The sequence below is a fragment of the Pleurodeles waltl genome, chromosome 4_1, assembly GCF_031143425.1.
Source record: "Pleurodeles waltl isolate 20211129_DDA chromosome 4_1, aPleWal1.hap1.20221129, whole genome shotgun sequence".
NCBI classification, from domain to species: Eukaryota; Metazoa; Chordata; class Amphibia; order Caudata; family Salamandridae; genus Pleurodeles; species Pleurodeles waltl.
In genome coordinates, this window is record NC_090442.1 from 575,178,505 (window position 1) to 575,466,862 (window position 288,358).

Genomic DNA, 288,358 nt, shown 5'->3' on the forward strand with positions numbered 1-288,358 from the left:
GTGAAGAGCAGCTCCAGTAAGGAGCATAATTGTAGAACCTGCTAAAAAATCATAGGCAGGAACTCATCAGGAAATATAAAAGAAAACTTTATTTTAACATGACACAGAGACTTTGACTTGCAGAGCCAAGTTCAAGAGTCCGTGAAAATACATCATCCAATCAGACCAACAGAAAGGTCATTTCTTCATCAAGTACCTGGTTTGATGTTAATCAGGAGATGCTTGTTACAGGTTCATGTATACTAGGCATCTAACCAATCACAGTAAAACAACATTTCATGATGGCAGCGTGATACAAGATTACCACAAGCTTGACCTTCACATTTTTCAGATGGTTGGGACTTTCCAAGGCATCACCAAACCAGTTTCTTCATAACCTCTCCTCGGACCTATGTGACCATCCAGATGTCTCTCTGTTACTGGGCGAATGAAGCAATGCATGTTATGCGAGGTGTCTCTTTTAAGCAAGCCTTGCATTACAAGCTATCTGTCAGGTTTAATTTAGTAAAGGTCAACTAACCTTTTGCATATGTTGTTCAGGCCTGTTTCCACATACTTTATGCATCACTCTAACCCTGAAAGGGTTTTGCTTATATCCTTAATAAGAACATAAGAAATTTATATTTCTGGTCAACTAATAGATTTATTCAAATATGTTACATGTTTAAAGTGAAGTACTTTCACTACTGTTTAGCAGACTGGAGTGAGAAGAGTAAATTAGTAAATTTAACACCTCCAAATGGAATACTTTCCCAACTATTGCATAAACTGGAGTGGGAATACTAAATTTTACCCCTCCGAATTCCAATGCTTTCCCTATTGTTGCACAGACTGGAGTGGGAATAGTACATTTTACCTTGACAAAGTATAATGCTTTCTCTAATGATGCACAGATTGTAATGGGAATGGAGTATCTATTATTCAGAGTTTGATACTTTTTTAATATTGTTCATTTAATATTATTATTTGATTATTTATTTAATGTTATATTATTTGTATATATAGGGGGTCATTACCAACCTGGCTGTCTCAGGACCGCCAGGTTCACGAATGGTGGTCGGATCGTCGCCAATGTGACGGTCTGATTGCCATAGTACAACCCTAGTAGTCAGTGCCATGAGGGGACCGCCAGCTCCTCCAGGATCCTGGATCCCGGTGGTCTGGCGGTGGATGAGATCCTTATCTGCCAGGGTAGCGCTGACCTTGGGATTATGATTCTGTTCTCCGCCAGCAGATTCATGGCAATAACACCGACATGAAACCACTGGTGGAAAACAGGTGCAGGGGGCCCCAGGGTGTCCCTTGCACAGCCCATGCACTTGATATGGGCAGTGTAGAAGCCCCCCTGTCCAGCACCTTCGCAATGAACATTGCAAGGGTGCTGGTGCATCCAGCAGCCTCCAGCATTGCAGCCTGTTTTGTTATGAACTGGAGACAATGCTGTAGGCTGCTTCCCGCTAGGCCAGCGGGTAGAAAATGAGATAACCTAGCAGGAAGTCCATGATACATTGTTGGGGAGGCCTCCCTTTCTATCGAGAAGCTGGCGGACCAGGTTTTCGGTCCGTCAACTTCATAATGAGAGCCTTAGTTATATATGTGTGTGTGTGTGTGTGTGTATATATGTATATATGTATAAATTTCAACCAACGGCTGCACAATGTCCCAGAGATCGTATGTAGCAAATAAGACGAAAAAATCCAAAATAATCTATATAGATTTCGTCGACTATTTTATTGAAAAAAATATTTAAAACAATATATGTGTAGGTGTCTGAAAATCAGAACAAAAAATAATTATAAATCTATATTTAATGTTTAGTAAATGTTTTTTTAGTTATTTTGGTAAGTTATTTGATTTTTAGTATTTTATTTTGTTATATTTTTTATAATATATAGAATATAGTAGTAAATTGGAAAAAATACAAAAAAATGAATATAATGTAAAATACATTTTCAAATAAAGGTAGCATTTCATTGTATATATAAATATACACACACATACATAGTTTATATTAGTATATAGTTAAATTTAATGTTAAATATCACTTGCTTTTATTTAGTATATATTTTATTAATGTTTTGTAATGAATTATTCAAGCTTTTCTTCTATAAACTATATATTTATGGAAAAACTGTATTTGTTCTACTTTTAAAGATATTATTGTGAAATGATATATTTTTCAATATTTTTGTACTTACCGTTCTAAGTATAGCAAAAAAAAGGACCTCATTATGAGTTTGGTGGACGGGAAGACTCTTCTGCCAAACGTCTGAAAGGGAGGTTGCTGCCTTACTGGCGACTTCTCTGCCATCCCTATTACGACTTTCCCGCAGGGCTGAAGGGTGGAAACTAAGGTTTTTGCCCATCAGCGCACTGGTAATCTGGTGGCCACATTGTTGCCGGCACGTAATCGAGCCAGCGGTAATGCTGCCACCTGCAGGGGGCACAAGCACCCTTGTGATGTGCACTGTCTGCCCAGCAGACAGAGTGCATTACAAGGGTGGTCGGCAAGGGAACACCTGTACTGTCCATGTCATGGCAGTCCAAGGGCCCACCTGTAGCCCCCTGCATCTGTTCTCTGCCAACCTTTTCATGGTGGTGAAACCGCCATGAAAAGGTTGGTAGAGAACCAGGCCATAATCAGTAGGGTGCTGATTATGACCTGCACCACTGACAGCCCGTCATGAAAATTATTTCTAGCGGAGACAGCAGTTGTTTGCCACTACGACTGCCAAACCCTTAATTTGGCGGTCAGACTCCTAAGCCGGCGGCAGACATGACCACCACTGCGAGTCTGGAGTTCTGTTGACCACCAGACTCGTAATGAGGACCAATATTGGTGTCATCAATATTTTTGGTATTCTTTGAGGGGTTGACTTCTTGGCAGGGGGAGGGGCATGTGTACTAGTGGGGGGTAGGGGAGGCTTTGGAGGTAGAAGCAATGGCCTTGGGGAGGAAACCTGAACATCTAGGGGTGTCAAGGGAGGAAGGAATAGGGAAAAGGTCAAACTCCAAGAGGAAAAACGTTTTGCACACACTGGGACGGTCATGACAAAAGGATTTGGGTATGGAGGGAGAGGGAGTGGTTGTCTGAGGTGTTTGTGTGGATGTCTTGGGTGTATGTTTGTGGGAGGTATGCCTGTGGGTGGTGGGTGTCTGTTGGATGGGTGAGTTTAGTCATTTATGTGTCTTGGGCTGACAGGTGGTGGAGGTGCTGGGGGATGCTGTGGAGGTGGGTGGCTGTTTTTGGGGTGGTGACTGCAGGTATGGTGGATGTGCTGCATATAGATGTGTCCGTGGTATCTGCAGGTGTGGTAACAGGGGTGAATGTCTGAGGGTCTGCTGGGGTGGTGTCTGCAGGTAGGATGAGTGTGACTCCTGGATCAGTGGATGTTGGTGTGGTGTCTGCAGGTGTGATGCTGAGGGTGGTGGGGTGTCAGAGCAGGTAGTGACTGTTGCTGTGTGTGCATGTGTATGTTGCTTGTATGTATGCCGGTGGTGTGTCTTGTGGTGCTTATGTTTGTCTGTGCTACCCCAGGATGTTGAGGTGGATGCATGCCTGTCTGTTTGTGTGCTTTTGCTGGGTTGGGGAAGGGGAGATTGGGATTGGGAAGAGGAAGGTGGGGGGAACGGTAGACAAAGGGTGACTGGCTGCTGTCATTGTGGAGGCCAGAGCCTGAAATTATCTCAGTAGGTCAGCCAATGCACCATTAATGTCCTCCAGAAATGCATTACTCTGTTGTATCTGAGTTGCCAGCACCTGGATGGCATTCACAATGGTCCACTGACCAACAGAGATCAACCTCAGGAGGTCAGTAGCCTCCTCACTGAGGGAAGCATGGCTAACAGGGGCTGTGGCAGAGGTGTCTGCGGTGAAGGAGATGCCCACCTTCTTGGGTGAGCAGGTGCGGCCAACTTAGTGGGAAGCTACAGGGAGGGTAGTGATAGAAATGGGGGTGGTGGACAGAGATTGTGCTGAGATGATCCTAGATGGGTCTGCTACCTCCTTGGAGCATCCACTGGTGGAGGATTCCGAAGATGAAGAACTGGAACCAGTCTCACCCGTGGCATTCCCCTTGCATTCCTCGCCACTAGGTCCCTCGGTGTTGGTGTCCTCGTGACTGGAGGTCCAGTGGCCAGAAGCTTCCCCACTCAGCTGTGCCCTGTCTCCTTTCCTTGCCGATGCTGATGCTGGAATGTAAAAACGTAAGGTAGGGTCATCACATTCTTTACTTACCACTTACATCACATTGTACACATCAATAACATCACATCCAGTTGACATCCCCAGGTAGTAGCACTTTAGTGCCAACATTATGTCACAACAAGACACAATGTACATCCTTCAATCATGACATAGTCATGCACCAGCTATGCTATCTATCTCACACCTATAATTTGTGTTTGTATTTGTATTTGGCATTTTTAAAACGCGTTCCAGCCGAAGCATCAAAGCGCTCAAAGGAACTGAATGAGTGACTGACCGCAAACAGAAGAGGTAGAAGACAGGCTTAAAGTGGGAAGAGCCCAGTTTTGACTAACTTCCTAAAGGCCAAGAAATTTTGTTCCTCCCTTATAAACAAAGGGTGTAAATTCCAGCATTTGGCTGCAGCTACCGTAAAGGCTTTGTCTCCCCATCTAACCCTATAGGTGCGAGGGACCTTAATCGGAAAGGCTCCCATAGATCTAAGTTGCCGGTTGGGTCTGTGCCAATGAAATATTGAAGATAAATAGTCAGAATCTCTACCATGCACAGTCTTATAGGTCAGACATAAAGTTTGAAATCTGATGCGCTTTGCCACTGGCAGCCAATGTAGTTGTTTCAGGCTGCCACTGGCAGAGGCTGAGTGAGAGCGGTTTAGTATTTAATGAGCAGCTGTGTTCTGAATAAGCTGAAGCTTCTTAAGTGAAACATTATCCAAATTGAACATCAAGGCATTATAATAATCCAATTTAGATATTACCAATGCCAAAATAACTATGACTCTCCACTCCCTTGATAGATAAGGAAATATCTTTTTAAACATTCTCAGAGTCCAGAAACAGGTTTTAACAACATGATTAATGTGTGACTTAAAAGAGAGACAGTTGCCAAAAATAACACCCAGATTTCTAGTGGCAACTATAGGCACAGGAGGACCTCCATACTCTAACGGCCACCAGCGTGAGTTCCATAAGTCTTTGTCAGAACTGAAGCACAAAATTTCGGTTTTGTCACCATTTCGTTTAAGCCAGTTTAGGCCCATCCACCTAATAACATGAAATCAGCAGAGCTACCACACTATCCATTCCATGACACGGTCACTTGCCAACTTGATACACGGTCCCTATCCACAGCAACATAGACAATCCACAAGCAAGCTATGGGAAATAGATGTAACATAGATCTCTGTGCATCACATACACACACTAAACACATACCAACAAAATGGTATGATGTTATGGACCAGGCAAGGAAACATATTGTATAGGGAACACAAGACAGCATGTTGCACACAAGCCACCACCCCTCATGTCACTGGGTACACAACCTTTGCAATGGAAATGTGCAAACATGCAACTAATCTAATTGGCATAACCAAATGTTAGAAGATGAGTCAGAACACATGTCACCTACATACCTTGTGGACCAAGTCATCTAAGTCATTGTCCTTGTGAAAACAAAGTATAGTGCTCATATATGGGTCTAATAAGCTCAGAACATTTACTCACATACAACCACAGGTAGTACATCTACTATTTCAGGACAATGGGCACCTGTCATTTGCATGAAGGTGAAATACAGTGCAACATATCATGCAACTGTTCAATCAATAGCCCAATGACTGAGTGACAACATCACTAAACATACATCAGACATGACTAGCCTTACATCTGTTTGAGGGGAAATTCAGAGAGACAACCAACATATGTGGCTACCATGACAGGTAAATCCACCATGACGCTAGCCAAATGCCTGAATGCACATACTATACCACTAACATGCATATGTCCTCTATCATACCTGCACCCCAATGGTGTCAGTGCAAACAATGGGTTTCCATACAACTTCTTGCCAATTTGAGCTGTGACTGTTTGCGTCTTTCTTGAGACCTGTGTGCAGTTGGGTGTCGTGGTGGAGACGAAACAGTCTGTGGAGCCTGAACCGGAACCAGAAGCAGCGTTGTGGAGTCGCATGACCCGCGGAAGAGTTGCGAGCCACCTGAGCCGCCCGAGCCGCCAAGCTCTCCAGCCTCTTAGCCCCCCTCGGCCTCCTCCAGCTCCAGGTGGGACCTGACGAGAGGTGAGGCAGGGCGGGAGGACCAGCGACGCGGGCCAACGCTCAATCTTTCCAGACCCTCAGCCCCGGCACCATCGAGACATGCGACATAGGCTGACGTGGGCTCCCGCTCACGCTCTCCGGCTCCCCAGCCCCTCCTAGCCCCTGCAGTGCAGGTTTGTGCAGGTTGGCGGGATTGGGCTCTCGTGGCACCCGGGCAACCGCCCACTGACCTCCTGGACTTTTGTGTGCTGCTGTGGTCCAAGGCGATCCCGGAGTGATGCTTGGAGTGACGCAGGACACAGCGCAGTGTGCGCTAAGGAGCCAGATCCTGGACAGAAAGAAGTGGCAAGCACCAGAGTGGAGCAGCACTTGAGAGAGTGAGCAAGGCAAGTGGCCAGCTGACGTGCCCTCCCCTCAGTCTGCCCCCCAGTGAGGTAGAATGGTGGTGGTTGTGGGGGTCGTGACAGGGAGGTGACGGAGAAAGAGAGGCACCATCAAGCGGCATGTGGAGCTCGTGGAGCCTGTGAGGCAGTGTGCGAGCAGCAACCCAGAACTCAGCAACCCAGAAAGTCTAGAGAACCCAGGAGAACCTAGCGAACCTGATCGAAAGGCCCCGGAAGGCCCCAGAAAGCACCAAGAAGGTACTAAAGTTACTAAAAGGTACTAAAGTTGTACGAGAGTGAATCAGGCAGTGCAGAGCAGCAGAGCAAAGTAGAGTGAGGCGTAGCTGATGCTGAAGTGGAACGCAGATGTGACATGGACGTAGTTCCAAGGAACAGAAAGTGGCAAAGAGGTACAGAGGTGTGGTGTGTGTGCAAAAAAAAGGGATCTCAACACAAAAAGCGGTCCTGCAAAAAAGGGGTGGTTCCACGCAGACTTTGTCTAACTACTAGCATCACCATATAATACCACCATAGACCAGCAAAGACCATAGTCGATTAACAAGCTTGCTCTCCAGTTTCTACTCTCCGGTTTCTACTCCTGTTTTGATTCTCAAAGGATATAAGAAACTGAAGTGTCACGACACTTAGAATCAAAATCTGTTGTACAGTTAAAGTAATTGGAGAGTACTCTGGGACAAGACCATTAGTATTATAACAGACCTAGAGAACACCTTTATCTATGGTCTACCCATACAGTTGAAGGTCCCCCAGAGTAGACTAATCTCCCGCTAAGTAGACAGACTAATTAACTGGTGAAAAGGTCAGGTAAAGTACAAAATAACGTCACCAACCAAACCACGAATGAAACCTAGAGGTAAAGGAAAAGAGACCAGATTTTGGATGAAGTAATAGTAAAATGGATAGCAAGTAGTGATTTGAATCACCATAGCCCACGTAGGGGGCAGAGCTCAACTAACAAAACAGGCAGGAGCACGGATGAGCACAATATCAACATGAAATAATTAGTTGGGGGGAATTAGACAATTGGAAAATTGGGACTCCCCCGGCGGGGAGAAGCAGCCACGTTGCCCCACTCAATCATCGTAGGATAACTGACTACTTTTCTGTTGCAAACATCTATAGTGAAAGAAGGAGTGTGCCGCTCCAACAAAACTCAGGGGGCAGCACATCTCTCATTCAAGGCCTGTAAATTCAAGGAAGCCCCCGAAAGAAAGCCAGGGAGAATTTACCTCCCGCCCCTTTCACCAACAGTAGTTATTATGATCAGACAGCCTCTGACAGGAGACGCATTTTTCACAGCCCCAGTAGTACTAATTCCCGCAATAGGAGCTCCCCATACCCCCAAACAATCAAAAATCTTTAGGAACACTTCGGATTACACCAAGCATCACCGGACGTCTAGTCCAGCTAACCTATCCATATTGGATTCAGAGATGGTAGCAACCACGGAAACCCTAGAACAAGACTCTCAGCAAGGTGGTCCTATGTGCCTGAGCCACAAGCTCTACTCTTTTCCAATGTATGGATGTGAAAGTGAGGAGCAGGAGCACTGAGATACAAAACCGAGTGTTCCAAACATGATGGTGGAGGAAGAGAAAGTGAAAGCCTCACAGAATGTACTGTTTAAAGTAAATATAACTGAAGGAGTCCCAAGAGGGGCCCAAAAGGCCAACTCACAATCACAATCCTCGGCGGTAATCAGTGCGAATGAAATGTGGGTCGCAATCCTGAACTCAATGCAAGCTACAGTTATGGCACTGCAGTTTCATTCAAATAAAATGGACACTCAGGTAAATTTACTAAATATATTAGCAGTATTTGTCTCTGGAATAGATGGCAAGCTGGAAGAATTAAATACCTTGATAACAAGGGCTCAAGCTAAACAAACCAATGATTTTACCATCTAGTCCTGCAAAGAGGTGGTAGACAAACTATCCCAACTGCTGCTAATCTCATAAGGAATATTAAAAGAAGTTCTTACCGCCTGAAATTATGAACGCACACATGTTAAGTCTCTTGCCACTATGTTAACATCTGCTCCCTCGGTGCAGAAACTAGAGGAAAGATTTTACTCACCCCAAGTGGTTTCATCTCCAACCTCAGCAGATTAAAGGGACCTGGCGGAAAGCAATAATACAGCAAGCCTTAGTATGGAAGGCATGGAAACTCCACCCCACTCACAAGTGGCCAATAATTCCATGAACGGTGAGAAACCCATAACTCGGTTTTTATCAAAGAGAGAATGGAAACGTGCAAGGAAAAGAAGGAAGTCGGCATGGTCTCACCATCTATCCACTGTAAGGGCCACAGAAAGTATCCCTGTAGAACAAGCAAGGAGGGTACGTCGTTAAGTGGAAGGCAAAACATGGACACTATTGCCTATGTAAACACAAGTATCAACTCAAATGCAGATGCAAAGAACCCGATCCAGCAGTTGCTATTCTGTCAACCATCCAGGGCATTGGTTGTCCAGAGCAGCTGGCAACCACATGGATGAATGAGCAAACCCCTCAAAGGGCCAGCAGAGTGAAAAGCCAAAGAATAAAATGCCAGGAGACTCTAGCCAACTATCACAGCCCAACGTAAGCAGCAAGAGAAATTAACAAAGCATAAGACAGAGTGAACCTAGCCAAATGGGACAAAACTGTCACGTGGAGCAAAACTGGTCCACTCATACAGGCATGAATTGCAATGAACTGAATCATCAGATGCTTTGGATTCTGGAATTTATCTCAAGATCCCCTACATATGTTCTCAATCACTCCATTATCTTAAAACTTATAAAAGCCCTTCCAGACCTTCAACATGTGTCTACGGATGACATTTCTTCTATAAAGTTCATTCAAGCAAGAGGCAACCATCTCACAGACCCCACGGTCAGCCTCAGACCTTCGTCAAACAGATTATGGAGAGGAAGGATCTTCCGAAAGCCTGGGGAATTGAGGTGGTCCTCTATAAAAGCGAACGATACCAATCCCCGCTACTAGATTTACAACATGTGGAAAAGCCTACGGGCGTGTGGTCAGTTCTGCAAGGAGCACAGGCTGCCATCCATCCTAGTAGAGTAACTGAAGAAATGACTAGCGAAATGAGAGCACCCCAGTCCCCTTTGAGAGCTCAAATATGGAAGGAAGAGGGAAGGAAGAGACTAGTTTTAAGTCGGAGACCTCAACGTGACTGGAAATGGTTACTACTGGCATTGACCACAGGAGCGACTGGCAAAAGCTCAAAAGCTGAGGAACAATCCCCAAAAGGGGTATTAAACATCTGCTCATGGAACATAGGTGGCCCACTGGCAAAGTTGGAGTACCCAGCAGTAATCCAATTCTTTAACTCATTAGACATTGTACTCCTACAGGAATCCTGGGCTTGTTAATCATTACCGTTAATAGGATTTACAGACTGCTTCAGTCCAGCTATGAAAACTAATATATCTGGCAGGACAAAGGGAGGCCTAGCAATTTATGTCAGCACAAGCATTCTTGCGAAAATCACAGAGCATAAGAAGGAAGATCTACCATTTCAGCTAGTAAGGCTTGATGACTAGGGGAAGAATATACAGGAACCATTGATCTTAATCAATATATACATCAATCCAAAAAAGAAAACAGTTGAAGCTAACAATTTACTAAACCAATTGGTAAAGACAAAAAGCACAGTACACTCGACATACCTGCTAACTTCGGGTGATTGTAATCTTTATCTATTCCATAACCCTAGTGAAGATATTATTCAAACAGTAGCAATGGTGCCCAGCCAACCTCTCCCAACAAAAAGTAGAAAAGATAAGTTAGGGTAGAAGTTCATACACATCTGTGAATCTGTAGGCCTCTTTGTGCTAAATGGTTGGAAGCCGGCCGACATCCCATCTGCATGGACAAGATCCTCCGGCAAATCCCTTTCTCACCTTGACTACACACTGGTAAATCCTGCTCTGTATACATTAGTGAGTGACTTTAGAATCATGGACAGTGTGGAAAGTGGCCACAAGCCGCAGATAATCAGGATTCGAACTTCACCACATAAGCCAGAGGAAGTAGTTTTCCTGAACGGGGTGATTGGTACTGAAAACCACTGAAGCGACTGAAATGATAATCTAAAACCATCGAAAGTCAAGCAGAAGAGGCTCTACTAAGGCTAGAATTCATGGCTCTGGACCTGGCAAAGTTGACAACTGTCTGGGAAAACTTTGCTAATGATCTTATAAATCAAGACCCCTCAGGAAATACAAGAAAGGGACCGCATTTGCATTGTCATAAGCACTTACAAATATTGCAGCAAGTTCGTAGGCAACTGTGCAAATTCCCAGAAAATGGATCACCGCTGTCTACCCTGCGAGAGCAAAGGAAACTGCTCAAATGGGAACTATGGTCCTTTAAAAAACATCAGCAGGAGTTGCTCTGGCCAAGTTACACTATGCGTCTAAATCATCTAACTCCAAAAGATTCTGGAAACTTATTGACTCTATTGACAAAGGTCCTAAGGCATCTAACAACACCAATATAACAGAGAAAGCTTGGGTGTGCTACTTAAAGTCACATATAAGGGAGCTGCCCACTAGAGAAGGGGTGCCCATTCAGGGGCACCCTAATAATTGGGAATTCAACGTCCCGAATACCTTGAAGATCACGACAGCAGAATTAACAAAAATCATCGGGAAATCGCGAACTGACTGTGCTCCTGGCCCAAACAGTTTACACAAGTGTTGTTTAAACAAGCAACAGAAAGATGGGCTGACTTCCTGGCTGCAATGTTTAATCATGTGGTTGCAACAGGAATTGTTCCGGCAAACTGTAGAGGTTCAATAAACCACCCCATATATAAGGGAGGGAATGCTGTTTCGTCATTAATTACAGATTAAATGCCCTCTTAGACATTGATCTCAAGTACTTTTTGACCTGCCTGTTACAACATTTAGAGACATGGATTGCAGATAACAACATACTGATGGGTCCTCCAACTTTGCCCACCTCACAGGGAAAAGCCAGGAGGGGTTCCATAGCGGTATGAGTACAGAGCCTTGAGACCCTAACGAGTGAGTAGTGCGCTATAAAAGTGCAAAGTTTAGGTGTTACTGAGCAATAATAAGTCATCTGCATATACCATGTTAGATAGTTGTTGGCTACTGAAGTGGCATGCAAAAACTGCTAAATAACTTAGAGGAGTATGCAAGAACAATTGAACTAGAAATTATCCACAACAAATCTAAAATGATTGCTCTCATTCGTAGACCCACTAGTCAACGTAAATGATATCTGAATGGGAAGACCCTAGGGGAAGTAAGCTGGTACAGATACTTAGGAGTCATGATAGATGCTAGACGCAATTATGCACCTCAAAAAGAAGCAATAAAAAATTAGGCGCATGCAATTGTTCATGCTTTTGGCATGGTTGCAAATTCAATCTGTGGCCATGCTCTGAATCCATTGACAGCCATAATGAGAGCAAAACTACTTCCAACCCTCACCTATGGGGCAGTAATAATGAGGGAGATAGAGGAAGCTCTCCTGGATAAACTTCTGGTAAAGGCATACAAGCGTGTCTTCTGGTTACCAAGACATGCTTCCCCAGCCAGGTCAGACTGGAATTTATGTTGGTTAACCAGATGCTGGCTCGACCTGCGGCATACATTAAATGTTGTTACAAACTGAGCTGCGCCACAAAAAGGATGCTGGCTAATCTAGTTTGGCAGGAAATTTTCTAGAAAGAGGTAATAGCAATTACAAAAAGCATCTGGAAAAAAGCATAACTCTTTTAAACTTATGCAATGCATGGGATCAGTCGCTTCCTATCCTGGCTTTCAACAAAGCAGTGAATAAATTAAGTAAATTATACAGCTGATTAGAAGACAGGTAAGTTGTGGCCAAAAGGTCACATGGTTGGTTGATTCTCATTTCATATAAAACTCTCAAAGAATCGCCACTTATGGCTGCCCCGTTATTAAATGTACTAGGGATCAGATCATGCAGAAAAGCTTTAACTGAAGCATTTAATCCTTGAAACACCATACTGAACATTAGGCTTGCTCATTTTCTGGAAATTTTTACCTCCAAAATGTCATGTGCCAAGACAAATTAGTGTTAGGAATGGCACCAGTGGAAACAAAATCCACCAACCATTGACAAACAGGTTGAAAAAAAGAAGGGCTCTTAGGTAACATTGTGCGCTTCTAGCCAACACTGTAAGTTAAGCTATGTACCAGTAAGTGGAGTTAAGAGGGGGCAAATTTGTAGTATGTATTAAATTATATTATATCACAATTGTATTGCACTATTAACGTTTTACTGCACCAACATTGTTCTGTTAATTTTATGTTGAAGAGTACTTTTATGGTTTTAATTAACTAAAAACATAAACATTCATTCATTTCCATACAACAAGGACTCATAAAATATCCAAAATAGCTATAGAAAGAATGTTTATAACTCTTTTCATTGTAAACTCATGGTGTAACCTTTCAATGTAGATTTTAATTTGGCAAACAACAGTTGAGATTGTAACTGTCAAGATTATGTCTAGGCCTATTTATCATGTCTATAGCACTATGGCTAAGGAAAAAGCTGTGTAGGCACTTCCCACCTACAGAACATGAATATGGTATTACCATTCATAGCCCTGACACCAATTTATGTGATCCAATAGGAGTCTAGCAATACCTCTATGCTTACCAACGTGTACGATGTCCACTCAGATGACACATTACACAGGCCTATACACAACCCGCACTTACCAAGGGGATTGACCTTGTAACAGGTTTGAAGAAGTCATGCAAGTATGGCATGTGAAATATCAGATGGACACTACAGCCTCACATGATGCTATCACTTCTTTAGAAACATTTTAAAAAGTTGGAATGACTTTTGATTGTCAGAGTCTATGTTGCACATAGACCTGGATCCAGGGACATTGTAATGGACAGAGAACAAAGACCAGAACAACTTACCATCATGATATTGGAAGTATTGACCTGTAGGTGGAACTGTAGGTGGAAAGGAACAACCACCAGTGCATGAAAAACTGCATAATGGAACACACATTTGACACTGTCACATGTGCATCATCATATGCTTCTGTAAAGAGGGGACAACATAGGAGAGTACTATGTCCTATTACAAATTAGAATGTGCATACCTGTGTGCCAATGTTGGGGACTGTCCATCAATGTGTACCTTGGCGATTCTTTACCCTCTGTACTTACCACATTGTCACAGGTTAGAAACCTTCACATCATACACTAACCTGTTAAAAGGATGAAAATGTGTCAAGTTTGTACTTACCCCCTTGTGGCTGCTGTGCTACCCTCTAACGCCCATCCAACTCCGGGTACGCCGCTGCCAGTATGCAGGAGATTAGGGAGGTCAAAGTCCGATGGGCACCCCGTCCTTGTTAGGAGGACATCCCCAGCTGGGTCTCTGTGGTCTTCTGGGCCCAGCGTCTCAGGTCCTCCCACCGTTTGCTACAATGGGTGCTCCAACTGTTAGTGCAAGTAGCCATACACAGACTGCCTTCAACATCCCCTTCAATGAGGGATGACCCTCTGCAGTCAGGCCATGTGTGATGATGAGAAAGGCGAACAACATGCATAACCAGCACCAGGGTCAGCCTGAAACGTGACTAGTCCACAAGCATATCTCTAAACATGGTATATCTTTCCAATAATTTTTCAAACCACATTCACAGTCTGCAGTTGGGTCAGGATACATACATCACACCCTCTACTATGTCTCAGGACTCAAAATTATCTGTACACATATGCACATGCCCAGCTTCCCACACATTTCACCACAATCCTTCATTACACCACATTCCCTGGACATCATCATACACTTAACCCTTAAAACATTGCACTTGCATTGCAATTACATGTTCCTCTGGTGCACCATAGAGCTGCTCACACAGAGGTAGGACCTCCTCCACAAGCTTTTCAAGCTCCTCAAGGGAGAAGGCAGGGGCCCTATCACCTGTAGGATGTAGCATGATTGCTCCAGGAGGCAGTACACAGCAACTCAGGTTGTGGAGATCTTGTTGGCAAAAGTGTCAGGAGTCAAGTGAAAGATGAAGTATGAGATGCCGGTCATGTCTGCCACGTAAAAAAGTGTCACCACCTATGGACATTGCCATTGGCAAAAGACCACTAAAGGCAGCAATGTGTTCCAATGGCAATGTCCACTGCGGATGTATCCGCCTACCACCATGACAACTTCCACCGGTGGACTTAGGTCACTTCCTATTGTCCTGTATAGTGGGTCTGGCAGCTGACATTTTAAGGCTCATATATGAACAAAAAATATATTTTAGAGTTGTGTCACAAGCTGTGAAACATATCTATGACATTGTGTTCACTGCTGGCTTTGAGCAGTCATGTAGCAATGTGCATGAATTATGTACTTGATGTAAAATTGATGTGTTTTAGGAATTGCAACTGTAGTAGCATAGTCAGCAGAGCAATTACAATCTGACATGTGTATATGTGCCCCATATATGTGCTATATGGCACTAATGTTATTGTCACGTTGACTATCAGTGGAATGCTTACCCATTTCTAACATATGATAGAGGAAAGGGGATGTCAATGCAGTAATAAGCTATTATTCAATGTATAGTGTTTCAGCAGTTTCATGTGGCATTTTACAGCATGATATGTGACATATTTATGAACATATTTATGATGCATAGAATAAGTGATACACATACATTCTGCTTTGCTGCCACATAGTTACCTTGGCATGAGAAGAGTGAGAGAACCTCCAGTGTACCGTCCACTAGCAGACCTGTAGACCATGGAGGAGCAGCATGTGATTCAGATCTACCTCCTGGATAGGCATACAATCTTGGATTTCTATCATTAGTTGGAGCTAGATCTGATGCCTGCCATTTGTAATCCCCATAGTATACCAGCCGTTGTGCAAGTTGTTAGTGCTGCACTTCTTGGCCGCAAGCTCCTTTCAAAATACAGTGGCACACACTGCAGGGAAGTTAAAGTCTAAATTCACTCTGTTCTTGAGAGCTGTATTGTCCGCACTGTTGAAACACCCGGACAGCTACATCAGATTTCTACAACGTGAATATTTGGCCCATGGAAAGGCAGATGTTTATGCGTTGGGACACATTCTACATGTGGTTGGAGCCATAGATGACACCCATGCAGCCTTGGCACCACCAAAAGCCAATGAACAGGTGTATAGGAACAGGAAAACTTACACTCCATCAACTTCCATGTGGTCTGTTTGGCTGACCTCTGCATTTCACAAGCTTGTGCAAGGTACCCGGGGTCAGTCGATGATTCCTTCATCATGCAGAACAGCAAGATCGCACTGCCAATGACACAACAATGCACCGAGCGGACCTGGCTTGTTGTTAAGTCACATATGTCATGTGTGTCTGTAACTTTTATCTGCTAACTAATATGTGGGTGTCTGTTACTTAGGATTGCCTTTCTAAACGCTTCTTTACAAGGGACTCCAGTCACCCAAACTATCCCTGGTTGTTGACACCAGTGAGGTACCCAAATACGCCAGGGGAAGTCTGCTTCAGAGAGGATCATAGAAGGACAAGGTGTGTTGTGGAATGGACTTTTGGGCTCCTGAACACAACATTCTGTAGCATTGATAAGTCTAGTGGAGACCTCCTCTACTCACCCACCAAAATATGTCAAATCATTGTTGCCTACTGCATGCTCCACAACCTTGCCCTCAGACATCAAATTCCATTAAGGCCAGATGAGGGGGAGCCAGCAGTTCCAGTGGGTGAGAATGCAGATGTGCTAAGTGAGGATGAGAATTAAGGAGATGAAGCAGGAGACATCAGGGTAAATCTCATCAATCAGTACTTCTCCTGATTTTAGGTATGTGATGTTACGTAATTGTAGTTACTCAGTGGGGTATTGGTGTGGTTGGGGATGTTTGATGAGGGTCATAGTATAACCATCAGACAGGTCTTAATTAACTTCAAAACACATAACCCTGATGTACATGCAGAAAGTCACATGGAGTAGTGTGCAGGTTTTTGAGCACTATAGTCTTATTTTCTCACAATGCACAATCTGAGTCATCATTTTATATGGGAATTGGCTGTATGATGTTTCAGTATCAATGCGGCCTATATCTTATGTTTGACATTTATAATATTCAGATCACTTCACAAGCTCTATCATTCAATGAATCGATTATTTGTAATGCGCGCTTCTCACCCACAAGGGTCTCAAGGCGCTGAGGTGGGTAGGGGAGCTGCTACTGCTCGAACAGCCAGGTCTTGAGGTGTCGCCTGAAGGTCAGCAGGTCCTGGGTCTGCCACAGGTGGATGGGGAGGGTGTTCCAGGTCTTGGTGGCGAGGTGGGAGAATGATCTGCTGCCGGCTGTTGTCCTGTGGATGCATGGAACGGTGGCTAGGGCGAGGTTGGCGGAGCAAAGCTGTCGGTTCGGGGTGTAGAAGGTGAGTCGTTCGTTGAGGTATACTGGTCCGGCTTTGTGAGCGTGGGTGAGGAGCTTGAAGGTGATCCTCTTGTTGACGGGGAGCAAGTGCAGGTCTCTGAGGTGGGCTGTGAAGCCGCTGCAGCGGGGGATGTCGAGGATGAGGTGTGGGGAGGCGTTCTGTATGCGTTGCTGTAGTCCAATCTGCTGCTGACAAGGGCCTGGGTGACTGTCCTTCTGGTTTCAGTGAGGATCCACCTGTAGATCTTGCAGAGGGTGTTGAAGCAGAAGGATGAGACGGCGTTGACTTGCTGGGTCATGGAGAGCGATGAGTCCAGGATGATCCCCAGGTTGCATGCGTGGTCGGTAGGCGTTGGTGCGGCTTCCAGTGTGGCCGGCCACCAGGAGTCATCCCAGGCATAGGGGGTGGAGCTGAGGATGAGGACCTCCATCTTGTCCAAGTTCAGTTTCAGGCGACTGTTCTCCATCCAGTCGGCGCCGGCCGTCATTCCTTCGTGGAGGTTGGTTTTGGTGGTGGCGGGGTCCTTGGTGAGTGAGAGGATCAGCTGGGTGTCGTCGGTGTATGAGATGATGTTGAGGTTGTGAGATCGGACGATGTTGGCGAGCAGTGCCATGTAGACGTTGAAGAGGGTTAGGCTGAGGGAAGATCCTTAGGGTACGCCACTAATGGTCTTGGTGGCTTCAGATCCGAAAGGAGGGAGGCCGACTCTCTAGGTTCTGCCGGTGAGGAAGGAGGTGATCCAGTCCGGGGCTTTGTCATGGATCCCTGCATCTTGGAGGCCTGTGAGTAGGGTGCGGTGGCAGACGGTGTCGAAGGCGGCCGAGAGGTCCAGGAGGATGAGGGCCGCAGTTTTGCCTTTGTCCAGCAGGGTCCTGGTAGCGGCGATGAGGGCGGTCTCGGTGGTGTGGTTGCTGCGGAAACTGGATTGGGACGGGTCCAGAGCATTGTTTTCCTCAAAGAAGTGGGTCAGTTGCCTGTTGACGATCTTCTCAATGACCTTCACCGGGAGCAGGGAGATGGGCCGGTAGTTTTTTAGGTCCTTTGGGTCTGCCTTGGGTTTCTTGAGTAAGGCGTTGATCTCGGCGTGCTTCCAGCTTTCCGGGAAGGTGGCGGTCTCGAAGGAGCTGTTGATGATCATCCGGAGTTGGGGGTGATGATGGAGCTCGCTTTGTTGAAGACGTGATGAGGGCAGGGGTCGGATGGTGAACCAGAGTTAATGGTGTTCATGACTTTGATGGTATCATCGTCGTTGATGTGGGTCCAGGAGAGCAGGAGGTTGGTATGGCTGGGGGGGGGAGTCTGAGGTGTTGGTGACAGTTGGGGGGGTCTTGGTGTTGATGCTGTCGTGGGTGTCTACGATCTTGCGGTAAAAAAAGGTGGCTAGGGAGTCGCAGAGGTCTTGCGAAGGTGGGATGTCGTTGGAGCTGGAGCTGGGATTGGAGAGTTCCTTCATGATGTTGAAGAGCTCTTTGCTGTTGTGTGCATTGTAGTTGATGCGTTCCTTGAAGGAAGATCTCTTGGCAGTCCGGATGAGCTGGTGGTGCCTGCAGATGGCATTCTTGAGAGCTGTGTGGGTGACCGGTGTCTGTTTGTGGCACCACTTCTTCTCGAGTTTTCTGCACGTCTGTTTGGAAGCCTGGAGGTAGGCGGTGAACCAGGCCTTTCTGTCAGTGCGGTTGTTGGAGGGTTTCTTGATCAGGGCGAGAGGGTTGGTGCAGTCGTTAATCCATTGCCTGAGGCTGCGGGCAACTGTGTCGGTATCAGCGGTGTCAGCTGGTGGGGTTCGGGCGAGGGCAGAGATCAGCAGGTCTTCGGTGACCTTGTTCCAGCCGCGACGGGAGATCCGTTGCGGGTGATGGTGTGTGGTGGTTTTCTCACAGGTGAAGTGAATGCAGCAGTGGTCGGTCCGTGGAGTTCGGTGGTGTGGCTGAAGGTGAAGTAGCTGCTGGCAGAGAAGATGCGGTCGAGGGTGTGTCTGGTGGAGTGGGTGGGTGTCGTGACGAGCTGTTTGAGTCCGAGGTTGGCGAGGTTGTTCAGTAGGGTGGTGGAGTTGCTGTCATTGGTGTTCTTGAGTTGGAAGTTCAGGTCTCTGAGGAGGATGTAGTCTGTAGAAGCAAGGGCGTGTATGCTGACGATGTCGGCGATGGAGTCACTGAACTGCGGCTGGGGTCCGGGGGGTCTGAAGACGAGGGTTCCTCTGGTCTTGGGAATGATGTGGATCTGGAAGTGCAGGAGTTCGGCGGTGGTGAGGGTGTCTTCGGTGTTGGTCGAGATTGTGATGTGGTTCCTGTGGACAATGGTGATCCCTTTTCCCGTTCTGTTGGTGCGGTCTCTGCGGGTGATCTTGTAGCCGTCCGGGATGGCTACGGCAATGTCAGGTGCAGGGGAAGGGTTCATCCAGGTCTTTATCAGGAAGGCGACGTCCGAGGAGGATGAGTCGAGTAGGCCCCAGAGTTCAATGGCATGCTTGTGGACGGAGCCGGTGTTGAAAGGATGCATCTGAGGTGGTTGTGTTCGGCTCTGGCGGGTGGTGCGGCAGCTTTGGGGATGGTGAAGCTGCAGCTCCGGCAGGAGAAGGGTCCGTGGATGAGCTTTGGGGTGGCCTGGAAGCAGGTGGTTGATCGGCCAGCGTAAAGGGTGTAGAGGGTGGCTTGACTGTCACGGGCCAGGGGTTCTGGCGCTGGCCGCGAATGGGCACAGATGGGCTTGCTTCTGGCGTGCCTCTGGCACGCCAGCGGTACACCCGCTGTGCGCGCCCGCACAGCGGCCGCCATTAAGAAGGGGAGGTGGGAGGGAGGAGCAGCTGGGAGGTGGGAGCGAAGCACGAGTAAGCGAGCGAGGGGGGCAGGGCCCCAGGGGACGCAGCGGCGGGAAAAAACAAAGAGGAAGCTGGCAAAAAGCAGGGGAACGCAAAAGGAGACACACAGAGAGAAGCAGAAACTGTGAAAGGCAAAAGAAGAAAACAGTGAAGAAGGCCGAAAAAGACAACAGCAGACACAAAGGCAGACACAAAAATACTTACAGGCTCACCACTGGCCACCAGGGATGAGGCGCAGATGGGAGCCTGCAGGTGGAGGAGGGCCTCGAACTCGCAGCAGCAGCGAGAGTGGGGAAGCAGACAGAGGCACAGTCAGGTGGAGCTGCGCAGCGTGGGGAGCGATCCGACCTCAAAAACAGCTCATGCTCTTTTGGCAATATCTGACAGCATCACAGGCAGGTGGAATTTGCTCACTGACAAGTGAAGTGGACATGGATTGTAGAAGGTACTTTCAGGCATGAGATTTGTGGTGTATGAGTTCCATGCCCAGACCTTCAGGACAATGGAATGGTAGTGTACTATTCCACTCACTCTGTATGCCTGTATGGCATTGGAGGTTTGTTCAATGGTGCCATGTGCATGTTCATTTGTCTCTCCCACATGTCATCCTGTGCTATTTGTAACCTCAAACATCAGAATGGTTTGTATTCGTAATAAGTAACTTGTATGTAGCAGTCAGTGTTTCCTCACTGTAGGCCACTGTGGATGTGTTTCAAGACTCACATGGGAAAGTGGCATGCCTCTTTCTACCTGGCTATGGTAGGTGGAAGGTTCCATGAATGGGGGCATTTGTACTGGCCTCTGTCTGCATCATGGGGTATGGTCAATTGGGAGCTAATCTATGGGTATGTGATAAGGCTTTAGCTGATGATACATTGAAACAACATGTTTGCCTATTTGAATACAGACGGACTGACAACTCTGTAACTTCAATAGTCTGTGTGGTGGTCGTATATGACACCTGCTGATGCACTGAAGTGAGCAGCAGTACTTCACTGTGTGGTCATTGGCATACACCCAACCTGTATGTGGGAAAGTTCGATGAAAGTGATAAGAGTAATGTCTATCATTGGTATTACATGCAAAATCTACCCAGATTAAACAATACATGTGAGATGGAACATTACAAGTGTCTCACATATGAGAGAAACAGGAGGTGTTATACATGACATTAGAATATGGTTGATAAATAACTCTCACACATGATCTGTGGTTAAGTAGTATTTATTGGGGGTGCACATCAAAATTAGTGAATTGGATCAAATATAACAGAAAGGAAACAGTGAAGGAGTCTGTCGTGGTTGAGAAAATCATCAGGTTATATGCTACAACATTTGGAGACACAAGTCCAGTGTCCTTCTACCATATGAAAATGGAGACATGTTTCAGAAATGTCAACAGGGTATATCTGTGCCAAACAAGGGGTACCAATTAGTAGAGGTTCATTTCCTGGCAGTGGTTTTGGTCTTGGCATTGGCTCCCCCTGGATGTTTGGGGGGATGTCCACATTTGTGGGGGGGGGGTTCTTTAGCTACTGAAGCAGGGGTGTCTGAGGCATGTCCTTCCAATGGCAGGGCCTACATTTCACTAGCAGCCACAGATGAAGAAGGGGATCATGTCTCATTGCTAGTGGAAGGGGTCAGATGGTGAGTACAAAACTGTCTCAGTGTAATATTCATGTCTCTCAGTACCCCTGCAATGGAAGCCAAGTGGACATTTTGGGGGTCATTCCAACCCTGGCGGTCGGTGTTAAAGCGGCGGCCAACCCGTCAACAGGCAGGCGGTAAAAAAAATGGAATTCTGACCCTGGGGGAAACCACCAACAGAGACCACCACTTTAACACTCCGACCGCCACGGCGGGACAAACAAACAGCGCAGCGGTCACCGGCAACAGACAGGCGGGAGACAATGTACCGCCCACCCTCTCACAACCCACCAATCTGCCCCCTTTTCCGGCGCGGTAGCCCCGCCGATAAAAACACGGTGGAAACAGACATTACGAACGGAAAACGCTCACCTCTACACACTCCACGAGGAATCTGGACAGCATGGAACCCGAACTACACATCCTACCAGCTATTGTCTTCCTGCTCCTCTACCAGGAGCACGAACGCCGGCGCAGAAGACAATGGTGAGTACTGCACCTACGACACAGGGGAGGGGGGAGGCAAAATATTACGGGGACACACACACGCGACACACCCACCCTCACCCTCACCCACAACTACATACACATCAATGCTGAGCAACAACTCAGAGTGACACCCCCAAACCCCCCGGAAGAATGCAAAGACAAAATAAAATGACCATGAAATTTGAAGTATATTGTATGGCTAAGTAAAAAAATATATCAAACATCTATAACTATATATACATATGTAAATTGTCCTGTCCAAATTGGGTATCAGCCATTGTTCGTGGGCCAATGGGCCTAAACACATGGGCAAAGCCCACACAGGATACCCGACTCCAATGGAGAGAACACTGCAGGGGCATCAGATAGCAAAACTACAGGCACCTCAGGGGGAAGGGAAGGGGGGGCACCTCAGCCAGATGAGTCCACGACACCAGATCTACGAGGGGCCTCCATGGCCACTGTTCAATCCTGGGGAGTGCAAAGCCACAGTCTCACAAGTCTCTACAGTGGGTGGATTGCCCACTGTGCCATGCTGGGGAGTGCAAAGCCACAGTCTCACAAGTCTCTACAGTGGGTGGATTACCCACTGTGCCATCCTGGGGAGTGCAAAGCCACAGTCTCACAAGTGGATTACAGACTCCACTGGTTCTGGAGGAGGCATGGTGCCCAGAGTGCTTTGTGCAGCCCTGCCCGACACAGATGCGGGCCTGCCCCTTCTGCCAATGGGCCAGCGGTGCGTGAGACGGCGGTGCCCAGCGGAGCGGTGCTTGAGTTGAAAGGCCCAGCGGAGCGGTGTAGAGACGGCAGTGCCCAGCGGAGCGGTGCTTGAGATGAAGGGCCCAGCAGAGCGGTGCAGAGACGGCGGTGCCAAGCGGAGCGGTGCTTGAGATGAAGGGCCCAGCGGAGCGGTGCAGAGACGGCGGTGCCCAGCAGAGCGGTGCTTGAGTTGAAGGGCCAGCGGAGCGGTGCAGAGATGGCGGTGCCCAGCGGAGCAGTGCTTGAGATGAAGGGCCCAGCGGAGCGGTGCAGAGACTGCGGTGCCCAGCGGAGCGGTGCTTGAGTTGAAGGGCCCAGCGGAGTGGTGCTTGAGTTAAAGGGCCCAGCGGAGCGGTGCTTCAGATGAAGGGCCCAGCGGAGCGGTGCTTGAGATGAAGGGCCCTGTTCAGCGGTTCTTGACTTGAAGGGCCCTGTTCAGCGGTGTTTGAGACGGCGGTGCCCTGTTCAGCGGTGCTTGACTTGAAGGGCCCTGTTCAGCAGTTCTTGAGACGGCGGTGCCCTGTTCAGCGGTTCTTGACTTGAAGGGCCCTGTTCAGCAGTGCTTGACTTGAAGGGCCCTGTTCAGCGGTGCTTGAGACGCCGGTGCCCTGTTCAGCGGTGCTTGACTTGAAGGGCCCTGTTCAGCGGTTCTTGAGATGGCGGTGCCCTGTTCAGCGGTTCTTGACTTGAAGGGCCCTGTTCAGCGGTGCTTGACTTGAAGGGCCCTGTTCAGCGGTTCTTGAGACGGCGGTGCCCTGTTCAGCGGTTCTTGACTTGAAGGGCCCTGTTCAGCGGTGCTTGACTTGAAGGGCCCTGTTCAGCGGTTCTTGAGACGGCGGTTCCCTGTTCAGCGGTTCTTGACTTGAAGGGCCCTGTTCAGCGGTTCTTGAGATGGCGGTGCCCTGTTCAGCGGTGCTTGACTTGAAGGGCCCTGTTCAGCGGTGCTTGAGACGGCGGTGCCCTGTTCAGGGGTTCTTGACTTGAAGGGCCCTGTTCAGCGGTGCTTGACTTGAAGGGCCCTGTTCAGTGGTGCTTGACTTGAAGGGCCCTGTTCAGCGGTTCTTGAGACGGCGGTGCCCTGTTCAGCGGTTCTTGACTTGAAGGGCCCTGTTCAGCGGTTCTTGAGACGGCGGTGCCCTGTTCAGCGGTTCTTGACTTGAAGGGCCCTGTTCAGCGGTGCTTGACTTAAAGGGCCCAGTTCAGCGGTTCTTGAGACGGCGGTGCCCTGTTCAGCGGTTCTTGACTTGAAGGGCCCTGTTCAATGGTGCTTGACTTGAAGGGCCCTGTTCAGCGGTCCTTGAGACGGCGGTACCCTGTTCAGCGGTTCTTGTCTTGAAGGGCCCTGTTCAGCGGTTCTTGAGACGGCGGTGCCCTGTTCAGCGGTTCTTGACTTGAAGGGCCCTGTTCAGCGGTTCTTGAGACGGCGGTGCCCTGTTCAGCGGTGCTTGGCTTGAAGGGCCCTGTTCAGCGGTGCTTGAGACGGCGGTGCCCTGTTCAGCGGTTCTTGACTTGAAGGGCCCTGTTCAGGGGTGCTTGACTTGAAGGGCCCTGTTCAGCGGTGCTTGACTTGAAGGGCCCTGTTCAGCGGTGCTTGGCTTGAAGGGCCCTGTTCAGCAGTGCTTGAGACGGTGGTGCCCTGTTCAGCGGTTCTTGACTTGAAGGGCCCTGTTCAGCGGTGCTTGACTTGAAGGGCCCTGTTCAGCGGTGCTTGACATGAAGGGCCCTGTTCAGCGGTGCTTGACTTGAAGGGCCCTGTTCAGCGGTGCTTGGCTTGAAGGGCCCTGTTCAGCGGTGCTTGACATGTGTGTCCAGGTCACCAGATCTGGCCATTACATGGATTTCACTCGCCACCTGACATGTGGCTGCCGGGCCCTTCGTGCACATCTGTCTTCTCGCTTGCGGGGCCCTCCTGTGCTGCCGTCCCGGGCCCGTGGGTGTCCTCCTGCACACCTGGAATGGGGCTGGTGGGGCCCTCCTGGGCAGCTTGCCTGCTGCCGGACTTGTCGGGTGTGCTGCCCTTGCCACCCTTCCATGCTCGTCTGTGGCCCTTTCCTCCCTTTGACGGTGTGCCAGGTGGCACCCCACTCCCTGACGGTGCCAGGGTAGTGCTTTTGGAGCCTGCTGTTTTTGGCCTGTCGTGCCGGGCACTGGCTTTTTTGGCTTTTTTTTCAGGGGGTGGGCTGGCCGTCTCTTTACTCCTAGCCGAAGTAGCTGGCCTTGAAGGTGGTGGACTCCAAAATCCTTGGACTATTGTCTTTGTAGGTCCAGGTTTTGTGGTGGCTGAGGTGCTGATTGGAGTCTTATGAGATGGAGGGGGTGGGTCAGTTGTTGGAAAGAGGTCAAGGTTGGAAAGGAAAATCAATTTAGAAAGACAGGGACGGTAGTTGTAGTGGGTATGGGAGTGGAGGAAGAGGATGTGGTTGTAGGAGAGTGAAGTCTGGTGTCTTTGGGTGCAGGTTCTTGTGCTGGAGGCTGTCTTGAGGTGGATGGCTGTTGGGTGGGTGGCTGCCTGCGATTGTGTGGTTTGGAAGAGGGGGTGACAGACACACTGGGAGAGGACACAGGGGACGTGTAAATGGTAGTGGGGGTGGTGACTGCACATTTGCGGAGTGTTCTGGTGGGTGTGCTGGTGATGGACGTAGTGGCTGAAGATGTTGTGCATGCAAGTGTGAGTGGAGACGTCACAGGGACAGAGGTGGGAGACGAGGAGGAGGGGGACACAGAGGAGGCAGTGGATGTTGGCATGTCTGCATGTGGATGTTGCTTGGGTGAATGCTTGTGTGATGTGTGGTGCTTATGTCTGGATGAGCTTCCCTTGGGTGTTGAGGTGTGTGCAGGCTGGTCTGTAGGTGTGTCTGGGATAGGCAGAGGTACAGGGGAGTGAGACTGGGTTGAGGAAGTTGGAGGAGGGAGGCAGGAGACAGGGACAATGGCTGCCGTCAGTGCAGAGGCCAGAGCGTTGAACGATCGCTGATGGGCAGCCTGACCCGAATGAATGCCCTCCAGGTATGCATTACTCCGGTGCACCTCCCTTTCTACACCCTGGATGGCATTCAAAAGGGTAGACTGTCCAACAATGAGCGTCCTCAGGAGGTCAATGACCTCCTCACTGAGGGCAGCAGGGGTAACTGGGGCAGGGCCTGAGGTGCCTGGGGCGAAGGAGATGCCCACCTTCCTGGGTGAGCGGGCACTGGGCGAACGCTGAGGGGCTGCTGGGAGGGCAGAGCTGGTGCGCTGGGTGGCGGCTGTACCTGTTGTTGCGGTGGGCACGGATGTTGCTGCCACCACAAGGGAGCTCCCTTCCGAGGACGTGTCTGTGTCGCTGGTGTCACCACGTGTCCCCGCTGTGGAGCTCCCCTCGCCCTCCGTCTCACTGGTGAAATCCGAGTCAGTTGCATGGCCCTCCATGGCCATGTGAGATGCAGCTCCCTCGTGCTCCGATGCCACTTCTCCTCCGCCTGATGATGCTAATGCACACATGAACAGGAAGACCACCAAAAAAGGGGGGGGGGTGGAGAAACAAAGACATGTTGAGTGCATGCATTGGCGACACCGTTGGCGGAGAGGACAGACACAGAAGCCCCCTGCACTACGCCGCGCACTTGGGGTACACTACTCAATCTGTGGGACATGGCCTACAAGCCTATGGACGACAACTTCAATGTTAACCAATGCGGCTTTGCGCCGCGGTCTTCGACCGCCTCCCGCCACGGTGTGCCACGCCAGCGCATTGACCTCACATCCCACTGTCGCACTTCACAGGTCAGGCAGCCGCCATTTCAAGGGCCCCCATATCTTAATTTCTACTGCGTCACACATGCCTAGGCCTTGCATCAACACTCATACAAGCCATTCAATGCATTGAGAATCGTGTACTGTGCAAGCTGTGGGAACGTACCTGTGGGTTGATTGACTCTGTGCTCCATTCTGTCCTTCCTAGGCACCGTCCGCTGGGACTTGCGAGGAGATGGAGGAATCTTCCCGTGTACAGACCGCTGGTGGACCTGTCGACAATGGAAGAAAGACATGTCATACTGACATACAGGCTTGACAGAGCCACTATACAGGAACTGTGTGCCCAGCTGGAGCCAGACCTGATGTCACCCATACGCCATCCCACAGGGATCCCCCCTCTAGTGCAGGTTCTGTCTGTACTCCATTTTTTGGCAAGTGGGTCATTTCAAACAACAGTGGCCATTTCATCAGGGATGTCTCAGCCTATGTTTTCCAAGGTGTTGTCCAGAGTGTTGTCTGCCCTGCTGAAATACATGCGGAGCTGCATTGTTTTCCCTGAGGTGGGCAATTTGGCTACAGTGAAGGGTGATTTCTATACGCTTGGACATATTCCCAACATCATTGGTGCAATTGATGGGACACATGTTGCTTTGGTCCCCCCCAGCACGAGTGAACAGGTGTACAGGAACAGAAAAAGTCATCATTCCATGAATGTCCAGGTGGTCTGTTTGTCTGACCAGTACATCTCCCATGTAAATGCCAAGTTCCCTGGGTCAGTGCATGACGCGTACATCATGCGAAATAGCAGCATCCCTTACGTGATGGAACTACTTCAGAGACACCGTGTGTGGCTAATTGGTGACTCTGGTTACCCCAACCTGTCATGGGTACTGACCCCAGTGAGGAAGTCCCAGGACAAGGGCAGAGGAACGGTACAATGAGGCCCATGGGCGTACTAGGAGGGTGATCGAGCGGACCTTTGGCCTCCTGAAGGCCAGGTTTAGGTGCCTCCATATGACAGGTGGATCCCTAATGTACTCACCAAAGAAGGTGTGCATATCATCGTGGCCTGCTGTATGCTTCACAACCTGGCTTTGCAACGCCAGGTGCCTTTCCTACAGGAGGATGGTCCAGATGGTGGTGTTGTGGCAGCTGTGGAGCCTGCGGAGAGTGAAGAGGAGGAAGACGAAGAGGACAACACAGACAACAGGGACACAGTAATACAGCAGTATTTTCAATGACATACAGGTAAGAATCAACACCGGCATTTTACATTTACTTAAAGTCTCCTGCCTCTCTACTGTCTGAGTTTACCCCCAGTGTATGTTAACTGAGTTGTGACTTTCCCTTCCAATTTCAGAGATGTGGGCCCTACTCCGTGACCTCTGCTTTGTTTTCCCATGGACTACAGCTGTGTGACAGTGGTATGTTGTCATCACAATGTAACTGGACATTTTGGCACGGTTCTGTGTAATACATTTGTTCAAAAATACAGGCAGACTCCAGATTATTTTTGTGCAATAAGTGTGTTTATTAAAGTGCTCAATTCTGGATAATGGTTGCAATTCGGTGATGGGTGATGGTGGAGGAATGTCCATGGCAGAGTCCAGATTTTCAGTCTCACAGGTGCATTGTCCATATGCCTGTGGAAGGTGGAGCAGGGGCAGTTTAAGGTTGGACAGGGTGACAATGTGGGACAGTGGGATGACAATCAGGGGGTATCCTTTCCTGGCGGGGGTCTTGGCATCCTACTCTGTCTTCTTCCTAGATCTCAGGCCCCGCTTGCGGGGTGGTTCTCCTTCTGCAGGGGGTGGGGTTCTGGTGGCCTGTTGTTCTTGTGTCGGGGCCTCCTGTCCACTTGCGCCGGCGGAGGTGATAGCCTGTTCTTGGTCCATGCTAGTGACCGGGGCCCTTTGTGGTGCCACAAGGTCCCGCAATGTGCTGACAATCTGATTGAGAGCCACAACGATGGTGCCCATTGCGGAACTGATGTTTCTGAGTTCTTCCCTGAACCCCATAAACTGTTTCTCCTGCAGTACCTGGATCTCCTGGAACCTGGCCAGGACCGTCGCCATCGTCTCCTGGGAGTGGTGGTATGCTCCTATGATGGAGGATAGGGCCTCGTGGAGAGTGGGTTCCCTGGGCCTGTCCCCCCCCTGTCGCACAGTAGCCCTCCCAGTTCCCCTGTTTCCCTGGGCCTCTGTCCCCTGGACCGTGTGCCCACTACCACTGCCCCCAGGTCCCTGTTGTTGTTGGGGTGGTGGGTCAACCTGGGTGCCCTGTAGTGGTGGACACACCGCTGCTTGACGTGTCCTGGAGACAGAGGCATGGGCCCGCTGGGTGGGTGCTGTGCTGGTGTTCCCAGAGGGGGGTAGGTCTGCTGTGGCCTGTGGCTGTCTGAGGGGAACCGACTGTCCCGAGGCCCCCGATGGGCCGGGCTGGTCATCTGGGTCCAGGGAGACAGAGCTGCTGTCATCACTGTGGGCCTCTTCTGGGGGTGGAATGGACATTTCTGGACCCTCCTGGGCGGTGTTGTGGCATTCGGGTCCTGCAGGGGTATAAGAGTATGGTTATTGCTTCTGTGTGTGCCATAGCGTGCAATGGGTGGGTGCCCGTGTACCCCAGTGCTGGCATTCCCTTGTGGGGGCTGTTGTGACGGTGGTTTGGGGGGGATGGGTATGTGCAGTGGGCATGCTTAGGTGATGGGTGTCCATGGTTTGTGGTCGCATGCAGGTCTTGGTGTTGGGGTGGGTGGGTTGTGATGGTGAGACATTAGCAAGGAGGATGTGTGATGGGGGTGGGGAGGAGCGTGGGGGTATGATTTGGCATGCCGGTGGGTGGGGGGGGATGAAGTAGTTGAGTTTAGACTTACCAGAGTCCATTCCTCCGCCTACTCCTACGAGGCCCTCAGGATGCAGGATCGCCAAGACCTGTTCCTCCCATGTTGTAAATTCTGGGGGTTGAGGTGGGGGTCCGCCGCCAGTCTTCTGCACCGCGATGTTGTGTCTGGATACCATGGAACGCACCTTCCCCCGTAGGTCTTTCCACCGCTTCCTGATGTCGTCCCGATTTCGTGGATGCTGACCCACAGCGTTGACCCTGTCCACTATTCTTTGCTATAGCTCCATCTTCCTGGCAATGGTGGTGTGCTGCACCTGTGTCCCAAAGAGCTGGGGCTCTACCCGAACTATTTCCTCCACCATGACCCTGACTTCAGCGTCTGAAAACCTGGGGTTTCTTTGGGGTGCCATGGGGTGGTGTGGATGAGGTGTGGGGTGGTGTTTGTGGTGATAAGTGTGGTGTGTATGGTGGTGTGTGGTGTTTTGTGCGTGGATGTTGTGTGAGTGATGGTGTAATGTGCCTGTGAATGCTCTGTACTAGCTGGTGGTGTCTCTCTCTGGCCTTAGTCAATAAATGGTGGTCGTAGGGGTTTGTGGGTGATGTGGGTGTGTTTTTTATATTGTGTTGGGTGTGTGGGAGTGGTGTTTGTATGTGTATCAGGTGTGTGTATTTCAAAATGTCCAATGTGGCAGTGTTTTGTATCTGTGTGTGTATTTTGACCGCGGCGGTGTGTACCGCCAATGGAATACCGCGGTTGAAAGACCGCCGCGTGGATTCGTGGGTCAAAATGGAAGGGGTGTATTTCTGTTGGCGTGACGGTGGAGGTTTGGTCATCGCCAGTTTTTCGCTGGCCGTTGGTGTGGCGGACTTTTGTGGATGGCGGGTTTTTGGCGGTTTGCCTGTTGCGGGTCAGAATGACCGTGGCGGTTTCCCGCACCCGCGGCGGTGTTATGGCGGTCTTCTGACCGGCTGTAAGCGCCTTTTACCGCCGAGGTCAGAATGACCCCCTTTGTGTCCCTTTGAAACATTGGTAAGTTCCCAAAACTTGGTAGGTGGTGTCCTGGCTAGTTGTATTGCTAGGAGCCTCCAACTTCTGGTCTCCACACCATCCCTCCCACGCACCCTGCCCTTGGGACAGTTTGCCCACTCTCACTGCTTGGAGATCCTTCATTGTCTTGGTTAACTACATGAGACTAAGGTACCTGTACTGGGGATCACAAGGTAGTAGACATTGACCTTGGAACACAGGTTTGGGGGCAAAAGGCTGCCTGAGATGTTGAAGAAACAGGGCTGGGAGTAGTCGATGTGGCAGGGTGAGGCTCACATTTGTTGACCAAATAGGTGTCCCAGATGGGCCAGCTTTGTCCTACCTGTCCACACACTGGGGTGCATTCCTTACTGAAGGCTTCATCCAGAGGGGTGGTGGCAGTCTAAGATATCCTTTTCATGGTGACAATGGATAGGTTACCTAAAGGAGAAGTGTAACACACAGTTCTGTAAGTAATGCAACTAGTGATATCAAAGTTTGACCAGAAAACATGCTATGTGACATGCACACAAGGCCTTCACTTGATCTCCTGATTTGACAATGACATCTGCTTCCACATATGGGTTAGGCCTATATGGGACACAGTGATTTCCAATTGCATACACCTTGCTATATGATGTTGGAGTATCTTGGTGGGTAGATGACTGTTCATTGACTCATATCTTGTCGGAATGATAACTTTCTATGTTAAGTGATCTTCAAGTAAGGTGTATGGCATCATTGAGTCAATTAACTGTTGTACAATTTACAATGGTAACAGAGCTGTCCAAAAATATAGGTGTAACCCTTATTCCTGACACTCTGTATAGGTGTACTCCAAGTACATCCAGCTTCCTATATTGGTGTCCTCCTAGGGAAGTACATGACATTGTTTGGATAATGATTAGAAGGCCAGTTTTGTAGGGAACACAGCTGTAGCTGTGTGTTGCTTTTATAAATACTGGCAGATGGCCATAGCATTGCTGTCATTGCCATGAACTGTACAATAGTGGAGGGGACAGGTGGGTTGAATTGATTGTTAGTTTCACATGCAAGGTTATCTCACTTGTAGTACAGAGTTCTGGTTTCCTCAATGGTAGTACAGTGCATGCTGGCAGTTGTAGTGTTGTCAGTCCCTGTACTACCCATGCAATACACTGACAGTGTGCTCCCAGGTGTGTTTAGTTGACATGTGGTATCACAGAGAGGGGTATTTGGACATTTGGACATAGGAGTTGTGAGTGGGTTTGTTGTTAAGGAGGCCAAAGTTGATCAGTGAGTATGCAGGACATTGCAGTTTGGTGACAGTTGTTGAATTGCGACTTACCAGACTCCACTCGTCCAGGTATTCCTATCAAGCCCTCCAGATGCAGGATGTCTAAGACACTCTCCTCCCATGATGTGAACTGTGTGGGAGGAAGTAGGGACCCACCGCCTGTCTTGAGGACCACCAGCTGGTGCCTGTCTGCCATGAAACGTACCTTCCCCCTGAGGCCGTTCCATCTCTTCATGCTGATTAATCTTTGCCACAGCTCCATTTTCCTGGCTATAGATGTTTGCTGGACTTGTGCTCCAACTAGTTGTGGCTCTACTCTGATGATTTTGTCCACCATTACCCTCAATTAGTCATCTGTGAAACGGGGATGTTTGTGTGGGACATGGTAGTGGTGGACTAGACAGTGAGGATGAATTAAATAATTAGGTAAATCAGTGGTAATGAGGTGTGGGTGCTGTGATGTGAGTTGTTGACTGGTGGTGCTGAATGTTTGTGGTATAAATTTATATGTTGTGTGTGTTGTGCAGGTGTGGGATGAGTTTTATGTGAAATGTACAGGGGTGCCTATTCTATGGTTGATTACTATTTTTGTGCGGCCTCTATCTCACAGTGTCTGGAGTTCTGGTTGCAAAGGTTTGTGAGGTGTGAAGAGGTGTGTTTTATAGTGCAGTGTGTAAGTGTGTCATGTGTGTGGATATGTGTCAGGTGTGGGGTTTTCAAACTATCCAATGTGGTGCGGTGCATTACTGATGTGACTGCCAACCGCTGCAGGTAACAACGCCATTGGTGTTCCACCATAGAAGGACCGCTATCGTAATTTGTGGCTCGTAATAGGATCATAGGTTTTTTGCGGGATGGCGCTGCTGGTGGTGGGACAGCCTCTACCCCACCCTCCAGTGTCCTGGTGGTTTCGGATTTTTGGGTATCTTTTGGCAGGCTTGACTTTGTAACTTGTAATATGGCAGGCTGTATGACTGCGGACATGGCGTTTTTTGGCAGCCGCCACTGCGGCAGTCTGACCGTCAAACCGCCAAACTTGTAATGAGGCCCTAAGTCTCCAACCATGTTCATGTTTGAAAGCAGTCAGGTTTAAGTCTGGGAATGCCCACAAATGTAGGTGTTTGTAGGTGTTCCCAAACTTTTCAAGGCAAAACACACATTGAAACTCCACTTTTCAACCTGTTCATTGGGATTTACTACTGCAGATAGTAAATGCATTTATGTTTGCCAAGAATCTCTTTATAATTGTAAAGCAGGTGTAAACGAGGCAAAAACTCCCATGCAACACATCAGTATAATGGAAGGAGTGTAACTGAGGACATTACATTTCAGCCAGCAGTCATTGATATGTAACCATTAGCAACCACAACAAATTTCTACCTCTTGCTCACTCTACAATCTATCAGCCCCAGTGGTTCACCAATAAAAGACGATAAATATATTAGCAGGCGAAGACGCTATGTTACATTTCTGTTCCATGGGGCTTGCCTACCTTTTGCTCTCACAACCAGTCCCACATAGCCCCTTCTTCTATTGCATATGCACTAATTGCCATAAATGGGGCAAGTGCCATTAAGGCAAATCTAAAACTGGAGTGAAAATCAACACTCTTCATAATCCAATACACACAAAATCATATATTTTTAAATAATCAAAAATGCATAATTTGATATTATTTTTGAATACATATTGAAGGTACTTTATTAACTACAACACATTTTGAGTTAAAAAAAAAAGAAAGAAAAAAAATGCGAACTTCAGCACACAGTAAAGATGCAAACTTCCGCACACCAGTCAAGATCTGCCAATTGTCGTCCCTGCCTCTTTTGTATGGATAGCATTATATAGCTTGTCAAAAAATAATTTGCTAGGTTTTTCATAACAACCTAGAGAAGGCATAAGTATGTCTTCCACAGGTACCACTGGATCATATTTAACAGGGGGTGCAACCAAACTTGCAACACGAAGAAACAATGGTCTTCGAAAAGTTTGACATTCAAAATGCACATCTTGCATAAATATTACAAATTGCCTTCAACCTACACTGTAAAGTTTAGGCATGAATGCAAGTAAACAATCGTAAAATCGAGGCAAATTTATTATCCACAACCATTCTACCTTGGCATATTATTAATTAAGAGTTTTTTAACGCAGTATTTGCTTCTATTCAAAGGACGTTATCAGGCTTCTCACACTTGGGCAATAGCTCCAAGCATTAACGTACTCCACAGGTTTGGGGCCGCAAAACTGCTGGAGCAGCATATAAAACGAAAGCTTTGTATACCAAGGTGTGATCTATTTCTGGAATGCGCACCAAAGAAAAATGTGTAGCGTCAAACAATTGAAAAACAAAATTAAATCCGGGCTTGTGCGTTCATGCAACGCAGTAGCTGCAAAAGGTTAGGCAGTGACTGGCAGGCTCCTCAGACTCTACACATTCAAATCAGACGCTTCCAGCAGACGCTGGCAAAAAAATAACTAAATGAACTTGGAAGTAGAGAATGCTCTCCCACAGACTTGCCGGATACTAAAATTATGTGCTATTCTTACATGGAAATCTAAATTCTGGTAAGCACACCTTGAAAATAGCTTTTTTCACGTCGTTTCAAGTCATTTAGAAAAAGTTTTATTTGTGTGCAGCTGTTTACGAGTGTCTTTTTTTTACAAAATATAAAAGCTGAAGTAAAGGAAATTGTTTTCTGCCTGTATTGCGGTGATTAATGAGAATATATAGTTTTTTGTATATTTCACTCATTGCTCAAAAGTAAAATTCTACCATATCCGAGAAATAGCCCTCCTCTTATGGTGCTTTAAAAGTCATTGTAAGAGGCTTACAATGGCAAGGATGGATCAAGGAAAGTGTGTGCGAATGGATAGACAGGGAAGCAGCCCTGGCCCATCCTTTGGGGCTGAGGGGCCACACCCGCCACCTTTTGCCCCTCAGGAAGAATGTCTGTCAGGCTGAGCAATGGAAACTCTTCATTTTCAGGTCAGGCAGCAAGGAGCTAGACATGCGCTATATGCAGCAGGCTCCAGTCTACCTAAGCTGAAGTTTTGCTGGGCTGAAGAAGTCACAGTCCTGTGGATGTGACCTCTTCAGCCTAGCAAAGTTGCCTTGAGACCCTCCCCTTCATGACGAAGGGGAACATCACTGATTGCTTCGGACCTGGGCGCTTCATTTTTAAGCACCTGACCTGTCAATCAGTGACACCTCATCACAGAGTGGGGTGGGCAGTCTCACTGACCTCAACCCACTCTGTGACAAGTTGAGACTGCTGCCTTCCCTCATTTGCTTATCTTAGGTTAGCCAGTGAGTGAAGGCAGCAGTCCCAACCCTCCTGGGACCTCTGAGGCAGAGCTGAAGATAAGTGTGTGTGTGTTTTTTTTGTAAATGAATGTTTGGTGTGTGCCTCCAGATATGTTTGAATATTTGATAATGAGTGTTGTGAATGGATGTGTGTGTGAGTGAATGACGAATTTGAGTGTACATGTGTGCCTGTGTCTCCCGCTCGCCCCGCCCCTCTTAAAATTGCCAGTCACCACTGCAGGGGAGTGGATCTGAAGAAGGGTGTTTGAGTTGCAAAGCAAATAATAACCTGCTTGAAGACAGCAGCGATAGACTGAGTTATGTCAGTAGTGGTGGAGTGCCCACTGACCAATCCCTGCAGAGCCATTGCTTTTTCTTGATTACATGCTTGCCAAAGATGACTAGCTTTGTTTTCTCCAGATTCACAGACAGCTCATTTGTCTTACAATACTGATGGAAAGTATTTAGCACCTTTTGGAGACCAGTACTTGAAAAATCCAATAGGACAATGTAATCTGCATATAATAAATAACGTTATCATTTTCTGGCCCAATTTGGGAGGATGGGAACTGGATGTATTATTCAACTGTGTGCACAGATCTGCCAGGTATAAGTTAAGTAGCTTCAGGGCTAGCACAAAGCCTTGCTTAACACCTCCGTCTATCTGGATTTTAGCAGTGACCCTCCTATTGCCGCCTACTTTAACCCTGGCCCAGTTATCAGAGAATAAGAGTTGTATTCCTTTTACACCTTAGGCATAATTTTGAAGTTCTATAACTTTCTTCACAGCCTGTTCTGGTCTACAGAATCAAAAGCTTTGGATAAGTCCACAAAGCAGGTATACAGGCCGGATTCTTTTTTGTGTATTTTTTAGCTAGCATAGATAGAGCTATCAGATTGTCTGATGTGCTCGACAAGTTGAGGAAGCCATTTGATTTAAGGGTATTATTTTTTAATGAATTGCCCAGTCTTTCAGTTCCTCTAACACAAGCCCCATAAACATGTTTGCACCCACATCAATAAGGGCAATCATACAGTAGCTGCCTGGGTTCCCATAGGGGCTCTTCATATACATTGGATGGAAAGTTGACCCTTCTTTTCTGTGACACAGACATTGATCATTTCGCAAAGCTGGCTCCTTCAGAAGGCAGGATCGTGTTTAAATACACCAGCAGGGAGGCCATTTGGACCAGGGGCCCCACTACCTCTGCAGATTCGAAGTTGCCCCTGAGTATTTTGTTCTTCAAAGGTTATTGGAGCAATGGTTGAAGGTAATTCTGCCACCTTATGACTGTGGTATAAGTTAGAGATGTGGTCAATCCACTTCTCCTCTGGCACATTAGTAACATTTTCAGCTGAATTCTCAAGTTTTCCATGCCAATGCGTGAGCTGCTAATCCAGTCCAGGTTTTTCATTTGCACTTTTAGTCCTGATTTTATAGTAGGAAACTATGACTTCAAGCCTCTGAATGTGAAGCAAAAACTGGGACTAGGTGAGTTATTCATGAATGGACCTAGGAAACCTAAGAACGTTGTTTCAAATTGTGTACCAGCTGCTTTTAAGCAGTGACAAATGAATGCAGGGGAGAATTTCTGGAGGCGGCTTGGGGAGGACAGTTGATACTAAACACAAGAGCATAAGTGTAGACTCATTGTGTCTCTGTTCAAGAAACAAAAGCAAAATTAAATAGAAAAAGGTGTCATCATGCACACAGTCAGACACTCAAAAACTCAAATAGCTATCCTGTGGGATTATCCAAAGTCAATCATAGAGAGCAAATAGCTAAAGGAGGAAGACCCAATCCCCCACTCTCCATTTTCTGACTGTGAGCTAATCCAAAATATGAATGACACACCAATAAACCAATTGCTAAATGGAGCTGACTGAAAACCCTTTTCTGAATGCATTAATACTAATAATATGAGATATTATTTTTGAGTAAATGTCAGTCAGGCACTAGATCTAAAAATAATTATTTCCCTTAACCCTACACTTTTCCTGACTTATTTGTAGCTCAGGCATGGCATATTGTTGTCACCAGACAGCATGCCCACACAACCAGCTTCAGCAATTGGGTTGTTTTTATGAGCCCCCTTCAGGCACTGGCTTGGTTGACTATCTATGAAGTTTGTATCAACTCACTACATGTTGCAGTTTTTTATATTGCCCCACTGTAGTCCTTCTCAGTGATTAAAGCTAATGAGCAGCAAGAGACCAAGTTATAGGAACCACACTGCCAACTTCAAAACTGTCCCTGACATTGGGGGAGTTGGCTGTTTCCTAACCATTTTCTGGCAACCTGCCCACCCAAGGCCATCCAGCTTTGTAGGTCAGAGCCCATGACTACACATTTCATCCTAAAAAATACAGGGCGGATTGTAGCGCATTCTTTCTACAAATCAGGTTCATATCACAGCTGAAGTGGTCCTGCCTACCCTCCAAGAAGACAACAATCAGTTCCAAGATGCATGACGTTATTGTTAATCCTTAATATGGAGATGATTACAAATAGCAGATCATGGATATTATTATTATTATATTGTATTATTGTTTTGTACTATTATTATTATTATTATTACTATATGTTTGTGTGAATATATTTTTTTAGAAGAAGAGCATGACCACCATGCACTTTGTCACTCACTGGTTTATCTGTTCACCCAACCCTTGACTTTAGTCACTCACTTTGTTCGTTCAAGCATATAAACATGCCCAAGCTCATCTATCAATCACCAGGTACTTTTAGTGACAAAAAAGACAGACTGATTGAGCATTGCCAAAGCCTGTTTTAGCTTCTTCTAATCATGTATGAGAAGATATTTATTTGGAGCTGAAAATTGTAATTGTATTTATATTGCCCTTACCACACCTAATGAGGTGTCAAAGTGCTTTTCTGTGAGTAGCACAATACTGAGGAGCACAAAAAGGATTAGTAGTGGATTAGTATAAGTAAATATGAGTTAATTTGAGCGGTGGACATATAAGACCGTAAGCTGGATTGAACAGGAAAATGGAGGGATAGAAGAGGGATGAGTCTAGAAAGTGTAATTTGGGAGATCATAGTAATACGATGAGATTTGAGATCAGTAAAAGGATAGAGAAGGGAAGAGTGTATAGAAATTGATTACTAGTAAAATGAGGTTTGGAATGAGTCAAAGGAGGAATACATTAGGGAACAATTTAGAAAGGGTTGTTTGGGCGATTATAATAGTAAAATTAGTGTTGCGGTGATTGAAGGAGGGATAGAGGAGGGACAAGTCGGGAAACGATTGATTTGGAGATCATAGTAGTAGAATGAGATTTGGGATTAGTCACAGATTGGAGGTAGAGGATAAATTAAGAGAGGTATAGCATGAGACATGGGGCCAGATGTTCCACCCTCTGTATTTGAGAATCACAATTTGCATTTGTTTGCGACTCACAAATTGCGGGTCACAAACATTGATGTACAGCCGTGTCTGAGACACTGTTTGCGCTTCCCTAATTGGTACCAAGAGACCACCCTCATTAATATGCATAAGGCAAGGTTGCAATTTGCAACCCATTGTGAATGGCCGGCACTCATAGGGATGGTGGCCTGCTGAGGTCATAAGACCACCATGTCTGTGACTGCTATTTTAATAAAGCAGTTATTTTATTTTTAAATAAAGCCCATTTTTCTAAATTGAAAATGGAATGTATTTAAAAAAATAAATGAGTAGTTTTCTTTTATTTTCTTTACAGTGGACAGTGGTCTGTGGGACACTGTCTGCTCTTACAAAATGTTGGCGTGCCCATTCACAAAGGGGAAATAATTCCTTGGGGACCTCTTCCCATTTGCAAAAAGGTTACTGCCTCCTTCAAGAAGTTGGTAAAGTATGAATATTTTGCAATTGCTTTCCCGGTGTAAGGAAGATAATATATCAAGATTTAAAGTAATATTTTATAAACTCTGACTTTCAAGTGCTGCTGTGCCTTCAGACCTTCAGCTAATTTACTTATATTAGTATGTATTTTTATAACTATTTTTTATTTTATATTTTCCTTAATAATTCAAAAGTGAAGTATTAATAGAGAAAATAGTTATGGTAATATTTATATTTTCTCATAAATAAATAAAAAAGAGACCCATAAGCATCCATATGAAAACTATACATGTTAACCATACTAATATATATAAATATCTATCTATATATATATATATATATATATATATATATATATATATATATATATATATATATATATATATATATATATATATATATATGTATATAAATATATATATATATATGTATATATATATATATATATATATATATATACATATCAAAACGTTGTCAAAACCTCACGGGACCGATGTCCCATGACAAAGAGCAACAAGCCGTGATTCCAAGTTGACAAGAACGTGTTTAATTCAATAAAAATGCAATCCTGACACGTTTCGGAGCAGTAGCCCCATGCTCACAGGTCCTATCCAGTGCAAAACACTACATGCATTTAAATCAAAAGACAACTAAACAACATCAAAAAAGGACTCACAGGTACTTGTTGCAAATATGTTGCCCATTTTGAAGTGGAATCCATACACTACAGCCTAATCACATTCCATTGTTTATCAAAAAAAATTTAAACAAATTTAACTTCACTACTTACATTCATAAACCCAAACTATTATAGATATTACATACTACATATTCCTAATTCATATGTATACGTCTGTTTCCAGTTGTATTAATATTTACATTTACACAGATACCAAAAAGTGCTTTGCCTCCATCCTGTCTGCCATTTTTAAACGATGTCGTTATATAAACTCATATGGACTCGTGTGTCTATATAGTAAGTTTTAAAGGAGCAAAAAACAATACATAACATAATATTCGCTTTCAATAAATTTGTTGTGCACCGAATCCCAACGAGAATATATGATAAATAAATATACTCATCTAGTCTGTGGGACGTGCTCCGATAATACTGATCGCTCCTTACACTTCCAGCACACACCACTATTTTCTGTTCCTAAATTTTGGACATCCATGATCGATAATAATAGCTCTTTTGCATTGCCACTTTTCTGTGTACCTGTAAGAGAACCTAAAGAATGTATCTAAAAGTGCACCAACTCTAGTGATACTCAAATTACCTCTTAATATCTTTCCTTATCATTCTAAGTAGAACTAAGATGGACAAAAAGTTCCTCATCTTGGTTTAATCCATCTGGGACACAAGTAGAATATTTAATAATTAATTTAGATTCTGGATGTCTCAATTGGATTTCTCTATTGCTCCCTCTTATATTAGCTGGAATATTATCCAATACACAGAATCTCAGTAAATCCCTGTATTTTTGATAAACTAAAGCAAAATGTCTTGCCATCGGGTATGTTCTATCTTCATTAGTTATAGCTTTCATATGTTCCAGAACTCTTTTTCTCACTTTGTGAATAGTGCTACCAATGTAACACTTATTACATGGGCAGCTAAGAGCATAGACCCAGAAATCGGCGTTATAGTTCAAAAACTTTCTAATAATAAAGGGACTTACATCTCTTGACAACATCACTTCCCTGCAGTTCGTACTACCCCTACAGGCTTTACATTTACCACATATGAAAAAGCCTGTAATAATAGGTTTTCTTACTCCCTCCGATGATTAAATCAGGCTTTTACATAAACGGTCTTTTAGGGATGTACATCTTCGAAAAGTTACCTGAGGTTGTTGACCAATTGTATCTACTAGGTATTCATCATTTTTAAGAATATCCCAATACGTATGCTTGAATATTAAACATAGTAATAAACCTAGTTATCTGAGGCTCATCCTCATTAGGACATTCTTGGGATATCAATAATTTCTCTTGGTCCAATGAGAGTACTTTCTTACATGTGTTGTCAATTAAATCACTAAGAATCTCATTTTCATTATTTACATCTCAACCCTAAAATCACTGTCTTCACTGCAATTCCTTCTAGCTCTTAAGAGTTCACCATAAGGTATACTGTAAATCAGATTCTTGGGGTGGCAGCTATTCGTTTGCAAGAGACTATTCCCTGCTGTTTTCTTATGAAATAAGACACTAGTTAGTCTAGAACTTTTGATTCACACTTTTAAATCCCAAAATTCAATTTCTGAGTGATGTATGTGTGAGGTCAACTTTAAATTTATTTGGTTCTCATTTAATTGCTTCACAAAATGTACCACCTGCTCTTCATCACCCTTCCAAATGCAAAACATGTCGTCAAAGTACCGTACCCATAATATTACGTGTTCATCAAACACCTGCATATTGTACACAAATTGCTCCTCCCACCACCCAAGGAAAAGACCCGCATAACTCAGAGCAAAGCAAGTACCCATTGCAGTCCCTTGCAATTGTCGATACACTTGATTATTAAAAATGAAGAAATTATTAGTTAGGCACGTTTGCAGCATGTATTTCTGTATGCTGTAAATAAGACAATGATCTTGCTCTCAAAAAATGTTTACAAGCAGAAACACCTAATTCATGAGGAATACAAGTGTAGAGACTTTCAACATCTAATGTTAATAATGAAAATTGCTCATCCCACGGAACTTCATGAATTCTTTTCAAAAAGTCCCGTCTGTCTTTAATATAGGATGGTAATGCTTCTACAATGGGTCTAAGTAAAAGGTCAATATATTTAGATGTGTTTTCCAACATGCTCCCCCAGAGGAGACAATTGGTCTGCCTGGTGGGTTACTAGGGTCTTTATGTAGTTTTGGTAACAAGTATAATACTGGTAATTTCGAGTAAGAGCATTTTAAGAATAAGAATTCCTCCTTCACAATAATTTTTTCTTTCACCCAATCAGTTAGTTTTGCTACATACTTATTGCTGGATTCAAAATATTGTTGTTTATTAGTTTTCTCATATTGTCTATTATCTCTAAGTTGTCTCTGACCTTCCTCTAAGTATTTGCATATAGGCCAGATTACAACATTGCACCTTTGTCAGAGGGTTTAATGACTATATTTGCATTATTACTTAACTCCCGGATGGCCTGTAATTGTTCAGAATCTAAGTTGTGGTAGCCAGATTTACTCCTCTTTTTCGTATTTAGTTTCTTGAATTCATTGATGACGCATTTTTCAAAGACATCAATTGAAGCAGCATTCACTTGTGGATTAAATGTAGATCTAGATTTGACTCTATTGCCAATAGCACAATCTTGATTAGTTAGAATACCTTCCCTTTCCAGACTAGTTATGGGGTCACTTTCCCAATTACTGTCGCCCACTAACTGTCCCATTGTTTTTAGTGTCTCAATATCTGCAATTTGCAAAGTAGACGGAATCGCCTTCTCTACTCCTAATTGATATTCCCCTGAGGCCTTGGTTGCAAACTAATATTTGAGCTTAGATTCCTAGTCAAATGGAACAAATCAATTCTGCTTAACATATAATTAAAGGATGCAGTTTGGCAAAATGAAAGGCCGAAGGACAAAACTTTTTCTTGGATTTTAGACAACGCAACATCCGATAAATTTACCACCGTTCCTTTTATGGGTTCATAGCAGTTCGACCCCTGGTACGTATTCCCCATGTACTTTCTATGTCTCTTTGTCTTAGACCGCTTGATTTTGATTCTCCTCTCCCTCCTTTTCCGCGAGCTCTGAAACCTCCTGTGCCCCTGCCTCATTGGGCCTTTACTCTCCCCTGGGCCAATAGGTTGAACTCCTTTAAAATTTGGGATTTTACTCCCTCAGTTTCAGAGTGATTAGAGACATCACTTTCACTGGTCTCACTCTCAACAATTTCTCCTGGGGTCTCCTGCGAACCCTCTGGTACCATAGATGATGCTGCTGCCTGTCGTACTAATGGTTGAAGTCCTTTATTGCCCAAATTCTCTCATAGTTGGTCATATTTACGGGTGAAGGTCAAAATGTGTCCTTTTTCATAATCCACTTCATCAAGATGGAATTTACATTGTTTTTTGGCCATAATTTCACCCTCCAGTTTATCCAACCTCGCTTGAATTTTGTCCATCTCACTTTTAAATTCCTCCCTACTGCATTTCTCTTGCAGTGATGAGGTATATTTCTCCATCTGTATTGCTGCTTTTTCCACTTCCTTGATTGCATATTTTATAAGTATTTTTAACATTCTGATTGAGCAGTGATGGTTGTTCTCAGCCCGTTCCTCAAGCAATTTAGGATCCGGATTAAATACTGTTGGTAATATAAATATTCTCAATCCGCGTGGAATTCGGTTCACTTCCACATATTTCTGGAGAGTGGTGGCCTCCCACCACTTAGCCTGTTCTCGCTTAGAGGCTTTCCACAGACTGTCCCACAATATTTTCTTGCTCACTTCAGCACTTGGTTCACGCAATTCCTCAAGGGAATTAGATCCTCCACTCGTAAATAATCTGGCAGCTGGAGTGGAAGCAAGTTTGTGGTTTACAATTTAAGACTGTGCTCGCGTCTTAATAATGCCGCGTTCGTACACATTCAAGCCTTCAATTACGTGCTGTTATTTATTGCCGATTTTTTGCAGGCGTTAAATAATCTTCTCCCACAAACTATTAATCCCTGCGGCTTTCAGCTGCATTCAAAAAAAGGAAGAAAGAGACACCGTGCAGACCAAATCATCCGATTTGCATTTCTAGTTGAAAGCTGCACACGCGTCTTCAATACCGCATTACTAACATTCAATCACCCGTTACGTACTTTTAATGTTGCTGGTTCCCAATAGCGGTGAATGTGTTTTACACATAAGCGCTCAAGCGTCTTAAAACATCTTGCGTCTTCAATGCAGCTTTACAAACATTCAGTCACTCGTGACAGGCTATTGATGTTGCCGGTTCCCAATAGTTAAATGTGTTTTGCACATAAACGCTCAAAAGAGTCACTGTTTCCGTGGACCTCCTCTCGATAAATTAATGACTCTGCAGGCGGGCCAGAGTTACAAATCTATGTAAAAACAAAACTAATGCTTCGCCTTCACTTCACTTCACCGGGCTGGAGTGAAGGCGAAGCATTAGTTTTGTTTATACATATATAAATATAAATATATATATATATATATATATATATATACACACACACACACATATATATATATATATACATATATATATATATATTTAACCATAAGCAATATATACATATGCTAAGTAGACCTAAAGAAGATCTATATAATTTTAAAAGACATAATTATAATACATATTTTTACAAAGAAATACACATATGTAGATACATCCATATAATCAAATTATAAGTGTTTATTATATACACAGGGATATACTGTACAATAGTGTTTGAGTATGGTGGTTATGTAGGAAAGAGCCAACTCTTGAGTAGTCTTCTGAAGGTAAGATAGTTATGCATGGATCTTATGGTTGGGGGTTAATTAATTCTATATTTTGACTGCTTAAACAGAGACAAATGTACTACCTATGTTTGTTTTTGGTATGGTAGGATTTTGAGATGCAGGGCCAATCTGGAGCGGAGGTTTCTTTGTTGAATGTGTTTGGTGATTTTATTCCTGATGAAAAGCATACCTGTTCCATGTATTGCTTTGTGTGTGATGGAAAGCAGCTTGAAGGTGGATTTTCTGGCAACTGGTATCCAATATAGGCCCTCAAGGCAAGGAAGATGTGGGCTTGTGGCTTTACATGTAGGAGTAGTCTGGTAGCAGAGTTCTGAATTTGTTGTAGTCTCTTCAATACTGATAAAGGTGATCTGTGATAGAGGCCATTGGCGCAATCCAGTTTAGATGTACAAGAGAGATAATAGCCTGGACCATGTATTGAAATCCCAAGTGGGAAAAGATGTGTTGCAGAGTTTTCATAGTAATGAAGCTTGAGCTAGCTGCTTTGTCCACTTGGGCATTCATTGATAACTTGGATTCCATGGTAATTCCAAGATTTCTTACTTCCTTAGATACTTTAGGAGGTGGTCCCAGATCGTCAGGGCAAGCACAGAGTATACGTTTTTCAATCACAACATGTGAGTGTTTCAGTTTTGGAAATATTCAATTTGAGATGCCTCCATGTCATCCAATGATCAAATGCTCTGAGGCAACTGAAGATTTTTGAGTTTCTAGTGTCTTTGGGGCTTCCCAGTTTAAGGAGTATTTTTGTGTCATCTGCATAGTTATACTATGTGAGGTGAAATTAGTTGACCATTTTCAGTAATGACGTCATATAGATGTTGAAAAGCATGGGTGAGATGATAGAGCCTTGTGGGACCCTTGCTTTTTTGAAGCATGATTTGGATGAGAAAGGGGGACATATAGATTACACATGTTCTGTTTTGAAAGTAGGATGTGCTCCAGCCAAGAGCAGTCACTTCTGTGCCAAATTTGTAGAGTATTTGTATTAGATAGGCCCAGGTGGTAAAATTCACTACACTCATGGAGTTTGCAGAATTCAGGCACTCCACACTATGCGCAGTAATGTAGAGTTCCTAAATTGTTCCATCCAGCACATGGTGAAATTGTTTCTCCGTTAGTGCACACAAGAATTGTTTTTGACACTCGCTCCCAAGTACAACTATAGTCTCAGTCCACTTGAAAGCATGCGCAAGATTGCACTTGAGGCTTCCAGCAATGATGGTGCAATTACAGTGCTGCTTACAATTGCGAAGGACTGCAGGTGCACCTCAAGCAGATTCTGTTCTTGAAAAGCAGCTACATCTACTCAAAAAGATGTTTTGGATTGGATTTTCTACTTTTAGTGAACTGTTCAAGTTGTTTTTTAGTGCAGAAGGCTTTTTTTAACTTTTTATTTTAACAGAAAGAAAGTTCCGCAGAGACTCCAATTTCCTGTTCCTGTCCATTAGACTCCTCCCAGTGCTTTGTCCATCTCCTGGTCACTTTTCACTTGGCTTTCAAGGTGGAAGAATCACTCTTTTTGTCTCTTGGATTTAAGGACTTTGTTTTTATGACATCACACAGGTTCAAAAACTATTTTGTAAGGGTGTTGTTTGTTTGATAGGGCATGCAAAAGCATTTCTTTGTACTTTTATTTGATTTTGAAATTTCACTGTGATGGGTGGCCTGGAGTTTCAATAGAGGCTAGTTTTTTGCATTTCATTCTTCACCTCTTGTAAAGGAAAAATGTTGCACAGTTCAGTACTTTTTCTCCATTTTTGTTATATTTGCAATATTCTTTCATTCTAATATGTTGGCCTAGTCTTCCAATAGGCCATCCAACCAGTAGGCCCAGTGTTAGTAATCAGTGCATGAAATAACTGTTTCTGTGGTATATGTTTTTTAAAACATCATTTAGGGCAGAAATGGCATTGCATTGCATTAAAAATATTGATTATTGCTTGTGATTTATATTTTTTCTGCAAAACGTTTATATGTGGAGTTTTATTTGATGCCATAGGAGAGTGTGTGTTGTTGTAAAAATTTTATAGCACAGTTATGTTTTGTGTTGGCATTGCCAAATTAATGGTAGTGTTTTCTTCAGTGGTACTATGCTTCCTTTATCTGACAAGGGTGTGTGTGTGTGTTTTCTATAGGCCACACTTTAGGCCTCATTAGGATTTCTGCAGACAGTTTTCACCATCTTCCAATGGGAAGGTTGTCGCTACACAGGCTACCTCCCTGCCAGACCCATTAAAAGTTTCCAGCTAGGTTGGCAGGTGGAAACCTCGGTTTCTGCCCACCAGTCTAGCGGGAAACAGGCAACAGCATTGTGCACCAGCACCCTTGCAATGTTCACTGTCTACGGAGCAGACAGTGAACATTGCAATGGTACTGGGAAGGGTGGACCCCTGCACCTGTTCTTCACCAGCTGTGTTACCAACATAAAAAGGTTGGTGGAGAATGAGGATGTAATCCCCAGTGGATTAGGATCTCTGTCACAGCCGGACCACCGAGATCCCTAGCGGTCCAACCACCAGGGTTTTAATGTGGCGGTCGGACCACCGCATTGGTGGCAGTCAAGACCACCACCACAAGTGTAGCGGCCATAAGACGGCCACACTCTTAATGAGGGCCTTTGTCTTTGTTCTCCATGCCATGAGGCCGGGAGCCATTTTTGTGTAGTCTGTGTCCATAGGCCTGAATGTATTCTTTGATCCCCATGCCTCCTTGCTCACTACTGTTATTTGACCATGTGGCTGACTTCCATTTTCTGCAGCCAGCCACTGTGTTTTTGCAATAGGCTTGTATGTGTTCTTTGTTCACCATTCCTCCTTGTTTGCTGTTGTTGTTTGACCATGTGGCCATTTTGTGCAGCCAGTCAGTGTGCTTTTGCCATAGGCTTGCAAGTGCTCTTTGTTCTCCGTGTCTTCTTGTTCGCTGTTGGTGTTTGATCATATAGCCAACAGCCATTTTCTGCTGACGGCCAGTGTGCTTTTGCTGTAGACTTGCTTGTGTTCTTTGTTCTCCATGCCTCCTTGCTCTCTGTTGTTGTTACACCATGTGGCTGGCCGCCCTTTTGTGCCACTAGTCAGTGTGCTTTTGCCATTGACTTGCATGTGTTTTTTTTTCTCCATGACTCCTTCCTTGCTGTTGTTGGTTTAACCATGTGCCTGGTGGCTACTTTCTGCAGCCAGCCAGTGGGCTATTGCCATAGGTGTGCCTGTGTTCTTTGTTCTCCATGCCACCTTGCTTACTGTTGCTGTTTGACCACGCAGCTGGCAGACACTTTCTGTAGCCAGCTAGTGTGCTTTTAAACTTGCATGTGATATCAGTTTGATAATATGCATGAGGATCATTGTAGTAAATGAATATTAAGAGTATGATTATGACGAACAGTGCTTTATTTTACATGCATTTCTTTAGCTTTTTTCATCTGCACCTCCTTGCCTCCCAATAGGTTTCTCATACTCGCATAGGACAAACTTCATCAATTATTTTATTTTGTATTTTAATTTCTTTTATTTTAACAGGTCATTTCTATTTTTTTCTTTTAATTTTTCCATTTAGTTTATTTTTAATGTTTTCTTTTTTTTGTTTTAAATTCGTTTTTTTAATTCATTCTTTAATTGTTTTTTTGCATTTGTCCTTGATCTATCCACACTCTGACTGCCATAAGCATGCAGCCACACAACAGCATTGATTTTTTTAAGTCTTATTCCATTTCTCTCTGAACCACCTGCATGTGATAGAGTAGGTGCACTGCAAACATACAAGCATCATTCATTTTTTAATGATTATTTCATTTCTTCCTGGACCACTTTGCCCACCATAGAAGCCCATTAGCCTTCATTTTTAAACATTACTCCATTAAACCAATACTCCTCCCTGACTAGACACAGACAGCAAAGGGCTATATATATATGTTTTGTTATCCTGGTTGAAAAAAACATTCTATATTATGGTGGTTTGACTTCAAAATGATTGTATAAATTGTTGTTAATTATTACCAAAGTGACCAACCACACTGAATTATATTGTCTTTGTCAATACTACTTCAAACTGCCACAATGCCCCGTTTCACTGAATGTTTTTCTTGCTTGTTTGCTTTTTTGGTGTACAAGAGAAGAGACATAACCCACAGTATTGCCAAACAGAAGGCTTGTCAAAAACATGTGACCACACACTACGTCGTCAGTCGTCCCATCTCCTCCACTTGGGCAGTTCAGTGCCACTACCAACTGACAGCTTCAAGAAGGCACCAAAGAAAGGCGCTGCCAAGAAAGTGGCCAGTGAGAAGAAGTAGCTTTCTGCTACTGGCATGCCGACCACAAACTTTTTCAGGCGATTTGTGCCTGGGAGAAGCACTCCCACATCAATGGCACTAGACCAACATAGGCCCAAGCCTGTCAGCAAGACAGCCACTGCAATCATGGTGACACCGATGAGCAGTGACGTTGATTTGGATTGTTCCCTTTCACAGAGTAGTATCCAATTGTTGCGGGAAACAGAGCAAAGTGGACTCCAGCTCCAGCCAGCAATAGTAGATCTTCCTGAGGTTGGAGCAGAACAGGAGTTTAAGCTTTCTGCCAAGCAAGAACCTCCTCCCAGATTTCCAGCAAGAAAAAGGAAGGGTACTCCACCATATTCTCCAAGAACCCCTTCTAATGATGATGATATGGACATGGAGTGGACCCCGCAGAGTCAGGCAGATGTCAGGAGAGGCAAGAGGAAAAAAAAAGTTCCTGAAAGCCTCAGAATTGTGGGGAGGGATGAGGATGACGATGATGATGTGCCAGTTATTGTTACGAAGTTGGCACAGAGTAGTCCAATATTACCCCACCTATTCAACCTTCTCCGAGGGATGTGGCACAGGTACCACCACCAGCTGCCATATTTGTAAAGACCCAGCTAAGACCTGCCCCAATCCCTACCTCAAAGAAGTATATACTGCAGAAAAGTCATCAACAACACACCCACCTACCTCCAAATGTACTTCAGGCATTGGCACTGGCACACTAAGAAAGTACTCCTCCCCAGTTACAGACTTTTTTTATGCTTAGCAAGCAGGAGGAGAACATTGCAATATGCTCCATTTGCCAAACAATTGTACGTCAAGGTAAGCATGATTGACACTATGGCACTGGAGGCAAAAATACCCACATGGAAAAAGATTATATAATCGGATAGGAGGAGCACATTAAAACAAATTGCTGAATGTGGTGGTGGTGAAGGTGAGGTGAGTCTGCAATCATCAGCTTCAATCACGGTGGGAGGTCATGAGAAAGGAGACAGTGACATCTTTTATGCAAAGCAGCCCGGTCCCCAGCAGTGTGCCAGCATCACCAACTTCAGTGACCTCAAAATGGCACAAGACTCAGAGCCAGATGGAGACACCATGGCATTCAGTGACTGTCCCAAGACTCAAATGGAGTCTACTATCTCCTACTTCTCAAAAGTCGCCTGTGTCAGTGGCCTCAGAAAAGAAGAAAATCCATTAACTATTATGGAAGTGTTTAGGCCGCCGCAATCCAATGGCCCATTTACACAATGGGACGCTGGCTACAATGTTAGCCCTTAACCTCCTCCCTTTATCTTTTGTGAAAGTAGTGGGATTTTGAGAATTTGTAGCAGTCATCTGCACAAAATGGAAGATTCCGAATCTGAACTATGTTGCCAAAGTTGCTGTTCCAGCACTCCATCGCTCCATTTGGCAATTGATTAGACAAGCCTTGTAGTAAAGTGCTGTTTACACTACCCACCTGATGACAGACACGTGTACCAGTTGTCAAGCAACTGATTACATGTGTATCACCACACGCTGGATCTCTTTTGCTGGGGTTAGGCAACAGTTATCTACAGGTCTCAGTGCTGAAGATACTTTTAAGGGAGTTTGACCGCATGCCACAGTAGCCATGTTTGCCATGGAAAAATCTGATATCGCTACAAGCATCTTGGACTAATTTAACAGCAAGGTATTTGCATGGTTGCAACCCAGAGGTCTCAGAACTGGACTTGTTGCTACAGACAATAGCAGTAATATAATCAAGGCAATGTCAGATAGTGGCTATTTCAGAGTTGTCCAGTGTTTGGCACATTGCATCAACCTGGTTGTGCAGAATTTTCTCAAAAAGAAGACATAGGGCCTGATTACAAGTTTAGCGGTCAGCTTTGCCAACCATCAGGCCTGTGGTGTAGAGACTGTCGTTGAGGTGGAGATCTCCCCACCGGGCCTATTATGATTTTCTCACCAAGGCTCCCGCCCGTCAGCCCACTGGGCAAGGTGTGACATCATTGTCGCTGGCTCATAATAGAGCCTATGGCAATGCTGCCACAAGCAGGGTACTGGGTGGGGGTGGGCTGCACTGCCCATGCCATTGGCATGGGCAGTGCATGTGCCCTTCTGTGGCCCCCTGCATTTGTTTCCTGACAGCCTACGAATACAAAAATCTGTATTACGTAAATACTCCTTGTTGATATGCCCAAATATATGCTGCTTACCAGACATGCCAAACACGTGTTGGCTGTAAAATTGGATGTGAGGTGGAAATCATCATTGATGACACAATCACATGATACATTTGGAGAACGTTACTGCATCTCAACTGAAGAAATATGGACTTTGATTTTTGATCATGTAATAAGTTTGGAGCAACACACTTGACAGTTTTCTTTAATCTTTATGGAATTGGACTTGGACATTGATACTCAATTTTAGGGTATTGAAATATGCGTTGAAGGTCTTCTTATCTCTTCCCGAAATGTATGGAATATTGTTATTGTTTAAAGAACACTGACTCCAGAGTATTCTATTTTAAAATTTTGTCGAACTATGTTATTGTAACAAGTGCCTCTTGTGGTTAATGATACTAACTATTGCACTAATGAGTGAGGATATGTTATTGAGTGATAGTCAGTGATGATTGTTGATTTATGTGGTGGCAGCCAGCGATGGAGGGTGTTCAAATAATTAGAAAACTTGATTTCAATGATTTACAATGTTTGTGGCTGATGAGTGATTATTTTTCTTGAAGGTGATTGGCCCTTTCAAACCTAATTACATTTACCTGCAGGGTCCGTAGGTCTAACTCGCTCACGTCAGGACTGGAAAGGAGTTACTCAGACTCAGGAGGACGATGGATGGACTCAGGGAAGGACTACCTCAAGAGCCAGATGAAGGAAGTTATTAGCCTCAATAGGAAATCATGATGATGATCGACTTTGAAGCCTAGTACTCAGGTCTGTGAAATGGAGAGAGGTGTGCTGATTTGGGAAATGCTGCTGAGTGTGTGTGGCACTGCTGACAAACATTAAACTCTTCTTGTTTTTGCCCTGCTTCATAGTCTGCTTAGTACACTCCTCAAGAAGTTTACCTTCCATCTGTTTTTTTCCTTGACTCTACAATACACTTTCTGTTTTACAATCCCCAGGCCTTCTCCTCTCCTATATGAAAAAAAGGTGAAAGCTGAGCTCAACACTCCTGCTTACCTACCGGACTGTTTCAGCCAGGCACCCATGTTGTAGGACTCCCGTAGTTAGAATGAGACTGCTGAATTAGGGGCAGCAGCCTGACCATTTGTGAGTGACTGAGTCAATCCCACACGGTCTTGGCAGCTGGCCGTCCAAACCTGTCTGTCTAACCCTTTTGGGGTTGCTAGCAGCACTTCACTCAAACCTGAAAAAGGTAATTTGTGGCAGCCTGAAACATGATGCTCTATGGCTTCTGAGGTGAAGTTGAGGTCGACAAGTCCCACCCCTTTCTCTCATTAGCAAAGGGTCATATACACACATATAGGCCAAAGAAACAGAGGCCGGGTGGTTTTCAATACATTTATTGAAAAGACTGCAATCTACGATAAAATATATGAGCTGCAATTATTAGAGCAATGAGACATCACAGTATTAGAATGGTGGTGAGCGGAGAGAAGGAAATAAACAGTCCCAGCATACTGGAATAGCATACATAAATTAATTCTACCTAATCCCTAACTCCTAAGTGAGAGAATAATGGTGATAGCCCAATCTGTCCGTGCTTTGGGCCTCACTATGAGTTTTCTGGTCAGAGGACCACCGTATTATGAGTCTGGCAGTCGAACAAGTAGAAGACTGCCAGCGGTCTGCCTCCACCGCCAGGCAGCATAGACCTTCGAGCTCTTCTGGAAGCAGTTAATAGACTGAGAGAGACTATGTTTCTGCCAGACCAATTCCAAGGTTGCACACTGCCAGTGTGACATTGGCGGTCCAACTACCATGGGAAACAAATAGTATAAGGGAGACACCTACCTGCACATAGCCATACACAACTGGATCTGCCAAGGATCCCCTCAAAAACGTCATGCTGTTGCTTATGTGTGCCAAAGTCAACAAAATCAATGCCAACGTAGATGACAGCAACCACAAGTACACACACCTACTTGTAACATTATCCCTTTAAAAACAGAAGGCCGTGCCGGCAAACACATCATGGGGGGACGACACAGGCAGTAGCTACACCTATCATTCAGCACACACACTCACATACTGCAACACCGACACCCACACATTCACAACATGCACACTTCAGCCAAAACACATTGCATGGCAACACCGTATATTTACACACTACGACACAGCACAGGCTCAGGGACACTGAAGGCCATACAACATTCACAAACACAGTAACAACACAACTACTGCACATATACAAAGACATTCCACACATTCACACCCAACACTGGCCAGGGACTGTCCATACATACAACACACATATACATCCATGTGCTGTCGCATACACACAATACCACCATCAAACAACTTTGCAATGAGCACTCACATCTCTCTCACACACAAACACATACACACACACACACACATAGCACAATGGAATTGGCCCTAATTGGATCTCAGGGACAAGCAATGCCAGAAGCATTTGTCATGCACAACCATACAATGGGGAAGGGCAAGTGAACAAAGCACATACAACTCACACTCCATGGACATACCTGACACCAACCAGCTGCAAAGGACCTACACCTAAATGGACACATGCACATTGAAATGCAAAGCAAACTATCACAACTCAACACACTCCATGTCTGCAATGGCAAAATTCAATAACACACACACCACATGTAGACAATAGCCATATCATGGGGACAAGTCACCACATGCATGCCCATATTGCACAACACAGAAAAAAACACTTACCACAACAAACACAACACAATGCCATGACACCGACTTTGCATCTACACACACACACATACCTTTCATACAACAGACACCTTTTCCAACAGCACTGCACAAAAACGCACATACTGCAAAAACACCACATGGAGAAGCAAGCAGGCCAAACACACACAAATACAGGCACACAACCAATGTCAGTCAGGAACAACAGAAAGCCAGGGAAGGAAATGTAGGACAAAGGTGTACCCAACAAACCAACAACTGTTTGGGTTTATTGTAACGTTCAAATTTTTACTGAAGTCCAAGGCCTAATGGCCAGTCCAAGCATGTTGCCTAAAAGCCACAGTGTTGTGCCCCTACTTGACTCCTGACTGCCATGTAACCTCTACAGGTAGGGGCATCAAGGGGGCAGACGGGGACCTCAGGGATTGAGAGGATGGGGGGTGGTCGAGGGGGGGACTTTGGGGAGGCTTGACTTGGGAGGGAGGATCCTTCTTGGGAGGGGTGAGCTTCTTCTTGGTGGGGGGAAGGGCATGGGTGCTTGCAGTGGGAGGAGGCGAAGCCTCAGAGGTGGAAGGGATGGCCTTGGAGAGGATAGTGGTCCTTTTGGGTGTGGTACAGGAGGTGGGACGAACAGCGGTAAGGCCAAGGTCACACAGCAAAAGTTTCTTTGACACAGGAGGACAGTCATCAGAAGGGGGTTGAGATTTGGAGGTTGAGGGAGTGGTTATCTGAAGTGTAGAGGTGGATGTCTTGCTTGTGGGAGGTATGTTTGTGTGTGGTTGGTGCGCCACTGATGGCGTATATGTGTCTTGGGCTGAGGGGGGTGGATGTGCGGCAGGTGCCGTGGTCAGTGGGTTTTTGTTGGGGGGTGGCTGCAGCTATGGGAAATGTGCTATATGTAGGTGTGTCTGTGGTGTCTGCAGGTGTGGTGACTAGGGTAGATCTCTGAGGGTCTGCTGGGGTAGTGTATGTGGGTAGGTTGGGTTTGGTGGCTGTAACAGTGACTGTTGTGGTGGTGTCTGCAGGTATGCCAGGTGTTGTGTATGTGATGGTGGGGAGAAGATGTTAGGGCAAGTCACAACTGTTGCTGTGTCTCCAGGTGCATCTTATTTGTGTGCATGCCGGTGTGTCTTGTGGTGCTTGTGTTTGTGTGTGCTACACTTGTATGTTGAGGTGGATGCATACAACTCTATCTGTGTGCTTTGGGTAAGTTGGGGAGGGGGAATTTGGACAGGGAAGAGGAAGATGAAGGGGGTCAGAAGACAAGGGGTAACTGGCTGTTGTCAGTGTGGAGGCCAGAGCCTGAAAAGATCTCTGTAGGACAGCCATTGCACTGTGAATGCCCTCCAGATCCGTGTTTCTGTGCTGGACTTCAGTTGCTAACAGAGATCGACACCAGGAGGTCGATAGCCTCCCCACTGAGGTCAGCTGCAGTAACAAGGGCTGGGGCAGAAGTGCCTGCAGCAAAAGAGATGCCTACCATCTTGGATGAGTGGGCATGGCCAACTGGTTGGGGAGCAACAGTGAGGGTGGTAATAGAACGGGGTGGTAGATAAGTATGGTACAGGGGTCCCGATGGGTCTGCCACCACTAGGGAGTAGCCACTGGAGGAGGAATCCACAGATGATGCTGCTGATCCGGTCTTTCTGGAGGCTATCCGCTCTCCCTCTGGGCCTCTGGGTCCCTCCGTATCAGTGGTGTCTTGAACCGAGGTCCCAAGGACAGATGCTTCCCCACGAGGCTTGACCCATCTCCATCGCCTGCCGGTGCTAATGCTCCCAAAAGAAAGTGAAGTAGGGGCATAACATAGACATGAAAACACTTCAATCACAACTCTGAGAGTCAAAACATACCATAATTTCAAGTGGGCCGCCGCATGACGTGCCAGCAAAGTGGCACCATCATCTGCCAATATCAAACCATGCATCCCATCTGGAATTCCAAAAGTAACACATGAGCCAATCTTTGTCTCAGACAACTACAATATCATGGATGAAGTCTGGATACCACACTAAGCATACCACAACTAGGTGACCACTCCACCCCAAACCTGCGCCACATGCAGCACACTGCAGTAAACCAGTAGCCAACAATTACACCCCGTTGTAAGGTACCCTAATCATTACACAGACACAAACCTATGCACACATCTGAATTGCACTGATGTAATGTACCAACAAAACAGATGTTGCTATGGAAATGTAGACAACACTGGTAGAAACGTGCCATACCTGGATCACATGATATGCAAACATGTATGTTAGTATCAACATATCCCACACAAGTCCACCACACCAAAGGTCAGTGATAAACTGGCGAAAACAAAACCTCCACCGTCACGCCAACAGAAATACGCCCACACTATCACGACACACAAATCCACGCGGCGGTCTTTCAACCGCGGTATTCCATTGGCGGTACACACCACCGCGCTCAAAATACACACAAACATATAAAACACAGCCACATTGGACAATTCAAAATACACACACCTGATACACATACACACACCACTCCCACACACCCAATACAATATAAAACACACACCCACATCACCCACAAACCCCTACGACCACAAACGAGAAAGAAGCACAGAGAGAGACACCACCATCAACAATACTAGCATCCACACGCACACCAGACCATCACCCACAAAACTTCCACACACCTCACACAACACCCCACTACATATCAGCACACGTATCACCACACACACCACCCCACACATCACCCACACCACCCAGATGGCATGGCAAAGACACCCCAGGTTCTCGGAGGATGAGCTCAGGGTCATGGTGGAAGAAATCGTCCGGGTAGAGCCACAGCTATTCGGATCACAGGTGCAGCACACCTCCATTGCAAGGAAGATGGAGCTATGGCGAAGAATAGTGGACATGGTCAACGCAGTGGGACAGCACCCAAGAAATCGGAATGACATTAGGAAGAGGTGGAACGACCTACAGAGGAAGGTGCGTTCTGTGGTCTCAAGACACCACCTTGCAGTTCAGTAGCTGGCGGCGGACCCCCACCTCTTCCCCCACAACTAACAACATGGGAGGAGTAGGTCTTGGCGATTCTGCATCCTGAGGGCCTCGCAGGAGTAGATGGAGGAATGGACTCTGGTAAGTCAAATCTTAACTATTACATCCCCCACCCTACCTGCATGCCATCACATACCCACACCCTCACCCTCACCCCCATCACTCCAACTCCTCACAAATGTCCCAACATCACAAACCACACATCCCAACAGCAAGCCCTGCATGCAACACCAAAGCATGGACACCCATCACCAAAGCATGCCCACTGCACAAACCCATCCACCCCCCTAATCCATCATCATACAAGGTCCCACACAGGAATGCAAGCACTGGGGTACACGGTCACCCACCCATTGCACACCATGGCACACACAGATGTAATAAACATCCTTTTATACCCCTGCAGGACCCCTATCCAACGCCACCAGCCAGGAGGGTCCACACATGCCCACACCACCAACAGAAGAGGCCCACAGTGATGCAGCAGCTCTGTCCAACTGGATCTAGATGACCAGCCCGGCCCATCGGGGACCTTGGGACAGTCGGTTCCCATCACACAGTCACAGGCCACTACAGAGCTTCCCCCCTCTGGAAACACCAGCACAGCACCCACCCAGCGGGCCCATACCTCTGTCCCCAGGACACATCAATCAGCAGTGTGTCCACCACTACAGGGAACCCAGGCTAACACACCACCCCAACAACAACAGGGACCTGGGGGCAGTGGCAGTGGGCACATGGTCCAGGGGACGGAGGCCCAGGAACACAGGGGAACTGGGAGGGCTGCTGTGCAACAGGGGGAGAACAGGCCAAGGGAACCCACCCTCCACAAGGCCCTCTCCAACATCATGGGAGCCTACCACCACTCCCAGGAGACGATGGCAACGGTACTGGCCAAAGTTCAGGAGACCCAGCGCCTGCAAGAGGAACAGTATTTGGGCTTCAGGGAGGAACTCAGAGCCATCAATTCCACCCTGGGCACCATCGTAGGGGTGCTGAAGGAAGTACTCAACACGGGGAGGGAGACTGTGGCACAACAAGGGGCCCCTGACACCAGCATGGACGATGAACTGCCCACCACCTCCGCCGGTGCTAGTGGAACAGGAGGCACCACCACAGGACCACCACACCAGCACCCCGCCCCCTGCAGAGGGAGAACCACCCCGCAAACAGTCCCTGAGATCCAGGACAAAGACAGAGAACAATGCCAAGACCCCCGCCAAGAAATTAGACCACCCTGAATGTCATCCTTCTGTCCCACTTTGTCACCCTGTCCATCTTTAAACTGCCCCAGCTCCACTTCCTATGCCCATTTGGGCACTGCACTGTGAGACTAATAGACTTGACATTCCTCCACCATCACCCCTCACCATTTTGCAACCCCCTCCAATATTGAGCACTTAAATAAACACCCTTGAAGCACAAAACAATCTGGAGTCAGTCTGTGATTTCGGAATAGTGTATTAGCAATTACTGTGGCAAAACGCTCTTTCAACTGTAATGTCAACATACCTATGGCACACAGCTCTAGTCCATGAGGAATCAAAGCATATGTCACACAGTGGGACCCACATCTGTGAAATTGTGAGGGAAAGTGACAACTCAGTGACCATACACTGGGTGAAAACGACAGACAGTAGAGAGGTAGTAGTGTTAAAGTACATGTAGTAGGCAGGTTTGTATTCTTACCTGTGTCTCACTGGAAATATTGCAGGATCACCGAGTCCCTGTTGTCCATGTCCTCTTCTTCTGCTTCCTTATCTTCTCTGTCCACAGGCTCCACAGCTGCAACAACAGCGCCATGTGGACCATCCTCCTGCAGAAAAGGCACCTGTCATCGCAAATCTAAGTTGTGAAGCATACAGCACGCCACGATGATCTGGCACACCTTCTTTGGTGAGTAGGATAGGGATCCACCTGTCATATGGAGGCATGTGAACCTGGCCTTCAGGAGGCCAAAGGTCCGCTCGATTATGCGCCGTGTTCACCCATGGGCCTCATTGTAGCATTTCTCTGCCCTTGTCCTGGGATTCCTCATTGGGGTCAGTAGCCATGACAGGTTGGGGTAACCAGAGTCACCTGCAAATGGTGAGGGACAACTTTTAGACACACACTAACCTGTAGGGATAACCCCAGACCCAGACAACCATTCCCACTGTCTTGCTTCCAGGTGCTCACCTAATAGCCACACACGGTGCCTCTGGAGTTGACCCATCACATAAGGGATGCTGCTATTCCGCAGGATGTAGGCGTCATGCACTGAGCCAGGGAACTTGGCATTCACATGGGAAATGTACTGGTTGGCCAAACATAACATCTGCACATTCATCGAATGATAACTCTTACGGTTTCTGTACACCTGTTCACTCCTGTGGGGGGGGACCAAAGCCACATGTGTCCAATCAATGGCACCTATGATGTTGGGGATATGTCCCAGGGCATAGAAATCACCTTTCACTGTAGGCAAATCCTCAACCTGAGGGAAAACGATGTAGCTCCACATGTGTTTCAGCAGGGCAGACAACACTCTGGACAACACGTTGGAAAACATAGGCTGGGACATCCCTGATGCTATGGCCACTGTTGTTTGAAATGACCCACTTGCAAGGGAATGGAGCACTGACAGCACCTGCACTTGAGGGGGGATTCCTGTGGGATGGCGGATAGCTGACATCAGGTCTGGTTCCAGCTGGGTACACAGTTCCTAGATTGTGGCACGGTCAAGCCTGTATGTGATGATCACATGTCTTTCCTCCATTGTTGACAGGTCCACCAGTGGTCTGTACACCGGAGAATGGTGCCATCTCCTCACATGTCCCAGCAGACGGTGCCTATGAAGAACAACAGCGAGCACAGAGTCAACCAACTCCGAGTTACGTACCCACAGCTTACACAGAACACGAATCATAATCCGAAAAGTGGCCTGTATGTGTGTTGAGTCTAGGACTAGGTATGTGTGACACAGTTAAAAATGAAGCCATGTGGGCCTCTGAAATGGCGGCTGCCTGACCTCTAAAGTGGGACAATGGGATGTGAGGTAACTGCGCTGGCGTTGTACACCGTCACGGTAGGCGGTCGAAGACCGTGGCGCAATGCTGCATTGGTTAACATTGGACCCTATGGGTCCCAGGAGCCAATGACGATGTACGCCGGCGGTGACGGTACGCACCGCCGTGGACATGACCGCCATTTTCTATCTGTTCAATCACTCGATACCTGATCTTCGACAGGAGAGGACCTACACTGCAAGTGCTGCTGTGACCTCGGTCTGGAAGAGACAATGGCTCAACTGTCTGGGGAAAGGGCCCCTGCCTTCACATAGGCGGAGTTGGAGAAACTCGTGGATTGGTTCCTCCCCCAGTACACGCTACTCTACGGTCCTCCAGACAAACAGGTAAGTACACTGGGAGCATGCTGTATGGGCTATGCCTGTGTGGAGTGGGGTGGATGTAAGAAGGGGGGGAGATTGCGGCATGCATGAAACGACAGTGAGTGCATGTGCCACATGGCAAGGGTAGGGATGGGGGCCAATGACTGTGACGGTGCAGTTGGTTCTAAGTTTCTCTTCCCCCTGTACAATCCATGTAGGTCAGCTTCCACCAGAAAAAAGATATTTGGCGTGCCATCGCCAAAGGATGTCCGGACCCTGGTGGTCTAGCACAGATGGAGCATCCACTGTCAGAAAAGATGGGAGGACATTCGCCGCTGGAGCAAGAAGACGGCGGAGGCTCAGCTGGGGATGGCCTCCCAACGTGGGAGGGGTGCCCGTCGTACCATGACCCCCCTGATGTTCAGGATCCTGGCGGTGGCGTACCCGGAGTTGGATGGGCGCTTGAGGGCATCACAGCAGCCACAAGGGGGTGAGAACACTCTCATCCTGCTGATTTTGCGTGCAGTGGAGGTGTCTGGGTGGGTGAGGTGGGCTGTGGGTTTCCCTAGGCCAGGGCGAGTTTAGTAGGCAAGGTCCCTCCGTAAGGCAGGCCATGTGGCACCCCACCCCACCTCTGTAGAGTGCCAAGTACACCTAGTCATGCCCCTGTGTCATCCATGTGTGCAGATGTCATCCATAGCCTAGTAGGCCATTTCCCAGGGATTGACAGCAGAGCCCAAGAGCGCGGCGTAGTGCAGGGGGTTTCTGTGTCTGTCGTGTCCGCCAACGGTAGCGGTAATGCATGCACTGAACATGTCTTTCTTCTGTCGTCCCCCCCGCCCATTTTTGTGGTTTCCCTGTTCTTGAGTGCATTAGCATCATCAGGCGGAGGAGCTGTGGCACCGGAGCACGAGGGAGCTGCATCCCACATGGCCATGGAGGGCAACACTATGGACTCGGAGTTCACCAGTGGGACGGAAGGCGAGGGGAGCTCCACGGCGGGGACAGGAGCTGACACCAGCAACACGGACTCGTCCTCTGATGGGAGCTCCCTTGTGGTGGTGGCAACATCTGTGCCCCCCGCATCTACAGGTACAGCCGCCACCCCCCCTACCAGCACCGCCCTCCCAGCAGCCCCTCAGGCTTTGCCCCGTGCCCTCTCACCCAGGAGGGTGGGCATCACCTTCGCCCCAGGCACCTCAGCCCCTGCCCCTGTCACCCCTGCTGCCCTAATTGAGGAGGCCATTGACCTCCTCAGTTCCCTCACTGTTGGGCAGTCTACCATTTTGAATGCCATCCAGGGTGTCGAAAGGCAGTTGCAACAAACAAATGCATTCCTGGAGGGCATTCATTCCTGGTCAGGCGGCCCTTCAGCGAGCTTTTCAGACTCTGGCCTCAGCACTGATGGCAGCCATTGTCCCTGTCTCTAGCCTCCCCCCTCCAACTTCCTCCACCCAGACCCAATCCCCTGTACCCCAGCCTATTCCAAGCACACCTTCAGACCAGCATGCACACACGTCAACACACAAGGGAAGCTCAGGCAAACATAAGCACCACACATCCCACAGGTACTCACGCAAGCATCACACACATGCAGACACACCAACAGCCACTGCCTCCACTGTGTCCCCCCTCCTCGTCTCCCTCCTCCCTCCCAGTCTCGTCTACACTCACACCTGCATGCACTCCATCTACAGCCACTACTGCCATCACCAGCACACCCACCACCACACCCCGCTCACGTGCAGCCACCACCCCCACTACCATTCACACGTCCCCTGTGTCCTCTCCCAGTGTGTCTGTGACGCCACCTCCCAAGATATACAAACGCAGGCACACACCCACCCAACAGCCATCCACCACACAACAGCCTCCAGCGCATGCACCTTCATCCAAAGTCACCAAACGAACACTCCCTACAACAACAACCTCTTCCTCCACTCCCAAACCTTCTCCAGCTACCCGTCCCAGTGTCTCCAAAAAACTTTTCCTGTCCAACCTTGACCTCTTTCCCACACCTCCCCCACCCCGTCTGTCTCCTAGTGCCCGACTCTCCAGGTCCCAACCTAGCACCTCAGCCACAACATCTCCGGGACCAGTGGTGCCTGTAGTCACAGGAATCTGGAGTGCACCGGTCACCAGGGCAGCCAGTGTGGCACAGAGCCACAGCACGGACAGTCCCCCACCTGTCAAACATCAAAGGTTGGCCAGTGCCCGGTGGGAGAGGGGGAAGACTCCAGCCACCAAAGCCGCTCCCAGGGGTCCCGGTGGGAGTGTGGAGTCAGCTGCGACACCTTCCAAGGTGGGGAAGGGCCACAAGAAAGAAAGGAAAGTCTGGGAAGAGCAGCACGGCGGAGGAGACCGCCATCATCCCCGCTGCCCAGGAGGCCACAGCCATCATCCCCGCTGCCCAGGAGGCCACGCCAACATCCTCGCTGGGAAAAAGAGGACCACCAGCACAAGCCCCACTGGGACAGAGAGGACCGCCAGCACAAGCCCCGCTGGGACAGAGAGGACCGCCAGCAGAAGCCCCGCTAGGACAGAGAGGAACACCAGCACAAGCCCCGCTGGGACAGAGAGGACCGCCAGCACAAGCCCTGCTGGGACAGAGAGGACCGCCAGCAGCTGAGTCACTGCAAAGGAGCCCGCCTACTCAAGCACCGCTGAACAGGGCACCGCCGCCTCAAGCACTGCTGAACAGGGCACCGCCGCCTCAAGCACCGCTGAACAGGGCACTGCCGCTACAAGCACAGCTGAACAGGGCATCGCCGCCACAAGCACCGCTGATCAGGGCACTGCCGCCACAAGAACTGCTGGCCCATGAGCGCCAAGGGCACTGACGCTACTGAGTCCGTCACAAGCAGGATGAAGCACTCTGGGCACCATGCCCCCTCCAGAACCAGTGGAGAGATACATCCACTACCTCTGACCTTAGCAGGATGAAGCACTCTGGGAACAAGGCCCCCTCCAGAAACAGTGGAGAAAGGCATCCACTTGAGAGACTGTGGCTTTGTACTCCCCAGGATGGCACAGTGGGCAACCCACCCACTGTATAGACTTGACAGACTGTGGCTTTGCACTCCCCAAGTTAAAGCATTGGGCAACCCACCGACTGTATAGACTTGAGAGACTGTGGCTTTGCACTCCCCAGGATGGAACAGTGGACAACCCACCCACTGTAGAGACTTGAGAGACTTTGGCTTTGCACTCCCCAGGATAAAGCAGTGGCCAACCCACCCACTGTAGAGACTTGAGAGACTGTGGCTTTGCACTCCCCAGGATTGAACAGTGGGCATGTGGCCCCCTCGTGGATTTGGCGTCGTGCACTCAACTGGCTGATGTGCCCCCCCTTTCCCTCCCCTGAGGTGCCTGTTTTCTTGCTCTCTGATGCCCCTGCAGTGTTCTCTCTGTCATGGTCGGGGATCTAGTGTGGGCCTCGCCCATACTGTGTGGGCCCAGTGTTCCACGGACTTAATTGGAGCACTACCTGGACTACTAAGCTTGGTGTATATTTTGTTTATGGTGTATATATATATTTTTGCGTACTTGATTGTAATATATTACAATGGTTACACTCATTTCCTTTTGTCTTTGCATTCTTCTGGGGGGGTTGGGGGGTGTAACTATAATGTATAAATATGTATTAGTGTGTGTGTTGTAGTGGGTGAGGGTGGGGGTGGGGATGTTGCATGTGTGTCCCTGTTTTTTCCCTTCCCCCTCCCCTGTGTCGTAGGTGCAGTACTCACCGTTGTCTTCGCCGCCAGCGTTCGTGCTCCTGGTAGAGGAGCAAGAAGATGAGGACTGGCAGGATGTGCAGCTCTGGTTCCATGGTGTCCGGATTCCTCATGGGATGTGTAGAGGTGAGCGTTTTCCCTTCGAAGTCCTGTTTCCGACGTGTTTTTGTCCGCGGTGAATCTGCCCCGGAAAAGGTGGCGGATTGGTAGGTTGTGATACTGTGGGTGGTACTTTGTCTTCTACCTGTCTGTTGGCGGTGACCGCCAAGCTGTTTGTCTGTACTGCCGTGGCGGTCGGAGTGTTAAAGTGACTGTCTTTGTTAGTGGTTTCTGCCACGGTCATAATTCCAATTCTTTTACCGCCGGCCTGTTGGCGATCTTACCACCGCTTTCACACCATCCGCCAGGGTTGTAATGACCACCAGTGTCTTACCTATGTGTCACTTGAAGTACTGTTGAATTAGTGTGGTTCTGTTGTCCACGTCTTCTTCCTCTGCCTCCTCTTCGTCACTGTCCACAGGCTCCACCACTGCCCCACGGACATCCCCAGGCTCATTCTCCTGCAGAAAAGCACCTGGCATATGGAGACCAGGTTGTGCAACATGCAACATGAAACGATGATCTGGCACACCTTCTTGGGTGAGTAGTACAGGGATCCACCAGTCAGATGGAGACATCGGAATCTGGCCTTCAGGAGGCCAAAGGTGCGATCAATGATCCTCCTTGTTCGCCCATGAGCCTCATTGTAACGTTCCTCTGCCCTTGTCCTGGCATTCCTCAAAGGGGTCAGTAGCCATGATAGGGTGGGGTAACCAGAGTCACCTGCAAATATTGAGGGATACCTGTTAGCCACACACTCACCCTCAGGGCCAACCCCACACCCATATACCTGCATCAACTGGGTGGGGACCCTGTGCTCATCTATTAGCCACACCCAGTGCCTCTGGAGTTGAGACATCACATATGGGATACTGCTATTCCTCAAGATAAAGGCATCATGCACAGAGCCAGGATACTTGACATTGAGATGGGGGATGTACTGGTCACCCAAACACACCATCTGCACATTCATCAATGGCACCAATGATGTTGGGGATATGTCCCAGTGCACAGAAGTCAGCCTTCACTGTGGCCAAATCCTCCATCTGTGGGAATACGATGTAGCTGCACATGTGTTTCAGCAGGGCAGACAACACTCTGGTCAGCACATTTGAGAACATAGGCTGTGACATCCAGGATGCCATGGCCACTGTCACTTGGAAGGAACCACTTGCCAGGAAATGGAGCACTGACAGGACCTGTGGGGTGGCGGATAGCTGAGATCAGGTCTGGCTCCGATTGGGCACGCAGTTCTTGGATATTGGCCCTAAGAAGTCTAAGGGTCAGGATAATGTGACTGTCCTCCATTGTTGCAAGGCCCACCAGGGGTCTGTACACGGGGATGTCTCCCATTCATCCTCAGTGGTTGAACTCTAGGGTGAAAAACGGTGAGCAGAAGGTCATATTCACACATATTTCAACCATAAAATGCATTTTTTCCTTCACAGAAACAGTAAGTGAACTCTAAAGTCAGTTGATGTGCCAATGTGTGCTGTGACGCAGTTAGGTGCCATGGCCTGTGCCCCCCTGAAATGGCATCTGTCTGACCTGTGAAGAGGGACAAGTGGAAATGATATAATTCTGCTGGCGTTGTGCGGCGTTGCGGCACAAAACCGCATTGGTTATCATTGGGGCCTATGGCTTCCAGGAGCCTATGGCGATGTATGCCAGTGGTGACGGAATGCACCGTCACGGACGTGACTGCCATTTTCTATCTGTGCCATCACTTGCTACCTGACCTTCAACAGGAGAGGACCTACACTGCAATTGCTGCTGTGACCTGTGTCTGGAAGCGACAATGGTTTGAGTGTGTGGGGAAAGGGCCCCTGCCTTCACTTCAGAGGAGTTGGAGAGACTGGTGGATGGTGTCCTACCCCAGTACACTTTACTCCATGGTCCTCCAGACAAACAGGTGAGTACACTGTGAGCATGATGCGTGGGCCATGAATGTATGGATTGCTGTGTGTGTAAGCCTCATGTAGGGGGTGTCTAAGGGGTCCTGGGAAGAGTGTGGTATGGTGGTAAATGTATGTGCATAGGGGGATGGGGGGATATCTTGGGCCATGAGTACAACAGTCCGGATGGTATGACTAATACCTTTTCCGCTGTATTTTTTCTGCAGGTCAGCACCCATCAGAAATAGGGTATTTGGCGTGCCATCACCAAGGAGGTGCGGACCCTAGGGGTCTTTGACAGGCGGAGCACCCACTGCTGCAAATGGTAGGAGGACCTGTGCCGCTGGGCAAGGAAGACGGCGGAGGCCCAGATGGGGCTGGCCTCCCAACGAGGAAGGGGTGCCCGTCGTACCCTGACCCCCTGATGCTGGCAGTGGCCTAGCCGGAGTTGGATGGGAGCTTGAAGGCATCACAGCAGACACAAGGGGGTGAGTACAAATTCTGAATCATGACTTTGCGCAAGTTAAGGTATTACCTGAGTGGAGGATGTGTGCTATGGGTGCCCCTAAGCCAGGGCAAACATGGCAGGGTATGTTCAATGATGGGCAAGCTCAGATGCACTCCCACGCCAATAATGTTAGTGGGAATCTACTACTGGGCAGGGTCCTGTGGGTTTCAGGTGTGCAGCTAATGGCGTTAGGCATTGTACCCCATGGGCTGATGACTAGCATTGTAACTGGTAGTGCCTGGCCTAGTGCATAGGGCTGTTCCCTGTGAGTTGTGTACGCTAACAGTAGTGTTGTTGCTGGCATTGTCCAAGTGTATCCTCTGTCTCTCCCCCCCTTTTTGTTTTGTCACCCTGTTCTTTTGTGCATGAACATCATCTGGTGGAGGAGCAGAGGAACTGGCGACAGAGGGAGCTGCATCCCACATGGGCCTGGAGGCCGAATTCACCGACGGTCAGGGCACCAGTGGGACCAAGGGTGAGGGGAGCACCGCCACGGAGACAGGAGGGGACACTACCGACAGCGACATCTCCTCCGATGGCAGCTTCCAGGCGGTGGCGGACACCTCTGTGGCCACCCCAACTACAGGTACATCTGCCAGCCCCCGGTCCAGCACCGCCCTCCCAACAGCCCCTCAGCGAGTTTCCCATGCCTGCTCACCCGGGAGGGTGGGCATCTCCTTCATCCCAGGCACCTCAGGCCCTGCCCCAGTCAGCCCTGTTGCCCTCAGTAAAGAAGCTATTGACCTCCTGAGATCCCTCTCTGTTGGGCAGTCAACCATACTGAATGCCATCTAGGGTGTAGCAGGGCATTTGCAACAAACAAATGTATATCTGGAGGGCATTCACACTGGCGTGAAGGCCCAACAGAGAGCATTCCAGACTCTGGCCAACGCACTGATGGCAGCCATTGTCCCTGTCTCCAGCCTCCCCCTCTGACTTCCTCTACCCAGTCCCAATCCCCTCAACCCCAGCCTATCCCAAGCACACCTTCAGACCAGCAATCACCCAAATAAACACACAAAAGTGTTTCAGGCAAACACAAGCAACATACACGTCATGTCACAAGCACTCACACAAGCACCATCCACATGCAGAAACACCAACATCCACTGCTTCCACTGTGTCCCCCTCCTCCTCGTTGTCCACCTCCCTACCAGTAGCATCTCCACTCACACCTGCATGCACAACATCCTCATCCACTACCTCCATCACCAGCATGCCTATCACTACATGTCCCTCACTGGCAGTCACCACCCCACATCCATGCACACATCCCCTGTGTCCTCTCCCACTGTGTCTGTGACCTCTCCTCCCAAAGTACACAAAAACAAGCACACAGACACCCAACAGCCATGTACCTCACAACAGCATCAAGCCCATGCACCTGCACCCAAACACAGCAGACTGACACCTCCTACAACCACTCACTCTTGCTCTACTCCCAAACCTTCACCCTCTTCCCGCCCCAGTGTCTCTTAGAAGCTTTTCCTCGCCACCTTGACCTATTTGCAACCCCTCCCACCTGTCCTTTACTTCAGGCCAGGGTGGCCAGAATCCGTTCCAGCACCTCAGCCACCTAGTCCACGGCCACTGTGGTTTCTGCAGCTACTTCAGGTGTGAGAGGCTCCAAGGAGGTCCCGTCAGCCCAGCCTGTATGCCAGCACCACCTGCCAAGGCCAAGAAGGGTCCGCCACCTAGCAAGGGCAAGAAGGGGATACCAGCCAGCAAGGGGAAGGAGGCACCACCAGCCAGCAAAGGCTAGAAAAAGACACCAGCTGGCAGAAGCAAGAAGGCACCACCATCTGCCAAGGGCAGGAAGGGGCACACAACACTAGCCATGGCACTTCAGTCGTCCGAGGCTGCAGGTGAAGGCCTGGAGGCTACCACCACGACTGCCAGCACCGCCACCTGCACCGCAGCCAGCACCACCACATGAACTGCCGCCAGCAGCACCACTGCCAGTAGCAGCAGCCCCAGTAGGCAGCCGTCTGAGGCTGCAGGTGAAGGCCTGGAGGTTACCACCACCACTGCCAGAACCACCACCTGCACCGTGGCCAGCACCCCCACAAGCACCACTACCAGCAGCACCACTGCCAGCAGCAGCAGCCTCAGTGGGCAGCTGACCAAAGCTGCAGGTGAAGGCCTGGAGGCTACCACCACTGCCAGCACCGCCACCTGCAGTGCAACTAGCATCCACTGAGCAGCCATCACCGCCCACAAGCAGTGTGTAGTGGTGACTACATGGGCTGCAGTGCATCCTGGCCCCTGCAACACCTGTCGGTGTGACACACAGGTGAGAGACTGTGACCCTGCCCCATCCAGGATGAAGCACACTGGGGACAAGGACCCCTATAGAACCAGTGGAAGAAGCCATCCACTCAGCCCCTCCTTGCCAGGATGAAGCACACTGGGCACAAGGCCCCATCCAAAACCAGTGGAAGAAGCCATCTACTCAGCCCCTCCTTGCCGGGATGAAGCACACTAGGCACAGGGCCCTCTCCAGAACCAGTGGGAGAAGGCATACACTAGAGAGGCTGTGGCCTTGCAATCCCCAGGACCAAGCAGTGGGCAAACCATCCACTTGACAGACTGTGGCTTTGCACTCCCCAGGACCAAGCAGTGGGCAAACCACCCACTTGAGAGACTGTGGCTTTGCACTCCCCAGGAACAAGCAGTGGGCAAACCACCCACTAGAGAGACTGTGGCTTTGCACTTCCCAGAACCAAGCAGTGGGCGTGGAGCCCCCTCCAGGCCAGTGGCGTCGTACCATATTCCGGTTGAGGTGCCCCCCATTCCCCATCAGTAGGAGGCTGGCCTGACTTATAGTGGGTACCTAGTGGTACTTACACCTTGTGCCAGGTCCAATTATCCCTTATTAGTAGTGTTCTAGCAGCTTAGGCTGATAGAGGTAGCTATAGCAGAGCAGCTTAGGCTGAACTAGGAGACATGCATAGCTCCTACTATACCACTTACATAATATAGGTACTATATCATAAGAAAGACAATACTCAGAGTTACTAAAAATAAAGGTACTTTATTTTAGTGACAATGTGCCAAAAATATCTCAGAGGATATACTCCCTTAGGAGGTAAGTAAAATACACAAAATACACACAAAAAAACAGAAGCAGGTAAGTAAAACAGTCAGAAAGTAGGGCAAACACCGTAGAATACAATAGGATGCTATAGGTCTAGGGGCAACACAAACAGTATACTGAGAAAGTGGAATGCGAACCACAAATGGACCCTTAGGCTAGTGTACTGTGTAGATGGTTGCTGGGAGTATAAGAATACACTAAGGGTGCCCAAGATACCCCACCCGAAGACCCTGGAAAGTAGAAGTAAAGTACTACTATTTCCCCAGAAACACACTACACTCGTGATAGAGGATTTTGCAAGGACCCCAACAGACTGCAAAGCACTTAAGACGGATTCCTGGACCTGAGGACCTGCAAAGGAAAGGAACCAAGTCCAAGAGTTGTGAAAGTGTCCAGGGGGGGGCACGAGCCCACTAAACCCCAGATGAAGGTGCAAAATGGCTGTCTCTGGATGGAAGAAGCTGAAGATTCAAGAAGTCTGAACACGGTGGTCATCTCAACACTGCAAAAGAGGGTCCGACGAAGCCAGAGATCAACTCAGGGAGCTGAGCATTGAAGGACAGAGTGCTGGGTACCTGGGCTTGGCTGTGCATGATGGATTTCATGACAATGTGCACAGAAACCCGTGTGGCTGCAGTCCACACGGTGCACAGGATTACTGTCTGGAGAGGGGAGGCAAGGACTTACCTCCTCCAAATTTGGACAATTGAACAACTGGACAGTCTGGGTCACTTGAGTCTACCACCTGTGTTCCAGGGGCCACGCTTGTCAGGATGACGAAGTTTGGTGCCTGCTGGAGCAGGGGGAAGATTCCGACCGACTCATGGGAGATTTCTTTGTGGCTTCCAGTGCAGGATGAAGGCAGGCAGCCCCCAAAGCATGCACCACCAGGAAACAGTTGAGAAAGCCGACAGGATTAGGCGCTACAATGTCACTGGTAGTCTTCTTGCTACTTTGTTGCAGTTTTGCAGGTGTCCTTGAGCAGTCAGCGGTCGATCCTTGGCAGAAGTCAAAGAGAGAGGTACAGAGGAACTCTGGTGAATTCTTGCAAGTCGTTATCTGAGGAAAAACCCACTGGAGAGACCCTAAATGGCCCTCAGAGGAGGATTGGCCACCTAGTCAGGTAGGCACCTATCAGGAGGGGTCTCTGACGTCGACGTCACCTGCTGGCACTGGCCACTCAGAGGCCACCAGAGTGCCCTCACACTTCTGGATCCAAGATGACAAGAGGTCTGGGACACACTGGAGGAGCTCTGGGCAACACCCCTGGGGTGGTGATGGACAGGAGAGTGATCACTCCCCTTTCCTTTGTCCAGTTTTGCGCCAGAGCAGGGGCTGGGGGTTCCCTAAACCTGTGTAGACTGGCTTACGCAAGGAGGGCACCATCTGTGCCCTTCAAAGCACTTCCAGAGGCTGGGAGAGGTTACCCAAAGGGAGATGGTGTAACACCCTCTCTCAGAGGAAATGTGTTGTTCTGCCTTCCTGGGACTGGGCTGCCCAGACCCCAGGAGGGCAGAACCCTGTCTGTGGGGTAGCAGCTGTGGTAGCTGCAGAGAAAACCCTAGAGGGCTGGTTTTGCAGTACCCAGAGTCCATAGTGGAGCCCCAGGGATGAATGGAATTGGCACCCCAATACCAGATTTGGCATGGGGAGACATTTCCATGATCTTAAACATGTTACATGGCCATATTCGGAGTTACCATTGTGAAGCTACATATAGGTATTGACCTATATGTAGTGCACGTGCGTAATGGTGTCCCCGCACTCACAAAGTCCGGGGAAATGGCCCTGAACTATGTGGGGGCACCTTTGCTAGTGCAAGGGTGCCCTCTCACTTAGTAACTTTGCACCTAATCTTCAGCAAGTGAAGGTTAGACATACAGGTGACTTATAAGTTACTTGAGTGCAGTGAAAATGGCTGTGAAATAACGTGTGTGTTATTTCACTCAGGCTGCTGTGGCAGTCCTGTGTAAGATTTGTCTGGGCTCTCTATGGGTGGCAAAAGAAATGCTGGAGCCCAAAGGAATCTCCTGGAACCCCAATACCCTGGGTACCTAGGTACCATATAGTAGGAAATTATAAGGGTGTTCCAGTGTGCCAATTACAATTGGTAAAAAGGGTCACTAGCCTATAGTGACAAGTTTAAAGGCAGAGAGAGCATAAGCACTGAGGTTCTGATTAGCAGAGCCTCAGTGACACAGTTAGTCACTACACAGGTATACAAATTCAGGCCACAACTATGAGCACTGGGGTCCTGGCTAGCAGGATCCCAGTGAGACGGGCACAAATAAACTTACATACATGTAAAAATGGGGGTAACATGTCAAGCAATATGGTACTTTCCTACACCGTCCCCCTGAGGTGCCTGTGTGTTTTCAACCTGATGCCCCTGCAGTGTTCTCTCCGTATTGAGGCAGGAGTCAGGTATGGCCTTGGCCTATGTGTTTTGGCCCAGTGGGCCACGGACATTTTGGAGCGGCATTGTCCCTCCTTTTGTATATATTGCATATATAGTACATACTGTTTCTTGATTTAAGTACGTATTTTTCTAACACTGTACTATTACACTCATTTTACTCCATTCCTTTTGTCCTTGCGCTATTCCTGAGGGTTACAAGGTGTATATGTAATGGTGTTGCATCTGTTTGTGTCTATGGTATTGGAGATAGGGTGGGGGTGTAGCGTGTTGCGTGTGTGTGTCACTCTCTTTTTGCTCCGCCCCTCGCTTGTGTGCTAGGTGCAGCACTCACCGTGGTCGTCTCCGCCGGGGTTCCTGTTCCTGGTGTATGAGAAGGTGCACCAGCATTGGGAAAAAGTGCAGCTCGGGCTCCATGGTGTCGTGGTTCTTCCTTGAATGTCGAGAGGTAAGTAATTTCCCTTCAGAGTACTGTTTCCGCCGTGCTTTTGATGGCGTTGGTACCGCCCCAGAAAAGGTGACGGATAGGGGAAACATCCTGAACAACTAGGTCTAAACCACTACTTGCCTGAACCACTAATTTTAAGGTAAGGTTTTCTTTTTGATTTTTATGGTTTATTAGTTGTTTAGAATATATATATATATATATATATATATATATATAAATTAGTTGTTCAGGCAATTGTTATTCAGGCACAATTGTTGTTTAGACAGTAGTTGATCAGTACTTAGTTGTAGAGACTTTTTAGTTGTTTAGCAGTAGTGGTTTAGGCTATAGTTGTTTAGGACCTAGTTGTTCTGTCACATATTCAGCAGATAGGCGTATTGTGATGTAGTGGGTGGCACATTGTCTTCCACCTGGCTGGTGGTGGTTACCACTGCGGTGTTTGTTGCTACCGCCTTGGCGGTCGGTGTGTTAAAGTGGCTGTTTGTGTTGGTGGGTTCTGCCATGGTCATGATTCCAATTTTTTTTTCCGCCAGCCTGTTGGCGGTGTTACTGCCGCTTTATCACCGACCACCAGGGTTGTAATGAGGGCCATAGTTTGTTCTGTGAAAAAGGCCTGGCATGGGTATGTGCCCAAGATCCAAACTATTTACATGCTGTTGTGGCAACAATTGCTAGCTGGATTAGCATGTACTCATTGTGAGAAGGTAGCCTCTTTCTAGCCTTGTTACCCCCACTTTTGGCCTGTTTGTGAGTGTATGTCAGGGTGTTTGTCACTGTTTTCACTGTCTCACTGGGATCCTGATAGCCAGGCCTCAGTGCTCATAGTGAAAACACCATGATTTCAGTATGGTTGTTATGTGTCACTGGGATCCTGCTAGTCAGGACCCCAGTGCTCATAGGTTTGTGGCCTATATGTATGTGTCACTGGGACCCTGTCACACAGGGCCCCAGTGCTCATAGGTGTGCATGTATATGTTCCCTGTGTGGTGCCTAACTGTCTCACTGAGGCTCTGCTAACCAGAACCTCAGTGGTTATGCTCTCTCATTACTTTTAAATTGTCACTAACAGGCTAGTGACCATTTTTACCAATTTACATTGGCTTACTGGAACACCCTTATAATTCCCTAGTATATGGTACTGAGGTACCCAGGGTATTGGGGTTCCAGGAGACCCCTATGGGCTGCAGCATTTCTTTTGCCACCCATAGGGGGCTCTGACAATTCTTACACAGGCCTGCCACTGCAGCCTGAGTGAAATAACGTCCACGGTATTTCACAGCCATTTTACACTGCACTTAAGTAACTTATAAGTCACCTATATGTCTAACCTTTACCTGGTAAAGGTTAGGTGCAAAGTTACTTAGTGTGAGGGCACCCTGGCACTAGCCAAGGTGCCCCCACATTGTTCAGAGCCAATTCCCTGAACTTTGTGAGTGCGGGGACACCATTACACGCGTGCACTACATATAGGTCACTACCTATATGTAGCTTCACCATGGTAACTCCGAATATGGCCATGTAACATGTCTATGATCATGGAATTGCCCCCTCTATACCATCCTGGCATAGTTGGCACAATCCCATGATCCCAGTGGTCTGTAGCACAGACCCTGGTACTGCCAAACTGCCCTTCCTGGGGTTTCACTGCAGCTGCTGCTGCTGCCAACCCCTCAGACAGGCAGCTGCCCTCCTGGGGTCCAGCCAGGCCTGGCCCAGGATGGCAGAACAAAGAACTTCCTCTGAGAGAGGGTGTGACACCCTCTCCCTTTGGAAAATGGTGTGAAGGCAGGGGAGGAGTAGCCTCCCCCAGCCTCTGGAAATGCTTTGTTGGGCACAGATGTGCCCAATTCTGCATAAGCCAGTCTACACCGGTTCAGGGACCCCTTAGCCCCTGCTCTGGCGCGAAACTGGACAAAGGAAAGGGGAGTGACCACTCCCCTGACCTGCACCTCCCCTGGGAGGTGTCCAGAGCTCCTCCAGTGTGCTCCAGACCTCTGCCATCTTGGAAACAGAGGTGCTGCTGGCACACTGGACTGCTCTGAGTGGCCAGTGCCACCAGGTGACGTCAGAGACTCCTTGTGATAGGCTCCTTCAGGTGTTAGTAGCCTTTCCTCTCTCCTAGGTAGCCAAACCCTCTTTTCTGGCTATTTAGGGTCTCTGTCTCTGGGGAAACTTCAGATAACGAATGCATGAGCTCAGCCGAGTTCCTCTGCATCTCCCTCTTCACCTTCTGATAAGGAATCGACCGCTGACCGCGCTGGAAGCCTGCAAACCTGCAAACCTGCAACATAGTAGCAAAGACGACTACTGCAACTCTGTAACGCTGATCCTGCCGCCTTCTCGACTGTTTTCCTGCTTGTGCATGCTGTGGGGGTAGTCTGCCTCCTCTCTGCACCAGAAGCTCCGAAGAAATCTCCCGTGGGTCGACGGAATCTTCCCCCTGCAACCGCAGGCACCAAAAAGCTGCATCTCCGGTCCCTTGGGTCTCCTCTCAGCACGACGAGCGAGGTCCCTCGAATCCAGCGACACCGTCCAAGTGACTCCCACAGTCCAGTGACTCTTCAGCCCGAGTTTGGTGGAGGTAAGTCCTTGCCTCACCTCGCTGGGCTGCATTGCTGGAAACCGCGACTTTGCAAGCTTCCCCGGCCCCTGTGCACTTCCGGCGGAAATCCTGTGTGCACAGCCAAGCCTGGCTCCACGGCACTCTAACCTGCATTGCACGACTTTCTAAGTTGGTCTCCGGCGACGTGGGACTCCTTTGTGCAACTTCGGCGAGCACCGTTTCACGCATCCTCGTAGTGCCTGTTTCTGGCACTTCTCCGGGTGCTACCTGCTTCAGTGAGGGCTCTTTGTCTTGCTCGACGTCCCCTCTCTCTGCAGGTCCAATTTGCGACCTTCTGGTCCCTCCTGGGCCCCAGCAGCGTCCAAAAACGCCAAACGCACGATTTGCGTGTAGCAAGGCTTGTTGGCGTTCATCCGGCGGGAAAACACTTCTGCACGACTCTCCAAGGCGTGGGGGATCCATCCTCCAAAGGGGAAGTCTCTAGCCCTTGTCGTTCCTGCAGTATTCACAGTTCTTCAGCCTAGAAAGAGCTTCTTTGCACCAACCGCTGGCATTTCTTGGGCATCTGCCCATCTCCGAGCTGCTTGTGACTTTTGGACTTGGTCCCCTTGTTCCACAGGTACCTTCAGACAGGAATCCATCGTTGTTGCATTGCTGATTTGTGTTTTCCTTGCATTCCCCCTCTAACACGACTATTTTGTCCTTAGGGGAACTTTGGTGCACTTTGCACTCACTTTTCAGGGTCTTGGGGAGGGTTATTTTGCTAACTCTCACTATTTTCTATTAGTCCCAGCGACCCTCTACAAGGTCACATAGGTTTGGGGTCCATTCGTGGTTCGCATTCCACTTCTGGAGTATATGGTTTGTGTTGCCCCTATCCCTATGTTTCCCCATTACATCCTATTGTAACTATACATTGTTTGCACTGTTTTCTAAGACTATACTGCATATTTTTGCTATTGTGTATATATATCTTGTGTATATTTCCTATCCTCTCACTGAGGGTACACTCTAAGATACTTTGGCATATTGTCATAAAAATAAAGTACCTTTATTTTTAGTATAACTGTGTATTGTGTTTTCTTATGATATTGTGCATATGACACTAAGTGGTACTGTAGTAGCTTCACACGTCTCCTAGTTCAGCCTGAGCTGCTTTGCTAAGCTACCATTATCTATCAGCCTAAGCTGCTAGACACCCTATACACTAATAAGGGATAACTGGGCCTGGTGCAAGGTGCAAGTACCCCTTGGTACTCACTACAAGCCAGTCCAGCCTCCTACATTGGTGGCAGCGGTGGGATAAGTGCTTGAGACTACTTACCACTCTTGTCATTGTACTTTTCATAAGAGAAAAATATACAAAACAAGGTCAGTGTATATACACATAGCCAAAAAGTTTTGCATTTCCTCTTTTCACTCTTTTCTAAGTGCTGAAAAGTACTTCTAAACTTACAAAAAGTTCTTAAAAGTTTAAAAAGTTTTTTCTGTCTTTCCAAAAAGTTCTGAAAACTTTTTTCTCTTTGTCTATCACTTTAACTCTCTCTAAAAATGTCTGGCACAGGCCAAAAAGTTGAACTGTCCAAACTTGCATATGATCACCTTAGCTGGAAAGGAGCAAGGAGTCTCTGCATAGAGAGAGGTTTGAGTGTAGGGAAGAATCCTTCCTTAGAACTGTTAATTAATATGCTTAGAGTACAGGATAAGGCCATAAGTGCCCAATCTGTAGAAAAAGTAGCTAATGGTTCTCAATCTGATCCAGGGACTCCCCCAGGAAAAGGTTCAGGAAAGAAACTTCTCAGCCTGCCCATTACTAGACAGTCTAGCATAGTTGGTACAGAGGTTGAATCACACCATACTGATGGTGTGCTCTCACATTATGCTGGTAGCCAAGCTGTTAGGGTGCCCTCTGTAAGGGACAGGTCTCCTTCTGTTCATTCCCATCATACCTCTACTTAGACAATAAAGTCGCAACTGGCCAAGGTTAGCCTTATTGTCCTTCGTTTGGGGGGGGGTTGTGTGAGAAGGTAGCCTCTTTCTAGCCTTGTTACCCCCACTTTTGGCCTGTTTGTGAGTGTATGTCAGGGTGTTTGTCACTGTTTTCACTGTCTCACTGGGATCCTGATAGCCAGGCCTCAGTGCTCATAGTGAAAACACCATGATTTCAGTATGGTTGTTATGTGTCACTGGGATCCTGCTAGTCAGGACCCCAGTGCTCATAGGTTTGTGGCCTATATGTATGTGTCACTGGGACCCTGTCACACAGGGCCCCAGTGCTCATAGGTGTGCATGTATATGTTCCCTGTGTGGTGCCTAACTGTCTCACTGAGGCTCTGCTAACCAGAACCTCAGTGGTTATGCTCTCTCATTACTTTTAAATTGTCACTAACAGGCTAGTGACCATTTTTACCAATTTACATTGGCTTACTGGAACACCCTTATAATTCCCTAGTATATGGTACTGAGGTACCCAGGGTATTGGGGTTCCAGGAGACCCCTATGGGCTGCAGCATTTCTTTTGCCACCCATAGGGGGCTCTGACAATTCTTACACAGGCCTGCCACTGCAGCCTGAGTGAAATAACGTCCACGGTATTTCACAGCCATTTTACACTGCACTTAAGTAACTTATAAGTCACCTATATGTCTAACCTTTACCTGGTAAAGGTTAGGTGCAAAGTTACTTAGTGTGAGGGCACCCTGGCACTAGCCAAGGTGCCCCCACATTGTTCAGAGCCAATTCCCTGAACTTTGTGAGTGCGGGGACACCATTACACGCGTGCACTACATATAGGTCACTACCTATATGTAGCTTCACCATGGTAACTCCGAATATGGCCATGTAACATGTCTATGATCATGGAATTGCCCCCTCTATACCATCCTGGCATAGTTGGCACAATCCCATGATCCCAGTGGTCTGTAGCACAGACCCTGGTACTGCCAAACTGCCCTTCCTGGGGTTTCACTGCAGCTGCTGCTGCTGCCAACCCCTCAGACAGGCAGCTGCCCTCCTGGGGTCCAGCCAGGCCTGGCCCAGGATGGCAGAACAAAGAACTTCCTCTGAGAGAGGGTGTGACACCCTCTCCCTTTGGAAAATGGTGTGAAGGCAGGGGAGGAGTAGCCTCCCCCAGCCTCTGGAAATGCTTTGTTGGGCACAGATGTGCCCAATTCTGCATAAGCCAGTCTACACCGGTTCAGGGACCCCTTAGCCCCTGCTCTGGCGCGAAACTGGACAAAGGAAAGGGGAGTGACCACTCCCCTGACCTGCACCTCCCCTGGGAGGTGTCCAGAGCTCCTCCAGTGTGCTCCAGACCTCTGCCATCTTGGAAACAGAGGTGCTGCTGGCACACTGGACTGCTCTGAGTGGCCAGTGCCACCAGGTGACGTCAGAGACTCCTTGTGATAGGCTCCTTCAGGTGTTAGTAGCCTTTCCTCTCTCCTAGGTAGCCAAACCCTCTTTTCTGGCTATTTAGGGTCTCTGTCTCTGGGGAAACTTCAGATAACGAATGCATGAGCTCAGCCGAGTTCCTCTGCATCTCCCTTTTCACCTTCTGATAAGGAATCGACCGCTGACCGCGCTGGAAGCCTGCAAACCTGCAACATAGTAGCAAAGACGACTACTGCAACTCTGTAACGCTGATCCTGCCGCCTTCTCGACTGTTTTCCTGCTTGTGCATGCTGTGGGGGTAGTCTGCCTCCTCTCTGCACCAGAAGCTCCGAAGAAATCTCCCGTGGGTCGACGGAATCTTCCCCCTGCAACCGCAGGCACCAAAAAGCTGCATCTCCGGTCCCTTGGGTCTCCTCTCAGCACGACGAGCGAGGTCCCTCGAATCCAGCGACACCGTCCAAGTGACTCCCACAGTCCAGTGACTCTTCAGCCCGAGTTTGGTGGAGGTAAGTCCTTGCCTCACCTCGCTGGGCTGCATTGCTGGAAACCGCGACTTTGCAAGCTTCCCCGGCCCCTGTGCACTTCCGGCGGAAATCCTGTGTGCACAGCCAAGCCTGGCTCCACGGCACTCTAACCTGCATTGCACGACTTTCTAAGTTGGTCTCCGGCGACGTGGGACTCCTTTGTGCAACTTCGGCGAGCACCGTTTCACGCATCCTCGTAGTGCCTGTTTCTGGCACTTCTCCGGGTGCTACCTGCTTCAGTGAGGGCTCTTTGTCTTGCTCGACGTCCCCTCTCTCTGCAGGTCCAATTTGCGACCTTCTGGTCCCTCCTGGGCCCCAGCAGCGTCCAAAAACGCCAAACACACGATTTGCATGTAGCAAGGCTTGTTGGCGTCCATCCGGCGGGAAAACACTTCTGCACGACTCTCCAAGGCGTGGGGGATCCATCCTCCAAAGGGGAAGTCTCTAGCCCTTGTCGTTCCTGCAGTATTCACAGTTCTTCAGCCTAGAAAGAGCTTCTTTGCACCAACCGCTGGCATTTCTTGGGCATCTGCCCATCTCCGAGCTGCTTGTGACTTTTGGACTTGGTCCCCTTGTTCCACAGGTACCTTCAGACAGGAATCCATCGTTGTTGCATTGCTGATTTGTGTTTTCCTTGCATTCCCCCTCTAACACGACTATTTTGTCCTTAGGGGAACTTTGGTGCACTTTGCACTCACTTTTCAGGGTCTTGGGGAGGGTTATTTTGCTAACTCTCACTATTTTCTATTAGTCCCAGCGACCCTCTACAAGGTCACATAGGTTTGGGGTCCATTCGTGGTTCGCATTCCACTTCTGGAGTATATGGTTTGTGTTGCCCCTATCCCTATGTTTCCCCATTACATCCTATTGTAACTATACATTGTTTGCACTGTTTTCTAAGACTATACTGCATATTTTTGCTATTGTGTATATATATCTTGTGTATATTTCCTATCCTCTCACTGAGGGTACACTCTAAGATACTTTGGCATATTGTCATAAAAATAAAGTACCTTTATTTTTAGTATAACTGTGTATTGTGTTTTCTTATGATATTGTGCATATGACACTAAGTGGTACTGTAGTAGCTTCACACGTCTCCTAGTTCAGCCTGAGCTGCTTTGCTAAGCTACCATTATCTATCAGCCTAAGCTGCTAGACACCCTATACACTAATAAGGGATAACTGGGCCTGGTGCAAGGTGCAAGTACCCCTTGGTACTCACTACAAGCCAGTCCAGCCTCCTACATTGGTGGCAGCGGTGGGATAAGTGCTTGAGACTACTTACCACTCTTGTCATTGTACTTTTCATAAGAGAAAAATATACAAAACAAGGTCAGTGTATATACACATAGCCAAAAAGTTTTGCATTTCCTCTTTTCACTCTTTTCTAAGTGCTGAAAAGTACTTCTAAACTTACAAAAAGTTCTTAAAAGTTTAAAAAGTTTTTTCTGTCTTTCCAAAAAGTTCTGAAAACTTTTTTCTCTTTGTCTATCACTTTAACTCTCTCTAAAAATGTCTGGCACAGGCCAAAAAGTTGAACTGTCCAAACTTGCATATGATCACCTTAGCTGGAAAGGAGCAAGGAGTCTCTGCATAGAGAGAGGTTTGAGTGTAGGGAAGAATCCTTCCTTAGAACTGTTAATTAATATGCTTAGAGTACAGGATAAGGCCATAAGTGCCCAATCTGTAGAAAAAGTAGCTAATGGTTCTCAATCTGATCCAGGGACTCCCCCAGGAAAAGGTTCAGGAAAGAAACTTCTCAGCCTGCCCATTACTAGACAGTCTAGCATAGTTGGTACAGAGGTTGAATCACACCATACTGATGGTGTGCTCTCACATTATGCTGGTAGCCAAGCTGTTAGGGTGCCCTCTGTAAGGGACAGGTCTCCTTCTGTTCATTCCCATCATACCTCTACTTAGACAATAAAGTCTCAACTGGCCAAGGTTAGCCTTATTGTCCTTCGTTTGGGGGGGGGTTGTGTGAGAAGGTAGCCTCTTTCTAGCCTTGTTACCCCCACTTTTGGCCTGTTTGTGAGTGTATGTCAGGGTGTTTGTCACTGTTTTCACTGTCTCACTGGGATCCTGATAGCCAGGCCTCAGTGCTCATAGTGAAAACACCATGATTTCAGTATGGTTGTTATGTGTCACTGGGATCCTGCTAGTCAGGACCCCAGTGCTCATAGGTTTGTGGCCTATATGTATGTGTCACTGGGACCCTGTCACACAGGGCCCCAGTGCTCATAGGTGTGCATGTATATGTTCCCTGTGTGGTGCCTAACTGTCTCACTGAGGCTCTGCTAACCAGAACCTCAGTGGTTATGCTCTCTCATTACTTTTAAATTGTCACTAACAGGCTAGTGACCATTTTTACCAATTTACATTGGCTTACTGGAACACCCTTATAATTCCCTAGTATATGGTACTGAGGTACCCAGGGTATTGGGGTTCCAGGAGACCCCTATGGGCTGCAGCATTTCTTTTGCCACCCATAGGGGGCTCTGACAATTCTTACACAGGCCTGCCACTGCAGCCTGAGTGAAATAACGTCCACGGTATTTCACAGCCATTTTACACTGCACTTAAGTAACTTATAAGTCACCTATATGTCTAACCTTTACCTGGTAAAGGTTAGGTGCAAAGTTACTTAGTGTGAGGGCACCCTGGCACTAGCCAAGGTGCCCCCACATTGTTCAGAGCCAATTCCCTGAACCTTGTGAGTGCGGGGACACCATTACACGCGTGCACTACATATAGGTCACTACCTATATGTAGCTTCACCATGGTAACTCCGAATATGGCCATGTAACATGTCTATGATCATGGAATTGCCCCCTCTATACCATCCTGGCATAGTTGGCACAATCCCATGATCCCAGTGGTCTGTAGCACAGACCCTGGTACTGCCAAACTGCCCTTCCTGGGGTTTCACTGCAGCTGCTGCTGCTGCCAACCCCTCAGACAGGCAGCTGCCCTCCTGGGGTCCAGCCAGGCCTGGCCCAGGATGGCAGAACAAAGAACTTCCTCTGAGAGAGGGTGTGACACCCTCTCCCTTTGGAAAATGGTGTGAAGGCAGGGGAGGAGTAGCCTCCCCCAGCCTCTGGAAATGCTTTGTTGGGCACAGATGTGCCCAATTCTGCATAAGCCAGTCTACACCGGTTCAGGGACCCCTTAGCCCCTGCTCTGGCGCGAAACTGGACAAAGGAAAGGGGAGTGACCACTCCCCTGACCTGCACCTCCCCTGGGAGGTGTCCAGAGCTCCTCCAGTGTGCTCCAGACCTCTGCCATCTTGGAAACAGAGGTGCTGCTGGCACACTGGACTGCTCTGAGTGGCCAGTGCCACCAGGTGACGTCAGAGACTCCTTGTGATAGGCTCCTTCAGGTGTTAGTAGCCTTTCCTCTCTCCTAGGTAGCCAAACCCTCTTTTCTGGCTATTTAGGGTCTCTGTCTCTGGGGAAACTTCAGATAACGAATGCATGAGCTCAGCCGAGTTCCTCTGCATCTCCCTCTTCACCTTCTGATAAGGAATCGACCGCTGACCGCGCTGGAAGCCTGCAAACCTGCAACATAGTAGCAAAGACGACTACTGCAACTCTGTAACGCTGATCCTGCCGCCTTCTCGACTGTTTTCCTGCTTGTGCATGCTGTGGGGGTAGTCTGCCTCCTCTCTGCACCAGAAGCTCCGAAGAAATCTCCCGTGGGTCGACGGAATCTTCCCCCTGCAACCGCAGGCACCAAAAAGCTGCATCTCCGGTCCCTTGGGTCTCCTCTCAGCACGACGAGCGAGGTCCCTCGAATCCAGCGACACCGTCCAAGTGACTCCCACAGTCCAGTGACTCTTCAGCCCGAGTTTGGTGGAGGTAAGTCCTTGCCTCACCTCGCTGGGCTGCATTGCTGGAAACCGCGACTTTGCAAGCTTCCCCGGCCCCTGTGCACTTCCGGCGGAAATCCTGTGTGCACAGCCAAGCCTGGCTCCACGGCACTCTAACCTGCATTGCACGACTTTCTAAGTTGGTCTCCGGCGACGTGGGACTCCTTTGTGCAACTTCGGCGAGCACCGTTTCACGCATCCTCGTAGTGCCTGTTTCTGGCACTTCTCCGGGTGCTACCTGCTTCAGTGAGGGCTCTTTGTCTTGCTCGACGTCTCCTCTCTCTGCAGGTCCAATTTGCGACCTTCTGGTCCCTCCTGGGCCCCAGCAGCGTCCAAAAACGCCAAACGCACGATTTGCGTGTAGCAAGGCTTGTTGGCGTCCATCCGGCGGGAAAACACTTCTGTACGACTCTCCAAGGCGTGGGGGATCCATCCTCCAAAGGGGAAGTCTCTAGCCCTTGTCGTTCCTGCAGTATTCACAGTTCTTCAGCCTAGAAAGAGCTTCTTTGCACCAACCGCTGGCATTTCTTGGGCATCTGCCCATCTCCGAGCTGCTTGTGACTTTTGGACTTGGTCCCCTTGTTCCACAGGTACCTTCAGACAGGAATCCATCGTTGTTGCATTGCTGATTTGTGTTTTCCTTGCATTCCCCCTCTAACACGACTATTTTGTCCTTAGGGGAACTTTGGTGCACTTTGCACTCACTTTTCAGGGTCTTGGGGAGGGTTATTTTGCTAACTCTCACTATTTTCTATTAGTCCCAGCGACCCTCTACAAGGTCACATAGGTTTGGGGTCCATTCGTGGTTCGCATTCCACTTCTGGAGTATATGGTTTGTGTTGCCCCTATCCCTATGTTTCCCCATTACATCCTATTGTAACTATACATTGTTTGCACTGTTTTCTAAGACTATACTGCATATTTTTGCTATTGTGTATATATATCTTGTGTATATTTCCTATCCTCTCACTGAGGGTACACTCTAAGATACTTTGGCATATTGTCATAAAAATAAAGTACCTTTATTTTTAGTATAACTGTGTATTGTGTTTTCTTATGATATTGTGCATATGACACTAAGTGGTACTGTAGTAGCTTCACACGTCTCCTAGTTCAGCCTGAGCTGCTTTGCTAAGCTACCATTATCTATCAGCCTAAGCTGCTAGACACCCTATACACTAATAAGGGATAACTGGGCCTGGTGCAAGGTGCAAGTACCCCTTGGTACTCACTACAAGCCAGTCCAGCCTCCTACACTCATTCTTGGCAACCTTGGACTAGGCTACATGGTGAAATATATCATGCACAGAATAATAATAACAATTCTTTTGAAGAACCACAAAGTTAGAGCTGATTAGCAAATAAAAACATCCCCGCCAAAAGGAAGCTAACTAAAAATGAACAGCACTGAATAAATGAAATCAGAGCACGCATGTAGGTAAAAGGACACAGGCCGTAGGCCGATGCTAAGCTAAAATATGAGTGCCCAAGCAGAGTGTAGAATGAACCAATAACACCCTCCAAATTGTCAAGAGTGTTATCCTAAATATGCTCCTAAAACTTAAAACACTAAAAGCGTGTAAAATATACAAAAAAGAGAAAAAATGTTAATGATGACAAGCAAGACAGGCTGTTAGACATGTCAGCATTAGGGTGGCTTCCCCCAGTGTTTTTCCCTGTCTGTCTCCATCTTGTCTGGATTTTTGGTCTGTTGGCCTTAGGAATCTGTGCACATTACCACTCACTCCCCTTAACATGGTTTGTTTGGCATATACCTGATTTGTTTTTTTTAATTTACATGTAAGTCCCTTATAGAGTGGTATACTGTATACCCAGGGCCTGTAAATTAAATGCTACCAGGGGACCTGCAGCACTTTTTGTGCCATCCACTTATGTCACACTTTAAAACTTATCCCGTGCCTGCCATTTCAGCATAAAGGCAGTGCCCCACTGCCATGTCAGCTTGGGATGTAAAACTGCTTGCCAATCTTTTAACTCTCCTTTTATTACATATGTCTCCATTAAGGTAGGCCTTTAGGATTCCATAGGGCAGGGTGCTGTGTAATAAAAAGGTAGGACATGTACCTGATAGTTTTAAATGTCCTAGAAGTGATAAGCTACTCAATTTGTTTTCTCACTACTGATAGGTTTACCCCTCCCGCAAGGTATCTTTGGGGATTCTTTAATAAAATTATTAAAGTGTAATTCCTAAACCAGAGGTGGCATATATGTCTTGTTTGGGACCCATGAACTGTAACGATAAACCCTCTTTAATGATAAGTCAGGTTTATCATCACAAGTTTGGAAATTCCACTTTTAAAAAAATTGGCATTTTCCTGCCCTTAGCCAGCTGTGTCTGTAACTTGTCTTAGGTCACATGACTGTTTGTAACTGACAGTTGGGACTTTGTGAATTCACTCCAGATGGTCACACAATAGGGGGATTAGCAGAGCCTGAATGGGCCATTAACTGACTTGATGGGGCGGAGTTAAGCACAGTCACACTTGCAACTGAATAGGCTGGGCTCTGCAACCATACAATAGGCTTAACAACCTTGTATTATCAGTGCAGCAGGGGAGGCACGAAATTCCTTGAACTTCATGGAACATTTCTGGAAACTTCGTTCAACTTCTAGGAGCAGGCACCATGGTATAAAAATAGGGTTCCCAGACCAGCTCTTCAGTGCACTACTAAACTTGCAGAAGGACTCTCAGAGGACTGCCTTCTGCTGCAACCTGCTGTGTACTCTGCCAGACTGCTGCTGTACCTGGAAGAACTGTTTTGCTGCCTGGAACCTACTTGGAACTCTCAGAGGCCAGCCCTGCTGTAGAGCCCTGCACCCCCACCTGCACCCAGGACTTCAGAAGTGACTCAAAGAGCTAGTTCATCTGGTCTTCTGTTATGAGCCACAGGGAAATAACAGGACCCCCCATATTAAATCTGCACCTGGACCTAGCCTGAGTGAGTCTTGAACTACCAAAAACTCTCCAACTATTCCTGGACCCCGGGATGTGGTGCTAATTGTGCCCAGGTGGCCATTTTCCAAAACTGAGGACTTGCTATTTTGAACCTTAAACTTTACAAAATCAGAACTCTGGTTCTATTAATTAGTGTTTTATGAATTTGGTATCAAATGATGTATTACAATTTTCTCTTTTCTTATAAATTGGTGTGGGATTTTTATTGTGTTGTGTTGTCACTGTTTTGCTGTTTGTGTACTACATAAATACTTAACACATTGCTCCTAGTCTTAGCCTGACTGCTTTTTATGCCAAGCTACCCAGGGTTAAGCACAGGTTAAATTGGTGACTTTTTGTGGTTTGCACTTCAAGGTATTATGGCTGTTGCTTGACCAGGGCTCACACCCCAGTCAACCAATTACCCAATTTCTCACACAGGCCAACAGGCAGGCCAAATTAATGGGCAATTTAGTATTTGAGACAAAAAGAAATCCAATCAATCAAATTCAGTAATAATCATGGTCCTGCACCAATGTCATCAACGGTGATGGAAGCCAAGAAGGAGTCCACCTCGGCAGGCGACAAGTTGACCAGCACGTTAGCTGAAAGATCCACAGACGCTACGTGTGCAGAAGCCTCAACCATACAACCGGCTGAAGTGGTCACACTCTTGGCAGCAGCAGGTGGAGGAGCCAGAAATCTACAAGTGGTGGATCCTAGGAAGCCTGGTGTATCAACCGCAGTCTCAATGAATATGTCCATGAATGAGCCCTCAGTGAGAACATTAACAGATCCATGTCCACAGAAGGCACAGGCTGCATGGCAAGGCACACCTTTGGTGCACACTCGAAGAAGCACCATAGGCAGCGGTAAATCAGCTGCACACAGGTCAGTATTCATCAAAATGTCAATGACCAATTCAGCTCAAACTCTTCCAGCAATGAAGCTCTGAAGTACTGCATCATGCGATCACAACACAAATGGGCTGGTAGGAGCTAGAGTACTCCACTTAGGTGAGATGTGACAGCCATTGCATATCAAAAATAGCAACAGCAGAATGCCGTCAAATAATGCCAAGGTCATTGGGAATCCACCAAAGACACTCAAAAAGAGTGAATGGCGGTTATTATGAACATTGCGGGAAACACCGCCGACCGCCGTGGTGGCGGTGAACAGAATTCCACCGTTGGCGGTGAATGAAAACCTGCCATATAATGAACGAAAATCCCAACCTCGCCAAAAATCACCAGACCACTATTCCCCGCCATGACCCTGTTGGAAGGAATCCCGGACCTCCCCACCCCGCCACCGCCAAGCACACCTACATCCCGCCCTTCAAATAATGATGCACAAATCACCTTGGTGGACAGTGGAGGCCGAACAACCATTTGCGGCTCCGACTGCCACGGGCGGCAAGTGGACTTAATAGCAACAAGTGCACACATTGGATAAGCATGTAACCCACACACCTGACACACATCCATAACCCCATAAAACACCCCAGACATACCCCACAATCCTTTGCAATAAAACCTGGCCAAGAAGACCTGGCAGACATCAAACGCCAGCATGCAGGAGACGCACACCGACCCACAGAAGACCACCCTCACCACGTTCCCAGCCCCAACACCATTCACCACACTCACCATGTCACCCCCAAACATCCACGCTTCACCGAAAGGGAGTTAAGGACCATGGTGGACGAGATCCTGAAGGTGGAGCCACAAATATTCAGGGCCGAGGTACACCATTGCAAGGAAGACGGAGCTATGGCAGACCATTGTAAACAGGGTCAATGCAGTGGGACACCATCCACACACCAAGGACGACATCCAGAAGAGATGGAACTACCTGCGGGGGAAGGTCAGGGGCATGACATCAAGGCACCACATCGCAGTGCAGAAGACTGGGGAGGACCGCCACCAACACCACCAGAATACACAGACTGGGAGGAAGAGGTACTGGCCATCCTACACCCTGAGGGACTCACTGGACTCACTGGAGGAATGGACTCGGGTAAGTCATCAACATATACCCTTTATACATCACACCTGTAATGCATGCACCACCCACCCCACCCACACCCACCAGGACCATCACCCCCCCCCCAGGCATCAGCCACTAAATCCACCCCCGCATGACCACAAACCCACTAACAGGCCCACATCCCTCCACCTGTGCACCTAACTTCATGCAGCTGTAACAGACATGTCTATGTCCCCCAATAGGCACCACCACCCATGCAACGCTAACGGATGGGTCAAGGAATGCCAGCGCCCCCCAGCGAGACAGAGGCACCTCACAGGACACTGGTGAAGGATCCCTGGACACTGATGAGCAGGCAGGCCCCTCACACAGTCCTGGACTCTCACCATGCAGCAGCCCCACCAAGGAAACCACTGTCACCCCTACCAACCAGTCAAGACCAGCAGCCCAGGGCAAGCGTCCCCACACCAGTGTATCCAGGCCACAGACTGGTGGAACACAGATACAGAGGCCACAGTCTCCCACTCCCAACATGCAGGAGGACGAGGGCCCCAGTACAAGTGGTACTGCCAGACCTGTGCAGGGGACACAGGCCTAGGGGGCTAGGGCAAAGGTGGCAGTGGGCCAGGGGGGAGGCCACAGGATGGATGCAGCAGCCCAGGACGTGATATCAGAGGTATTGGGGGCCTACCAGCATACCCATGACAGGTTGGCATAGATTGTGTACACCCCGGAGCACAGTCAGAGGATGCAGCATGAACACCACCAACAGGCCATGAAGCAGTGGAAACAGCACAACGCCACAGTGGCCACCATAGCAGGAGCACTGCTGCAGCTGGTCCAAAACCAGTCAGACGCCCATACAGGACAAGAGGCCCCCACTATAGCACCGGACACCCACCATGAGAATACACCATCAGCAGAAACATCCCAGGAACTACCCTCACAGGAAACCCAAGGTCCTACCATGCCATCCCCTGAAGATCAACACCAGGCACCCAAACGGACCCTCAGGCCAAGTTATGGCACTGGAACCCCAGCAAAGAACAAGGCCCCCTTCAAGAAGTATCTCAGCAACAATCTACACAGCCACCACACATTGCTAAGAGGCAATATGAACTAATGTAAGAAAAGATGGACCCATCATTAGTACCAACAAGGCTGCCACCATGTTGGTCTTGAGGACACCCATCCCTTACGACTTGCCATCACTGTAAATAGCACTATTCACTCACTTCAACCCATAAAACACATATCACACCTGTAACACTGTCCCCTGTGTTAAATTGTGAACAAAGTGAAGTATAAATGCAACTGGCTGATAACTACTTTATTGTCAAATCTGTGCATGAAGGGAGTCCTGTGTGCCTAAATGTTGGCATTAAGTAAATGCAGAAAATTTCAATCTGTACCATGCAGAAGTGGACCATGTTTCACCTATCATTATCAACCGCCCCTATATGACTGAGCACACTGCCAGTATATGTCACAAACCCCAATGTCAGGCCCAAGTCCCACACAGTTACTGGAAGTAGCGTTGTTTCGGTTGGGTCCTGGAATTGACATCTTCCCCTTCCTCGTCATCACTATCACTCTCCTCACCTCTCTGAGGTAGCGGGTCAGGTCATACAGCACCCTCCACCTCCAAGAGGGGGATAGAATGTCTCACTGCCACGTTGTGCAGCATGCAGCAGACCACCACTATTCTACACACCTTTTCAAGCCCATAGGCCAGGGAACCCCCAGAGATATGTAGACAGTGAAATCTAGTCTTCAGGAGACCTATAGTTCGCTCTATCACCCTCCTAGTACGTCCATGAGCCTCATTGTAATTACTCTCTGCATCCGTCCTGGAATTCCTCACTGGTGTCAGGAGCCAACACAAGTTTGGATAGCCAGAATCACCTATAAAAAGGTGCAATACAGATTCATCATTGTTATGCCCCTTAGTCAGACAGCCTGGCTGTCTGCTATGTGTCAGTTAGTGACAGGCACACTTACCTATGATCCACTCTCTGTCTTCTTGGAGTTGTTCCATCCTGTGTGGCACACTACTGTTCCTCAACACAAAGGAATCATGGACGGAACCTGGGAACATGGCAGTCACATGTGAGATGTACTGGTCTGCAGTATATACCAATTGGATGTTCATGGAGTGAAAGTTCTTTCTGTTTCTGTACAGCTGTTCACTCACTCTTGGGAGGATGATCGGTGTGTGCGTGCCATAAATGGCACCTATAGCATGGGGTATGTTGGCAAAGGCTTAGAATTCCGACTTGATGGCAGGGAGGTCAGTAATTGGGGGAAACTTCACATAGGTCTGCAGGTGTCGTACAAATGCATTCCGAAATCTTGTCAGTACCATGCTGAACATTGGCTGTGAAAATCCAGCACCCATGCCCACTGTCACTTGAAATGAGCCCGTGGCAAGTAAATGGAGTGCAGAGAGCACCTGCACTTCAGTAGGGGTGGCATGCTGATTACGATTTCCCGGAGTTAGTGCTGGATCTAGTAAATCACAAAGTTCCTGAACTGTTGCACGTGTGAGTCTGTAATTGATTATCATCTGACGCTCCACCATGGCCCTCATATCCACAAGTGGTCTGTACACCGATGGTGCCTTTCCTCGCCACAAGGGTCGGTACCTACGAGGGGTTTCAAAAAGGTGTGATGAAGACACATACATAGGCACACATTTCATCATTTGTGCACTGCATAGTTCATTGTAGTGACTCAACATTAACTGCTTCCTGACAGATCTACATCTACATCACAATGAGGGAACAGAGTATTTCATGTGTGGTATATTACAGAATGGACACATGCTTAGGTGCTTCATGTGGCTAGTAGGGCCTGCATTGTGCAAAGTTTTATTTATAGATGCGTAGTTACTGCAAAATATCTGCCCACTGTAATCCAGGCCTTTGGTTGTGGAAGTGACCTCATACCACTAGCGGTTGACGTCACAGCGTAAGGCGGGGTTTACTGCCGTTTGCACCGTCACTGGTTAACATGGATGCCAATGGGGAATCCTGGCATATCATGATCGCCGCCAGCGGTGATGGTGCACACCGCCACGGAACGTATGCGATTTCATAATCGATTATTCACTTTACTCCCTGATCTCATGCGGACAGGTACTCCACTGTGTGTACTGCTGTTGCCTGCCTCTGGCAATGGATGTGGCTCGTGTTGCAGGGGAAAGTGCCCCGGCCTTCACCCAGGAGGAACTGGAGAAGCTAGTGGATGGGGTCCTGCCCCTGTATGCAAAACTGTACGGACAGCCAGAGGTACAAGTGAGTCTGGGTTTGGGGGGCACTGTTTGGGTATTACGGATAGTGTTGAACGGACATATCTGTGCACCTCTGAGCCTGCATGGGCCATGGTGCATGGCATACTGTGTGTGTATGGCCTGGAAGTCTGAGAGTACTGTCCATCCCATAGTGAACAATTAGCCAGCTGTACCTATCTTGCAAGTGCCTGACCTCTGTGTTCCATATCTGTGTCATCCTTTTAGGTCACCGCCCACCAGAAGAGGGCACTTTGGCATGCCATCGCCAAGGAGGTGCAGACCCTGGGGGTCTACAACTGGCAGAGCACCCACTGCAGAAAGAGGTGTGAGGACCTGCGGCGCTGGGTGCGTAAGATCTGTGAAGCGCAGCTGGGGAAGTCCTCCCAACGTGGAAGGGGTGCCTGTCGGGCACTGACCCCCCTCATGCGATGTATCCTGGTGGTGGCTTACCCAGACCTGGATGGGCGCTTGAAGGCTGCACAGCAGTCACAAGGGGGTGAGTACTCATTTCACAAACTTCAGTCTGGAAGGATGTCTGTGTGTGCATTGGGGTTCATGCTGCTTAGAGGCAGGAACTCCGACTGGTGTCCATCTACTTTATGGTCCCCAAAGGGTGTAGGGGTGTCTTTGTCAGGTCTCCCACATGTAACCTCCTTAGGTAGTCCAGGGGATGGGTGTAGAGCAGTATTCTGGTCAGTAGTCAGGGGCATGGTCATGGGCATAGTGAACGGTGCTGCCTGTTAGGTGTGTTTTCTGGGTGGGTGTATGTCTGACCATTATGTACCTCCATTCAGCTATTTACAATTGTCTCTTCTGTTTTGTCTCCCCATCCCTGTTCTCTTGTATTGGTTTGGTACAGCAGCAACATCTGGCGAGGGAGCTGAGGCACCGGCACGTGGTGAAGCAGCAGCCCATGGATCCTTGGAGGCAGAGACATCTGACGCCCAGGGGACCAGTGGGTGGGAGGGCTAGGGGAATTCCACGGGGGAGGCAACTACCACAGAAGGTAGTGACTACGAGACCTCCTCTGATGGGGGCTCCCCAGTGGTGGCGGACCCTAGTGGCCACACCACTACAGTGACATCTTCTGCCACCCCCATTCCATCACCGCCCTCCCTTCTGCTCCCCATCGAGTTGCCTGTGCCCACTCACCCAGAAAGGTGGGCATCTCCTTTGCCCCAGGCACCTCCTCCCCTGTCCCAGTCAGCCCTGCTGCCCTCACAGAGGAGGCTATTGACCTCCTGAGAACCATCTCTGTAGGGCAGACAACCATTGTCAATGCCATCCAGGGGCTAGCATCAGAGGTGCAACAGGCAAATACCGATCTGGATGGCATTCATGGTGCTGTGTCTGCCCTACAGAGATCTTTTCAGGCTCTGGCCTCCACTTGGACGGCAGCCAGTTTCCCTAGTGTAGGAAAATGGGTTATTGGTAAGGGCCGGTAGGTAGCTACACTTAGCAACAGGCCACGAACCTCCACTTAGGTGCAGTTAGGTCTCAGTAAATTAAAGCCAGCTCAACCCTTGGTAGCTTGGCAACGAGCCTCAAGGCTTTAACTTAGGAGACAGAGCGGGTCATTCCGACCCTGGCGGTCGGTGGCCGCCAGGGCCACCGACCACGGGAGCACCGCCAACAGGCTGGCGGTGCTCCTACGAGCATTCTGACCGCGGCGGTTTAGCCGCGGTCAGACGCGGAAAGCCAGCGGTCTCCCGCTGACTTTCCGCCGCTCGTAGGAATCCTCCATGGCTGCGGAGCGCGCTCCGCAGCCATGGAGGATTCCGACTAGCCCCTCCCGCCATCCAGTTCCTGGCGGTTCTCCCGCCGGGAACCGGATGGCGGGAGGGGGAGTCGCGGGGCCCCTGGGGGCCCCTGCCGTGCCCATGCCTATGGCATGGGCACGGCAGGGGCCCCCGTAAGAGGGCCCCTAAAAGTATTTCAGTGTCTGCAAAGCAGACACTGAAATACGCGACGGGTGCAACTGCACCCGTCGCACCTTCCCACTCCGCCGGCTCTATTACGAGCCGGCGTCATCGTGGGAAGGGAGTTTTCCCCTGGGCTGGCGGGCGGTCTTGCGAAGACCGCCCGCCAGCCCAGGGGAAAACTCGGAATACCCTCCGCGGTCTTTCGACCGCGGAGCGGTATTTCGGAGGGGGGAAGTCTGGCGGGCGGCCTCCGCCGCCCGTCAGACTCAGAATTAGGGCCAGAGTGTAAAGCATTCTAATATCACAAAACAGTAATTAAATAAAACACAGGAAACAGTTTAAAAATCCAAAACCAATTTATAAAAATAGATTATATTTTTATCTTTAGAATGACACAAAAACGAATAAAATCGGATGAGGGGAACAGGAGATATGAATTTTTAAAGAATTATTATTTTTTTAGCACCTAGAAACAAAAAGCGCCAATCAGGTCATCTGGTTGCACCTCGACCGGGGCAAAGTCAAAGTTTAAAGCCGACCGCGATGGAGCCCTGCTCTGCTACAGGCCGCGGGAGGCGTCAGTTAAAAGTTTACCTTCACACTTAGGGCCTGATTCTAACTTTGGAGGACGGTGTTAAACCGTCCCAAAAGTGGCGGATATACCACCTACTGTATTACGAGTTCCAAAGATTTTCTTCAGCGGGACGAACCTGCCAGTCCAATCTGACCTCCTGGAGCCCTTCTACGGATACGCGCCGCGGGATTCCTCGGTGGCGATTTTTACCTTCGGACTTAGTTGTTTTTTCGAGGTGAAAATCCTTCGACCGGGGCAAACCTGGATCTTGATCCGACGTCCCGGGAGCCCTCCTTGGATACACTGTCTGGGAGGTCCCGGTCAACTGTTTACCTTCGGATTTAGGGGGTCATTATGACCCTGGCGGAAGGCGGAGAAGCGGCAGTAAGACCGCCAACAGGCTGGCGGTCTTTTTTTTTGTATTATGACCATGGCTGTTACCACCATGGTCATCTGCTGCTTCTCCGTTCCGCCCGCCAGGGCGGAGAAGACCGCTGGGCTGGAGACCAGAGTCTCCAGCCTGGCGGCCATCACTATACCGCCAGCGGTATTATGACCCGGCTGACCGCCATGGATTTCATGGGGTTTGTAAACTCTATGAAATCCATGGCGGTAAGCACTATCAGTGCCAGGGAATTCCTTCCTTGGCACTGATAGGGGTCTCCCCCACACCCCACCCCCATCCCGACTCCCTCCCCTACCACCCTACCACCCCTGCCACCCCCCAAAGGTGGCAGGACCCCCCCTCCCCACCCTGACCCCCAACATAACATCACTCATACACACACGACACGCATGCAGGCACCACCAACACACATACACGCACACACACCAACATATATGCAGACATCCACACACACAGTCAGACACGCACATCCACATTCAAACATACACGCACACATCCATACAGACATACCTACAGACATACACGCACTCATTCCCAAACACACAACACCCCCGCAAGCATACACGCACTCACACACCCCCTCTACATACACACACGCACACCCCCATGCACGCACACAACACCCCCCAACCCCCTCCCCTCACGGACGATCGCCTTACCTGGTCCGACCATCCTCCGGGAGGGGACGGGAGCCATGGGGGCTGCTCCGCCAACACCACACGGCCAACAGAACACCGCCACGCCGAATCACAGGACGTGATTCGCTGGGCGGGGTTCTGTTGGCGTGGCGGTAGAGGTGGAGCAACCTCCACTTCCCCGCCGCCCGCCAGTATGGCTGTTGGCAGCTGTCCATCCGTAAAAGGGCGGAGAGCTGCCAACAGTCATAATAGGCCGAGCGGCAAACCGCCAACACTGGCAGTCTTCCGCACGGCGGTCCCTCGGCGGTCTTGGAAAAAGACCGCCGAGGTCAAAATGACCCCCTTAGTCTCTTTTTCAGAGATTTTCTTTACTGGGACAAACCTGCAAATCAGGCCGGGTCGCGGTTGAGGCAAGCCGGCTAGAGTTGCCGCGGCAGGTCGGTCCCTCTATGGAGCTTTTTTTCAAAAGTGCTCCAAACTTCTCCAAACTTCTGGGTCTTCTTCCAGATGTTCTTTCAAGGTTCTTTTGGGGTCCACAGCTCACCCCAAGGGTCAAGAAGTTCTGAGATCGTCCTTGGGGGGTGCGGACTACAACTCCCAGAATGCACCTGGTGCAAACTCCTTTTTGGCCACTGGACAGTGGTCAGCTGGTCGTTTTCTTCAGGAGTTGGTGGAGGGGACTCTGGTTAGCAATTTTTCACCTGTAGCAAACAGGGAGTCCCTCCTTGAACCAGTTGAAGCCAGGCAAAGTCCTTCTTGTGGTGAAGCCCAAGTGTGCAGCTGGTGCAGTCCTTCTGAGAGCAGGTTCCAGGTGCAGGCCAGGGGTCCAGCAGGGCAGTCCTTCTTCTCCTTTGGTTCTTCCTTGTTGGAATCTGATGGGGATCTGAGGTGTGGGTGCAGGTCTGCCAGTTTTATCCTTGCTCCTGGGTGAAAAGCAGAGGGGTCCTGGTTCTCCAATCAGGTGCAGGGTCCTTCCCCCTGTGATGAACACTTCCTGGGAAGTGTGTCAAAAATCAATCCCAGGAGGCAACATTCCCCAAAAATCCATCATGGCTGAATCTGATTTTTGGAGGTTACATCTGGCTGAGCCCACCCACTGGTGTGGCTAAAAATCATAAACACACCCCTCTCCTGCCCTCTCCTAATCTACTCAAGGGGGCACCTACTTGTCTGGGGTTGCAGGATGTGGGGTCGGTGCTGGTTGCTCCAAATGTCCTTCTCTTCCTTTGAAGACCAGTTTGGCAGCCCTCCCCCTTCCTACCTCACCATCTGCTGAGGGGAGATTCCCTCCCACAGGCACATTCCTTTGTGTGAAGCCAGGCCACTTCCCATCTCATCAAGGCAGCCTGGCCAGGCTGCTAGATGCTGGCCAATCAGAGCACAGCAGCAAAAACAATGCAGGGCTGAACTGAAATTGGCAACTTTTCAGGTAAAGTTTAAAACTCTTTACCTGAACAAGTTATATTAAATCCAACAACTGGAAGTTGTGGGATTTATTATAACAATTAATTTGATACCAAACTCTTGGTATCCATCATTTAAGGGGACTTTAAAAATTAAAATAAAGTCTCCCCATTCTAGCCTATGAACGCCATTTACTACAATGAGGGAAAAACGAATTTGGCTGTTTTTACCTCACAAGGGCTTATAAAACTGTCTTTATAAGGTACCTGGTTATAGTTACATGGCACCCAGCCCTAGGGGCACATAGGGCACACCTTAGGGGTGACTTATATGTAAAAATAAGGTAGTTTAAGACTTTGGAACTACTTTTAATTCCAAAGTCGAATTTACATATAACTTTAATTTAAAAGCAGCCAGCAAGGCAGGCCTGCCTTTAAAATGACACTGGGCACCTCAGCAGTGCACTATGCTGTGGCCTCTAAACCTACATGCCCTACCATATACTAGGGACTTATAGGGAGGTTAACTTAGCCAATTATAATGATCCTAATTTGCATATCCATTTTACACAGAGCACTGGCCCTGGGACTGGTAAGCAGTACCCAGGGCACAGCCAAGAGTCAGTAACCACCACTACCTATCCAAAAAGTGTGGGGGTGACCAGGGCAAAAAGGAGGACTTTCCTACACCTAGCCATTCCTTCCCCCCTCCAACCGCCTCTACCCCTTCCATCACCCCACTTCCTTCACCCATCCAAGGCACACATTCAGACATGCAGTCAAGCACATCAATACACAAGAAGCACACTTCTAAACACAAGCACCACACCTCCGACCACAAGCATTCACACAGCCAACAGACACATGCACACGCAACAATATCCACTTCCCCCAGTGTGCCCACCTCTTCCGCCTCCCTGTCTTTCCCCTCTACATCCACACCCTCATGCACTGCACCTTCAGTCACTGTTGCTGTTCCTCTTACTGCACTCACCACAAGAGCAGACATCCATACATACACCCCATGCACCACACCTGCACTCACCACAACTACTGTACTTGACACATGCAGCACACTCACCAGACTTGCAGACACCCACACAACATACATCCACACTAGCTGCCTGTCTTCTCCCACTGTGTCCACCCCTCCTCCAAAAACACACAAACGCACCAAGACACCCACCCATCACACATCCACCACACCATAGCATACTGTCCAGTCACCTGCACCCACTACATGCACCCCTACACCACATACATCCACTGCTTCTGCCTCCACTCCCACGCCCTCATCCAAGACTACCACAATTGCTCAGTAGAAACATTTCCTCTCCCATGCTGACCTCTTCCAACCCACTGGCCCACCCCATCTTGTCCCCAAGCATGCTCAACTCCTTGCCCTTTCCACTCCTTCCACTTCACAGCCCACCCCTGTCCACCCTTCACATTGCTGTGTCCCTTCCCCAGAGAAAAAAAGGCCCGGGCCGAGCCTAGTCCATCTGGCTCCACCTGCTCAAAACACCCCCCCCTTTAAAGGACAAGCCCACCCCTCTCCACCTTCCAAACGAAAGTCCAAGGCCCACCCCTGTTGCAAATCCCCACCCCCACCACCCCCTGCCCCCGTTCCATGAGGTGCCTGGATGTCCCTTTGTTGCCCCATTAGGTGGAGTACCGTGCACTTTTGGGAGTCAGGTTGGGTCCGTTGAGGCCCATGGCAATTGTAGCTATACGGACTGGCCATTGGCCCTGTTTGGACTATTTGGCTCTGTGAGCTTTCATTAACAATGTCTGTGTGGCCTGTGTTTTGGTGGCACACTGTTGAACCCTGGCCTTTCGTTTCATTGTTTATGGGTGTGGGACATTTGTATGTACTATGGTCAAGTTGGATTTGCCTTGTGTCGGGTAAGTACCTCTTGCAGTGGGGTGTATGACTTGTGCTGCTGTGAAGGGTTGGTAGGGCGTTGCAGGGTGAGTGTAGTGGGTGGGTATGTGAATGTGCCCTTTCCTCCCTTGTTTCGTAGGCTGTGGTACTTACCGTCGTCGTCTTCGTCAGCAGTCTCGGTCGTGGAGGTATATGGCAAGGAGCAGGGCTGGCACGATCTGCAGCTCTCTATCCATGTCTGCTTCGGCGCGTTGTGTGGGCCTCCGGTGAGTGTTTCCTTATATTTGGTTCATTTCTTCCTGGCTTTGCGTGGAGGTGGTTCCCGGAACTGGCGGCGGACTGGTGGTTCATTATTTGATGGGCGGGGTGGGCCTTTCCGTCGGCATGTGGGCAGACTCTGTTGTCGTCGTCGGCACTCCTCTGCTGGCGGTGGGTGGTTTTTGGGATGCCTGTCTTTCGTTTGGTTCATTATTTGGCAGTCCGGCCTGCTCCTCTGTTAGCGGTTTTTACCACCACGGCCGGCGGCGCGGAATGGACCACTGTGTTCATAATGAGAGCCATAGTCTGGAAGGTGCTAACAAATCCAGAGCAGACAACCTTTAAAAAGTGCACAATTCCCCAGTATTGGATGCTTTGAAAATTCCACTCACCAACTCTCCAAAATGATTAGGGAAGTTGGTATTTAACTGTATCTCTGCTGATGACCTTGCAAGTTGGAGGTCATAGGTCTCTCTGGCTGATGACAGAGCTTCATGTTTTTGGAACAATAGTGCCTTTAGTCTGCTCAGCTTGTCAAAATTTACATTTGAAGTAGCAATGTGCAGTGACATTTCTGCTACTTTTATCTCCTGTGTGGGGGGATATGACACATGGCCGCCGCAAGTTACAATTTGAGAAACCAAAATTACAAAGGCAATTCCAGGCTTCATTCTAAAACAGCTTTCACTGTTCAGCATGATATAACTTCTATTTAAAAGTATCTGAAACACTGGGTGAATCAAAGAGACGGGAGTACCCTTCAGATAGAATGTCAAGTTCGCTATTGCAGTACTTCAAGTGCCGGGCAAGGACACCTGCTTGCAAATCATAGAATGACTGAAAGAAAGACCTCTGTTTCACCGTTTAGACATTTGTAAGTGAAAGGCAACTCCTATACCTCATGGATGTAACTGCCCCCTAACTGCTCAAATCTGCCAACTGCAAAATGTTTCAAACATTTGCTGAACTGAATTCTTGAAATGGGAAAATTGACTACCCTGTGTACTAGCCATATTGCTGATGGAATTTCTGATACAGTAAAAGGAAACTTTTCCAATTTCTCAATATTAAGCATGATGTACCTAGCTTCCTTTTTTTTATAACCACATTTTAATAAATTTTATTAATTTTGGAAACAGTGTACACACATCGTGCTCTGAAAACATCAATAGCCAAATTTACATAGCAATTTTCACATTGCCTTTCTGGTCCCCCATCATTAAGGTGGTCGTTATGACATTGGCGAAGACGGCTGTGGTGACGGCAACCAACAGGCCATCGCGGTGGCGGTAATCCACCCGCCTGATAATGACACACAAACAGAAAACCGACAGAAAACAGCCACAACCACAAGTCCGCCAGAACCAATGAAGGCGAAAAACTTTCAAACCCACCACCCTCACTGCTATGCCATCAATTCACCAACCTCCAAATTATGACCAACGAATCACCACAGCAGACATTCAACAGCAGTCACTCATTTGCGGTGCACACCGTCACGGCCGAATTGGGCACCCAACACCAATTCAAGCCAACATTGGTCAGAACTAAAAACCCACACCTGACATATATACACACCCTACACACCCACCAACAGCACTATAAAACACACACCCACATAACCCACAATCCTTTGCAAACACGAAAAGACTGCTACACCTTGCCAGGTCAAACCCTTAGAGAACTGCTCACACACACATCTACCTATACATCTGTCACGCATCACACACCACACATCCTACCACAACACTGAACACCCACTGCACAACACACAAGCGGCATGTCCCAACAAAAGCACCCCTGTTTCACAGATGAGAAGTTGAGGATGATGGTGGAGGAAATTGTCCAGGGTAGAGCCACAGCTGTTTGGTGCACAGGTCCAGCAGATGTCTATTGCCAGGAAGATGGAGCTATTGAGGAGGATCGTGGACAGGGTGAACTCCGTGGGAACCTATCAACACAAAAGGGACGACATCCAAAAGAGGTGGAATGGCCTAAGCGCAAGGTGCGATCCATTGCATCAAGGCACCAGGTTGCCTTCCTAAAGCCTGGTGGTGGACCCCTACCTCCTCCCCCACAGTTCAAAGCATGGGAGTAGCAAGTCTTGGCAATCCTGCATCCAGAGGGACTCACTGGAGTCACTGGAGGGCTAGATACTGGTAAGTCTACATTAAAAGCTACTTCCACCAATACCTGCATGGCTTGTCATTCCTTCACCATGATTCCCTACACCCCACACCATCCCACATAGTGCACCACCCCAATGACCAAACACACATGTTTAACCCTGCATGCACTACCCACTGCAAGTACACCCCTGCCAGCAATTCATGTACACCCACCAGCAATGCATGGACAGCTTGTAGAACTACCAATCCCACAATCCATCACCAAATAGTACCAAAGGTGTGAGGACAACAGCAAACCCATAGGGAAAGGTGGAAATGCAGCAAATGTGACAGACAATGACCCTAACAAATCGCTTACATCCCCACAGGTGCCAAGCAAATGTCAGTGGCAAGAAGGTGCCACGGCAACCCAGTCCTCCACCAGAAGATGCCCTCAGTGATGACAGCAACTCTGGATGTCCCGACCTGGATGAACTCTCTGGCCCATCTGGGGCCACAGGTCAGTCGGATTCCACAGTCCACATGTCCCCCTCCAACTGCAACACCACAGCAGCCACTCAATGTCCCTAGTCCCCTGTCCCCAGTCCCTATGACACAGCGATCAATAGTGTGCCCACTTATATAGGGATCCGAGTCGACACCACACAGGCAAGACAGTGTAGGTTCTGGTGCAAGTGCGAGTGGGAGTAGGCACACTGTTCAGGGGTCACAGGGTGCCAGGGACAGTGGGAGGTCAGCTGTGTTGCAGGGGAGGATAGGCCCAGGGAACCACCTGCCCAAGAGGCACTACCACACATGTCCTATGAGCATACCAAAAATCACAGGGCAGGATGGGCCAGGTGATCACCATCATGCAGAAGTACCAGAGGCTGCAGGGGGTACACCACCAGGAGGTCATGCAGCAGTTGCAGGGCCTAAATGCCAACATGGCTTCCATTGTAGGGTACTGGGTGACATGGCCAACTCCATGTGGGAGCACTGAGAACACCAGCAGCCCACTTCCACTATCCAGTCCACTCACAAGCCATCAACATCTGCTGCAGTTAGTGGACAGGAGGACCTGCCACAAGACCCACAGGCCAATACTACCCCTCCCTCTGCAGCTGAATAACAATCCCATAAATGATCCCTGCAACCCAGACAGACACCAGAGACTGTTGCCAAGATCAAGACCACTATACAGCTGAGACCACAGCACTCATGTCACAAGTATTGTGGTACAGAACTTTAAAGTAAGAAAGGTAGGAGTCAGTCTTTGATTAATATAGTAATCTTCTCCGTGTTCCAGTATGGTTTATGATTTTCATCCAAAGTGTTTCCGTATAGTCAGATCATTGAGGTGCAATATACATTGATAGCCTTTGATCATACATATATTCATAAACAGCCAATAGGTGTTTCATCACACAGTGACGTTTTCAAGGCTGTAAAATATAATGTATACATGTGTTTACTATATTGACAAATAGTTTTGAGACACTCAGACATGATAGAGGTAAAGAATGGTAAGATGTGGGATGTTGTACCTTCTGAAAGTGAAAAAGCCTGTCACATATATAGAACACCAAGAGGAAAGTGTGGAATCCATCAGGAATAGCTTCAAATGTTGCTTCCAAGATCACCACAAGGCGTGGAAAATGAGGACGTAAAGGTAAGTTATATTAAGATAGATGTAGGCCCTATGCTGTGTTGAAAATAGAATAGAGTAATGTGAACCAGAAACCTATGGAGCCGAGGAACCTACCTAGGATGTCAAAAGGCTGTATCCATGTCTGGCTAAATCAATAGTATAAGAGAGCTGTAACGTGAACATAAAAACGTAAACTAAAAATGGATATCAAGAAAGTAACACCTGGAGTTCAAAATTGCAGACGACAAGACTGCTAGTATAAATGCCCATGTCCAAATATACAGAATGAACGGTTTGTATAGGTGCTTCCAACATAAGTTGTAACTTCTGGTGAGTCATTTAGACTTGGTAAGCCATCTCAGGTATAAGGTAAAAAGAACATCAAAAGTAGGAAGGTTGTGAGACCATGATAAGTCCTCTGTCCAAAAACAAGAAAACAAAGGCAAATATAAGGGGATGTAGAGAGAAGGAACATATGCATAAAATGAATTAGTGAGTTATAATGAAAACATGGAAAACCTACAAGGAAATAATAGAGTGTAGAACATAGTTATTGGGGTTGTTATAGTTATGATAAGTAGAAAATTGTACATTATTAAATGTATACGGGCCAACTTAATTTATGTAAACAATCAGCTGTGTGAGAACTTTGGACAAACTAACATTGTGTAGTATTAGTAGAGGATCGGTCGAGTATAAAGGAAAACAGTAATGAGATAGACTAAAAATATGAGCACATTTGTACAATATTAGTAGCAGGTCGATCAAGTGGAAAGGGAAAACAGTAGTGGTATAGACTGCAGAAGGAAACCTGGAAAAACATACATATATCACCGTCCCGTATAAAATAAATTTCTACAGTAAAAAATAAAACAGAACTGTAGAAATTGATCCAACTACGTCTGTAGCGAACCTTCAACAGATGCCATATGTAGGCAGAGAGAAGTCAGAAACTGTATATCAAATGCAGATAGTCAATGGTAAAAAGTTTGTACCTGATAGTCTTACAGAGCACTCGTCCAAAAACACGAATTCCTCGTGTCAAGCAACGGAGAAATGTAGAAAGCGTCGTGTACCACTAATATGGGACTCAGATAATGAAAATAAATGAGGAACTAACGGTAAAGCAATTCATTTGTAGACAACGTAAAAAACGTGGCCATCTTATGATGAGAGCTAAGCCCCATGTGCCTAAAACAATGAAATAATACAATTCTTCTCGAATTTAGTCTTTATTTCCTAACATCCTGTTTAAAGATGCAGTTGTAAACAAGTGAAAGTTGTCAGAAACGTCGGTAAAGGACATATATAGGGATAAAGTAGAAAAAAATTATATGTTTGTATTATTCTGTTAATATGACATACTTTTCTCGCAAGATATGGGTAGTGTATCAGGACGGAAGTAAAACTCCCATTCAGATGAAAACCTATTGATTAGAAGAATGTCAGCTACCGATAACTAATTTTAAATACAGTTTTTAAGGGCAGTACCAGAAACTGGAAAGTCAAAGATTGTGTATGGAAGTATGCAATATTTGGAGCATAGAAAACAGAAAAAACAGGTGTCATTAGACAGACGATAATAGACAAACATGAAATATTAATGCATTGTGTATCATAAGAAAACATTAGAAAAACACATTGACATAATTTTATAGGTATTAGATAAACAGTATTACCCCAGAGCACATATTGTTGAATAGGGAAACTGTATCATATCTACATGTAGTTCTCTATCTGTGTTCAACCCTTTTTCAACAGCTCGCAATTTAAGTATCCATCTAGCTTCACATTTTCTTAGTTCCCTAATTCTGTCACCTAGGGCCTGATTCAGACCCTGGCGGGCGGTGACCGCCAGGGTCACCGGCCACGGGAGCACCGCCGACAGACCGGCGGTGCTCCAAAGGGCATTCTGACCGCGGCGGTTCTGCCGCGGCCAGAAAGGGTAAACCGGCGGTCTCCCGCCGGTTTACTGCTGCCCTTGGAATCCCCCATGGTGGTGCAGCTTGCTGCGCCGCCATGGGGGATTCTGACACCCCCTACCGCCATCCTGTTCCTGGCGGTTCGCCCGCCAGGAACAGGATGGCGGTAGGGGGTGCCGCGGGGCCCCTGGGGGCCCCTGCCGTGCCCATGACAATGGCATGGGCACGGCAGGGGCCCCCGTAAGAGGGCCCCACTGTGTATTTCAGTGTCTGCCTAGCAGACACTGAAATACGCGACGGGTGCAAACTGGACCCGTCGCACATGCCCACTCCGCCGGCTCCATTCGGAGCCGGCTTCCTCGTGGGGAGGGGTTTCCCGCTGGGCTGGCGGGCGGCCTTCTGGCGGTCGCCTGCCAGCCCAGCGGGAAAGCCAGAATGGCCTCCGCGGTCTTTCGACCGTGGAGCGGCCATATGGCGGTTCCCTCCAGGCGGGCGGCGACCGCCGCCCGCCGGGGTCAAAATGACCCCCCTAATCTGGACTAGCAGGTTACTTGAGTAATACCATGGAATCTGATGTTTAGAATATCTGATTCACCATGTTTCATGTTGAAATGTACTGCTAGTGTATAATTGGAATTGGAATTCCTGATTGATCTGATGTGTTCCTGGATTCATTCTTTGAGTGGACGGATGGTACTCCCCACATATATTAGTCCACAGACACACACTATACAGTATACCGTGTATTTCGTATTACAATTGATGAATTGTCTAATGTGGTGGGTTTCCTGAGTGTTCTATGAAACTGTCAACATTTTGCTGAGTGCAAAATGAAATGTAATGCAGCTCCCACATTTATAGAAACATATGGGTTTGGCAGGTAATCATGTTTGTATATTAGTGTGTGTTAGAAGCGCAACGTAGGTTGGACAGAGTATGTTCCTCAAATTTCGTCCTCTACTGTGCGTAACGGAAGGTGTTTTGCCTAGTATTGTGCTGAGACCAGTGTCTAGGAGTAACAAAGGCCAATGTTTCTTAAGTATTCAATAAATTGATGTACTAACTGGAATGTATCTGGTAATGAAGGAAATATCCTTTCTTTTGGTATTCTTATGTTTTTTTCCCCCGGATAAGTAAGGTACTATGTTGTTTTGAGGTTATGCATTTCCTGGCCAAGGAAATTTTTTATCTGAGTAGCCTCTGTTCCAGAAACGTTGTACCAGTAAGGTCATCTCTTCAGAAAAGATTTCATTGTCACTACAATTCTGTCTGGTTCTTATCATTTATCCATATGGTATTGCCTTAATCTGAGCACTTGGATGCGCACTATGTGCATGTAAAATAGAGTTGCACGTAGTCAGTTTCCCATATTACCTGGAAAGTATCTTGTTGTTTATTGTGTATAATATGACATCTAGAAATTCAATTCGGTCTCTACCCACATAGAAATGTTACATCCACTTCTAATAGTGCTACGGACGTTTCAAACTTCTCTAGCATTGAAACTGATCCACCTGCCAAAGTGACTTCACAAGAAGTGTCATCACTGGAAGGCAATCGCTCTTCTTTTTTTAGAAGAATTGGCAAGATACAGAAAAGGGATTCAGCAAATTTACAACAGACCGAGCCCAAACACAAAACAATCAGGAGGGGAGGGAAGAACCACAGATATGGACAGAAAGGAAGGCGTGACAACACATTCAGTTTCACGCAAACAGAGAACATGAGTGCAAGTTCCAAGTCATATCCTTAGTCACATAGGACCCCAACACCCAACTCTGATACTGTGCAAGTTATCCACTTATCCACTATTGTACTGTCTCAAGACAAAATAAACGTACTTAGCAGAGGTCTAGGTTTTTGTCCAGTTTCTAGACATACATATTGACCTGTTTAAATTTGTACGTCGTCTTAAACTAAAGACATTTTTTATGGATCAACCTGGTCAGAAGTACAGTTCTATTGTGACAACACCTAAGTGCAACAGAACTATCAAGGATATACAAGATATTCAGATGGTTGTTTCTCTTGATACCATGACCACAACTACTCCCAGTTTTCAGGAACTTTTGAAACACCTAGATATCCAGCCCAATTTAGAATTGGATAGTGGACTGAGACCTAAATCTCCCTTCACACCTACGATACCCGTGGACAATCATATCGATATTTTCTACAATGCAGTGGGTGCAGATCTTTTTAATTTGGAGGATAAGCATAGAACGGATGGACCAGGGTACAGGAACAAGCTCCAACCAGCTGAACTAAAAGCTCTAACTAGTCTATATACTCATAAAGACACCATAATTAGGGAAGCAGACAAAGGTGGCAAGGTGGGGGTGATGAATAGAGAAGACTATGGCCCTCATTATGACATTGGCGGTAAATCCAACATACCGCCATGCTGAGTCCCGCCAACATACCGCTCCCACTGCGGATATCCGTTCACCATATTATGAAACACACACACCAATCCATCACTATACAGCCACAGAAACAACTCCACTACACCAAAGGTCAGTGATAAACTGGCGGTATCAAAACCCACACCGTTATGCCAACAGAACAACGCCCATCACATTATGATCCACAAATCACCACAGCGGACATTCAACCACGGTAAACCATTGGCGGTACATACCGTGGCTCTCAAAATACACACACTCAATCAAAACAATACCACATTGGACCACTCAAACTACACACACCTGACACCCATAAAGACACTACACCCACACCACTATAAAACACACACCCACACTACCCTCAACCCTTTATGACTACAATTAATTACCAACAGAAAGAGACAGCAAGAGCACACACACAACCAGAGCCACATACCACCATCACCTATTCACCACCCACGCACCTCACAACACACACCCCAACACATCACCCTACACACCCTCACACAAACCATCATGGTGGGGGAAATCATTCGGGTAGAGCCACAGCTATTTGGAGCACAGGTGCAGCAGATATCCATTGCAAGGAAGATGGAGCTATGGCGGAGGATCGTGGACAGGGTCAATGCCGTGGGACAGTGCCCCAGAACAAGGGATGACATCAGGAAGAGGTGGAACGACCTACGGGGGAAGGTAGGTTCTGTGGCAGCTAGACACCAACTAGCTGTACAGAGGACTGGCGGTGGACCCCCATCTCCTCCCCCACAACTAATAACATGGGAGGAGCAAGTCTTGGCAATCATCCATACCGAGGGTATGGCAGGAGTAGGAGGAGGACTGGAGTCTGGTAAGTCAACTCTATACTACTACTACCCCCATACCTGCATGCCATCACATACATCCACCCCACCCTGACTCCCATCACTCTACCACCTCCCAAACACCACCATCACAACCCTCTCATCCCAATGCCAAGCCCAGCATGCACCACCAATGTATGGATACCACTCACAGACCTGCATGGACACCTATCACTAAAGCATGCACACTGGAGAATCACCTAGCCCTCCACATAACAACTCACACAAGGAAAAGCTGCCAGGGCAATGACAACCATAGAGGGCAACCCACCCATGCACAATATGTCACACACAGAAATATACATTCCCATAGGTATCCCAACCAATGTCACCGGAGAAGAGGTGCCAGCAAAATCCACTTCCCCCACAGAAGAGGCCCACAGTGATGACAGAGACTTTGCTTGCCTGGATCTGAATGACTAACCTGGCCCATCAGGTACCTCCGGACTGTCGGTTACCCAGGCACAGTCACACACCACAACAGAGCCTCCCCCCCTCAGCACGGACCCAGCGTGCCCATACCTCTGTCCCCAGGACACGTCAATCAGCATTGTGTCCACCACTACAGAGACCCCAGGGCACCCCCCATACCCAAGACAATCAGGGACCTGGGGGTCAGTGGCAGTGGGCACACAGTTCAGGGGACAGAGGCACAGGACAACAGGGAAGCTGGGAGGACTGCTGTGTGCCAGGGAGAGGACAGGCCCAGGGAACCGACTCTCCAGGAGGCGATCCTGGGAGCATACCAACATTCCCAGGATACGCTGGGCTGGATAATGGACAAGTTGCAGGAGAACATGAGGCTGAAGGAGGGACAGTACCAGGGGATCCTGGAGGCCTTGAAGGCCATTAACACCACCCTGGTCTCCATTGCAGGGGTGCTGGGGTGCTGGCAGACATGGCCACCATTATGAGGGAGGCAGTGTCTCACCAGCGGGCCCCTGCCACTAGCCAAACATCTGAACAGTCCTCCTCCTCCCCTGCTGCTAGTAGACAGGAGGCCCTGCCAGAGGACCAACAGGCTACCAGCACCGCTCCCCCTGCAGAAAGAGAACCACCCCGCAAACATTCCCTGCAATCCAGGCCGAAACCAGAGACTACTGCCAAGAACCCGCCAGGAAATAAGACTCTCCTGAATACCACCCGTGTGTCCCAGTCTGTCACCCTGTCCACCTTGAACTGCCATTGCTCCACTGCCTTTGCCCCCTTGGACAATGCACCTATGCTGCCAATAGACTGGACCCTACCCTGGACTTTCCTCCATCATCACCCCAGCCCCTTGCACTACCCCCTTTTCTTCATAGCAATTACATAAACACCCTTTGAAAAAATACAAGTATAGAATATATCAAATGATTTAAGTATGTATTTGTTTACAAGGTTTAAACATTGCAATTCAACTGTCCAGTAATGTATACATAGGAAAGAGCTTTAGTTGGCTGCAATGAACATACCAGGAGCGATAGTGGGGCACCAACATCTGTAAAAAGAGTTGCCAAAGGGTACAGTGAGTGGGCATAGAAGTGGGAATTCACAGCCTGCCAATGACAATGTCAAACACAAAAATGTCAATGAAATGTGAAGTTACAATGTCTCACCTGTGTGTCATTGGAAGTATTGATGTATCGCTGCAGTTCTGTTGTCCTCATCCTCATCCTCTGCCTACTCATCTTCTCTGTGCACAGGGTCCACTGCTGCCACACAGCCATCTCCAGCCTCCTCCTCCTGCAGAAGAGGCATATGGTGTCTCAATGCAAGGTTGTGCAACATGCAGCATGCCACGATTATCTGGCAGACCTTCTTGGGTGAGTAGCACAGGGATCCACCTGTTAGATGGAGGCACTGAAACCTGGCCTTCTTGTTCGTCTATGTTCCTCATTGTAACGTTCCTCTGCCCTTGTCCTGGGATTTCTCACAGGGGTCAGTAGCCATGAGAGGTTGGGGTAACCAGGGTCACCTGCAAATTTCGAGGGACAACTGTTAGCCACACACTATTCCCTATGGTCCACAACATACCCATACACCAACATATACTGGGTGGGAACCAGGGCTCACCTAATAGCCACACCCTGTGCCTCTGGAGTTGAGCCATCACATCTGGGATGCTGCTATTCATTAGGATAAAAGCATCATGCACTGAGCATGGACACTTAGCATTAATATGGGAGATGTACTGGTCAGCCAAACACACCATCTGCACATTCATTGAGTGAAAACTTTTACAATTTCTGAAGATCTGTTCATTCGGGGGGGGGGGGGGGAATGCCTTCAATGTGGCCAAATCCTCCACTTGGGGGAAGAGAATGTAGCTGCACATGTGTTTAATCAAGGCAGACAACACTCTGGTCAGCACTATTGAGAACATTGGCTGTGACATTCCTGCTGCCAAGCCCACTGTCACTTCAAAAGAACCAGTTGCCAAGAAATGGAGCACAGATAGCACTTGCAAAAGAGGGGGGATCCCAGTGGGGTGACAGATAGCAGATATCAGGTCAGGCTCCAATTGGGCACACAGCTCTGCGATTGTGGCCCTGTCAAGTCTGTAGGTGAGTATAATGTGCCTGTCCTCCATTGTTGCCAAGTCCACCAGGGGTATGTACATGGGGGGTTGCAATCTATGGGGCAAAAGAGTGAGGAGACGGTTATAATTATTACATTGTAGCCACTACAGTTCAATGCATGATGTGATTTATTAATGCATTAGTGGCATGTGTCTGGAATGTATAAATGTGATCTGTGACACAGTTAGGATCCATGGTCTACCCTCCCCTTGAAATGGCGTCTGCCTGTCCTGTATGGAGGGACAGGTGGAAGTGAGGTAATTTCACTGATGTTGTGCGCCGTTGCGGGAGGTGGTCGGGAACCGCTGTGCAACTCCTCATTGATTATAATTGGGCCCTATGGGTTACAGTGGCCAATGGTGATGTACGCCGGCAGTGACGGTATGCATCGCCACGGACGTAACTGCCATTTTCTATCAGTTCACTCACTTGCTACCTGACCTTCAACAGAAGAGGACCTGCACTGCATGTGCTGCTGTGACCTGTGTCTGGAACCTACCATGGCCCCAGTACCCCAGTACGGCGTGCTGTATGGGCCTCCAGACCAACAGGTGAGTACACTGTGAGCACGATGCATGGGACATGAATGCATGGAGTGGTGTGTGTGAAGGCCTCGTGTAGGGTGGGTTGGTGGATGGGCCCTGGCAAGTGCGCAGCATGTATGCTGGGCCATGTCTGTGCATAAGGGGATGGGAGGGCTCTGGTAGGCCATGAGGGTAACAGTCATGATGGTCTAACTAATACCTTTCCCTGTGTATATTTCCTCTGCAGGTCAGGGCCCATCAAAAGAAGGGTATATGGGGCCAGATGTAGCAAGTGTTTTGCATGGCGCAAACTGCGAAAACCGCAGTTTGCGCCATGCAAAATGCGCATCTCGATGCACATTCCCATTTTGCGAGTCAGTACTGACTCGCAAAATGGGAATGCGACTCGAAAATAGGAAGGGGTGGTCCCCTTCCTATTTTCGAGTCACACTGCAATGCAGAATTGCTTTGTGACTGTGAACGCAGTCGCAAAGCAATTCGCAGTTACCACCAGTGTCACACTGGTGGTAACCCATTCGCAAAATGGAAGGGGTCCCCATGGAACCCCTTTCTCCTTTGTGAATGTTGCCATAAATGTTTTTTCAGAGCAGGCAGTGGTCCAATGGACCACTGTCTACTCTGAAAAAACGAAACCAAACGGGCTGCAATCCCAAAAAAAACTGCTTTATTAAAAAAGCAGTCACAGACATGGAGATCTGCTGTCTCCAGCAGGCCACCATCCCTGTTAGTGCAGGGAATCGCAATGGAGTCGGAAAATGCGACCCACCTCATTAATATTAATGAGGTGAGTCTTTGCGACCCCATTGTGATTCGCAGACGGTATCTGAGACACCGTTCTGCATCCGAATTTGCAATTCGGAAATTGTGAATCACACTGATTTGCAATTTCCGAATCGCAAACTCGGAATTTGCTACATCTGGCCCATGGTCTGCCATTGCAAAGGATGTGTAGACCTTCAGGGTCAATGGCAGGCGGAACACTACTGTCAGAAATGGTGGGAGGACCTGAGACACTGGGCACGGAAGACGGGGGACGCCCAGATGGGAATGGCCTCCCAATGAGGAAGGGGTGCCCATAGAACCCTGACCCCCCTGATGGCCTGCATACTGGCTGTGACCTATCCGGAGCTGGATGGGCACTTGGGGGCATCACAGCAGCAACAAGGGGGTGAGCTCAGTGCCCATCATTACTACTTACGTCTGGTGGGGTGGTATCGGGGTTGGAGATGTGTGCCTGTGGGTGCCCCTAGGCCAGGGCTGACATTGCAGTGTAGGTCACATGTTGGGCAGGGTTCTGATGTGATATTCCTCCAACCTAGCTAGTAGGCATCCACTACAGGGCAGGGGTGTGTGGGTCCCAGGTATGCTGCAGTGGGCGGCATGTGCCCCTCCCCATTCCCTGGTGAATAGCATTCTTACTAGTAGTGCCACGCATAGTGTGGAGGGCTGTTCCATGTGTGTGAGGGTGGTATGTAAGCCAACGGTAGTGTTGGTGCAGCTGTTGACTCCCCCCCCTTTCTTGTTTTGTCATCCTGTCCTTATGTGTATTAGCATCATCTGGCGGAGGAGCAGAGGCACTGGCAATGGAGGGAGCTGCATCCCACATGACCCAGGATGCAGAGTCCACTGACGGTGAGGGCCCTAGTGGGATGGAGGGCGATGGAAGCACCACAGTGAAGACTGGAGGGGACAGTTCAGGCATGGATTCCTCCTCCAATGGAAGCTCCCTGGTGGTTGTGGACACCTCTGTGCCCACCCCGTCTACAGGTACAGCTGCCACCCTGTACCTGCACTTCCCTCCCAGCAGCCCCTTCAGTGAGTAGCCCGTGCCCTTACACCCATGGGGGTGGGCATCTCCTTCTCCCCAGGCTCCTCAGGCCCTGCCCCAATTAGCCCTGCTGCCCTGAGTGAGAAGGCTATTGACCTCCTACAATCCATCTCTGTTGGGCAGTCAACCATTGTGAATGCCTTCCAGGGGCTGGCAGCCCAAATGCAACAGTCCAGGGCATTGGCACTGGCTTGGCGGTCCAACAGAGATCAATCCAGGCTCTGGCCTCCACTCTGATGGCAGCCATTGCCCTGTTTCCATCCTCCACCCCTCCAACTGCCTCTTACCAATCCCATTCCCCTCAACCCCAACCTATCACAAAAACACAGGCAGACGAGCATGCACACAGGACAACACACAAGAGTGGCACGGGCAAATAGAAGGACCACACTTCATCCAACAGGCATTCACACAAACACCATCCAGATGCAGACATGCCAACATCCACTGCCTCCACTGTGTCCCCCTCCGCCTCCTCCTCCACCTCCCTCCCAGTTGCATCTACACTCACACCTGCATGCAATATATCCTCATCCACTACCCGCATCACCAGCACACCTATCAGAACACACACCTCACTGGCAGTCACAACCACAACATCCATGCTCATGTCCCCTATGTTCTCTCCCACTGTGTCTGTGCCCCCCTCTCAAGGTACACAAACGCAAGGACTCAGACACCCAACAGCCATCCACCTCACAATAGCATCCAGCCCATGCATCTGCACTCAAACACAGCAGACAGACACCTCCTACAACCACTCCCTCTTCCTCCACTCCCAGACCTTCTCTCTCTTCCCACCCCAATGTCCCTAAGAAGCTTTTCCTCTTCACCATTGACCTCTTCCCTACCCCTCCCCTATCCTTCACGTCTGGCCAGGGTGTAAACCCAGGCAAGCACCTCAGCCCCCCAGCCCATGGGCCCAGTGGTGTCCATAGCAACTTGTGGTGGGAAGGGATCCTGGGCACCAGGCAGCCACATGGAACGAGTGTCTGCCCAAAGTGCTGCCAGGAAGGTAAAGGTGCCACCCCCAGCTGCTACCATGAAGGTAAAGGTGCTACTCCCAGCTGCTTCAAGAGGAGAAAGGTGCCATCCCCAGTTTCAGCCAAGAGGAACAAGGAGCCATCCCCAGCTGCTGCCAGGAAGGGCAAGCGACCTGGTGCTGGGACTCAGTCAGATCCCCCACCACCAACCATGGTAGTGCAGCCGATGCAGGTGATGGGCAGGAGCTTCCCCCCACAACCACCAGCAGCAGCACCAGGACCACCACCAGCAGTGGGCAGCCGCCCAAGGCTGCAGGGCATGGGCAGGACCTTCCCCCCACAACCACCACAATCACCAGCACCACCACCAGCAGTGGGTAGCCATCCGAGGCTGCAGGAAATGGGCAGGAGCTTCCCCTCCCACAGCCACCACCAACAGCAGCAGCACCAGCACCATCACCACCACCAGCAGTGGGCAGCCATCCGAGGCTGCAGGGGATAGGCAGGAGCTTCCCCCCACAACCAGCGACAACATCACCACCACTGAGCAGCCTTCACCGCTGGTGGACAGTGTGTAGTCCTGCATCCATGGGCTGTCCTGAAGGCTGCTCCTGCAAATCCTGTGGGATTGACACTCACATGAAAGACTGACCTTGCACTCCCCAATACCTGCATCACAGGGCACGATCCCCGCCTCCAGAACCAGTGGAGAAGCCATCCACTCACCCCAGCATGCCCAGGATGAAGAGCACAGGGCACAATGCCCTCTCCAGAACCAGTGGAGAAGTCATCGACTCACCCCATCCTCCCCAGGATCAGAAGCACAGGGCATGATGCCTCCTCCAGAGCCAGTGGAGAAGCCATCCACTGACCCCAGTGTCCCCAGGATGAAGAGCACAGGGCACGAAGCCCCCTCCAGAATCAGTGGAGAAGCCATCCACTCACCCCTAGCCTCCCCAGGATGAAGAGCACAGGGCACGATGCCCCCTCCAGAACCAGTGGAGAAGCCATCCACTCACCCCAGCCTCCCCAGGATGAAGAGCACAGGGCACGATACCCCCTCCAGAACCAGTGGAGAAGCCATCCACTCACCCCATCCTCCCCAGGATCAGAAGCACAGGGAACAATGTCGCCCTCAGAACCAGTGGAGAAGTCATCCACTCACTCCAGCTTCCCCAGGATGAAGAGCACAGTGCACAATGTCCCCTCCAGAACTAGTGGAGAAGCCATCCACTCACCCCATCCTCCCCAGGATGAAGAGCACAGGGCACAATGCCCCCTCCATAACCAGTGGAGAAGCTATCCACTCACCCCATCATCCCCAGGATCAGAAGCACAGGGTACGATGTCCCCTCCATAACCAGTGGAGAGGCCATTCACTCACCCCAGCCTCCCCAGGATGAAGAGGTCAGGGCACAATGCCCCCTCCAGAACCAATGAGTAAGACACCCACCTACCCCAGCCTCCCCAGGACCAAGCACAGGGGATGTGGCCCCCTCCAGAGCCAGTGGGCAAGTTAACCACCGAGAGACTGTGGCCTTTCACTACCCAGGACCAAGCACAGGGCATGTTGCCCCCTTCAGAGCATGTGGGGGTTTCACCCACTTGAGAGACTGTGGCCTTGCACTCCCCAGGTCAGTGCACATGGGCATGTTGCCAACTCCAGGACCAGTGGTGTTGTTCCATCTGCCAGCTGAGGTGCCCCCCATTCCCCGTCCCTCTGAGGTGCCTGCCTATTGATGCCCCTGCAGTGTTCTCTCCGTGTTGGTGCAGGAGACAAGTGGGCCCTTGGACTTTGCAATGTGGCCCTGTGGCCCACGAACATTGAGGACTGGGCATTGTCCCTTTATTTGGAAATATGTATATACTTTTAGATTGGATGCATGTATTACTACTTTATTTATCTTATTACACTCACTTTCATCTATTTGTGTTGTCCTTGAATTATTCCTGATCGGTATGGGGTGTATAGGTTTTATTACTGTATCTGCTTGCGTGTATGGTGTTGGGGTGGGGGTGTTGTGTGTTGTGTGTGTGTCAATCTCTTTTTCCTCCCCCCCTCCCCAGTGTGCTAGGCGGCTGTACTCACCGTGGTTACTTTGCCTTTGTTGGTGTTTGTGGTGGAGCAGGACGTAGAACAGCATTGGGAAGATATACAGTTCAGGCTCCATGGCGGCATGGTTCTTCTCTGAGGTGAGACGTTTCTCTTCTGTGCAGTGTTTTCGCCAAGCTTTTGATGTAATTGGTACCGCCCCAGAAAAGGTGGTGGTTTCCTGTCTCATAATACAATGGGCGCAACATTGACTTCCGCCTGGCTGTAGGCGGCTACCGCCATGGTGCCAGCCTGCTGGCGGTATTACCGCCACTTTATCATTGACCGCCAGGGTTGTAATGATGGCCTATATGACTGAAATTGACAAACAACTAGGAGACACAAAAGCGTACTCTCATCTCATGGGTAATCCACTAGCTCAGGTTACATGTCTGTTAGAGAACAGACTCTCCCATTGGATGGGTCTCTGTCTCATATCAGACTATGAATTCAAATACATGTACATCCCGCACCACGAACACCATGTATGTATATACTCTCGAAAGTTCACAAACCGGGGACTTTTCCTCCAGGAAGACCTGACCCATCATTTCGGGTATCGGGTCACCCACAGATCATATCTCAGAATACATCGACTCTTTCTTACACCCCTTGGTACACAATTTACCTTCATTTGTCCAAGACACCAGAGACCTAATATGACAACTAGAGGACATAGATTGTACTGAAGACTGCAGGTTTGTGAGTCTGGATGTGAACTCACGCTATACGTCTATACCAGCCTGCCTCCGTGTCTCTGACCCCACCCTCGCTACTGCCACAAGTTCGAGGCCCTCCACCACCCACAGGCACCCCACCTGCGCCTCATCCCTGGTGTCTATTGGTTGCCGTAAGTAATGTGTGTGTGTCCTGCAATTTGTCTTAGTATTTTTGTGCTGTTTTCTGTGCCTTTTTCTGTTTTTTTCAGACTCTGTCTTGTGCCTTCCCTGTTTTGACTCTGTTTGCCTTTTTTCTATTTCTGACCTTTCGCAGGTTTCTCTTCCTTCTCCCGTTCCCGCCACTGCATCCCCTGCGGCCCCACCCACCTCGTGCCCCATTTGCCACTGCCTCCCAGCTGCTCCTCCCTCTCACCTCCCCTTCTTAATGGCGGCTGCTGCGCGGCCGCACCACAGGCGCACCAGAGGCACACCAGAAGCAAGCCCGTCTGCGTCCGTCCGTGCCTGGACCACGCCCAGTGCCAGTCCCCCTGCCCCTCGCACCTCCCACACTGCCAGACACCGCTCCACCTCAAAAGAACTCCTCATGCTCAACCCTGGCTGCCCAACTGCCTGAGTCCAGACCTCCCCTAGCCACACCCATGGACTCTTCCCATGCCGAATGTGCCACTTCACCTAGCTCAAGCCACCAAGCACCACAACAATGCCACCCACCTCAACTACCTCAGCTGTATCCTCCTCAAACACCCACTCCGTCCACAAGCACGCCGTCGAATTCTGTGACCTGCTCACATCAACTTCCTCAGACATCACCTTCCTCACCAAAACCTGGATGAACCCCTCATCGGAACCCAACATCACCATAGCCATCCCTGAGGGCTACAAAATCAGCCAAAGATACCGCCCCAACAAACCAGGAGGAGGAATCGCCATAGTCCACAGAAGCTCCATCAGGATCTCAACCGACACCCACGACGCCCTATATTCCACTGAACACCTGCACTTCCAGATATACGTCAACGGCAACACCACCCTGAGAGGAACCCTCATTTACAGACCCCCGGACCCCTGCCTGCAATTCTGCGACACCATTGCCGACACAATCAGCACCCACGCCCTTGCCTCCACGGACTACATGCTCCTCGGCGACCTGAATTTTCACCTGGTGAACACCGGCGACAGCAACTCCTCAGCCCTACTGGACAGCCTCGCCAACCTTGCCAACCTCACCCTCAAGCAACTTGTCACCACGCCCACCCACCCAGCCAGCCACACACTCTATGCCATCTTCTCCTCCAGCAGCCACGTCACCTTCACTCACATCACCGAACTCCGCTGGACTGACCACCGCTGTGATAATTTTTCCTTCCAGAAACCCACCACCAACAGCATTGGATCCCTCACCGCAAGGGGAACAAGCTCTCCAAAGACCAATTGATCTCCAACCTCACCCATGCCCCACCACCCAACACCAGCGACCCCAACCCCAACACCGCCACCCTCAACCTCAAGCAATGGCTCAACGACTGCACCTGCACCCTCACTCCACTAAGGAAAACCACCAACACCCACACCAACAAAAAAGCTCTCTTGTTCACCGCAGACCTTCAGGCCTCCAAACGGGAATGCCAGAAAGCCGAGAAGATCTGGAGCCTAGAACAAACAGAAAGCAACCACGCCGCCCTCAAATCCGCCATTGGCAAACATCACCAGCTCATCCGGACCACCAAAAGATCTTTCTACAAAGATCGAATTGACAACAATGCACACAACAGCAAGGAGCTCTTTGGCATCATCAAGGAACTCACCAACCCCAAGTCATGCTCTGCCGACCCCCCCACTCGCAAGACCTCTGCGACACCCTCGCCACCTTTTTTCACCGCAAGATCACAGACATCCATGGCAGCTTCGCACCGCCGTCCCCCCCCACCACCACTGCCAAGGCCGACCCCAATGCACCCATCCACACCAACATACTGAGTGCCTGGACCCCCACCAACGACGAGGAAACCACCAAGACCATGAGCACCATCCACTCCGGCTTACCCGCCAACCCCTGCCCTCACCACGTCTTCAATACAGCCAGCCAAATCATTGCTCCCCAGCTCCGGACCATCATCAACAGCTCCTTCGAGACTGCCATCTTCCCGGACAGCTGGAAACACTTCGAATTCAAACAACCCTGCTCAAAAAGCCCAAAGCAGACCCCAAAGACCTCAAAAACTACAGGCCCATCTCCCTACTCCCCTTCCCTGCGAAGGTCATCGAGAAGATAGTCAACAACCAACTATCTTGCTTCTTGGAGGACAACAGCCTACACGACATCTCCCAGTCTGGCTTCCGCAAGAACCACAGCACTGAGACCACCCTTATCGCTTGCACCGATGACATCAGGAGCAGGCTTGACAAAGGTGAAACCATTGCCCTTATCCTCCTTGACCTTTCTGCAGCCCTCAACACCCTTCGCACACGCCTCCACGATGCCGGAATCCGCCACAGAGCCCTGGATTGGCTCACATCCTTCCTCTCTGGAAGAACCCAAAGAGTCCGCCTCCCCCAGTCCTGACAAAAGCTACCGAGGGATCCTCACTCAGCCCCACCCTCTTTAATGTCTACATGGCACCGCTCGCCAACATCATCCGATCCCACTGCTTCAACATTGTCTCCTATGCCGACGCCATTCAGCTCATCCTCTCTCTCACGAATGACCCCGCAACCGCTAAGACCAACCTCCACAGCGGACTTCACACCATCCGCAACTGGATGGAAGCAAGCCGCCTCAAACTGAACTCAGAGAAGACCGAGATTATCATCTTCGGCTCCAACAGATCAGCATGGGACGACTCCTGGTGGCCTACCACTCTGTGGTCTGCCCCAACGCCCACCACCCACGCACGCAACCTCTGCTTCATATTGGACTCATCGCTCTCTATGACCCAGCAAGTCAATGCCATCTCATCCTCATGTTTTAACACCCTTTGCATGCTTCGCCAGACCTTCAGATGGATCCCAGTTGAAACCAGAACGGTCACCCACGCCCCTGTTAGCAGCAGACTGGGCTACGGCAACGCCCTTTACGTGGGAACAATGGCCAAGCTCCAGAGGAAACTCCAGTGCATCCAGAACACCTCAGCACGACTCATCCTCAACCTCCTTCGCCACGAACACATCTCAGCCCACCTCAGAGACCTCCACTGGCTCCCCGTCAACAAAAGGATCATCTTCAAACCCCTGATCCACACTCACAAAGCTCTCCACGATGCCAGCCCTGCCTACCTCAACAAGCGACTCAACTTACACATCCCGACACACCAGCTCCGCTCCGCCAACCTCGCCCTCGCAACCGGCCTCCACATCCACCGGACCACGACCGGCGGCAGATCCTTCTCCCACCTTGCCACCAAAACCTGGAACACCCTCCCCGTCGAACTACATCTGACCCAGGACCTCCTGACCTTCAGGAAGCGCCTCAAGACCTGGCTCTTCGAGCATTAGCACCCTCCCCCAGTGCCTTGAGACCCTACCGGGTGAGCAGTGCGTTTAACAAATTACTGAGTGATTGATTGATTCCATCCAACAAATGTGTTAAAGCAGTCTGTAATCATCACATCAGTAAACAGTTGTGACCACACCAACATCTGCAAAAAGGGAATGCATAAGTGACAGTCAATAGAAATGTAAAGGCAGTGATTGGCCCAACACAGTTGGCACACAGCACCCAACTTAAATATAGATATGATCAGATCTACAGTCTTGCCTGAGTGTCATTGGAAGTACTGCTGTATGATATGTGTCCTGTTGTCCACATTCTCCTCCTCTTCCTCCTCCTCATTGTCTTCTGTGTCAACTGCTGCCACAGGTGCATTGTAACTCCCTTCCTCCTGCAGGTAGGGCACATGGTGTCTGAGAGCCAAATTGTGCAGCATGCAGCAGACCACTACAATCTGGCAGACCTTCTTAGGGGGGTAGCATAGGGACCTACCTGTGTAATGGAGGCACCTGAACCTGGCTTTAAGTATACCAAATGTGCATTCTACAATCCTTGTGGTATGGCTATGTTCCCTCATTGTACCAATTTGCAGCCCCTGTTCTCGGATTCATAACAGGGGTCAACAGTCAGGACATGTTTGGATAGCTGTAGTGACCTTGAAGAAGTGAGGGATACACATTAGCCATGCACAATGGCATGGGGTATGACTCCAGTAGGCATGCACTGACATATTTTGGGTGGGGACTCAAGCTCACCTATGAGCCACACTCTGTGCCTCTGTAGTCATCCCATCACCTGTGGGACACTGCTATTCCTCAATACATATGCTTCATGCACAGATCCAGGAAACTTGGCAGTGACGTGGGAGATGTATTGATCTGCAAGGCACACCATCTGGACATTAATTGAGTGGAAACCTATTCCTGTATACCTGCTCATTTGCCTTGGGAAGGACCAAGGCAATATGGGTCCCGTCAATGGCACCAATCACATGTGGTGTGTCCCCCATGGCATAGAATCCAGCCTTCACAGTGGGCAAATCTTTGCAATGGGGAAATGAGATGTAGCTGCTCATGTGTTTGAGCAAGGCAGCCAGAACCCTTACATGCACTGTAGAAAACATTTGCTGTGACATTCCTGCAGCCAAGCCCACTGTCACTTGTAATGAACCACTTGCCAGGAAGTGGAGCACTGAGAGTACCTATACTAGAAGAGGAAATGCTGTAGAGCTACGGATAGCAGGAATAGGATCAGGCTCCAATTTTGCACACACATCTGTAATTGTGAACCTGTCTAGATGGTAGGTGAACATGATGTGCCATTCCTCCAGTGCAGCCAGGTCCACTAGGGGTCTGTACACAGGAACTTGCCTCCTACTCCTCATCCTCCGCAGTGGCTGGTACCTGAGTGACCCAAAATAAAAATGTGTGTGACTACAGGAAGTATGGACAGACAATATCACAGTACACAGAACATATTTGTACCTAGAAGACTGGAATTGTCTAGGTGTGTACAATCTATACCAATGACACACATTAATTTGTCCAACATGAGTGCTAGTATTAGGAAATGGCAACCGCCTGTCCTGTATGCAGGGACAGGTGGAAGTGACCTCACTCTGCCGGCATTTGGCGTCATGGCAGAAGGCAGCCTGCACTGCTGTGCAACTCCTCATTGGATAACATGGCGCTCTATGGAGTACAGGAACTAATAAGGATTAACGCCGGTAGTGACGGTGTCCACCGCCGCGGACGTGACTGTCATTTTCTCTGTATCACTTCACTTGATTCCTGACTCTCTACGGCTGAACATCTCCACTGTGTGTGCTGCTGTGACCCATGTCTGGAACCTGCGATGGCCCATGCTACCGAGGAAAGTGCCCCAGCCTTCACACCTGAGGAGTTGGAGAAGCTTGTGGATGGGGTCCTACCCAGTGTGGGCAGTTGTATGGGTCTCCAGACCAACAAGTGAGTACATCATGGGTACGCTGGATGCAACATGGCTTCATGAAGAGGTATGTGTGTGCTGGAAGTGTGTCAATTGGGGGTGGATGTTTGGCTGCATGCAATGTGTATGCAGAGACAGGGGTCATGTGTGTGCTTCATGTGTGTCATATGCTGGATGTAAGCCATTTGTGTATCAGAATGGATTGTTGAGTCCATGGTAACCTTCTGTCTGTGTCTCCTCTGCAGGTCAGCGCCCATCAAAAGAAAGGGTTGTGGCATGCCATCACCAAGGACGTGAGGACCACAGGGATCCATAGCCGGCAGAGCACCCACTCCAGCAAAAGGTTGGAGGACCTGAGACGCTGGGCCCGGAAGACCACGGAAGCCCAGCATAAGACGGCCTCCCAATGAGGGAGTGGTGCCCATTGGAGCCTGACTCCGCTAATGACGCGCGTACTGGCGATGGCCAATCCTGAGTTGGATGGGCGCTTGAGGGCAGAACAGCAGACACAAGGGGGTGAGTGGTATTTATTTTTTGTTGGCTGGCATGGGGTTTGAGTGCAAGGTTCTAGTCAGTGGGTGCCCCAATATCCCGGTTTAGCTTTTCCTGTGTGGTCCTGCTAAGCTATGTAGGGCAAAATGTATATTTGGTACTGGTGAGAAAGTAGCATATCATGGTAGACAGAGCTTAGTGAGTCCCAGCAGGTGTGCAGATGGTAGGGTATGGGGTCTTTGCTACTGTTGTACTTAGATAATGGTTTGTTATTGTTGTCCATACTACACAGTGTTAGTCCCAGTGAAATAATGTGATGTGTATGCCATATGTGTTGTTTTGCTGTAATTGACCCTGTGCTTCCTTTCTTTCTCCCCTATCCTCTCTCCTTTTCTCATCCTGTCTTTGTGTGCATTAGCATCATCTGGTGAAGGAGCAGGGGCACCAGCGAGTGGGGGAGCTGCAGCCCACGGGACTCAGGAGGCAGAGAGTGCAGACGCTAAGGGGACCAGTGAGTTGGAGGGTGAGGGGAGCACTACGGAGGAAACAGGAACGACAGCTACAGACTCAGATTCCTCCTTCAATGGAAGCTCCCTGGTAGTGGCTGCCCCCTCTGGGACCACCCCAGCTACAATATCTTTTGACACTCCCTATACCAGCACCGCCTTCCCAGTAGCCCCCCATCCAGTTACCCATGCCCACTCACCCAGGAGGGTGGGTGTCTCCTTCGCCCCAGGCACCTCAGGCCCTGTGCTGGTCAGCCCTCAGTGAGGAGGCTACTAAACTCCTGAGATCCATCTCTATAGGGTAGTCAACTATAGTGAATGCCATCCAGGGGCTGGCATCCCAGATGCAGCAAAGCAATTCCTACCTAGAGGGCATTCACAGTGGCTTGGCTGCCCTACAGAGATAGTTCCAGGATCTGGCATCCTCTCTAACGGCAGCCAGTGTCCCTGGTACTTGCGTCCCCCCTCCAACTACTTATTCCAGTCCCACAGCCCTCTACCCCAACCCATCCCTCACACACAATCTGACAAGTGTGCACCCAAAACAACAGACAGGACTCACACAGACAAACACAGGCATCACACTTCACTCCACAAGCACACACAAAGCCAACACACAGATGCACATACTGCAACAGCCACTGTCTTCACTGTCTCCCCCTCCTCCCTCACAGTCACATCAACACTCACACCTGTATGCAGTGCATCATCAGTGCCAGATCCTGCCATCTATCCAGCCTTGGCCACAGACCCCACACCAGCAGACACGCCACCGTGCTCCCCATATCCCACATGTACAGTCACCACCACCACCATCACAACCTCATGTGGCACACCCACGTCCTATGTGTCCTCTCCCACCCTGTCTGCCCCTCTGTAGGAAAGTACCATCTTGCCTGGCATTTTACACCCATTTTTACATGTATGTAAGATTGTTTTTGCCTGTCTCACTGGGATCCTGCCAGCTAGGACCCCAGTGCTCATAGTTTGTGGCCTGAATGTGTATACCTGTGTAGTGACTCACTGTGTCACTGAGGCTCTGCTAATCATAACCTCAGTGCTTATGCTCTCTCTGCCTTTAGAATTGTCACTATAGGCTAGTGACCACTTTTACAAATTTCAATTGGCACACTGGAAGACCCTTATAATTCCCTAGTATATGATACCTAGGTACCCAGGGTATTGGGCTGCAGCATTTCTTTTGCCACCCATAGGGAGCACAGACATACCTTTACCCAGGACTGCCACTGCAGCCTGAATGAAATAACGCACACGTTATTTCACAGCAATTTTCACTACACTTATGTAACTTTTAAGTCACCTATATGTCTAACCTTCACTTGCTGAAGGTTAGGTGCAAAGTTACTAAGTGTGAGGGCACCCTTGCACTAGCAAAGGTGCCCCCACATCGTTCAGGGCCAATTCCCAGGACTTTGTGAGTGCGGGGACATCATTACATGTGTGCACTACATATAGGTCAATACCTGTTAGAAATGGCCCTTCTGCAGGGTTATCCCCAGACTTTTTGCCTTCCTCCTTCTCTTTTTCTGTCCTCATTTTTGCTGGTTTTTAGACTCTGTGCCCTTTACCACTGCTAACCAGTGCTAAAGTGCATATGCTCTCTCCCTTTAAACGTGGTAACATTGGATCATACCCAATTGGACTATTTAATTTACCTATAAGTCCCTAGTAAGGTGCACTGTTTGTGCCCAGGGCCTGTAGATTAAATGCTACTAGTGGGCCTGCAGCACTGGTTGTGCCACCCACTTTAGTAGCCCCTTTACCTTGTCTCAGGTCTGCCATTGCAAGGCCTCTGTGTGTAGTTTCACTGTCACTTCGACTTGGCATTTAAAAGTACTTGCCAAGCCTCAAACTCCCCGTCTTCTACATATGTCACCCCTAATTTGTGCCCTAGGTAACCCCTAGAGCAGGGTGCTGTGTCGGTAAAAGGCAGGACATGTACCTGTGTAGTTTACATGTCCTGGTAGTGTAAAACTCCTAAATTCGTTTTTACACTACTGTGAGGCCTGCTCCCTTCATAGGCTAGCATTGGGGCTGCCCTCGTACATTGTTGAAGTGGTAGCTGCTGATCTGAAAGGAGTAGGAAGGTCATATTTAGTATGGCCAGAATGATAATAAAAAATCCTGCTGACTGGTGAAGTTGGATTTAATATTACTATTTTAGAAATGGCACTTTTAGAAAGTGAGCATTTCTCTGCACTTAAATCTTTCTATGTTTTACAATCCACGTCTGGCTGGGTTTAGTTGACAGCTCCTTGTGCATTCACTCAGTCACGCCCCAAACACAGGGTACTCAACCTCACTTGCATACATCTGCATTTTGAATGGGTCTTCCTGGGCTGGGAGGGTGGAGTGCCTGCCCTCACACAAAGGACTGCCACACCCCCTACTGGGACCCTGGCAGAGAGAATTGAACTGAAAGGGGACCTGGTGCACTTCTAAGCCACTCTTTGAAGTCTCCCCCACTTCAAAGGCACATTTGGGTATAAAACATGGCCTCTGCCCTACCACCTCAGACACTTCCTGGAGAAGAAACCTGAACCAGAACCTGCACCCTGACAAGAAGAACCGCCTGGCTGCCTAAAGGACTCACCTGACTGCTTTCTACAGAAGACTGCTACCTTGCTGTTGCCCTGCTGTCTTGCTACTCTCTTGCTTTGCTGCAGAAGTGCTCTCCAAGGGCTTGGATAGAGCTTGCCTCCTATTCCCTGAAGGACCAAAAAGACTTCTCTCTTGCAACTGGACTCCTTGTGCGGCGAAAAATTCGATGTACAGCTTGTACCACGGTGAAAAATTCACCGCTCCCCGAACCAGAACGACGCCGCTCGACTTCACGAGGAAAAGATTGATGCGGCGCCTGCGGTGCGACCGGAACTTCGACGCATGGCCTACCTGGACAACGCCACCTGACTTCCAGAGGGGAAATCGACGCAGTGCCTACTGTGAGGGAGAAATTTCCCCTCATCGCCTACCGGAACGACGCAAAGCTGGTCAACAAGCCCAGGGTTCCACGCACAGACCCCAGGGCGTCTGAAAACCCTGCACAAAGACACAAAGAGGAGACCCGTCCATGCGCCGAAAATTGACGCAACTTCTTCCCCGTGTGAAAAATAATTACGCAAGTCCGTGTGTGAAGGGGCGAAACCGACGCACACACCATTTTCCACGCATCTCCTCCTCTACGGCCCTTTGCAGAGATTTTTCACTCCAACCAGGTACTTTGTGCTTGAAAGAGACTTTGTTTGCTTTTTAAAGACTTAAGACACTTTATATCACTTTCCAGTAATATCTTTACATTCTCGTATTGCATCTTTTATCGTGTTGACCGGCAAATATCCAGATAAATATTATGGGGTTCATTACAACCCTGGCGAACAGTGTTAAAGCGGCGGTAAGACCGCAAACAGGCCGGCAGAAAAAAAAAGGGAATTAGGAACGTGGCGGAAACCACCAACAAAGACAGCCACTTTAACACTCCGACCGCCACGACAGTACAGACAAGCAGCGCGGTGGTCACCACCAACAGACAGGCGGAAAAGAAAGTACCGCCCACAGTATTACAACAGGCCAATCCCCCACCTTTTCTGGGGCGGATTCACCGTGGATAAAAACACGGCGGAAACAGACATTTCAATGGGAAAACGCTCACCTTAACACACTCCACGAGGAAGGAGGGCACCATGGAGCCGGAACTCCAAATACTCCCTGCGGAGAGAACACTGCTGGGGCAACAGATCGAAATACAACAGGCACCTCAGGGGGAAGGGAAGGGGTGGCACCTCAGCCGGATGACAGCACCACGCCAGATCCACGACAGGGCTTCATGCCCATTGATGTATCCTGGGGAGTGCAAAGCCACAGTCTCACAAGTCTTTTCAGTGGGTGGTTTGCCCACTGTACCATCCTGGGGAGTGCAAAGCCACAGTCTCTCAAGTCTTTTCAGTGGGTGGTTTGCCCACTGTACCATCCTGGGGAGTGCAAAGCCACAGTCTCACAAGTCTTTTCAGTGGGTGGTTTGCCCACTGTACCATCCTGGGGAGTGCAAAGCCACAGTCTTTCAAGTCTTTTCAGTGGGTGGTTTGTCCACTGTACCATCCTGGACAGTGCAAAGCCACAGTCTCACAAGTGGATAACAGTCTCCACTGTTTCTGGAGGGGGACTGGTGCCCAGAGTGCTTCATCCTGTTAAGGACTGAGGTAGTGGATGCTGCTCTCCACTGGTTCTGGAGGGGGACTGGTGCCCAGAGTGCATCACTCTCCCCATGACGGTCCCAGTTCTGTCACTGCCCCTGCCGCACATGGGCTACCGGGGCTTGATTTTGCGGTACTTGCCCTGTTCAGCGGTGCTTGCCATGGCGGTCTTTGCCCTGTTCAGCGGTCTTTGCCCTGTTCAGCGGTGTTTGCCATGGCGGTCTTTGCCCTGTTCAGCGGTGCTTGACTTTGCAGTTTCTGACCTGTTCAGCGGGGCTGTGGCTGCCGGGGCCCTCCTGGGCACTGACTCTGGCGGTGGTCTCCTGACCAGTGACGATTGGACTGCCCTCCTGGGCCCTGACTCTGGCGGTGGTCTCCTGACCAGTGATGATGGGACTGCCCTCCTGGGCACTGACTCTGGCGGTGGTCTCCTGACCAGTGACGATTGGACTGCCCTCCTGGGCACTGAATCTGGCGGTGGTCTCCTGACCAGTGACGATCGGGCTGGAGGTGGCATCTTGGGCAGCGGGGATGATGATGGCCTTCTCTGCCGTGCTGCTCTTTCCAGACTTTGGCACTTTCTTCTGCCCCTTCCCCACCTAGGGAGGAGTCACAGCTGACTCGACACTCCCCCCGGGACCCTTGTGAGCGGCTTTGCCGGCAGGAGTCTTCCCCCTCTCCCGTTGGGCACTGTCCAACTTCTGGTGCTTCATGGGGGGGGCTGGCTGTGCTTTGGCTCCGTGTCACACTGGCTGCCCTGGTGCCCGGTGCACTCCACATACCTGAGTGAGTGCAGTTGAGCGGGGTGTGGTGGTGGGTGTGCTGGTGCGAGTCCTAGTGGCTGTAATGGTAGTGCATGCAGGTGAGAGTGTAGATGACACTGGGAGGGAGGACGGAGATGACGACGAGGGGGACACAGTGGAGGCAGTGGATGTTGCTGTATCTGTATGTGGGTGATGCTTGTGTGAGTGCGTGTGGGATGTGTGGTGCCTATGTTTGCCTGAGCTGCCCTTGTGTGTTGAGGTGTGTGCAGGCTGGTCTGATGGTGTGCTTGGGATAGGCAGAGGTACAGGGGATTGGGTCTGGGTGGAGGAAGTTGGAGGGGGGGGCTAGACACAGGGACAATGGCTGCCATCAGTGCTGAGGCCAGAGATTGCAGGGTTCGATGATGGGCAGTCTGACCAGAATGAATGCCCTCCAGGAATGCATTAGTGTGTTGCAACTCCCTTTCTACACCCTGGATGGCATTCACAATGGTAGACTGCCCAACAGTGAGTGACCTGAGGAGGTAAATGGCCTCCTCACTGAGGGCAGCAGAGGTGACAGGGGCAGGGGCCGAGGTGCCTGGGGCGAAGGTGATGCCCACCCTCCTGGGTGAGCGGGCACGGGACCAAGGCTGAGGGGCTGCTGGGAGGGTGGTGCTGGTGGGGGGGTGGCGGCTGTACCTGTGGAAGTGGGGGGCACAGATGTTGCCGCCACCACAAGGGAGCTCCCATCGGAGGACGAGTCCGTGTCGCTGGTTGCTGATCCGGTGACCGCCGTGAAGCTCCCCTCGCCCTCCGTCTCACTGGTGTATTCTGAGTCCGTGGTGTGGCCCTCCATGGCCATGTGGGATGCAGCCCCCTCGTGCTCCGGTGCCACTGTACCTCCGCCTGATGATGCTGATGCACAAAAGAACAGGGCGAGCACAAAAAGGGGGGGACGGCAGAAGAAAGACAGGTTGAGCGCATGGCTTACCGCTACCGTTGGCAGACAATACAGACACAGCAGCCCCCTGCACTACGCCGCGATGTTGGGCTTTACAGATGCAGTTCCTGGGATATGGCCTACATGGCTATGGTGGACATCTGCACACATAGATGACACAGGGGCATGTATACCTGTACTTGGCACTCTACAGAGGTAGGGTGGAGTGGCACATGGCCTGCATTATGGAGGGGCCTAGCCCACGGAACTCGCCCTGGCCTAGGGAAACCCACAGCCCTCCTCCGCCAGCCAGACCCCTCTACTGCGCGCAAAGTCAGCAGAATGAGAGTGTACTCACCCCCTTGTGTCTGCTGTGATGCCCTCAAGCGCCCATCCAACTCAGGGTAGGCCACCGCCAGGATCCAGAACATCAGGGGAGTCATGGTGCGACGGGCACCCCTCCCACGTTGGGAGGCCATCCCCACCTGAGCCTCCGCCGTCTTCTTGCTCCAGCGGCGAATGTCCTCCCATCTTTTACGGCAGTGGGCGCTCCGTCTCTGGTGGATCCCCAGGGTCCGGACGTCCTTGGCTATGGCACGCCAAATATCCTTCTTCTGGTGGGCGCTGACCTACATGACATGTACAAGGGAAGAAGAGAAGTCATTACCAACTGCACCGTTGAAGTGAATGGCCCCCATCCCTACCCTTGCCATGTGGCACATGCATTCACAGTCCTTCATGCTCGCAGAACTCTGCCCCCTTCCTTCTTACATCCAACCCTCTCCACCCAGGCATAGCCCATACAACTTGCACCCTATGTACTCACCTGTTGGTCTGAAGGACCGTAGAGTAGCGTGTACTGGGGGAGAACCCCGTCCACAAGCTTCTCCTACTCCTGTGCAGTGAAGGCAGGGGCTCTTTCCCCAGATGCACGTGCCATTGTCTCTTCCAGACCGAGGTCACAGCAGCACTTGCAGTATAGGTCCTCTCCTGTCGAAGATCAGGTATTGAGTGATTCAACAGATAGAAAATGGCGGTCACGTCCGCGGCGGTGCGTATCATCACCACCGGCGCACTTCGTCATTGGCTCCTGGGACCCATAGTGTCCAATGTTAACCAATGCAGCATTACGCAGCGGTCTTAGACCGCCTACCGCGACGGTGTACAACAGCAGCGCAGTTACCTCACATCCCATTGTCCCACTTTAGAGGTCAGGCAGCCGCCATTTCAGGGGCCCACATGGCTTCATTTTCAACTGCGTCACACATACATAGGCCTGGACTCAACACACATACAGACAACTTTTTGGATTTTATTTCGTGTTCTGTGTAGCTGTGGGTACATACCTCTGAGTTGCTTGACTCTGTGGTCACTGTTGTCCTTCCTAGGCACCGTCAGCTGGGACATGTGAGGAGATGGCGGAATCCTCTGGTGTTCCGACCGCTGGTGGACCTGTTGACAATGGAGGAGCGATATTTAATCATCACCTACAGGTTTGACCATGCCACAATCCAGGAACTGTGTACCCAGTTGGAGCCAGACCTTATGTCACCAATCTGCCATCCCACAGGAATCCCCCCATAAGTGCAGGTGCTATAAGTGCTCCATTTCCTAGCAAGTGGGTCATTTCAAACAACAGTGGCCATGGCATCAGGGATGTCCCAGCCTATGTTTTCCAACGTGTTGTCCAGAGTGTTGTCTGCCCTGCTGAAACACATGAGGAGCTACATCGTTTTCCCTCAGGTGAAGGATTTGGCTACTGTTAAAGATGACTTATATGCCCTTGGGCATACCCCTAACATCATAGGTGCCATTGATAGGACCCATGTAGCTCTGGTCTCCCCACACAGGAGTGAACAGGTGTACAGGAACCGGAAGAGTTATCATTCCATGAATGTACAGATGGTATGTTTGGCAGACCAGTACATCTCGCAGGTAAATGCTATGTTCCCTGGCTCAGTGCATGACGCCTACATCCTGCGGAATAGCAGCATCCCTTATGTGATGGGTCAACTCCAGAGGCACCGGGTGTGGCTATTAGGGGACTCTGGTTACCCCAACCAGTCATGGCTATTGACCCCAGTGAGGAATCCAAGGACCAGGGCAGAGGAACGCTACAATGAGGCCCATGTGCGGACTAGGAGGGTGATCGAACGCACCTTCGGCCTCCTGAAGGCCAGGTTCAGGTGCCTCCATATGACAAGTGGTTCCCTATTCTACTCACCAAGGAAGGTGTGCCAGATCATCATCGCCTTCTCTATGCTTCACAATCTTGCTTTGCGACGCCAGATGCCTTTTCTGCAGGAGGATGGTCCAGATGACGGTGTTGTGGCAGCTGTGGAGCCTGTGGACAGTGATGAGGAGGAAGCAGAGGAAGAAGACATTGACAACAGGCACTCAGTCATACAGCAATATTTCCAGTGACACACAGGTGAGAACACTTTCTTGACTACTACATTTACTTTCACACTTCTACCTTTATCCTGACTGTCAATTTCAAGCAGTATTTGGTAACTGAGTTGTACATTTCCGTTACGGTTTCACAGGTGTGGTTACCAACGTGTGTCATCTGCTTGCATCCTTCATGGAGTTGTGATGTGTGACATAGGTATGTTGACATTACATTTTCGAACGGATTTTGTCATTGTCATAGCTAATACACATTTTCAAAATCACAGACTGACTCCAGATATTTTTGTGCTTCAAGGGTGTTTATTGAGGTGCTAATTATTGGAGGGGGTGGTCAAATGGTGAGGGGTGATGGTGGAGGAATGTCTATGGCAGAGTCCAGTCTATTAGTCTCACAGGTGCATTGCCCATATGGGCATAGGAAGTGGAGCTGGGGCAGTTCCAATATGGACTGGGTTACAAAATGGGACTGTGGGATGACAATCAGGGTGGTCTCATTTCTTGGCGGGGGTCTTGCCATCCTGCTCTGTCCTGTTCCTGGATCTCAGGGACCGCTTGCGGGGGGTTCTCCATCTGCAGGGGGTGAGGTGCTTTTGTGGTGGTCCTGTGGCGGGGCGTCCTGTCCACTAGCGCCAGCGGAGGTGGTGGGCAGGTCATCGTCCAGGCTAGTGTCAGGGGCCCCTTGGAGTGCCACGGTGTCCCTCATGGTGTTCTGTATGTCCTTCAGCACCCCTACGATGGTTCCCAGGGCAGAGCTGATGGTTCTGAGTTCCTCCCTGAAGCCCAAATACTGTTCCTCCTGCAGGCGCTGGGTCTCCTGAAACTTGGACAGGACCGTAGCCATCGTCTCCTGGGAGTGGTGGTATGCTCCCATGATGGAGGAGAGGGCCTCGTGGAGAGGGGGTTCCCTTGGCCTGTCCGCCCCCTGTCGCACAGCAGCCCTCCCAGTTCCCCTGTGTTCCTGTGCCTCCGTCCCCCGGACCGTGTGCCCACTACCACTGCCCCAAGGTCCCTGTTGCTGTTGGGGTGGTGGGTTAACCTGGTTTCCCAGTAGTGGTGAACACACAGCTGATTGAAGTGTCCTGGGGACGGGGGTATGGGCCTGCTGGGTGGGTGCTGTACTGGTGTTTCCAGAGGGTGGAAGGTCAGTGTTGGGCTGTGCCTGTGCGAGGGGAATCGACTGTCCCGAGGCCCACGATGGTCCGGGCTGGTCATCTGGATCCAGTTGGCCAGAGCTGCTGTCATCACTGTGGGCCTCTTCTGTGGGTGGGGTAGAGATGTCTGGACCCTCCTGTCTGGTGACATTAGGTAGTGGTCCTGCAGGGGTGTAAAAGCATGATTGTTGCATCTGTGTGTGTCATGGTGTGCAATGGGTGGGTGAGGGTGTACTCCAGTGCTAGCATTCCTGTCTGGGGGCTTCTGTGATGATGGTTGGGGGGGTGTTATGGTTATGTGCAGGGGGCATGCTTTAGTGAGGGGTGTCCATGCTTTGTTGTGTCATGCAGGGCTTGGTGTTGGGATGGGTGGTTTGTGTTATTAGTACATTAGTGAGGAGTTGGAGTGATAGGAGAGGGGGTGAGGGTGGGGGTGTGTGATAGCATGCAGGTAGGGTGGGGGTGTGTGATAGTATGCAGGTAGGGTGGGGGATATGATAGTTAAGATTTGACTTACCAGTGTCCATTCCTCCACCGACTCCTCTGAGGCCCTCTGGATGCATAATGGTCAAGACCTGCTCCTCCCATATTGTTAGTTGTGGGGGAGGAGGTGGGGGTCCGCCGCCAGTCCGCTAAACAGCGATGTTGTGCCTGGCGACCACAGAACGCACCTTCCCCCGTAAGTCATTCCACCTCTTCCTGATGTCCTCCCGATTTCTTGGGTGCTGTCCCACTGCGTTGACCCTGTCCACTATTCTTCTCCATGCTCCATCTTCCTTGCAATGGAGGTGTGCTGCACCTGGGATCCAAATAGCTGTGGGTCTACCCGTACGATTTCCTCCACCATGACCCTGAGCTCCTCCTCCGAAAACCTGGGGTGTCTTTGCCATGCCATGGGATGTTGTAGGTGATGTGTGGGATGGTGTATGTGGTGATGAGTGTGGTGATGTGTAGTGGTGTGTGGTGTTTTGTGCGTGGATGTTGTGTGGGTGATGGTGTTGTGTGTCTCTGTGTGGTGGGGTTGTCTATGCTGTGCTCTCTCTCTCTCCTTCATCTATAATTTTTGGTCGTAGGGGTTTGTGGGTGATGTGGGTGTGTGTTCTATATTGTAATGGGTGTGTGGGAGTGGTGTTTGTATGTGTATCAGGTGTGTGTATTTGGAATTGTCCAATGTGGTGGTGTTTTGGAGATGTGTGTGTATTTTGAGCGCAGTGGTGTGTACCGCCAATGGAATAAAGCAGTTGAAAGACCGCCGCATGGATTCGTGGGTCGTGATAGCATGGGCGTGTTTCTGTTGCCGTGACAGTGGAGGTTTTGTTTTCGCCAGTTTATCACTGACCTTTTGTGTGGCGGACTTGTGTGGGTGTCTGAATTTCGGCGGATTCCGAGATGTTGGTCATAATAGCTGTGGCGGAATTCCACGGCCGCAGCGGTGTATTGGCGGTCTTCTGCACAGCGGTAAGCAGCTTTTACCGCCAATGTTGTAATGACACCCTATATTTTTCTAAACACTGTGTGGTGTATTTTTGTGGTGCTATATTGTGTTATTGTATGATTTATTGCACAAATACTTTACACATTGCCATCTAAGTTAAGCTTGATTGCTCAGTGCCAAGCTACCAGAGGGTGGGCACAGGATAATTTGGATTGTGTGTGACTTACCCTGACTAGAGTGAGGGTCCTTGCTTGGACAGTGGATAACCTGACTGCCAACCAAAGACCCTATTTCTAACAATACCTATATGTAGCTTCACAATGGTAACTTCGAATATGGCCATGTAACATGTCTGAGATAATGGAATTGTCCTCCCATGCCAAATCTGGTATTGGGGTACCAATTCCATGCATCCACTATCGACCCTGGGTACTGCCAAACCAGCTCTCTGGGGTTTTCTCTGCACCTACCGCTGCTGCCACCTCACAGACAGGGATATGCCCTCCTGGGGTGTAGGCAGCCCAGTCCCAGGAAGGCAGAACAAAGAATTCCTTCTGAGAGAGGGTGTTACACCCTCTCCCTTTGGAAATAGGTGCTAAAGGCGGTGGATGGGTAGCCTCTCCCAGCCTCTGGAAATGCTTTGAAGGGCACAGATGGTGCCCTCCTTGCATAATCCAGTCTACACAGGTTTAGGGAACCCCCAGTCCCTGCTCTGGTGTCAAACTGGACAAAAGAAAGGGGAGAGACCACTCCCATGTCCATCACCATCCCAGGGGTAGTGCCCAGAGCTCCTCCAGTGTGTTCCAGACCTCTGCCATCTTGTTTCCAGAGGTGTGAGTGCACTCTGGAGGCCTCTGAGTGGCCAGTGCCAGCAGGTGACATCAGAGACCCCTCTTGGTAGGTGCTTACCTGACTAGGTGGTCAATCCACCTCTGAGGGCTATTTTGGGTCTCTCCGGTGGGCTTTTCCTCAGATAATGACTTGTAAGGATTCACCAGAGTTCCTCTGCACCTCTCTCTTCGACTTCTGCCAAGCATCGACCGCTGACTGCTCCAGAACGCCTGCAAAACTGCAACAAAGTAGCAAGAAGACTACCAGCGACATTGTAGCACCTAATCCTGCTGGCTTTCTCAACTGTTTCCTGGTGGTGCATGCTTTGGGGGCTGCCTGCCTTCATCCTCCACTGGAAGCCATGAAGAAATCTCCTGTGGGTCGATGGAATTTTCCCCTTGCTTCAGCAGGCACCAAACTTCAACGTCACCAGTCCTCTGGGACCCCTCTCATCCTGACGAGCGTGGCCTCTGGAACACAGGTCGTGGACCCAAGTGACCAAGACTGTCCACAGGTCCAACTGTCCAAATTTGGAGGAGGTAAGTCCTTACCTCCCCTCTCCAGAGAGTAATCCTGTGCACCGCTTGACTGCAGCTACAAGGCCTTCTGTGCACATTTCCACAAAATCCTGCATGCCCACGTCCCCAGCACTCTGTCCTGCGATGCTCAGCTCCCTGAGTTGATCTCCAGTGTCGTGGGACCCTCTTCTGCAGTGTTGAGACAATTATTGTATTCAAACTTCTTAAACCCGTGTTCAAGGACTTCTGTGGGTGCTTCCTGCTTGAGCGTGGCCTCTCTCCTTTGCTGACGGCCTCCTCTGTCTCCTCTTCTTTTGGTGGCATGGTTCGTCCCCGGAAATCCTTGCGAACTGCTATTCCATAATTTGGTGGCAGGTCATTGTATTTTGGGGGTCATTCTGACCCCGGCGGGCGGCGGGGGCGGCGGGCGCCGCCCGCTGGGCGGAAACCGCCCAAACACCGCACCGCGGTCAAATGACCGCGGCGGTGATTCCAACTTTCCCGCTGGGCCGGCGGGTGATCTCAAGAAGAAAGCCCCTGCAAAGAGGAAGCCGGCTCTGAATGGAGCCGGCGGATTTGCAGGGGTGCGACGGGTGCAGTGCCACCCGTCGCGATTTTCAGTGTCTGCAAAGCAGACACTGAAAATCATTACGGGGCCCCCAGGGGCCCCACGACACCCTTTCCCGCCATCCTGTTCCTGGCGGCAAAAACCGCCAGGAACAGGATGGCGGGAAGGGGGTCGGAATCCCCATGGCGGCGCTGCAAGCAGCGCCGCCATGGAGGATTCCCTGGGCCAGTGGATACCCGGCGGGAAACCGCCGGTTCCCCTTTTCTGACCGCGGCTTTACCGCCGTGGTCATAATTGCCCAGGAAGCACCGCCAGTCTGTTGGCGGTGCTTCCGCTGCCCTCTGCCCTGGCGGTTTCAAACCGCCAGGGTCAGAATGAGGGCCTCTGCCTGCCTGAAGATGGCTACCGCTGTGGGCAATGGCTGGCCTGCACATGCGGTTCGGGTGGTACATTGGCTGTCTATGGGAGGGATCGCCGCCATGGTCATAATTTGGCAGTCTTCACCACCAGCCTGGAGACGGTACTACTGCCATCACCGGTGTGGCGGTCAGCTGACTGCCAATGTCATAATGAGGGCCTAAGTGTTACATGACAGTAGAACTCCATGGTAGAGTCACCACCTCCCCCATATTTTATCATGGTTTTCCAGGCACCCATGGGCAGCATAGATAGTTTTTTTCTTTGTGCGTGCACCAGTCCACCCTCACCCTCCATCCCGCCAACTATGGACTTCTGGGTTGCATCCACATGTGGGCTATATTTCTTTTAGCCATGAGGCATGTCACCCCTACAAATCTCCGATCTGCTTGGGGGCCACCCAATTCCTCCAGTAGCCCCAGCAATGGCAATTTGGGACTCAAGTCTATAGGGCGTCCTAGAACTTCCACAATTTTTTTGCCAACCCCCTCCCAGACAGGCCGTAACTAAGGCAAACTCCAGATCACATGGAAAAATTCTCCCTCTGGGAGACCACACCTGGCACCAGTGCAAAGTATCCTGGCGGGCATTCTTGAAAGTCTTGCTTGGATAAAGTTAGTTGCATGAAGGTAATTAAATTGTATCATCCACAGCCTAGCTGAGATGGCTGGTTCCCTGGGGGCCAATGATGCCTCCTGCCAGTTGTCATCATTCATCTCCCGACCCATTGTGCCTATTTCTGTCGCTGGTGGTCAAACCCATCAGGGGCATTTGTAAGTAGTGACATACATTTGGGATACTGCTTTCTTCCCCAATTTCCCAGTTAATAATTTAACCTCAAGCGGGTTATAGTCAGGGAGCTGAGTGGCTGAAGGAATATGGGCCCCCAAGGCATGTGGCAGCTGCAGGCATTGAAAGAACTGTGTCTTATGTCATCCATATTGTTCCTTCAGTTCCTGGAAGGATAGAAGGCTACTCTGTGTACACATCCCCCAAGTAGGTGATCCCTATTGAGTCCCAGTAATGAAACCCCTTAAGTGTAGGAATTTGGTGTAGCCAATGCCCATGCCACAATGGGATCATTTGAGTAAGGCACTGGCCACATTTTAATCATCTTAGGACCGCCATCCGGCAACCCGGGTACATGAAGCTGTTTGGTCAGGAATCTTGCCCCCATAAAGCATACTCAGCAGGCCGCCAAAGCCCACCTCTGGACTTCAAGCTGGTACGCAGGGTCATCCCATCCCCCGCAAACCAATCATTTATAGGTACCACCTGAGCCGCTAACTAATAAACATTTGGATCTGGGAACTCCAGTCCCCCTCATACAGAGACTTCCACACTGTATTAAAGGCCACTTTGTGTGCTCGAAACCACTCCCTTGGTTTCTCATAGAGATAATTCATGAGGGCATACAGGTAGCGGGGATGCCACATCATGTTAAGGAGGGCAGTACGCATAATTAGGTTTAAGGGGAGGTCTTTCCAGAGCTGCAGATCCCTCTCCAAGTGTGTAGATAGGCCCCAAAAGTTTAGTACCCAACCTAATTTAGATAGAATTGAGATCTGGATCCCCAGGTATTTAAACGCATTACTCTGCACTGAAAATTGGGGGCACCACAGTCATCCCTCCGCATCCCCCTTACCTCCTCCGGTGTTCTCTTATTGGTGTCAACGAGAGGCCCCGATATCTCCCCAACCCTCTCCAACAATTCCACACATATGGGGCCTGACCAGGGTGGAACCCTCAGGAATATCAGGACATTGTCTACATACAGTGACACTCTATTCTCGCCCCTATCCCTCTATCTCCAGCCCCACATCAGAGGGTTGGTCCGCAACAGGCATTCCGGGGCATCAATAGCCAGCACAAAAAGAAGGAGGGATAAGGGACATCCCTGATGTGTTCCCTCCTGGATAGGAAATGTAGGGGAGAGCACTCCATTTACCCGGCCGTGGGATGCTGATACAAGATACGGATCATTCGGCGGAGCAACTGCTCCAACCCCATATGTAGTAGGATTACTTCCATGCATTCCAATGAGATCATGTAGAATGCCTTGGAAAAATCAACAAGAAGTAGGGCCAGGGGACCCTGGTCTTTGAGCCACAAGATAGGGCCACTTGAACTTGGTGGATGCAGTGCCGCATACTCCTGCCTGGTTTAAAGCCACACTGATCCGGATGAATGAGATGGGCCAGCGAGATGTATTGCCAGTATTTTGGCACATATCTTTATGTCAGCATTGATGAGGGAGATTGGCCGATACGATACACACTGGTCCAGGGGATGTCCCTCCTTCAGCAGGACCACAATTGTGGCACAATCTAGGTCAGGGGGAATAGCTCCCTTCGACAGCGCTTCTGCATAAAAGTTTAGGAGATGAAGCACCAGCAATGAACAGAACCTTTTGTAGTACTCTATTGGGCAACGCAATTTTCCCCTGTTAAGCTCAGATATTGCAGCGTCTACCTCTTCTGCGTCAATGGTTGACCTAAGTCTTGAACAAGATTGGACGGGATAGTCGGTACCAGAATGTCCCACACTATAGAGTCCTCCTCTGTCAGATGTGTTAGGGGGTCTCTAGTATAAAGGTCTTGATAGTAGGTCGCAAAGGCCTGAGCTATCGCCGGCAATTCCACTTGGGTGTTTCCTCCCTATCGCGCATAGATAGCAGGACCCTGGCTGCCACCCAGCACGTTGACAGCCAATAGCGCATCTTGCCTGACTTGGCACCCATCCCATACACCCTGCTGGTCGATGCCTGCCAGCATTCCCTAGCCTTCTCAAGGGATATTTTGCGTACTTCAGACTGCAGCAAAGCCAGTTGGCAGTGCATTATAAGAGCCTGGCCTGTCCCTCCTATTTTAGTATCTTGGCCTTCAGCTGAACACATTGCGCCCCCTGGCGTCGCTCCTGCCCATGGATGTAGCTTTTGATAATGCCCTGCATTGTTGGTTTACATGCAGCCCACAGCGTCGCCCCCAAATTCATTGAGCCCTCATTGCAGTGGAGGAAAGCCTTGATTTCCCCTTCAACACAACTGGCACACTCTGGGAACTTCAAGTACCATGAGTTAAGTCTCCAGGTTGGCCGCTGTGCCTGGTGCCCCTCACCGTAATCCGCCAAAATTGGTGCATGATCTGATATGTCCTGGGGAGGATCGGAACAGATCTCAAATTCATTACGTCCATTACTGGGACCCACACGAGGTCTATACGGGCCTCGGTGTGATGGGCAGCAGAATGGTGAGTATTGGCACATTCATGCAGGTGCCACACCTGCCACGCATCACGTAGGTCCCACGACTCTGCCCAGGCTTTAAGGCATGCAGATCAGAGGCGTCAGGTGGGACTGCATTCCGCAGACACATCCCCAATTGGGTCCAGCACCGCATTGAAATCTTCCCCCCACCAGTGTAAAACCGGCTGGGAGCGACGCCAACAGCGATCCAATCGCCTCACAGGTGTGCTGCAAACATTGTGGGGAAATATAGCAGAACACCAAATTGTACTGCTTGGCTTCTATCTGACCCTCCACACCAAAGTACCTCCCCACGGGGTCCTCCTGAAACTTTGTCACTGTCAGTGGTAGTGACTTGTGCAACAGCAGGGCCACTCCCCGGGACCTACGTGTGAAGTCAGAGTGGTAGAACCTGTTGTATATGAAACACCCCAAGAAGGAGCAACGTGTCCCCAGTGAATGTGTCTTCTGCATGTGACCTCCGGGGCATGCCTCTTGATGTATCAAAGTATTGCACTCCATTTAATCTAGGAGCCCATTTACGTTCCATGAAATTACTGAGATCATATGGAGTGTAGGAATGGATGTGTGCTGCCCATGAGGCACCCCAATGGACAAAGGGCAACCCATGGGGATGGCAGACCAATAAGGCAGAAGCCTTTAAACCAACACTTACTCTACTTTGGTGTCCCGAAACCCATGCCTGCTGTGGTGTTTCAAAGAAAAGGGTAGAAGCTTAGTAGATAACCTTCAACTTGGCCGGAAAAGGAGCATCTATTGCACGTTCAGCACACACAGTTTCTGCTTAACTTCCTCATACGATCATCGATGTTGTAGAACAGATCGATTGTAGTCCGGGAAGATCAGAATTCTTGTATTGGAGTATCCAACCTCCACCTCGGAGCGGGCATCCTGCAGAATAGAGTCCAAGTCTCTGTAGTTGAGGAGCCGGACCACCACAGGCTGGGGATGAGCCCCAGGTGGGGGCCTTTTTGCTAGCACTCGGGTCCTTGATAGCATTTCCTCAAGGACCCAGGAGCGGAACCAGGTCTCCATGAGCTCCTCCATTTTGCCTCCTGTTATCTCCTCCAGCAAACCCACCAGGCGAAGATTGTTTCTGTGAGAACGGTTCTCGGCATCTTCGGCCCTCTCCTCCCGGCTGTCCACCTTTGATGTAAACTGAAAGACTCTAGTCTGGAGGGGGGTCACTGCATCCTCCGCTGTGGAAATTCTAGTCTCTGTCACTCTCTCAGCCAATCGCCTTAAGTCCTGACGTACCAGGGAGTCTACACAGACACCATCCACCTTGGACTCTACCACCTCCCTTGATTCCTGGATCACCTTTAGAAGCGTTGTCGTATTCGGTGGGTGGAGGGTCCCCTCAGTCTCTTTCACCGTGATCAGCACCAAGCCTGTGTCCATGTCCCTGTGCGTGGTGTATTGGTCCATTTTTATCTGTACCACCTTAGTATGGGAGGGCTTGTCGCGCCCCGGGCGGCTGCCCCCCAGAAGGAGAACGGGCAGTCAAGGAGCAGAGACAGGTACCACAATAGCCGATAATCAAGGCAGCAACATGACAACCCTGAGCCGGAGGCCCCCAGCAGTCTTCACTAAGCTTACCAACAAACACTTGCCTGCTTTGGCAGGATAATTTTCTGTGGACCTGCATGATGTGCACCAAAGTCATATCTGTCTGACCTCCAGGCTTCCAAGGACGTGCCCAGGCACGTTGTGTCCCTTCGAAGATTAGTCCTGGCCAGCTGCAAGTGTGGCTTCAATTCTTAAGTGCAGGTGACCACAGTAGCATTTGCAGACCCCAGGAAGGCAGGCAGAAGGTTGGCCAAACCACTGCACCCAAAGGCAGGAAGCTTCCATCATATCCAGAGCCAGCCTGGCCACGGCCCTACATTGTCCCCGCAGCTGCAGCCACATTGCTCAGTCTCTCTGGTCGCCCCCAGCGCACTGAGTCTGTAGCACAACTCTGTTCTAGTCTTTATTAGGGGGAGACTAAGGGGGACCAGGAAGCTCACGAGCCCGTGCTTCGGGGCCCCGGTCCTTGAGTGCAAGGCCGGGTCCTGCCCCACACTCGGTGACACTCAATCCCTACTCCATCTCTCCCCCCTTAGACAATGCCCCCTCGCGGCCCAAAGCAGGCCTCATCTTGCCGTAGTCCCGGGCCTCAATGAAGCTTCCATCATCGGTCACCCGCGAGCACCAGGGCGGTTGCGCTGTGCATTCCTCTGCATAACCCGAACCAGCTGCAGTTGCCAGAGGCGCCTTGCGGTCACTGTTGGGGCTGCACCACTAAATCCTCCACCACCCGCCAAGCGGCAGGACCGTCTCCACTCTGCACCTTCTTCTGGGCACTGGCTCCCCATGATCCGCACGGCCCGGCTCCGCCAGCCCCTGGCACCCAGATTCCACCAGGTATGCAGTCACCTTTTACCCGGCAGCAGCATTATCACCTGCTGCATCGGTGAGGCAGCCTGCATGCGTCAAGCCGCAACCCTCTTCCGGGCCCTGGCCGCTCCGGTCTGTTGGCCCTAGCCCCCAGAGGGCCAGCTCAGGACGTGCCTTGTCTGCAGCTTCCCGTGGTCCTCTCTTGGTCTGCTGATTGCCTTAGCTGGTTGCCCCTGTCCCCAGGTGTCTCCACCACCTGTGTGGGCTGGTGGGGACGGTCTGCTGTCAGGCAGGATGGTTTGGCAGATCAGAGGAGTGGAAGCTCCTTGAGAATGTGGTCGCCATGATGGCTTGCTTGGCACTCCCCCAACAAGCTTATTTTTAAGCTATTATCTGTTGTTGTCTTGACAGATTAAAGGCAGCAAAAAACTCAGAAGAGTTGACATGCTGCCAGGGCACACAGCCACTTTTGGGAACCTACAGTGTCCAACCCTGCTTCATAATAGACATAAGTTGCCTCTGTCCATAATGTAAAAATAACATAACATTTCGAATGATGTCTATTGGAGGTGACACAATGTTATTTAGCATGTAAATGCAGTTGGACAATGTGTTTATACCATTATCGACAAAGGCTTCCATTTGCGAAAGCTTCAAAACATTTAAAGTTGGTATTCTATGCCCAAGCAGGAAATATTGTATGGCAACCCATTCTGAAAGGAGACTAAGGTGTTCTATCACAGCTGCTAATGTGGAGGAACGTAGCCCCTGTTGGCAAAGTTTACCCACACTATATGTAGTAATGATACCTGAGTGTTGAACTGTGACATAGCAAAGGTCCAGTTGCCTTGCGCGGAAACCCAGTGTAGAATTTAACAAATGTGCTTGACAACCATTTGTGTCCACTGGCTGCAATAACCACTCATTTGGAAGTGAAAGTGAGAAATTAAAGACACCATTCTGAACCTAAATGTTGGAGGCTGGCCCTCTATGTAGTGTCCAAAATCGAGCACACTATGCAGAGGGTCTGGGCAACCACACATTGGTTTCCAGAGGTAAAAATTAGACCACCTAAAGCTCCAATTTTTACGGTAGCTGGTCGGGCAGTTAGGCCAATCCAGGAGATGTGTTAAACATTTGCTGTACTCACAAATCCAATCAGTCACCACAAACACTCAAAAAATAACTCAAGATCATAATTTATAAAAATACTTCAGACTTTTATATACATTTTAAAACCAAGATTTTAGAATACGTTAAGTACTTTTCAAGTTATGACTTTTTGAAGTTTTAGACTTTCTGTGCATTATTACGCACCATTGGAATCAATGCACAGTCACCTTTAAAAATGCAGTAAAAATCACACAGTTGAGTTACCAGTCTCTTCTCTTGCAGGGTAGCCGGTGTGGTCTGTGGGCACACTGTGCCAGCTGGATAGTCTTAGACGGCTCTCGGTTCCGCTGGGAGCAGCATCGGAGGGGTTTTCGGCACAGGGCCACCTAGAGGGGCCACTTGGAAAAGGAGCTGGTTTGCAGATATAAAGGTGGTGCCTTGAGGTCCCCTTGGGCTGTTGAGGTTGCAAGGGGTTGGGGACCCAGGGCACACAGCAGATCCCGTGATGCAAGGCCCAGGGCGGCCAGATGCAAGGTGAGTTGGAGGGCCAGAAGCTGTGCACAACAGAGTACTTTGGAGCTGAAGGTGAGGGCTGCTTACAGGACAACAAGGGCACTCTGGTCATAGGTCTAGGGTCTTCCTGAAGTCTCTCAACTGGGGCTTCCTCCTAATCCTTTTTCAGCTCTGGAGGAGCTGGTTTTCTGCTTGTTCGATGTCAGCTGACGTGTACCCAGGGTATTGGCGTAGCTCGGCCACTAGAGAGCGCAGTGCCACCAAGCTTGGCATAGTTGTAGGTCAAATCTGGGTGGTTGTCAGTGTGTCATTGAGTCTGGCTGTGACTTCTGGTCCCAGAGATATTGGCGAGTCAGTGAAGTAACTCTTACTGGTTTGTTGACCCTTTGCAGGTTTCTTGATTTTCTTGAGTGGTGCCTCCACTCAGAAGGGAGATCTGGAATGATTTGTGAAACCTGGAGGTCCCCTGGGTTTCTTGGGGTCAGTCCAGTGTCCAGCTCCTCTGCAGCAGTGATTTTCGGGTCCTAGGTGCAGTAGGCAGGGTTTGGAACCTTTTCTTGTGCAGCAGAAGCACAGTTCTCTTGCTGTTGTTTTCTTTTGGTGCTGGTCTTCTTTTCTTCTTCAAATCCTTTTCAAATCTGTTTCAAATCTGTTTCAAATCTGTTTTCTTGGTCTAGGGGAGCCCACTAAATGCTGAATTTAGTGGGCGTTTTAGGGGCAACCTGGTAGTGTCCAATAGGACACTTACCCTTGGGTGGCTACACCCACTACAGTGACCACTTCCTGTAGGAAGGGTCACTTCCCTAAACCTAATTGGCAATTTTTCTCCATTCCAAGATGGAGAAAAATGAAATTACGGGTCCACTTTGCCGACAAGTCCCTAGGGGTGGTGCATGCTCAGTGAGGCCACTCCTCCTACCTTTTGTGAGGTTTTTCGCCTTTGCTCCCTCCAAGAGTGGGGGTTTGCAAAGGAGAGGTCATCTGCTGCTAGCAGCAGGCCTGGGAATCAAGTGTCAAGGGCGGTAGCCCTTTAAAACTAACTTTCAGGGCAGTTCACCTTCCTGAGGGAGGGGGGTTAGCTCTTCCACCCAGGAAGTGCTTTGTTTCACAAACCAGAGAGACAGAGCTCTCCCTCAAGATTTGGCTGTCTGGATGTGGCAGGCTTGCTGGAGCCAGTCAGCAACCACTACACGTATAGCATGGTGCATCCTGCCTTAGGGCTGGAATGCCTGCTAGAGGGGTGACTTACCCATAACATATGCAGTGTAGGCTGGACAGGGCACACAGGAAGCGTGCCATGTTGAATTTGTATTTTAGGTTTGCACCAGGACACTCAGCCTGCTATGGCAGTGCTGGGTGCATCTGGATGCATAGCCCTTGAAGGTGGCACAACCAGTGCTGCTGCCCTTAGGGGCTTACCCATAGTACCCCATGCCCTAGACACCTAAGTACCTTTTACTAGGGACGTATAGTGATACCTAAAGGTGAATCCAATTACTTTTAACATGTTTTAGGGAAAGAACACTGGCACTGGGAACCTAGTTAGCAGGATCCCAGTGCACTCCAGTCCAAGTTGCATTCAAAAACCAGGCAAAAAGTGTGTGGGGGGGGGTAATGCAACAAAGAGCCAGTCTCTCACACTAACTAGTATGCTGCCCTTCGGCGACAAATAAAAATATCTGACAATTGTGAAATATTGCTGGTGTCGGGATACTGGGTGCATGAAGGTTGTTTGTTGATTGATGTCATTCAGAAACAGTATTTGTAAGAGAACAAGGCATGCTCTAAAAATAGCTTCCCTATCCTGTATTTACACTCATGTGTTTCCCATACACTCTAAATCAACAGAGTTTGGAAACAAAGGAATCCAAATAGGTCAGTTTTGTGTCTGTTATTGTTCTCACTTTAGAAGGAGGTAATTTAAAGTAATATGACTCTGCTTTTTTTGCATCGTATGCAGAAAAATATGCCAACTTTTTACATACATTTTAAGACTTCCCACTGGACGAGTTGGACAATGCTCATATTGTGTGTAAATAAAACTGACCTTGCGGTACTAGCTTGCTGCAGAAAGTGTTGTTTATAATGGAGATAAAACATTTTCCCATAATTAACTGTTTTCATATTTACACCTTCACTTTCAAATACAGTATAACAGTCAGGCTGAGAAAGCATGAAATAAACTGTTTTAACATCACAATCAAACAACCCCAGGTGTAACTATATAATTCATAGAAACTTTGAAAATATATGCAATTTGAATTACTTCAGTAGGACCAAATACATATTATGGTACTTTATCTCACACAATCCCATCAGGAGTCGGAACAGTTGAAATGTTCACAAGGGGCAAGTCCCTTTGGACCTTATGGGAAGAAAGTTTAGGTGTCAAAACCTCATATACCAGTTCAACAGTAGAGCATTCAGGAAGATAATGGCCATTTATCAGCAGAAAGAAAACATTGACAAAACCAATCCAAAGCAGGCAGGCAATCAATGTCAGTGGTATCCATAGACAGTAACATGAACAAACCAAATGATTGTTTTTAAGCCAGTTATAAAGTGCTGAAACAGATGCAGTTGCAGAAGAATTTGACGAAAAGTTATCTATGTCGACAAAGTAGCCAGAATCTGTTTGGGCAAGGACAGGAGACAGTGCAGAACTGGTAGAAGGACCCAATGGTGGTTCATAATAAATGATGTCTATGTTGAATTTGAATAGTAAATATCCACGGTTTGAATCTTCCTTGTCAGTGAAGTGGTGACAGGAAGTAGCAGTAGCTCGTTCTCCAGCCTTCCCAAGCTCTCGAAGAGAACTGTGGTGCTGGTACTTGCAGAAGCATTGTTTAGTGCTCATAGAGCTATACCCCCTTGGATAGTGAGGGAGGTGAGGGAACTACCCAGGAATCCCTGTGGTGTATTGTGCAGGATTGGCCACATGGTGCAATTTGATGTTGTCTAATTAAACAAAGTTGTTTTCTTTAGAACTAGGCAGCTCTGGTATGATGAGAGTTCTTGCATCATGTATTCCCAGGATTGGAACAGGTGCTCTGTAGGATGGGCCAACTTCCTTCTTTACAGCAATTTTATCTCATACTAGATCCCCAGCTTTAGGAATCAAGCCGGTTGATGTTGTTGGCTAATCTCTCATTACCAAGGTGGCAGCATAAGGAGATGAATTTTCATCACTGAATTTGTGTGTTTCCTGTAAAACAGCGACACATTCATTTATGTCAACCGGTGTTTCTGCCACCACCACACCAGAGACATCAAGGTGTGGGACATACATAGGTATCCGAAACAAGACCTCATAAGGGGTACGTCGTCCCAAGGACCTTCTGGGTAGATTATTTAATGCTCTCTGGACCCCATATAAGTGATGAAGCCAACTACGACCAGGACCTAATATTTTTGTTCTTAAGGATTGCTTTAAGTCTTAGTTTTTCCTCTCCACAACAGAATTTTCCCCTGGATAATATGGTGAGGATTAATGGAGTTGAACACCCGTCATTGCCATGGTGTCCCTGAATGCCCTGGAGGCAAAGGCATATGTCCTGATGAAGACTTGCAAATGTTTAATAACAGTTCTGGAGTCAGCCGTTCATTGTGACCATACCCACATGAATCTAGAACATGAGTCAGCAGCAAGGTATATGGATTTGCATGCACCATGAGGTTGTAAAGAACTGCAATGCTCCAGGTACACACACTGTAGTGGTTCATTGGACGCTAAGAGGGGTGTCTGTGGCAGGTATTTGTTGGTGGGGTTTTGATTTGTTGACAGATGTCAGGGCAAAGGGCTTACTGTTTTGGTCTGTTTGCATAAACCTAGACTCCAATAGCATTTTGAGGCAGAGAAATACTACCAGCATGGACAGAAGCAATACCCTCATGTGCTGCTTTAATGAGATCTAGTCTATGATCTTGGCTGGGAAACACATAGGGGGTCATTCCGACCCCGGCGGTCGGCGGGAGCACCGCCAACAGGCTGGCGGTGCCCCGCAGGGCATTCTGACCGCGGCGGTTTGGCCGCGGTCAGAACAGGAAAACCGGCGGTCTCCCGCCGGTTTTCCGCTGCCCTCAGGAATCCTCCATGGCGGCGCAGCTTGCTGTGCCGCCATGGGGATTCCGACACCCCATACCGCCATCCTGTTCCTGGCGGTTCGAAATTTGCGACGGGTGCAACTGCACCCGTCGCACCTTCCCACTCCGCCGGCTCCATTCGGAGCCGGCTTCCTTGTGGGAAGGGGTTTCCCGCTGGGCTGGCGGGCGGCCTTCTGGCGGTCGCCCGCCAGCCCAGCGGGAAACACAGAATCACCGCGGCGGTCTTCAGACCGCGGAGCGGTGTTCTGTCGGGGGAACTCTGGCGGGCGGCCTACGCCGGCCGCCAGAGTTAGAATGACCCCCATAATCACCACCCCTGGAATTTCTGTGAATGTAATGGTTCGGGCACTGGGATGGTAGGTATATTTAGTAGGGTATGCTTTTAGAAGAGGCTTTCCTTCAGCCGAATCTTTCACTGCAACCAATGTCTTATTATCCAGTCTTATGTGAGAATGAGTAATTGCAGCAGCAGAAGCTATAGCTAGTGCAGATTTGGCAGCTTCATCCACCAAAGTGTTTCCTACAATGTTTACTTCTACATGTTGGCGGCCCAACGTATGCACTTCATGAACTCTTGGTAATCTCTCTTTGTAGATCTGCTACCCTCCCCCACAAGTTTTTGTATTTTATGGTGTTACTTTTGAGTCCCTGAACCTGTTCAGGTGCCAACGATGTAAGTAATCATGGTAGGACTGGACACAGTAGTACAAATCACACACAATCAATGTGGACTGTTCAGGATCCGTATGTTCCTGTGCCAAAATCAGAGTCTTAAGCTTTGCAAGTTCTGCAGTGTAGTCCTCTAGGGTCTGCATGTAGGTTTCTTGAGGGTGGAATGCACCATCCCTCATGACTCCACTAACAGTTACAGCTGCAGCTTGCAGGAGGAAAAAGGGGCGGGCAGCGCAGGGTGGGGTGGGGTAGGGCGAGCCCAAAAAATAAATAAATAAATAATAAAAATCAAACGTACCTTTTTCCCGTGCTGCACTGCTCCATCTGCTCTGCTCCGTCATTGTAGGCTGAAAGCACAGACTCCGAGCCTGCCCGGTGGCCAATCCTGACGCTGCTCAAAGCAGCACATGGATTGACTGGGAGAGCCCAGCCTGGACGCTTCCAGGCAGACTTGGAACTTGTGTATGCTCGCTCCAGCCCAGCACTGTGTTGCTCAAGACGGCTGGCCAACCATACTTGCCCACTGAGGGGGCGTGCAGTCCACGTCACGCCTGTGGCGAAACCCACTTTTATAGAAACAACATAATAAGCTGAGTTTATTATGTTGTTTCTATTAGATTTTTTCAGCTAATGCTGCTGGCCGGGGGGGGGGGGGGAGGTGACACTCCCTCACTCTACTGGAGGAGCTGCCCCAGAACAGCTGCACAAGCAGCAGAGTACTGATGTTTTGTACCTACGGATGGTTGTGCATTTTGTATTGATCAAGAGGCATGATGTTAGAGGGCACTGGGTACTCAAGTTCATATTGTAGAAATTCTTGAGTCTTTAGTTTGGGTCCGAAAACATAGTAGACATCAGTGGCAGTCAGGGAGGTTGCCTAATGAATCCAGAATGGATATAATGCTTTTACATTTGGGAACGCTAGCTTTGGTAACCACCTCGAAGGATGGCACTGGGGTAACAACAATAATGCATTTCCCTTGGGCAAGTGGCCTCTGCTTAATGATAGTCATCTGTACAGCAGTCAGTACTTTTTCTGTTGGTGCAAATCTTTGTTCTGCATTTTTGTACAAGTGTGATTTTTATGCTATGGGTAACGTGTCATCCTCATTTAATGTGACATAGGTAAACCCAATGGCACCAGGAATTATTCTGATGACCACATTTGTTTTATTGCCAAGTGTATATAAGTGTTGTGCTTCTAGCATGTTTTGTTGCAAATTATGTTGTAGTTAAAAAGTATGTGTTTATGCTCTGGTGTCCAGTGTTTGCTCACACAAGCTGGATGAATTAAATCATAAAGTGGTTTTATGTACTGTGCTAATTTGGAATGAATGTTCTGTCAAAATTAAAGAAACCCAGTTTCTTGATTGTGTTTGGTGGTTGTAGTTGAGCACTTTTTGAGAAAGTACGGGGCTAGGCTTTTACCTTCATCAGATAATTTGAATCCTAGAAATTAGACACTAAGAAAAGCAATTTTGGTTTTCTTAAAGTTACATTTGAAGCCTTGGGCAGCAAACCCTAAATAATGCAATCTACCCAGGCAAATGTGCATGTATGACTATTCTATATGAATGGTCAGGTTTTTCCATGGGGAACAACGGGTTATTCATTGCAGAGACACAGGGTTCTATTACTCCCGTTGTGTAAGAATCTCTCTCACAGGTGCCTCAGCTTCATGTTTAATCAGATATTGAGGCTGGATCTGTGGAGTTGATCTTATTGGTACTACCTGGTAAGGGGAATCCCTATCCCAACCTATGTGGTTGCGATAGTGCACAGGATCCTGTGCCAAAGCCCAATCGGCAGCGTAGGCTTCCTTTACCATGTCTGGAACGAGGACCCAGAAAGAAGGTAAAATGACTTCTTCCCCTTGTGGGCGCATGCACACAATTTCAGGTGAACAATCTTTTTCTACCAAAAAAAACTACAATTTACTGTTAGTCTTTTCCAGAAAATTACATTGATAGTGTTCTCTATGTCTCCCTCAACCTGTATGTTTAATCTGCATACCCTGTCGGGTGGGGAGACATGCCTGTCTTCTGTCTCAACTTCAAGGAATTCATAAGTTGGTGTGACATCCAGAAAATCTATAAGAATCTGGTGACATATCATGACCCCTGCCACGCTGTCTAGCAGAGTCATAGCCCATGTCTTGTTCTCCAACAATGTACTCAGTACAAGTGGCTTCTTTAATGGAAATTGCTGCCACCTTTTTTCTATTTTTATTGAGGCTTTTTCTGCAAAGGTTTCTTTTCCTTTTTTGTGAACATCTCTGAGGAGCGTTGTGAGTCCTTTTTCAGCTTCACTTAGTTACTGAGGTATTCTGACTGTCCTCTGTCAGTTCATTTATACAGTGTGTCCTGAAAGGAATGAGATTGGCGACTGTCAGTATATTGATATCTATCTGATGTTTTTAAAGTTTTCCTATTTCTAAGGTTGTACCTTCTTTCTGAGGTCTCTGGAGTTGGAGATTCTTCTCTTTGTGTTCTTCTATCTTTATTTCTTGTTCGGTCCAGTGCTTTTAGAGCTCTCTTGTGCTTGCCTAGTATCCTCCCTATTGGTGGTACTCTGAAGTTGCGGTTTAGTTGATCTGACCCCCAGACTATCCCGACCTATACTAGTATACGTTTTGGAACTATTCTCCAGCAGCTCACGCTCCTGGCCCAGGTGAGAGACCTCCCGGAACCACTGGCGAATTGCGAGTGCTGCTGCTTCCCCTTTAATATTGCTTAAAATTATTGAGGACACTGTCAAAATTGTGCATCAGCTTCAGCTCCAAATCTAGGGCTTGGGCTACCTTGTGTTCATTTTGAATTTGCTACAAACACTTTCCTGTAGATTCCTAAGTGTCAGTGTACCATGTGTAGTGGTGTTAATTGTGGCAATGACTGTGACCTAAGTGGAACCATTCCAAATGGCAAGCACATTGTGAGAATTTTGTTTGTCTTGGGGTCCCATATGGGTAAGCACTGCATCCACCTGGTTTGTTTTTTACGTGGCCCAGAATGGCCACTTTTCCCATTATTATATGGACAGTTTGTGGATTAATCCCTGTAATGGTCAATTGATTTATAGCTGGAGTAATCCTCACTGGGGCAGTGTTCAAAGTCCACATTATGAATTGTATTAATTGCCAATATCTTGCTACTAGCTCATTGTATAACATGTGTATTCCACTACTGGCAGAGTTTACACGTTGGGATGTAATGTGTATGTGGACAGTGTTGGTAACATTGGACTATCATTGCTTAAAGAGCCAACCTAAAGGATTGTATTACATGAGGAAGGACACAATTAAACCAATCTTGGTGTTCTTGATAATTTAGAGGTATTTATAAATATTGGTATGCTCTGTACTGTTATGGCACATTTGCTACTCTGTATGTTTGAAATGTGTTGGAATCAGCATTTACTTCTGGGAAAGTGACCCACGAGTAGGATATTTCTATTCTGTAAGCATCTTGAACTTCAACTACAAATGTGACATTCCTGTCCTCATTTGTAAAGCCATTAGCTAAGAGGAACTGTGCAACAGGTTTTCTACAGTACTATTGAATATTTACCGGTGTGCATCTTAAAGAATAGGGAGTCGGAAACACTAATGGGGAATCCTTTTAAGGTTCAAGCTTGAACAAACTTGTAGGAGACTGGCTCTCTATGTAACATGCAAAACCAGGCAGACTTTGCAGAGAGTGCGGGCAACCACATGTTGGTTTACAGAGGTAAACACTAGACCACCTAATACTCTCATTTTTATGGCAGCTTGGTTGAGCAGTTAGGCCAGTCTTGGACAATGGCAAAGCATTTGCTGTACTCACAGTATCAATAAAGCAAGACCCACACTCAAAGGAATAACTCAAGACCAATTTACAAAAATACTTCAGATTTTTATGAACTTTTTAAGACCAAGATCATAAAAATCGGGTAATTTTAAGTTATTATTTTTCAATTTAGCAAAAATAGTATTTTTGTGCGTAATTATGCACCATAGGAATCAATGTGAAAAAAATTAAAAAATTGTTATGAAACCAGGCAATGCGTTTACCAATGGCTCCTTGCGTTCCTAGGTCGAGTCCTGTGGGCCAGCCAGAGGAGTTCAGATGGTTACCAGTATTGGTGGAAAGAGCTGCTGAAAAGTCCTTGGAGCTGGTGCAGGACCACAGGTGAACACCAAGGTGAGTCCGGTGGGTCCCCTTGGAGTGTAGAGGTTGCAAGCGGCAGGGAACCCTTAAAGTACAAATGGTTCTCTAGTACAGGACCCAGGTGCAGAGCAGATAGGTAAGGCAAGAGCTGTGCAGAAAGGTGCCCTTGGAAGGAGGAGGGAGGTTACTTTGAGGGGTGCCTGCAGGTCAGCAGGGCCACTGTGGGGCCTTTCAGAAGGGTAAATCTCTCAATAACCTGTTATGCCAAAGTTATCCAATTGAACGCATGGAAGAGAACTGGTTGAGGGTGCATAATATATATTTTTTCAAATGTGGGGGATGCGGCGTCTGTAGATGGACTTGGAATGCTAAAAAAGACTTCAGTGTGGATAATGGATGAAAGTATAATATACAAACATACTTCAATTGTAGTTTTGTGATATATATCATAACATGTAAATGTAACAAAATCTATGTTGGAAGTACTATTCGCCCCTTAAAAACAAGAATTGCAGAACACTGGAGGGACATAAGGCAGAACGACGAACGTTACCCCAAAACACCTGGAGACTTGTACTTTACAAAATACTTACAAGGAATTTAAACCCTTTGGAATTGAACATGTTATAAAATAAACCCTAAGGCAGAAACAGGGAACTACTTCTTAGGAGAAGAGAATCTAGTTGGATCATGCGCTTAAATGCAGTAGAGAGAGGACTGAATACTGATCGTGAGTTGGAATATTTTTTTGGGTGGAAATTAATACACATTTGTTTATTTTCAGTTTGAGATGTTCAGTAGAATATGCTACTTATCATTGGTTTATTATATGATATGCATACACACACATGCAAATTGGAATTCCACTCTCTTCATCCAAACAGGACACTAATTGCTCTTTAAAATATATTTGGATCATTTTGGCTTAAAATATATTACTCATTTGCAAATAATGAGGGTTTTTTGAACATACAGGATAGATAGGTTCTCTTATAGATTTAAATTCTCAGGTCCATATCTATACTATAATAAGGTGTTGAAATATTCACAAGCTCAGGATTAAAGTTAACATATTTATATCCAGGGAATACGATATAGGGACTATATCATAAATCACATCAGCTTCCTTGGATTGGCCTCCTTTTTAATAACTTCCAATTTTTTATGTCGATCTTTAGCGGATTTAGGGCCAGATGTAGGAAATCTCGAGTTTGCGACTTGCACAATGAGAGTCTGAGCGACTCGCAATTTGCAATTCTCAAACCCGAATGCAGGATGGTGTCCCTGACACCATTTGCGAATTGGAAGGGGGTCGCAAAGACCCACCTCATTAATATTAATGAGGTGGGGTCACATTTTGTGACCCCCCCCTTCTGATTCGCAGCACTCACAGGGATGGTTGCCTGCTGAAGACAGCAGACCACCATGTCTGTGACTGCTTTTTAATAAAGCAGTTTTTTTTTTGTATTGCAGCACATTTTCCTTAAAGGAAAACGAGTTGCAACACAAACGAAAAAATGAAACGTTATTTTTCCATAGGACTACTGCCTGCTCTGAAATGTTTTCAGGGCCATTCACAAAGGGGGAGGGGCCCCATGGGGAGCCATTCCCTTTTGCGAATGGGTTAGCACCCATTTGAAATGGATGCTAATTGTGAATTGCTTTGCGACCGCGTTCACGGTCACAAAGCAATTCTACATCGTGATGCGAATTGCAAATAGGAAGGGGAACACCCCTTCCTATTTGGAAGTCGCATTCCCATTTTGCAAGTTGGTAACCAGGTTACTGACTCGCAAAATGGGAATGAGCATCGCAATGTGCTTTTTGCATGGCGCAAACAGCGAAATTCGCTGTTTGCACCATGCAAAAAGCTTGCTACATCTAGCCCTTGATTATTAGAGCTAAGTATGTTATATTAATGCACGCGCATACGCACAGTATTATCATTGCTCATTACAACATATTATACTGAAAAGGTGGAACGAACATTCCAAAATGGCGCTGAAATGCAGACATGACAGCCGTACACCTTCTTTTTTAGTCCGTTTTTAGTTTTCTAGCTTTGTAGCGACTGTTCTTTCTCGATACTGTTGCTACAGCAGATTTGAAAGGCACAGCTAATCACGGCATGTTAGCGTACTCGCGTTGCCGATGGTGATGACAGGCAGTATGGCGTACTCAGGGGAACAGACATCAACCAAGGGGCTGGTGAGTTGGTGTTGTAGTGAAACTACAGGCTGAGCTCATGTTTAGAGAAACGTTTAAACCCATAATTTACATTTTCTTCATCCTTTCAGGACGATTACTAGACTAATGTATAGGACACTCTTATTTGGATTAACCTGACAAAGGGAAATACAATTAGATAAGCAGTTACAATTCTGTTTACCGCACGGGTTTTCTGGGACAACTTTCTTTATATTTGAAAACTCACATTTTTCCTTTTTGGATATAGAAGCCTCATTAGTAATAAAAATTACAACTTATGATAAGTGAATACCTCTGGAATAAAGGAGGTTTACACATAAGGTACAGGACAATATTTTCCAAAATTGGCTATAAGTTATAAGGTAAACATTAGATCAATGGTTCCCAACCTGTGGGCCGTGGACCCCTGGGGGTCCGCAAAGCCACCTCAGGGGGTCCGCGACTGCTTAAAAAATTAAACAATATGGTCCCCAGTTTTCAGTAATGACTCGGTGGGGGGTCCCCGGATTCCAGTGATGATTCAGTGGGGGTCCCTGGATTTCAGTAATGAAAAAGGGGGGTCCACAAAAGCCAAAAGGTTGGGAACCACTGCATTAGATCTTTCACATGTGTGTCCATGCATGTTATCATACTCACACTATACATAGGTTCTATTATTAGAAATTAAAAATTAAAAATAATAATTGGGCGTATTCACAATATTATATATACTCATGGCTCACGATTATGGTGACTGGTTCACAAAGTATGCTGATATATGTTTGACTGATCAACATGGATATATAATGGGAATATATTATCAGAGTTTTCCTCATTTGAATTGAAGAGCACTAAATTGAGATGGTGTGACTTTTTTGACTTTATAAATAATGATTGTATGAGATTATTGATATTTGTGATCATTGTTCAGCCGTAACAAGCCTTGAAAAAGTCATTGTGTGATTGTCCCGGACGAAACATGTGTTGGCCAGGCTGAATGTGGAATCATATGAATTATCAAGTGGAATAAAGAGACTATTTATACCAATTGGATTAATAGACAGACGTGTGCCTGATTTTTCTGCCACTGTAGTGGGAGGTTCTGGTGGTTTCTCATGCCCCTTGACTGTGCTTTTCGTCTTGGTGACTGACAATGAGTGATCAGTACCCAGGGATATTGCATGGTTCAGCCACTGGAGGGCTTGTGGGGTTTGTCCTCCAGGTCCATATGGTGAAATCTTGTCTGGCTGTAGTATCCGGTTCCCTGGTCAGCAGCCAGTCAGTGAACTGGACTTTGCTGCTATTTGGGTCTTTGTTGCAAAAGAGTGATGTCTTTACTCTGGAGGGAGATCTTCAGTGATTTTCAGAAATGTTGAGGCCCTCTGGGGCTTTTTAGAGTCTGTCCAATGTCCCAGCAACCCCTCAGTGGCAATTGTCAAGTCCTGCGTGAATCAGGCAGGGTTTGGCACCTTTTCTTTGTGCAGCAGGAATGTAGTTCTCATGTCTTGGGTTTTCTCTGTTGCTAGTCTTCTTGAGTCCTTGGAATCTCATCTGCAGGTCTAGGGGTACCCACCAACAGCTGTATAAAGTGGACATTTAGGAGGGTACCTAGTGGTGACCAATGTGTCATCTACCTTAGGGTGGCTACACCCACTATGTTATGTGTGGGCAGAGGTCACTTCCTTATCCCTATTAGGCTATTTTTCCACTATGCAAGATGGAGGAAAATAAAATGGAGAGGTCACCTCACATGCAACTCTTTATGGGTGGTACAAGCTAGGGGTGGCCACTCCTCCTGTTCTTTGTGTCCTTTTCCCACTGTTGCTCTCACCAAAAGTGGGGCTTTGCAATAGGGACAGACATCTGCTGTTAGCAACAGGGCTGGGGGTTGGATTTCAAAGATGGTAAGCCCTTTGAAGCTCATAGGCAGGGCTGTGCACATTCCTGGAGGAGGAGGTGTAATGCCTCTGCCCAGGAAGGGCTTTGTTCTATAGACTCAGAGAGCACAGGTTCTCAACCCAGAGTTCCATAATCTTGTCTGATGGTGGCAGGCTGGTTGTGACTGGCCAGCAACTATGCCAGGGTAGTTAGCTTTTACAGGGGGCACCTGTAAGTGATCCATGGGTACATTTTGAAATAAATCCATTACTGGAACTAGTTTGGATTTGTCATTCTGAGTTGCTTGATACCAAACAAACCAGGGTGCAGAGTGGCCATCCTATAGCTGTGAACCTTATACTGACCAGTGTCCAACACATGCATGTAAAATGGCAGCTCTGTTCTCTAACTATGTCCCAGGTTTGACAAGGACACATTAGGGGCCTATTGCTCATGCATCTATGCCCACACATATAGTATAGTGCACCCTGCCTTAGGGCTGAGAGGCCTGCCAGAGGGTTGACTTACCTATATTGCATGCAGTGTGTAGTGTACAGGTCATACAGGTTGTGTGCCATGACAGTTTTGCATTTTAGGATTGCACTAGGACACTCAGCCTGCAATGGCAGTGCTAGGTGCACTTGGATGCATGGTCCCAGGAGGTGGTGCAATCTGTGCTCCTGCTCTCAGGGGCCTACCTTTAGTACCTCATGCCCTGGGTACCTATGTACCATTTACTAGGGTCTTATACCAGCAGCTAAAGGTGTTGCAAATTATGACAATATTTGTATCCAATTTAGGGGAAGAACACTGACACTTGGGACCTAGTTAGCAGGTACCTACTGCACTTCAGTCCGAGTTGCATTAAAAAACAGGCAAAAACTAAGAGGGTACTGAAACAAGGGGCCTGCTTCCCACAAACCCACAGCCTAAATAGGTGCATCCTATTCAGCTGCAGAGGATTTTCTCAAAGACCATGGATGTCTACATAAAATGGTTCTTAGTGTACCTTAGAGTGTGTGAGACAGGGATACTCAGGGGACCTGCATAATTAGTGCCATAACAAAGTTGGCAGTGCAATGTCGTAGGACTCCTGTTAATAGAATGAGACTGCTGGATTAGGGGCCGTAACACCACCATTTGTGGGTGACTGCCTCAATCTCACACTGTTTTGGCAGCTGTTGGCCCAACAATTTGGCTAGCTAGCAGCACCTCGCCCAAACCTGAAAGAAAAGGTGATTTGTGGAACCTAAAACATGACACTACATGACATTTTATTAGAAGTTGTGGTTGACAAGTCCCAACCCTTACTCTCACTAGCAAAGGGTCTCATACACACACATAGGGCAAAGAAACAGATGCAGGATGGTTTTCAACACATTAATTTAAAATACTGCAGTCTACTATAAAATATATGAGCTTCAATTATTAGGGTAATGAGACATACCAGTAGTAGAATGGTGGTGACTAGCAAGATGAAAATAAACAGTCCCAACATATTGAAATTACATACATAAATGAATTCTACCTAGCCCCTAAGTCCTAAGTGAGACCATAGTGGTGATAGCCCAATCTGTCTATACTTAGTCCAAGAGAGGAGCACCCACCCCCAATACCACTGTCTCCGGGGCCTGTTGTAGAGACAGGGCTGAGATCAGCAAAGAAATAGCATGCACTATGGGTGGAATCCTGGCTGGAATGAGCTCCCTGTTGTCCCTTGGCCTATTCAGTGTTTTCTTTTTTTATATATATTTTTATTCGGAAAAGAAAGAGAAAGAGTTACAATCATACACTGATTTGCCTGTAACATGAGACATCAACAATGGCTACATAGTCCAGTTAAACAAAAGAAACAGAATTTCCATTATGTCAGAAGGGCAGAATTTTAACCTAACCATCCATTAGTTGGCCAGGATCCATTCTTTAAATTGTCCCCATATTACTTTCCCTTTTCTCTTGGCCAATCTCCCCTTCCATTCATATAATGCAACTTCTAGATGATACACGGACAATAATGTACCCAACCACTTCTGCCACGATGGAGGTCGTGGGTCCAACCATGCAGAGTAGATGCATAATTGATAAACCGCCATGGCCAGAAAAATAAAAGCTCTGTGGCATTCCCTTGTTTCCTCAGCAACCCCCAAGACCATAATCTCAGGGGTAAGATCCAATTCATATCCCACTACTCCTTTTAATACAAGTTGAATGCCATCTTTCAATGCCATCAATTCCCCGCAAGTGGCAAACATATGACTGATGTCTGCTCCAAAAACCCCACATCTTGGGCAGTTTGTCCCTTGTGATCCACCCCACTTGACAAGATGAGCTGGTGTGTAATACAAATCGAACACCGTCTTATAATGTTGTGCTTGTAATGAGGAAGAAAGTAACATGGTATGTCCCAATTCTAATGATTTTAAAAAATTAATACTTCCATCTGCCAGCTTACCCTTCCATTTCTCACTATACTTCTCCAAATCATCGGGCTGTTCTGCCATCAGTGATGCGTAAATTAGTTAGATTGTTATATTAGGTTTTTCCAACATATCCTTGAGCAAAAGATTACTTGTAAATCCCTACGCCCCCCGTTTCTTTACTCAAAATTTTTTGTATCTGTAAATATTTGAAAAATCCCTTTGCTCAAGACCAAACTGTTCTTGAAGGCTCTTAAACCTCTTAACCGCAAGATCATCAAAGAAGTCTCCTAACCTTTCTATGTCTAAAGAAGCCCATTTTACCACATGATTATTCTAAAATATTTCAGGGAGCGACGGGTTGTTATTTATTATAGTATAATAATTGAATCTTCCCAGCCCATTCTTCTTCTGCCATGATCGCCAACATCTATAGGCCGCCTCTAGTACCTTACATCGTACTTTCTTGTAGTACCCAGGTTCATGAAAGTTTAAAAAACATCCATTCGCTATTGATCCTACAAGCAGCTCATAGATGTTTGGACAATACTCTGCTTCAGTCTTATCTATCTTCCCCCCCATAGTGGGCGCATATACTGAAAAGCTGCTGCAAGTTGATATAGTTTCATGTTTGCTAGGGACCACCCCTCCTTTTCCCGAGGTAGAGACAGAAATTTACCCGCTCTTCGACCCTTACCATATGCCCATATAAATTTCAGAACTAATCGATCCATCTCCTCAAACCGAGAATTTGTAAAACTCAATGGTATAGTGCGGAAAATGTACAGCAATTTAGGGAGGAGAATCATTTTAACCACATTACACCTTCCCATTATAGTCACCTGTAAATTATTCCATCTATTCATATCATATTTGGCTTTCGCCAATATCGGGTCCAAATTCAAATTAACAATTTCTCCTACTCTTGAGGTAATGTCGATACCCAAGTATACTGCATGGTTGACCCTCCGGTTATCCTGGGTGCTCACATATCGGTTAATCAGCAGTTGCGTTTTTGCTCTATTTAACAGGTAGCCAGAAAACATCCCAAATTTGCTCGTCACCTCTTCGATTTCTTTCAATGCTAGATATGGGTTAGAAGTTATAATGGCTATATCATCCGCATATGCTAAGACTTTTGTATCCCATTCAAACCTACACACTGGCGGTATCATATTATTCCCTTCTAACTGTCTGAGCAGGGGATCTATATAGATAGCAAACAACCCCCGCCCCACTTGAATACACTCGGATTGCCCTCCCATTAGCTGTATTCTCAACCCCGGTGACCTATATATAGCTTTTATTGCTGGAATACATTTCTTCCCAAAACCATAAGTTTCCATAACCTGCCACAGATACTTCCAATTTACCCGATCAAACGCTTTTGTCCGCCTCTAACAACGTGACTGCCATAGGTTCCTCCGCAACTTTTGTAGCATCGAAAAGCGTGATGACTCTTCAAATATGTTCGGTAGGGTCTCTACCCGGGACAAACCCATGTTGTCTAGGTGTTACCAATTTCTTAATCACCAAAGATAATCGAGCAGCAAGTTTTTTTTAATAGATTTTAGCATCGCTGTTTATCAATGTGATTGGTCGGTATGAACCCGGGTTCTGCGGAGCCTTCCCTTTCTTCAAAAAGACCACTATATTGGCCACATCCCAAGATGACGGGGTTTTGCTACCATTCTGCACCTGAGTAAATAGTTCCATCATCAGAGGGAACAGTAGTGTTTTAAAACTTTTATAAAACTCTAGGGGGATTGCATCAGGACCGGAGGCTTTCCCGGTGGCAGGATCGCTCAGTGCCTTGTCTAATTCTGAACTATCAATATGTCGCTCCAAATACAGATAATCTTCGTCTAACAGCTTACTAATCTTGATAGAGCTTAGAAATTCCAGCATCTCTGCCTCTGTAAACGTAGATGTAGCATTATATAGCTCCGTGTAATACCTCTGAAACACTTCCCTAATCCCATCGCATCTACTACTATTTGTCCTTGCTGATCCCTGATCTCTCTGATGACCCCAGCTGCTTTTTATGGTGTGCTCGTACAGCCAACAGGTGCCCGGATCTTTCTCCAAACTCGTACCCTTCAGAGCGTTGCGCCAAATATTTTTCTGCTATTCTTTTTGCCGTAGCCTCATTTATTGCTGATTTTGCTATAGCGATCTGCTCCTGAATGTTATTTATATCCTCCCCACTTTCTATGACTATGATCAACTGCCTTTCTACACCTCTGAGCTTCATATGTGAGTCCTAAGAGTTTTTAAGTCTTCTGTAACTTTTCTCCTTATTCGGGGATCATTTAATCCAAAAATGTTAGTTGATGCTATTCGGAGTCTAGTCATTTTCTCTTCTTTTTTATCTCCCTACAATTGCTTTTCTGTGTGACTGAGTAATATCTCAGGTATTCTTCCATTCTCTGTTTCCTCCCTTACCCTTGTTAGTCTTGCAAATCTCTTTATCCCTTCCTTTCCAGTTTTTTCCCCCATGCACCCTCCTCCCGTGCCCCTCTTCACTCCCCATCTCTGAACCCCTCCCCCCACCCCACTCCATCCCCACGTGGTCTGGTCAGGGCCTCCCTCTCCCAACCAGCCACCCCCCCCAGTTGAGCAATCAGACCACCACTGGCCTGAGTGATGGTGTCGAGCAAGGGTGTGCCGCCCACCCACCCCCCACTACAATATTAATTTTGTTTGTCCACTCCCTAGATTACATTACCCAGAGACTCCTCCCTCACTTTTGAACACCCTTCAGCCCCATTGAAGACTCCTTTGCCTGAACTTCTGATGTAAATACTCTTATTTTCCCATTCATCACTGTTTTTAAGCCGGCAGGGGCCAACAGATAAGCCTTGCCTCCCTTCTCCTGAAAAGGTTTGATCAACTGTCGAAGCCACCATCTTCGCTCAACAGTCGTATGGCAAAAATCTGGTCGGGTAAAGAAAGTTATCCTTTCCACACTGTGTGGGGCATTTGGACGTGCTTTATCAAATATGTCCTGTCGTAACAGGTAATTTCCAAAAAAGACTAAGACAACTCTAGGGTATTTGGGTTCTGCTAGATGCCCTCCCTCTCGTCTAGCTACCGGGACCCTATGAGCACGCTAGATCTCAGTTTCCCAATCCCAATTGACCAGCTCTGGAAAGGCCCCCCGAAGAAGCTTAATCATATAGGCCCGGATATCGGTCCCTTCCACCCCTTCATTAATGCCAAAAAAGTGCAAGTTATTTCTTCTCTGTCGATTCTCGTGGTCTTCTAACTTCCACATTACATCAGTCAGTTGCCCCTCTTGTGTCACACACTGTTCTCTTAGGGCCTAAACATCAGCTTCAACCGCCGCAGTCCTTTCCTCTATTGTGTTCAGCTTAGCTTTGATTTTGGTACATGATTTTGCGACTTTGCGGACTGTTCCTTGAAGGCGCTTAGTGGCGACCCTTGCGTGGCGATTTTCTATCCTAATTTCTGTTTGAAGTTCTTTGATTGAATTCTATATTGATTGCAGCATCCCTGATTCATCACTAGCAATACATGTGTTGCTCGCCAGACCGCCTGCATTTCCCTCCAAATTATTGTTAACTATTTGCTGACCATTTGCAATGGGTATATCTGTTAGTCTAATACCTGAATAATCCCATTTGAGTGTCTCACTGTCAGCAAAAATAGAAGATTCGATGCCCTCACTGGGGCCAGTCCGCACTTTTGTATGTCTACGATGTCGCTGCTGCTGCCGCACTGTAGGTTCTTTACTTGATGATATGTCCCCCGTCTCAGAGGATATACTACTACCGGTTTCGTTTAGGTCATGCTCGCTACTGGTGATGTCAGATTCCTCTGTTAAAGAATAAAATGTATTCCCACTGTCTTTGGGCCAGTCCGGGGGTTTTAAGCTCTTTTTCAATTCCTTATCTCCTGCCATCGATTTTGATGATACGTATTGCCAGCCCTCAGTGCCCAGTGTAGTGGTTGTAGTGGTTGTATCGTCCATGTCCCCAGCTGCTCCTCTCTCGGCTGGGATCTCAGACCGTTGTGCTGAGTGTCCAATTCTTCTGATAGGGCATCCATCCCTCTTCTTTTTTGTCACCACACCACTATCCAAAATGTCGCTCTGTGAAGCCCTTATGAGAGGTTTATTAATTTCAACGGGAGCTCCCTTCCTATTGGTTCCCAAGGGTACCACCTCTATCTCAGACTGACTGTTTGCTGGAGGGGGCACAGTATGTTCAGTGTAATTTTCTTGTACTTCTGCAGTAAGATAGGATATGATTGTGGGCTGGATTTTGTCTTTTTCCCTAACTTCCATAGGGGGAGTGATGCCGTCATCATTCTCAGGGTCTTTAACAGCTCTAGTTGTGTTTTTCCTGCTCAATTTGGCAGCTGTCGCGATAGGGCGTCTGACTGCCCCAATTGAATCTCCTTTGTCCTTCCCTGTCCGTGTTGCCTTGCTTCCCTCAGCTTTATCACCTGAATACCGGGCAGCTTTCGGCGCCATATTAATTTTCAGGGTACTAGGAAGTGTTTTCATCAACTCTACAAGACCTGCTGCTACTGTTATCACAGACTGTAATACCCCCTTTATAACCGAATTTGCAGTCTGATAAGGCGTGCGAAGGTGACCAGCTGTACTTAACTGAATGGAAAGTATCATTAGAGCTCCCCGCCACAATTATCCAAACTACTTGTTTTAGAGCTGTTCAGCTGCTTTTACAAAGATAACCGAAAGAAAAAAAAAGTTATGGTGAAGAAATACGCAATGTCCAGCTTTTGCCAGTTGCAGCCCTGTTAGCAAGTACTTTAACCATTTAGTGCGTTTTGAGGTTACCTCAAATGTCTTAATGTCTTGTTATACTTCTTTCATCAATTGATAAACCTGGTGCTTTTATTGGGCCCTACAAGTCCAGCTATGACCCCCCTTGCTTCCTCCTCTCACTTGTTTGTGTTATTTTATTTTGATGATGAAGCCATGCGGGGGTAGCACTGAAGCCGGTTACGAGGGGAGAGGGCTTACTCAATCCACGATGCAGCTGATGCTTGCTCTGTCGCTGCTGGGCCCTGTCGAATCCGATCCTCGTGGTCCCCAAAGGGGGGCCGCCCGACAGCCAGATCCTCTGATCACCACCATCAAAGTGGTTCCGATTACGAAGGAAGACCGGGGGGGCGCGCAATACACAGGGGAGCAGCTTTCCCTCAGCCGCTCCATGTTCCACGCTCTGCGGTCTACAGTCTGTCTGCGTTCGGGGTGGGTGGGGCAAACGGCCTCAGTTAACGCAGCATCTATCTTGCCACCTATTCAGTGTTTTTATAAAGAATATATTTTGTTACATGAGAAAGGCCTGACCTGGGCATGTGCCTAAGCGAGGACCATTTGCATACTCTTGTGGTGACAATTGCTAGCTGGATTATCATGTACTCATTCATGTCAACCTTGGACAGGGGTACATGGTGAAATGCAGTGCACAGAATAATAATAGCAATGCTTTCACAGAATCGCAAAGTCACAGCTGATTGGAAAATAAAAACAGCCCAGCTGAAAGCAGGCTAGCTAACGCTGAATAAATGAAATTAGAGCGCATATGTAGGTAAAAGGGACAGGCCACAGGCCTACGCTAAGCTAAAATGTGTGTGTCCAAGCACAGTGTCGAATGAACCCATGACACTTAAGGGTGATAGACATTTCGAGAAGAATGCAGATGCACCACCTAATTTGGCAAAACAGTATCATTTTTCTTTTATCAATCATATTTTTTAGAACTGGGTGGGTTCAATTCACTCCACCATAATTTGATGTTTTCAAGTCTAGATGACACACCATTTGGACATCTAATATTAACTTGAGTTTCTGTGGCAGGAGGATGGTTTGCAATGCATTCAACTGAATTGTGTCATACTCATTCCTTCAGTTCCTTCCACAATAGATTGATGATGATATGCTGCTCATCACCCTGAGGAATATTGTATATTGTAGTATTTGTCTTTGTCACACCTTTCCCCAAATCCCCTTTTCCAGGGGTGTGTTGTTTATCGAGGCGTGAATGAATTTACACCAAATGGATCACACACTTGGTGGGGTGGAAATGGTTAAATGCAACACAAACTAATTGCAGGATTCTCCATTACAGTAGCAATAACCCACACCAGCCCCACTTACTCAACCATGAATAAAAAAACATAATTCATCAACATTATCATTCAGGCCTTTGTTATGTATAAAGGTTTAAATTTGTACACTCCAGGCTTTGAGTACACTTTTCCTGACTTGAGGACTTCATACCTTTAGTTTTCATTATCTTCCATGCTCCCCATTGCTCAGAATAATTTACTATTGCTAGTTGTTGTTATGATATCTGGTATTCTTTGTTGTGTAATGGTGGTAGTAGTCTGATCTCAGTCTTTCTAAAATTATAATATAAATGTATAACACACTAACTCTGTGTTTTTCTTTCAATTTAATTGCCTGTGATGGATAATCCGTTCAACTAATCATACAGTTGGAGTCCACCTAGGACTCAGAACGCACATCGGAAAACCCTTCAGTAAGGTGTTGGAAGATTGAGAGAGGTAGCATAGCAGCCATCACGTCATATATGTTCAAGTAATAGAATTACGGAGTGAAGTGAACTAGTTTAGTTCGTACGTAATAAACTTCTACTGCAGGTGAGATAAGTAATTGTTTATCTAGGTTTCTATACGTAATACAGGGAATGGCAGTATACCCCCTAATAGTCAATATCGTTACAGAGGGTACTAGGACAAGAGTATAACTAACAGTTATAGTTTGAGAAGCTATAAAAAAAAGTCAGGCTGCGTGAAAAGGCATCAATGTATAGAAAAACACAAAAAAGCTTATTCAGGCATAAAGTATAATAGAAATGGTTCCCTTTACAAAACAAAATCCAAAAATGAACCCACTCTCTCCACCCACAACAGGCCCACCTTCTCACAAACCAATATCTCATCAATGTCTATCCAAAATGTAAATGGCCAGAAAGTCCAAAGCAAAGTTCAAGATAATAAAATGACCTGCCAAATTGTCATTCTATCCCATCCACAACAAAGCTACCTCCCATCAAAACAAAAAATTAAAAAAGGGCTTAGAAGTGGGCATTCTCCAGGAAGGTCTACATGTCCTGAAGATGTGCCTCGAGGCGTGCCATCCAGCAGCCCAAGTGCAACAGCTCAAGCAGCATGTGGCAATGTAGCGGGTGACAGCAATGGTGATATGGGAGGTTGCAAGCTCCCTGCGGCACTGGCATTGATGTGGCCTGGAGGCTGGCGGCACAGGCAGCTAGCTGGCAGAACTGAGGTCCAGGGCAGGGGCATGTGCCTCTCCCTCCTCCTACACCAGCCATTGATACTCTGCCCGGGTGGCCTCCAACCTCTGCCACAGGAGCTGAGCTGCTATCACTTGCCGGGTCAGTGGTTGTGGTGGACCAGTAAGAGTAGCTATGTCAAGAAAGAAACAAAAGAAAAAAACAAATTGCAAACAATGCTGTGTGTAAACACTTGCTTAAAATTATATAGTGATAAAATAGCAGTACACTAGTGGTCCCGTAGGGCCATAGGAACTTTTGATGTTCATAGAAGAGTCACAGGGACATTATTTTACCAACACATGCCTCACATAGGCACTGACTAACTGAAAGGAACCACGGCAACATAACCTCAGATTAAACAAACACAGTGGTTTTTTTCTTGTAAAGGATTTCATAAAAAAGTAAACCACACAGACACTTTGTGTTGAAAAAGAACAATAACTCTCATTAATGAGGAAGGCATCATCCACTATGGAGTACAAGTATGTTATTCCTGTTGCGCTAAATGAATGGAGACATGCTAGCTAGCGCATCAGGTAATAATTTGCTACTCTCTGCAGTCTGCATTTGGGACAGCTACAATGGACAATTATCTTACTTTGATTCAATCGGCCCAGCTCTTCTCCAAATGCCTTTCAATTATACCCTGTCTCCAAAGAGGCGCCTGAATAATATATGTCACACACGCCATGTATAACATGGGAATAACAGGTATCCAGTCTGCCGTAAGTAGACAGTGGGAAAAACAATGCACTGTAGTACAGGAAAGGAACGGGATATATAGATCTTATTGGACATGTTCATCACAGAGTATCCCATCAACAGATCATGAAATCACAGGCACTTAATCCCACTTAACTTCCTGGCCTCACCCTCAAACACAAATGATTTTAAACAAACACATTTGCTTGGTAGTAAGAAAAGGAAACTTGATTTGCTCTATTGCAGGGTAAGTTACAGGGAAAAGGCCAGGTAGCTAGAGGTTTTGCTATAGAATATTAGGGTGTCACTGATTATCATGTGCCTACGCTTTGGCTTAGTCAGTCACTGTAGTTGAAACAGTTGATGACTGTCAAAAGGGGAAACATTGAACAGTCAGAAATCCATTATGAAAGTCATTAAATAAATATCTGAACCACTTGACACGTAACATGTGGCACATGCCAAGAATGTTTTTTGTTTTTAATGTTTTTGATAGGCTGAGACAGAACTTAGGAATGAATAAAGGAGTGAAGTACCTGGAGGGACTGAGAAGACACTGGCAGGGAAGGGAAAGATACCTTGTTTTATTTTCGGTTTGCAAAGCTTTGTAAATGCTGCATTAACTGAAGCAGATGCACATTGCATATCCAACACTGATATGCCAAACTGAACCATGCTGCAGTTAGGTCATGGCCCATGGGTCACAGAAAGCCATGGGTAGGGAGGTCATGGATGATGATGAGTGGGACATGCCTCACTTAACAAATACAGTGTGTATACTAGTAATTGTCAATAACCAAGCAATGTGACTTACCACTGCCCATTCCAGCTGCCATAGGGACTCCCCCTTCAACTGCTGCATCATCTGGTGCACTGGAGCTTGCCCTGGCACTGGGGACCGGAGGCTAGAAAAAAACATTACAAATTTTAGATGCCGTATATTCCTTGTGGTTTTTTTTTAAAATACAACTGCAATACATGACTACAGTTTGGTTCACAGCATCATCTCTTTTATCTAAAATATCGCTTTGGGCATTCTTTTGATTGACAGTGTTGGAAAAGCCAAGTACTCAAACCAACAAAAAACATTTAATCATGGAGGGGTAGAGATATGATGATAACTGTGAGTCATGTTGAAGCACAATGAAGGGGTAGAATAAATTGGTCAACGAAAGACATATGTTTTTGGTTGGCAAATGAAATGGGACCATCCTCATACTACGTTCCTTCCATGCTGCACTGTTATCAAAACTGCTGGGATATTGAATAATACATACAACACAACGTTGGTGGGGGGTCACCATGGCCACTCTCTTGTCACTTTGGCATGAGCAAGAAAAAGAAATCTTTCTCAACAAACAAGCATAGAATAGCTTGCTTGGGTCTGCAAACTCTGCAATCTTCACAATAGACTACCTAATCTAGGGCCAGATGTAGCAAGGGTTTTGCGAGTCGCAAACGGCAAAAAACGCCGTTTGCGACTCGCAAAAGCCTACTTTGCTATGTTGAAATGCATTTTGCGAGTCGGATCCGACTCGCAAAATGCATTTCCGAATCGCAAATAGGAAGGGGTGTTCCCTTCCTATTTGCGATTCGCAATGGTATGCAATTCCATTTGTGACCGCGTATGCGGTCGCAAATGGAGTCGCAGTTACCATCCACTTGAAGTGGATGGTAACCCATTCGCAAACGGGAAGGGGTCCCCATGGGACCCCTTCCCCTTTGTGAATGGACCCCAAAACATTTTTTCAGGGCAGGGAGTGGTCCAAGGGACCACTCCCTGCCCTGAAAAAACCGAAACAAAAGGTTTCGGATTTTTTGAAATGCAGCTCGTTTTCCCTTAGGGAAAACGGGCTACATTTAAAAAAAAAAAAAAAACTGCTTTATTTAAAAGCAGGTCGCTAACATGGAGGCCTGCTGACTACAGCAGGCCTCCATGTTAGCGAGTGCCTATACTCGCAATGGGGTCGCAAACTGCGACCCACCTCATAAATATTTATGAGGTGGGTCTTTGCGACCCCATTGCGAGTTGCAGAAGGTGTCTGAGACACCTTTCTGCATAGCAAATTGCGACTTGCAATTTGCGAGTCGCACGGACTCGCAAATTGCAAGTCGCAATTTGCTTTCTTCCTGCCTCTGGCCCCTAGTGTCTTAGTCTTACAGTATCAATCCACAGGGTATATAAGGTGGGGAGAGAGAAAGCTTAAAAACCAAACAGAAGAAAGCTACATATTAGTGCAGACAGGAGGAAGTCAGTTACAGAAACAAGCTATATGGAAAAAAGGAAACTGCTGGGAGAAATAACAAGAATTAACAAACATTATATAGAATGAAGTGTATCTGAAAAAATGTCACTGTGTAAGAGAAACAAAGAAAAATTATTCTTATAGGGAAAGGTAAAAGTTAGAGAAATAAATACAATTTCCAAGAACTTACTGGCACAAGCAGCACCGTCAGCCTCGGCCGAGGAGCTGGTGGTGGCCGTGGTTCTTCCACCCACTAGGGCACTGGTGGTGGCAGCTTTGGTCTGACCCTCTGATGCCCTCTTCTTCTTGCCCTTCAGTGCTGATGTAAGAAATAAAGACGATGATAAAAATAGATGAGTGGTACAGTGTGTCTCCAAGAAAGTATTTTGACAGGCAAAGGTAAAGGCAGTAAAATATTGACATTGTACTTTTCTAAATCGATCACCTAAATTACTAGTATGGAGTTGACCTATTCTTAATTTCCCAAACCTCACCTGAGCCCTATTCCAAACAAATTTCCTAAAATACATTTGAAACTACTCATGCATTACTGTGAATGATCTTTCTTTCACAACCCCCTTTGATGGGCCAACTCAGTCAGTTTTCCTTTTCAATGCATAGATGCATACTACACATCACTGGGAGATTGCTGGAGTCTGTACGAACTACTGAAAAACAAAGACATAGAGAATGCTAACTCAGTGATATTATTACTACTATAGCACCACCATCTTAGTGACAAGACAGAGGAGTCTGCATGACTTCTTAAATATTAAGCCCAAGCACGCGCTTACAGTGACAACTAGGTAGCACTCAGCACCTGGCTCATTCCAATTTGACCATGTAATATTTGTAACGTTACATGAACTTAACTTAACGTTACATGAACTTAACTTAACTCTGAGTGTGAGCAGGATGTTATTTGAAAACAAATATTAGCATGGCAGGACACAACAAATACATAATTACTCAACAAGCCCTGCAACCTGGCCGCCCAGCAGACCGAGCAGGTCCTGCTCCCAGGCGATGTTTTTGGCCTAGGGGCGCTTCAACTGCTGCTGGGTGTACCGAAATCCAGTGCTCCTCTGCACACAGGTGCACCTTCCCCCACGTCAGCCAATGCCCCCTCAGGCTGCACCCACTTCAGGGAGATGGCACTGCATTAAAAAAACTAGTGTGGCCATCTCCGCCTCAGAGAAAATGGCACAGGTCTGCACCCCTGGGTGACCATGGTGACTGCAAGGTGTGCAGTTAGCACCTCCTGCACTGGTGTAGTCTCACCCATGCTCTGCCATGGCACTGAGCGGAAGGAAGAAATAGGAAATAGAAGGAATAGAAAAGAAGAAATGAGGAAGTTAATGGAAAACAAAGGGCAAAAAGTCACAGAAAATAAAAAAGGCAAAAAGGTAAAATACTCAAAAACAAATAAACACAGTATTATAATAAAGGTATAGCAGCGGTGAATAAGTGGGATAGTAGAAGGATTACAGAGATTAAGAGTAGATTGAAAATTAGGCCCAGCACCATTCACAGAACAGCAAAAACAAAATGGCCTCATGCATAAATGACGGTGTGGTGACATTCACGCAATGTGGACTGTGCTACTCGCCCCAAATCAGCGCGTAGGAGTGGCCAAGCACAACTCTGCCCATTCACTGAGTGAGACGGAGTTCTTGCAGAGTTTTTTTGTCACTTCACAGAATTCTGCACAGTAGAACTTCACAACTTCCTCCCAGGCCTCGTATTAGAGTGTCATGGTCAGCTGTGTTGAAGGCAGCTGAGAGGTCTAAGAGAAGTAATGCAGAAACCACATTCCAATCTATTTTGTTTTTAAGGTCAGCCCAGATGGTGATGAGGGCAGATTCTGTGCCTCTTCCTGGGTGGAATCTTGTTTGATATTCTGAAAGTATGGTATTATCTTCAATAAATTGTGACATCTGGGCAAATGCTGCTCTTTCTATCAGTTTGCCCCGGAAATGCCCATTTGTAATCAGTCTGTAGTTATTGGAATCATGTGGGAACAGGTTTGTTTTCATTAATATTGGTATTTGTATGCCTTTTTGAAGAAAGATTCCTGTTGTTAAAGAATTATTCATGATTCTTCTTATTGGTGTGACTGCTGAGGTAATTAAAATAATGTTTTGAAGATTTGTGGTGGAAAAGGGTCAGAAGGGCAGACAGCTGGCTGCTTGCTTTGGCCAGAGCTATAAATTCACTTTGTAATATTTGCTTGAAGGAATGCAGAGGCTTGGTTAACCTGCTCTTGGAGGGAAGTTTTGAAAATGGGTTAGTGCTGCTTGTTTTCCGTTGTATTAAATAGGTCCATTGTGTCTGTTTTGGTTGTGTAATGATTTGCCAGTTTTACAGTGAATTCCTGAGTAATGAGATAACTTCCTTCTGTGCATTTAGGTTTACGAAATTCGTGAGAATTGTATAAAACTCTTTATTTGCACATTGCAAGTTTCTCTAGGTCACGCCTATATTGATTGCTGTTTGGTTTAAGCACAGATGCAACAACAACAGAGATGCAACAACTAATGGGAAACTTATATAAAGGGAACATGACCTTAAGCACAGGGTTGTGGGCAGGGGGCTTCTTCTGAAGTCACAATCTCCTTGGATAAAGGCAGGCTTAATCCACACTTTGCAAGTCTTGTTCTACCCTGCAATTAAGGCCTAAATCTTTTTGCACACTTAAAAAAACTATTTTTAGGCCAAAAACGAGTGCTAAATACACTTTCCAAACACATTTTAAACCATAAAGTAGATTCAGCAGCAGTCTCTTTAACATACTCTGCTTAGCCTCTGAGTTGTAGTCTGTCTTTTTACCTTTCAAGAACACAGGGGTCTGGGTGGGGTGGATTGCCTTTTACAGGCCTTAGCACAGTACAGGGGAAAAATATGAGAGAAATTTAGACAGTAACGATCAAAAAAACAATAGTTTATAAAGTACAAATTGTACAGAAACCAAGAGGTCAATTTAAACAGTCTCAGGTAGAGGTAAAAGCAGTTTTAAAGTTTCAAGGATACCCAGCACAAGTCTGGTTTCTTACCACCTTTTCTGCCTTTTTGCTCACTGGGCTGTTAAGTGCACAGAGAAGCTAGGGCTACAAAATGGAGGTGACTCTCTTTGGGTTCTCTCCACAATCTTTAAGGGCCTGTGTGAATGTGAGAGGAGGACTCAGGGTTGCTTGGGAGCTAGAGAGAGAGCCAGTCAGGAAAGCACAGGCTGGGAGTTGCTTCTGAAATCAAAATCTCCTTAAATAGTGACAGGCTCAATCCACACTTTGCAGGTAAGGCAACCCTGCAGGTAAGGCCCAAATCTAAAGTCACCAAAAATACAGTTTTCCGTGCACCTAAACAAATCACTTTTTCTAGCCTCACATAGGTGCTACATACACTTTCTAAGCATGGTTTAAACCATTAAGTAGTCTCTTAAACACACTCTGGCTAGCATCTGAAGTGTAGTTTGTCTTTTTACATTTTGAAAACACGGGGTGAAGGGGCAACGTAGCGTAAAGTAGCACACAGTGCTATTTGCCTCCTTTTTTGTTGAACAGTAAATACTTTAGCATGATTTTGTGCCACTTTGAGTTACTTTTGCATGAATTTGCAGACATGCAATGTCCTGATAAATCTGACACTTTTTCTCTAAAATGGAAGTCAAAAGCTTTTATTTGGGCAAAGACCAAGGCTGTGTTAAACAAGGGTTACTTGAAGTTGAATATGTAATTGTCAAGATACTGCTAAAGCTGTTGGATTTAGTGCCAAATGTTCGCAGTGAAACAAGTCTGGATTTCGTAGCTTCCAATGTCACTTTGTGAGTGGGATAGAGCTGCCACCTCAAACCAGTCATGCTGAAAGCTGTAGCCAGCAGGGCTCTAAGAGGCTTGATAGCTTTGCTGCAATGTCCCACTAAACAGGTTTTCAGCAAGACAAAAAGCTCTCAGAAGTGCACACATAGTTTTTCTGACCTCCTTGGGTACAACTTTCCTAAACAGGCTTTGGCACCTTGCCCAGGCCCTCCAAAATTAGAAAGAATGCATACGTTCCACTTTTTTCAAAGTGCTGGAAATGTTCCTCCTGGTCAGTCCTGCAGACTCAAGGGCCGACATCTAGCCACCTGGTTGCTCTCCAGCCAGGTCTTATGGAGGGTCCAGTACTCTGTAAACAGCTGGTCTCTCTTGAAGTCAGAGGCCCTTCTTCTTTTTGTATCCCCTTAGAAGGAAAATGGGAGGCCAATCATTTGAACCATGAAAATAAGTTATTGTCCCTGTTTTTTAAGTTAGTTGTTGTTCATGTAGACTAAAGTGCATGTCCACAAAGTTAATATTCCAATTAAGTTAATGAAAAATATAATTTTGTCATTAAATAAGATTTTAAAGTGAAATGGGAAATAAGTTTGAAACTTTTTCTAGCATTTTCTTCAGCTTACCTAAAAAATAAAGATTTTAATCACATCTATACTAGTACGGGAAAAAGTCTAGAAAGCCAACACAGCAAAATAACTTTTGGATTAGCACCAAACACACCAACTATGGTTATCCGGTCACTCTGAGCCAGGGCAAAGTCACAAATTAAGGCTAACCACAATGGAACACAGGACAGATACAGTAATCAAGTTAATCCCACTCAGATGCATACCTTATGTCCTTGATGCAAGGCATCACTCGGTGTTAGTTCTGATCAGGAACTGTGTTGTGCTGCGATATGAATTTCATCGTTGAGTTGTGTCTCACTTCATGAGTTCTATTCAAGTACTCTGAAAGCTTCATTGTGAGATCCTGCATGGAGTTGCATCATGCTCCACTGGTTCCGATGAGGGCGCTGATCAGGAGCTGTGAGGGTGGTGATGCAAGGTCCTGCTTTGAGGTGTGTTGTACTGCATCAACTCTGATAAGGCAGAGGATCAGGAGCTATGAAGGCAGCAATGCAAGGTTGTGCATTGAGTTGTATGGTGGTGCATTGTTTCCAATTAAACCCACAGTTAGGCAGGGAGGAGTACATTATGATGCCAACGAAGGGTCCAGGAACTGGGAAGTCACCTCTTGAGGATCAGAGACTCACTGCAGTAAATGTCAGTAGGGTTCTGGAAGGTCCCGGAAGGTCCAAATACAACAGGTCAGCTGTACCATTGCAGAGAGGCTTCTGGAGCTTGTTGTTTCCCCGTAGCTCACATAGGAGGTCAGTCAAATGACCCTTGGGGTCACTCAGGTGTAGCCTGGAATGAAAGCAATCAGCCCCAGTCTTCCTTCTTTGGCAGAAAGGCACTCCCTCAAGCAGCAAGGCATTCCTCTGGCTGCAGGGCAGACCTTTTTCTGTAACTTCAACAGGTCCAGGAGTGTTCTGATGAGTGGCTCTGGAGGTCCAATATTTATACAGGTGCCAGCCTTTGTGTGGAGGGATTCTCTTTCCTACACCCACCCCCCCCCCAACATGCTCTGAAAAGTTCTCCTCCTTCCCCTGTCAAGGCTCAAAACTGTCTTGGTGTGACAAAAGGCAGGAAAACCTGGTGCCATAAACCCAACAGCAGAGCCATTCACAGCCAAATAGTAGCATTTAATTTACAGTCCCTGGGTACCAGTAGTACCATTTACCTGGGACTTACAAGTAAATTAAATGCTCTTATTTAGTCTAGTCCAATGTTATCACGCTTGAATGAGAGAGCACAAGCACTTTAGCACTGATTAGCAGTGGTAAAGTGCACAAAGTCCTAAAGCTAAGAAAACAAATTCAGCAAACTGGGAGGAGTAAAGGCTAAAAGGTTTGGAACAATACCAAACCAAGGAAGTCAAGTCTAACAAGGGCTTTACTCTGATGGCAGTCAAGTGTCCAGAACCTGGGAAGGCACTTCTTGGGAATCAGGGACTCACTCCAGCAGAGGCCAGCAGGGCTCAGGCAGGTCGAGCTGTAGGTCCAGGCAGATCCAGTTGCAGTATTGCAGCTGTCCAGGAGCAGGGAAAATTCTGAAGCTTGTTGTCTTGCTGTAGCTCACACAAGCGGTTTGCCAACTGACCCTTGGAGTGTCTCTGGGATGAAAGCAACCAGCCCCAGTCTTCTTTCTCATGCAGCAAGGCACTCTTTCAAGCAGCAAGGACAGTCCTCTGGAAGAAGGGCAGCCCTTCTTCTGTAACTTCAACAGGTCCAGGAGTGTTCTGAATAGTGGGTCTGGAGGTCCAATATTTATTCAGGTGCCAGCCTTTGTGTGGAGGGATTCTCCCTCATAAACCCCCACATCTTGCTCTGGAAGGTTCTCCTCCTACCCTGTCAAACTCCAAACTGTCTGCTAAAAGACAGGCAAGTATGGTGTCACATTCCTTTGAGTGTGGGTGTGAGACAGACCCTCTTGAAGTGCAAATGGAGTTGGGTACAGCTCTGTCCCATTCATCCTGTCAGGATCACCTATCACGTCCACATCTATGTCCCCTTCATGTCACCATCTAGAAGCAATGCACAAAACCCAACAGCAGAGCCATTCACAGCCAACTAGTAGCATTTAATGTACAGGCCCTGGGAATTAATTACCCTTTTCCTGGGACTTATAAGTAAATTGAATGTTCTAAATAAGTGTAGTCGAATTTTATCATGTTTGAATGAGAGAACACAAGCATTTTAGCAATGGATAACAGTGGGAAAATGCAAAGAGGCTAACAAAAACAAATTCAGCAAAACAGGAGGAGTGAAGACCAAAAGGTTGGCGAAATATAACATCAAAGATGTCAGGTTTAACAAGGACTTCACTCTGATGGCAGCCAAGGGTAAAAGACCTGGGGAGGCACTTATTGGGATCAGGGAGGGACTCACTCCAGAAGAGGCCAGCAGGGCTCAGGCAGGTCGAGTTGCATGTCCAGGACGATCTAGTTGCAGTATTTCAGCTGGACTCTGAAGCTTGCTGTGTCCTTGGAACTCACACAAGAGGTTTGTCAACTGACCATTGGAGTCACTCTGGTTAGTATGGGACGAAGGCAAGCAGGTCCAGTATTCCTTCTCAGACTGTAAGGCAGTCCTTCAAGGTACAGGGCAGTCCTCTGGCAGTCATTCTTCTGTAACTTCCACAGGTCCAGGAGTAGTCTAATGAGTGGCCCTGGAGGTCCAATAGTATTACCTGGTGTCAGCCTTTGTGTGTGAGCTTGTCTCTCTGTCCTACACCCACATCTGGTTCTGGACAGTACTTCCCTTTCTACTTCCAATGCTCCAATCTGTCTGGGGTGGCAAAAGGCAGGGCAAGCCTGGTGTTAGATGTCTTTGTGTGCAGGAGCTAAAGCCATTTGAAGTGTAAGTGGGGTTGGGTACAACCCTTCCCCAGTTAACCTGCCAGGATGGTCCATTCTGTCCATGCCCAAGCCCACTTTCTGTTACTATCTGGAAGCAATACACAAACTCCAACAGCAGAGTCATTCTTAGTCATGTGACCCAGGACAGGACACTGGCAGACAGCACCCACCATTGGGATGAGAAAATGCTATCTTTCTAAAAGTGGTGTCTTCACAATTATAACTTAAAATCCGGCTTTACCATTAAAGAGGATTTGAAATTACAATTCATTTGAGTATAAGCAGCAAATCTCTATCTAGTTCCAATCCAAATTTATCACTTAATAAATATAATAAGGTAACTCAAAATCAGGCAATTGAAGAGATAAGTCTTACAATAATCAAAAATTACTTGAGTACATATTTCCTACTTTTTAAATGCAATATACCCTGCCTTGTGAGGTTTTAGGGCTTACATTGGAGGTAACTTGCATGTATTATAGAGAAAAATGTAGGCCTGCAAAAAAGCCATTGCCAATGATAGTCAATAGTTGAGGTAGACCGAGACCTAAGTGCAGTTTGGCAGTGACCAGTTTGTAACCATGTTGGATACACCAACCAGGTTTGCCCAGACTAAAAGTGTTACCATCTGATTTTAGTTCGTTAAGCTCCAATTCAGCACAAGAGTATACTTCTAAAGCAACCCAAGACCACAGGGGAAGCATTTAGAGACATACTGATTCACAAGTGTCAAGCAGAGGCCATTCAGCAAGGTCCAGACCAGACCCAATTGCCACTGGTTTGTTGGGGAGTTGAAGGGAAAGGTTTATTATAGTTTTTTTGTGTCTCAGTAGCTTTAACATGAGGTCACGTTTATTACCCAGGAGTCCACTTCTTTGTCTGGGGTACAAGATGGAGAGCTGAACTAGTCTTCTAGGATTCTCTCAGGTATCAGACAGCAGGTTCAGTCCTCTTCTGATGTTCTACAGGTCCAGGAGGGTTCTGAAGTGAGTGCCTGGAGATGTCACATTTATGCTTGCCACAAGGTAGTGGGTGGAAATGACTTCTGGACACACACTAACCAACTGGGGGAAAGATCCAAGGTCCAACCCTGCCCACTGGACATTTTCAAGGTGGCAGAAGGCTTCAACCACACTAAACCTAGGCTCTTGGGATGTGAGGTGTGTGTAGGGAGTGTACCGTGGTAAACCTGGGGTCCTCCCACATCTAAAACCAAAATTCAGTTTGAGGCAGCCCCAATAAAGCCACAAGCAGAACTCTGGTAGAACTAAGGGTAGGGTCTTCAATAGTCAGACGTGGGATAAACAAGAACTCTTTAGGCATACGGTTCTTATATCCTGTTTTATAGGTAAAACCCCAGCAGAATTTGGCAACTAAGCCGGACTTGACGCTGTAATGTCAAAATGAGGCACACTGTGATTGAAGCCTGCATGGATAGGGGGACGAAGGAACAGGCCTGCCCAGGTGTCAGCTAATATTTGCTTGTGACAAGGGAAGCATCTTTGAAGTGCACCGCAAGTGTTTTATGAGAAAAGCTCAACAGGCCTGTCAAGCAGAATGTAACATTCAAGTTGGATTTGACATTTTAAGATAAAAAAAATTGCTCTCAGCCTCCCCCTGCATATCTGGTCAGGTTCTGAGTGGTCATCTCTGCCGATGAAGGTTAACATATTTTTGCTCCTGGGAGGCATTTCACACCTATTCACACCTTTTCAAATACTAATTGCTGGCAGGCAGAAGTGGGAAAACAAATGCAAATGGGTCTCCAGAGGTTTTAGGAATGGAAAAAGTACCTTTCTAAAAGTACAATTTTCCCAACTATTTATTACAAAATCCATTTCACCAGTGAAGTGGGTTTGTAATAAATATTTCATAAAGTCCAAGGATGAATCTTGTAGCTGTTTTATACCTGAAATTAACATTTTTAAATGTAATATTGTATCCCAATGCTTTCCTGTGGAACAGCCAAACCCAGCTAGAGTGAATAGCTTTTTAGGACCTTTTCCCTGTAGAGACATGTTTAAGATTAAACATTTATGTGTCCTACTTTTAAATACCATGCACCCTGCCTCATTAACAGTAAGACCTGTCAGTCACCAAAATAATTGAAGCACAATGTGCACATACTAAAAATAAAGCCCACAAAAAGGTGATAATCCGGGGTGACCATGCCAAAAAAGTGAATTTGCTTAATGCACAAATAGAAGTTTAGGCAGGGATCAAAATTCCAGTATGTGTTTGTTGGAGGTGGCTCGATCTGGTTGGCTAAAGCGTATGCTCAGCCAGGCAGAATGCACCACTTCTGTCCAGAGTGGTCAAGTATACCTGCTAGATAGCCTGTGCTCATCCTTTGGGTAGCTTGGCACAGAGCAGTCAGGCTTATCTCTGAGTCAATGTATGAAGCAACAGTATAGCACATTCCCAAAACACCCCTGGCTGAACGACCCCAAATAGAAACTTCACAGGTTTTATGTATAAAAAAAAATTATTCAACACACACATTTGAATAATACAGTTTAAATGCAATGTGATCTCAGCGTAAATGTCTAATAGCACACAATAATATTCAATATAAACTTGAGTGTGAATCTCAATGAACAACACAACACATGATAATAGGCCCAACCGTGTTAAACAGTGATCACTGTATATACATTTGAGGAAACCACACATTCCGTCCCACACCTGCATAAGGTGCCCACCCATAGTCAGCAATAGGCCCTTCAGTTACCCACAATCAGTATAAAACATTCAATACAGGGTGCGCCCCAGGGCTGACAGTAGCAGCAAAATGTCTATCACAGTATAACCACACTCTCACCTAGACCCACGGCCTCAGCCGTGCTAGTAAAATGTGATGCCAACCATGTGAACTCCCTGGCAAGTACCCAGCAACACCACAGTGCTGCCTCAGCAATCACTCATTCTCATTCAGACTCACTTCCTCAAATCACACCCATACATAGGCAAAAAGCACGTGTATCCATTGGCACGCGTACACATGCACACACTCTTGTATGCACTAGCTTGCAGCACCCTAATATGATGCCCTGATAACTGTCAGGTGGATGCCCCACCGCAACCCCAAAAATTATAGAAACTTTCCCCTGAGCACACAGCTGTTTTCATCTAAGTCACAACTCTAAAAGTGTTGGAGCCAAAGTGGGGAAGTGGAATGACAACACCCATTAAACAATTAAGGAGGAGACGTTCAGTCTCCAAATAGGAGGTTCACTCAGAGGTCTGCAAAACAGGGGGATGGTCATTGAGGTCAACTGCCAGACAATTTAATGTTACCCAATAATAACCAAATTCAGCTCCTCTGGAATGAAGAGGTGCCATTAGGGCATGTTGACTCGACCCGCCTGACACTTCATGTTGAACACAACAAGTTACCAGATCCATGTCTCTAGGCTGGAGGCGCCCTTTGTGGTGCCCATGAAATTCCAGTGGCCCCAAACAGGTTTGATCTAATAAAGAAAGTGCCTAGTGCCGTCCCCTATGGATTGAGGTATTCTGCCCAGTACGCCATGACCTTATCCATAGTGGACTTTCTGGACGAACACACCAGACACAAGTTCTGTCATGCAATATTAGACCAAGTAAGGCACTCCTCAGGTTGCACCCACACCTCAGAAGGTTCTAACTTATGAACATGCACAGCACACAATGGGCATGCAGTGGAGGGTCACATGAGAGAAATGCTTCCCACTCACCCTCAACGAGGCCCTATAAGGGTCCCACAACAGTGATTTGTTCACTTCACGAGCTGTCTCGGGGTGCAGTAATCCTCACAAAGAAGGGCCAAACACCAGTAGCATGAGCAATACGTTGTTGCCCCTCACCTGGTGGGCCCAGTCTCCAGACTTAGTTCTTGGTAAACATGTACACCGCTCCTGCCAGGTGGAGTGTTTCCTGATGTATGCACAAACAGAGGGTGTCTCTCTCCAGATATTACTGATTATGATGATAGATCCCTCTCTGGAGGTCTTCAATGTCCCTGGGACCTCCACAGAGAATGGGGGCAAGCCAACCTGCCCTTGGAGAGCTACTTCAGGATGCTGCAAAGTAGCAGGCAATCAGCCTCAGGCCAGTCTCTAATGATGAAGGGTGTGCATATCCCCCTCCTTGGACAGTTATCCTCCCACGCACCCAGGTTCCTCCAGCCCCACTGGTCCCATGTATCAGTTGGTGGTACACTAAGTTGCAGGTGTTTGTGTACACTATTTATACTACGTAAAATCTTTGGAGTGGGGGTTGGATCAAAGGGTATTTTTTTGAACTACAGATGCCCCCCCACCTAAATTCTGTCCTTGCCTGCCCTGGGGTCCTGGAATGCAGATATTTATCTTTATGGGTGCCATGCTCCAGTTCCAGAAGGCCAAGTGTCACATCCGCTCCCCCGATTTACCTCACCAAGACCCAATTGTCATGAATCTGTCGTTCTAGATGCCCGAGTTTTAGAGCATTTACCTGGGAAATGGGCAGATGTGCGCTTTGCCCGGGACCTATGAAATGAGGCCTAATTTATGGGGCACCCAAACCAGTCACAATGCCAAGAAATGCCCAATTCCGAGAATTAGCACTTCCTGGACAGTGATGACAAAACTACCATTACCAACGGATAAGGTTTGTCATCCTAAGTCCAATGATACCAAACAGGATGAGGCTGCTCCCCTGCAATCCATTATTGTAACCGGACTTAATAAGCCTCGGCATCCTACATCACCATATGGGTAGAGCAGCTCTCATGGGTAGTGCGAATATGCATGGGTGTTTGGCAGTCCCTGGGCACTTATCCCAAGGCAGGTGACACTTTGGCTACAGCCACCATCACTGTGCTTGTGCACCTCGGTTGGCCTGAGCCCTCAGGTTCCATTTCTATGGTGAGATACTTGAGTGTAAATACGCACACCATGGTCACTTCGGCCATGTGCGTATTCACAAGCCTGGCCCGAGTACTCAAACCTGCACCTGGGTAGTGGTGCCAGTTTCTAAATCAGAAAGATGGTGTGGGCACTCTCACTCTGCATTGTCAGAGGGAAAGTGCTCCAAGCTCCTAGGCTCTTGGATTGTATGGTGCCAGGTTGTTCTCAGGCACCTTCTGGGCCACTGCGCCAGTCCACCACATGGGTATGCCAGTACAGGCCAGCTGTGTTGGGCCTGTACTTTACCCAGCCCTCCAGCTCTAAAGCACACTCTAGGTCCACCCATAGTTGGTCCAGCACATGCTGGCCTGTATGGCCCACCACTCGTGGAACACCGGTGCTTGCATCTCCACTCTGCCCACACAGAGCCCACAGTCATGTGTCAAGGAACCTGCTTGCCACCTTGGGATCTGGCCAGCTCCCTCTCAGTAGGGACTCCCCCCTTAATGGTCCACACCTACTCAGGCACGTCCTTCGGGATGCACCCACCATGCTCCTCGCCAACTACCAAACCCTTTACTTGGGCCCTCCAGTGACAGTGTAGAGCCCACTCAGGTCTAATCCCCTTCAAGGGATCCCTATCCTGAGCACAGGTGCGCACAGGCCCTGCAGGCCTACCTAATCAGGCATCAGACGTGGTCAATGGTGTTGCCAATGGGGGCAGCACATGCACCTGAATTCCTCTTAGCACCCAGTGGCGCACCCCCCACAGGTATTTAGCACACCTATCGCATGGGGCTAGCTGGGGAGCGGCATTCCAGCCATGTCCTTCCCCCATCTTACCTACCTTTGGTAGGAGAGGATGCTCACTTCCCTTCTGCCAGACAGCATGGAAGTGTCCAGAGTCCTAAGGTCCAGCATGGGAAAACAGTACATGCTGGGAGTAAAATGTTAAAAGTTTCAGGATTTTTCCCTAAAGAGAGCTATGTCCAACAGTGTTAGAATTGCACCAGTCCAGTGATTTCCTCTAACTGATTTCAACAGGTCACATCTGCCAAAGTTTAACAGGGAAAAATAATTGGAATAAGCTAAACATGCAGAATTCATTATGATAAATACTGTTACTACACAACTCATTTTAAAGTTAAAAATTCAAAAGAGAAGTCTTTACTACACACAGTAAATATTTCATCTTGGGGTAATGGTATTTACCCGGTGTGGTAAATATCTCACCCTATCATGCACAAGGTCTAATCTGTGCCTCAGCTTTATATGTAAACCCTGAATTGTATCAGTGTTGCAGATAGGTCTACATTGTTTTAGCCACAATACATTATTTTTTAAACCAGCCATCTATTTCCCTTGGGTGCCGCCACATTGTTTCTAGGATACCTACTTGTTGTTAGTATAACTTTCAGAGTACAGAAAGCAAATTTCAATATTTTTGTTGTAGCTTTCACTAAATGAACAATTAGAAATCTGGGGCCAGATGTAAGAAACAGTTTGAACATCGCGACATGCAAACGGCACTTTGCAATGTACAAAACCCGTTTTGCGAGTCACAATTAGGAAGGGGAGTCCCCTTCCTAATTGCGAGTCGCAGTGCAATGCCAGATTGCTTTGTGACCGCGAACACGGTTGCAAAGCACTCGCAGTTTGCACCCATTTGAAATGGGTGGTAATCCATTCGCAAAAGAGAAGAGGGCCCCATGGGACCCCTTCCCCTTTGTGAATGGAATTGCAAAAATGTTTTCAGAGCAGGCAGTGGTCCTGTGGACCACTGCCTGCTCTGAAAAAATGAAACAAAAACGTTGAATTTTTGGTTTTTGTAATGCATCTCGTTTTCCTTTAAGGAAAACGGGCTGCATTACACAAAAAAAAACTGCTTTATTTAAAAGCAGTCACAGACATTGTGGTCTGCTGTCTCCAGCAGGCCACCATCCCTGTGAGTGCTGCGAGTCTCAAGGGGGTTGCAAATTGCGACCCACCTCATGAATATACTTGAGGTGGGCCTTTGTGACCCCCTTGCGAGTCACAGATGGTGTCAGGGACACCATCCTACATTTCGATTTGCGATTTGCGACTTGCGACTTGCAAATTGCGAGTCGCTCTGACTCACAATTTGCAAGTCACAAATCGGAACCTACCTACATCTGGCCCCTGGTCTCCAATTTGGTGATATTATACGTGGCTGATATTTTGATCATAGAGTACAAAGTTCATACCAATTCAGGGAGATTATCATGAGGCCATCATAGCTATGAAACCTTATATCGGCTACTAAGTCCTTGATCTCCTGCCAAATCCAGACTCATGACAATTAAAAATAAATCAGGTGTTCCTTTGGTCTCTGCTCTAAGTTATCTCTGGAAGTGCAACCAGAAATCTGTTTAGTGGAAGGCTTGCTTTAGATAATCTCAGCACGTGTCTGGTTCCTAGGGAACATTCATGGCAGGACTTTCTTGGAACAATGTCACTTGCACCCACACCAGCTAGTGTATATGGCAGCCTTGAAAGCTCTTTATCTGTGGTGATGAATGGGAACCTGAAGTAGATTATATTTATTTGTGTGCTACATTAGCTATATGGTACACAAAAAGCAAATGCCAAGTATCAAAGTATCATAAATAAAACATGCTTATGGAACACTGTGCTCTATATGGAACAGTATGGTGTCTGTTGAAAGCAGGTTACCGAAATCAGGATGTGATGCTAGGAGCATATACATGGTACTGTTAGAGCTACCTGTTTTCCAAATAGAACTAAATATAGCTGATAAAACACCCCCAAAGTGAATATTTACATATCAGTAGAAAGTGGAAAACTGTGAATATTGTTATACTTTCACTGTTTTAGCACTGTATGGTGCCACATTATTATATGTACATCCTCTACCTTGAAGTACAATTTAGTGATGGATGATATTACTATGACTTCCTTAGACTATGGTAAACAACTGTTTATGCCATTGTGCCTATCTACATGGTCCCTGGACCCTCAGTCCAATTTCCACTCTTGTTTTAGCAGCATGGCTTACCTTGCATGACTTCAGCTTTGTGTCTACTCACACTGCTATGTAGTAGCCAGCAGGTTTACATTAAACACTCTCTTGTCAGGATTGTGGCAACAAAGAATATTGTGCTCATGGACTTACCTGGGAGTAGCAGTCAATGCACAGATTAAAACAGCCCTTATGAAATACCGACTGGGCTGTCTTCCAATATACACCCATGTCCCCAGGTGGATGCAAAGGAATATGACGGGCGTCTGTCGGCTCTGCGGGCTGGCCCCAGAAACACTGACCCATCAGATATGTCTCTGTAAAAGTACTATTGTGGACCGTAAAAGGCACCTACAACCAGCATGGCTTCAAAGGGGGCTGCGCAGGTGCAGCCCGGTGATTTTGGCTGGATTTCAAGGGGACGATTTGCAGCTCAGTTGCTGGCTGGTGAGATTTTTGGACAAACTAGGGAGCCAGCTCCCAGAGACTGAGAACTTAAGACATGCTCGCATAATTAGTGAGCAAGTAAACCTGTAGTAATCCACAATTAAGCTTACATACTCTAAAAATTGGGCGTTTTAGTATTTTATGATTTTATTACTTGTGTTTATTGTTTGTGTAATGGTTTTAATTAACCGAACACGATTAAATAAAACTGTAGCTGACTGTACCCAACACTCATTCTTAGTTTTACATTGCGATGCTCTGAGAACCATGCCTTTAGAAGCCACATTAACCTATACATAAGCATCAGAGACATATCATAAAACATCTTCAGAATTCACATGCATTCCCAAAAAGGAGTGTACGCACTGGTGATGCTGAAATTGCCCTTCCTACAGCACATACATTTGCTCAGAAAATACCAGATAGTGTATGAGCTGTTAACAGTCCAGCTCAGAAACATGAAGATGCATTCACCATTCCGTATGCCCTACTATGTGCTGTAGACAGCGAAAGTTGACAAAAAGAGGTGCATGGATCCGTTCTGAACTTGTGCACCAACATGGAATATGTTCATTATACAGCCCCAGGATCATCAAGTTGCACTTTCTTTCTTGCTATTCTATGTTAAAATGAAGCTTGGAGCCTATCGTGCTGAAACAAGCCTTCACACTTGGCAACATCAGCTGTACAAACCACTGTGACCTCATTTAATCTAAACAAATTGCGCTATGCTCAGTTCAACCCGCCCCCCCCCGCCCCCCCCCCCACCCCCCCACCTCCCAAGACAGAAAATGTCCTGGGAGAGTGCACGCAGCACATTACACAAAAGTATAATGTGAAGTTCTCACTCATAGCCTGCAAGAGCAGAGTCCCGGCACTGTTTTCAAAGGTCCACATGCTTGGTAAGAATCAATGCTTAGCATTCCTTGCTCTGCTTTCGGATAAACACAAAATCCCATAAGCATGGCCCCAAATGTATAATAAACTTCTATCACGAAGTGAACTACACCAGAAATGAACCCAAGGCATCCTTGTCACAAATGTGCTTTACTACCTCAGCTGCTTCTTCGGAGAGGAAGAGTTTGCAGTCACCAAAGGCAGTATAGCTAGCAGTTTGCATATTCATTCTGTAGCTGGCTTCTCCCACGTGAGCAGAAGTAAAGGCTTAGACCCATAGCAGATAGTCATAATGCATTTATTAGCGAGGTCTTTCTTGAGTTGTTGTGCTGCATTCCATGGAAGGGAGAGAGCAAAACAGCTCCGTATATATTACCCTGTTTCTCCCTCCTCCTGTGCTAGTGCACTTTAGACTGCTTTGTGCCAAAGCACTAAGAACTGGTGCACATAAGGATCTGTCTCAGAATAAAATGCAATTTCCTACTAGTCTGGGAAATCTGTTAACAGTAGTGTGCTTAAATATCACTTTACTTTGGACAGTTAATAATAATATATTTGTGCCATCATTGATGATTCTATTGATGCATATAGGATTGTTTACAATGGGGACATCATCCCCTTTTTTTCTGTGTGAGAACGTATTGAAGCATATATAAGAAATATATTTGTTTCTATCAAATAATCACACTTTTGATAAGCTTCTGATGCAATGTGGATTATGATTTGTGGGTTCTGGTACCTAACTAACAACGTCCGGGTAAATGTCAAACTGTTTCCCAAGTGGGAGAAGTGGTGCTATTATTCAACTCAGGGAAAGATTTTTTTTTTTTTTTTTTTTTTTAAATTTCACCTCACTTTGGTGAAACGTCTCTGCTCGCAACTCCTGGAATTGGGTTTCTTACCAGCCACAGGATTCCCCGACAACTGCTGCAGGCAAGCGGAGAGTATGAGAGGTATGGGTAGGAAATGGGGATTGGTTGGTTGTGGGAAAGGCCTGGAGCCCAGGAGATCTGACATAATGAGGCTGAGCTTGAAAACAGGAGGCCGGGATGAGATTTACAAAGCAGGGGAGCGAGCGTGTTGGAGTGACGCAGATGACATGCGCGAATGAGAGATCTGAGAGGGTGTAGGTACCAAGTGACACCAGACCATCTGAAGCCCCTTGCGGCCATGGAGACAGCTCCCCCTGCTGTTATGGGAAACTGAGTTGCATTTTTGGTTACTTTGAAACGCTTGTAAAGTCATAAAACAGCAAAAAGGCAACTCAACTGACTTCTGAATGAACTGTAGCTGAATGAGTAGTCAAGCTACTAAATGTTTGAAAAGTCAAGGCAAGAGCAAATTACGGTAGTAATTTCTGTAACCCTACACAAGGGGCTATGCTAGGGTAAATCTGCTTACAAACCCTCTGTTGATAGTGGAACTGGCAGAAACGTTGTTGACGTCTGCAGTTCATGTAGATCAGCATCAATCTGTAAATCAAGATTTTTCAAAACAAACATAGGCCATTTTCCATTTCCTGAGATTGGCAGTGTAAATAACGAGACTTATCACTAGCAAAGTGAATATTACTCAATGTATCAACCTCAGAAGGAAAAATATTTGTGTCAGTCCTGCTGAAGTTTTGAGCTCCGAATTAGAGAGCAACTCGCCAACCCTTCTTAGAAGCTTAGATGTTCTTCAGTTTCATACTCGGGTTTGACAATGTCTCAATACTATTATCACATAATCCTATACAATTAAAATGCGGAATAAAAAATTCTGAAAGGCAAAACATTTCTGTGAAAAGTGCAATTATCCTCAGAGTTCTTCATGGACATGTCCTTCAAAATCACAGCAATATTCCCTGTGAAACGTAGTGGCAATTTTTGTCATATGTTAATTAGCCCTTCTCCATTGTTGTATTATGAATATTTCATCGTAGTCATTTCCATGTCCATGTAATGCTGTTCTATTGACTAAGAAATTCATGTTATAAAATCTCCTATTGCCGTGCCTAACCGGCGCAAGTTTATGATAATTGTATATTTCACTCATTAACACTGTCCTATCAGACAAAACGCAAAAACCTACCCCACTGACCATTTTGGTGCATTTACAGGAAACGTAGCACGTTGCATGGTTCCATATCATCAAGCAAAATTACAAATTCGTACTTTTTATGCTGGCCTTTTTAAAACCAATTTATATGGTATGCTCATTCCTTGGGCTAAAGATTACTTTTGGCTAATGCTTATCTGTCACCTGAAATTGCAAATCCATCACAGATCCTGGGATATGAAAAGCCAGCACTTGACACATAGTACATCTCCAGCCTGCCTATTTCCAAATATCTCTCCTGGATGGTGTTACCATGGCAATTCTGATGAAACTGATCACATCATTTAAATGGTTGCTGAAACATCCCACTTCTATCTTTCATTTCAGAGTTTTTTTCTCTAAAAGTTGCATATAGATTGGATGCTATCCATAAAAGAAATGCTGAGTGTGTCAAGCTCCCAAAGCATCGCATTTATGCACCAGCATAAACGCTTGATTAATATATCCACTCGTGTAAAAGGAGTTTTGAAAAGTGGAGGAGCATGTAAAGAGGCATCTGTTTGCAGGTGTCAGACAGTCTGAATAATGTGGAAGAGAATGCGATATCTTGTGAATGAGTATGTTTGTTCATCTGCAGACCTAGACAAAAGCAGCAAACTAAATGTGATAATAATTATATCACCATAGAAACAGAGTCTATAAAACCATTGTGGCCCCGCTCTCCATACGGGTACAGCATGACTTCCGGTGAAGGCAGCTTCAGTTTACAGAAATCGTGAAACTAAGGCCTTGGAGGTGCATTTGTGGGAGGGAGGAAATGAACTTTCATTGATTAACTAAAAAATAACGCATTATCACAAGATGAAAAGATGTGTGCGTGCCTCCTGGGTGCCCGGGCGCTGGATGAATAGGTAGTTTATGTTGACCAGGTTTTGGAGATTATGCTTTTGTAAAGCGCTCGTTCGCCCGCTGAGTGATTCACAGCGCTGTAAAGACGGAGATTCAGTTGAGAAACTAATGGGGGTTAGTAAAATGTGCTCGTGCCGAACAGCTACGTTTTATGCTATTTTCTGAAAGTTAGAAGCTCGGGAATGTCGAGCAGATGCTTACGGGTACAATCTAACGACTCGACCTAATACTTAGAACGACCAGCTAATGTGCTTATGTTTCTTGAAGCAAGGTTGACCACAAAAAAAGACTTGGGAACGGACCTCTGTATCACACGATTCTTCTGCAGGAACTGCAGTGCATTTTACGGATCTTTGGAGAGTTTGCTAGTGGCTGGGGTCTTTGGTTTGCGGAACGCAATGTGTACGGGGCAAAGACCAAGGACAGTGTTCAGGTCCCCTGGCTTGCGTAAAAAAGGTAAAAAACACTAGGTCATTCGTCCATCTGTCACACTTCCATGTTATGGGTGGACTTAAACTAGCTCTGCGGGACTTTTCATGTACTTATGTGGTGAAAAGTCACCGGCCCACCCATGAAGGATGTCAGTCTCACCTGCTCCCAGCCATGGTAAGGAGGGGGGTCCTCCTCACGCTTGTGGGGCAGGGGGCTGAGCATTTCTACGAGATTTGGCAGTGTTCTGATGGAAGGGATTCACTGCTTTGCGCAGAGGACCACAATCCTGGTTTTACAAGGAGGCCGGGGATCTCTGCCAGTTACAGTGCAGTCACACCTTATTACTTCTCAACGCACTCACGTAATGGACTATGGTGGACAATGTAGAAGATCTATGGTGTGATCCGCAAAGTTCTGCTGCTACAGGTGAGGCTCGGTAAAACCACGTGTTCCATAATAGGCGCGCACACCTGGTAAGACGTGTATTTGATTGGCTTCGGGTACGACTGAAAACTAAATCAATGAACTCAGCATTGTTAATTGGACCATTGAAGAGCAGTTCCGTGTATTTTGCTTAAAAAAAGAGCACTTTTTTGTAACACAAGGCTTCACGTGGGGCACTGGAAATCACGCTCTTAATTAATGGCAGGCAAGTAAATTTAAATCAAGTTGCTCATCGAGAAGTGGGTGTAAAATGCACTGTTTTTGGTGCAGCACGTCATAGTGTTTTTTACAATATATATGAAATAATCCATTCATTGTAAAATATGTACGTTTTGACTTGAAAGTAAATGACAAAAATAGTCAAGTTCACTAAGGGGCGAATGTTGTATTTATCTCATCGTTGTTTCTAGAACAGTTATTTGCAAGACACACGATCTTGGAAAAGTCCAGCAACAGGAAGCCGATTCGGAAGGTCCCATGATAATTAGGAGATATCTGTAACGAACTGAAAGAGTTAACTACTGCTTTTAATGCGTTGAACTCGGGATAGCAGGGTATTCCAAAGCTGACCTTAGGAAATTATGCTGACTAGAAACTGATAGCTCAGGAACCCACAGTTAAATGTTCAATAATTCCTTGTACAGCTGGAACTTTTACGTTAAAAACATAACAGAACATTAATCCACTCACAGCTCAATACAATACATAAAATTACATGTAAGTAATTGTGGGCTAATGCATTGGGCCTAGGTGCTTCACAATACCAAGTCAGGCCATACCAGATGTAATATTGGCTATTCTCAACATAACAGTAAGGCCTATAGCATTTTACTGAAGCTTTTGAAAATACAGGACCAACGATTCACTGCCACTGACAGTGATTTTTGACCATGGGCAACACATGCCTACTGGCTTTAATAAAGAGGTAATCATTGGATTTTCATAATACATAAACTCCTGCCTATTGGGTTTGTCAAGGGGGCTGCTACTAGGGAATCTACTATAAATCACAATATCTACAATTAGCCACTTCCTGTTGGATTACTTTGTGATCAGGTCACTGTATTGAACCCCAAGCTAGTCCCAGCTAGCCTCAAATTCTAGCAGTCTACGTGTCTTCCGGACAAACAGAGGGTTTTAGTAACACAGCGGGCACTTATTGCTCACAAAAGTGGGTGGTGGTTTACTATCCCGTATGGAACTCTTTCCAGTTTTCATGAGTGCTCTAGACCTCAGAACGGCAAGGCAAACAACCAGCTCACAATAGGGTAGTGTCAGAGAGGCAGGAAAGTAGTGTGGCACTGTTCCTGGGGCTGCATGCTTCTCAGGTTAGAGGTGAATTATGTGACTTCTGTCTGTCCTCATTTAACGTATGTGGCCCCTGCTTTGCCTGAGGCACAGAACAGGCCAGAGAACCCTCACGATCAAACAACCTCACCACAACCTCACCAGCAGTGTCAAATGGGAATTCTGGATTTCTCTTCCCATATGGGTCTCAGCTGTGAAACCAGAACACTCTTTAAACTTCATAACACGGATAAAATTATGGAATATTTTGGGCCACATCTTTGAACCCATTGACAGTGAATGAGTTTTTATTTGTGCCCAAATTTCAAAGGTGCACAAGTTTAGAAGAATTAATCATGGTTAAACTTTTACAATCACTGCAGGATGCACAAAAGGCATGCATCAGTGAGAACTTTAAATCTTGGTAACCACTACATTAATTTTTTTGCAGTTTTTAGTAATGTTCTCCGGTTATCCTACTCTAGCCACCAGGGGAAGTACCTATGGGCACTCTACGTGTGAGGTAAGAAGATCACTCATCCGTCCAATTAACCCCAATATAGAGATGATGTCTTCGGCCTTGTGTGGGTCCTGGATAGATGACTCATTGTCCAGAAAGAGCACACCCATGCAGCAGCAATCTGCCTCTCTTCCTTGCAGACAGGATGCCCTCATCTTCCTCCAAGGCCAACAACAGCCCCTTGAAAGGGGGCTCGGACTGCTATACTGCCCAGCTGTGGCAGTCCACTGACCAAACTGAGGCTCAGATTTACTAAAGTTTTGCACAGGCAGGCAACGTAAAACATTGTAATGTGTCTAAACGAGCAGCCTTGATCATCTTTCCAGCACTAAAGGCTTTAACATAGGAAGTTGGTCTTCATGCAGCGCCAAAACCTATTTTCACTATGAAGGGCCAACCCCTAGCAGTATGTGCCACAGGGATTAGTGTCATGCTTCATTACTGCCTCGCATCCTGGTCCCTAAAAACAGGAAGGGTTCAACGATTTTCAGGGAGTACTTTATGATATTGTGAAGCAGGGAGTGTAAAACATAAATGTATTGGAAACATAAAAACATGGAGTAGTCACAAATGATGCACTGCACTGAAAACTTGCAAAGCTGAGCACACCGGCATTTCAAATGAAAGCTTGGTATCACCCTAAATGTAAATGACTATTTACCTTCTTTTGGATGGCAGAACCTTCATGCCTATGTAGTGAAATGTGTTATGGTCACATAAAAGAGAGTCATTAGTCAATTTTGCCAGTATTGAAATCTTGCAGGTAATATGTTTTCCACCAGAACAAAACAATAGTTACTACACCAAGGATGCCATGTCACTGATAAACCTACTTATTTCCCACTTGTGTAACAAAACCATGTAAGCACCCTGTGTTTCAGTGGTGCTGGTGCGTCTCCACAGAACTGAAACTGTGTATGACACAATTGTTTCATTGGAGGGCATTGGGAAATGTAGCAGTGTGACTCAGCTGTGGTGACTTCCAGTGCACATGTTCTCCTATTATTTTGAACCCTACCGTTCCAGGATGGTGGTTGCTTTATCCTTTTATGAAAATATTCTTTCAAGTGGTAATGAATCATGCCTCAACGTGTGAGTTATTTCTATCACAATGAATGCATCTTTCATCTTTTAATGTTGGGGTTATTTGGACCTAGAGTAAGATATTTTGAGGGTGTAGTCATGTTTTTGGTGCCCTAGGTGTAGTTTATGTGTTTAATGCAGCTGGATGTATTATTCACTATCCCAAGGAATTTATTCGGTTCCATAGACGTTCATAGTTGTGCCATGACCTTTGGATTTTCAATCTGCACACCCATCCTTGTCCTTGGTTAGGAACTTTTTTGTCATAGGTGTGGAAGTATTTTAATAAGGACTGTCTATCTGAAATCTTTTTTTTTACTGCCCCATGGCTAAGAAATGGGCTCTTTTTTTAGTAGTAGAACGTTGGCACCTCACATTGATGCTCTGTTTGCAGAATCTTATCTTTGTATTCCTGGTGGTCATCCCAATATACAGCAGACCACATGGACACCTGATCATATTGATGACATTTTTAGAATTACAATTTGTATGGTGGAACTTACAAGGAAATGAAGAAAGGATGAACTTACCTTATAATATCGTCTTCAGTCCCCCGGTGTATCTTTGTGAGGAGGAGGTGCCCTAAAAATAGAAGAAGGATAAATGAACAAACAGGAAGACAGACTAGAGGAGAAACAAAGGGGTGGAGAAAGGAAAAGAAGAGGGTTGCAGAAGCGAAATAATTACTTATTTAGGCAGGAGAAGGGTGGGGCTTTAAAAGAGGAAGACAGAGAGGAACCCGGAAAAAAATAGACAGAAAAGGGAGCAGAAACAAGGATGAAGAGAGAAATTGCGATGATGCAAATGAGAAGAAAAGAATCTCACCTGCAAAAGAGAGGACATCCTCTCCTGAAGGATACCTAAGCTGAGGAAGTCGAGGAAGACTCTTGAAACAAGATGAAGAAAGGCACATGGTTTGAGGAGTATGACTAGTGTTCATCCTGTCACAGTCCTGGATGGCTATGGCTAGCCTGGGTAGGCTTAGAATGGGACTTGGTGGAGGTGAGGGGAAGCTGACCATGGGAGATCTCCTTCCGGGGAGACTGAAGAATGGTGCAGTCTGAGAACTGCATGGGCTAGCTTTGGGCTACTTGGGCAACATAGGTGGTATGTAACCCAAAATGTTGTTAGCTAGCCACCATTTTGTCATTAATCACACAGTGGGTGGTCATTAGATGTTAGCATTTTTGGTTATAAGTTGGTAGCGTTGTTAACATTTGTTAGGCAGTGGTACCGTGGTGGAAGGATGGTTGCAGTTAGTTTAGGCTGGTATATAGGCATAGGTGATAATGTCTTACCGTTATGTCGGCAAATGAGAAAGTGGCCCAGGTGATACAGCTGTTAAAGGAGGCATGTCACCTTGATCTGGTGGTGGCGCATGGTCTTATTTACCGGCTCCAACACCACCCAGTTGACAAAATGATAGACAGCAATCAGGACACCCAGTGCCAGAGAATCTCTTTATATGAAGCAGGCTGACTGGAGAGGGTACCATGGTGATGGGGGCAGTTTTGGACAGTGAAAAAATAGCCAGGCATTGGCCACAGGGGGCGCAAGCTGGTGAGAACAATAGAATGGTGGGAAGGAAGAACTTGGGAGTGGGGATGCAGCTGCTCTGGAGGTGGCACAGCTCAAATGGAGCAAAGAGGAAGATGAGACAGAGGAGCATAGAGAGGAAATTCCGCATTTTAGAGCAAACCCCCCAAGAAAAGTATATAGCAAATGGGGGAGTGGGCACAAGTACTCAAAGTCCAGTGTGGGGGCACCAGGAGTGGTATTCAATGAGGCGGGCGCCCAGCAGGATGGGAAGCGGGACAACACAGGACACAGGGCAAGGTATCCTGCATTGTGGGAGTGGCATAAGGGGATTTGTGTGGCCTCTTTTCACATCTGTGGCAGCAGTAACCTGGTGCACCAGGAGGTACTGGCGCAGAGAGATGCACACGTGGCTTCCTCACGGGCAAGCAAGTATGGCGATCTGGAATCTACCTTTTTAGATTACAAAGAGGATAATCTGGAGAAAGGGGAATTGATGGACAAAGGGGAAGGTCAACGAGAAGGGAAATGGTGGGCGACAAGGGCATGACATGGGTGGAGGGGTTCTCTTCACTCTGTACCTCATGTTTTACAGGCAGCTTATCCAGTGCAAGAATGCGGCTGACAAGCAGAAGGTACACGGCAAAGGAAGCGGGTGAGGCAGTGGGCTCAAGAGCGGACACCGACCTTCGCATCAGGCAAGCCTTCATGCTGGCTGGGCATCACTTGCAGATGGTGTCAGTTGGTGTGGAGGCAAAAGAGTATCTGGAGTGTGGGGAGGCCCGTCTTTCCAAAGACCTGTCTTTCCAAAGGTAATTATGTGCAAGACAAAGGGGTGGGGATGGATGACAAGGGTGTACTGCAGAAGATGTCAAAAGATGAGATGGGTAAGTGTAAGGGACCGGGGCAGAGAGTGATGCAGGCAAGCAGGACGTGATGGTGTCTACGGAGATTGGGAAAGGTAGAGATAGACAACAGCGGGAACCTTTGGAGAGTAAGTAATTGAAAGTGAAAATGTTACCTTACATGGGGACATCTAAACCATTGGGGACTCACTTAGTGTTATCAACCAAGGAGAAAACCTGGAAGAGTGAATACGCAGAAATGTTAACGTTACTGCACAGAGAGCTTTGGATGAAACAACGGTCAAAGGAAGAGGAATACGAACTGGCCAAATGCCCTAATGTGCCGGTCACAATGGAGAATTGGATAGCCACCTTCCTGATTTATGTGAGCGTGTACTGTGAGAAGTACCCAGAAAGGTTGGTCACTTTATTCAAATACATGCACATCATTTAACAAGTGTACAATAATTATTTTGAGTATGCCTGGACCCAGCACGACGAAGAATTACGGGCATGCATGGCGGTCAATTCTGAGGTCCAGTGGGGCGAAATTGATTCTGATCTATGACAATACACAATGGGGCCGGCCAACTTTGGCAAGACAATTTTTATGGCCAGCAGATTGCTTATAGTTTATTTCCCTTTTCAAGGGCATGCTGCCCGAGAAGGGGTGGGAGCATCGGGAAATAGTCAGGGCAGTGTGTTCGGAAATACAAACATGCCAACTGGAGTGTTCTGGCACTTTAACAACAGTTCCTGCACCTGAAAAAATAGTTAATTCCGGCATGAGTGCCCCAAGTGTTCTGGTCGGCAAGCCTTTGTCCACTGCTATGGAACAGGGGGGTCATCCGGAGGAGCATCAGAACAGTGGTTAGGGGCACACGGCGGTGCCAGAGCAAAGCAGAACACATAGTCGGGTAGTTTCAAAGGGGGAACAATGTGCTCAAGGTACTGGGGAAAGGGCTCCTACTCCAATTCCTATTAGGGTTCTGGTTGGGATTCTATAGGAGACGGAAGGACACCAGACTACTATTGGATGGGTTTATCTGGAGTTCCAAATTGGGTTATCAAGGTCCTAGGCCTCGGCGGTGGGCTGACAATCTTAAGTCTGTGTATGCACACAAGCAAGTGGTGCGAGACAAGCTTCTTACAGACGTACAAGAAGGACGTATGGTGGACCATTTTGATGATTGGCCTGTACAGGATTTGATTGTGTCCCCAATCAGAGTGATACCTAAGAAAGAGAAGGGCCACTTTCAGTTAATACAGTAGCTGTCATAGCCGGAGGGAGACTTGGAGAATGATTGTATACCAGAAGAGCAGGTATATGTGCCCTATTTGTTAGTTGATGTAGCCCTAACCCTGGTTGAGGAGGTCGAACAGGGGGCACTTATGGCCAAGAGCAACATTAAATCAGCTTTTCATTTGCTGCCAGTACACCCTGCCAATTTTGTAATCCTGGGCATAAAGTTTGAAGGACAGGGGCATGTAGATAAAGCCCTTCTTAAGGGCTGCTCCATATCTTGTGCATTGTTTGAGTGCTTTAGCACCTTTCTGCAGTGATTGTTTACCCACAGTACAGGGCGCAAGCATACCATGCATTACTTGTATGATTTTTTCATTGTGGGAGTGCCCAGATCAACAGAATGTCAGTGGTCTCTGTCTAGATTTCAAGAAAACATGGGAGGCTTGGAAGTGCCATTAGCACCTGAGAAAACAGTAGGGCCCACTTCTAAGTTGGCATTCTTAGGTATTAGGATAGGCGTAGAGTCTATGACGGCTCACCTGCCACATGACAAGAAAATTGCGATGCAGTTGTTATTTGATAACATGCTATGCAAACAGAAAGTTACAAACAAGGAAATTCAAGTACTTCTTGGTCACTTGAACTTCGTGTGCCAGGTGATCAGGTCAGGAAGAATTTTCTGTAGACACCTTAGATTGGCACTATTTGGACAGCATTTGCTGCATCACCATGTGCAGGTGGTGGCAGGCGAGAAGGATGTGGCATTTTTTCTTGGAATCCTTTAATAGGAAACGATTGGCCACTTGGCAGGAGTCGAAAGGGATGCGTAGGATTGCTCAGAAGCGGCGGGCAGACAAGGCTTCAGAATTTACTTTCTAAGGCAAATTATGCATGGAAGAGTGGCCACAGGACTGGAAGCGTGGTGCTGTGGTACTGCTTTCTTAGAACTGTTTCCCTTAGTGATAGCAGTGATGTTCTGGGGAACACAGTTGGCACACAAGAGCGTTTTGTTTTGTGTGAACAACATGTTTGTAGTCCACGTTGTCAATTGACAGTCTGGCAGAGCCCCTCAAGTGCTAAAATTGCTATGTGTATTTGTATTGGGTTGTTTAAAGCATGATATTGGTTTTGGAGCTCGACATGTGCCATGTGTGTACAATGACATTGCAGACACTTTCTCTCGTTCACATTGGAAGGAATTTCATGGGCTGGCCACTGATGCAGACCCCGTCAAGACACAAATGCCCCAAGACTTGTGGGAAGTAGGAGACAGAGGATGTTGAATCCTTTAGCAGTTTCCACATGAGTTGCATACATACAGGCATATACACCATTTTTAGATAGTGGGGCACGTTGGCAAACAAGTGTCTTGGGCAAGGATGGAGGATGTGGTGCAATACATAATGATGCTCATCGAGCGAGGATCGTCAAGATTCACTATTGCAGGGAAATGGGCAGGTATATAGTTTATGGGGAAATTATATGCATGCTATTCCCCATCAGCTGGAGAACTTGGCAGGAGAATATTGGAAGGCTAGGCCAGGGAAGTTGTTGGATCAGGGGGCCCGAAGAGGAAACGTATATCCGTGGTTTTGCTGGGAAATCTTATCAGTGCTTTACCAAGAGTGTGCAGCGGACCTGAGGAGAGACGAATTTAATCATTTCACCTTCATGGCATGGATGTTTTTGGGGCATTTAGGGTATCTGAGCTTCTAAGAGGCAAAGGGGTTAGGGTAATTACATGGGGGAGGTACAGATTTGCTAGTATGGGGTTCAGTTATGCTTATGCAAGTCCAATACAGATCAAAGGGGAATAGGAGCAGCAGTATGGCTTCAAGCTTACCTGAAAAGGAATATTTGTCCAGTGAGGTCAGGTGAACAGCTTCAGGCTGCGGGATCCCTGGGTCAACCAGAGGCCTTTTCGTATAGGGAAGGGAATGCGGTTTTCGCCTTCCAATGGCTGGCAGTCTTAGGCACTGCACATCTAGGGCTTGGATGCTGGATAGGAATGGCTCCTGAAGTGGGTAAGTACGGTTGGAGCAGGGGTAGGATCATGCAGTTAGGTAGATGGGCCTCAGACTGTTTTCAGCGATATGTCAGGGAGGAGGGGTACGACTGTTGAGGCAGACATGGCGCCACTTTGATTTGTTTTTGTTTTGCAGTTTCGGTGCCTCTTCCAGAGGCAGTGTGCCTGAGCATATGGATTGTGGGGCATTCCTTTATTAAGCTGCCTGAGAGACAGGTACAACAAAGCAGCTTTGGGGCACATCTGGGCTTCGACCAAGTTATATCATGTACAGTGGCAAGGGAAAGGGGGAATGAGGTGGTGTGAACTGTTGTCGTGCCTGAACAAATTGCTATGACAGGGCATGTGCCCAGATATTCTACTTTTGCATTTGGGGGACAATGACATGGTAGGAGTGAAAGGGGTGGTTTTGATGAAAGAGATGAAGAAGGATCTGAAAGCAATTCAGTCTCAGTGTTATGGTTGTCACATAGCTTGGATGGCATTTATGCCAAGGAAATGTTGGTGTGGGGCAATTCGCCCGGCAGCAATATAGAGGGCTTGGTGTAAGTTAAATAAATTCGAGCTTTTTGTAGCAAGAGAGGGATTAGCAGAGTGGAGCAGTCAGACATCAGGCATTGAGATACAGAATTCTTTAAAGATGATGGGGTCCACTTGTCATTAATAGGACTGGAGCTCTATTTACTGCAAGCTAGGGAAGTGTTGAGGACAATGTTGAAGGTGACCTAGATGGCAGGCCTTTGGGGATGGGGTTGCAGAAAAAGCCTGTTAGAGGACTTTTTTCTGGGTGGTGGTTGGAGGGCAAGTTCTCTTGGTTTTCACAAGTTTATGGTTGTTGATCGTGGCAGTCCAGGCTGGAAAGGAAGGGGTAGATAGGAGCACGCCCGATGAGCCAGGAAGTTTAAGGGTTTGTTTGGTAGTTATATGAGTTAGAGGTTAACAGGTTTACAAAACTGAAAGAGACTTTTAAAGCTAGATAGAGCACAAATGGAAGGGAGGAATACAGTATTACAATATTGCTGTGAGAGGGAGGGAATTTTACAGGTGGGGGATAGGGGATATAGGTTTTACACCATGTTTAGTGAGGTGGTAGGTTTGTAAGGCAAAGGCCTAGGAGATGTTACTGTTATGTGCACCTAAGTCAATAAAGCAACTTTTTCCTCACAACCAGTCATCACTGTTCAGTGGTGCACCCCTCTTTCCCAATGCCATCTGGTGGCACTGATCTCTCCCTGTCTCTTTTGTTTTCCCCATCTTTTCCTTTCTCTGAACAAACGTGAGGCATCACTGTATATAAATTACAAGAGATGATTTTTGTATAATTGAAAGATGGATAAATGATCTGTTGTTTACAGCTTGTAGCATAAACCCCATCAGAGGAGTTTAGACTTAAGATACCAGTGCAGGAACTCTGGGTAAAGAGAACATAATCACTTAACTCATCCACAGCTGCAGTATTGTTGAGAATCCATGTTGTTTCTACCCATCCATTTACAAGTGGTGCCAAAAGTGAGAGAAGAAGATATGGAGGCTTTCAAAACAAAACCAGTACCTGGACAACAGAAATTGGAGAGGACTTTAAACAAATTAATGGTGACTTCTCAGGAAGACCAGGAGACATTCCAAAAAGCCATACAAGCCCAGTCTCAGTAATTAGATGACATTGTCTAGAGCCAGGACACGGCCATAAGCAGACTTGCTTATTTCCTAGGGCAACAAAGGGGACATACTGCCTTACATTTCGTAGCATTACAAAAAAACACCAATAGGAAGAATGCAGACATGTATTTGAATAATTTTGGAAGAATTTCTCAGGTGGCCACTTGGCTCACAGGTTGTTGGGAATAGTATCTAGGATCTCTACTAATTGGTTAACTTCAAACAGCATATCTGGCTGCCAACCCGAGGGGTTTAACACCTTATTCAGAGATAAAAACAGTATTCTTGAAAGATTAGGTGTGGATGATGAAATGTATAGAATGTGTTTGCAGCAGATAAAGGTGGCAGTGGGAGAAACCCCCTAGGCTTTATTTTACCACATGAAAGACCTAACCAGTAGGTGGCTGAAAACAGAAGCAGCAGTTAAGAAGGAAATATTGGTGAAGATGTATTTAGAGCAAATTTTCCATTTTCTTCAAATACCAGCAACTTGCACTAGAGAGAGTGTTAGAATTTGCATCAGCTTATAATGGGGACCAAGAAAATAACCCAGTAGAAGTGAGGCAATTCGAAGGAGGAACACCGTCCGCTTGTGCTAGTACTCTTCTTTCCACCTTAGGTCCTCAATTTTAAGGTTGTGGGACTTCAGGCCATATAGCTCGGTTTTGTTCCCAAAAGAAAAAAGCAGAACCAATGGAAACTGGGATACCGAAAAACATTATGTTTGCAGGAGGTCAAAATACCACCCAATTTCATTGCACCCTTAGGGTTAATGGAACTCCAGTGATGTCTCTTTTGGAAACAGGCTGTCAACAATCTATTCAGAAACCTCAGGTAATACAGAGTAGTCCTCTCCAATTACAAGAATGAATGAATGAACAATTAATATCTACATGGGGAACATGTGAATACCCTTCAGTAAAGGTAGATATTCATGAAGAAGAACAACCAACCCCAATAACAGTAGAATTGGTCCCACAACTACTTGAATCTCTGATATTGGGCAGAGATTATCCCAAACTTGGGTCAGTTATACAAAATACTTTCAAAGAAGGGGACTCCTGGTGAGAAGCAGCACCTTTTGTTACAGAAAGTCTGAAAGTCTGAAAGAATTCCTAGTTCCCACAGCAAAGAGAAGTAGAAGCACTAGGAAGAGGGATAAACATTAAGGTATACTGATTCTTCCTATAATAGCCAACACAGAGAGATAGGAAACAGACAGAAGCTTTTGGGTGGCCCAAAGGGAGAACCCAGTTGTTCAAGAAGTATTGGCAGAGGAAGTAGAATACCCAGAGGAGGTAGGTCCCCAATTCTTCAAAAGCCATGGGTTACTATAAGGAAACAGTGGGGGGAAATCATCCTATTCAACTCCTGGTCCATGAACCCTTCCAGGTCATGGTCATGTACGTAGTCCACAATCATTTACTTGGGGTATATTTTAGAAAAGAAAAATGGAAAAGGCAATAAAAGAGAGCCTATTGGCTAGAGATATTCTCCTCAGTATATAAATATTGTAAAGCCTGTGAGATTTGCCAAAAGCACAGCAAGTATCAACACCCTAAGGCTCCGCTCAACCTTTAACTATTATTGATGACCCCTTCTCCTGAGTAAGGATGGATGTGATAGGACCACTAGGCCACTCTAGACGAGGGCATAGGTTTGAGTTGGTAATAGGTGACTATGCCACTTGTTTTCCTGAAGCAGTCCAGCTGAGACAAAGAAAATCTAAATAGCTAATATTATGACTGAATTTTTTTTCTCAGGTAGGTTTCTAGGGGGAAATAATAACTGATCAGGAAAGCCTGTTTATGTTCCAATTAATGGCCGAAATTTGTACCAACCTAGGTATTAAACAATTTCGTACAGCCTCATACCATCCATAAACTGGCAAAAGATTATTCCACCCACTAAGCTTACTCTTGAAAAAACATTAGGATTGGAAGCTATGCTATGGAACAAGATGAACAAGATGCTTCCATTTGCTTTGTTTGCCATCAGGTTCTAAACACAGAGATGTGCAGGTAATTCCCTGTTTGAGTTGTTATTCAGAAGGAAACCTAGAACCTTGTTGGACATGGCTAAAGAGACATGGGAAAGTGAATCAGATGAGGCTAATACAATTTTAGAATAAGTGGTATGTGGTGCCATTAAAAACCAAATTGGGAGAAATAAGAGAAACTGTAAAACAAATGAAACAGCAACAAATGGAAAAACATAAACAGCGGATCTATATTTAATACGTATTGCATACCTAGAATAGACAAAATGATAGAAAAGTTGGGACAGGCACAATTCATCATCACCACCGATCTTTGCAAGGGTTTCTTGCAAATTCCCCTCATCCCACCCGACAAAGAAAAGACAACTTATTCTACCCATGGGGACCTTTACCAATTCAAAGTATTACCCTTTGGTCTTCATAGGCCATGGTGACCGTTCAAAGAATGATGAACACATTATTGTGGCCACAACATGGATCAACTGCTGCATACATAGATGATATTGGTATTCATGATAATACTCGGAAGGAACATTTACAACATCTAACACAAGTACTACACACCCTAGACTTAAAGGTTTACTCTGAAAAGAGTAATTTAGCCTGTGAACTAGTGAAATACCTAAGGGCATATTTAAGAGCCCCTAGTGACACCTTAGCACCGCCATAGCGTCATTTCTTTTACGCGAAGGCATCGCTAAAGTGGCATTTTCCCCACCATACTAACAAAGTGATGCAATGCATGCATTGCACCACTTTATAACCCTTGCACCAGGCATAATGTATGCAAGTGGGGCGTGCCCCCGTTAGGGGGGCTGAAAAAATGGCACAAGGAAATCCAAGAGATTTCCGAGCGCCATGTTTTTCAGCACTTTTAACGCAGGCATTAAAGAGGGCATACCATTATTTATAATGGGCCCCTGTGTACTCTTCAGGCGTAGTGCCAAAATGTTGGCGTGCTCCTGCAGAGTACATCAAGAGTGTAATAAAATTACACTATTGCCCCCTACCCATCGCCATTCTTCACCATATTTTAAATACGGCGCACACATGGTGGTGGTAGGGGGGCGCTAAGGGGCGCAAGGAAAGTGGCACTGCACTAGGTGCAGCGCCACTTTTCTTAAATCGTGCCCCTAGAGTATTAAATGGGGAAAGGGGAACTAAAACCACAAGAAGAACACGTAGCAGTTACTGAGATATATAATGCCTGGCTGTAAGGACGGCTTCTGCCACTGCAACTTTTCTATGTGTTACTTGTCATTGGAGAGGTAAAGTGCAAATAAATGCCAGTTTCCTGCCTAGATGCCTGCAGGATATATTTCTTCCAGGAAGGAAGAAAGTGAGGGAGCGGTGATGACGAGGGGACAAGGAAAAGAAGAAAGGAGGATCTTACTTGAGAAGATCGACAGCAGTCCTGCGGCGTCTCTTAGCGAGAAAGGAGGCACCCTAAAACCAGAAGAAGGACAAATGAATAAACAGGAAAAAAAGCTTAGGAGGGGGAAGAAACGGTTGGAGACAGGAGAGAAGTTGGTTGCAAAAGTAAACAAGGACTTATTTTAACAGAAGCAGGGCAGCTTAAATAGAGGAAGATGAAGAGGTACTCGAGAGAGGAACACGGGAGAGAAAGAGACAGGAAAGGGAGAAGAACGAAGGCGGATGGAATGTGAGGAGGAAGGAAGCCAAGCTGCAGAAGATAGCAGAAGAGGACAAACTACTGTGACAGATCCTGAACAGGATGAAGCTGAGGAAGATGCGTGATACAGGATTGCTGGACACCACAGGTGACTGCTGTTCATCCTGCCACAGCCGAGGAAGGCTGTGGCTAACCTGGGGGAGGTGCCGAACACCATCTGACGGCACTGAAGTGATTGGTTTCTCCCTTTTTTGTTTCTGCCTTCCCTTCGCATAGAAACAACACAGGGTGATTTTGTGTGATTGAAATGCGGATAAAAAGATCTGCTGTTTGCAACCTATAGCCTAGAACCCCACCAGAGGATTTTATACTCAAGGTACTAATGCGGAAACTCTGGGTAAAAGGAATTCACATTCCTGAAATGTGCCTTTGCTTCCCTGTGGGAGTTCTCTCTAGGGAAGTGCCAATAGAAGTAGAAGGGGATATAAGGAAGTAAACAAGAGCTGAAAAGAGAAGAGAAAAAGCAGATAGGAAAAGATATAATCTCCAAAAGAAACGTATACTTACCTGGTTGATTTTTTCATTCTCTCGAGGGAACGTCAGTGGCCAGACCAAGAAGAACCTAGAAGGAAAGAGAAAACAACATCACTTAATCCATCCACTACTGCAGTATTGTTGAGAATCCTTTGGGAAATATGCTTTTCTCTCTCTAGTTTGACAGAAAGACTTAGGGGCATATTTATACTCTGTTTGCGCCGGAATTGCGTCGTTTTTTTTTACGCAATTCCGACGCAAAACTAACTCCATATTTATACTTTGGCGTTAGACGCGTCTAGCGCCAAAGTCCATGGAGTTTCCGTCATTTTTTAGCGTGGACACCTACTTTGCGTTAATGATATGCAAGGTAGGCATTCCTGTCAAAAAAATTGACTCCGAGGCATGTGCGCCGTATTTACACTCCCAGGCAAAATTCACGCCCGGGAGTGGGCGGGTCAAAAAAAATGACGTACGGCCGCTTTTGCGCCGTTTTTTAGCGCCTGGACAAGGCAGGCGTTAAGGGACCTGTGGGCTCGGAAGGAGCCCAGAGGTGCCCTCCCATGTCCCCAGGGACACCCCCTGTCACCCTTGCCCACCCCAGGAGGACACCCAAGGCTGGAGGGATCCATCCCAGGGACATTAAGGTAAGTTCCGGAAAGTATTTTTTTAAAAAAATGTTGTGGCATAGGGGGGCCTGATTTGTGCCCCCCTACATGCCACTATGCCCAATGACCATGCCCAGGGGACAGAAGTCCCCTGGGCATGCCATTGGGCAAGGGGGCATGACTCCTGTCTTTGCTAAGACAGGAGTAATTTCTATGGGGGTTGGGAGTTGAAAAAAATGGCGCAAATCGGGTTGAGGCGAAAAATTTGCCTCAGCCTGACTTGCCCCATTTTTTGGCGCCCAAGCTCCATATCCCCCTACGCCGGCGCTGCCTGGTGTACGTCGTTTTTTTCCACGCACACAAGGCAGCGCCGGCGGCTAACGCCGGCTAACGTCATTGATTAAATACGGCGCCCGAATGGCGCTTCAGAATGGCGTTAGCCGGCGCTAATTTTTTTGACGCAAAACTGAATTAGAGCAGTTTTGCGTCAAAAAGTATAAATATGGCCCTTACTGTTTTGGTCTGTTATAATTAAAATAAAAGTCAACATACAGAAAACTATAAAGCCAAAGCCTCTAAAACATTATTTTCACCCACTCCTCACATTTGGATGCTGACATCAGATTGCAAACAGAGCACTGGCCAAACGGGTGATGTCCAGTTAAAATTATTAAATTCCACAATGTTTGCGTTTCTTGTGTGTTTCACGGTTTTGGACGTGTGTGCACTAGTTTGTCTCTTATGCATGTGCTTCTTTTGAATGAGACCATTATTTTGTTTCTAATTTAATTTCATTTACATTCAATATGCACCAATGTTTAATGATTTTTTTTAACTTGATTTGAGTTGTTGTTATCGGTACTGACACAGATTATCTCCTTCAGTTCATTAATAAAGATTCTCTGTGATTGTGTCTGGAGCTTTTCTCTCTCAATTATCTGTTTTGGTTAATTGTTTACAATGACGTTTTTGCTTAGCTCTTCCGCCACTGATTTGAAATCCTCCAGATTAGAACAGTTCCGTCTAATTCTTATAAACTGTCTATTGGCAGGTTCTCTTTCAAGGCACGGGGATGGGCACTTTTAAAATGTAAAATGAACCAAGCTGTTTGCATCTGGCTGTTTAATATATTCTTTGGTCTGTAAGGTTCCGCTTAGTCGATAAATACAAGAAAAAAGATTTATTTTCCGCTCATTGACTTTGTGAATGGTAGGTAATGGTTCTTTTCGTCCCGCCACAAAAGTGTTTGCCAATTCTGCTGACCCCTGCCATATCATGAAAATGGGACAAAGGCATACTTACGTCTGATGTGGGTTGTTTGTCCAGATGTTTTTTTTCATCCAATTTATGGCTATATATGCTATGCTATACTTTGCTATGCTAATCACCCATGAGAGTATCCAGGCACTTGCCGGTGGGTAGGCGGGGCTTGTCTGAGGTTAGTAGAAGTGCCAAGTCTTCAGCTTCTTGCAGAATTTGAGGAGTGATACCAAAATACAGCCCATGGAAGTTGAATGTCGTTGTTGGTATATTGTACCTTCATATTCAATGTATTATTTAGAAAGGGCCAGCCTGGTCAGTTATAAGATAAATTTGATAGGAGTGTATAGTCAAAACAGTCCATAGCACCCACTCTTTTAAAGGTGAGTCCAGCGTGATTACTCCATGACACAATAGGTCCCCTGCATTTTGGTCATGGGGGAGAGTCAGTGACTTGCACCACCCGTCCCACAATGAGAGTCCAGAGAAACAAGTCAAGAACCACTAGCTCACCTGGTAGATGTGAAACAGAAAATGGACCTTCCTCTTTCTTCCTAAGCTTCTGTGTGTCTTCTTCTCATCTCTATGCAGAAGGTTTCAAAGAAATTGTAGATTTTAGTCATAGGTGGAACACCCATCCAACATAATACTGCTACTGATCTCATCACCTATATTCCACACTAATATGGGATATCCTATTACCAGTCCTACACTTCTATTGTATTCTGGGACGTAGCAAAGTTGGCAAATCTCTCCAAAATGTGGTCGCAACAGCTATGCTGTGTTTGCCTCTGCCCTTTCCTATCAAACTTCAAAGGGGTCTCCTGCAGTGACGCGGAGGCAAGGACCAGCACTCTTGAAGATCCTGCTGACAGGCTAAACTCGTATTTCTGTACAACATTAATGGTTTAGGTTCATTTGAAAGTTTGAACTGAGCTTTTCAAATGCTCTACCTATTATGCTGAAATTTGTGAACAGGAAACCTATAGATAATGTGTACCGATGAAGCATTTCTATGATAATCGTGAAGCATGTGTGTACACTTGACACAATTCAACTGATTCTTCAGAGTTATTCTAAGATAGAGTAAATACATACTGATGACCTGGTAGGCGTTTTAAGCAATAACATTGAATTTTAAAGTTGATGAACGGAAAATCAATACTGCAGTTCATTGACGAACCAATACCGTTATGCAAGTCTTTTCTTGCCCTAATACTGGTAGCCAGTGCCTGGGCAAAAATGAAAGTGCATGCAATTTTGTAATGGAGGGACCTGTATACAGCATTTTCTCACTCATTGCCTGTCGTTTAGCTGCTCATTGTATCTTGTAGAGAGACAAAAGTCCGAACAGTTATTGGTTAGTATTCTGTACATGATGGGATGATAAGCTTATGATGAACTGGATTTATATTGAACGATGGTGGTCTAAATAATACACTTTCCAGTTAGTGACTGTAAACTAATAGTTTTATATCTGTGAAATGTCAGAGTGTACATACAGAACCGAGTACATACTGGATTAAGATCAGCCCATGTTTTTCAATGTGTATTTTAGTCTCATATTGTGTTCTTCATACATTAGATTTACCTTTGCTCATGCAATGCCATGAAAACGTAGTCACTTGATTGATTCTGGAGCTCTCCTGAGATCACATCAGAGCTAGTCATGCACTTGAGAAATCCTTGATTTATTTTGTTGTTCTTTTAGTTAGTTTTTGTACAGTGTTTATTCAGTTTTTTTATGAAAGGAACACGCTTGGTAACTCGAGATTGCTTGTAGCCTTCTTTGAGTTTATTCATAAGATAGAGAGGGAAATCGTGTAATTTCTTTAGCTTTTGTGAGTTAAGTGTTCTGTGTGATATTTGCCATGGAAGCTGTCCACCTTCCAAAGCTTAAGAGCTCATAGGAGGGACACAATTATTCACGATATTATTGCACATTTTTAGATTAAGGTGTATGTAGCACTGCTACTTGCGGGTATTTAGCGGCTGGTTAAATTCAAATTGATCCTTGTATTCAATTTATCTTTTTCAAATTACATTTGTCACTTTAAAGAACGAGTTGCTATTCGGAGGGACATATTGTGAGTGATATCTCTCAACATTCAGGAAAAGGGCGGCACTTTGTACGTTACTGAACTAATGAAAGTCCTTAAATAATATGGCTAGTCAAGACTTTAACAAAAGTTGCATTTTTCTGCCTATGGCCCGTCTTCATATCACTATGGCACATTTTGGACCGAGTGACTTAGCCACACCTTGCTTTTGATAGCAAGCAGTGGCAAAACCAATAAATCTGTCTTGGAAGTACTAATACATGCACAGACACTGATGCGCAAATGGGAACAAAAAAACAGGACAAAGAGCTAGAAGCCATAGAAAGGGGCAGGTGGTACATACAGGAGGCGCAAATAGTCTGTGAGTATTTGTGCATGCCTTTCTTTATCTACATTTGCACATTAAAGGCAAGCCTATTGGCCTTGCCAATGCTTGTTCTAAATTGGTCCCATGGCCCAGTCGAGGGTTAAATTACCACTGCTCATACCTTTGATTAGGTCACAGCTGGCTGATAATTGAAAGAACCAGGACCATTAAACCACTGGTATGAAAAGTTATTATCCATCAGTTTTTGTCATTTATTTTACTAATCGACCATTCACTCATTAGCTGGAAACTTCAATATGCTTTTCTTTGTATTAAGAAAAAAACTCATAGATGGCCAATGTAAGGCAGGAAGACACGTTATTTCTTTGTTTTAATTAAGATCATTTTTCACTTGGTGCTTTATGTTCACCACACAGAACAATGCAATATTGTTTCCCCTGCAGCAAACAAGTTGCAGGAGATCTTTTACTATGCCTAACATATTGTTATTCGAATTTGGATCACCATACAGGCATGTGAAACAATTACGTACCTGTAAATTACATTTTACAATGATTTGTTTTCTCTATGAGGAGGTGTAATTCAGAATCGCTCCCAGTGCTGCTTAAGGAACTTAGAATGATTAGGTTCTACGTTGCTAATAGATGTCCACGCACTCGATAATAATGAGCAATTGTTCCGCAGCTCAGTGGGAAGCAATACAGAGGCAGCCTTTTCAAAAGATGTAAGATGCACTGATAGGGGAAATAAACCCATCTGTGAATGACAGTACTGCTCTGAAGCCTGGTTGGTAAGATGAGTGTTACTTAGGGATTAATATGAATAACACACACTCCACATTGAATGAGAAATATACTGAAATATATATAAATCATTCTGAAATTAATAGGGCCCTCTCTGTGAACAATATAAAAATCAACAAAACGAATAGAGTATTCATCAAAAAGAATGGGACCTTTCTTGAAATGACTGACATATGCCAAGAGGAATTTGACATACACTGAAATAAATATGACGAATTGAATGCATATGAGGTACTGAAATTCATATATTATATTCTGAAAATAAAATAATACACATTGAAAATAATATAACATACACTGAAATGAACCGTTGGAAAGTGGATTATTGGTAAGGGCAGGTAAGTACCTACACTTCGAAATAGGCCACTAACCTCCACTTTGGTCCAGTTAGGTCTCAATAAATTAAACCCAGCTCAACCCTTGGTAGCTTGGCACCGAGCGACAATTCTTAACTTAGGAGAAAAGTGTGTAAAGCATTTAAAATCACAAAACAGTGAATAAGTAAAACACAAAACACAATAAAAATCCAACACAAATTTATAAAAACAGACTATGGTGGTCATTCCAACCCTGGCGGTCGGTGTTAAACCAGCGGCCAAACCGCAAACAGGCTGGCGGGTAAAAAAATGGAATTCCGACCCTGGAGGAAACCGCCAACAGAGACCGCCACATTACCATACCGCCCGCCATGGCGGCACAAAAAAACAGCGCAGCGGTCACCGCCAACAGACAGGCGAGAGTCAATGTACCGCCCACCCTATCACAACACACCAATCCGCCACCTTTTCCGGGGCAGTAGCCCCGCCGATAAAAACATGGCGGAAACAGCCATTTCAAACGGAAAACGCTCACCTCCATACACCCCACGAGGAATCTGGACAGCATGGAACCCGAACTCCACATCCTCCCAGCGATTGTCTTCCTGCTCCTCTACCAGGAGCACGAACGCCGGCGCAGAAGACAACAGTGAGTACTGCACCTACGACACAGGGGAGGGGAGAGGAGAAAATACACCCACTACAACACACATATCAATGCACAGTAATACATCACAGTTACCACCCCCCAAACCCCCGGAAGAATGCAAAGACAAAAGGAAATGATTCTAAACATTGGAATATATTGTATTACTGGCTGAATTATATATATATATATATATATATATATATATATATCTACACATCAAAAACACTTATATACATATATGTACAAGTCCGAGCATTGTAGCAGGCATTGTCTGTGGACCACTGGGCCCAAATCACATGGGCAAAGCCCACACAGGATACCTGACTCCAACGGAGAGAACACTGCAGGGGCATCAGATAGGAAACCTACAGGCACCTCAGGGGGAAGGGAAGGGGGGGCACCTCGGCCAGATGAGTGCACAACGCCAGATCCACGAGGGGCCTCCATGGCCACTGTTCAATCCTGGGGACTGCAAAGCCACAGTCTCTCAAGTCTCTGCAGTGGGTGGGTTGCCCACTGTGCCATCCTGGGGAGTGCAAAGCCACAGTCTCTCAAGTCTCTACAGTGGGTGGTTTGCCCACTGTGCCATCCTGGGGAGTGCAAAGCCACAGTCTCTCAAGTCTCTACAGTGGGTGGGTTGCCCACTGTGCCATCCTGGGGAGTGCAAAGCCACAGTCTCTCAAGTCTCTACAGTGGGTGGGTTGCCCACTGTGCCATCCTGGGGAGTGCAAAGCCACAGTCTCTCAAGTGGATGCATGTCTACACTAGTTCTGGAGGGGGACTGGTGCCCAGAGTGCTCGTGCAGCCCTGCCCGACACAGATGCGGGCCTGCCTCTGCGGCTAATGGGCCAGCGGTGCTTGAGACGGCGGTGCCCAGTGCAGCGGTGCGTGAGACGGCGGTGCACAGTTCAGCGGTGCTTGAGATGGCGGTGCCCAGTGCAGCGGTGCTTGAGACAGCATTGCCCAGTTCAGCGGTGCTTGAGACGGCGGTGCCCAGTGCAGCGGTGCTTGAGATGAAGGGCCCAGTTCAGCGGTGCTTGAGACGGCGGTGCCCAGTTCAGCGGTGCTTGAGACGGCGGTGTCCAGTTCAGCGGTGCTTGAGACGGCGGTGCCCAGTGCAGCGGTGCTTAAGATGAAGGGCCCAGTTCAGCGGTGCTTGAGACGGCGGTGCCCAGTGCAGTGGTGCTTGAGATGAAGGGCCCAGTTCTGCGGTGCTTGAGACGACGGTGTCCAGTTCAGCGGTGCTTGAGACGGCGGTGCCCAGTGCAGCGGTGCTTGAGATGAAGGGCCCAGTTCAGCGGTGCTTGAGACGGCGGTGCCCAGTGCAGCGGTGCTTGAGACGGCGGGCCCAGTTCAGCGGTGCTTGAGACGGCGGTGCCCAGTTCAGCGGTGCTTGAGACGGCGGTGCCCAGTTCAGCGGTGCTTGAGACGGCGGTGCCCAGTTCAGCGGTCCTTGAGACGGCGGTGCCCAGTGCAGCAGTGCTTGAGATGAATGGCCCAGTTCTGCGGTGCTTGAGACGGCGGTGCCCAGTGCAGCGGTGCTTGGGATGAAGGGCTCAGTTCAGCGGTGCTTGAGACGGCGGTGCCCAGTGCAGTGGTGCTTGAGATGAAGGCCCCGGTGCTTGAGATGAAGGGCCCAATTCAGCGGTGCTTGAGACGGCGGTGCCCAGTGCAGTGGTGCTTGAGATGAGGGGCCCAGTTCAGTGGTGCTTGAGACGTCGGTGCCCAGTGCAGTGGTGCTTGAGATGAAGGGCCCAGTTCAGCGGTGCTTGAGACGGCGGTGCCCAGTTCAGTGGTGCTTGAGATGAAGGGCCCAGTTCAGCGGTGCTTGAGACGGCGGTGCCCAGTTCAGCGGTGCTTGAGATGAAGGCCCCAGTTCAGCGGTGCTTGAGACGGCGGTGCCCAGTGCAGTGGTGCTTGAGATGAAGGGCCCAGTTCAGCGGTGCTTGAGACGGCGGTGCCCAGTGCAGTGGTGCTTGTGATGAAGGGCCCAGTTCAGCGGTGCTTGAGACGGCGGTGCCCAGTTCAGCGGTGCTTGAGACGGCGGTGCCCAGTGCAGCGGTGCTTGAGATGAAGGGCCCAATTCAGCGGTGCTTGAGACGGCGGTGCCCAGTGCAGTGGTGCTTGAGATGAAGGGCCCAGTTCAGCGGTGCTTGAGACGGCAGTGCCCAGTTCAGCGGTGCTTGAGACGGCGGTGCCCAGTGCAGTGGTGCTTGAGATGAAGGGCCCAGTTCAGCGGTGCTTGAGACGGCGGTGCCCAGTGCAGCGGTGCTTGAGACGGCGGGCCCAGTTCAGCGGTGCTTGAGACGGCGGTGCCCAGTTCAGCGGTGCTTGAGACGGCGGTGCCCAGTTCAGCGGTGCTTGAGACGGCGGTGCCCAGTTCAGCGGTGCTTGAGACGGCGGTGCCCAGTGCAGCGGTGCTTGAGATGAAGGGCCCAGTTCTCCGGTGCTTGAGACGGCGGTGCCCAGTGCAGCGGTGCGTGAGATGAAGGACCCAGTTCAGCGGTGCTTGAGACGTCGGTACCCAGTTCAGCGGTGCTTGAGACGGCGGTGCCCAGTTCAGCGGTGCTTGAGACGGCGGTGCCCAGTGCAGCGGTGCTTGAGATGAAGGGCCCAGTTCAGCGGTGCTTGAGACGGCGGTGCCCAGTGCAGCGGTGCTTGAGATGAAGGCCCCGGTGCTTGAGATGAAGGGCCCAGTTCTGCGGTGCTTGAGACGGCGGTGCCCAGTGCAGCGGTGCTTGAGATGAAGGGCCCAGTTCAGCGGTGCTTGAGACGGCGGTGCCCTGTTCAGCGGTGCTTGAGACGGCGGTGCAGCGGTGCTTCAGATGAAGGTCCCAGTTCAGTGGATCAGGCCATGGCGTGCAGGTCATTTGCCACCTGTCCTGTGGCTGGCGGGGCCTTCCTGCCCATCTGTCGGGTGGCTGGCGGGGCCTTCCTGGTCTGCAGTACCGGGCCTGTTGGTGTCCTCCTGCCCACCTGGGATGGGGCTGGCGGGGCCCTTCTGGCAAGCTGGGCTGATGGCGCTCTCCTCGGGCGTGCTGACCTTCCCAGCCTTCCCTGTTTGCCTGTGGCCCTTCCCCATCTGGGGCAGTGTGCCACCTGTCTCCACACTTCGTGCCGGAGCCATGGTAGGGATTTTAGTGCCTGGTGTTTTCACCCTCTCGCACCAGCCGCTGACTATCTTCGGGTGTTTCTCCGGGGGTGGGCTGCCCGTGCCTTGGCTCCGTACTGAACTGGCTGCCCTTGAGGGTGGGGGACTCCACAGTCCATGGCAGACTGTCATCACAGGGCCCGGTTTTGTGGTGGCTGAGGTGCTGACTGGAGTCCTATGAGATGGACGGGGTGGGGGTGTTGTAGGAAAGAGGTTAAGTTTGGACAGGAATAGCAATTTAGGACCAGTGGGACGGGTAGGTGTAGTGGGTATGGGAGTGGAGGAAGAGGTTGTGGTTGTAGGAGTCTTAAGTCTGGTGTCTTTGGGTGCAGGTGCTTGGGCTGGAGGCTGTCGTGAGGTGGATGGCTGTTGGGTGGGTGGCTGCCTGCGTTTGTGTATCTTGGAAGAGGGGGTCACAGACACACTGGGAGAGGACACAGGGGACGTGTAAATGGTAGTGGGGGTGGTGACTGCACGTGTGCGGGGGGTTCTGGTGTGTGTGCTGGTGATGGATGTAGTGGCTGAAGATGTTGTGCATGCAGGTGTGAGTGGAGACGTGACAGGGAGGGAGGAGGGAGACGAGGAGGAGGGGGACACAGTGGAGGCAGTGGGTGTTGGTATGTCTGTATGTGGATGTTGCTTGTGTGAATGCCTGTGTGATGTGTGGTGCTTATGTCTGGATGAGCTTCCCTTGGGTGTTGAGGTGTGTGCAGGCTGGTCTGATGGTGTGTCTGGGATAGGCAGAGGTACAGGTGATAGGGTATGGGTGGAGGAAGTTGGAGGGGGGAGGCTAGAGACAGGGACAATTGCTGCCATCAGTGCTGAGGCCAGAGTGTTGAACGATCGCTGAAGGGCAGCCTGACCAGAATGAATGCCCTCCAGGTATGCATTACTCTGGTGCACCTCTCTTTCGACACCCTGGATGGCATTCAAAATGGTAGACTGCCCAACAGTGAGCGTCCTCAGGAGGTCAATGATCTCCTCACTGAGGGCAGCAGGGGTGACTGGGGCAGGGCCTGAGGTGCCTGGGGTGAAGGAGATGCCCACCTTCCTGGGTGAGCGGGCACGGGGCAAATGCTGAGGGGCTGCTGGGAGGGCGGTGCTGGTGCGCTGGGTGGCGGCTGTACCTGTTGTTGCGGGGGCACGGATGTTGCCACCACCACAAGGGAGCTCCCTTCAGAGGACGAGTCCGTGTCACTTATGTCTGCCCGAGTCCCCGCTGTGGAGCTCCCCTCGCCCTCCGTCCCACTGGTGTATTCGGAATCCGTTGCATGGCCCTCCAGGGCCATGTGGGATGCAGCTCCCTCGTGCTCTGATGCCACTTCTCCTCCGCCTGATGATGCTAATGCACACATGAACATGAAGACCACAAAAAAGGGGGGGGGGGAGAAAATAAAGACATGTTGAGTGCATGCATTGGCGACACCGTTGGCGGAGAGGACAGACACAGAAGCCCCCTGCACTACGCCGCGCACTTGGGGTCCACTACTCAATCCGTGTGACATGTCCTACAAGCCTATGGACGACATCTGTACACATAGATGACACAGGGCCATGAATAGCTGTACTTGGCACCCTACAGAGGTGAGGGGCGGGGGCACAGGGCCATGCCTTACGGAGGGGCCTAGCCTACAGAAATCGCCCTGGCCTAGGGATACCCACAGCCCTCCTCCCCCACCCAGACACCTCCACTACACGCAAAGTCACCAGAATGAGAGTGTACTCACCCGCTTGTGTCTGCTGTGATGTCCTCACGCGCCCATCCAAATCGGGGTAGGCCACCGCCAGGATCCGGGACATCAGGGGGGTCAAAGTCCGACTGGCACCCCTCCCACGTTGGGAGGCCATCCCCAGCTGAGCCTCCGCCGTCTTCCTGCTCCAGCGTCGGATGTCCTTCCATCTCTTCCGGCAGTGGGTGCCCCGTCTGTGGTGGACCCCCAGGGCCCGGACGTCCTTGGCGATGGCACGCCAAATGTCTATCTTCTGGTGGGCGCTGACCTATGTGAAATGTACAGGGGGAGAAAAAGAGTCATCACCTTCTGCACCCTCAATGTGAGTGGACCCCCATCCCTACCCTTGCCATGTGGCACATCCTGTCATCCGTCGTTTGATGCATGCCTCATTCGCTCCCCTCCCCACCATCTTTCATCCACCCGACTCAACACAGGCATTGCCCCCAAAGCATGCTCCCAGTGTACTTACCTGTTGGTCTGGAGGACCGTAGAGTAGCGCATACTGGGGGAGGACCCCATCCACGAGTTTCTCCAATTCCTGAGCAGTGAAGGCAGGGGCCCTTTTCCCAGTCGCATGAGCCATTGTCTCTTCCAGACCGAGGTCACAGCAGCACTTGCAGTGTAGGTCCTTTCCTGTCGAAGATCAGGTATCGAGTGATTAAGCAGATAGAAAATGGCCGTCACACCCGTGGCGGTGCGTACCGCGGCGGTGCGTACCGCGACCGCCGACGCACATCGTCATTGGCTCCTGAGACCCATAGGGTTCAATGTTAACCAATGCTGTTTTGCGCCGCGGTCTTCCACCGCCTACCGCCACGGTGTGCCACACCAGCGCATTTACCTCATATCCCATTGTTACACTTCACAGGTCAGGCAGCCGCCATTTCAAGGGCCCACATGGCTTACTCTTTTAACTGTGTCACACATACCTAGGCCTTGCATCAACACTCATACAAACCATTCAATGCATTGGGAATCGTGTTATGTGCAAGCTGTGGTTACGTACCTGTGGGTTGATTTACTCTGTGCTCGCTGTTGTCCTTCATAGGCACCGTCCGCTGGGACATGCGAGGAGATGGAGGAATCTTCCTGTGTACAGACTGCTGGTAGACCTGTCGACAATGGAGGAAAGACATGTCATACTGACATACAAGCTTGACCGAGCCACTATTCATGAACTGTGTGCCCAGCTGGAGCCAGACCTGATGTCACCCATCCGCCAACCCACAGGGATCCCACCTCTAGTGCAGGTGCTGTCAGTACTCCATTTCTTTGCAAGTGGGTCATTTCAAACAACAGTGGCCATATCATCAGGGATGTCCCAGCCTATGTTTTCCAAGGTGTTGTCCAGAGTGTTGTCTGCCCTTCTGAAACACATGCAGAGCTACATTGTTTTCCCTGAGGTGGGGGATTTGCCTACAGTGAAAGGTGATTTCTATGCCCTTGGACATATCCCCAACATCATAGGTGCCATTGATGGGACACATGTGGCTTTAGTACCCCCCAGCAGGAGTGAACAAGTGTACAGAAACAGAAAGAGTTATCATTCGATGAATGTACAGATGGTGTGTTTGGCAGACCAGTACATCTCCCATGTTAATGCCAAGTTCCCTGGCTCAGTGCATGACGCGTATATCATGCGGAATAGCAGCATCCCTTACATGATGGGTCAACTCCAGAGGCACCGTGTGTGGCTATTAGGTGACTCTGGTTACCCCAACCTGTCATGGCTACTGACCCCAGGGAGGAATCCCCGGACAAGAGCAGAGGAACGGTACAATGAGGCCCATGGGCGAACTAGGAGGGTGATCGAGCGGACCTTCGGACTCCTGAAGGCCAGGTTCAGGTGCCTCCATATGACAGGTGGATCCCTATTGTACTCACCAAAGAAGGTGTGCCAGATCAGGGTGGCCTGCTGTATGCTTCACAACCTGGCTTTGCGACGCCAGGTGCCTTTTCTGCAGGAGGATGGTCCAGATGGTGGTGTTGCAGCAGCTGTGGAGCCTGTGGAGAGTGAAGACGAGGAAGCCGAAGAGGACGACATAGACAACAGGAACACAGTAATACAGCAGTATTTTCAATGACACACAGGTAAGATTCCAACCCAGCATATTACATATACTTAACCCCTACTACCTCTCTACTGTCTGACCTTTTCCCCCAGTGTATGGTAACTGAGTTATGACTTTCCCTTCCAATTTCAGAGATGTGGGGCATACTGCGTGACATCTGCTTTGTTTCCCCATGGACTACAGCTGTGTGACAGTGGTATGTTGGCATCACAATGTAAATATGCATTTTGGGACGGTAATGTCTAATACATTAGTACAAAATCACAGCCAGACTCCTGATTGTTTTGTGCAATAACTGTGTTTATTTCAGTGCTCTATATTGGTGGGTGATTGCTAATCGGTGAGGGATGATGGTGGAGGATTGTCCTTGGCAAAGTCCAGACTATTAGTTACACAGGTGCATTGTCCAAATGGCTGTGGAAAGTAGAGCATGGGCAGTATAAGAATGGACAGGGTGTCAATGTGGGACAGTGGGATGACAATCAGGGAGGTATCCTTTCCTGGCGGGGGTCTTGGCATCTTACTCTGTCTTCTTCCTGGATCTCAGGGCCCGCTTTTGGGGTGGTTCTCCTTCTGCAGGGGGTGGGGTGCTGGTGGCCTGTTGGTCCTGTGGCGGGGCCTCCTGTCCACTAGCGCCGGCAGAGGTGGTAGGCAGTTCTTGGTCCATGCTAGTGTCAGGGGCCCTTTGTGGTGCCACAGTGTCCCGCAATGTGGTGACTACCTGATTCAGAGCCCCTACAATGGTGGCCAGGGCGGAACTGATGTTTCATAGTTCCTCCCTGAACCCCAAATACTGTTCCTACTGCAGAAGCTGGATCTCCTGAAACCTGGCCAGGACCGTCGCCATCGTCTCCTGGGAGTGGTGGTAGTCTCCCATGATGTCGGAGAGGGCCTCGTGGAGAGTGGGTTCCCTGGGCCTGTCTCCACACTGTTGCACAGCAGCCCTCCCAGTTCCCCTGTTTCCCTGGGCCTCTGTCCCCTGGACCGTGTGCCCACTACCACTGCCCCCAGGTCCCTGTGGTTGTTGGGGTGGTGGGTTAACCTGGGTTCCCTGTAGTGGTGGACACACCGCTGATTGACGTGTCCTGGGGACAGAGGGATGGGCCCGCTGGGTGGGTGCTGTGCTGGTGTTCCCAGAGGGGGGAAGGTCTGCTATGGGCTGTGGCTGTGTGAGGGGAACCGACTGTCCCGAGGTCCCCGATAGGCCGGGCTGGTCATCTAGATCCAGGTCGACAGAGGTGCTGTCCTCACTGTGGGCCTCTTCTGGGGGTGGAGTGGACATTTGTGGACCCTCCTGCGCGGTGACGTGGCGTTCGGGTCCTGCAGGGGTATAAAAGTATGGTTATTGCATTTGTGTGTGCCATAGCGTGTAATTGGTGGGTGCCCTTGTACCCCAGTGCTGGCATTCCCTTGTGGGGGCTTTTGTGATGGTGATTTGGTGGGGGATGGGTATGTGCAGTGGGCATGCTTTGGTGATGGGTGTCCATGCTTTGTGGTCGCAAGCAGGGATTGGTGTTGGGATGGGTGGGCTGTGATGGTGAGACATTTGCAAGGAGCAGGATGTGATGGGGGTGAGGGTGGGGGTATGATTTGGTATGCTGGTGGGGTGGGGGGATGAAGTAGTGATGATTTGCCTTACCAGAGTGGAAAACAGGCTGGCGGTGCTTCCGGGGGCATTCTGACCGCGGCGGTAAAGCCGCGGTCAGAAAAGGGAAGCCGGCGGTTTCCCACTGGCTTCCCGCTGCCCCAGGGAATCCTCCACGGCGGCGCTGCAAGCAGCGCTGCCATGGGGATTCCGACCCCCTTCCCGCCAGCCTGGTTCTGGCGGTTTTCACCGCCAGAACCTGGCTGGCGGGAACGGGTGTCGTGGGGCCCCCTAACAGGGCCCCACATAGATTTTCAGTGTCTGCGTGGCAGACACTGAAAATCGCGACGGGTGCAACTGCACACGTCGCACCCCTTCGACTCCGCCGGCTCCATTCGGAGCCGGCATCCTCGTGGAAGGGGGTTTCCTGCTGGGCGGGCGGGCGGCCTTCTGGCGGTCGCCCGCCAGCCCAGCAGGAAACTCAGAATGACCGCTGCGGTCTTTTGACCGCGGTACGGTCTTCTGGCGGTTCCCGCTTGGCGGGCGGCGGTCTAGGAATGAGGGCCAAAGTCTTTTGTCTTTTTTACAGCAAAGTCTTTAAGCACAGGATTAGCTAGTGCCATCCATGCCGAAAATTGGAAAAATATAATTCAAGCCGTCCTGGAAAGACTAAAAGCAACCCCTGACATGGGTTTTGCTCTTATTAGATCTCTCCAGAGAGGTATAATGTTGTCCACACACAAGGGAGCACCTCGTATTTGTCTCTCACACACACACATGGGTATATGGATACACATACATATATACATATGAGTGTGCACACATGTATATATCTTTATATATATATATATATATATATATATATATATATATACATATATATATATAGTCATACACACACACAAGTATCAGGTATGCATGCCACAGAAATATGTGATTGAGGTCCATTATGTAACTCCTTGCACTGCGTTATAAATTTCAGCTTGTTGTATTATATGCGTGATAAAGGCATGTGTTGTATTTGCATGCATTGTGATGTCTAACAACCATAACAATTGTTAAAAGGATTACAACATTCATTATTTCATCACAGGAAATAAATGCACCATGTGGAGATGACATTTTATGGAAAAGTAGTGAGAGATGAGTCAGGGATGATAGAGATCAGAAATGAAGAGGTGATGGATGGGGATAAGGACTGAGAGTAAGGCATGAAGACTGAATAGTGAGAGATGATGAGTGCTGCATGAGGAGCAAGAGATGAGTAGTGGAAGGTGGGAAGTGACGGATGGATTATTAGGAGAGAAGGTTGAGAAATGAAGACTGAAGAGTAAAAACACAAAACCAAAGATGGACGTTGATGGAAGAGGAGTGATGAATGATTAGTAAGGGCTGAGAGTTAAAGGGTGAGAAATGGTGAGTTACAGATTGAGACAGAGGTGTGAAATGTGATTGAGGGACAATGGGTAATGAGTGAGGAGAGAACAATCAAGAGTAAGAGAGGGGGAAGTGTAGGACAAGCAGTGAGTGAAGAGAGGTAAAGAATGACGTGTGAGGGTTGAGAAGCGAGGGCTGATGGCCCAGGGTTGTGGCCAGAGTGGTGAAAATGTTAATAGTGAGAAATATGGCACAAGAAGTAAGGAGTGGGGCATCAGTGATGAGGTAGGAGGAAGGAAATGATGAGTGAAAGATGTGGGATGAAGAATAAGAAGAGAAAAATTAGAATTAGGGGTTAAGGAAAGGAAGCAATGAATTAAAAAAATGAGGAAATAATGACAATTGAGGAATGGGAGATGAAGATTGGGGAGGCGAAATCTGAAGTAACGGACACACAATAAAGAGGTAAAAATAAAAAGAATGTGGAGTGAGAGATGAAGAGTGAGGTATGAGGTGTGAGAGTAGAAGAGTGTGGGATAAATGATTAGGGGTAAGGAATTAAGGTGGATAAATGAGAATTGAGGGGTGCTAAGTGGAGAATGAGGGTTAAGGAAGGCGGTTTAATGAATAATGGCTCATCAGTGAGTCACACGGATAAAGGAAAATGGAAATAAGGATGAGTGATAAGGAATGAGGAATAAGAACAGAAGCATGAGGGGGTAGATTATTCTAAAAATGACAGGACGATGTACATTTTAGGACATCACTGTTATTTCACTCATGACACAAAGTGAGGGGAAAGGGTGAGCCACAAGAGAGATAGCATGAGTGATTAGGGGCAAGAGGTGAGGCATAAGGATGGCAGAGTGAGGGAAGAAAAAGAATCTGAAGAAGGTTAAGAGCATTCGCTCATACGCATTATCGGCAAACAATAAATAAGGGTCTGGGCCCGTGGATGTTGAAGCCATGCAATAATCCTTAACAGATGCCTTGTCCAGTTTGTTAGTCTCTCGTGCCGCATGTCTGAACTCGAAAGAAAAGAAAGCGATCACAAACCCACAATTTATCTTTTTTAGTAATAAGATACTGATTCTTGAACAAATGCGGGCAACCCACAATGGTCAGAGAGCCCTTAGTTTATTTTAACCACAGGATTGAGCAGGCGTGATTACTAGCGAGACATTCCTTAATAATCAGATGATTGAATAGGGCTTCCTTATTAAGCCAGATCACACACCATAGCTCCAGCGGAGCAACACTAATTCTATCTTGTAAGCATTCAAGATCCAGTTCCTGGTAAACAGAAAAGTGTGGTGTGGATGGTGGGGTGCCCAGCAGCCGGCGGCAAAACCAATTTTACTCTACCTGAAGGCTCCCTACATCTTTATAACCCCACAGCCCCATACCATAGGTCACAGCCGGCAAACATTTTCTCTTATAACCTCCAGTATGGGGGCAACCGGCTTTCTCCCTATATTAGTGGCTAAGGAGTAGGTGACGCCTACTGTGCGCAAAAAGCGTGAGACCCTGTTTTTCAGGCAGGGGAGCCAGTTACATGTTCATCAAATTTGAACCCCAAGTATGGAAAGGAGCTTACTTTTGTCAGGGTACGTCCTCCAATGTGCATAGGGCGTGGCTTAGTATTTTTCGGGACACAGACCATTACAGAGGTCTTTCAACAGTTGGTTTCCAGGTCCAAGTTTTTCATGAACTCAACAAAACTATCAACTAGCTGTTTGAGCCTATTTGCTGTCCTCACCAGCAAGACTGCATCATCCGCATGTAATAGAGCTGGGATACCATTATTATGGATGCGGGGGACATCAGCTCCTGTGGAGACCAGGGTTTTCTCTAGATCATTAATATATAGGAGAAATAAGATAGCAGCAAGGACACACCCCTGGCGTACACCCCGACGGACACCAAAAAGAGAGGTGGTCTTGCCATTTGGCCCATACCTTACTTTTGTCCTCTGTCCCTGGTGAAGGATTCTCAGGAGATCTACTAAACCACCATCAAGATTCATGGATTATAAAATTGCCCAGAGCTTTTCCCTGTTGACGCAGCCAAGCGCGTTTGATGGGTGTGTAGGAAAGTCCTCCTTTTTGCCCTGGTCACCCCCACACTTTTTGGACAGGTACTGGTGGTTACTGACTCTTGGCTGTGCCCTGGGTACTGCTTACCCGTCCCAGGGCCAGTGCTCTGTGTAAAATGGAAATGCAAATTAGGCTAATTATAATTGGCTAAGTTAACCTACCTATAAGTCCCTAGTATATGGTAGGGCATGTAGGTTTAGGGACCACAGCATAGGTGGTGCACACCTAGGTGCACTGCTGAGGTGCCCAGTGTCATTTTAAAGGCAGGCCTGCCTTGCTGGCTGCTTTTAAATTAAAGTTATATGCAAATTCGACTTTGGAATTAAAAGTAGTTCCAAAGTCTTAAACTACCTTATTTGTACATATAAGTCACCCCTAAGGTGTGCCCTATGTGCCCCTAGGGCTGGGTGCCATGTACCTATAAGCAGGGACTTTATAAAAATATATTTATAAACCCTGGTGAGGTAAAAACAGCCAAATTTGTTTTTCCCTCATTGAAGTAAATGGCCTTCATAGGCTAGAATGGGGAGACTTTATTTTAAATTTTAAAGTCTCCTTCAATGTTGCATACCAAGAATTTGGTATCAAATTAATTGTTGTAATAAATCCCACAACTTCCAGTTGTTGGATTTAATATAACTTGATCAGGTAAAAAGTTTTAGACTTTACCTAAAAAGTTGCCAATTTCAGCCCTGCATTGTTTTTCCACTGTGCTCTGATTGGCCAGCCTGCAGCAGCTTAGCCAAGCTGCCTTGATGAGGTGTGAAGTGGCCTGGCTTCACACAAAGGAATGTGCTTGTGGGAGAGAATCTCCCCTCAGCAGATGGTGAGGCAGGAAGGGGGAGGGCTGCCAAACTGGTCTTCAAAGGCAGAGAAGGACATTTGGAGCAACCATCAACACCCCCACATCCTGCAACCCCAGACAACTAGGTGCCCCCTTGATTAGATTAGGAGAGGGCAGGAGAGGGGTGTGTTTATGATTTTTAGCCACACCAGTGGGTGGGCTCAGCCAGATGTAACCTCCAAAAATCAGATTCAGCCATGTTGGATTTTTAGAGAATGTTGCCTTTTGGGATGGATTTTTGCCACACTTCCCAGGAAGTGGTCATCACAGGGGGACGACCCTGTACCTGATTGGAGAACCAGGACCCCCCTGCTTTTCACCCAGGAGCAAGGATAAAACTGGCAGACCTGCCCCCACACCTCAGATCCCCACCAGATTTCAACAAGAAAAGAACTAAAGGAGAAGAAGGACTGCCCTGCTGGACCCCTGGCCTGCACCTGGAACCTGCACTCAGAAGGACTGCACCAGCTGCACACTTGGGCTTCACCACAAGAAGGACTTTGCCTGGCTTCAACTGGTTCAAGGAGGGACTCCCTGTTTGCTACAGGTGAAAAATTGCTATCCACAGTCCCCTGCACCAACTCCTGAAGAAAGTGACCAGCTGGCCACTGTCCAGTGGCCAAAAAGGAGTTTGCGCCAGGAGCATTCTGGGAGTTGTAGTCCGCACCCCCCAAGGACCATCACAGAACTTCTGGACCCTTGGAGTGAGCTGTGGACCCAACAAAAACCTTAAAAGAACATCTGGGTGAAGCCCCAGAAGTTTGGAGAAGATTTGAGAATTTTTGTAAAAAAGCTCCATAGAGGGACCGACCCGCCGTGGAAATTTTAGCCGGCTTGCCTCAACCGCGACCCGGCCTGATTTGGTGGTTCGTCCCGGTAAAGAAAAATCTCCAAAGAAGAGACTAAGGTGGTCATTCTGACCCTGGCGGTCTTTGACCGCCAGGGCGGAGGACCGCGGGAGCACCGTCGACAGGCCGGCGGTGCTCCAATGGGGATTCCGACCGCGGCGGTAAAGCCGCGGTCGGACCGGCACCACTGGCGGGGTCCCGCCAGTGTACCGCGGCCCCATTGAATCCTCCGCGGCGGCGCAGCTTGCTGCACCGCCGCGGGGATTCCGACCCCCCCTACCGCCATCCAGATCCCGGCGGTCGGACCGCCGAGATCCGGATGGCGGTAGGGGGGGTCGCGGGGCCCCTGGGGGCCCCTGCAGTGCCCATGCCACTGGCATGGGCATTGCAGGGGCCCCCGTAAGAGGGCCCCTACATGTATTTCACTGTCTGCTGCGCAGACAGTGAAATACGCGACGGGTGCAACTGCACCCGTCGCACAGCTTCCACTCCGCCGGCTCGATTCCGAGCCGGCTTCATCGTGGAAGCCTCTTTCCCGCTGGGCTGGCTGGCGGTCTGAAGGCGACCGCCCGCCAGCCCAGCGGGAAAGTCAGAATTACCGCCGCGGTCTTTCGACCGCGGAACGGTAACCTGACGGCGGGACTTTGGCGGGCGGCCTCCGCCGCCCGCCAAGGTCAGAATGAGGGCCTAAGTCCGAAGGTAAAAAGTTGACCGGGACCTCCCAGCCATCGTATCCGAGAAGGGCTCCATGGACGTCGGATCAAGATCCAGGTTTACCCCGGTCGAAGGATTTTCACCTCGAAAAAACGACTAAGTCCGAAGGTAAAAATCTCCACCGAGGAATCCAGCATCGCGTATCCGGAGAAGGGCTCCAGGAGGTCGGATAGGACTGGCAGGTTCGTCCCGCTGAAGAAAATCTTCAAAATAAAGACTAAGTCAGAAGGTAACGTTTTAACCGAGGCCTCCCGCGACTTGTAGCCGAGCAGGGCTCCATCGCGGTCGGCCTGAAACTTTGACTTTGCCCCGGTCGAGGTGCAACCAGATGACCCGATTGGCGCTTTTTGTTTCTAAGCGCTAGAAAAATAATAATTCTTTAAAAATTCATATCTCCGGTTCCCTTTATCCGATTTTATTCGTTTTTATGTCATTTTAAAGATAAAAATAGAAACTATTTTTATAAATTGGTTTTGGATTTTTAAACTGTTTCCTGTGTTTTATTTAATTACTGTTTTGTGATATTTGAATGCTTTACACACTGTCTCCTAAGTAAAGCCTTGACGCTCGTTGCCAAGCTACCAAGTGTTGAGCTGGGATTAATTTACTGAGACCTAACTGTACCTAAGTGGAGGTTGGTGGCTTGTTGCTAGGTGTAGGTACCTACCTGCCCTTACCAATAACCCATTTTCCAACAGGGTGCATGAAGGATAAGTGAATGGACCTATCCGTCACGTACTTATACTTGGCCTTGAGGAGGTAGAGGTTAAGGCACTGTTCAGTAGTGCCCAGATCTTTCCTAAATCCATAATGGACCTGAGGTAGAATTTTTTTCTCCTGCACCCAAGAGATCAAGTGTTCCAACACCACCAGCCCCAAAAAGGGGAGTCAAGCAGCGAGATTGGTCGATAACACCTAGGATCCAATATATTGCCCTTTTGAAAAATTGGAACCACTACAGAAGTTCGCAAGATTTAGGGAACCCAACCCTACATACCATGTTAAAAATCTTGGTTAAAAGAGGGGCCCAGAATTCTGGATATTTTATAAAGAGGTCCATCGGGATCCCATCTGGGCCAGCTGCCTTGTTGGTGAAGCTATCACAAATGGCCTTCAAAACCTCAATCTCTAAAAAGGTGGGACCGAGGTTCAGAGGTAGAGTCACATACGCAGAATCATCCCTTTCCTCATCAGCCACATAAATACCAAAAAATGGTTGAGTCAAGCTTCGGGGGATATGCGATGTGACAACTTCTGGAGATTTGCCCTTTGAAAGATCAACCCGAACTACCCACTGAAAAGCCTGGGAGTCCTTCTTTTGACAGGCTACCACTATATTTTCCCATTGCTCTACCTTGATTTCGGCCTTCTGCTGTTCCAGGGCCTGGGCATATGCCTTTCTAAAGGTAATGACAGTAGCCTGATCTCTAGGAGTTTGACTAAGCGCCTGACGCAGGGAGGCATTATGTATCCTACATGATATGTCAAACCACGAGCAGCCAATCATAGGGCCATTTTTAATTGGTGTGCTCATTAAATCCCTAATACAAGACAAAAGCTCAGCAAAGCCTGCCAAAGAATTGGCAGGATCACCACTGCCCACTTGACATAATATCGGCAAGAATGGACAGGTGCTTTGCACCTGATCCATAATAAACGCCAGATATGCAGAGTGCCAGACCACCCTCCTGCCATTATCCGTTAGCTCTAATTTGTGTCTGGGACCAGACTCTCTCTGCCCTACCTGGGAGGGAAGTGTATAGCAAGTGGGTTGTGATCAATAAAAACTAATGTAATCACTTCTATCCCATAAATCAGGGCTAAAAGGTTCTGAGAAACAAATACATAATTAACAGTAGAGCTACAGCCCCGCCCAGTAAAGGTCAGTGCCACCATAGTATCTGAGCTAAATATAGGTCTGATCAAATCATGTGCCAAGCGGAAGGCGTAAAAGTGCCACCCCTTCGAGTTCAAAACCATTTGTTCCACTTCGCAAATAACAGGATCAAAAGGGGAGTCCACTATAAAGGATGTATCTCCAGGTTTTGCAATACAACCCCCTGCCAGGAGTATATTAAAACCATATCAACCAAACTATATCAACCAAAGAGCTAATAACTAAAGAGAGATCTTTGAAAGGTGGAATTGTTAGTAGATGTAAAATCATTATTATAGTAGTTCACCATAAAAAGTCTTAACTTGCCGGTCCAACTCCCTTCAACTACCTGAATCCCACCCAAATCTATTACTATTCGTAGGACCTTGTACCCAATGTTAACCTTGAACCACACCAACAAACCCCCTTTAGCACAACCAGAGGTTGAGGGGGTGGCAAAGTTTCTAAAACCGGTGTACCCATCAAGAACCAGTTCTGAAACTGCCCAGGTTTCCTGCATAAAAATAATATCAAAATTTGATATAAACAACCGCCAACCTTCAACCTTCAACCTCCAACTTTGAGGCCAAACCAGCCACATTCCAGCAAAGATATTCCAATGCAGTATTTTTACTAGTTGGTAAAAGCAAATTAGATGGCAAAATTGCCAATTCCCCAGAGACATTTACAGGTGGACTAGTCTCAGACCCAGTCGGTGTGGTGATGATATATTCCTCCTCCACCAGCTCCCCCCACAAGCGGCTCCCCTGGGGACATTTGAAATTACAGGTGATTGTCAGTCCACATCTTCCAATTCATTCAAGACTGAATAGTGGTTACTGAGTGGAAGATGAATAGGATGGGAACGACTCCCTCTGCCCGTGGGGAATCATCATGAGAAGGCTGAGTGTTAACTGGATCTCCCATAGGGGTTAGATGTTTATTAAGAAAGCCCATTGGTAAGATTCTGATCTGCTTCACCCTCACCATACTGGCTTCTGCAAGCACTAGAACTTCCCTAGCACCATTGGGATCATGAATGTTGATAATAATGAAGTCACCAGGTGACTGCCTCCTGAATGGACCTATGCCTTCCACCCCCGAAAGAACAAGATCTCTTTAAAAAGGTCCCACTTACAACTTACATTTGTGTTTAGCCAGAAAATGACTTTGTTTTAAGAGCTTAGGTAAATTCCAGTATGGGGCCTTGAAGCCTAGGCACATTGTCCAAAATAACCACATATGGGCATGAAACTGGTAGCAAATCTATGACCGGGAGCTGAGGTGGGGGGTGCTCATCCCATTGCTGTCTACGCTGGCTCCCAGAATGTAACATTTAATTTGTAGTTTGGGAAGTAAGTTCCTGTGTATGGGAATTGGCAGAGAAAGTGGCCAGCTGATTAGTTATGCTGCTTTCTCAGCCCTCATTATGTAGGCCTGAAGCAGGGCTCTGTGCGACTACTCTAAGAGGGCAATTAGGTCTGGGGGCCGACACCCTAGAAGAGGGGAAATCAAAGGCCCTTGACTGGGCTGCTATGGACCATGCTTTCACTGGCCCTTTTCGGCCATGGAGATTACATTTCCCAAACTGGATTCTAGCGAAGCTAGTCGGCTGTGTATTTGTTGTAGCTTAGAGTCCAGTAAGTCATTAAACCAGATCTTCAGCTGTGCCCAAGAATCAACGTTTAGGGGGTGTAAAGGCACATGGCTAACAGAGGTGTCATGATTCAGTGGCTGTAATTTTGAGGCTGGTTTAGGTTTTAACTTAGCGACCCTCCTTCGCCTTTTTGATAGTGGTCCAGAGTCAAGGGAGCCAATCAGGGCATCTAGAGCACCAGAGCAATCAGCTGCATTCTGGCCTGCATTCCCCCACTAAGTTGCCCATATCCGCTCCATCTATGTCCAAACAAGGAGTTTGAGTGACAGGAGCCGCAGAAGAAATATCATACGATGTACATTTGGCAGAACCAGTATTACACATAACAACAGGACTCAAGGGATTACTGGGGGGGTCTAGTTTCAAAATCCTCCACTACCAGAGAAAGGCGGTGCTCTGCCAACTTAATTTCATCTGACACCAAATCCACTGTGCGTATCAAAAATAATCAATGGAGGACCCGGAGTGAGATTGCGGGGTTGGTGTAGAGCCCGTATTTCCCCATTATGCCTCAACTTCCTCAAAGAAAAAATGTGGGAGCTAAAAATACCTACGGCACAGATTAAACATGAAAAATAAAATCTAAAGAGCGTGGGCTGAGCCCAGCCTCTGACGGGCTAAGATGGGCCGATCTTGGCCCAGTCTTCGCCCAGGCACCGGTCCAGGCACGTCCCACGCTGCGGGAAGTGCGTGCAAGTTTTATGCGCCTCTGGACATGAATGTCTGTGCTAGCGGCATCCTGCCATGATGAAGTCTGGGCCTAGAAGTGCGTGGCCCCCCTTTAATGTGAGCTGGTGAGCGTCCTGTGCTGTGGGAAGCGCGGGCAAGTTTCATGCACCTCTGGATGTGAATGTCCTTGCTAGCGGCGTCCTGCTGCAATGGAGTCTGGGCCTGGAAGTGCGTGGCCCCCCTTCAATGTGAGCTGGTGAGCTGCACTGATGTTTACCGGAATACTGTTACTCTTTCTGACAGCTGTTTTGCAAATTTCAAGTATTATCTTCATTATTCCTAACCATTTTGTGCATTCAAGGTGTTTCCTGTTGACGTCCACCTCCCTCCAAACACCGACAGAAACTGTATTTTGTTTTTATATTTTATGGTCTCATTGTGCCAGTTTGTAAATACAGCATGGGGATTGTTGTGCACCACCGTAGTGTCAGAAAGAATGATGCTACTGCAGCACAAGTGTCTTGTAAATAAGCCTCTAGTTTGGTAAGGCTATGAGAGTGGTTACGGTCAACCGGAATAGTGTGGTCACTCAGGATGGGAAAGTCTGGAATATCAGAAGAGTGGCTAGATGTGAGGGTGACATGCAAAAGACTCAACATGTAATTTCAGGAGAAGTGGACCTGTTGGACAGCGTGGCTTCAGGGAAAAAGCAAACCAATTGTGAGAGGAGGCCTCCCTGTAAATTTGTAAATTTTGTATGAGATTCCTGTTATGTTTTAGGATTGTTTTGTGTTATGTGTTCTCGTACTCTGGTTTGTAGTGTTTTCTGCTTTGTGTTGGGGTTAATTCGTAAGGGAATGGGTGTATTACATATACTCTGTGCTGATATTGCTTTAAGGGATGTGTTTATATTCCAACCTGCATCTTTTGTCAGTATTGCTATGTGGATTCTCAATATAGAATTATGAAGATTTTGGAGTTGGCAGCCTTAATTTGATGCAGGTACTGTGCTGTTCTTCAATAAACTACTGGAAGAACTCTTCTGGACTCCTGTTTCTTGATTTAATAGAGTTATTTGCTGTTACTGGAGCTTGATTTGATACATGAGGCTAAGGCCATTTTCTTCGATTCTCTCAACTGTCTGTAGTGGAGGTTGAGGGTTATCATGAAGGCGGTCTTGTCCGACGTGCCCTTGCTGGTGTGCCATCTCCTTTCCAGTTGCCTACAGTGTCATATCATGGTTCTGAGGTCTTCCGTGTACAAGCTAGCCTGCTTTTGCTATTTTTTGAGCTCAGCATGGATGACACTAGCTAATCCTGTGCTTAAAGACTTTTCTGTAAAATGGCAAAAGATGTTGTCACTTTCTAGCTTAGACTGGGTGGAACTACAAATACAATGCTTAAAAACTTTGCTAGAAAATTTTACATTTGAGGTGAGCAGATTTAAAGTGCTGATGGTGTTGTAGGGTGCACCATAAAAAGGAGCTGCCCTCCACCTAAACTTGTACCTACCCAGAATTCCCTGCTTCCTTTTTTGCATAATTTATTCAGCACTGAAACGATAACGATATCTACGTGTGTGTGCACATATATATATATATATAAATATATATATATATATATATATATATATATATATATATATATATATATATTAACCCCCTTTTTTATTCCTCACATCCCTTTACCTAAACCCTAAAGTCAACCTTACCTCCCTTTACATCTACCTACCCCTTTTCTCAAAAATTATCCTTACCTCCCTTTACCTCTCTCCACCTTTCAACCCTAAAATCATCCTTATCTCACTTTGCCTCTACCCACACATAAAAAATTGTGTTATTTACAAAAATACTTACCTGTGTGATAAAGCACTATGTGACAAAGGTAGAACTAATTACATGTGTTGTAATGGATGCATGTAATGGATGCGTGATAAAGGTTGGTTCCTTGTTTTATATTCTGTAAATTGGGTGGTATATTAATTTTAATTAATTTATTGTAGTCCATATCATATCCTTTCAGAATCAGTAATATTAATTCCTATATGTAATATTAATAAAACAAATCAACATAAGTATAATGCAAGCAATATTCATTTAAACATGGGTCATATTGATTTAAACATAGCTTGTGTTCATTTCGATATGTGCTTTATTCATTTCAAACCATGCTACATTTATCTCACATAGTTTCATATTCATTTCAAAAAGTGTAATATTAATTTTTAATTTTAATGAATGTCATACTAATCTTGTTGTGGGCCATATTAATTTCACCAGGTGTCGGATTCATTTCGAAGTGGTTCAAATTCATCTTAACATGTGTCACATTCCTTTCAATGAATGTCATATTCATTCCAACGGATGTCATATTCACCTTAACACCTGTCACTATTATTTTAATATGGGTCATATCCATTTCAACCTAGGTCATATTTGTTTCAATATATGCAATATTTACTATGCTGCGTATCATATTAATTTTAAAGCATAACATATGCCAAGTTTCATTTTAATTTCAGCATCGGTCATATTCAGTTTAAGACATGTTGAACTCATTTCAATGGGTCTCACATTAATTTCAAAGCATATCATATTTATATTAGTATGCGTCAAATTCCTTTAAATGGATGTCTGATTCATATTAACACAACACATTAATTTTAACATTAATCATATCCAGTGCATATCCAGTGCCACACATATCATAATCATGTCAATGTATATCATATTACTTTCAATGCAAGCTGTATTCATTTTGGTAAAAGTCATGTTCATTTTAACGTTACTTGTATTAATTTGAAAACATGTCAAATTAATTTCAATTAAGCTCAGATTCATTTCAACTCATGTGATATTCATGTTAACGTGTTATATTCCTTTCAATCAATGTTACATTTATTTCAATGGATGTCATATTCATGTTAACACTTGCTATATTAATTGTAAGATGCAACATATCCATTTTAACATATATCATATTCATTTGAATATGTATCATTTTACTTTCGATGCATGCCATATTCATTTTGACAAATGTCATTAGAATTTCAGGTTTGGTCATACTCATATGAAGGAATGTCAAATTCAGTTCAACATGGCTCATATGAATTTCAATTCAAGCCATATTATTTTAAAAATATCACCTATTCATTTCTGTATATCTCATATTCATTGCAATCTGGGTAATATTAATTTCAGAGCAATTCATACTAATTGCAACATGTGTAATGTTCATTTCACTGTATGTTATATTATTTTTAATGTGTATTATATGTTTCAGAATATAATATCTTCATTTCAGTACCCTAAATATTCATTTAAATCTGTCAAATTAATTTGAATGTAGGTCATATTCCTTTTGACATATGTCAGTAATTTCAAGAAATGTCCCACACTTTTTGATGAATGTTGTATTCTTTTCAGTGACTGCTATATTCTTTACAGTGAGAGTCATACTTATTTCAGTATAATTGATATATATTTCAGTATATCTCTTATTCAATTTGGAGTGTGTGTTATTCATGCTAATCACTAAGTAGCACATTCACTCTGCCAGCTTTCATACTTGTTTTGGTTAAATTCAGATTCACTCTGCCAGGTATCATATTTATTTTGACACATAATACATTCATTCTGGTGAGTGTCATATTCATTTTTCAGCACGCTATGCATTTCCGGAGGTTTCCTATATGGGGACTGGTAATTTTGACATGAACGGCTTCCCACATCAGAGTTCTTCCTGTATAGCATTCACTGAGTTGTGAAGACGGAGGACCTTCTTTACAGTCCACAAAAAAATTCACACAAATCTTACTTGCCCTAATATGACGAATCCTCAATCGCCCTCTGACAAACCATGGAACAAAATACCACAAGAACTGTGAATTACGAAATCCATAATGGAAGCAATTTCAGAAGATAAATAAGGGACACAGTCACAGCAAGCTGCTTAAAATGTCACTTCAGTTCAGTAATCTTTTTTTGATCATTTCACAATTGATCATAAAAGACAAACATAATACAAAATACACTTTTTTATTTTTATAAAAGGACAATGAATATATATAAATATTTAAAAGGAAAAGGGGGTACATGCCAAAGTATAAATCCTTGACTAAAAGTCAAACAATAAAACATAAAATGGTATATTACATTAAATAAAATATACAGGGGGCTATGACAGCCAAGAGATAAGGTGCAGATAGGGAGGAGCGGTCATTGATTAAAATAACATTGCCTTCTTCAGGTGTAGGATACTCCTCAAAAAACAACCTACACAATACCAGATATCTTGATCATTTAGTAGCTGTAAAAAAAGCAAAGCGGCTTTACATTCAGTAAATTTATACCTACACAACAGGGGCAATAAAAATCTCCTGGTACAGGGAAGATAATAATTACAACAGAAAACAAAGTGCAATAAGATCTGGTTTGAATGTTCCTCACACAGGCAAATACAAATATCATCTGAGGAGTGTTCCCTAGTGGGAAACAGAACAACCAGCATACGTCCCTAATCTAAATCAAGTCAATAAATTGTGTTCATACATATTCTGCACAAAAAAAAATATGGAGCAGTCCTGGTTGTTATCTGGACCAGACAACAAGCTCTAGCAGATGGCTTTACCATTTCCACAGCCTCCCTAGTGGCCTATCTACACTTAAGGAAGCATTCCTGTACCCAGGTTTTGTCTTTTTTTGTAATAGTATCTTGGTTCTCAAACAAATGTGCACAGCCCAGGGCCTAGGTAGTATCTCTTATGTACTTTAACCAAGGGATTATCAATCCATGGTCATATGAAAGATAGTTTCTAACAACAGCCTGATTAGGATCTGCTTTCTTGTTCAACCAAATCGAACACCTGTGAGACAAAGGAGCTGCTTCAATGAGGTCCTGAACATACTCAAGACCTAGTTCTTGATGCAAAGAAAATTGAGGGGTCTAGGGAGGAACCCCCAGCAGACGATGGCAAAAAGTATTTTCCTCTGCTTGGATTGTTCCAGCATCTCTGTAGCCCCAAACCCTCATACCATACGTCAAGGTCGGGAGGAACTTCCTTTTATACATTTCCAATATCTGGGCCACTGGTTTTCTAAATACAGGCAGAAAGGGAAAAGGTGGTACCAACAGCATGAGAGAAGCAAAACAGTCTGTTTCTGAAACGCTCAGACCAGGTAAAAGCATCATCAAATTCCAGTCTGAGATATGGGAAGGAGGTCAGCCTATCTAATTTTTCCCTCTCATAGATAGAGTGCGAGTTTTAGGACCGCACACACTGATAAACGTTTTTGAAAAAACTTTCTCCAAATCTAGACCCTTCATAAAGTCCACAAAACTACTAATCAAGATCTTCAGGTCGTTCACCATTCTGATGAAAAGCACGTCACGTCCACTTCTAACAGAGCGGGCACGGCCTTTTTCTCGCACGTGGTACGCCCGCCCCAGCAGCATCCAGCAGGTTTTTTGCAAATCTTTAATGTAAAGCAGGAAGAGGAAGGGGCAAGTAGGCTGCCTTGCCTCACTCCACGATTAACTTTAAATTGGAAGGTACCCTCGCCAGCCTCCCCAAATTTAACTGAAGCCAAGAGATCCCAGTGGAGGAGTCTTAAAAAGAAGACCATATCTGCCTCAAGGCCCATAGACTCAAGGGTTGCCCATAGTCCTCAATAGATCCATGACAGCAAGATGAACTGGAGTGCCCTTTGCATATTTATATTGGCCACAATAAGATGTATATTTAGACACTGTTTGATTGTCCTAAAGCCATATTGAACCTGCGCTAGAATGTTACACGCACTTAGCCACGAAATAAGTTGTTCTAATACTACTCTACCAATTATTTTGGTGGTGGAATCAAGCAGGGGTATTGGGTGATAGTATCTGGATTTGTGGGTGTTGCCCCTTTTGAAAATGGGTACAACAATTGAGAGGCACCAAAAAGGTGAAATCCACTTTCGACATACTGAGTTAAAAAGGGTGGTGAGTGCAGGGGTCCAAAACCTTGGGTCCTCTTTGAATAAATCCATAGGTACCCTGTCTGGGCACGGCACCTTTTTACACAGTCTATCTTAAATGGCTTTATGGACTTCCTCCTCACTAAAGAACATTCTGTCACAGGAAAACCCCTCAATCAATATGAACTCACAATGCCAGAGGAACAAACAACTGAAAAGTGTTCAGACCAAACCTACATGGTGATATGGACGGTGACTTTGTCTGGGGAAAAGGCTGGTGACATGCCTCCCCGCACTGCCTTTGAGAATGCCTGTGTGTCTTTATTCTGAAATGCTACCACTATTGCCTCCCACTTCTCATCCTAAAGGTCTGATTTCCTATTTTTCAGTGCCAAAGCATAAGCTTTCCTTCTGGCTGTGATTAAATCCTTATTTCTCTAAAATTACTTTCTGGCCTTACGTAGACTGCCATTTGCCACCCTGCATTCTTTATCAAACCTTGATTTATCCTGACGGGGAGTCCTGGCCTCTGGTATGGTCACGATACCTTTTATGCAGGACGTAAGTTCCTCAAAGTTTCTTAGGACCACATCAGGATCTTGGGCATCTGTTGAACAAAGACTCACTAAATCTTTCAAATTTTTAGAGATCTTACCTGCCCTCCCATTTCTACCCCCATGACGGAAGCCTCTGTCTCCCACAGCGACCGACTGGCATCTTTTTTTCAGGACAAAGTCATCAGTATATACTCTGGGTTTCCCGTCTATATGAAGGATCCCTCTATTTGTAATGACACTGACTCCCTTCCTGTAGGAGTCTCTCTAACCTCCTTCCCCCCTCTCACCGCGGAGGTGACCATTAACTTCCTGTCCAAAATTAAATCCGGCTCCCCTCTGGACCCCGCGCCTCCCTCTGCTCTCTTGCAGGTAGCAGGCACCATTGCTCCTCCTCTCACTAAAATTCTTAACAGCTCCTTATCCCTGGGCTCCCTTCCCCAGTCATTTAAACATGCTGTGGTTAAGCCCCTTCTGAAGAAACCCAAACTTGACCCCACTTTATTGGAAAATTTCAGACCTATTGCCCTCCTCCCTATCTCCGCAAAAATCCTTGAGAAACATGTCAACACTGAACTAACCAACTATCTCGAAAGCAATGAACTTCTTCATCCCACCCAAATGGGCTTTAGAGCCTTGCACAGTACTGAGTCAGCTCTCCTTTCAGTAACTGAGTCGGCCCGCCAGCTCTTAGATCTAGGGTCTCACGTAGCCATCATCCTGCTTGACCTCAGTGCAGCTTTCGACACTGTCGACCACAATCTTCTCTGTCAGAGACTATCAGATGTAGGAGTCGGAGGTTCCGCCCTCTCTTGGTTTTCCTCCTTCCTTAAAGACAGATCTTTTCAAGTCTTGGACCGGACCTTCTTTTCTGGCCTTTTTCCCTTGGCATGTGGAGTCCCCCAGGGCTCGTCCCTTAGCCCCACTCTCTTTAACGTTTACTTGTCACCTTTAGCTAGAGTAGTTGCCCCTCATAATCTGTCCTTGGTCACCTACGCAGATGACACCCAGTTAGTGGTATCCCTCTCCAGCTCTGGAGACTCGCCGGTGACCAATCTCTCCCGCTGTATGAGTGACATCGCCAAATGGATGACCAAGTCCAAACTCAAATTTAACGATGGAAAATCGGAAGTCCTGGTTTTGGGCAACGGTCCCCCCGCTCTTCCCCTTCCCTCGCTCTCAGATGCCTTCAGTACTCTTCCTCCCCCCAAATCTCAGGTTAAAACTCTAGGTGTGATGCTTGATCCCAGGCTTACTATGGACTCTCAAGCCAGTAAAGTTTCTTCTACCTGCTTTGGTCCTATGTGCATGTTCAGAAAGATTCTCTCTCTTCTTCCTCCTACAGCCAGAAGAATTCTCATCCAAGCCTTAATTATTTCCCGGCTGGATTACAGAAACTCCCTGTTCCTCAGCTCCCCTTTTTATGTTATAAAGAAGCTGCAAAGAGTGCAAAATGCAGCTGCCAGGCTTCTTACTCACTCCTCAAAATATTCATCCGGCAAATTGGCTATCTCCACCCTCCACTGGCTCCCCATCAAAGAACGGATCCATTTTAAATCTCTCTGCATTGTCCATAGGGCCCTACATGGTAAAGGTCCCATCTCTCTAAGGAAACGGATCTTCCTGCATACTCCTTCTAGGAACTTACGTTCCTCCTCTCTTAGGTATGCACATATTTCTCGATCTAAGAGAGCCTGGGGCAACAATTCTTTTTCCAGTAAGGCCTCCCACCTTCGGAATACCCTTCCTTTGGAGCTCCGCTATGAACCCTCCGAGCACCTCTTTAGGAAAAAGCTCAAAACTTTTTTATTATGTAATTAGCATTGATCCCCCCTCCTATTCGTGCTTTGCTGCTTTTAGCGCTGGGATGCCTTCGGGTCGCCATGCGCTTTATAAATCTTATAAACTAAACTAAACTAAATCCATACTGCTACCCACAATATGATTCATAGCAAGCTTCATATCAGCATGACGCCAAGCCAATCAATAACCAGCATCTTTGTTGGTAAGCACCTGGCTACTTCCAGCAACTGCATACTGTCACTTTCTGGGGACCATGATCTGCAGGATTATGGGGTTGTGGTAACTATATACCGATGTACTTCTCCCCCCATAATTCTTGGGTGTAAACTCCATAATGTAAAGACACAGTCTATTGTGGTCCCAGGTCCCTTCCCACTAAAAGTAGATATTACTAAAGAAACGCTTTCTAAATCATAAGTCGCCAGGTATGGATATAATTGACGCCCCCTAGCATCCATGGTATTAAGATCTAGTTCCTCGTTAAGGAGGTAAAAAAAATAGTGGCGAAAGGTGGGGCAATATGCCCAGTTTGGCATCAAAATTCCCTGACAAGAAGAGATTGAATGGTGTACCGGTCTGTGACTCCCTCTCGACAAGGGAGCCAATCAGTGAAAACAATTCTAATTCAAATCTCTGTTCTAAAAATTCACCACGTGAAACCTGAACTTGTTAGCGCAGCATAGGTCAAAGACCTGAATAACGTCTATTTCAGTTGCTAAGGGGAGAATTTTACAACCAATATCTACCTTAAACCAAGCTGCAAGTTCCCCTTTGGCACGGCCCATGGGAGAGGGCATGTGTGTAAGGTAGAAACATGTGAACCCATCATAGAAGAAATCATTTACAGCCCATGTTTCCTGCATGAGCACAATGTCATAACCCTTGAAGAGAGACTGCCAGCCCTCAAGTTGAATCTTTGAAACCAGGCTGGCAACATTCCAGCTAAGGAAGTTTATATCGGAGTTGCTCACATTTAAACTGTCACCACACATCCATCATGCGTTCAGCACAGGGCAACACAGAGGAACCGAAATCAGGACCTATGTGCAATGAGCTTGAGGTTACCATCGTCGGGGGGGATAGGCACACAACCAGCGGGGCGATGGGTCACTTAAGTTAGCTCCCCAGAAGGCCACGACATCTGGGGAACAGGTAACCTCCCTGCCTATGTGTCAATCGGTATCTTCCAAACCGCCTAGAGCCTCAAATCTATTATGAAGACGGAGAGGAGGGAGCGATTGCAACCTCCTCGATGATTGGGAAGGGGCCAGGGCTCTGCTCTGCCAAGGGGTAACTGGAGCCAAATTCCTATAAAAAAACAGTGGCAAAATCTTAATTAAGCTTGGAATAACCATCCCCGCCCTAGCTAGCAGCAACATTTCTTCTGGGAACAGAGGAATGCGAACATTGACAAATATTACATCACCAGATAATTGCTTCCCCATGCAACAAATGCCCCCCACCAGCTGAACAAACAAAATGTCACTGCAGAGGTCCTATTAGCCACTCACATTATTTTTCAGCCAATGAATTACTTTGTTCCTTAGATCCTCTGTTAATTCCAAAGAATCTATTAATATACTGAACACACTGGCTAATACGCACAGGCCTGAGGCTGGAGGAAGATCAATCACAGGGAGGCAATCTAGTTTTGAGTGTTTCATTACACTCTGCTGGGTGACTGCAACTGGAGCAGTTTGAGACCCACCCTTTTGTGCGGAGATAGATGAAGCTGCTCCTGCAGAAGAAGATAGGAGCTGAATGACATTTCATTAAGTGCCGAGTGATGCATAACCGGGATTGTAGGAGTAGCAAATTATTACCAGTCTTTGAAGATAGCTTCTGCTTCTGGGGGCATGAGAAGCCTACCTACACAGGCTTGAACAGTTTGTTCAAACTGACCTTGATGACAGTGAGCCTGTCATAAAAAGGTCTCAATTTATTATCCAACAGTTCTCTTAGTCTCATGCTCAAGTTATTCCAGGAATAAAAACTCACTGTGGGCACATTCCTTTGATTGTTGAACCTTCGTGCCCTCGTTGCGACTTTGGGCTCTAATAGCTTCAGTTTTTGCTCCTTTTTCCTGCTTTGAGCCGATGGCCCTGGGTCTGGATCCAGTGAGGGGTCATTGGCACCAATTCCAGCAATTCCCTCTGCCCCAGCCTCCTCCAAGTCAGGATGTGCATGACAGCTATCCTTATCTCTTTCATGCGCAGTCAAGTCTATCTAAGCAACAGGAAGAGCCGAAGGAGTAGAGGGCTCATTTCTGCAGTGAGGTGGAGAATAAACTGGCAAGGGTGTAGACAAAGGTTCAATACCCTCTGTTGTAAGGCAAAGGCAATGCCCTGCCATTTTAATTTAGTTTGAAACAAGGATCGCTGCCCATGTCAAATAACTGTCAAGGATAGTATGGGATGGGAATCAGGGCCTTATGAGGACCCAGCAGTTACCTTCCTCTTACCCATATCTACTTTAATTTGGCTGCTAACTATGTAATTGACAAGCAAAAGTTCATAAATTTAGATTTGCTATGAATAATCTATATCTGAGGAGGGAGAGGCAGAGTGGATCTTCTAGCCATCCACAGCTATGAATCTAGGAGCCAAGAGGGTGAGCTCGGCTCAGTCCCTGTCTGGTTATGACAGGCTAAGACGGGCCAGTGTTGGCTCGGTCTTTGCCCGGGCACACACAGGCGCGCGTCTTGCGCTGCGGGGAATAACTGATGCTTTTCAGTGCCTCCTGGTCAGCTGGACTCTCCTTTGCCACAGGTGTATGCTGGGGGATGTGATCCCATCCCAGCAAGGCTGCAAAGAAGGTGGGCTAGAGCAGACAAACAACTGGTGCAGCTAGGGCATCCAGCGCTACAGGGAGTAACACGTGTTTTTCAGCACGTCCTGGTCAGCTGGTCCCACCTTTGCAACAGGTGTATGCTGGGGGACGTAGTCCCACCCCAGCAAGGCCACAAAAACGGCGGATGGGCAGCAGACAAGCAACTGGTGCAGCTAGGGCACTTGAAATGTCATAAAACATGTTTTTAGAAATGGTATTTTGAAGAGTCAAAGAATAACACTAATAGAGATAATCTCTAGCTTTTTATAAGTTTCTGCTAGGAAACCAACGGTGAAGTCTTCTGGCATTCAGAAATGAGTTTTGCCTAACACTCCCACAACTATACCGTACCTCCCTGTTTTCGTTTTGAGACTGAGTTCAGGATCCCCTCAGATACAAATAATGGCACCCTTCACTATAATGATCCCTTTGCATAAATAAACATGTAAATGTGACCCTACAGGAAGCAGACACACTCACTGTTCATACGGACAAGACAGGCGGGGTCTGGGACCTGCTGACCACGCATGAGCCAGCTTATGTTCCTCTAACTTTCAGTGCTTTCCATCTTAACAATAGACTGGTCAGCTTCTGTGGCATTTCATCAAACTGACATGGTACAAAATACATTAGATGTACATGTTTATTGTTGTATGAGTGTGTATAAGGTCCCGAGATGGTCCAGCCTGAGTATTTTACCTATGGCTTTGATAACGCGTCCAGCCCTTATAAATTACCTGTACCTGGACACGTTGGAGGTCGGTGAATCTTTTAACCGAGTCGGGCTCTCCTCATCCTCAATAGTCGAGTCACTCAGATCAATAATCAATAACTGTTGTAATCGGTTATCAGCACTCACTTAATAGATCAATATAACACATCAGAAATCAATAACAGTTGGTATTTCAGCGCACCATGACCTTTTAGTCATGAATAACCACACCAGTTTATTAAAAGTTAGTGAATTTATTTCCCTATATTAACAAAGCTAGCACGATATATATATGTCTCAAAACCAATTGATATATGTATATGAACATTACTAGCTGTCCATAACGGCGGAAAAAACGCAATCTACGTAAAATCTGAATAATGATACACTCTGTTATAGCAATGCAAATCACCAATGTGACTAACTGTATTTGACTAATTGCATACATTCGGTCAGCATAACAAGATTTCAATTCTTCATGATACATTGAATGAATACCTTGACTAACCTCTAATTAGCATTGGCATGTGGGACTTCATGCAAAACGAATTTAGTCAACACAAATTTGGAAAAGTTCTAGCTAGGATCCTATCAAAATAGCAATTTGGTACCTAAAAGGAAAAAAAACACAATGCATAATACATTTATCCTTTCATATTTACCAAATACAATCAGCATTCAAGAAAAGTCTTCGTCCTTCAGGTACCGGTTGATCAGCATGGGGTAAATTTCAAAGGAGCAAAGTTAAGGGCAAGCTTCCTTGCAACGGCAAGGAGAATAGGGCAAAGTTACTGCATGGGCAAGACAGGGCAAATCAAAGTTAATGTCTCTAGGGTGAGAATTCTTAAAGTCTCCTTCTCTCAGATAGAGAAAAGGGCATCAGGGTGTCGTCCAAAATGGAGTCTGGCATCAGGCTTCAAACTGGCATCGAGGAAAATGGCTGACTTCTCTTTGTCCGGTGGGTTTAAGTAAGAAACATTCCAAATTCTGTAGGGTCTTCCATTGGAGGGTTCATAGGTTGGCTTCAAATTGTCCAATCAAAAATTGTCTTTTACTAGCGCCCATTTATGCATACACTGTCCTTGGCGCCTTGGAACACAAATTGTATCATGGTTTGCCAATTATTTTACTATATGTACCTTCATTGTCCGCACCTGCAGAGACTGACCTTGTATCAAAGGGGATGTAACCGGCCTAGCACGAAACCTTGGAGATAAGTGTACCAGCCAGTTTCTACTGGAAAAATACAACTTCAAGCAAGAATATATTTCATTAATTCAAGGAAAAAAAGAATCACGCAGTTAGAATTTGAAACCAAGCAACTAGGCCAAAGGCTGTACTAAATTTAAGCTAAGCAAAACAGTTTTCAAACAAGAAATCATGGCATACATTTGCGATTATGACGGATTAATACATTTTAATACTTCATGATTAATAAAGCTCGTTTATAATGATGGCGAACTACCCCGAGGGCACAATTTCCCTCGTACATTATTTTTTTTCTTAAAATCACACTTCAATATGTATGTCGGTTACACAGTGTACATGAATATATGTCGAACCCTCTTTTTCTGCGTCATCAATCCCTCCTCTGATGACTAATTATGTCATCACATCAAATCTACCCACAAATTTTATTCCATTAAAATTCTGTATAGTAATTTGGCACTTCAGTCAATTCCCTTTTTCTTTTAGTCCCTTTTGACTTCTCCCTATAAATTTCCACCATTTTGTTCTCTATTTTCTCTTCTCTTTTTCTTTTGTTCCTTGCTTTTAACATTTTTAAAGCTTTCCATATTCCCCAAGAACCTAATAGACAAATTAATATTATTAATATTCCCTTTACTATTTTTAGTAACAATCCGTTCCAAACGTTGCTGAGCCAATTTCCCACAGAAGCAAATCCTTTTCCAATTTTCTCCCAAACTCCGGGTTCTTTCAATTCCTTTAAATCTACACTTTCTCTAGTTAAATTTGTAAGCATTGTTCTAATTTTTCCACTGTTGTCGGGTATATAGGTACAACAGTGACGCGTGCCAAGCATTTTGCAAACGCCGCCATCCTTTGCTAAAAGAATGTCTAAGGCAAGCCGATTTTGAAGAGTCATAGCTCTTTCTGCAGCGAGTTCAGCATCCATCAGGATTATAGCTCCCGAAAACTTCGTCAACATGTTATCCACAATAGTAGACAACTTTCGTATTTTGATTGAATTCAATATGACTCCTACTGAAGGAATCATAGCTCCAAATATATCTCCTACCACACCAGCAGCTGTCTCCCTTTTCTGAACATGATGTGATTCAGACAGCCTTGGAAATTTCTTTAAGTCATCTAACTGGTAAACCTTTGGGAACAATATTCCCAAATAACACCTCCCATACCATCCTTTAGGTAGACGATAATAGGCGTTGAGTCCACAAATATAATATACTCCAGGAATAACTGGGTCTTGTCCATTCAGCATGAACGTCCACTTTTGTTGAAATGCGTATGTGTGTTTACATTCACTCGTTCCCACAAAAACTGTGTCATAATATGATGGAAATCTATGTATACAAAATCTTCCCACATGCAATGTATCTAAGGCCATTTTCCCTTGTGTCTTTATTGCGGCAAAAGCATAATTATCTACAGACGTCCTTTCGTGCAACTCCTTCTCTAATTTCTCCTTCATTTCGTTCTTTCTGTCGTCAGTGCGGTCTAAAAATTCTATTTCTATTGGTGAAAGCAAGCATGTAAGGTTCTCCCTATGTGCGTGAGCTGTGTGGAAAGGGGACATTGGTTCGAAAAATTCCCGCATTAATTTGGCAGACCAATCTCTAGCTATCTTACTTAGGTGCCCTATTATGGGGACATATGCAAATGTAACATCGTAATTAGTATAGAAATAATGAATGTCCTTTTGAGCATAAAATCTGGAAGCTACTATACTACATGTAATTCCATACGTAAGAGGCATGCTGTGATACGTTACCCCCTCCACTACTGAGGTAGGTATTTGTGTACACACATAACAATCTTTCGCATCCATGGTCTCAACATACTCACTCAGTAAGCGATAGAAAACGTTAGATGAAAGTTCCTTCTTATCATGCAAGTGTCTCTCGTCTTGCTCGAGTCTCTTCAGAGCTGTTAGTTCAGTAACGATAATAGGTTTAGAAGTAGAAGCATCATTCGTCTCACTCTCGCCTTTACCATGCATTCCAAGAACTATTGCTACAATTATTAGTACGCATGCAATCAGTAAGCCTATACACATGTATTTACAACACTTCATTTTACGCCCCTGTGTAGTGAAGCTAGTCATGATCTGTATAGAATCAGAAAGCTGAAGACACTTTATCAAAGCGTATTTGCAGGTTTTTTTTTTTTTTTTTTTTTTTCTAAGTTGCAGGTATTTACAAAGCTGAACGAGTTCCATGTTCACACAGTTTCTTTAGCAGCTTAGTCTCTTATCGGTTAGCAGCGTTGTCTCAAAATCGGTTTCGAAGTCAATCAAGTTAGCAATGTCTTAGCCGGTAAAAGAAAATCAATCAAGTGATCAATGGTTTCAATCAACAGAGTCCATAAAGTTTTTATTTCCAAAATGAAGTTCTGCCTCTTCGTTCTCAAGGCTGAGGGATACAAATTCGTCTGACCAATCGTTATTGGCTACGTATGCCCACTCCAGACCGGAATACCTCCTGCTCGGTATCCTTTTTCTTTTCAGTTTTGCATCTCTCTTTGATTCTGTCTCACTGGTACTTTCCTCTTTGGCCAAGTCCTTTTCTTCACTTGATGTTGGTACCACGACAGACACTTCCTTTCTTTTCTCTTTCACTCTTGGCCCTTCACTGTCGTTCAACGTTTCTCTAGTTCTTAGTTTTACTGGTGATATGCTCGGTCTTCTCTTTGCACTGTGTCCACTTGATGGACCTGCGATCTCTTCTGAAGAAGTTTGAACAGTTTCGTTCTGTTCTGCCTTGTCCCCTCCTTCTGGGGAGTCAATCAGGTTTTCCTTTTCCTTTTCTGTATCGTCTGTTTCTGGGAAAGCCCTCCTCTGATCAGGCTCTCCTGCTTCTTCACCTCTTTCGAGCCCTTTGTCACCGTTACTTTCTTCAGGCTCTTTGTCACTTTCAGCTGCTTCAGGCTCTTTGTTACCTTCAGCTGCTTCGTCGCTGTCTGAGGCTCCTCCTCGGTCTTCCCCAAGTGAATCGGTTGTTTCGTCCTCAGAGAATATTTCTCCCTCCTCTATTTCTGCCTGTTCGCTTCTAGCTCTGTTTTGCTCTGCCTCAGCGCTCGGCACTTTGTTATCAGGTACTGGCAGTTTCAGCGCTTCAACTTCCTCATCTGTGGGACACAACACCCTCTTTGTGTGACTGGCGTGAATCCAGTTGGGAACTCCAGCACACTTCACAGCGGTGGTAGTCGTCAAAATCACTTGGAAAGGTCCTTTCCAACGGGGTTCCAAACACGACTTCCTCACGTGCTTCTTTATCACGACCCAGTCACCTGCTTTCAGGGTGTGTCCTGGACCTTGGATCGGTGGCAAGGTGGTTGCCTCCACCTGGTGAGAGAAAGATCGAACCACATCAGCTAGACCTTTGCAGTAGTCTAACACCATATCATCTGTAATATTCAAAAGCGCATTTGCAGGAACTGCTGGAAGTCTCATAGCTCTGCCCATGAGAATCTCGTGTGGGGACAATCCAGTCTTTCTGTCAGGGGTGTTTCTCATTGACATTAGTACCAAAGGCAATGCGTCAGGCCATTTCAAATTTGTTGATGCACATATTTTCGCCATTCTCGATTTCAATGTGCCATTCATTTGCTCCACTAGACCTGATGCTTCAGGGCGGTAGCTACAATGCAGCTTTTGCTCAATGTTCAGTGCTGCACAAAGCAATTTTATTACTTCATTATTGAAGTGACTTCCCCTATCTGATTCTAAAGAGATCGGGAATCCGAAACGTGGTATTAACTCTCTCAAGAGTAGTTTTGCAACTGTGAGACTGTTGTTTCTGCGTGTAGGGTATGCTTCAATCCAGTGACTAAAAATGCACACAATCACCAACACATACTTCAAGCCTCCATGCACAGGCATCTCAATGAAGTCCATTTGCATCCTGCTGAATGGACCCCCTGCTCTTCCAATGTGGCTCAAATTTACTACTATTCCCTTCCCTGCGTTCATCTGTTGCCAAATGAAGCAGCGGTGGCAAACTGCTTCAGCAACTTGACGGAATTTGGGGTTAAACCAATCAGTTTTAAATAACCTAATCATGGCATCCCTCCCAAGATGAGCTTGTCCATGGTAAAATCTGGCTATCTGTGTCAAAAGGCTATTTGGAAGAACGAATTTCCCTTCACTTAAAACCCATAATTCATCTAGTCTCTTTACACATTGTGATTTAGTCCACAAGAGTTTTTCATCCTCACTGACACCATTCTGTAGGGATTTCAATTCATCCATTGTATCTATAACTTTTAGAGCAAATATTTCGCTTTGTTCAAGTTCTGGTTCACTTATCAAATTCCATTCATCCCTGAGCAATATACAGTTCAATGCGCAAAACCTTGCGACTTGATCCGCATATCCATTTCCTAGGGAAACATAGTCCTGTCCCTTCGAGTGTGCACTGCACTTCACCACTGCTACTTCCCCTGGTAACTGAATGGCATGTAACAATTCTCTTATTCTTTCACCATTTTTCACTGGTGATCCTGAAGAGGTCATGAAGCCTCTCTGTGACCACAATTGTCCAAAATCATGCACTATTCCAAACCCGTATTGGCTGTCAGTGTAAATGGTAACTTTCATTAGTGCAGAAAGTTGGCATGCTCTAGTAAGAGCTACCAATTCTGCTACTTGTGCAGAGTAAACCCCTTGAAGCCAAGAGGCTTCCAGAACACCTGTTACAGTACATACAGCATACCCTACTTTCAATACACCCAGTGCATCTCTTAAACATGAACCATCAACAAAAATGATTTGATCATTTTCTTCTAATTTGGTATCTTTGATATCAGGCCTTGGTTTGGTGCAAAATTCAGTCACCTGAAGACAGTCGTGCTCGATGTCTTCAGCGTTCTCAATTTCAGCATTTTCACTGGGAAACAAGGTTGCTGGATTCAACGTAGTGCACCTTTTCAGCTGCACATTAGGTGATCCCAGAATTATTGTTTCGTACCTTGTGAGTCTAGCACCAGTCATGTGCTATGTTCGGGAACGTGTCAAAAGTATCTCGACTGAGTGAGGGACCATGACTGTTAATGGGTGTCCCATCACTATTCCTTCACTCTGAGTGAGGCTGATACCAACTGCTGCTACGGCGCGCAAACACCCTGGCAGTGCTGCTGCGACCGGATCCAAAGTAGCTGAAAAATACGCTACTGGTCTGTTTATGCCACCATGGGCTTGGGTCAAGACAGACAAGGAACATGCATCACGTTCATGACAAAACAATGTGAAAGGCTTTGTGTAATCAGGCATACCTAAAGCTGGAGCCATGCACATGCATTCTTTCAATTCAATAAAAGCATCCATCTCATCTCCTTTCAGCTCAATTTCATCCAATGCATCCTTCTGGGTCAGTTTCAGTAAAGGTTTTGCTAGAGTTGAGAAGTTGGGAATCCATTGGCGACAGTAGCTCACCATCCCCAAAAACTTCCTCACCTCCCTCCTCGTCTTTGGTGGACTCATTTGAAGTACACTTGTTATTCTTTCCTTCATTATTCTCCGTGACCCTTTCTCTATTTGATGACCCAAATATTTCACTTTCTTCTGACAGAACTGCAATTTTGAAGGAGACACCTTGTGTCCATTCCTTCCCAAATGGTTCAATAGGGCAATGGTGTCGGCTGTGCAGTCACTTTCTGTCTTGGATGCAATCAGTAAGTCATCAATGTACTGTACTAGGGTTGACTCGAATGGCAATTCTAACGCTTCCAAGTCTTTCTTTAGAATCTGATTGAAAATTGACGGTGACTCCGAAAACCCTTGAGGAATTCGACACCAACTGTAAACTCTGTCTAAGAATTTGAAACAAAAGAGAAATTGGCTGTCCTCATGAAGAGGCACCGAAAAGAATGCTTGTGACAAGTCGATGACTGAGAACCACTCGGCATCGCAAGGGACTTGAAACATTATCACAGCTGGATTTGGTACTACAGGGCAGCATTTAATTATGATGTCATTTATTTTCCTCAAGTCCTGCACAATTCGGACCTTTCCACTTGGCTTTATTAGTCCCATGATTGGTGAATTACATGGACTGCTTAACACTTCTTTCAGTACTCCCTGTTTTACAAACTCGTCAATGAGTTGGGCGACTTTCATGAGGGTGTCTTGTGCCATATGGTATTGTGGGGTCTGGGGAAAGGTTACATTGGGTTTCACGGTCACTTTCACTGGTTCCACTCCTTTCACCAATCCCACCTCTTTTCCTGTCATATCCCACACTTCTTTTCCGACTGTTTCCCGTAATTCAGCTGGAATATCTGCTTCAGTGATCATCGGAAAAAGGGTAATCAGAGGATATTCTTCATCGACAGTTTCCATCTCATCCCCTTCTACACTGTCCTCTTCTTCCCCATCACTGCTCGTCTGAATTCTAATTCCATCGTTCGAACACATAATCGAACATCCCAATTTGCACAATAGGTCTCTCCCTAACAGTGATATCGGGCTTGAGTCACATACCACAAAATTATGTGACCCTTGATAGTTACCAATTCTGACTTGTACTGGATCTGTGATTGGGTTCGTCAGGTACCTGTTTGCTACTCCCACTACTTGAACTGTTCTCCCTGAAAGTGGCAGATTTGGTACTTCAATGCTCCTAACAGTGGAACGTGTAGCTCCTGTGTCAACCAAGAATGAAACACGATGGCCCATAACTCTTCCCTCCACATACGGGCCCTTTTGATCAACTTCCAAGGATGCTGCAAGCACACAATTTCCCTCCTCATCTGAACTTTCACTCTCCCATGCATTGTTTATTCCATTCTCACTGTGTAACGGGAACTGATGTACTGTGTCATTTTGATTCATTCCTTGACCCGTGACCTGTTGAGGAAGCATTGCTTGCTGCTGATTCATTGGTGCTAAGGGTATTTGCATTTGCTGATTAGGTACCATAGGAAACTGCTGTTGCATTGGGTGCAATTGTGTCATTTGCACACGAGGCATTTGCACCTGTTGCGGTTGCATGGGTTGTAGACCCTGCATCTGGTTCATATTGTTTTGAAAATTTGGATTCGGACCTCTCAGTTTCGGTCCTCTCATAGTCTGAAATGCATTGACATCATTGTTTTGCTGACCTACACCTTCCTGCACCATCATTGGGCACTCCCGTTTCCAATGCCCGACAATTCCGCACGTGTGACATGGCATCACCTTCTTCATTGCCTGTATACCATTTGGAATCATAACGGTATTCAAATCTGGACCATTATTCACAAAACCTCCTCGACCTCTGCCTCTCATCTGTGGCTGAAACATAACATTTCCCTGTTGCTGCTGCTGCGGCATCTGCTGTTGAAACCCTTGCAAACCTTGTAAACCTGTCTGAGCTGCTCTGAGCTGCATCACCATCACCTTTTCCTTCAATCTTTTCTGCTTTGTCTCAATCTCATCACTGCAGTATTTTGCATAATTCAACACTTCATCGATCGACTTTGACTGCCAACAAATCAAATGCGATTTAATCATCTGGCTAATTTCGGGTCTCAGCCCTTCCACAAACCTGAACACAAAATGGAGCATGTCTTTTGGTTCAATCGTTTCCGTGCCACTGTAATTTTTAAACGCTTTCAACAACCTCTCATAATACGCGTGTATAGATTCTTTAACCTCTTGAGCGGTCCTGTCAATCCTTTGCCAATCCACATTTTTCGACGCAACCTTGGTTTTCAAGTGCTCGATCACCTTGTGGTACAAACTCATTACCATAGGTGATGGCGCACCTGTGTCCCTATCTCTCTCTGGTTCACTCGTCGGCCAACCTACAGCCCTTTTACAATCTTCCCACAAATCAGCCGGAACCACAATTTCAAATAAGGTATTCAGGTCTTCCCAGAGACACTTCGCGAGCTTCACAAATCTATCCGTTTGTTGATACCACTCAATCGGCTTCTCTCTCAATTTGGGAAAGTCATCCGTAAAGGATTGAATATCGCACCTGTGCCATGGTACATGCACAAGTTTTCCCCCTGCTGTCTCTCTCATTGGTAACATGGTTATCAGATCGTCATTCTGTTGTTTTTTCTCACTTCGTTCTGAAGTGTTTTCCTTCTTTTTATCCTTTTTCTTGACCCACCTGCTTTCCCACTTGTCTAAACATCTCCAAACCTGTGCACTCTGCAGTATCTCTTTAAGGTGTGTTTTCATCCCTGCGGATCTCATGTGTTCAAAATCTTTTGTCTCGAAGTCTAACCTGTAACTTCTGCTCAGGTGTTTGGTCTTCCCTATATCGATCTCGTTTCTGTCTGCAATTTCTTGTAACTTCTTATGTATGTTGCTCACTTCTCTTGTAATCCTAGGGCACATGTATCTTAGTTCTTCCTCTGTGTATGATTCTAATCTGTTCAAACCCATTGTTCCTTCTACCAGTTCATCTGCCTCCATCCCCAACCTTATTTTATTCAGGTATTCTTCTCCCTTCCCGCTTGATGTACTCTGTGGGGAGTTCAGGCTGTTGAACCATTGTGTCAACTGTTGCGCGTTCAGTCCCATCAATGTAGCAGTTACATCAACTGCCATCGACGGTTTCTGTAATGTTTCAGTCTGTGAGGTTAACGGTACTAATAGTGGTGGATGTGACCTTACCACGGTTGACGGAGCACAAATTGGAATTGGACTAAACTCCGACAAGGACCCAGATCCATTTGGCAGTGCCGCTATCGGAGTTGTCTCTGGAGTGGTTTCTATGCATCTTCTCCCTGTCCCATTCTGTATCACTAACCCTTGGTCGCTGGTGCTTGAATTTGCCTGTATGTACAGTGGTACTGGTGGACCTACAGTGATAGGTAGAGATATTGCATCTGGATTCTGTCTGTTCCCCGAATTCTGTGGCATGTTAATCCCCACATTGTGGTTCATCATTGCTGGCATACCTAACTGGCTTTCTACCACTCGCACTTCTGGTGTCTGCTTTTGGGGCATCGAGAACTGTGTTGATTCAGCTTGAATCAATGTCGGTCTCTGATAGTTTTGTCCTCCCTGCGCCATTGAATCGGAAGTCATTCCCACATTATGCTCATCGCAATAGTGCCTTTGAACCTGTGGCTGATAGTTATCAGCAGGTTTCAATGTTGGCACGTCTGGGTACATCCTCTGAACCCGTGGTATTCGTGGTGAGAAAGGCATGTCAGAACTGCTCGGCCTCTGAGATCTTCTCAAATTTGGCGTCACATTACCCTGTATTGGTTCTGGAGGGGCAGTACTAATGCTTGAGCCTTTTTCGCTTTCCACATATGGTGGTGGGCGATCATTCAGTAATTGTATAATGAACTCCTCATCATCTGACTCGTCTCCCCTTTTCGAGTTTCTATTGCTCTCTCCTTCCCTGGACTGACTCCTGTTTGTCTTACAGGTGGCTTTCCTTCCTTCCGTCTCCTCTTCCTCGGCAATCGCTGGAAACAATTTAATTCCCTGCAGTACGTCTGATCTCCAAACCTTTTGTGTGCTGTCCCATCTAGCATCCGCTAGGGTCTTTTCTACTTTCCTTATTCTTGTCTCAAATTTCTTTTGTTGTTGATTTCTAGCTATTAGCTCCCAAATTGCCAATGCCTCAAACTGTGCTGGCCTTGGGGGTACTTTCATGTCGTATAGCGCAAACCTCAGATTTTCTAAAACCCTTAGGTTAAATGACCCGTGGATAGGGAACGCTACACTTCCATGTTTTTCTGTTAATTTGCACCATTGCTTTAGCCAAAGACACGGCGCTACACCCTTTTCTTCAATGACGATGTAAGCTGGTGTACCCTCAGGCGGTGTTTCTTCTCCTACATTTGCTTTAATATAAACATCTCCCCTCATGGCACTCTTAAATGCTTTGAAAAATTTCATCCTTCCGTCTTTTGTTTTTCTGACAATATGTAATCAATAAGTGACTTTAATTCCCGGAATACTCTTCGCTTGCCTTTCCCCTTCCAATTGCGCTTCACGGACTGCGTCCAATCCGTGCGCGACCCTTCTCACCAACCGACCTATCCCAGCGCGGCTCCTAGTGACGTCACACTCACACACTGCGGCTGACAAAGTCCTGCGGCTTGTCCTCTTTTCATTCGGCTTCACTCATAAACTAATTTCTGCAATATAACGCGAGCACTTAACCAAAAGAATAAAACAGATGTGTCGGTTTACTACAGGAAGGGTAACACAACCGCTTCAGAAACCTTAGGGATTTTTCACTAGCCTCGGCAGTTATTCCATCTTTCTCGGTTTCCCACTTTCGCAAGCAAAATTTGACCCGCAAACTTTACTCTCAACTGATCAATGAACTATTCTAGTGCACTTTAGAATTCGTCAAATCTCAAAGTCGAAGTTTTCTTTCACTCTGCAACATTCATACCGACTTGTTGACCACGCCCGATCAACCTATTAAACCGACCAGATCACAACATCAAACAAGTGTCACATACACTTTTCAACATACTCCGGAGTCTCTTGACCTCGCAGGGCCCGTCTCAACATCAACAACCACGTGGACAATTTTTCTGCTCAAAGCGCCACACACATGTGAAGTTCGACGACTTCCCTACTCTCACACCTTTGGAGTAACACTCCTCTAATATCTGTTAACCCCCCTTAAAATCCTCACAAACTTCTCAATTAATCTGCGGCGATAAGCTGTGCAAGCGCGAAACCCTAACTTCACTCATACCGTCACTAGAAACGCTGAGACCGTTCTCATACCTGCATGTTCCTCATTCGCAAGCTCCGAGATCCCGGGAAAGTCATCGGGGACTTAGGGCATCATCATCTCTCCAACTTGTTTTATCAAAGAAAATTCTAACCTGACTCTGTCTATTGTTCGGATGGGGTCCCAAAGGGCTAAACCATCAATCTCTGCTACCATCTACTGATAACGCGTCCAGCCCTTATAAATTACCTGTACCTGGACATGTTGGAGGTCGGTGAATCTTTTAACCGAGTCGGGCTCTCCTCATCCTCAATAGTCGAGTCACTCAGATCAATAACAGTTGGTATTTCAGCGCATCATGACCTTTCAGTCATGAATAACCACACCAGTTTATTAAAAGTTAGTGAATTTATTTCCCTATATTAACAAAGCTAGCACGATATATATATGTCTCAAAACCAATTGATATATGTATATGAACATTACTAGCTGTCCATAACGGCGGAAGAAACGCAATCTACGTAAAATCTGAATAATGATACACTCTGTTATAGCAATGCAAATCACCAATGTGACTAACTGTATTTGACTAATTGCATACATTCGGTCAGCATAACAAGATTTCAATTCTTCATGATACATTGAATGAATACCTCGACTAACCTCTAATTAGCATTGGCATGTGGGACTTCATGCAAAACGAATTTAGTCAACACAAATTTGGAAAAGTTCTAGCTAGGATCCTATCAAAATAGCAGTTGGTACCTAAAAGGAAAAAAAACACAATGCATAATACATTTATCCTTTCATATTTACCAAATACAATCAGCATACAAGAAAAGTCTTCGTCCTTCAGGTACCGGTTGATCAGCATGGGGTAAATTTCAAAGGGGCAAAGTTAAGGGCAAGCTTCCTTGCAACGGCAAGGAGAATAGGGCAAAGTTACTGCATGGGCAAGACAGGGCAAATCAAAGTTAAAGTCTCTAGGGAGAGAATTCTTAAAGTCTCCTTCTCTCAGATAGAGAAAAGGGCATCAGGGTGTCGTCCGAAATGGAGTCTGGCATCAGGCTTCAAACTGGCATCGAGGAAAATGGCTGACTTCTCTTTGTCCGGTGGGTTTAAGTAAGAAACATTCCAAATTCTGTAGGGTCTTCCATTGGAGGGTTCATAGGTTGGCTTCAAATTGTCCAATCAAAAATTGTCTTTTACTAGCGCCCATTTATGCATACACTGTCCTTGGCGCCTTGGAACACAAATTGTATCATGGTTTGCCAATTATTTTACTATCTGTACCTTCATCGTCCGCACCTGCAGAGACTGACCTTGTATCAAAGGGGATGTAACCGGCCTAGCACGAAACCTTGGAGATAAGTGTACCAGCCAGTTTCTACTGGAAAAATACAACTTCAAGCAAGAATATATTTCATTAATTCAAGGAAAAAAAGAATCACGCAGTTAGAATTTGAAACCAAGCAACTAGGCCAAAGCCTGTACTAAATTTAAGCTAAGCAAAACAGTTTTCAAACAAGAAATCATGGCATACATTTGCGATTATGACGGATTAATACATTTTAATACTTCATGATTAATAAAGCTCGTTTATAATGATGGCGAACTACCCCGAGGGCACAATTTCCCTCGTACATTTTTTTTCTTTTCTTAAAATCACACTTCAATATGTATGTCGGTTACACAGTGGACATGAATATATGTCGAACCCTCTTTTTCTGCGTCATCAGCTTCAAATGGCTCATGTGCCACATATCTAACTGCAAAGACTCCTTTCGCCAAATTTAGCCTCACAGTACAATGCTCTTGTTGTGTTACTTTATATTTGAGAGGTCTAACGAGTTTGCATAAAATATTCGAAAATTAAACTTAAAGATTTAATATTGTACACAGACATAAAAATGGTGTCCTACATATCAGTTTCAACAATATCGTTCTCTAGAGGGTACATTTTCTATTATTAACTCCAATAGGGCGATAGCTTTGTAGACAATATTTACGACAAAGTATTTCTGTCAAACAAAATTCCGACAATATTATTCTGGCACCACATCGATTTGAACTGTATAATTGTGTTGAAATATTATGAGAGGATAGCAGTTTTTTAATTCAGCAATTAAGGGGATCAGCACCTCCCGGACTGAGAAAGAATGTAATTAAAAAGTACAGACGGTAAACCAGTGTATTTTTGGGAATCTACAACATATTGGCAGAAACACTTCATACTTGCGGGGCAGTACGGAGCCCACGGTGCTTGCTTAGGCCAGCTCCCCTAATCAAGAATAGCGACTGCAGTGCTAACCATAAGCTGGAGGAGAGAGAATGAGGGTGACGAGATGGCTCGATTGTACCTGAATTCTGAAACCTTCTCGTGAACGTGCAGCGAGCTGGTGCCTCAAGCTTTTTCTGCAGAGATCAAGAATTAGTCTGCTCCCCTGGATCAATGCAGAATGGGAGCAGACGTTATGGATGCCTGTGCACTGTTACAATTCGTTACACTTCTGCAACGAATGTCTGATTCGTATGTAGGACATCTGTACGATATCGTATCAATTAGGCTTGATTCCGGATATGTTATTCGAAACACCTACACACCCTGCACAAGAAACAAAACACTTCTCTATATTAAACATGCACCAGTATCAGCATTTAAGGATTTTTAATTCAAATGACAATCAAAACCATGTACATTTGCAGTGATTTTGAGACTTAGGTCTTTGGGGACTCCTTGTGTTTTTGCCCTTTTCAGCACAAGGTGACTTTCCCTTTTTGATGCATTGACTTGCAAATTGATTACATTTACTCGTATCAAGCGTGCTTTTTCCTTTTAATGTTATTAGAAATCTTGTCCTTTATTTTGAATGTCAGCACCAATTGTGTCATTTGCTTTTACCACTATTAGAATATTATCCTTTGCTTTTCCATCTGCAGTCCCAACTAGTTAACACGCAGGCGTTGCCTTTTTTCAAGGTTGCAGAAGGTGGAGCACTTTGGATTTCAATAGGATGATGATATTCCCTGAGATCCAAAGATTGTGCAGCATGCTAATGTGGCACTGAACAAGTAAGGACGAAGAGGAACTACCTCAATTGTGGTGACCATAACACCCCACTCAATCTAGAGTAGCAGTCTAGGAGTGGGCAGAGCTTTAAAAAACGTGCCATGCTAGACCCTGGCCAGATTTCACATGTTCTTGCACGGAGATATACCTACCATTGATCATGGATTTAAACACAATGGTTGGGCAACTGTGGATAAGCGGATGGTGGATGGGGAGACATTTCACTCTGACTCATCTGTAAAACCCATGAGCGCTTGTGATGACATGCTCGCACTTATGGAACAAAGGAGTCAAACTGAGAATAACAATTTGCTATAAAAGAGTGTTCACCAAGAAAAACGTGACAGCTACAGTTTTTCTGTATCTACACTGACACAACACCAAATCTTAGAATTTTATCTAGATCAAGGCCCCATATTTGTTCGTCATTACAAAGTTGTATCCTCATCCCTACACTAAACCCATATTCATCGCATTCTCTTTTAGCAACAACCACAACAAAAGGCAGCCTTCAGAGTCTTTTGTCAAAGGACACTACAAAAATACCATGTAGCCAATTTACACAATTTAATACTAGGCACAATGTTAGAACTTGACCTCCTAAAAATTCTAAATTTAAAGGAATGAATCTGAGAATTTGTAGAGACCATTTTCCCAAAGAGGAATATGTCAAGACTTTCATAGCTCAAGAAAATTGTTTTCAGGTTTACAGGACGATGTGCTTAGTTGATGGAATTAGATTTGCGTGCCATTCAGCTGAAGATGGACCTATTGAGCAGTGGGCAGTGTTCAGTATTTGCCAACTTTAAGGTACTCAGAAAAGGACAATCACCTCTGCCATTCAGAATGCTTCTTTGCACGCAACTATTGCTATGCTCAGCATAGAGAACTGTGAATGTCTGCCAGCATTCCGATGGAATTCAGTAATATGCTTGTAGTGGCAAATGACGAGTGGGGCTGACAATAAATTCACCCAGAAAAAGGTGACATTCCACTTTTTTAAAGTGCACCTGCAAATTTAGCATTACGATTCTTGTACTACTTGGCAGCAACACAAGAACACGAATGTCACATATCTTCCCCTCTGTGTTGGGGCTGGAGACTGTACCATATATTTTCGAAGTGACTGCATTGGGGAGACTTCCACAGGAGAATCATGGCGGTAGTTTCTGTCCTGTAATCACCTTAGCATTGTCTGTACTACAGAGGCTGCTCAATAGCGATTGCGGGCCAGAGGGCACAGATGGTGCTAATACTGTTAGTCGGTCATGCTGATGCAATATGTTTGCAGGACCATATGTCAACCATTAGATTTTGACCTGCAACCCTTTCAGCTTGTCAAAACATTCAAAACTTTGCTATCTGTAATATTGAATGAAAGGTCACATTTTAAGTATTTGCTAAAAAAATGTTTAGGTGCATAAAACATGCCACCTTGACACACACGTTTGAAGACGACAGTAGCATATGAAATAAGGTGAAACAGATAACATGTCTTTAAAAACACTTTTCATTACAAACCAAGAAAAGGGGAAATCAACCTAGAAAGAAATATATTAAAGCACTAAAGAATACAAATATTAACAGAAGAAAATGATTTCATTAAAGCAAAGAATGAACAATTTTTCTTAAATATAGTCTCATGCTTACAAAAGAAAATATTGCATTTTTTTCCTAGAAACATCTCTCTTTACAGTACCTCTTAGTCTCACAATAACACAACGTATTTTCTGGTCAGGCTGCTCCTTTCTCTCTTTAGGCTAAATTTACAAAGCATTTTTGCAGTCAGAAATGGGCCATTTCAGACTGCAAAAATGCTTTTCCATATGTACAAAGCACAAATTGTAAACTTTCCACTTGTATAGTGCACTACTCACCTGTTAGGGTCTCACTGTGCTGTATTCATACTGCTGTGGAACCCCTCCTGTCTTTTCCCTGTGAGGTGCCCACTCTTGGACAGCTCCAGCATGAAGCCAGGCATCCAAGCACTGTGAGGGTTGTAGTGGAGATTAAGCAAGCTATTGGCCAGAGTTACAGAGTGGGACCCATTAATTAGATTGGGCACTGCGGTGACAATTATGTGGTCCAGGGGAATTGACCCCAAGAGCCACCAAGGTGGGAATTGAACCCTGGTCCCAGGCCAGATCTCTGCATCAGGGTCTGCTGCTCTAACCATTGTGCCACACTTGCCCCCTATTGCAATTCAGTTATGTTATAATGGGGGTTTCTGGTTGGCTAGGGTATGCACCTAAGCCAGGCAGAACCCACCCACTCTAGTCCGGGCAAGGGAGCTACAGTCCAACATAACTCCTGCTCACCCCCTTGGTAGCTTGGCACAAACAGTCAGGCCAAACCCGGAGGCAATGTGTAAAGCGTTTGCACAACACACAACACACGTGACGCAATATGTACACCACAAAGTAAACACAACACTGAGCTATGTAAAAATAAACTGTATCGCACAAAACATAATTAGACCAAACATTACACGTCAGTAATACCCTGCTACTTTAGCAGTTGTCAGAACGTTACACAAGTTACTAATACTCTGCAAGAATAAGCAGTTGTCACATTAGAACAGGTAAGTAATCAGGATTCTGCAGCATAAGCAGTAGTCAGGAATCACAATAAAGAATTATATGTACTTGTCATGAACACATCATAAATATCCATAAAAGGAACATTAGAGAACTTATGGCAAGTCATAAAAACCTATATCAGCATGTCATGGCCATAAACGAAACATCAGCACATATATGTGACATCATAAAAACAGGTTTGTATAACAATTCTAGCTGGTCCAGTATAGGCAAATAAGAATTATGTTATGCTTGTGAAAAAGTACATGTTTCAGGACGAAAACAGCATTCCAGTGCCAAGGAGATCACTATGTGGGCCCCCCGGTGCTCCTAGGCTTGAAGGGGGGGTGCATGAGCTGATCCTTCTGAAGGGGGCGGTACGCTCTCCCCCTCGTTCTCTGATTGGGACCCCTCCGGGGACCTGCGATTCCAAGGATTACCCCCCGGGCCACTATGGGCCCTCCGACCAAAGGGGGGACAGAATGAAACCCCACTACGGGGGGCAAGAAGAGAGACCTGGCGGTGCAGGGGCCTCTGGTGAGGGTTCCTCCCGCCAGCAATCTCTACTGCTGGACAAAAGAGGCGGGATGCACAGAGCTCGGCAGCCTGGGACCGCGTTCTCGTGGTCCGGCTGCTATTGGGGAATCCTGGCTTCTCCTTCTGCAGCGAGGGCTCCCACGTGGAGCAGTTCAAGCAGGTGCCCCGGGGGCACTCTTCCAGTGCTCAGGAGCCCTGGGGGCACTTGGGACAGCCCAACTCTGGCACGCCGAAATCAACAAAGCCGGGTCGCGGTGGTGATCCTTATCAGCCCGGCAATGCGCTTAGAAGTGCCAGGGCACAACAAAGCACTCCCCAGCATGGGGGCACAGCGTTGCGCTTCCCAAAGCGCTAAGAGGACCAGGAAAAAGCGTTCTATAAGCACTTTATGAAGAGATGCAGCTCTCCTCATGCTGGAGCTGATTGCAGGGGTCAGGGGCCACTGCACCCTGCCCCTGGAGACAAGAAAGAGGGAGAGCACAGGGCTAGAAGGCCCATCAACAGGTCAGAACAAGGGATGCAGATGGTGGCAGTTCCTCCTAGTGAGCAGGCAGTTCACAGGTCAGCACAGCAACAGCAGTCCAAGGTGGGTCCTGGTGAGTTCATTCAGCAGCTTCCTGTGTCCAGTTTCAAGTAAGTCTCTGGAGTCCCAAGAATGTCTAAATTGTGGGGAAAATTCCCCTGTACTTATACTCAGTTTACAGTGTGTTTTTCAACAGGAGGGGAGAGGAGGTTCCAGCCAGTTCCAACTGGTCCTGGGAGTGCCCCCTCTCTCCTGCAGCACAGGCTCCAAACATCAGTGGGGGGTAAACAACCCTTTTGTGTGAGGCCAGGGCACAACCTTTACAAATGCAGGTGTGCCCCGCCTCTCCCTTCTCTCAGCCCAGGAAGATTATTCAGTATGTAGATGCACCTCTGTGACACCTCCACCCTCCCTGTGTACAGGCGGTCTGAAAAGTATTCACAAAGCCCAACTGTCACTCTGCCCAGACGTGGATTGGAGTGAAGCTGGAAAACACCAGAGTCATAAGCACAGAGAAATCCTCACTTTCTAGAAGTGGCATTTCTGTAATGGTAATTAAAAACACACCTACGCCAATAAGCAGCATTTCCTACCACCATTACAACCATACCAAACATGTCTACGCTACCCCTCATAAATCAGACAATTCCCCTTTACACATAAGGCAGGGCATTTCTAATGCAATCCTATGAGAAGGCAGCACTCACAGCAGTGAGACACCAAGTTAGTCTGTTTGTCACTAACAGGACAGGCCACATTACTAGGCACATGTCCTGCCTTCTACATACATGGCACCCTACCCATAGGGCAAGCTAGGGCGTCCATTAGGGGTGACTTACATGTACTAAAAGGGGAATTTGGGCCTGGGAAGTACATTTAGATGGCAGGTCCCTGCAGCAGAAAACTGCACACACAGGCCCTGCGCTAGTAGGCCTGAGACAGGTTTGAAAGGCTACTTCAGTGGGTGGTGCAAGCAGCGCTGCAGGCCCACTAGTAGCATTTAATTTACAGGCCTTGGGTATAAGGATACCACTTTACAAGGGACTTATAGGTAAATTAAACATGCCAATTAGGTATAAGCCAATCATATCAATTTTATAGGTGGGAGCACATGCACTTTAGCAATGAAAAACAGTGAAAAAGTGCTCAGAGTCATAACGTCAGCCAACAAGGTTCAGAAAAATAAGGAGAAAAAAGGCAAAAAGTCTGGGGAATGATCCTGTAAAAGGGCCATGTCCAACAGCTTACATGTTACAGAACTGCAATTTGTGTTTAGAGATTTGGTATTTGGAAAGGGCATGTTTGGGGAATCACTCCCAACTACAAAATTGCAGTGGTATGAATGTTTTGAGACTGACTTATGGTTGCAAAAAAATCATATTTTACCAACATTTCAACCGAGGTTGTAACTATTCACAAATGGTAAGGTGTCCCTAAATGACCCGTTCCCACTTGTGAATGTTGAAACATATAATTTTAAGAGCAGGCAGTAGTCACTTGGGCACTGCTAACTCTTAAAAAATGAAACTTAAATGTTTTGTTCTACTTTTGAAATGCATCCTGTTTTCCTGTTAGGAAAACGGTGTGCAAAAAAAAGAAATACTTTATAAAACAGCAATCACAGACATGGTAGTGTGTTGAACCCAGCAGGCCACCATCCCTGTGATTGCTGCAATTCCTAATGGGTAGCACACTGACATGAAATGAAAAATTGCTTTTATAAAGTACAACTACTGCCCAAAGGCATCTCAGCACTTGCCACTACAGAAGACGACACACAATGACAGTACAAAATGTTGAGAGGAACAAGGACAAGAGGAAACACTCTTGTGTTAAAAATCCAGGTTTTCAAGGCTTTCCTAAAAGTACTGGAGTTCGACACATTTCTTCAGCTGAGAAGGGTGGAAATTCCACTTCTTGGATGTATAATAAATGAAATTTCTGTCTCCCCGGTGGGCTTTTTTTCATTTTGGGAACAATCGTATTTTAAGGCTGAGGAGGACCGCAGAGTTCCGGATGGACATTAAAAAGTAAAATTTCTGTGTCAGATACTCTGGGCTGCGGTAATTCAATGCTTTTAAAACAAAACAAAAAGCTTTGAAATCAATATGTTTGCACATAGGTAGCCAATGTAGACAATCCAGGGCTTGAGAGCCTAAATTATAAACGTGCCACGGAATTCTGCACGACTTGCAGTTTGTTTATAAGTTTCAGCTGTAAATTGACATATAGTGCATTGCAATAATCAATTCTTAAAAGCACTATAGCAGTGACCACCAACTTCTGCAAGTCTTGAGGGATAAAAGGACAGATTTTCCTCACAATTTTAAGAACAAAAAAGCTGAGTAAGTCACAGCGTTAATGTTTTTATCAAATGTTAATTTGTCATCAAAGATGATGCTCAGATTCTTTGCCGTAGACACTGGCGAAGGCAGGGCTCCAAATTCCTGAGGCCACCAGGAAGCAGTCCAAAAAGATGGATTATTGCCCAACAGGAGCACCTCAGTTTTGCTGGAATTTAACTTTGGGCAATTGTTGGACATCGAGTTGCCAATTTCCAACATCGTCAACTGGGTAGCTAAACCAGTGGGAGCTAACTGCACAATCTTGGGTGGACAGGGGTCAAGAGAAGATCCTGGTTTAGCTGATAAGAGTGGTTCTACGATATATTCAACTGACAGGTTAGAAAAGGATGAAAGGAGTACAGGAACAGAACTGGAGTCACCATTATTATGTTGAGAGCTAGAGTTAAGGAGGTCTTTGCATTTCTTTTTTTGTCCATCCGCCCCAGATACTAAGGGGACTGATATGCTCTTCGCAGTGAAGGCATTATAGATGTTTTCCACCTTTACCACAAAGAAATAGGCAAAGGAGTCACACAAAGATTGATTGCTCACAGTCCTTTAAGACAATTCAATATTAAAGAGTTTTCTACCATAGAAAACAGCTGCTTAGTTGAGTTATTAGTCATTTTTATTTTACATGTGAAGTAGGCAGATTTTTCTTTGTAATTGAACGCTTTATATTCGCCAATTATTCATTTGTATTGTTCTTTTTCCCTCCCATCATAAGTAAGCCTCCATTTCCGTTCTGTTTCCTAAAGGCCTGCTTGCATTCTCTCAGTTTGTCAGAGAACCAGGGTTGTGACAGAGATGCTCTATCCTTCAAAGAAGATTTTTAAGGAACTAAGGCCCATATTTATACTTTTTTAGCGGCTCATTTGCGTCACTTTTATACGCAAAAGTGGCGGAAACTTGCAAAGTACAATTGTATTTTGTAAATTTGCACCATTTTTGCGTCAAAAAGCAGCGCAAATGCGGCGCTAAAAAAGTATAAATATGGGCCTAATTGTGTAGTAGCCTCATCCAACCATGAATAGTAGATGGTGGTAGCATGATCAAGGTTAATAGAAAAAGTGGGTGCTGAGGCTGTGAAAGTCTCTACAAGTTTAGCAGAATCTATTTGGTGCCATAGGTGAATTTTCATTAATGTACAGGAGACTACAATCTTCACTGGATTGAACGCCTTTTTTATTTTAAGCAGTACTGCAAAATGATCAGAGCACATAATTAACAGTGAGTCTATCAAGGACAACAACCTATTGTCAGTGAAAATCTCATCCAATCTGTATCTGGCCGAGTGAGTAAGGGTACTGACTGTGTCAATCCAAGGCTACTTCTAAGGTCAATAAGGGATTCATATTCTTTATCCTGATTATTTAATCTAGATGTGACACTGTAAACTACTTTATTAATATTCATGAGGTAGGTCAATTTGTGACCCATTTGGAATCAGTACTTACAAAGAAATTAGAATTTCCTAATTGGGATTCAATTAGAATCACAATTAGGATATCGCAGTTCCTACTTTTTGTCCATATGGCCCTTTCTTCACTCAACATTGCCTTTTCTTAGCACAGCTGGCAAGAATGCTATTTTGACTAAATGCCTGGTATATGTAATGTGGCAGTGTGCATGCAAGCTTTGACCAGCTGCACCACCAGCAGTGACGGACTCTCCTCTGTGGTGCCAATGCTCTTGGCCCTAGACATTTTCAGATGAGGTCAGCAACTTGGAGATATCCTTATGTTTGCCTTGTTAAAGGAGGTTCTGCTGCTCGTTGTGAGCTGCTGATGCTCCTGGCGCTTCAGTCAAATGCTGCTTCCAATGAGACTAACTACTCTGCCATGCAACTCCTTACTTCCTAGCCAGCAAACAAAAACACGCTTTTTAGTAGCTAACAATAAGCACTGTGCTGTTGTTCTAACTCGCCTCGTTGTCCTGCTACCGTCTCGATCGGTGCTGCTCTGTACCTAGTGCTCCATTAAACCCTGCAGAGCCCCATTCCTCTAGGTGGATGCACCTGATGTGGAGGAAACCACTGTTTAAGTTCTTCCACTTTTGTTTGTATCTTGTGACCAAACCGTTCGAGGCCTAGTTGCTCTGATGAGCTACTGATTACACATACTCAATTTATGACGGATTTAGTGATTATAAATATGCTATTAGGCACTATTCACAACCTTTGGTATTAGCCATAAAACTGGAGAGATCCATTCTGTGAATAGGAGAGCAAGCAGCATCAATAATACACATCCAATCAGGAGATAATCTCTTTTTAATTAGTTGTAATTTGGCTTGCAGACTGCTGCAGATTTGCATCAAGAACATAAATAAAATACCCAGGCAACCCAGCTACTTGCGCAAATTGTCCGGAAATCTGCTTCGAATGTCAAACACACCACGGTGGAGACGGACTGGTGTGCTTTTGGCATTTTGAACAGTTTAGAAAATCTCCTTTTTAAGGGATTTACGAGAATATATCGTTTGAAAATGTTCCTCCCCTTTAGGGCGAGAGGGGATTCTTTGAACATTGATTTCAGATTTTTTTGTGTGTTTGAAATGACTGCATCCCTCCGGGAAAGTTCACCGAGACCAAAACACACCAGGGAATGCCTCTGCATCCTACCGCGGACATGCGGCTCGTGTCTTAAAATGCTATTTGGAACAGTCAGTCAGATTAAAACGCTGTTGGCATTTTGACCCAGCATCAGGTAAGAAGTTCTTTCTATGCACTTCTAAAATGAAAATGATTTAAATTGGACTTCTTCCAGGTTAAAAGTGTATTCATTCCATTGGTCACCTATCAGAGCCAAAGACGTTGTTCAACTTCGATGCCTTTAGTATCTGTGCATAAGTAATGTGTGAAATTAATGACCTGCGGCACTGGCGGAGGAATCCCTGCTGCCTAAAGATGGTTGTTGTCTCCCAGAAATAACTTGTTGCTGAGGAAAAGGCAAATGCTTGCAGAAACCTGATGAACGACCACACGAAGTATGGAAAAAATAGGGAACTGCATTGTGGACATAAAGTGAAAGCACAAAAGGCTTGGAAACTTAAGAAAATAATTAGGAAAGGCAAAAACCCATTCGTTCAAAGGTCTCTTGTGCTTCTCAAGTGTTTCTTCTTCTGTGATAATGTAATTTGAGATTGTTTTGTTCTGTCTCAATTATTTTGCTCTCTAGTCTGACTTTTGTATGGTGAAGGTCCATTTCATGTTCACTATCAAACGACCTTCCAATTGCATTCTACAAATAAACACTTGTGCAAGGTGTTTCCACAGGTAGGCTATTCAAGGGATCTAGTAACCCAGGAGCGGCCCGCGGAGCGTGGAAGGAGTGGTGTGGAGTGCGGGGGGTAGCTTGAGCACAGGGGGGTAAACATTAAAAGAAATAAAAAAAATTAAAAACACTTACCTCGCTCCTTGTCGTGCCGCTCCTCTCCTCTGCCTCACTGCAGGCACAGGCTCCCAGTATGGCCTGCGGCCAATCCTGATGCTGCTCAAAGCAGCTTCAGGATTGGGTGGGATCGCCCAGCCAGGGTGCTCCCAGGCAGACTGGGAGCCTGTGCGGGCTCTCTCCAGCCATGCAACTGTGTTGCCGGTCTGGAGAGAGCACATTGAGCATGTGTGTTTGGTTTGGCCTAAAACGGACAGCCAAACATACATGGGCAGTGAGAAGGAGTGCTGTACACTCCCCCTCACTGCTCATCAACCTCGTGGCTACACCCCTTTAAAATAAAAGGATAAGAAACAACATTTATTATCCTTATCTTTTAAAGGTTTTGCAGCTGCTGCTGCTGGCAGGGGGGGCAACGGTCCTCCGCCCTAATGGAGGAGCCATCCCTGCTTCATCCACAATAGAGGAAATTGCAAAGCAAACATGATGAACTAAAACATTTAAGCACACATTTTGTTTTAGTTCCTCCTTGTAGTAGAATCCTCTAAGTGCAATATAGTTCAGGGGTGGCCATTGTATAATGATTTTCAAATTATCCACATACACTTTAATTACAAACAATGAACCTCAATGGAAACTATTTACATAGTGTTTATCCTCAAAACAAAATCTGGCGTGGAATTGGCTTTCTTCTTAAGTACATTGAAAAATGGGTCATTATTTGGGGAGGGTGTGAGCCCCTGACAAACAATAAGTCCAAAATTTAGTCAGGTTCAACACACAGATTCAGCCCCTGGTAGCTACAGCACACAGCAGACAAGCTTAACTTAGCTTAATGTGTGTAACCTGTTTATCAATACCAAAACAGTTAAAAAGACAAAAAAGTACAATAAAACCCCACATCCAATTTCTAAAAGTTAGAGAAAGATTTGATGAGAAAACTGATACCAAAACAACAACAAATCAATAAGAAGAACCTAAGATGTGTTTTTTGAAGATTTTAGGAAAATAAGCACAAAGAAAAAGTAAAGCAACAATCAGAAGTCACTCACTGTAGGTGACAAGACCTAGGAGTGATTTCAGGCTGACTCCAAAGGAGCATAGGTCGAATAAACAAGACAGTTTTCCTGATCAAAAATTTTGCCTTCTGATTTAGTCTCTGAAATAAAAACTGAAATCCTCCAGAGGGGTAATGTAGGCAAGATCCAGCAAAGTCCTCTCAAAGTCAGATAGCCTCTGGAAGAGGTTCCGCTTAGGCTGTTGGTTTTAGCAGGTAAAGTTCAGAGTGGAAAATATTTAATTTGGTGCTTGATCAGATTAATTTTGCACCTTTACCCAATCAAGAGTTCTACCTCTGCACTGAGGGACCTATTTATGGGGAAGGCATGCAGTGAAGTGCAGCAAGTCACCTTGCTGCCCTGCACTGCACGACAGGAAGAGGGCAGGAATGCACTGTATTTAAGGCAATATGCGCATTCCTGTCCTTTCCTCTGCTCTGGTATCCCTTTGGCTGCCTAGTGCCAACACAGTCACCCTTACATCATGGTGCACAAGCAGCAAAATGGAAAAGAAACTAAGTTAGCTCTTCATACATTTAGGTCTAAATAAACTACTTTGGAAATAACAAGTCAACTGAAACAGGTAAAGTCCTTCCCAAGAAAAATGGCCATCTCAAATAAAAAGAATAACAAATAAAAACAAGCAGCAGAAGCAGAAGCAGACCTGGGTACTCAGGCCCAAAAGCCCAAACACAGAAGCAATATTAAAATGATATTGACTTATACATGGCCAGTACGAACAGAAATGTGACCGCTCCTTGAAAACAGCACAAGCGCAAGAGATGATGCAGAGCAACAAGACAAAGGAGGCATTGAAATGTGCCTGCTGTAGAAATCAATAGTGAACCTCGTAACCACAGGAATAAGATATGCTAGAAATGGGGTCTCTAGTTGGCGAAGGTATACACCCTTGTCCAAGTAGTGACCACAATCCTAGTCAGGGTAAGTCACATACAATCCAAATTATCCTGTGCCCACCCTCTGGTAGCTTGGCACTGAGCAGTCAGGTTTAAGTTAGAAGACAATGTGTAAAGTATTTGTGTACTAAATCATGCAATAACACAGTGAAAACACCACAAAAATATACCACACAGGTTCAGAAAAATATAATATATTTATCTGATTAAATTAAAGTCAAAACGATAAAGATTCAATGAGCGCAAGTTGAATTATCACTTTTGCAATCTTAAGAAGAGTCTTAAGTCTTTAAGAATCAACAATTGTCTCTTGTGTGCACAAAGCACCTGGTTTCCGTCAAAATTACACTAGCAGAGACCGCAGAGGAGGAGATGTGTGGAAAAAGGAAGGAGTGTGTCGGATTTCCCGATGCAGCACAGACAATGCCTCATTTCTTCACATGCTGCAAGGGCTTTGCGTTGATTTCCGGCACGCAGTCTTGGATCCTCACTGCGATGCAGGGTTCTTTTGATGCCCAGTGATGATGTGTGGAAATCCTGGGCATGCAGGATGAAGTTACAGGTACTGTGTTGATCCGGTGGGTGATGCATCGGAGTTTCTGTTGCATAGCAGGCGCTGCGTCAATTCTTCACTCAGGAAGTCGGGCTGCGTCATTCCGACTCGGCTGGGTGTTGAAGTTCCGGTTTGGCGATGCATCGATTTTCTCATCGCAGGGCAGGCTGTGCATAATTTCTGGCAGGCTATGTGTAAATTTTTGGCACACAAGGAATTTTTCTTGAACAGAGGAAGTCTTTTTGGCCCTGAGACTTAAGAAACAAGAGGCAAGCACAATCCAAGCCTTTGGAGAGCACTTCTCAGCAAACTCGGAGGCCAGCAGGCAGCAGTCCTTCACAGCAAAGCAGTCCAAGTGAGTCCTTTGGGCAGCCAGGCAGCTCCTAGTGACAGGTTGCAGGATCTAGTCCAGAAGTGTCTGATTTGGTTGGGTCGGGGTCCCAGTTTATATACCCCAAAATGTCTTTGAAGTGAGGGAGACACAAAAGAGTGGTTTTGAAGTGCACAAGATCCCCTTTCAGCACAGATCTGTCTGCAAGGGTCCCTGTAGGGGGTTGGCAGTCCATTGTGTGAGGGCAGGCCACTAGCCTTTGAAATGTATTTGTCAGGCCCCTCCACCCTTCCAGCCCAGGAAGACCCATTCAGTATGCAGATGAGTGCAGGTGCGACTGAGTATCCTGTGTTTCTGGTTGTCTGGGTGAAATATACAAGGAAGCTGTCAACCAGCCCAGCCCAGACGTGGATTGGAGACAGGCTGTAAGGCAGAGATGGATTTTAAGTACAGAGAAATGCTCACTTTCTAAAAGGGCATTTATAAAATAATAATATAAAATCCAACATCACCAATAAGCAGGATTTTCTATTACTATTCTGGCCATACTAAACATGATCTATTTATCCCTTTCTAATCAGAATCTACCACTCAAACAGTATATGAGGGTAGACCTAATGCTAACCTATGAAAGGAGCAGGCCTCAAAGTAAGGGAAAACACATTTAGGGGTTTTCCACTACCAGGACATATAAAACACACAGGTATATGTCCTGCCTTTTACCTACATAGCACCCTGCCCTATGGGTTACCTAGGGCCTACCTTAGGGGTGACTTATATGTAGAAAAAGGGGAGTTTTAAATGCCAAGTGCGGGTGGCAAGGAAACTGCACCCACAGGCCTTGCAATGGTAGGCCTGAGACACTGTTAAGGGGGTACTTATGTTGGTGGCACCATCAGTACTGCAGGCCCACTCGTAGCATTTGATTTACAGGTCCTGGGCAGATGCAGTGCACTTTACTAGGGACTTGCCAGTAAACCAAAAATGCCATTGGGGAATGAACCAATGTTACCATGTTTAAGGGAGAGAGCATATGCACTTTAGCACTGATTAGCAGTGGTAAAATGCGCAGAGTCCTAAAAACAGCAAAAACAGTGTCAGAAAAGTGGAGGGAGGCAGGCAAGCAAAAAGTTGGGGGATGACCACCCTAAGGTTGTCAGGTCTAACAACATGCAACACACGTTTTAATAGAATTACTGACCGACACAGGAAATCTCATTAAAAAGCTGCAGGCAAGGACACCGGACAGGAAAGGAAAAATACAAAATGCAGCAGTGGACTCTAACTGGAGGTTTCCGGAAAGGAAGGGGGCAGTGGCACAGCACAAGGGGCAGACAGCATCAGCAGAGGAGTATGGGACAATGATCTTTAAAAGTAGCATGGAATCAGTGAGGTGCTGCTGTAACACATAGACATGGAGTTGCTAAGAAAGATCTGAAGGCAGGGAGAAGCAACAGGGCATGAGTCAAAGAGTTACAAAGGTAGTAATACAGTTAATGAGGTGAAGCAGAAGCACTGGAAATAGTAGCAGGGGACTGAAGACTGATGAGCATCAACAGGCAGTGAAAATAGCATAGGAATAGCACCAGATGGATATAGATGCAGGGCTTGACAGAAAATGATTAATAAGACACAAGGGTCATCATGATAATGATCTTCCTAATTATTGCTGAGTCCATAAATATCAAACTGAAGCTTCCACCTTAAACCATTGGTGTTGGACTTTTGGCCATACGCATGGTCATCCCTAGTCTTTTTGCCTCCTTCCTCCTGGTTTTTCTGACCTTTCGCTGTTGGCTCTAGGACTCTGAGCACTTTATCACTGCTGACCAGTGTTAAAGTGCAGGTGCTCTCCCATCTAAAGTTGGTATGATTGGCTTATACCTGATTGGCATATTTAATTTACCTATAAGTCCCTTGTACAGTGGTATCTCTATACCCAGGGCCTGTAAATTAAATACTACTAGTGGGCCTGCAGCGCTGCTTGCGCCACCCACTGAAGTAGACTTTCAAACCTGTCTCAGGCCCGCTAGCGCAGGGCCTGTGTGCGCAGTTTTCTGCCACAGGGACCTGGCATCTAAATTTACTTGCCAGGCCCAGAACTCCCCTTTTACTACATGTAAGTCACCCCTAAAGTACGCCCTGTGGGCAGGGTGCCATGTATGTAGAAAGGCAGGACATGTGCCATATTGCATGGCCTGTCCTGGTAGTGACAAACAGCCTAACTTGGTGTCTCACTGCTGTGAGTGCTGCCTTCTCATAGGATTGCATTAGAAATGCCCTGCCTTATGTGTAGGGATATTGTCTGATTTATGAGGGCTAGCGTAGGCATGTTTGGTATGGTTGTGATGGTGATAATAAATACTGCTTACTGGTGTGGGTGTATTTTTTATTACTATCACAGAAATGCCACTTCTAGAAAGTGCGCATTTATCTGTGCTTATGATTCTGGTGTTTTGCAGCTTGACTCCAATCCACGTCTGGGCAGAGTGACAGTTGGGGCTTTGTGCATACTTTTCAGACAGCCTGTACACAGGGAGGGTGGAGGTGTCACTGAGGTGCATCTACATACTGAATAGTCTTCCTGGGCTGAGAGAAGGGAGAGGCGGGGCACACCTACATTTGTAAAGGCTGTGCCCTGGCCTCACACAATAGGGTCGTTAACCCCCCACTGATGTTTGGAGCCTGTGCTGAAAGGAGAGAGGGGGCACTCCCAGAACCAGTTGTAACTGGCTGGAACCTCCTCTCCCTACCACTGTAAAACACTGTAAGAACTGACTATAAGTACAGGGGAATTTTCCCCACAATTTGAACATTCTTGGAACTTGAAACTGGACACAGAACGCTGATGAATGGACTCACCAGGAAACCGCCATGGACTGCTGCTGCTGTGCTGACCTGTGACCTGCCTGGTCACTAGGAGGAACTGCCACCATCTGCACCCCTTGTGCTGGCCTGTAGCTGGGCCCACCAGCCCTGTGCTCCTTCTTGTTTAGTTGTTCCCAGGGGCAGGGTGCTGTGGCCCCTGACCCCTGCTACGATCCTTCAAACCTTTACGCAGAATGCTTTAACAAGGAACAAGGCATTCTTTTAATGACTGAGGCTGCTGAGGGGCCATTGCGCTTTGAAAGCGCTTTTCTTTTGCTAAAAGAAGATCACCGCCGCAGCCCAGGCTGCATAAGTTTCTTAGCGCTGTGAAAAGCGCTCCTTAGGGGATTTCCATAAGCGCTTGGAAGCGCTTCCCCTTGCTGGCGCATCGCACCTGAAGGATTTAATGGTCTTGGTAATCACCGCCGCAGCCGGGCCCCTTTAATATCTCACGCGCGTCGGAGCGCGCTGTTGGTAGCCCCAGGAGGAAGAGAGGAGCCGGCGCGCTCCTCTCCGTGCCCCCGGGGCATCTTCAGACGAAAATGTCGGAGCGAACACGCTCCTAGCGTGCCCCCGGGGCGAGGTTCGCTCTAGAGAGCGCCCCCGGGGCACAAGCAGGCACCTACTTGGGTGCCTGCCTTTGGCTGCAGCCCAGACGGGTCGCAGCATCCAGCGTGAAGGTGGGCAGGAGGAGAAGCCTCGTCGGAGGCTCCCTGCCCCACCGCAACCCTCGTGTGGGCCGCGCCTGGATCGCGGGCCCCAGGAGGGGCCCGGTCAAAGTCCTCGACCGAGCGGACGGGACGGGAGCCTCATCGGAGGCTCGCCCGCACCGCCGGTCCCCAGCTTGGCCCTTGTGTGGGCCAGCACTAACTTCTCTGGGCTCCCCCCCTGTTGAGGAGAGCCAGACAAGGCCCGGGGGGCCCCACAAAGTTTGCGGGTCCCAGGAGGGGCCCGCACTTGAATCGGAGGGAGTGCGTGGCGCCCCCCTCCTTCCTAAAAGTATTGGGCGAGCTGGGCCCCCCTCAAGAGGGCCGGTGGAGGTCCAGGGGGGCCCCCAGTGATCACGGGCCCCTGGAGGGGCCCGTTAGGAGTACGAAGGGGGTGTGTGCTACCCTCTTCGCTCCCAGATTTGTCAGGAGGCCCCCGTTTTGCGCAGAGGAGCGCCGGGGGCCCCATTTATTCGTTTTAGGCACTGGAAGTGCCTCTGCATCAGAACAGGTACTTTCTAAAGGGACCAATATACCGGTAATTTAAAGTTCTTTCTACAGACTTTATTGATTGTGTTATATTGCCTACCTGTTCTATGATGCTTTTACATATGTGTGCACATGTTCCTTTTATGGGCATGACTTGCTAATATGTTTCCCTAACTTGCCATAGGTTTTCTAATGTTCCTACTATGGGCGTTTTATGATATGCTTATGACAAGTGTTCTAATGTGATAACGTGTTTCCTGACTACTGCTTATGTTGCAGAATACTGAGTAACCTGTGTGTTATGTGTGACTACTGCTAGTTTGCAGAGTAACTAATGTGTAACGTTCTGACAACTGCTAAGGTAGCAGGATAGTACTGTTATGTGATGTTGGTCTAATAATTACGTTGTGTACAATACAGTGTATTTTCATATAATCTGGTGTTGTGTTTCCTTTGTGGTGGGGATATTGCGTCACATGTATGTGTGTGTTGTGCAAACGCTTTACGCATTGCCTCCGGGTTAAGCCTGACTGCTCGTGCCAAGCTACCAAGGGGGTGAGCAGGGGTTATCTTGGACGTGTAACTCCCTTGCCCTGACTAGAGTGGGTAAGTTCTGCCTGGCTGAGGTACATACCCTAGCCAACCAGAAACCCCATTTCTAACATTGGAAGTCAGCGGTGAGGATAGGACTTGCGCTTGCACAATACCATTTTGACTCATTATTTCACTACAAGGATTGCGTTTAGACCATCACATGTTTGGCTTCTCTTAACTTTCTCTCTTTGGTCATTTTTCCTGTTTTCAGTTCTCACGCTTGGGTATTGTGGTTGTCACAGTTGAGTTATTTGTACCTTTTCAAGATGGGCCTTACCTTTGATTTAGAGGACCTGCCGTTTTACACGCAGGGGGAATTAGAGGGGTTCTGTAGAGAGAGAGGGCTGCCTGTAGAAGGGGACCTCAGGAGATCTCTGAATTTCTTTGAAAGGTTTGTGACATTTACCCAGGGAGGGAGTGTGCGTAGGGGGTACCCAGAGGATCCTGAGTGTAGCGAGGGTTCCCAATGGGAGGGCTCCCAGACCTCATCCCTAGAGAGTGGTAGAGAGACTGATCAGGAGGGTGAGAATGACCGGGTGGGGACGCCAGTTGACAGGGAAGGCCCCAGTGATAGGGAGTCCCTTGCTGGGTCCAGTGTAAGAAGCAGGGCTACCTCTCATTCCATGACGCCTGATGAGCTAAGAGATAGGCGGGAAGAGAGGGACCTGAAGTTGCAGTTAGCGCGCCTAGCTGTTGAGGAGAGAAGGGCTGAGGTAGAGAAGGCCTTAGTACAGGAGAGAATGGCAGAGGCAGAGAGGGCCTTTGCCAGAGAAAGACTCGCTCTAGAGCGCAGTCTGAAGGTTCTGGACTCACCAGCGCTGCAGGTGGAGTCCAGTGGTGGCAGCAATGTACAGTGCTGTAGCAAAGATGTTCCTCACATACCCATAGATCTGGTACCTAGGTTCCAAGAGGGGGGTGACATACGTCAGTGGTTAAAGGAATATGAGAGGGCTCTGGTAGAGCGCAGGATCCCTGAGAAGGATTGGGGAACTGGCCTAGGGAGTTTTATTCCTGAGGAGGGGAGGGATGCCCTACTGACTCTAGAAGAGAGTGACAGGGAGGGGTACTCCGCTGTGAAGAACGCACTGATTGTGAAGTATGGTTTTTCCCCTGAGGAATACAGAAAAAGGTTTAGGGGTGGTAAGAAACTGTCCCACCAGTCTTGGGAGGAGTTTGTGGAGGATTGCTGCATTGCACTAGATGGATGGGTGAAGGGTAGCACAGTAAACAATTTTGAAGGGCTGTTTAATCTGATTCTCAGAGAGCACCTGTTTCGTTGTTGTTTTTCAGAGTTACGCCAACACTTGTCAGTGTGTGAGCTCTCTGACTCCAGGGAGCTTGCAAAGGAGGCAGACTTCTGGTTGCGTACCAGAGGGTCTGGTGTGACATTAGGGGGTGTTCCTAATGAGAGTGGTCTAGGTGTTTCCCAACCAGGTGTGGTGGGAAAGGCTTGTGTCCCAGGTAGGTCCCAGTGTATTGGGGCGGGTAAGGCACCCCATGTCCAGTCTCAGAGGAGAGGGAATGGGGTTGGGCTGAGGCCCAGGGTACCCGAGCTCCAGTCCCAGGTCCTGGAGGGTTCCATGAGTGAACGCCAGGAGGTGAGCCTAGCCTGTGCCGTAGGGCCAGCTGTTCAGAAGGATCCCATTTTGTCATTAGGACTTGGGCGGGTGGCTGGTGATAGCGTTCCGCCGGTCCTGGTGTCTGGTAGTCTAGCTCTACAGCGGAGGAGGCGGAAATCCAGGCATAGGGTTGAGAGGGGGCTGCGGGCCCCAGTGGAGAACCTGGAGGGTCAGGGGTCAGCTCTGAGTACAGAGCCCCCCAGGAATGACCTTGGTGAGACCATTTCTGGGCTGGGGGGAATCCAGACTCTGTCAGATGGGCAGAGGTCAGGAGACCTGCGCCAGCCAGACTCTTGTATGGCCCTTGGGGAAAGTGTTTCCCTTGTGGGGGGTAGGTGTGCCCCCCAGGAAGTCCTGGTGCGCCAGGCAATGATTCAACCGCAGGGTGGTGACTCTGGGTTGGATGATCAGGTTCAGGGGGTAAACTCTGACCTGATGGGGAGTACGTGTGCTCCCAAGGAAGTCCTGGTGCGCCAGGCAGTGGTTCAACCGCAGGGTAGTGACTCTGGGTTGGATTGCCAGATTCAGGGGGTAAGCTCTGATCTGGTAGGGGGTAGGTGTGCTCCCAAGGAAGTCCTGGTTCGCTGGGCAATGGTCCAGTCTAAGGGTGTCGTCCCTGGACTAGATAGACAGGTTCAGGGGGTAAACTCTGACCTGGTTGGGGGGGCGGTTAGTGTGCTCACCCCCCTGTGTGAAACTTCTGGTGGCTTCTCCCGAGGTGGGGAGACGCAGGACTCTGGAAGTGGGGTTCAGGGAGGGGGAAGCCCGCCCCGGACCCCGGTGCAACCCAAGGGTGTCGTCCCTGGGTTGGGTGGTCAGTCGCCAGGTAGTGATCCTGGGCTGGCGAGAAAGTTGTGCAGGGCTGCTGTACCCAGCACCCTGGCAAGTGTGGATTCTGGTGATACCCCTCCTAGGAGAGGAGGGCGGGATCCTAGAAGGAGGGGTAGAGGGAGGAGAGCCTCGCCTCTAGCCCCTGTAGAACCTATGGGTGCGGACCCTAGGTTGGTGGATCAGTGGCAGGGTAGAGCCCCTGAACTGATCAGAAATGGAGTGGAGACAGGTTGCTTTGCACCTGGGGCTACCGCCCCCCACTCATTGTGGTTTCAGAGACCAGAGGCTCCTAGGTGGCCTGGGGCCTGGTTCTGGCCATTGGCAGCTAGAGAATCCCCGTGGGTTGGTCTAGGCTGCCTGGGACACATTGACAGAGAGATCCCAGTGGAGTCAGGAAGGCGTAGAACTGGAACATGCCCCTGCTGTTGTGGGCCTGGGTCCTTGTTCTATCGCCCCAATCAGGAAAGTACATCAAGGTATTGATTGTTCTCCCCTGGATTTTGGCTGGTAGGGGGTTGTGTTGGACTTTTGGCCATACGCATGGTCATCCCTAGTCTTTTTGCCTCCTTCCTCCTGGTTTTTCTGACCTTTCGCTGTTGGCTCTAGGACTCTGAGCACTTTATCACTGCTGACCAGTGTTAAAGTGCAGGTGCTCTCCCATCTAAAGTTGGTATGATTGGCTTATACCTGATTGGCATATTTAATTTACCTATAAGTCCCTTGTACAGTGGTATCTCTATACCCAGGGCCTGTAAATTAAATACTACTAGTGGGCCTGCAGCGCTGCTTGCGCCACCCACTGAAGTAGACTTTCAAACCTGTCTCAGGCCCGCTAGCGCAGGGCCTGTGTGCGCAGTTTTCTGCCACAGGGACCTGGCATCTAAATTTACTTGCCAGGCCCAGAACTCCCCTTTTACTACATGTAAGTCACCCCTAAAGTACGCCCTGTGGGCAGGGTGCCATGTATGTAGAAAGGCAGGACATGTGCCATATTGCATGGCCTGTCCTGGTAGTGACAAACAGCCTAACTTGGTGTCTCACTGCTGTGAGTGCTGCCTTCTCATAGGATTGCATTAGAAATGCCCTGCCTTATGTGTAGGGGTATTGTCTGATTTATGAGGGCTAGCGTAGGCATGTTTGGTATGGTTGTGATGGTGATAATAAATACTGCTTACTGGTGTGGGTGTATTTTTTATTACTATCACAGAAATGCCACTTCTAGAAAGTGCGCATTTATCTGTGCTTATGATTCTGGTGTTTTGCAGCTTGACTCCAATCCACGTCTGGGCAGAGTGACAGTTGGGGCTTTGTGCATACTTTTCAGACAGCCTGTACACAGGGAGGGTGGAGGTGTCACTGAGGTGCATCTACATACTGAATAGTCTTCCTGGGCTGAGAGAAGGGAGAGGCGGGGCACACCTACATTTGTAAAGGCTGTGCCCTGGCCTCACACAATAGGGTCGTTAACCCCCCACTGATGTTTGGAGCCTGTGCTGAAAGGAGAGAGGGGGCACTCCCAGAACCAGTTGTAACTGGCTGGAACCTCCTCTCCCTACCACTGTAAAACACTGTAAGAACTGACTATAAGTACAGGGGAATTTTCCCCACAATTTGAACATTCTTGGAACTTGAAACTGGACACAGAACGCTGATGAATGGACTCACCAGGAAACCGCCATGGACTGCTGCTGCTGTGCTGACCTGTGACCTGCCTGGTCACTAGGAGGAACTGCCACCATCTGCACCCCTTGTGCTGGCCTGTAGCTGGGCCCACCAGCCCTGTGCTCCTTCTTGTTTAGTTGTTCCCAGGGGCAGGGTGCTGTGGCCCCTGACCCCTGCTACGATCCTTCAAACCTTTACGCAGAATGCTTTAACAAGGAACAAGGCATTCTTTTAATGACTGAGGCTGCTGAGGGGCCATTGCGCTTTGAAAGCGCTTTTCTTTTGCTAAAAGAAGATCACCGCCGCAGCCCAGGCTGCATAAGTTTCTTAGCGCTGTGAAAAGCGCTCCTTAGGGGATTTCCATAAGCGCTTGAAAGCGCTTCCCCTTGCTGGCGCATCGCACCTGAAGGATTTAATGGTCTTGGTAATCACCGCCGCAGCCGGGCCCCTTTAATATCTCACGCGCGTCGGAGCGCGCTGTTGGTAGCCCCAGGAGGAAGAGAGGAGCCGGCGCGCTCCTCTCCGTGCCCCCGGGGCATCTTCAGACGAAAATGTCGGAGCGAACACGCTCCTAGCATGCCCCCGGGGCGAGGTTCGCTCTAGAGAGCGCCCCCGGGGCACAAGCAGGCACCTACTTGGGTGCCTGCCTTTGGCTGCAGCCCAGACGGGTCGCAGCATCCAGCGTGAAGGTGGGCAGGAGGAGAAGCCTCGTCGGAGGCTCCCTGCCCCACCGCAACCCTCGTGTGGGCCGCGCCTGGATCGCGGGCCCCAGGAGGGGCCCGGTCAAAGTCCTCGACCGAGCGGACGGGACGGGAGCCTCATCGGAGGCTCGCCCGCACCGCCGGTCCCCAGCTTGGCCCTTGTGTGGGCCAGCACTAACTTCTCTGGGCTCCCCCCCTGTTGAGGAGAGCCAGACAAGGCCCGGGGGGCCCCACAAAGTTTGCGGGTCCCAGGAGGGGCCCGCACTTGAATCGGAGGGGGTGCGTGGCGCCCCCCTCCTTCCTAAAAGTATTGGGCGAGCTGGGCCCCCCTCAAGAGGGCCGGTGGAGGTCCAGGGGGGCCCCCAGTGATCACGGGCCCCTGGAGGGGCCCGTTAGGAGTACGAAGGGGGTGTGTGCTACCCTCTTCGCTCCCAGATTTGTCAGGAGGCCCCCGTTTTGCGCAGAGGAGCGCCGGGGGCCCCATTTATTCGTTTTAGGCACTGGAAGTGCCTCTGCATCAGAACAGGTACTTTCTAAAGGGACCAATATACCGGTAATTTAAAGTTCTTTCTACAGACTTTATTGATTGTGTTATATTGCCTACCTGTTCTATGATGCTTTTACATATGTGTGCACATGTTCCTTTTATGGGCATGACTTGCTAATATGTTTCCCTAACTTGCCATAGGTTTTCTAATGTTCCTACTATGGGCGTTTTATGATATGCTTATGACAAGTGTTCTAATGTGATAACGTGTTTCCTGACTACTGCTTATGTTGCAGAATACTGAGTAACCTGTGTGTTATGTGTGACTACTGCTAGTTTGCAGAGTAACTAATGTGTAACGTTCTGACAACTGCTAAGGTAGCAGGATAGTACTGTTATGTGATGTTGGTCTAATAATTACGTTGTGTACAATACAGTGTATTTTCATATAATCTGGTGTTGTGTTTCCTTTGTGGTGGGGATATTGCGTCACATGTATGTGTGTGTTGTGCAAACGCTTTACGCATTGCCTCCGGGTTAAGCCTGACTGCTCGTGTCAAGCTACCAAGGGGGTGAGCAGGGGTTATCTTGGACGTGTAACTCCCTTGCCCTGACTAGAGTGGGTAAGTTCTGCCTGGCTGAGGTACATACCCTAGCCAACCAGAAACCCCATTTCTAACAATTGGCATTCTACATAACAGAATACCCCATAGAGTTTGCCATGATAGCTTTACCACTGAGCAGTGCATTGTATGACCTGTAATCTATGCAATCAATAAATCACTCAGAGAATAAGATGGGTTTGCAAAAGCAAGGGGATACTGTTCACAAATAGAGTCTCCTATTTGTCACATATCATAAATATGAAACTTGTTTTCTTATCCATAAGTGATGGCTTTCCTAAATTGAAACTAGCTATCTCGATCATTCTAAGCACTTTCCATACATGTGTTAAGAATGGGCATCAAGTCTCTTGAAAAAACTGGCAGGCTGCTATTGGGGTTTGCTAATAGCTAACCAAAGAAATTCCAGCATGTAAAGGACGCACTATAAGTAATTTCGGAAAATATGCACATTCAAGGCAGTGCACAAATTACTTTCTAGAAATAGCTGCAGTGTGGAAAAATGCCTCTTTTTTTCATAGCCACTTACATTTTTTCTGGATTTTTTTGTTGGTTTTACACTCTGCATACTCAGGCACTGTTGTCCAATGGGTAATGTGTGTGCTCTAAATTCCAAAATATGTTGAAACTGGCTACTCTCTGAATAACTTAATTAACTTTTCAATAAGGCCATAGTATATGATGCAGAAATAGACCCATGGCATAAAAAGGTAAATTTCACCTATGAACATTCAACTTCTGCAGTTTAAACCTGCAGTGTGACCTATACAAAATAGCCATTTTTAGCAGGCCTTGTAGCCCAAAGGTAGAGTGCATGGTTTTTAAAAATGGGACAGGTAGAAAAGTCATGTTAACATGTCCCTACTGTGACAAGGTCCAAACATCTATTTTGTAACTATAGCAGGTGCAGCTGTCTTATGAAGAAACCCAGAAAGCAGATTAAGATACAAATACTGCTAACTCTGGAAAGGGACCTGATGAAAAAATAAATTAACCACTGTTTTTAATCATTATAAAAAATCAAATTCAAAGGTGAAGTCAACATTTTAATAAATATTAAAGAAAAGTAACTTTTAGAAAGTCACTCTTTACCTGCCTGAGCTTTCAGAAGGTTAATTTGCATTAGCTCTCCAGCTATTACCAGCCAGTGTGCAAGTGTTATGGGTAGTCATGACAGTACATCTCAGCTCCAATGGATAAACTTAGGCAAACATAGATTCTCTTTAGTATAGACTTATGTGTCCAGACCACGAACTTTGAGAAAGAATAATATCTACATCACTCATGACAAAATAATGCAGTCAGTCAATAAACGGAAGAACTGATGAGCATTCTGGGTTCTTCCAATCTCTTTTCAGGAGTCCCTGAACTGGAGAATGTACAGGCCACATCTGGCCTTGTGGCCTTTGTAATTGACAAAACCATTCTCTACTCGGACCAGCTTGTTCATAATTTAGTGCCAACTGTAGATGAGACAATAACGAAGGGGATGCATCATGTAATTACTTGTGTGTTTTTTTTACTGGGAATCAACAAATCACCATGAAATCCCTGGCTTCCTCATTATAATTTAGGACGATGGGAACAGATATTATTATGTGGTTAGTATCAGCTACCCACAATAAAGTTTGGAGCTTAAAATTCTATCCATCAGAGGGGATGATTTTGTAGAGCAGATGAGATGCCCTGCTATCTATTAAATTTGGCAGGCTGATTTGCACCATGTTAAACTAGAAACACAGTTAACGAATGCTGCCTTTACCTCAAGTGATGGTGTCCCAGGTGAAGGAGAGTGTATTTATTCCACAATTGTGTCATCAGAGTCACTGAAGGGTAGTTATCTGATTTGGGCATCATCACAACCATGGCACAACATCATAAATAAAGGGAATATTGCTCATAAGCGGAAGGGTGCCTAGAGTACCCCTTGCAACTCCAAAAGCAATAGCGGCAAGGCTAAAAAGGGCATAGAACAAAACAAAGTAACCATTATGAAAACGAATCACAGATTATGCTGAAGATTTAGAAGAGATGAAAGGTGTTCATATTATTTGGTAGCCAAAAGAAAATGAATGAGTAAAAAGATTGAGGAAGGCTGGAGCAAGCATGTTACCATGTTATACATAAGTCAATGACATAAGAAGTAGTTCCAATTAGGATCTATCAACTATTCAATGTCAGATAAAACTGTAAAAAGTGAATAATCAAACCATCATGAAAAAAGTTGGGTGGGGCTCTCACTAGGGTGACATGGGTCCAGACATAGGAATCATGTCAGGTTGTCAAAACTCAGGCTGTGCCTCCCATTTTCCACCTTCTCCAATACAGGAAAACTAGAGTGAAGGGAGCAATGAAAATGAAGAGCACAGGTTCAATTTTTAGCATTTAGCCTAGCATTGGGCCTTGCATCCATTACCAACATACATAGTTCCGAAGGTACCCTGAGCTAATGAGAAGACACTGTATGCACATACTGAAAAAATAGAATGGGATTGATTCAACTTCAGTCAAAATTAGAGCTGAGAATTCAGGGATAACGTGTCTTACCTAGGGAAATAAAGTTAATTGCAGAGCTGTGTGGGTGCACAGTTGACTTCTGGCTGACTAGAGCATTGTTGTAAATAAAAAAGGTATCCCCTTCTCAAACCAGCACGTGCTAACAATAAACACATAAATGTGAATCACACCAACCCTATGGACACGGTAGGTCAGCACCTCATTAATGCCAAAGGTCCCGAAATGACAATAAAGAAAGATTTTCCTCATTTTAGGATTTATTGCCGTAGGAAGGTAGTCAACAATGAGACATCCTAAGACCCCCTAGAAGGTGACTGGTGGAAATGAAAGAAAGCCCAAGCTCAAAGTCATTTCTTGAAGTGACAGCAAAGAATTAATGAATCTAATCTAGTGTATAAATCATTTCATAAGCAAAGACTTAGTTTATTGAGCCTTATTTCCTTTTTTGTTTGTACTTCATCTGTGCCGTTGTTTGCCCCTTGTGCTCTGTGCCCCTTGCGCTCCGTTTTCGGCTCTCCTCAGCCGTTTCTGCCTCTGCCTCCCGCCGATGCGTCCCTGCGGCTCCGCCCCCTCGCTCCCCCATTTGCTCTTCCCTTCTGCCTCCCAGCTGCTCCTCCCTCGCACCTCCCCTTCTTAATGGCAGCTGTGTGCAGCGGGCGCGCCGCTGGCGCACCAGAGGCGCGCCAGAGGCAAGCCCGTCTGCACCAGTCCGTGCCTGGACCGCGCCCAGCACCAGTCCCCCTGGCCCACTGGGCCCCCGCACCACCAGACACCGCCACACAGCCAGTGACCTCCACGCCCTCAATCCTGGACGCTCCACCGTCTGCTTCCAACCCACCCTGAAGCACACCAAGGGAGCCTTCTCCTGCAGAGCCTGCAGCTTCACCTGCACCCTAACTACCAAGCACCACAACAGACCCGTCAACAATCACCTCAACACCTGCTCCGTCCACAAACATGCAATCGAACTCTGGGACCTACTGACCTCATCATCACCTGATGTCGCATTTCTCACTGAAACCTGGATGAACTTGGCCTCGGAACCCGACATAGCCATAACCATCCCTGAAGGATACAAAATCACAAGAAGAGACCGCATCAACAAACCAGGAGGAGGAATCGCCATAGTCCACAAAAGCACCATCAGAGTCTCAACCAGCACCCACGACACCCTCAACCCCGCCGAGCACCTCCATTTTAAAATTCACGTCAATGCCAACACCACCCTCAGGGGAACACTGGTCTACAGACCCCCAGATCCCCATCCTCACTTCTGCGATGCAATTGCCGACATCATCAGCGCCCAAGCTCTCACCTCAACAGACTACGTCCTCCTCGGCGACCTGAACTTTCACTTAGAAAACACCAACGATATCAACACCACCAACCTGCTCGACAACCTCGACAACCTCGGCCTCAAACAACTCGTCTCGTCACCCACTCACACCGCAGGCCACACACTCGACCCCATCTTCTAAGCCAGCAGCCACATCTCCTTCAGCCACACCACCGAACTCCACTGGACCGACCATCGCTGCATCCATTTCTCCTTCGAGAAGCCAGTAACTCACCACCACCATACACAACCCCCCCCGCCGCTACTGGAGCAAAATCTCGACTGAACAGCTGGTCTCGACCCTCGCCCAGGCCCCACCTCCTGGGACCGCAGCCCCAAACACAGCCGCCGCCAACCTGCATCAATGGATAGATGACTGCGCCAACACCCTCTCACCGCTCAAACAAGCCTTAGACACCCACTACAGCACCAAAGCTAGCTGGTTCACCCCTGACCTACAGGCCTCCAAACGGGAATGCCGAAGAATGGAGAAAACCTGGCGCCACGAACCTACCGAATCCAACCACATCACCCTCAAGACTGCCATCCGCAAACATCACCAGCTGATCTGCACCACCAGAAGAACCTACTACCTAAGCCGCATAAACACCAGCGCTCACAACAGCAAAGAGCTCTTCGGCATCATCAAAGAGCTCTCCAACCCCAGGCCCTGCTACAACGAACCCCCACCATCTCAGGAGCTCTGCAACTACCTTGCCACCTATTTCTGTTGAAAGATCGAAGACATCCACAACAGCTTCAACCCCAAGACCCACCAGCCAACCACAGACACCCACGACCCCAATGCACCAAGCAACACCAACCTCCTATACACCTGGACCCATGTCAACAATGAAGACACCGCCAACACCATGGCCTCCATCCACTCCGGCTCCCCCTCGGACCCTTGCCCACACCATATCTTCAATAAAGCCAGCAATATCATCGCCCCCCCACCTCCGCCCCATCATCAACAGCTCCTTTGAGACAGCCACATTCCTGGAGAGCTGGAAGCACACCGATGTCAACGCCCTGTTGAAGAAACCCAAGGTGGACCCAGATGACCCCAAGAATTACCGGCCCATCTCCCTCCTTCCCCTCCCAGAAAAGGTCACTGAGAAAATCGTGAACAGCCAACGATCCCACTTCCTGGAAGACAACAAGGCGCTCGACTCCTCCCAATCCGGACTCCACAAGAACCACAGCACTGAGACCGCACTCATCGCTGCTACGGATGACATCAGGCCCATGCTTGACGAAGGCGAAACCGCAGCGCTCATCCTCCTGGACCTTTCCGCAGCCTTCGACACCGTTTGTCACCACTCCCTTCGCACACGCCTCCACAACGCCGGGATCCGCGGCAAGGCTCTCGACTGGATCTCTTCATTCCTCTCCGGCAGAACCAAGAGAGTCCACCTTCTGCCTTTTCTGTCCGAAGCCTCCAAGAACATCTGTGGCGTCCCCCAAGGATCCTCCCTCAGCCAAATGCTTTTCAACGTCTACATGGCCCCACTCGCCAACATTGCACGAACCCACCACATCAACATAGTATCCTACGCAGACGACACCCAGCTGATCCTCTCTCTCACGAAAGACCCTACAACCACAAAAAACAACCTTCACAATGGACTTCACGCCATCGCCAACTGGATGGAACCAAGCCGCCTCAAGTTAAATACTGACAAAACAGAGATCCTCATCCTCGGCACCGACCTCTCAGCTTGGAACGACTCCTGGTGGCCTACCTCCCTAGGAACCGCACCCACACCCACCACTCAAGCACGCAACCTAGGATTCATCCTGGACTCAGCACTCAGCATGACTCAGCAGGTCAACGCAATCTCTTGTCAGCAGCCGATTAGACTACGGAAACCCACTCTATGCGGGAACTACAGCCAAACTCCAAACAAAAATGCAACGAATCCAAAACGCATCTGCCCGCCTCATTCTCGACATCCCACACCGAAACCACATCTCAGCCCACCTCAGAGACCTACACTGGCTACCCGTAACGAAGAGGATCACCTTCAAACTCCTCACCCACTCACACAAAGCCCTACACAACACTGGTCCAACCTACCTCAATGACAGACTCACCTTCCACACTCCCACCCGCCATCTCCGCTCCGCCTGCCTCGCCTCGGTCACCCGCATCCACTGCACCACTGCCAGAGGAAGATCCTTCTCTCACCTCGCCACCAAGACCTGGAACTCCCTACCGCTCCACCTACGCCAGACCCACGACCTCCTGACATTCAGGAAACGCCTCAAAACATGGCTATTTGATCAGTAGCTCCCCCCCCAGTGCCTTGAGACCCTGACGGGTAACTCAAAAAACTCAACTGAGTTAGCTAATGTGTGCCCACCTAGTCACACAATCTCCACAGGTCAAGGAATCTTTGCTGGAGCTCTTTTAAAAATAGACACAACGAATGAACATTTTTTAACAATAGTGTTCTGCAATATTAAATCTGTTGCAAGCTAAAATAAAAAATATGAATAGGTGCAGATGTGTTTCTGCCCTTTTCTTCTGATTATTACAAGAGCACTTCAGCTACTACATAAGCATATTTTTTCTATCTAAAGCTTATCTGCTTCCCCTAATTTTAGATGTCATTCCACTGGGCTGTTAACTACATGGGAGCATATTGATCTAAACTGTAGCGCTGACGTTCCAGGAAACCGGAAGCCAAGAAACTGAAAAACCGTGTATTTAATTTTAAACGGGTCTTAAACATTTACTTTTCAGTGTTTGTAATAGAGGGTTTCAATCAAACAAGGAATTGCCCGATCTAACTATTTTAGACAAATTATTACCCTAGCAGCAAAGCTTTTGGTAGATATAGCCAGATTCACAATAATTATGGCTGGGAATTTTAACACCACCTATGACAAGGCACGTGAAATCCAGCCTTGCTGAGGAAGAACATCGCTCATGGGGAATATTGCCATTTAGGGGGTCATTCTGACCCTGGCGGTCGGTGACCGCCAGGGTCACCGACCACGGGAGCACCGCCAACAGGCTGGCGGTGCTCCGTCAAGCATTCTGACCGCGGCGGTTCAGCCGCGGTCAGAAACGGAAAGTCGGCGGTCTCCCGCCGACTTTCCGCTGCTCGGGAGAATCCTCCATGGCGGCGGAGCGCGCTCCGCCGCCATGGGGATTCTGACACCCCCTACCGCCATCCTGTTCCTGGCGGGTCTCCCGCCAGGAACAGGATGGCGGTAGGGGGTGCCGCGGGGCCCCCGTAAGAGGGCCCCACAAAGTATTTCAGTGTCTGCAAAGCAGACACTGAAATACGCGACGGGTGCAACTGCACCCGTCGCACCTTCCCACTACGCCGGCTCCATTCGGAGCCGGCGTCCTCGTGGGAAGGTAGATTTGCCCTGGGCTGGCGGGCGGCCTTTTGGCGGCCGCCCGCCAGCCCAGGGCAAATCTCAAAATACCCTCAGCGGTCTTGTGACCGCAGAGCGGTATTTTGTCGGGGGAACATTGGCGGGCGGCCTCCGCCGCCCGCCAATGTTGGAATCACCCCCTTAATGTTTTTTGTAAAACTCTTCTTCGATTAGCAACCCTGCCTTTAAAGCATTGTTTGCAGGCATGTAATGGCTCAACCTACTCAGATTGCAGCCCTCCACCACTTTTAAATAGCGGACCACAATAGCCTTTATTAGGGTAGCTCTTGCACGCTAGCTCCTTGTCAAAGATATGGAGGTTAAAGAGTAGATGGAAAGTGGCGCTCGACCATTCATTCTTCATGAAAATCTCAAAGCACTGTAAATATTTCGCCAGCTAATATAAATGAAAGGCCCTATTTTAAATCGTTGCAATGGCCTCAGTTCTCCTGGTGTCTATACATTTGCTGGTAGCCCTGAAAGTCAGTAACAATGGCGATGTGAGGCAACACAGGGAGTTGTATAGAGCCTTACTACCTGGTAAGAATCAAGCTTGGGAATATAACGTTTGGGTAGACCTCGTGTAGGCAGCTAGGGAACATGATGCCCATTTATTTTGGTCTCAATCCCAAAAAAGTGTAAGTAATCTATACCATCCCTATAAAAACTGTAGCAAATCTACAGCATCCCTAGCAGCCCATATCCCTTAAGAAACAAGTTTCCACACTTTGCAGCTTTATATTTTGATACCTTCCTACTTTGGGGAGAATTAAATTTGACTCATTATGTTTCACAACAGCATATTTACTCCCTAAATATTTTTGGTAAATCATTTTTTATTGAGTTTTGACCAAAACATCAACACATTGTTAGCACAGGAAACGTTATACGGATGTACACATTGATGTATCATATAAATAAACTTCTAGTGCCTGGTAGTTACCAGTAAGCATAGTTAGTAACATTATACAACATCCATGTATGAGTCCACAAGGAAAAAAAACACAATAACATACTGTGTCTATTGATGTAACTAAACTTGGTGTGGGAACAGGAACATCAGTCTCAATAAACTGAAGGAGGGAAGTAGGGGCGGAGGAAGGATGGCAGGACACTTGACAAATGTAATGGGGAACAGGGGGTTGTGAGGCATGACACGAGGGGGACTCATATAGGGAGATCTTGGAAAAGCCATTAGCGACTGAGGTGAGGGTCAGAGTTACTAGCTATATTGAAGATGATGAGCTGTGTTGAATGGGTTACGGAGGCAGGTCATCATTCTTTGCATGCTGAGTGAATTCCATCAATAGGACTGCTCAGTGGGTGGATATCGGTTGTTTGCGCAGATGGCAAACTTCCTCAAAATGGAGGACTTCCTCCTTCGCCGCTGCCCATTTATGTACTGTGCCATACCAAGGCCTCTAGTGGAGGGGCAATTGGAGCCTGCCAGTGGAGGGTGAATGTGCGCTTAGAAAGTGCAGTGGAGGGTGAGTGTGCGCTTAGCAGAGAGTAGTGCCAGGGAGATGAAACGATTGCACACTTTGTGTTGCGTTCAGCATTTAAAGATGCCCAGTGAGCATGCTTCCAATTTATGTATGTCTAGTAATTCAGTGACTAAGAATGTTGTGAACTGTAGACCAGTAATGCTGTAGAGCCAAACAGGACCACACATGTGCTTTAGTTCCCCATCTGGGGTTTGGCAATGCAGGTAGTTTGCTTGTGCATTTGGGAAGTATCGGTTGATTTGGACTGGAGTAAGATATGCTCTATGTAGCATAAAGAACTGGGGAAACTCCAGGGCCTGCAGCCATTCTTTATCATGTTGCACTCTCCCATAGTCATCTTCCCATTTGCACCATAGCTCGGCAAGGGGGACCACCAATAAGTTTCTGGTAGCTTTGTATAGGCAAGTAATGAATGTCAACCATTTCCCATAACTAGCATAGTTTGCACTAATGGATGGGAGGCAGGATCTGCATCTGAAGTTTGCTACAGAAGTTGGCAGGTACGGTCTAATTGTCTATGGAGAAGGAATTGGTGGGAGATTGTGGTCTGTCATCAGTTGTGCAAAGAAGAGGAGGTGACTGTCTGCAAAGAGATCGCGTATGATGTGTAGTAATTGGGTCATTTATGGTTGCATGTCTCACTTTGTGCAAGAATGATCCAAAGAATTATCAACCAATCAGCCTGGCTGATTTTACACAAAAGATGTTTAGGAGAATGAGGCGAAAGATCCTAACCAAGCTTGAATCCTGGATAGTTGTACAAAATATCCCCTCTGACTGCTAGTCTAGCTTTAGGAAAGTGCAGTGTGCCACAGAACAAATCTTCAGACTATTTATTAGGAGAAAAGAATGCAGTTGGAAAAGGAGTGAACAAAAGGTACTCGCTGACTCCAACCATTTTCTTCTTCTTCATCAATCCAATAATTTAACTTGTACACGATCCTTTTGATGATGCTCTGACATTAACAGACTGCAGAGATAGTGACCAGCTATTTGTAGATAAGATGTTTTTAATCTCAAGCAAATCATCAGGTCATCAGATTTTGCTAAATACGTTTTAAGACTTCTTCAAGAAGAGGGGTTTAGCTACTACCTGTGACACCATGAAATGTATGTTTTTTAGACCCCAGACAAAGCCAAACATTTGCAAAGACAAATTAGTGTTTTTAGGAAACAAATCTTAGATTAAGGCTCTCATTTTGACACTGGCGGCCCATGGACAGCCAGGGCTGCTGTAGCGGTCTCACCGCCATGGGACAGGCAGTGCAGACCGCCATATTACGGCTGCAGCGGTTTGGCCACTGCCAAACTTCTGCATCCCCGCCTGTCCTGCCGCTTTACCACAGCCCGCCAGGCTGGAGGTTACCATCAGAAGCCTGGTGGGAGTAGTATAACCTCCAGGGTTATTCTGACTAGGGACACCGCCAGCATGTTCCTGGCGACAGGAACTTGCCTTCCTGTTGCCGGAATATCTCCCAAACACCTCTGCACACATGCACACATGCACCTACCCACACACACAATCACACACCCCCACTCACACACTTACTCATAACATTCAACCCTATAGACACGCATACATACCCATACACATCACACACGCACGCATACACTCACCACATACACATGCAAACATACACGCACCTGCACTCCCGCACTCACACCCTCCTTACCCCTTACACATTCACCCATGTGCTGTATGTTAAGGCCCTTGTTACAACTCTGGTGGTTGGTGATAAAGTGGCGGTAACTACCGCCAAATTATGACCATGGCGGTGATATCTCCCAAAGACAGCCAATGTACCACACCGACCGCCGGGGTGGAAACAACAGCCACCACTGCGGGAGCCGCCTACAGCCAGGCGGAAGTCATTGTTCCGCCCACCATACTAAGACCCCGGAAACTGCCCCTTTTTTCTGGGACAGTACCAACGACATCAAAAGCCTGGTGGAAACTGAGCTCAGAAGGGAAAGGACTCACTATTGGAGACACAGGAAGCAACCACACCACCATGGAGCCTGAACTGCATGTCTTCCCCATGATCTTCTATGTTCTGCTCCACCACGAACACCAACACCGGTGAAGACGACGACGGTGAGTACAGACGCTTAGCACACAAGGGAGGGAGGGAGTGACTCACACATGCACCACCCCCCCAACACCATACACACAACCAGCTGCATTACAACAATTTTACCCCATAACTTGGATAATGCAAGGACGAAACAATTTCGAAAAAGTGAATGTTGTGAGATCAACACAGCATGAAAAATAAGTTAGGCAAGATAATAGATATATACATATGTACATAAAAAGGGACACCGCCCAGTCCACAATGTTCGTAGGTCACATGGCCACAGGACAAAGTCCAAGGCCACACATGTCACCTGCTTCAACACTGAGAGAACACTGCAGGGACATCAGTTGGTAAATAGGCAGGCACCTCAGGGGGATGGGGATGGGGGGGCACCTCAGCCAGTAGATGTAACAAGACCACTGGTTCTGGAGGGGGCACGTACCCTGTGCTTGGTCATGTGGAGTGCAAGGTCACAGTCTCTCAGGTGGGTGTCTCAACCACTGGTTCTGGAGGGTGCAACATGCCCTGTGCTCTTGATCTTGTGGAGTGCAAGGTCACAGTCTCTCAGGTGGGTGTCTCACCCACTGGTTCTGGAGGGGGCAACCTACCCTGTGCT